Here is a 288,358-nt window from a genome sequence, read left to right on the forward strand (position 1 = left end):
CCCCTTTTGAAGGTCATTATAGTGTTCATAGTGTTTCTTAGCTTTTTTTCAAGCTGTCACTAATACAAATCCACTTTTTAATGGCCTTCACTTCACCCACAATGTCTGAGGTCCCTTATTAGGGACTAAAGACACTTCCCCATAAGTCTACTAATGGCCAGTATCAGGGCTTTGGAGTGGATCCCGGAGCTGGAGCGTGGAGCAGCTCTAGAGCAGTGGAGCTGCAGGTTTTTGCCTGGAGCTGTAGCAGAGCCGGAGCACAGCTCCAAAGCCCTGGCCAGTATACCCCATTCTCAACCAACATCTATTCTATTCCAGTCCCACCTTTAGCCCCAGAAGACAATATCATGTGTGCTGATTTATGTCAGACAAATGTGGTCATATGAGACCACTGCGCTCTTTTCCCTTGTTGTTATAAACAAAATGCAAACATTGGTGCTCACAAATTGTTACTGGAATTCCTTGGGTCAACATTTACAATGGTAGTTCTTTAGATTATCCTGTAACCCTTTAAAAGTTAAGATCATGTCCTGATAGATGATCTAAACTGGGTGTTTCCTTACATATTTTCATTGTTTCTACCTTTTATGTTGGAAAATTCTATTGATTTAAATTATGGATTTCACTGGGATGATATGTGGACTCACTTTTCATAGTCACCTCTTTGCTTCTTTTATTGCCTCTTTTAATTAGTATGGATTATATTATCAGTTATATCCATACTCAATTCTCTCTCTCTGATGTAGTCTCTTTGTGCGGTCTCAGAGTCATCATAATTGCATATGCTTTAGTTCTGAAAGGAACAAAAACTCAAATTGTTGGAAAGGTCAGTTATTCTGTGCACATAACTTGTTCACCTATATTGTGAATTTCTGTCTTTAATTTAAAATGGGGTAAGTGTAAGTATTATTAATTGTTCATTATATATTTAAAGTTTCATATGCAATTTGCCCAAGGCTGACATATATGGTCATTTAAATTGTACCCCTTACCGCTGAAACCACAGACTATTAGTTTATGGCTTTTTTCAGACAATTCTGCGTAGATTGCAACTTGTTTAAAATGCTGCTCTCCAAATTTTAACTCTCATGGGTTCTCAGAATGTGTCCCTCCAAACTTGAAGGAGCTAATACAATTGCTTCCTCTTAAACATCTAACTTACATTAACATTGCTTTGACTTAAAATGGCAGTATTCAATTTGGGCCCCTTCTGTTTATCTGAATTTCTGTCTCCATAGGAGTCCACTTGTTGCTTGTGAGCTGCTAAAACTGGGCTTGGGCCTTTCCAAAATACAGATGAAAGGACTGCGGTACCAAATATACAAACGGAGGTGCTGAATTATCCTTAGCTTTTTGTTTCTGGCAGAACTCTAGTGTGTTTTTTAAAAATTAATCTTTCGAAATACCAGGTTGAAATACGTTTTGGGAAGATTTTGCTTGAAACACATTGTTTTAGCCTGTACCATTTACAGACAGGAGATTGGCTGTCATAGATCTGCAAGATCTTGCTACACCCCAGCTTTTAAACAGTTCCTTTGAGGAACCCCTTCAGTGTGCCAGTCCCCCAAGGAGTCCCACTCTTCCTTAAGGGTAGCCTCAGTGGCACTGAAGCCGCATAGGCTGAGCCTCTGGCCTTCAGCATTCCTGTTTCACACAGTGAGTTCTGCCTACCAAATCCAACTGAAGTAGACTCTGGGTCAGAAACTTTTACTTTCTACAGGGACCAGTGCACCTCAGCAACTATTTGCAGTTACACCCACCAGCCTCTTTAAAACAGAGTTCGGTTTGAGTAACACAGCATCAGGATGTCTTAGGTTAGCAGAGAGAAGCAAATATTAACACCTAATCTATATTGGCCACACCATTGCAAAATGCTTTGGAATCCTTTTCTGGCTGTGGCTCTCTGTCAATCCAGGTGAGAGCTCAGTGTCTCTCCAAAAGCCCACTCTTATCTTTGCCTTTTGATATCTTTTGGTCCATTGTCTAACTCCTGCAGGACCATACTGAGTTCACATGTTCAGCCCGCTAGAAATTCCCCCGGTAGGTGTTCAGTCTTTGGTGCTCCCGCTATCTTACTGGATCCTCTATTGATATTAGTCAGTTTCAGCCAATCCTGTCATGACCCATTCATTCTACCCCAGGCATTTACATGATACAACACATGTCTTCTGCCCCAAATTCAGCTTTCTTAACCCTTTTGCTACCCAATGGGGTAATCCCTAGCCAAATAAGTCACCGCCAGGCATATAATTCATAAAATTTACAGGAAATTCCCACCTCATCACACTCCAATTCCACCTATTAATATTTGTGCTGAAAGTTTTGCTGCAGTTCCCTAACTAGACACCAGATGGTATAACAGTGACAGCTTATTGTCCCCCCACACCAGTCAGATCTGTTTCCACACCTGGCTACAGCTGTTGAAGTACTTGTAAATGACCCTTACACTTATTTAAGCTCACTTGAATCTGGCCCATAATGGGCATCCTGAAAAAGAGTAAAAAGCCACATTTTAAAAAGGAAGCTGAAACCATCTCTGGCTCAAAGCACTCCAGATAAAGGAAGAAAGAAAGAACTTTACTGAAGAGCTGTGTCGAGATATCACCCTTAGGATTTGTGACTTCAGCCATGATAATTTATACCGTACATGAAATACCGTCTGAAGACAGCAATGATTCATTTCAGATGGAAGGAATGAGGCTCATTTTTACTGTTTGGCATACATAGTAAAAAGTATTTGGCACATTCTCTTCTTCATTATTTGGTCCCAGAAATGACCATATAAATCTCTCCTTCACCATACTGAATAAGCATGTCAAAATAGTACCTCCCATGTGTAATAGCTCCACTAAAAGCAATGAAGTTGTGCTTCTGGACATACTGATTCATTGTGATGAAGGAGAACTGATACAGACCAATTTAAGAGAACCATCACGGGTGGCAAAATCTTACTGTGGTATTCTGAATGGGGGGGGGGGGGGATGGAATCTGTGTAGTGTGGATTAATTTACAATATCCTGTAGCCTGCATTTCAGAAATAAATAGTCACATATTAGCCAATAATAGTCACATATTAGCCAAGCTCATCTGTTTAGATGCATTCATATTTTAAAGATAGTCTAGCTATATTGTATGGTGTAGCATGTCTTATTCACAGAATATAGCAATCCCCCTATCTTTGCGCAAGGGACTGTGTATGTATAATGTACCTTACAATGTTACATGTATATGAAAACAAATCAAATTATTTATAAGCAGGATTGAGGGAAAATAATTCTCTCTTGCTTTTTACCATAAATCATTCTGCTGGAGCTGCTTTGCTCAAACACCTTGAATTTAGCTTGCTAATGCTGCACATTTCTGTATTTCTAATCTTTTGATATGTAGCACTTTTTCTGAATTTTATTCACACTTATTTGTGACCACAGGTAGGAGACATTTTCAAGTATTGTTTTGAAATAAATTATAATATGACATGGGAAATAAGGTAAGCTGGCTTGACACTTCAAATAACCACAGCCAAGAAAACCATTGTCCACTTTCAAACTAAATCAAGCTGTCAAAGATAAATGAACAAGTTAAGAGTTTCATTGACATTCAAATTGTATTTATCACTCTCAGCTGTACTGATTTGGTAGATATATCTATATGACTACTATATAACTACCTTTTTGATACAAACTATTAATAAAGACTCGGCTGAGAGAGGAAAAAAAGTTAATAAGCTTCCCCATATGTAAAAACTTTTGGAAGTTGGACAGCTCATTTCTGTTGGTTTGATTTCCATGTACCATTTAAAATGTTAGCCAATATTCTGAAACTGCCAGTTAATAGTTTATCCTTGGGTCTAATGTACTATCTCTTTTACAATCCATGTGTCTGAAGTGAAATCAATCAATATTTTGAGAGATCCAGTTGTGTTTCAGCATAAGTCATGGAAAACATTTTTACTCCATTTCATTATTTATTTCAGTTTCTTGCTTCAGGTGAGACTACTTTGATAGCCTCTTTCTAGGTAGAAAGATAGCTGAAACACCTCCTTTTAAGCAAAACCATTGTCGCTCAGAAACCTAGGCGGCAAAAAGGGGATTGCTCATATTTGGATTCAGTCTCACAAGGTGACGGGCACTAGTCCTGAACCCCTCCATTCTCACTGATGTTGACTGGATTTGAATGCTCTCAGTACCTTGCAGGAACAAACCCTTAATGATCCTTTTCCAAAGAGGGGACTGGCTAGACAGCTGGTATGCTGCAACTGCTGCATGCTGCACTAATCATAACTGTCTCCTTCATTCCTTGTGCTCCCCTTGTCTGTTTGGTGTATTCATCTGCTGCTGCTGATCTTGTAGTTAGACTAAGTTTTTCAGGGTCGGGACCATCATTGTCGTCTGTATGTTCTTTGCCTAGTACAATAGGGCCCTAATTGGAACCTATATGCACTATAAGCAATATAAATATAATAATGATATTCTTCATACTTGCATTATGAGCAGCTTTAAGATGATAGTCCTGTATTTGTTTCTAAATCTAGGTGTAAGACTTGTAACACTTAGAGTGTAATAGCAGTAATAATAATGATACCTTCCTCTTCTATAGTGTTCTTAATCCATAGAACTCAAAGCGCTTTCCAAAGGACGTGGTATCCCCATTTCACTCCTGGGGGAACCGGGTCACAGAGGTGAGGTACCCAAGATTGTACAACAGGCCAATGGAAATACCAAAAATTAGATTGAAAAGAATACTCTCTAGCAAAATGATGTGTACTTGGCAATTATTGTCTGCTTTTCCTGGACCCTCAATAGTCACTCAAAACCACGGTCATTATTCACTGTGGGCCTAACTGTTCTCATTGAAACCAGCACTGAGTGCTTTGAAAATCCACTAATGTTTTTCTGCTGCTATATCCAACTTTTTTAAAAACCTCATTTGCCTTAGCAAGCATGTTAAGCATCTTTCCTAATGACCATTTTACTATCTGAGATCTTGCTGTAGGATAGGCTGCTTTTTATCCTTGTCTTTCAAAGAATAACCTTGCCTAAAAGCATTCCCAAATTCAAAGCACAATTTTAACTAGTGATTTCAGGGAGCCTCACTTGCTTTAAGTGGTATGAACAATTCCACTACATTGTTTGCCTTATTGGGCTAGCTTCCGGGATTTAATGGGTCACAAATACTGTGTATGTAGGGAAAAGGAAAGCGTTGATTTTTGCTCTGCAGTTGATGTTTGCCTTGCTTTTCCAGCTTCAGTATAACCTAAGTAGGATGAGTGAGGGCTTTGGATTCTATTAGGAATTAATTTTTAAAGTTTACAAGTTCAGTTTCTTACATTTCACTCACAACCTCTGTAGAGATCAAAATGATTTACAGTCACCGTTGGACTTAAGACTGATTCCCAGAAGTTGAAGTCCAGTAGTACTTCTATAAACCACTATAATAATATTTTATTTTTATGGTTCTAAATGTCCTGCAGTGTATGGTAATTCAGATATAAAATAATTAAAGGCAATTAAAGGCCATTATACTAAAGATTACTTTGAGCTAATGATAGACTACTTGCCGCAAGGAAGAATTTTTTCTAAAGTAATGCAGGGAACCTGATAACTGGTGGAGGTGGGAAAAGGAGCAGATCACTGAGACTTAGAATAGGGGGAAGCTAAAATTTTGGAGATTTGTGCAGCCTTTAGAAGTGTCATAATGTTCTGTCGCTTTTTAATATTTTTGTAACCAACTATAAATACTATTTTATAAGGAAAGATATTCACAATGGAACACTTCCTCAAAAATCCATTTTTCTCAAACAGCACTTTCAAAGAAAAGAGAGAATTATTCTGGGTTTTAAATTTTGTTTTGATCATATTCTCCTCTTTGGTTCAACAATGATAACTTACACTTCACCTCCCAGAAGTGAGTCTGTCTTTTAAGAAGAAACTTCCCTTTTTAAAATAAAATTCAGTATCCTTGTTGGACAGGGCATCAAGGAGTGGAACCTTTAGGGTCAACTTTTCTAAAGAGCTCTAGGCAAGATGAAGTGCTCAGAAGGGGTAGACGATAGCAATACCAGCCACGTAACAGCTCACCTTGGGCCTTGTGGAACCTATCCTACCAGGTCAGTATACCAGAGTCTGCTGTCTCCCTGTAGGTGGAGGGGAACTGGTGAGTGACCTCCTTGATAGCAGTGGAGCTACTAGCCGCTCTCTCCCAGAGCTCCCCAGCAACTTTCTGGAACTTTCTGCTTTTAAGCTCTTGTTCCACCCGTAACATGATTGACAGGGCTGGAGAGGCAGGGTCAGGCTTGTCCGCAGCAGCTGCTCTTTAACCTCTTTGTCACCAGTGTGGTGTTTATATGTCCCATCGCACCAACATCTTGCCTTCTTATTTTGGTACCTTGGTGGGAGATGAGCTCTTTTGAAAATCAAGCTCTGAATTTGGGGTGCTGAACACTTCGGAAAATTTTGGTCCCAGTGTAAATATATATATTTTAATTAAAATAAGACCATGGGGATGGATGAACTGGATTCAGATAACACAATCATCTAGATTTGTTATCATGGTTAGATTATTATTAAATGACCAATTATGCATTTTAGAAATATTACTTACAGAGAGCAGTCTATGAACTTCACTTAAATAATGTAATCTGCATTATATTACATGACATGTTTAGAGCCACATGTAAATAACTGAGAAAGATGCATTTTACTGTTCAGTAATGGCAGAAGTGAAGACTTGACAGTTTGTTGCAGATTAATGGAAAAGAACTAAAACCATTCATATTAAAATCATATTCTTAGAGTTAGGTTCTTTAATGATGACCTAGGAAAAAAAATTAGAGACAGATTTAAGTGTCATGGACTTTTTTTCAGGGCTAGTCATGCTGTTAAGGGCATGTCTCCAATGCAGCTGGGAGAACCAGCTGCAAAAGCAAGTATGGATCCATGGGGGTCAGGTGGGCTGGTGCAGCATATGCTGTAGCCCATACCACCACCTCCTCACTTCTATTTTTACCAAGCTAGCTAGAGTGCAGCTATCATGGGTACACCTACAATAGCTGCTATTCAGCCTCCTGGCTACAATATTTGATGGAAAGTCCTGTAGTTGGACTTGAGCAGAGTTGCACTGGTGCAAGGGGAGATTGGGAAGGGAACAGTGTCTCAGAGGAGCACAAATCCCTCTTCAGTCTCTCTGGGGCATACAAGGGTGCAAGAGCTGCAGTATCCTAAAGGATGAGCTGATTTGAAGAAATTGCAGAATTGGTACCTGAATGAAGACTTTAGAACATAGCCCATATCTACTTATAAGCTTTCATAAGAACCAGCACTGACTGTAATGATGGGGACCATAATTATTCTGAATCCGTCATTTCACATACAGTAGGTGAGAGATTGTGATCCTATATCTTTGTATTCTTGTAGTATGCATTCATATTGTTATGCACGTGGGTTGCCATTCAGTTCAGGTTATTTATTCACAGCTGCATGGTAAACATATCGCTGGACTAGTCAATTCAGATTATATTTATAATGAAGACTTCATCATTGATTAACATCAGGTAGTGTCTGTGGAAATACACATTTCATTAATAAAGCTGCTTTCACTCAAATCAACCCTGATGTCCCGCTTTGAGGTAGCAGCACTGATTGCTTCCCCTGTGCAAACTACCCTGATCTTTGCTTTTTATCTTGTGCTTTTGTGCACAACACTCCTCACCTGTGCTTTGCAGGATCAAGTCCAATATGTTTCATCACACAGCAAGCAACATAACGAGGTGCTGGAAGCAAGATCATGTGAATGGGAGTAGTGTTTTCATTGTCCATTGGCCGGATCCCATTATTATTTTTTTCTCTGCTTGCCACATTTCTATAGAAATGGACTAATTTGCTATTTGCCTTTGAATTCACTCTTAAGGCACCTCATACAAAAACAGCGAAGTGTGCTTAGGCTCTTTGAAACATCTAGGTCACACTGGGGATGCTCAGTCTTAAACACAAGGATTAGAATAGTCACTCTCCTAATAAATTTACATCATCTTATTTGAAAAGTCACGGTCATATTAGTGACTACAAGAAGGGAACTGATGCCACAAAAGCTAATCTGTATTAATCTGCCAACCTAGATTTGAACTAGAATTTATGAATGGTGGCAAAATGTGACAGGTACGGTATAAATTGGACAAACTGATAGTCAAAGTGTATAGATCTCAAAATGGATTCTGTCTCTGGTCACTGCAGTACTACAGGGGGACACATCCAAATATAATTATGTCCCTTCTGCTTTTGCTCCTAGAGCTTAGCTCAAGGAAAGTATGTAGTATGTACTCATTATATAAAATTTCCCCTTGAATGTCATTATTAGTTAGTAGCATAAGTTGCTGTTGTTCAGTGCAGCCTTATATATTCTGTAGAGGAACACATGCAGAAGAGGGATGAGCAAGTGCCAGAATGGGTACAAACCAGTACTTTAGGGTGGAGCTGCTTAGCCAGGTTGTCTTGTCACAGGCCACTCACTGTCAGAAACATTCTTCTGCAGCTCTGCCTCTCCTAGAGGATGATGTGGCCTGAAACAGCCAGCCCATGAACTGCAGGTTTTTTCAGGTAAGTCTGCTCACCTTGTCATATGGACGAGTGAGGAGATAGCGTCTGAAAAAACTTAAGTGGGAGAAATACACATTGTGCAATGTACGTGACCACTTTTATTGTATCCCAAATGAAAGAAATTACATTTTTTCCAATTAAAATGCAAATAACGTTGATAGAACCTCATCATATACTGATGTCAGAGGAAGTAAGACTTCTAAGATCTCACTATTTGAAATCAGCTAAGTCAATAAAAGCTGTTCATCCATGAAGGATTCGAGTGTTAACACAGTTTTATGTGAGGCATAAAGACAACCTTGCTTAACATTTTATTTAAATAAAATACTCTTTATGTGAAAATAAGCAATATTGTTTGCGATTTCCTTGCAGCTACTTTAAAACAAAATGATTGCTTCTCCTCTGAGATGGAGTTTTTCAAACACTAATGTTAATTGCTAATTCCTCCAAACTGAGAATAATTTTAAATTTCATAAAGCACTTTCCTCACAAATACAAGAAATTTCATTTGAATGACAAGAAGGAAATGGAAAAGAGATTAACAGAGACTCTTATCGCTGTGAAAAGAAAGGCTATTCTCGAATCCCACTTATCCTTTCCTTTGCTAAGCATTCATCATTGGTCCATAGCTGAGCCTTTGTTTGCAATTATAGCATGTTAAAAAAAAGTTTAAAGTGAGGAGATCTTCTTCATTGGTGTGTAATTACATATTTAGGGATACTGTGTTCTTTATTTAAAAATAACTCATTAATGTAAACAGCATATAGAAATAGCCTGCAAAGGAAGAAAGTGATGTTTAAGGAGGTCTCAGAGGGAGTCTTAAGAAATGATGATTTGGCTGGGGAGTCCTTTTCAGATTGCAAATGTAAAAACCGGCATTTTAAATTTTAACAACTGATTCTGGGTTACTGCACAGCTGAACCATTGGCACGAAAGCCAGGTTGTTTCGAGCTTCACTTGGCTATGTGACCAAAAGGAAACTAGAGGTTGCATAAACGTCTGAGCGTCATTATTTAGAAGTTAAAAACATGAGGTACCCCATGTGGCAAATTTTAATAAAGTGCAGAAGATTAATAACAAAATTTTAAAAAATAAGATGAAACAGTGTGCATTAAAGGTTAAGTTAATGGGAAACTCGTTCAGAGATGCCCTATTTATCTACCTTGGATACCATTGCAATGAGAATATATTACAAAAGATTCCAAAGGGCATTATATAATGTGCTCATGGTAGAGTTCAGTCACCTCTGGATGGCACATAGGAGTGTTATAAAGATCTTCACTTACTGAAGTCTTCGGGAAGTTTGTCATTGACTGTAATGAGAAAAGAACCAGGCTCCCAGTTCACAGATAATGAAATAAAGTGAGGCATATCCTTTATAAAAGGCAATGCTATGCAATTCCTGCAAACTACTTAACTGTTGTGATATCATCTTAATCTTGGAATTTTGTCCTTTGGAGTCTGATACTGTGCCAACCAAGTGTTACTTCCATTACACAAGCATTGTTCTTTCAGATAATCTTCCACTTTATTCACTGAAGAATCATTATTCAGACAGGATGTTTCCTCTAAAAGGTCAGGAGTGGTAGGAACAAGCACCCAACCTCAGTGCCCTTCCGTACTGTAAAGATGTGCCTGTCATAATAATCACAATTAAGCAGCTCCTGCAGGATCCGAGGTATCTATATTTGGGTGGTGCATTTATAATATTTCCAATTAGATTGGAACTTTCTTAAATCCAGGCTGTGTAAAATCTAATAGCAGAGTGAGGATTTTTTCATACCTTTAAAAAAAAGATGCAGGCAATAAAGTGAAGACTCTCTAAGATTAAAATAAATCCAGTATCTTATTACCATATTTATGCATTTTCCACCACATTTTTGGTTAATTTTAAATATTATGATTTTTTTGTAGATTAAATTGCTTTACAATGTTAAAAGCAGTGCTGAATAAGCTTTGAAATAACTCTTGCTAAATTGATAACTGCAGGGTCTCTAGTGAAGCTCTCCAAATTCTACTGGCTTACACCTGATTTGCTCTAATAAGGGTTATGGGAAAAGAAAAACTATTGAAACTCCATTTAGAGATGCCTAGCAACAGACAGGTAGAAAAGACTTCGAATTACTATTTTTCATTACTGAGGGCCCCTTAGGACTATACTGGAAAGAATTCTGTCTGCCCCAGATAAGAGTCTCCCAGCAGTTTAATGTGCCAATCAGTTGTGCTCAGCAGCCTAGAATCATCATATTGCAGCTATTGAATAGTTCCAGACCATATGCACAGAAGGATAGGGAATGTGATATGTGTCACACTTTCAAAGAAGGATGATGAAGAGTATTAATATGCTGATGAAGAAGAAAAAATAGAGTGAAATCTGGGGGATCCTAATATACCTGTGCTATAAAGCCTGACAGATATGCTGCAGCAGCTATGCCACTTCATATACAGTGACATGTTTGAGTTAGCATAAGAGCCATCTCATACTAAATTTCTCAGATCCCTTTTATCTCTTCACCTGTCCTTTATCATTCATTCATTCATGCCCGTCACCCCAACCGGGGTAATTGTGGTTTTTGTTTGTTTTTTTTTATTTTATTTTTTTATGAAATAAAGAGTTAAATCAGACTCAAAATACCTGCAAGGAAGCCTGTAACAACATCCACTGGGTATCCTAGAAATGTGGTTACGCATGTTCCGTATCTAACTAATTACCTTGAAAACAACTGCCTCCGGTTGAACCAAGTATTGCCTCATTAGAATTTGCTGCCACAGCTATAGCTTGAAGAAGGAAAACAAAAGGAGATGAGAGAGAAAAAAGTGAGACGAAAAATAATGTTTTTTCTTGCTGTTTCGTGCATTTTCAGTTTCAAAATTTCCTCCTTTATGAAACTAAATGCAATTAGCATGTGTCATGATGAGCAGATAAATGAATAGTGCCTCATGACCTGTTATATATATCTAGGGCACACACAATATACTTCATCTTGCCAGATTTTCTGGGGTTTATTCTCAGAATTATTGTGCAGATAGAAATTTAGGGGCAAAGTAAAACCTGGTATAAGCAGCTAAAACTGCAATGATTTCTGCTTACACCAGTTCTAAATTGGGCTCAGTTTTCAAGTTTTCCTTCTTGTTCATCTTTAGACTCTTTCTGAACTGTAAATTAGAGGAAGTGAAGTGCACTCTGGGAAGACTTTCAGATTAATGGTTTAAAACAATAAAAGAAAATGTTTGGCATTGGCCTGCACAAACTAGATCCTTGGAATTGAATAAGCACTTTGACGACAAAATGATTGCTGGGGAAGTCAAGGAATATTTTTTTTGTCAGAGCTGGCCACAGCTGACCCTTTAAATTATATCCATGTAATGTTCTCCTCTGATACCAGTAAAGCTTTCATTCTGGAAATATTTGTCTATTAATCCAGATATAAACACACTGTGTTTGCCCGGATTGTGATGCCTACAAGGTTGTGCAGCACATTGTTCTAGATATTGTGCTCAGATCGAAACCAGAGACTCAAACAGCCCTCAAGCCTGGGGGTTTTCAAATTTTGGATACAGATCTGAATTTTGCAATTTGTGCCCATCTCTACTTTGTTCTGTTAACAAAAGACTTAGTTTAACCATATGCTCATTTGCTCTAAGAAAAAATATGGGATCATTCATATTTGCTGCTGCTAATGCTATCAATTTTGGTTGATTATTATTCATTTGTACTTTGGTTTATTACAAACTGAAATTGTGTAATAGTTGGTCATTTCACTTTGCATTATGTGCGTATTCTTTGGTCTCAAGCTGTGTTGGATAACTCCCTCCTGCTCTCCCCAAGTTACACTTTAGTTTCAGGTTTGAATGAACCCAGAATCACAGCCTGAAACTCATTAAGTTTTACCAGAACCTCCTAGCTATACATCAAGACTGTGAAAAACTATAGATTTTATATGAAAGTGCAAACATATACTCTGAGATAGGGTTCAGTCAAAAGAGTGTTCAGCTTCACACGAAAGGTTTGTGATTCTTACGGAGTATTTTGACAATATTGGTTTGTATCACAGTATTGCCAACCCCACAGGTACAAAAATCATGAGATTGGCTTTAAAATCATGAGATTATGTAAAATAATAGATTTGTAGGTCTTTTTATTTGCCTTTTGCTTTTTGAGCCTTTAGAGTGCCCTGGGGTCACATTTTGAAGCTTCCTCCACAGTCACGAGGACTAGAAACTTAATTTTTCTTTAAGAATGAAGGCTGAAATCATCACATATCCACTTGAATCCAGGAGCTGGGGCTTTAAGGAAAACAATAGTTAGCATGAGACTCATGGCAAAGTCATGAGAGTTGGCAACACTGGACCAGGCAAAACCTGTAACCAGTCAAGTTTCATGATTTTTTTTTTTATTTATTCAGCACTATTACATAGAGGTCTATTCCAGACAAATATGCCCTTTCTGCTTCTTTAGAAATATAGCACAATTATTAGACTGTCCCATGTTATCTTCAGTGATCATGATTGCATTGTTATGGATTAAACCAGATTAATGCTTCTGTATTATTTTTGCAAAAGAGAAGCACAATGACTTCAGATTAAAATATCCTGTTGCAAGAGGGCATGATACATTGCACACTAGCAAGATGACTGAGGAAATAACTTGACTCTTCCACCTCAAATTTTCTTACATGGCCTGCAGCATTTGTATATAAGAATTTCTATCCAGTGATCTGTTTGCATGGGGTATTTTCACTTAAGTATTTTCAATTAAGTCTGGGACTGATACAGAGATCAAATAATGCCACCAACATAGAGTCTTCTCTTTCAAACAGTAAACTTATTTTCTTGCCTGAGGACAGATTAGGAAACATTGTGGGTTTTTTCTGTGTGTTTCTTCAGCACTGTTTCCTTTTCTTTCAGATTAAATTCATGATTTTCAAACATTGAACATGTTTGAAAAATAGCAGCATGGGGTTTACCCTTGCATCCCTTCTACTAACTTAGCAAATGACCTTTTCTAATGGATGGACAATATTAGATGGACATCACTAATGGTTGTTTCAGAGTAGCAGCCATGTTAGTCTGTATCCGCAAAAAGAACAGGAGTACTTATGGCACCTTAGAGACTAACAAATTTATTTGAGCATAAGCTATTGTGGGCTACAGCCCACTTCTTCGGATGCATAGAATGGAACATATATTGAGGAGATATATATAGCCATACAACTAATGGTTGTGAGATTCATGTAGGTGTGGATGAGGGAATCACCTGCCTTTCTTGACTTGTACTTTGCAACCTTGTCCACAAGCTATTTGTTTCACCAGATGGTTCTCAGGCTTGTAAAATGTGTAGTCCCAAAGAGTCAGTTCCTTCTCCACGGAGTATGTTTGTTGTTCTCACTGCAACTTGCTCAGATTTTACAGTTTTACCACTGGATTGAGCCTGTTGAGTACATCCCTGCACTGGTGTGATGCAAAGCTAATGCTCTTCATGAAGCTCCTCAATGGGGGAGCATCCCTACTAGTACACACCTTCATGGGATGCAGCCTGCTTCTTCCTGCAAACTGGCCCCACTCTGTGGGCTTGTCCAGTGAGATCCAACCCCCCACCCCCTTTGGAGCTTTGGGCAGCCCTGGAAGAAGAGAGAGAAGTGTCTGCACTCCCCTGGATGCTGGGACTTCAATGCTGCCTGGCTCTTGTGCCTACATAAGAGCCAAGCAGAATCTTGCCCTTAGCAAGAATACACAGTGTGAGTTTTGTTTCATTCTTCTGTAATTAGTTCTTTAGGAAGGTATTATGCAAACCACAAACTGTGACTTGTGAGCACAGCTTCAATCCTTTAATGCACATGAGTTGACACCATTTCCTGGAACAATGATTAAGGGCATTGAATTCCAGTCCTGATCAATGCAAAAAAAAAATCATGCTGCTACTGGAAATGGCAAACATTCACATATTGGCCGGATTCATACTGTAATAAGAGATTTATACTTTTGTGAGGAAAAAAAACAAAACAGTTTTTATCCTTTTTGAGCCAGCTAAAAAAATGGCTATCTCCAGATTTCATAGTTCTAGGCAAAAAGAAAATACAACAGTTGTCCGTCCCTTTGAAAAACATTTATTTATATAAAATTAATTATGCTGCAAGCAGTACCATTGATTGCTCTTATTTGACCTGTCATTCAGGTCACAGTTCAGGTCACTACAGTTTCTAATTCTCTTCTCTTAGAGAGAGGTGGGTGAGGTAATATCATTTAATGGACCAACATCTGTTGGTGAAAAAGACAAGCTTTCGAACATACACAGAGCTCTGCTTCAGGATTGGGAACTTACTCAGAGTGTCACAGCTAAATACAAGGTAGAACAGATTGTTTAGCATAAGTAGCTTCCTGTGTGACCTTGAACTTAAGTCAAACTTGGCTGTATTAAATTAGGCACCTAATTACATATTTAGACATCCAACCACAGTAAATAGCCTGGTTTCCAGATGTGCCTAACCACACTCATTCATCAGCTTCAGCTCTGGGGATCTGCACCAGCTTTTCCCCTTTCAAGTATGCCAAAATGTTAAATAAATTATAAATGATTATAATAATTCAGTCATGCCCTCAACTGGAGGGAATCTGAGGGACATCTCTTTAGCCACCCAGAAACTTGAAGGACTTAAAAGAACCTGAGCATTTTGTAGGAAAACTACCCTTGAATATTGTGAAGGAACGTCCCAGAGTGATCTTATTTCATTGTGTGTTTGTTTGGGGTTTTTTTAATTGACCATTTGATCACTGCTCCACAATTCTGTGGTGTTGTAAATGTGACACCTGGCAGTTTTTTTATTTTTTATGTTAATTCATTACTCTTCTGCTCACAGCTTCATAATGGGGTGTATCACACTGTCTGGAGTAGCTCACAACTGAGAATGCCAATCTCAGGTCAGGCTGTCAGAAAACAGGGCAGATACCCCAAACAGGTGGTAGATTCTGTAATTAGATTTCACCAAGCCAGTAACAAATGTGTACTCCTGGATTACTATATTAGTCTTACAATGGAGTCCCGGTCTCCTTAGGCTCTCCTGCACATCTTGCAGTCCAGACAAACTAGACTTAATGATAAAAGGATATTAAAACCAAAAAAATCACACCACATCAGGTAACTCCCAATCCCAAAGGAAAGGTCACTTATCCCAGGCCAATGGATGCTCTCAATCTTACACCAAAAGCAACATTGGCAGCCAATTTCTTTAGTAAAATAACTAAAGGTTTATTAGCTAAGAAAAAGAAATGAGTTATTGAGAGTTATTTAAAGAAGGTAAAATACATTAACAGGTGAGTCCACGTTTGTAAGTCCAAAGTAATAGCAGAGATGTAGTGGTCTGCTAGTTTTCCATAAATCTCTCAGGGTTACCCAAAATAACTTTGGGGATCTCTGTCTTGTATCTGGAACACTCCCTGAAAGTGTCCAAACAGCTCAAAGATACAGGATCATTCCCTGGATCCATTCTTATAGCTGTCTTCCCCAGAAAGCATTCTGGCAAGTGTTTCCATCACAGCAAGGGCTTTTCCTCTGTTGACTAAATGCAGAATGGTCTGTGGATTTCCTATTGTCGAACACAATGACCAATGCTTTGAAGTTCCATGCTTCTTCATTTACAGTTCCAAGGCTCCAATCTCATTTGATGGGCAATCCAATTACAGAAATATACACAGTGCATTTAGTTACAGCAATCCAAACAATCTTTCATTAGTTTTCATGAAGATTACACATCAAGTACATTCACATCTTAATACTAACTCACTTTCATCGGGGTTATCTAATTACATAATGTATGTTATAGTAAACAACCAGTTATAGGCAAGTGAAGACAATAACATTAACATTTCTTTGATATCCATACACAAGTTGTCCTATTCCGCCTAGCCCACTTATCATTTTTTTGATATTCACACACAAATGAATTGGCCTATGGTTTTGATTTGAGCTGGCAACCTGCTAGATAGCTTCACAGGGTGAATTAGTGTTCAGAGAGAAGAATGTCTAATAAAGATCAGTAGTAGCACTAAATGTGATCTCAGATTTCATCCAAGCCCAACCAAAAATAACTTGAATCCACTTTTCAGTTCTTTATAGTTCTCATTTAGGATCAATGACGTGCAAGAGGCAAATGAGATGCTTTATTTTTCTGCCCAGGCACTCTTCCCACCACTTGTGGCTCAAGTAGTTTGAGCAATGAAGGGTTTATGTTTGGGAAATGGTATTCTAAGAACCTGAGTAATTACAAAGCCATGTTTGGATTTCCTTGGGCTTGGCTGTAGTGATTTTGCAAACTCACATCTGCAAAAAGTATTTGATTTGTTTATCTTTTTAAAAAAATCTGCAGAAACTGATACCCATTATTTCATGGCCCTATCCTACAGTCCTTTCTCAATTGGAGTTTTGGTTGGCTTAAGAATGCAGGATCTGGCCTTGAGTCAAAGTGTTATTACCAAATCTATCAGGTGTACTGTGAGTTAGAAATTAGTCAAAGTATGTATTTACCCTGTAATTTCATGCACCTCATGTAAATACCATGCCATAATATAATATATTAGTAGAGACATAGAGCTACTATATGTGTGTGCGTGTGAAAAAGTATTAATGGTTTAGTTAACCTTTGCCAAATATTGTCCTACCATATACTGAGGTAACATCAGTTATACACAGGTTCAATGCAGAGCTCTGGGAAAAGACATTTAGGAAGGAACATCATAAGCACTTATATTAACAGCTTCCATTGTAAAATGACGTTAATGTCTAAGGGGTATTTTCTCATTCTACTGCACAGGGATTTATGTGCCTAATTCCTATTAACCCATCAATCCTTACTCATTGAGATAAAAATATACCCCTCTGTGTGGATTATTATATTAAGCCATGTTACATACAGCTTAGATTTATTTTATGAATATGTTGAATTCAAAAGTCAGCATTTAGTTTCCAGATAATGATACATGTCTAGCATCAGTTATATAGGCATTGCTGAACTCAGTTGAAGGGGTAACACTCTGATAATCATCCATTTTATTTTAATGGTTTCTATAAAGTCCTTCAAAATTCTTTTTTTAAGTATGGAAGGGAAATGAAAGGAAGGAAAATGGGGAGGCTGTAAAGAATGGAATTAGACATTAGCAAGCAGAGTAGGCCACTGAAATTCGGATGACCTGGTGCAGCAAGAAATGTTTATATACTGTATATGCCCACATAACTCTGGAATTTTCCATCTGAACAAATATCTAAAGATAGGTCTGCACTTTGAACTGGTGGTGTGATTCCCAGCCTGAGGAGACATACCCACGCTAGCTCTCATTGAGCTAGTGAACTAAAAATAGACTGTAGCCACAGCCATGTGAGTGGGAGGAGAGGCTAGCTGCCCTGAGTATATACCTAGCTGCTCTGATAGGCATATGTTCAGGGCTGCTAGCTTCTCACACTGCCATGACTACATTCTATTTTTAGCACACTAGCTCAATGAGAGCTAAAGCAAGTATGTCTCCCCTCAAGCTGGGAATCTCCTGGCTCAAAGAAGAGATAGACGCTAACTCTTTGATGAAGGCAGACCATAAAACTATTCTTGCAGGCTTTCTCGTGTGTGAGCAGCATAATTAGAAGTGATTACTGAACCACAAAAGCTTTGCAGTTCGGGTTCAGGTTGCTGTAGTACCCACATGCTAATCCCTTCTCCAAACTGTCTGAATTGGTTGAATCTGCAAAATCAGGCCCTGCAGTTGCAAAGAGAAGCACACGGTGGGACCTTCTCTGACTTCATTAAGGCCATGCAAACCCTTTGCATAATCGGGGCCTTGGATTGAAATTGTTGTTGAAAATAGTCCTTATTCTTGAAGTCCTTATTCCATTTAAACCAGGAATACCATGGAAAGAAATACTCTTACAGGGTTTCAGCCTAGTTTTGTTCTTAAGATGAATAATTGTAAAGATGCTTAGAAATGTAAAACAATGTGAGGGAAGGAGAGTGGAGTTAATATTACATTGTAGAACGTGAAAGGATTTGATTAGATTCTAGAAGTGGGCTAATATGCTGGAAGAAGTGGATTCTGATATATTCTCAGTATGTTTAACTATCTCTAATAATTATCCTGTGGGAAGATGTCTTCCCCTGTAAAGTAGTTTACCTTTTGTGTGACATTGTTTTTGCAAGCATCTGGAATCTAATTTGATTGACACATTTAAGCACATTGTTGATGCATATTTAATTTCCACATCTCTTTGTTACCACTCATCCAGAAAAAAAAAATCTTGAAGTGACCCAAATGTGATTGAATCAAAACATTTTGTACAAACTATTCAAGGTGCTAGTTACAAGTACTATTATTATAATTTACTAAGATGGTTTTCTATATAGAACTCAAATCTTTCACCTGTCATCTGGCGGAAAAAAGCTGCAACAGTGTAACGTGGAAAGGAGAAATTAGATTCAAGGATTACACCTGTGACTTTCCACTTGGTTATTCTCCATAAACTTGTACTTCTGTAACATTCTGCAGTGATAATTCTTTGTAGGGAAACATGTCACTGGTAGCCTATCTGTATTTTTTTTTCTTATCTTGTGTGGTAAATGGCTTTTTTTACCCTGGTAAACCTTTTCTTCCCCAGTTTGAGTAGGGATAGAAAAAACACATTAGGCTTGTGCGATGGAGGCTGTGACTATAAAGTCCAAATCTGGGACAAGGTTCATAGATTTAGTGTCTGGATTTGCCACTGACTACAAAGCTCATATCAAGTGATAAGTGGGGCAAAAATTTCCATTCATAGAAATGCATTGCTATTTGGCCAATGGAGATGAGGGGAAATGTCATCATTCCAGCCACTTTCCAAGCTTCAAAAAGTTGAAAAACTGCTGTTCTCAAGATGACGACTATTTAAAAGTACCAAAAAAATCATCCTGATCACTTGTCTAATTTTCTTCCTACCTTTTAATTTGGTTATTTATTCATTTCATTTATAATGTTAATGCACAGATAACCTATGTGATTTTATACTGCAGCGCTTTTATTTATTTATTTATTTTTGGCCCAAAGTAACTGAGAGAGAGATGGATTTTCATTTGAATACTCTGTGTCTCTGCCCTGTGCAACTCAGCTAGGAGGTTCCAGAACCATACAGAAATAAGTTGTGGTACTTAATGGATATACTCAGCTCTATCTGAGTCTGTATAGGACTTTTTCAGGTCATACTCAGTCACCTTCAGGGAACTGAGCCAATCAGAGTGTGCGTGGGGGGACAGTGGTATAAATATAGGAGTTAAAGAGAGCCCTGTGGACTCATTCAATGGCTGATCCGTGCAGCACTGGGAGATGGGTCTATTGTGAGGAGTGGGTCCCAAAACATCAACCACTTTGGATACAGGTGAGCATTACTCCGGCTTTATTTATTAGGGAAGCCATCCATTAGGATAATGTTTGGTCCACTGTGGTGTGTTTTATGGACCTAGAAGGAGAGCTGGGATGGGAGCGTTTGTTACTCAGAAATTGCAGAGCCTGAGGAATTTGTTTAGCTGCTAGCCAACTGCTTTAAACTGGGATTTTTTTCTCAGTTGAAGAGAGAATGGGGAAGAGTTCAGGGAGGTGAAGGAATTAATTTCTTACCTGACTTAGCTGGGTTTATGGGGAAAAGATACTGCTGTGTAGTATTAGAGCCTAAGGGATCGTCTACACAGAGCAGCATTGTGTACTATGGGGATGTCATTTCTAAAATACGCTATAACCATACCCCGTAACATGTATTGCTGCTCAATGTATACGTGCCCTTAGAGATACAGGGAAATAATATTTTATGTACTAATCCCCAAACCTTTACCACTTTGGATACAACCTACAGATTTCTGTTTCACCTGCAAGTGAAAACTAGTCAACTATTAGCCGAAGGGCTAGAATGATGCTAAGTGTGCAGATCCCCTATTTGTTGCTGACAGGGTTCTGACGTGTTTGTAAAAGAACTGAAGTGCTGCCTTCCTTCTCGAGCTCGGAAGGGTCCATGTGACACATTCTACATAGTATGGCCACATAAAGACTGAGAAATCATCCCTGAAAGATCAGAGAGGAATGTGTCTATATGTGCGCTACAGTATAGAAGTGTAAATGTTACAGTGAAAACCTTGCATTACAAAATTTAAATATGTAACAGCAACAAAGAGGGGAAGTCTGTATGAGGAACACCAAATTATTGTCTCATAGCTTTTGTGTAAATGCTATTTATAGTATTCCCAATACAATTTATGTTATTTTCTGTGTACACAAAATGTTAGTTTTACTGAGGGCTACTCTACACTGGGAATTTACATCAGCATAGCTACACCTCTTGGGGTGTGAAACAGCAACACTGCTGAGAAATGTATATATGCCACGCTGTAAGGGTCTGTGGCCTAGAACCTAGGATGGTTGATTTTCCCCACAGTGCCACTGGGAGGCCATGCAAAGCTATGCCCAGGGAGAACTGTGGAGAGTAGACACTGCAGGAAGTACCACCCAGCGGAGCCAGAGTCAGGACCAGATTAACTCTACTGTGGGTCTGGGGCTATTAGATTTTGTGAGGCCCCTGTATACAAGTCTAATTTGTTTCCTAATTTGAAACAAAATGCTCACAATTATGGCATCGAGGCTATTAACGCTATACTAAATTTGCCTTTTAATTAACATAAAGCCATTCTGTGGTTACATTTCAGTCTTAAAACATGTAGAACATAGTTAAGTTAATTCAAAACAGCCCACTTCTTACCTTAGAACAGCTGATATATTAGTGTCTTTCTGGGAGGGAGTTTGGTGCAGGAGGGGATTCTGACCTGGGGCAGGGGGTTGGGGTGCAGGAGGGGGTGCAAGTGCAGGCTCCGTCTGGGAGGCACTTACCACAGGTGGCTCCTGGCTGGCGGCACAGCAGGGCTCAGGCAGGCTGCCTGCCTGCATGCCGTGGCCCCACGCCACTCCTGGAAGCGGCCCGCTGCTGGCACATCTCTGCCCTTGAGGAGAGACACCATGTCTCCATGCGCTGCCCACGCCCACAAGTGCCACCCCCGCAGCTCCCATTGGCCGGGCGGGGATGGTGCTGGGGACGGAGCTGCCTTCCACACCCAGGGCTGCAGAGACGTGCTAGCAGCCAGCCACTTCTGGGAGCGGCATGGGGCCACGGCATACAGGCAGTCTGCCTGAGCCCCGCTCCACCGCTGGACTTTTAGTGGCCTGGAGATCGCGATCGACTGGTAGAGGCTCCAGGATCGACAGGTTAGTGAACACTGAATTGTATATAATTATAGACTTATTTTTGTGGGGGACCCCTTAGCCCGAGACTGTAGCCCCTAAAGCCCCTGCATTAACCTGGCCCTGGCCAGAATGACAGTACCCTGCAGCCCTCTGACTGGCAAAGTGAACTGTTTAACCCAGGGATTGCCCAAGGAAGTTGTCTGGGTAACCACACAGACTTTGGCCTGCTATGACTCAAGATCCTGGCCTGACACTGACTCTTGCCTCGTGACTCTAGCCTGGTACTGTCTCTGACTCTAGCTGTACTCTGACCCTGATTCCAGCCTGGTACTACCTCTGGTCTGATTCCAGCCTGGTACTATCTGGTTTCTGACTCTGGCCTGACTCTGACTCTTGCTTACTGTACCTAGCTCTTGCGATTCTGCTGACTCCGCTCAGTGACTACTGTCCCTGGCATGCAGACACAAGCCCAGCTGTGACTGCTAGGTGGGACCACCGATGCCCCAGTCCCTTAGACATGCAGTGTAGATAGTCGTAGGTCACTTCTGTTGACCTAGCTACCACCTGTTGAGGAGATAGATCAGCCACACTGCCCCCTATCGGCATCAGTAATGATTCCACTGAACTGCTACAGCGGTGTAGCTGCATCACTGCATCTGTGCCACAGTTGCAGTTTAAGTGTACACATACCCTAAGAAGCTATATATTACTCTCTGTTTCGAACTGACTGGGGCTATTAATGCCTACTTGTCAAGGGTTTACACACAATAACCCTGACGTTTCACTCGGTGTAATGCTTTCTGAAAAGTCATGAGAAGACAGCTCTTCGGCGTGTGCTACAGCAAAGAGTTGAGCTGAGGTGCAGGAAGAAGGTGTGATGGGTTGGACCAGACATGCCAAACCCATGAAAGAAATGCAGAAATTGGGCTCGTTTTTGGCTTAATTGGCTTGTGAGTTGCTTGTTGTAGCTTCTTGTTCTTTTTTTTTTTATCAGGCCCTTGCAAGCAGGTGTAAGGGGGTGCAAGCAGCAAGAAGAGGTAAGGTGGGGGAGAGAGTCAGGGATGCACAGTGGGCCCACCACAGTCCCAGACTGCACACCGGGGGATCTAGTCACATAGAGTGCTGGGTTTCTTAGGGACTGGCTTGTTTTGGCCTTGTTTTGATATGGGATTAGCTTGATTTTGGGGCTTATTGTGAAAGTCAGGGTGCTTATTTACTGCATGAAAGTAGGCAACTGTGGTGGACCCCTTGGGAAGCAACCTGATGTGCTGAGATACCACTGAGTCTACCTGTTCTGCCAGCATGGGCCCCCTTTAACCTGTCTTGCTGTGCCAGGCTATTAAAGCCTCCTCTAACAGACACACACGCAGGCAGGGCCACACCCAGCTGTAGTTCTGCTCTGGGAAGACTCATTGTAAGGGACTTGCTCCAGCACTCAGATGTCCACCTCCCTTGGAGTGCAGACCCAATGGATTATGATATTATAAACAAAACAAATGTTATTAACTGCACAAGGCAGATTTTAAGTGGCAAAAAGGATAGGAAACAGAACAAAGCTGATCACTAAGCAAATGAAATCAAACATGCAAGCTAAGCCCGTTTCTCACCCTAGATATTGTTGCAGGGAAGTTGCAAAGTTTCTGTGGTTCAGCGTTCCAGTTATATTCCTTTTCAGACTGGACCCCTGTCTCAGTCTGGACTCTTCCCTTGCCTTCCCTTCAGGTGGCTTTTGGAGTCCTTCTTCTTGGGCAGACAGGCCACGGAGAGGAGGAGTCCCCTTTTCCTTCATCCCCACCCTTAAATAGGATTTACATAAGGCAGGAATCCTTTGTTTCTCAAATTTGCCCCCACCCCCGCTTCTCTTCAGTGGAAAGGTACAAGAAGTCCCAGGAGACGTTTGGTATCAGGTGACAAGTCCACCTGACCTAGTAGTGTCACAGATACCTCCGTGGATGCCTCCCAGGAGGGAGAGAGATTAGTATCTTCGTGTTTTGCTGATGGCTCATCAAATTTGATGGCCTGTCCTCTGTTGGGTGTCTTCCCAATACACACCCAAGTGTAATTGTTATAGTCCATATTTCTAACTTCAGATACAGAAATGATACAGGCGTACAAATTGGATAATCGCATTCAGTAAATCATAACCTTTCCAATGATATCTCACATGAGCCATCTTGCCATAAAGTATACCTCAGTTATGTCATATTCATATCACAAGCATATTTTAATAAATAATATGGAATGATACGCCACAGAAGGGAAGTGTAATAGAGTTATGCATAATTGACTCAGCCTACCGTTACCCATTACACATGCACATCCTGCTGGATAAGATGTCTTTTCCCCTACTAATTTTGAAAGTATTTCCCGCTACTAATATTCACATTTCACCACAACTTTACTGTATTATACTCCAAGCTTCCTGAATGAATCTTTTCTATAAGATCAAGCAGTCTCAACACTAAAAAAACTAAGGGTCAGATCCTGCTCCCAATGACTTCAATAGGAGCAGAGTCAGGCCTGGGAAATGTCTTTTGGCAGGCTAACTTTTCCTTTTGTGTAATATAATGGCATGTTGCAGATTTAGAGTTCCCTACATCTACAATGTGTAGTACATACTCCCGGGAATGTAATGAAGAAGCTGAACAAGTGCTTCTACCTCAGGTTCATTTCCATTGTGTACTCTGTCTTGCCCTAGGCACTGTTGCATTCTAAACATGTGATACTCTTTATAATTATGCTGAGAAAATTTCCTCCTAATACCCAAAGTATGGGTTTAAAGCCAAAGCATTTAAGCAATCAAAATAAACAGATATACAATAACTCAGAGAGACATAGTGGGTGAGATAATATCTTTTATTGGACCAACTTCTGTTGATGACAGAGACAAGCTTATACAGATCTTGAAAGCTTTTCTCTCTCACCAACAGAAGTTGGTCCAGTAAAGATATTACCTCACCTACCTTGTCTCTCTAATATCCTGGCACTGACACAGATGCAACAACACTGCCTGTACATTATCTCAGTTATTCATCTGAAATGTACAAGGAATTGCCAGATATAAACATCCAAGACAATTCTTTTTATAAACAACTATGTTTAACTGCTCTTGTGCCTTACAGATAAATGAGCTACATGCAGTAAAATTATGTAAGTGATATATAAAATCATTTGATAATTATATTACGATTAGCTAGAGTCATACAAAATTACCAAATTTCATTAATCCACCCTATCTCGCATATAATGCACACATCAATATACTGTAATGCATGTTGCAAAGCTTATTTTTTGCAAAATTCAATTTAGGGCTAAATGTTTGTTAGTTTCCTTCAAACATACTGAAATGCCACAAGAGGAAATGCCACAAGTCTACTGAACTTTTTCCAGAGTAAAATTTCGCCATTTTCCTGATATTTCATTATTATTGAATATCAGCAGCTTTTTTCATGGACAAAATGTTTTTTTCAGCCATGTTGTTGCCTATTGTTTTTGTAAACCCCAACCAGATGCATGAGGCAATACACATGCACGCAGACGCATGCACACAAAATATTTCACAGCACATTGTGGAACACTCAGATGCCTGGAATGTGTTCTCTTGGTGTGACATGGCAGTTCTATTAATATTGATTATCCAAAACAAAATGTGTCCTGAACTCTCTGCATTTTAAAGACAAATGAAAGAAATACAACTCATGACAATTCATGACATTGTGCTTCCAAGTTCAACCTGAAAGTTTTAGTGTATTTGGTAAACATTTCCATTCTGCTACTGACCTTATAACAGGAGACAGTTGCCTTGTCTGTATTATGATTCACCACACATAAAACTTACAGGGCTGCTGTAAAATCTTTAAATCACAACTCTTCATGGATAAAAATGAATAGTAGAGCAGAAATGCATGGAAATAAAAAATACTATCCCAAGTAAAAGTCATAAAAATATAAATTATTCTTTACTAAGCAGGGCATGAACTTAAACATGAATAACACAACATATAATAAATAACTTGTGATAAATTCCTTATAATAAAAGAATTCCTTGAAAACTTGTGATAAAATGTTCAGTAAAAATGTTCATAAATATTCTTTTCAGCACTATTTAAAAGTGCCTTTTTTCTTTTATAATAATAATGCAGTAAATGTCAATCACCTCCAGTGATCTATATCCTGAAGAACAGTGGTTGATATTTTTCAAACTTGCTCACTTCTTATTTTCAGGAAGTTAAATGTTAAAGTATCTTACAGTAATTTTCATTTCAAAACAAGTTTAAAAATGGACCTATATTTAAAGAGATTTACTCACTAATTGTTCTTTCTTGAACATTTGTAGCACATTTTCCAGGATTCTGTCGATAAAGGACTTCATAGTTGCTCTGGGTCCCATCCTCAATTTCAAATTTAGGCAAAAACTACCCTTAGTATTTTTTCTTGAATAAAAAGTTCAGCAATTGATCTCTGAGAGCTGAAAATTTATTTAAATAAATGTTCAAGAGAGAAAAATATTCTACTATTGACGTTATTAGCCAAATCCCTTTTCAAGCGGGTATGTTAAAGGTATGTTGAATAAGAGCTTTTATTACTGAATCTGGAAATTAATACCACTGGCCTGATTGTGCATGCCATATACAGTTAAAACTTTTTTTAACTTCAGTTGGGGTTCTGGCTGCAGCAGTTTTGAGTATCTACTACCCACTGGTATTCTGGAAGGTTTGAACCCCTCTATAATCCACGAGCATCTCTGAATGGGTATAGCCCATGATTATTTCCATTCCAAGTTTTAAATATAGTTGTAACATAAAGAAATGTGTATGTACAGTAATCTACAATGAATGGAGCTATGGACTGTGGGGACATATTGGATTAGCTTCTGGTACATATACTTTAGCTCAGGCGAAGATATATTTGATTCTCTTAAGTCCAGACTCTAACCTTTTGTTTCATGGATGCATAGAATGATGGGGACGGGCACAAGGAAGTGCACCACCTTTGTGCGCCTCTTCAGCAAGGAGGCACTTCTGCACGCAACCCAAGCCTGCTCCTTCCTTAGTATGCAAGTTATACTAAAGGTGGTGAGAAGGAGGTAGGGCCATGAAATATATGATGTTCTAGCAGTCTTCTCATATATCCCCCAAAGGAATGAAGCAGTAGGTGCTGATACAGAATTCCTTTCATATCACCCTATGACAATGTGCTTCCACAGCACCCATAATGTGGGAATGAGTTTCAAGCCACAATTGAACCCTCACCTCAATCCTAAGATAACTGATGTTCTTCTTTAGCACTAATGATTAGCTCCGTCACAGAAAATGATTCTCAGAGTAGTCTGACAATTAGGAATACATTGGGACACTTTTGTTCAGCTACTTGTTTGCTTTATGTTCTTGAGTTAACAGCTAGCCTAATGAAAATGTAATCAGAATGCCCCACAATTACAGCTGTCCGAATAAATGATTTTTTTCCTTGGCTTTTCAGAACATTTGAAAAAAATTGCTTTGGACTGACCCAAACCAAACATTTTTCAAAAATTTAAATTAAATGGCTTGTTTCTGGGCTTTTTATAACAGTTTTTACTGAAACGTAAATGAAAAGTTATTATAAATAGGAACTTTTTTTTAGAAACAAAAAAATATTTAGTCTATTGTGCTTCTTTTTTTTTAATTGAAATAATTTGGCAAATTCTACAGACATTTGTTAAATATTTGGGTCAACCCAGATCTACATTTTTCAATGAAAAAAGTTTTTGCCAATATTTTTTTGCTCAGTTCTCTTCACAATAGAACTGTTGTGTGTATTACACATACCATTTCATATTAATAATTTCAAATATGGAGTAGTACAATTCCCACTAATATGGTATTTTAGGGGACTCCCTTAATACATCCTCCAGTCACAATTTTGGCGGCAATGTTTATATTTATTACTGTTACAAATAAACCTAAACTAACTGTAACTGAAAGTGATTATAGCCAAAATTTATTTTTCTGTCTTTCGTCAGCTGATTTACTTTGTGCATGTTGACAGTGGTTTGGGGTGTCAATTTCAATGTTTTGGCAATGTTCATTTGTACAGTAAAATGTGAAGGAGTAGAACCACATGAGTAGAAATCAAAGACAAATATGTATGAACTTTTGCAAGACAAGAGTTACGGAGTGCTAGTCACACATTTTAAATGTTTTTATTGGATATTTAGTTTGTGCTGGAGTTGTATGGTCACAAATAGAATGCTTTGTAATCCATCAATTGCTATTAAAGTTAGCAGTTGCTCTCTATTTGTGCTCCTTGAAGCAGACATTTTATTACAGTTTGCTGAACTGTTCACTAGTATGAGCAGGATAGAAGCAAATAAACAAAACATCTGTGTAGTATATATTTTATGTGATCTGTGTACTAAAACATTGCCTGGTTCCATCCAGTTTTTTTAAACCCTATACATTATTTTGAATAAATTGAAAAAGAAAATATAATTTCAGTTTAATGACACTATAATATAGGCATCCAGAAGCCAAAGAGATATTTTCAACAATGGCAAAAGATTTTTGTCACGTTCAAGTCTGTCTCTACTGACCCTATTTTCCTTGCCAATATTATTTAGCTCTAGACTTTTTCAGAGCGATTTTTCCATTTCTAGGCTACTTAACCTATTTCTTAGACACAGAAAATTACTACAAAATATCTATTCCAAAGCTCTTTATTAAACTATTTTAAAGCAGAAAAGAGGGGGTACTGATGAAAGTTTCCTGAACATAATATGCTACAACATGCTTTGTACCATATATGACACACTAAAATTAAATTAGTACAAGAGAGAGATTTGGTTTCAGGAATTCTTTATTTTTACTTGAATATGAAATGTTTCTTCCTTATGCTCATAGCATAGCGGGAAAATATAGAGAAAATAAAAGCAAAGCAGACCCACATTAAGAGTGCATTAGAAAATCATAAAGAGGTATTGTTATAACCTTATTGGAGTCTGTGGTTCTACAGTAATATTCAATCATATGTCATCTACTGTAACTACACCAGTTTTTGACATTTTTAATCTTCTATATCACCAACTAAATCAGTGCAAATTACTGATTGCATCAGTTCTTTAATTAGGAACCTGACAATAGCAAATGTTCTACTCTTCCATTAGAATTATGCTCAAATAAATTTGTTAGTCTCTAAGGTGCCAGAAATACTCCTGTTCTTTTTGCGGATACAGACTAACACGGCTGCTACTCTGAAACCATTAGAATTACACTTCTTAGATCAAGGGAAAAGTTCGAGTGTGGTTTTTCTTTGAAAACTGAGTGTAAAAATGACACCTTACTGAACATATTTGCTCCTTGTTTGTATATTCAGTGTCATAGCTGTTCACTTTCGTGACAAAAAAGTAGTCCTTATTTGTTTTTAATCCTAAAAGCAGCACTCTAGAGACAACAGAACAAGGGGAGATTGATCTGACTTCTATTTTGGAATCCATACTAATAGAAGTTCCAATTTTAGGGCCAAATTCTGCCTTGAGTTCAACAGAGGTGAAAGGCAGAATCCTGGGATTGATAGACAAGCTAGAAAGAACCCATATTAACTTTCAGATCCCTAGTTGAGATTGCAGGTCTGGGATCTTTAGAATAAAAAGAACACCATTTTATCACAAATGTGATCTAGAAATCATTGAGCAATGACAGATGGAACCCACAGTGACACCGTTACAGTCACTTCTACAGCTACTTAACTGTGCCAAGCATTTCACAGTAGAATGTAACTGTAGTGTCATCATTTAATTTGAATTAAATTCTCCCCATGAAATCTTGTCTATTAAAACGTATTTCCAGTGGGCCCCTTTAACTCTTTTGAGAAACCTACAGCAATGTTCAGATTGTCTGGTTTATTTGTTTTTTATGCATCTGCTTGTTGCTTTTCTGTGCCAAAATTCAATCTGTTGGTATTAAGACATAGTGTTCAAGTTTTGACAACTTTAAATATTGAAAGCTGAACATATTGATTCTTTCTCTTAAATCATTGTTCTGAATGGAATCGACCTCTTCATTGTGAAAGAGATGATAAATCTTGCTGTTGTCAATCAGGATTATTAAGTAATTTTCAAATAGAGAGATCCTATTTAGGCCCTGATCCTGCACCCTTGAAGTGAATGAGAGCTTTGCCATTGACTTCAATGACCCTACGATCAAGTCCTTAGTGCTTTGCTGAGTGACCTCTAGTTGTATTGCATATATACCAACATTTTTTCTTATTATCATTTATTATTTTCACGTAAAATACAGTTTGTATCAGTACAAACATATAAGCAGAAATTAACAGTGATGGGGAATATACAGTTAGGTTATGATCCAGCACGTTTCTATCTACCGGTAGACTCCTACCCTTGCACAAAGCCCTATTCACTTCAGAAGAGCTTCGTGCAGATGAAGGGATCCACCTACAGAGTGCCCATTTCAGGATCAGGGCATTGTTTTGGTAAATGAGGGTCATTTGAAAGGTTTGCCACTGTGCGTTATATGAATTAATATAATTTTACCCCCTAAATTCAAAATGATAAACAAGATCAAGACGACAATCACACAAATAAATATAAAAATGAAAAATGCAACACAACAAAATAAAACCAAAACATCTTTTCAAATATTTTTCACAGCTTACATTGTAATTAATACAAATTGTGCAATTTCTGCTGTTGTTCAGCTAATTAAGATTTTTACTGTCCACTTCTTTAAAATGTTGAAATAACCAGGGAAGGGTGTGTGTGTGTGTGGGGGGGGACTGCTGGCAGCAGAACAAAGTCAATGCAGGGATTATGTGCTGGAAGGATTGTTGTGTCTGTTTGGCTAAGTCCGCAATGGATTGTTTTGTCAGTTTGTCTTGCAGTTGATTCACCAGCATGGGCAAACTGTGCTATGCAAAAATATCAGAGTCTCTCACACTGATTGTCCTCATGTTATTTAGTTTCTGCAGTACATGTAGGGTATGTAGTCTTCATATAATCCTTTCCTGCAATTATGCACACTTACATCTAATTTAGGACACTAAGGTTCTTCCCTATTCAGCAAGGGGCTTTAGCATGTGCCTATCTTTAATCAGGTGAGTAGTTCCTTTGAAAAATTAGGCATTTGCTTCACTACCTTACTGAATCAAGGTCTAGTTGCAAATACATAGCACATGGATACTCCCATTGAAGTCAATGAGACTTAGGGTTGCCAACCTTTCAAGAGTGCCCTGGAGTCTCATGTGATGTTATGTTGTGATGAAATCTCCAGGAATATGTCCAACCAAAACTGGCAACCCTAGTGAGACTACTCATGTTTAAATTTATCCACATTTAAGGATTTACAGCATCATGTCTTCAGACTTTTAATTTTTGGTTCTCCTTGCATGTTGTTGAGCAAATTCACTGGTAAGTGTAATGGTCTTGTTTCCTTTACCTATTTGGGTTGAAAACATTTTTGGTCAATATGCAAGTTGCCCACAGTTTACATGAGATTTTTGTCTACCATCAGCTATTATACTAAAAATACACTGTTCACAGGACACCAGCACTGTTATGTACAACAAATGTATCCTGTGGTTTACATTTCTGGAATGTTTATGGATTGTAGGTAATTAATCCCCATGGATATTGGTTGTCTTCAGATGAGATGACTTGGAATAGATAATTACAATGAATAATGTTAAAAATGATATGTTCTGGCATTGATGTACCTCCAGGACAACAGTTTTAGCTTACAGCTTATCCAGCCTTCCACTCTTAAACTATTATAGAAAAGCTTCTTCAACATAAATGCAGTTCAGTTGTTTAAAATATTTTTGGAAATACAGCATAGTTAAACCAAGATGGTTCTGTTTAGAAAATTAGAACAGTAGAGTGTAATATGAACTGTACTTAATTATAAGTAGTCTAACATAATAAAATAGTACTGCTGGGAGTACTGTGGAGAAAACACAAGTAAACTTTCTCTTTTTTTGTTTTCAAGTACTGATCTTGCACTGGGATTTGCTAAAGTGGACTCCTGCACTTGTATGTAGTCTCACTTAAATGGGTCTTTGCAGGCTTCTGCACCAGCATATCTGAATTGCATAACAGGGTCATAGATTATAAACTCCTTGGAGCAAAGGCCTTATCTTTTTGTTTGTCTATAACATGCCATGCATATCTATAGCACTATAGTGCACAGTTAAAATGTTCGCTCTGGGTCTACAGATGTTACCAGTGTTAGTGATATAGAAAATATCATAGGAACTCATAATATCCCTACAACCAAAAATTGGTGTTTTTTTAGTGCATCAGCTGGGTAAATAATTATTTTTCTTAAACATAAACATCTAGAAAGGAGACCTATGAAAAGACTTCTGCAATGTTTGGGGGCTTAAAATAAACAAATGTGCTCACCACAACTCAATGCAGGAAGAAAAGGAGATGAGGCTCCATTAAGCTCCTACTGCATGAGGAGTTAGGAGAATGGGGAAAGAGGAGCTAACCAAAGCAGAATCAAGGGGGAAACAGGAAGTGGCTAGACCAGATGGGAGCACTGACCCACCATGTGCATCAGAATGTGGGGTGAGGGAGATTTTCCTTTCAATATATATCCTGTGCATTCCAGAACACTCTCTTTCTCTCAGATATGTTCAGTGAATAAAGTTGTGGTCTAATTAAACCACATCCATTGAATCTTGTCTGTCTTCTTGCATGGCTCGGACAACAGATATTTTATGCATGGCTGAGCTCAAAGCATGTAATGAACCATAATGATAGATCAGATCTATATTACATATCTTTAATTACATGTAGGGTTGCCAGGTGTCCAGTTTTTGATTGGAATGCCCAGTTGAAAAGGGATCCTGGCAGCTCCAGTCAGCACCGCTGACTGGGCCGTTAAAAGTCTGGTCACAGCACAGCAGGCTCCCTGCCTTGGCTCTGCGCGGCTCCTGGACGCAGCAGTATGTCCCCCCTCTGGCTCCTAGGTGGAGAGGCAGCCAAAGGACTCTGCACACTGCCCCCACCCCAAGCACCTGTTCCGCTGCTCCCATTGGCCAGGAAATGTGACCAATGAGAGCTGCGGGGGCAATGCCTGCAGATGGGGCTGCAGGCAGAGCCGCCTGGCTGTGCCTCCATGTAGGAGCTGGAGGGGGGACATGCTTCCGGGAGCTGCCTGAGGTAAGCGCCGCCTGGAGCCTGCACCCATCACCCTTCACACCCTGCCAACCTCCTGTCCCAGCCCTGATTCCCCTCCTGCCCTCCAAACCCCAGGCTGGAGCACCTCCTGCACCCCAAATCCCACATCCCTGGCCCCACTCCAGAATCTGCACCCCAACCGGAGCCCTCACATCCCCCCCCTGCGCCTCACATTCTCCAGCCCCAGCCCTGATCCCGCTCCTGCCCTCTGAAGCCCTCAGTCCCAGCCCGGAGCACCCTCCCGCACTCCAAATCCCACATCCTGGCCCCACCCCAGAGTCTGCACCCCCAGCCGGAGCCTCACACTCCCCTACACCCTAACCCCCTGCCCTTATTCCCCTCCTGCTCTCTGAACCCCTCTGTCTCAGCCCAGAGCACCCTCCTGTACCCTAAACCTCTCATCCCCAGTCCCACCCCAGAGCCCCCACCCCCAGCCGAGCCATCACCCCCTCCCAAATCCCAACCCACTGCCTCAGCCAGGAGCCCCCACACACACACCCTGAACTCCTAACGGCCCCACTCCAGAACCTGCAACCCCTGCTGAAGCCCGAACCCCAACCCCCTGAGCCAGCCTGGTGAAGTGAGTGAGTGAGGGTGGGGAAAGCGAGCAACGGGGGGGGAGGGGATGGAGTGAGCAGGGGGTGGGTCCTCAGGAGCAGGGCGGGGCAAGGCTGTTCAGTTTTGTGCAAGTAGAAAGTAGGCAACTCTAATTACATGTATAACAAAGGTTGAAATATTTTGGAGCTGTTAGGAGCCATTTTATTTGGACATCACCAGGTGAAGGTGTTTACCTGCTTGAGCTTTTGAGCTGATTTTGCTTACTGAAGGCTTGAGTCAGTACTTTGATATTTTATTGTAACAATCTTAGTAATGCTAACAATTCCTTAATTACAAGACGACATCTAGCATCTGTTCTAAATCCCATTGAAGTCAATTGGGAATCTATTTCCATTTACTTCAGTGAGCTTTGGATCAACCCTTTACTTCAGTAAGGTGTGGTCCTGCTTCCACTGAAATCAATGACAGAAATTCCACTGAGTTCAATGAGTGCAGCATCAGACCCTGAAGTAGACATGTTTTATATAAGAGACAAAAATGGCCATTTAATAATTCTGTTAAAAATTGCTTACATTATATTTTTAATTTGCAAGTATCCTACTTATATTAAGCAGATCACTTTAAAAAAATGGATGAAGGGTGTAAGGTCATACTCCAGAGTGTACTCCACCTACATGGACCTGGGATATAAAATTATTTTGAGTTCTTGGAAAACAGATATTTTCCATTGCAGATGTTAAATGTAAAAGTCCATAGCCTAAAATCTCTCTTCCTGCTCCTTTAATTTAACACTTCAGCTTCCATAGCAAGGAGATTCTAACTTTATTAAACTACTTAATTATCTGAGGGTTAAATTCACTCCAGTGCAGAGGCCCTAAGGCACTACCTTTATTACCTAGAATTTCACCTTAACTGTGATAAGAGAAAACAGTAACAGAACAATGGAAACAAATGAAAATAATGTTGCTGTGAGAAAAACAAGGTTGACAAATTGGAAAGTTTTAAGTTATAAGGTTTGGAAAGTACATTTTTTACAATTGTGCTAAGCTATCATAATCAGTTTAGAACAAAAATATACCACATTGTATTCTATTGTTCTGATCACTTTCAGCGAGCTTATAAACATTTAAGAAAGATTTCCTGGAGACCTGATACTACTTAAAATGTTGTTACCACTTCTGTTTCTCATTCCAGGTCAATTATATTCCCATTAATTCTTTATAGCTTACATCCTACATTGTACTTTTAAAAAAAATAGTAACATAAAAAACAAACAAAACAAAAGTTTCATATATTTTCAACACAAAGCTCTTTTGTTGTCTTTTTCAATGTATCTCCTTTTGCCATATGCATTTACATTCTTAATTCTGTTTCTTTTTTAAAAAAAAATGACGATGTTCTTTAGAGGTGATATTTCCGTAGTTAAATTCAATTATTTCTGTAGCTCAGGAGGGTGTGAAGTGAATAATAACTTTGATGATTAACCCAGTGTTTGGCAGATTATATTAAGTGTGATGTTTAAAGATTATCCTTTTACAGGAAAACCATGTATTTAATAATTCAAGTGCTTTTTATTACAGTCTTCATTTGCAACCTTCCATCCATTAGGAATTTTTGTAATTACAGGTCTTTAAGACTCTTAGATATGTAGTGAATATTTCACAATTGATCATCAACAATACTACAGTATATTTCTGTTTTGGAAATAGTTATAAGAGTGCATGGTGATAATATAAAATAAAAAGTCAGCGATGGCTAGAGATGGGAGCACATTAAAATATCAAGTCTGGCCACCTATATGATGTAGGTACAATATACATTATACAATATACAAAAGTAGTAAAAATAAATGATGAGTATTAGATGGCTACCAGAGTCCTTTCTTCAAAACTAGCTGGGGAACTAGGGAGATGAATTATCTGAAGCAGTCCATGTTGTTGTGAACTAAGTTGCTAATAGGGCTGACTGGAAAACAACAATTCCTTTTTGTGAAAACAAAATGAAAAACAAAAAAGAGAACAAATTTGACAAGAACTGGTGTTTAGGGCACTCACTCCCTTGGGATATGGGAGCCCCATGTTCAAGTACTTTTCTGCCTGATATTGTCATGACCCATGGATCTCAGAACCCAAGTCTGCAGGGTTCATGGGAGCAGCCACTCTCCACCTGGCAGCCACTGACAACTGCTTTCCTGGGATCCACAAAACCCCAGGCTTGGTATGAGAGACTGGCCCTGAGATCTAACTGGCGGAGTCCCAGAGCAGCTGATTGGCCTGCTGGTCCTACTTAAACCAGCAGCCTTTAGACTCTGGCTCTGACTACTAGGTCTGGCCACCCATGACAGATACTGAGTGGGGGCTTGGAGTCTAAGCCCCTTGGGGCAAAGGCTTTTTGTTCTCTTTGTACACCACCTAACATAATGGGGCCCTGGGCTATGACTTGGGCCCCTCACTGCTATGATAATATTAATAATAATCTGGTTATCCCACATCCTATGTCTTAACCACCAAGTCCTAATCCCCAGGCTAGAGAGTCAATCTCACTCTCTCTTTCTAAATCAATCTCTCCTGTTGAAGCTGTTTTCCTTTGTGTAAATAAATAATCATTTGGCCAAAGAGAGAGAGAGATAGAGAGACTGACTCTATAGCTTGGTGGCTAGAGTCTCCTAGAATGTTGGAGATCAAAGTTCAAAAGTCCCTGTTCCAAATCAGGCAGAATCAGTTATGATGAAATGGCATTTTTTCAACACAAGAGTTTCAGTGAATGTTTTTAACATGCTCTGTTGTTAACTAGCCTTACCCAGATTAAATTGAGCAAAGTTAAATTTCAGCTAAATATTAGGATGGATGTTTTGTAACAGTGTGCTCTATTGGGTCATGGAAATTAGGGAAATTTTGAAGCCATCGTGTGAGTAGGGAGCAATCCACATCAACTGGGGAATAGAAAAGATGACTTAATAGTTCATTTTCGTCTCTAATTTTTATGTGCTATCCATCTGTGGCAGTCTTAAGGCACAAGGTCAGTGCTTTGTTGCTCAGATTTTCAAACTCTGGATGTTGACCAGTCACTGAAACACTAGTTGCCAATGTTGCTTTTGATGGAGCCAAGAAAACTCACAGATGAGTGTCTGGGTTTAATGGCCTCTGGCTGTAACTTAATTGAATCCATGCAAAATCAATGAACCTGGCACCTCCTAAATAGTCCTTGTAATCACAGTATAAACTAACTGTGGATGCCCTGCAGGCCCAAAACCCAAGCCCAACTAATGAGGTTATAGCCCACTTCTCTCTAATCTTCAAGCCACATTTTCTTTCAAGGAAATAAGTTCCACTAAGGAGGTGCTTCATAAATGTATCAAAAAAAGCCCATTTCCTTTTTTCCCTTCAAACCCATTTGTGCCTTATCACCACCTATTCCCAAAGATTTGGGAACAACTCTGCTTCCTTCTTCAAAGTCACAACAATAAAACCCTGATGCATTGACATAAACAAGCCAAAGTTAAGTAACACTCATCAGTAACAGAGATGGGCAACAAAAGTAACTTACGGCCCATTCTAAAGACCCATTTTAATATGCATTTATGTTTCTTGGCATTAAGTTAGACCTTCAGTTAAACACTATTTTTCCTGATACTTGGTTGTCCAACTAAGAGCTGATACACCTCTACCCCGATATAACGCTGTTCTTGGGAGCCAAAAAATCTTACCATGTTATAAGTGAAACCGCGTTATATAGAACTTGCTTTGATCCAAGGGAGTGTGCAACCCTGCCCCACCAGAGTACAGCTTTACCGCGTTATATCCGAATTTGTGTTATATCAGGTCGCGTTATATCGAGGTAGAGGTGTATATACCAAATATAGATTAGCTGTTCTATCCAATGAAATCAGCATTTGTTTTTTTAATTTTAATTATTTATTTGTGTAATATGGTATAAAATTAGAAAGACACAGATGACTTGTGACTTGTACCATACATTTGATATTATGTATAGTGAATTCAAAGTCCTTTAGCATTTATATTTCAACATGTTTGAGAAGGAGAGATCTAAAGTTTTCATTCTGCTGATTTGCCTATAACATACATTCTTGGAGATACTGCATATGGTGTCCATGTGCCCCAGTGCAGGAGCAGCTTTGATCAAAGCCTGCTCTGAACCAACAGCTTCAGCATTGGAGGAAACTTCAAAGCAGAGACAGGCATCTACGGCATCCTCACTGCAGGGACCTTTTACAATTAAATTTACAGTTCCTAAAGCTCCTTTCATGTCTTCAGACTTCAGGGTCACCCCAGAACCTGAATCACCAATCCCAAAGGTTTCCCCAATCTCAGTACTGGACAGATCCTCCTCCTTGAAAAGAAGTGAGGGCACTTCTAATGAAAATTTCTTTGAACCAGCATGTCAATATAATTAAGGATTTAAGTCCCACTCACTTCCTTCAGTTTCCTATCAGTGCTTCTGTATTAGTGGTTTCTTTAGCCAAAGATTCTGACTTCTCTGCAGATTCTGATGGGAATCTTCTACCAAAAAGGAAATTGTCTTGAGAGGCAATTAGAAAAGAGCCTCCCAATAGACCTGAAAATGTTAATTTCACTATGATCTTTGGTTCCCTCCAAACTGGCCAGATGTCTCTTTCCTGTATGGTCCATAACTTTGATTGTATAGGCCCTCATGGCCTTGATATTTCAGGGAAAAGTTCTCCTGAAGTATATGGGTTCTATTTGATGGAAGTGTAGAGGAAAATGTATGTGCAGGAACTCTATTTGCCCCTCTGATTGCATCCAAAATTTTGATAACAGATACATCCAAGGTGGGCTGCATAGACTCATGGCCTCTAGTCTTATCTAGAATCCATGATCCAGATAAGTGTACTAGCACTAGGACTAGGTAGTGAGATTAGCTCTGCAAAGCATTTCTATCTATCCCAGGAGAGAAAAGTGATCTAGCAGATTCACTAAGCAGGAAAATGTACTTGTCCCATGAATGGGAATTAAAAAATTCAGCACTAAAGCAAATTTTCCAAGAGTAAGTACTTCCCCAGTTCGACTTATTTGTATTGTCTCAAAACAGGAAATGTCAGATACTTTGCTCACAATAGGAAAGAGACCAGGATCTGTAGCAAATGCATTCATGATTTCTTGGTCACACGATCTGATGTATGCTCTCCCTCCATTTCCACTGATTCCAAGAGTGATATGGAAAATAAGGTAAGCAAAGGTTCAAGTTATGCTGGTGACTTCCTCTTGGCGTCACCTGTTTTGGTTCTCAGATCTAATGCTACTGTCAAATCATCAATTTATCAAGCTCCTAGTGCAGAAAGACATTTTATCACAGAGTCAGGGTCTAATTCTCCACTCAAACCCAGCCTGTCTACATCTCTTGGTCTGGATGATATCTGGATGTTCCCAATAGACAGGATGTTCTTCAGAGGTGCAGAGTATTCTTCAGAGTAGAATATATTCCCCTAGGATTATGTACACTGCCAAATGGAAACATTTTTCTTTATGGGAAAAGTCTAAAGATTAACTCCATGTCAGTGTTCTATCCCAACAATATAATTACCTCTTATCTTTAAAACACTTGGGACTGCCTATTTCTTCAAAGTCCATTTGGTAGTGATCTCTGCAATCCAGCCTCCAGTAGAGGGAGGCACAATTTTTCTGTTATCAATCAGTTAATGCATTTATGAAAGGGTTTGTCCACATTTCTTCTCCTGTGAGAATGGTTCTTCCAACACAGCACTTAAAGTCAGAGCTTTCTTCACTTAGGCTGCCCTTCCCCCCAACTTTTGAACATTTATCAAATTATTCAGTTCATCTGCCATCAGTGAAGGTAGCATTCCTGATAGCAATTACCTAAGCTGATTGAATAAGTGAATTATAAACCTTCCATGTGCAGTTTTTCAGCTGGCTAGAGTACCTGATACCACATGCATTTTTTTTTTATTTCTAAAGCACTGTGAAAATTTCTTATCAATCAATTAATCCATTTATCAGTTTTTTCAAAAAACCTCATTCTTCACCTGCTGAATCTAAATTACTTACTTTAGATGAGAGAAATTCACTGTTATATTACCTAGATAGAGCTAAATCTTTTCATAAAACTTCAGAATTGTTCGTTGCTTATGGTAATAAATCAAAGGGGATGGCTATTTCATCACAAAGATTTTCTAAATGGACATCAGATCATATTATAACTGCTTCTGATATTAATAAGCACAGTGCTCTGTCAACATCCAGACTCACTCCACCAGACAGTAAGGTGCATCGATAGCATGCTTAAGCCAGGTTGCAATATTGGAAATATGTAGAGCAGCTACCTGATCTTCAGCGCATACATTTATGAAACATTATTCGTTAGCTGCTGCTTCAAGATCTGACACTGTTTTCAGATAACTCCTAGCTTCCATCTCTTTAAAGATGATTGCTAGCTAATCACTGAAAGTGGGATCCACATGTTCAGTAACTGGAAGAAGAAAGAATAGTAATTTACCTGATACTAGCTGTAGTCCTTCAAGATGTTCTGCACGTGTGAGTCCTATCAACCACCCTCCATCCCCACAGCTTGGTATATTATAAATGAGGGTTCTGGGTGCAAAGGAACTGAGTGGTAGTTGGGGTTGCTGCGCCCTTTGTCCCTTTGGGGATGGGGTGAGGGCATGCAGGACATATGCAGCACACCCTGTTGGTCACTGCTAGTGAATATGTTCCAAACTCCTGTGCTGAGGCACATGGACACTATAAGTGGGACCCACATGTGCAGAACTTCTCAAAGAACCGTAGTTACTATCAGATAAGTAACCATTTTCTAATGGTCAAGGAAACATCTTTCTTTATAATTATGGTTATTCATATCTTATTTTAGATATTTGTTTTCATATAAATGAGTTTGAAAATGCCAAATTTCTAGCATAAAAAGACCACTTTCTATATTTCATTGACCTCTGAACCTTCATAAAATTCTCTGAGTGAAACATTTAGAATATTCTTTATCTTTCCTATGGAATTAATAAGATATCAATCCAACTCTGAATGAGGCACTTGTGAGCAGAAAGCATTTAGGTATTTACTGCAGTTTTAACATTAGATAACTCCGGTTTTTGTTCAGATGAACGGGCATGCTCCCATTTTATTATAGAATGAGTATGTCACTCAGCTGAAAATTATATAACCCTCATTCATAGATAACACATATCCTCTTCAGTGATAAAAAACCAATCATAATTAAGAAGTGTCTCATAAGCATACAGAGGGTCAGGGTGGTAATTTTGTTTGTGTGTTCAAGAGGTATGCTGCCATGTTAGTTTTTGGCAGTCAAGTCATTTCTTATCTGCATTACTCCAGAATAATAGTGGATTTTAAAATACATATAAATTGCAGGGAGTTGGTGTTGGGATTGTTCTGTTTCCCCCCACTTTCTATAATGATTAATGGCATGAGGGAAATTGGTAAATTGACTTTCTCAAGTTTTAGCTAGTTTATTGGGTTTAATGAAACAAGATTCCCCTCATTGGTACATTTAATAATAAGTAATGTGGCTATGTAATTATATGGTACATTTTCAAAATTTATTTCTACAAGCATAAGTCATGGTTGAAAATGGAACAAAGCCATCTAAATCACTAGGCTTACAACGGTGGATGGAGCAACACCTAAATACCTTTTAAAAATCTGTCCCTTAAGCACATTTGAAAATTTTGCTTGTCATTTTGTTAAGTGTACCTTTAAATGTAGAGGAGCTTTTCCTGTCGGTTAAAGAAGTAGCATTTTGTGTTTTCTCTTTCCAATGCAGAATATTACAATGAGTTACTGTCCATGTCACAGAAAGTCTATATTTGCCCTTTCTTTCTCTTTATTCAATCTGAAATAAGCCATCTAGGGCCTAAAAAGTACATGTTTTGTTCCTTCAGTATGTGGTGGCGGAGACAGAAATAAATTTGGCTCTGAGGAAGGAATTCTAAGAATTTGGGGAAAGTTAAGAGATTTCTTGCTTAAAATAAAAAACAACCCCTCCTCCCCCCAAAAAAAATTAGCAAAAAGGAGGACAAATTTAAAGTATATGACCAGAGGTTTGAAGAGTATTTTTATGCAAACGTTTTTGTGCAAAGAACTGGGAAAGTGGCATTTGCTGCTCACAAACAAGAACAATATCGCCATCTGCTAAGCCACATAAACTGCATTCCCCTATTATCTTTGATCTAAATAAAGCAGCAGTACTGTAATGCATTTTGCTCTGTATATAGGGAAAACACAATAAATAATAAACACAGTATCTTGCATTTCTGTCACAGCACTGTACAAGCATTAGACCTATTTCCACAAGGCATATAATCCTGTGCCTACTTTCAAGCACATGAGTAATTTTATAGAAGGCTCATGGTTAAGAACCTTCCTGGATAAGGACCTCAATGAATTAAGCCTCACAACATCCTTGTGAGATAGATGTGTTGTTACCCTAATTTTATAATTGGGGAAACTAAGGAACAGAGAGATTACGTAACTTGTCCAAAACAATCTACAGCAAATCAGTGGCAGAGCCATTAAAGTCAATGGGAGCTTTGCCATTAATTCACTGGGGCCAGGATTTCACAGCAAGAGTCCTGACTCTTGGTTCCTTCTATGTCCATTGGGCCAGGAAGCTGTTTGGGAGACAAATTGCCCTTGTGACTTATGAGAAAGGTGTGATTTCATTGTTATCCAGGTAGTGTTTGTCAAAGGAACTTGCATTTGCCATTGTCAAAATGAAGGCAATTGTCCCAGCTCTGTAATGGAATTGGCAAGGGATAGTTGAAATCAGCCAGTTACAGGCAATATATTAGTGCAAACTAAAAACTCCCTTTTTTAAAACTTGATTCTTTCTTAGAATAAACCCATAACCTATGCAGATTCAAACTTTTGTGCAATTCAAGTAAGTTCTACAAAGGAAGAATAAGCCTCTTAACAAGATTGAATTTGCTATTGTCCATGTTACAAGCTGAACAAACAGAGATTGGGCAAGTTTCTGTTCATTCATGTGCCTCCTTTAAAAAACAAATACCAGTTTAATATAAATGGAAATGAGGGCAACATTAGTGTGAACATAAATCTTGATCTATTGTAACCTAATAATGAAAGCCATACTTTTTAGAGTCTGGATAAATGGATAAAGCCATACGTTTTAGCATTAGGATCATGGCTATTTTAGCTAAGATTTTCTTTTCTTTGCTTGCTGGGATTTCAGTAAATGCCAGCATTTATGGAAAAGCACTTACTTGTCCCAAAATCATACAAACCCAGATTGCCCTATTGTATGATGCACAACTATTTCTGTATAGTTCAAGGGACATTTAGAAATGTAATGCTGCAAGGTATTTATAAGGAAAAAGAATCTTTCATGGTTCACGTCATGAAGCTTGATATTTTTATAACCTTTACATAGTCAAGAGACTAAGGTTAATGATAGTCATCTAACCACTTGACCTTTACTGAATGAAAAACTGGAAGAGCACTTACAGAAGTTTCAACAGTGACCTCAAATTTCATTGAGCTATTAATGTCCAAGTAAGAGTTGATTAGAAACAGAAGTGTGAGAACGTATCGTTTGGAAAACCATCATATTGGGATTTGTGAATGCTGATTTTAAAGCTGACTTGTATGCAAACAACCATAGACAGCTGCAGTGGCACAGGAGCCAGCAAACAGAGTTGTAAACAGGGGAGTTTGAGTGGGAGTTTACAGGGGGAGTTTGGGGGTAGACTAAGAGAGGCAGGCAGAAGAACACACAGGCTACTGAAGGGAGTGTGCAGTGTTCTAGCAGTGTCTTGGTGCCTGTTGGGGGTTTGTTTTCCTGTGGGTGGTGGTGTTTTGGGTTGGTTTATGTTTCCCAGATTTACAGGATATAGGTGGGAAGCCTATGACAGATACAGAGGCAGCAGTGACCCAAGCAGTGGAAGACACAATGAAGATGACTGGATGTGGAAGCTGCGGCATGTACATGATCCTGGAGGGGGTACCTGAAAAGAGTTTTGTCTGCATGATGTGCCTCCTGATAGAGCTGATGGAAGAAAAGATTCGAGGATTGGAGATGCAGGTGGAAACTCTGGTCGAGTTTAGAAGGGGGTTCGAGAGGATGATGGAGCAAAGACATGATGAGGCTGAAGGGAAAAGCTCAGACTTGCAGATGGAAGCAGGACCAAAGAACTCTGAGGGGAGACTGCTGGGTGAGGAAAGTGGATGGTGGAAGCATGTGAATAAGAGAACCAGGCAGAAGAAAAGACAGGCTAGTGAAGGAGCAATAGAGCTCAGGAACAGGTTTGCGGAGTTAAAAAATGAAGAAGGGGCACAGCAGGTGGTTGCCGAAGGTGAGAGGGCAAGGAAGAAGAGAAGAGCAGCTAGCCCTATAAGGAGATGGACGAGTCAATGGAGATGACACCAAACATGAGCCCCAGGAGGATACGGGATGGGTTGCAGAGGACTGTAAGGGTGAATAGGAATCGAGAAGACTTGCAGTCAGAGGGAACAGGGGATAGACCGGAGAATTGCACTGTCACCAAGAAAAGGCAGGTCTACGTGATTGGGGACTCCTTACTGAGAAGAATAGACAGGCCTGTAACCAGAGCTGATCCGGAGAACAGAAGGGTGTGCTGTCTGCCGGGTGCTAAGATACGGGATGTGGACCTGAGGCTGAAGAGGATCCTAATGAGAGCGGGAAAGAATCCACTGATTGTCCTTCATGTGGGAATGAATGATACGGCTAGATTCTCGCTGGAACGTATCAAGGATAACTATGCCAGGCTGGGGAAGACACTTAAGGAAATCGAGGCTCCGATGATCTTCAGTGGGATTCTGCCTGTTCCTAGAGAAGGGCAACAAAGGTTTGACAAGATTATGGCGATCAACAGATGGCTCAGGCAGTAATGCTATAAGGAGGGCTTTGGGATGTGTGGCCACTGGGAGGCATTCATGGACAGAGGACTGTTCTCTCGGGATGGACTTCACCTGAGTAGGGAGGGAAATAAACTTATAAGATGGAGGCTGGAACAACTGATTAAGAGAGCTTTAAACTAGGAATTGGGGGGGAGATGGTTGAGAGATGTCCAGGTAATCTCCACGCTGGATTTTAACATTGAGAGGGAAGAAAACGAAGCAAGAAAGGATACTGTCATGCGTAGGAGAATGGACATACAGAGGAAGGGTACTGTAGATACATTTCTAATAGGTGATACTGGCGGTAGAACGTCTGGGCCTAATCAGGTAAAGAATGTGAGTGAAGCCAAACAGCAAGAATTAAGATGTTTGTACACCAATGCGAGGAGCCTAGGTAACAAAATGGAGGAACTAGAGTTATTGGTGCAGGAAGTGAAACTGGATCTTGTAGGGATAACAGAAACATGGTGGAATAGTAGTCATGACTGGCGTACAGGTATTGAAGGTTATGTGCTGTTTAGGAAAGACAAAAATAAGGGCAAAGGTAGCATTGTATATCAATGATGAGGTAAACTGTAAAGAATTAAGAAGGGATGGAATGGATAAGACAGAGTCTGTCTGGGCAAAAATCACATCGGGAAAGAAAGCTTCTAGAGCCTCCCCTGAGATAGTGCTTGGGGTGTACTACAGACTGCTGGTATCTGATTTGGATATGGATAGAGACCTCTTTAATGTTTTTAATGAAGTAAACACTAATGGGAATTGTGTGATCATGGGAGACTTTAACTTCCCAGATATAGACTGGAGGACAAGTGCTAGTAATAATAATAGGGCTCAGATTTTCCTAGATGTGATAGCTGATGGATTCCTTAACCAAGTAGTTGAAGAACCAACAAGAGGGGATGCCGTTTTAGATTTGGTTTTGGTGAGTAGTGAGGACATCATAGAAGAAATGGTTGTAGGGGACAACCTTGGCTCAAGTGATCATGAGCTAATTCAGTTCAAACTAGATGGAAGGATAAACAAAAATAGATCTGGGACTAGGGTTTTTTATTTCAAACGGCTAACTTTAAAGAATTAACAAAATTAGTTAGGGAAGGGGATTGGACTGAAGAACTTGTGGATCTAAAGGCGGAGGAGGCCTGGAATTACTTCAAGTCAAAGTGGCAGAAACTATCAGAAGCCTGCATCCCAAGAAAGGGTAAAAAAATCATAGGCAGGAGTTGTAGACCAGTCTGGATGAGCAAGCATCTCAGAGAGGTGATTAAGAAAAAGCAGAAAGCCTACAAGGAGTGGAAGATGGGAGGTATTAGCAAGGAAAGCTACTTACTGAGGTCAGAACATGTAGGGATAAAGTGAAAAAGGCCAAAAGTCATGTAGAGTTTTCCCATGCAAAGGGAATTAAAACCAATATTAAAAGGTTCTATAGCCATATAAATAAGAAGAAAACAAAGAAAGAAGAAGTGGGACTGCTAAACACTGAGGATGAAGTGGAGGTTACGGACAATCTAGGCATGGCGCAATATCTAAACAAATAGATTGCCTCAGTCTTTAATGAAGCTAATGAGGAGCTTAGGGATAATGGGAGGATGACAAATAAGAATGAGGATATGGAGGTAAAAATTACCACATCCGAGGTAGAAGCCAAACTTGAACAGTTTAATGGGACGAAATCAGGGGGCCCAGATAATCTTCATCCAAGAATATTAAAGAAACTGGCACATGAAATTGCAAGCCCATTAGCAAGAATTTTTAATGAATCTGTAAACTCAGGGGTTGTACCGTATGACTGGAGAATTGCTATCATAGTTCCTATCTTTAAGAAAAGGGAAAAAAGTGATCCGGGCAACTACAGGCCTGTCAGTTTGACATCTGTAGTATGCAAGGTCTTGGGGAAAAAATTGAAGGAAAAAGTAGTCAAGGACATTGAGGTCAATGGTAATTGGGACAAAATACAACATGGTTTTACAAAAGGTAGATCGTGCCAAACCAACCTGATCTCCTTCTTTGAGAAGGTAACAGATTTTTTAGACAAAGGAAATGCAGTGGATCTAATTTACCTCGATTTCAGTAAGGCATTTGATACGGTTCTACATGGGGAATTATTAGCTAAATTGGAAAACATGGGGATCAATATGAAAATTGAAAGGTGGATAAGGAACTGATTAAAGGGGAGACTACAACAGGTTGTACTGAAAGGTGAATTGTCAGGCTGGAGGCAAGTTACTAGTGGAGTTCCTCAGGGATCGGTTTTGGGACCAATCTTATTTAATCTTTTTATTACTGACCTTGGCACAAAAAGTGGGAATGTGCTAATAAAGTTTGAGGATGACAGGTATTGATGGGAGGTATTGCCAATACTGAGAAGGACCGGGATATCATACAGGAAGATCTGGATGACCTTGTAAACTGGAGTAATAGTAATAGGATGAAATTTAATAGTGAAAAGTGCAAGGTCATGCATTTAGGGATTAATAACAAAAAAAATTGTTATAAGCTGGGGATGCATCACTTGGAAGTAACAGAGGAGGAGAAGGACCTCGGAGTACTAGTTGATCACAGGATGACTATGAGCTGCCAATGTGATATGGCTGTGAAAAAGCTAATGTGGTCTTGGGATGCATAAGGAGGTGTTATACAAGGCACTGGTGAGACCTCATCTGGAATACTGTGTGCAGTTCTGGTCTCCCATGTTTAAGAAGGATGAATTCAAACCGGAACAGGTACAGAGAAGGGCTACTAGGATGATCCGAGGAATGGAAAACCTGTCATATGAAAGGAAACTCAAAGAGCTTGGCTTGTTTAGCCTAACCAAAAGAAGGCTGAGGGGAGATATGATTGCGCTCGATAAATATATCAGAGGAATAAATACCACGGAGGGAGAGGAATTATTTAAGCTCAGTACCAATGCGGACACAAGAACAAATGGATATAAACTGGCCATCAGGAAGTTTAGACTTGAAATTAGACAAAGTTTTCTAACCATTAGAGGAGTGAAGTTCTGGAACATCCTTCCAAGGGAAGTAGTGGTGGCAAAAGACAGATCTGGCTTCAAGACTAAGCTTGATAAGTTTATGGAGGGGATGGTATAATGGAATAGTCTAATTTTGGCAATTAATTCATCTTTGACTACTAGCGGTAAATATGCCCAATGGCTTGTGATGGGATGTTAGATGGGGCGGGATCTGAGTTACTACAAAGAATTATTTCCTGGGTGTCTGGCTGATGAGTCTTGCCCACATGCTCAGGGTTTAGCTGATCATCATATTTGGGGTCGGAAAGGAATTTTCCTCCAGGGCAGATTGACAGAAGCCCTGGGGTTTTTTCATCTGTGCACCTTGAAGTCTTTAAACCATGATTTGAGGACTTCAATGGCTCAGATATAGGTTTGATACAGGAGTGGGTGGGTGAGATTCTGTGGTCTGCATTGTGCAGGAGGTCAGACTAGATGATCATAATGGTCCCTTCTGACCTTTAAGTCTATGATTCTGTGAACCCCAGAAACATGTCACAGCTTTTTTTTTTTTTGGATGGGATGGGATGGGATGGGGGTGTAAATCAACCATTTTCATCTCCAAAAGCAGTTCATGTTCACAGGCAGTGAGTGTGTATGAAAAGCTCATGTGCCATGCCACCCTGACTGCCTTTTAGAGACAAACAAATGGTGGCTTTATGTCAAATATGTATTTAAAAAAAAATCAAATTAAGATAATAGAGGGCTGTAAGTGGATCTTTGGAAGTAAAAAGTGCTTAAACTAAACATGTTGGTGGATCTCTGAAGCACACCAGAAGGACAACAGCATTTCTATCACGTTCTGCCCTTTCATAAATCCAGATCCCATTGTTCCTATCTGGCTGTAGGCAGGATACAACAGATTCATTATAAATCAAATCACTATTTCCAGGTATGGGGCCAGATTTAAGCAGTTTTTGTTAGTTCCAGTTGATTCATTCTGGTGTAAAAGAAAACAACGTGCTCTCTAGAAATGTACTTACCTGATGAGAGGGTGAAGAGACCAGTACTGGAGGGATGAGGAGAAAGATATAGACATGCTTTCCGTTTATTTTTAGAAAATGTGTCTCCATAACCATTGTGAGCAGTGTGATTTAAATGCCTGGGTGGTAGATTACATAAACATTTCTGGTTTAATTCTGGCTCTCCTGATGGGAGTTTTCTATTGATTGAATGGGTCCAGGATTTCACCCTTTCTCTTTATAAAATAAAGTAACATTATCTGAAGCACAATCTTCTTGGGGTTGGAAGGCCAGAGCACTAGCTAATAATTCACAGGATTGTTCCATGATAGATTACATCCAAGAATATTTAGAAAAATAGCATGTGTTGTATCACAGGGCATGTAATAGGAGGATTATCTATAGTACTGTAATATTGGGAGCAGAACTGAGCTGGGTGCCTAAGGCTGTAATGTTCGACATCAGATAACTAGGTTGCATCCATACACTGAACTAGGTATCGCAGCAACAAAATACACATGGCTGTTATGTCCAAATAATATATATATATATATAATTATACCCAAAAGAAATATTCCCCAAAAGACTTAAGTAATTCATGTAAATACTTAACTAAACATTTTCTTCTAAAGTTTAATTAAGGGGGAGGAAAAATATAGTATTTAACTGAAACCACAAAGGATTTCCGCCCCCCTGCACAAAAAATCAAAACAATTCAATAGCAAAATGTTGTTTACTTTGGGAGCCATTCTGCTCTTTGGAGGAAATACATAACTTGGCAGATTTATGATGGTTATGTAGGTAAAATTCATGTAATATTTATTTTTAAAAAATGCTCTGTAAGCAAACAATTTTTAAGCAAGAGTAGGCCACCTGACATGAAAACTTCTGGATGGCCTCAAACTTCAGAAATAATCTTAAACTAAAGCTAAATAGAAATACCCCAAATCCAACTCTGTCCTCCTCCACTTCACAGAAGCTCCCCGTCTATTACATTATACTAATCTAGGTGCTTAATGACATTAATCTTTAACGATGTTCTCAGTTATTTGCTTAACTAGTCTAGGATTCCTAGAATCTTTACATGAGCTCAGGACACTCAGAGATTCCATGTGATACCAGTTGGATGGATACCAGAATTATTGGCTCTGACAGTAATAGATATTCTATGTGGAGTTCACAATACTACGGTGTCTGCCTGACTACTTCCTTCCTTTTTAAAGAGAAAGAGAACAAGATAATGGAACTGGGAAGATTACCTAGGTGGTTGCAGGTTGGAACTTGGGATGACTTGATCTTAGTAAATATTCTGCTTCCCCAGGATGCATTTAATCTCTATCCAGATCCTCACTATACTTTCCAGGGGGCAGTTTGAGCAAACCCTAAGGAAGAAATCACTCACAGTTCCAGAAATGGGTCACATTAGATCTCTGTCTTCTAGAATGAAAGTCAATAGCGTTGCCAATAACAACCTGCATCTGTTCTTCTCTGTCCTCCTCTCATTTTAAAATGTGAAATAAAAGTAAATTGGAAGCCCCCACAAAAAATATCACACATTGATCTTTCAGCTGATCTTTCACAGCCATATGGCCTGCACCTGTGATCCTCCTGTGTATAGACAAGGGAGTACTTATGGGAATAATGACTAGTTTTAAAAGTAAATGGCTAGTGGGATCTTGTACAAAGCCCTTGTACTTCTATAATCCCTTCCTTGCTATTTGTTTGTGATACCTTAATGAGTTATGTTTAATTTTGGCGAGATCCTCCATTTAGATTTCTGCATGCTAACCCTGTACCAGTACAGAGCTTCACTACCCTCAGTGGAACTATGGAAGGATATAGGAGCCGACTTGCATGGATCATACTGCAAAGCAGGGCCAAATTTTTAAGGTATTTATGTCCCCAAAAATGCAGATAGGTGCCTAGTGGGTGTCTAGGCACCTACCTTCCACTGATTTCAATGTTTTTGAAAATCCTACTTGGCACCCATTGGCATCTGTAGGTACCTAAATACTTTTAAAAGCCTGGCCCTTAGATTACAAACTCCTTAGGACAGGAACCTATGAATTGTATGTGTTTGTAAAGTGACATGCACACTCATCCTGATGCACAAACAACAATAACAGGAGAAAATAAATGATGAATGTACTGCTCAACTAGAATTCTTCAAAACTGACTTCACTTTAACACACACAGTTGAAAAACACAAGACTTCTGTTCATACCAAATAGACAACAAATCACTATAAGAATCAAAGAACATTGATATCTATTGTTTTTCTTTTTTTTCTCCACTTGAAAACCCTCTTGCAGAATTAGTGGCTGTTCTGCTGGAAACCAAACCTCTCCTAACAGTTCTCATCAAAAAATTATGTGCTGGCTTTTTGTCCATTGGTACAAGCAGGGTGTGTTTTCATTTACAGTTTGTATAATAAATGTGATTATTAATACTTACAATATCGTCTTATTGTACATTAAGGGAATTTTACACACTGATGCAACTGTAGTCAGAGGAAACGGGGGTATTCCCTTATGGAAAAAGACAACTGTGGCTCTTCAAACTCATTTCACTGCCTTTGCATGCACAAAGGAAAATCAATCACACTTTTGTACCACAATTTTTCCATGTTTATGGCTCCTGCCACATCTATTGCCAGTAATGGTCTTAATTGCAACAGAGAAATCTGACTTCCAGTATCCAGGAGTTGGCTTTAAATTCTGCTTCGCTATACTTATTAAAATGAACTAGAGGTTAGGTCTGAAGAAAGATTATTAAGGAGCTGATTAAGTCTATTAGGCTGTTTGGGGATTCCTTTCTGCTCTGTTGTTGTTAGCTGGAAACCCTAATAGGACAATTAGGGTTAATTAAAATCAGCCTGATTGATTAGGATATATAAATCTGCATATGAGCCAGGCTAGTGAGGCTGGATGTTGGTGTTGTGTGATTCTTACAGAGAAGTGAGGAACACTGAGCCTGATACTCATCCCATGCAGCTGCAAATTGGTGACAGCTCCACTGAAGTCATTGGAGTTATGCTGACATAAAACCAAAGCAGGGGACATCAGTATCTGGCTTACTCTTACTTCAAATGAAGATTTAATCAGAGCCTTCTATGGAAATTTTCTAAAGACAGGTCTGGATTTCCAAAATTCTTTTCTAAATTGCATGTTAGGAGCATTGTTTGCCTTTAGTTAGTGGTACTGAAAAATGGATTTGGGTGAGTTCCCCTCAGTTAGCTGAGGGGGGAAATGGCTACACTGCTAGAAACTCTTTCTGAGGCAGCTATTGCAGTTGGCAGGACACAGTGAGTACAGCTCAACCTAATATAAAACTGATGACTGAAGCTAAGCTCCTAAAATTAAATCTGTCTCAAATTGCAAAAAGTACTGAGCTTCTAGAAGCTTGGCCATGGAAGACAGAGCTGCTCGAAAGTGGTTACTTGAGCATAAATGAAGGAGATTCTAGGTCTCCTCATGTGCTCTCCTAAAGCCCTGCTTTCCAGGAGTGGCTTTACATAGCACCAGGTCCTTCCCAGTCTTCCTGCTCACCCATACCTGCATGTATACCTGTCCGTTGTTCTGCGGAGACATTTCATAGAGCTGCGCTTTCTACACAGCGGGTATGTGCTCTCCCTTGCAATGTTTTTGCTGTTGGTGTATATCGGCACACCATATATACGTTGTCTGAAAAAAATAACCTACTCAAGGACGCTTTTCAAAATGTAGCTGTAATGATTATCTTCCTAGCTATGTATGATTGCCTGTCTCTGTAAGTGAATAACAGAGTCCTGGTGGGGGAAAAAAACAAAAAAAAACCCTGCTCCCTTCTTGTAGAATAAGAGAGAGAATTTTAAAGGGCCAGGACTGTATCTGTATTATAACTATAAATGGAGAAACCAAATATTAAAATAATAGAAACCACAGAGGACTTTTCATTTTGAAGAACTTTTGGTGTTTCTTTTGGAGTATAGTTTCATGAACAATGTGCTAATTAATGTTCAGAATTCTTCTGTGCTGGAAGTAGAGATTGTGTTCTCTAGATGCAGAAGTAAAGGTAAAATTAGCCCCAAGTGGTGAAAAGAAAGATTCCCTCTTCATTCTGAGGTCTCAATTTTGATTAACAAACTAGACTTATCAAAAATAGTCATTATCCTTAGTAAAATGCCCTAGGGCTCAAATTTGCAATGAGCTCTGTGCAGGTGGAATCCATTGACTTCAATTCAGAACTAATTGCAGGTTTATGGGCTTGGTCTTTTCACAACTCCTAAGCTCTTTGGAACCTGAAAATTATAAGAGAAGGCATCTGAGGCAGAATATTGCTACACACAGAGTTTTAATCAATAAACACTTGAATATTCACACAGGTGGTTGCATATACTTCACCCACCTGTCAGACTGCAAATTGTGTTATTTGTTAAAGCTTCATTAGATACATGCCAGGTGGAAAGCTGAGGGTTTACCTCACATTGCACCTGTGTGTGTTTTTTTTAAATAAAATTAACTAGGTGTCATCTTTATAAAATAATAAAGCTAAATAGGTATTTTCTTTTATCTGTTGGCCATCTGCTTTTTGTAGTGTGTATGAACTCTATATTGAAAAAGCCAAATATGTCTTATTCCTGAAAGATCTAGGTTTTTGTTTTTTTTTTACAAAAGGAAAAATGCCACTTATGTGGAAAATGCATAGTCATCAAGACTTTTCTGAGCTCAGTATATCTATAGTAGGTAGCATAGTCATGAGGAATATGTAGCTATCTCCCAAGTTTTTATAGATTTATTCAGTGAACTCCTGGCAAGATAAGGAATTATTATTGTTTGAACTTTAAAAATGAGGAACAAAGACACAGAGAAGAGTGGCTTTTCATGCACACCTGGGAAGTCTGCAGAAGTACTGGTAATTGAACCCAGGGCCGCCTCTACTGTTTTTGCCACCCCAAGCAGTGCGCCAAATTGCCACCGCTGACGGTGGCGGCGGTCCATGTGCTGTTAGGGCGTCATGCGTGTTTCCGCCGCGGCAGCAATTCGGCAGCAGTTTCTGTCTTCAGCCGGAAGACAGAAGCTGCACTGCCGCGGAGAGCTGAACATAGAAGCTGCCACCGAATTGCCGCCGCCACAGAAATGTGCATGCCACCCGAACGGCACATGGACTGGCCCCGCTATCCGCGGCAGCAATTTGGCACGCTACCTGGGGGCAAAAACACACGGACTGCCGCCCCTTGCCGATTACCGCCCCAAGCACCTGCTTGGAATGCTGGTGCCTGGAGCCGGCCCTGATTGAACCCACATGTCATAGATCCTAATCTAGTACCATAACAAGACCATGCTCCCACCCAGTTATCAGAAAAGGAGCTGAAAGCAAAACTTTAATTGGAACAACCAGGATTTTGAAGTTCCAAATCAGGATGTAAATATTGCAGCTTGGGCCCATCCTTCATTCTATATGATTAAACCAGGCCCATAGCACTTTCTCATAGACATGTCAAAAAAAATTAGTCTTACATTTAATTGCTGAACAAAATCTGCCTTTCAAAGCATTGAGGATTTAATTCCCTTCTGCCTCACTCCTGTGATCATTGACTGCATTCATACCTGCGGCACTGCTGGTTATTTAGCTTTTTTTTAAATCATCCTTACAAATACTGTAAGGCTTGTGGTTTTTGTCAGAACCATGAAACTGTGTAGAGGTTGAGTTTATTGATAGCTCCCAATTTCCCTGACATGTCTGACTCTCTCAGCTGCTTTTAACACTTCCATTCCCCTCTGTAAGCAACCCAACCCCCTCCCAGCTTCACAGAACTATAATCAAACCCCTCACTTCCCCTTTCCCTCCCAGCTCCTGGAACTTTCCTGTCATCTCAGTATCTTGTAAGGGCAAGTCCCCTGCCTCACAGCTGATGGAAGCTATGCAGCCCTCCCTGCCTCTGAAATGCTGGCTCTCTCTCACCATTTTGGGCCAAAGTTATACCTGCACTGCCTTATAATCCTCAGAATAGTCAGATTTCAGTTGTTGTCCTCCTGAAAACACGATAAAGAGATTGCACTATAGTACTTGTATGAGGTGAATTGAAAAATACTTTATTTTGTTTATCTTTTTACAATGCAAATATTTGTAATAAAAATAGGAAGTGAGCACTCTACACTTTGTATTCTATGATATTTGAAAATGTAGAAACACATCCAAAACCATTTATAATTTACATTGGTATTCCATTGCTTAACAGTGTGATTAAAACTGCGATTAATTGCAACTATTTTTTAATCTCATGTTTAATTGTGATTATTTTGTAGCCTGACTTCCAGGTAAAGCAAAAGATTACTAATAAACTTTTAAATAACCTAATTAATGTGTAAAATATGGATTTTGGGGAGGAAAATATTCCAGCTTTCCAACAGTTCACCCTGAAACTACTATTTGGCATACTGAAAAAAGTGTGCTTATTAACATGTATTTTTATTATGGTGCATGTCTGAGCTTCTGGGTTACTGTTTCTTAGTTAGAGTAAGACACTCTGGGTTCAACCTTACACTGACTACTGGAGCATGTTCAAAGCACTTTGCTTCCCCATTATTTGACACAAGCAACACAAATTGAAATCGAGCCTGGCTCCTCCAGTGTAAAAGGTTTATAGAGGCCACTAGTGACCCCAGGCAGGAATTCCTCTTCGAGAGGCTCTTCAGCAGCTGTGCTCATTTGCTATCTTCAATGAGAGTCCCTGATGCAGGAGACATTCTTGGGGAGGGGGGCAGAGAGGGGATGGCTTATGGAGTTGTTGGTTGCTGGGAAGAAGTTGGGGTATCCATTATGGCTGCTGTAAGCGCCATGTGGGCTCAAGTTTCCCCCTTGCAGCCCCAGCAGAGGGAAAAGAAATAATGTGGTATAGCTACCTTTGCTGATCCCAACCTCTGAATGAAGGGGTGAACTTGACCCATTGTGTCATAGATGAGATCCAAGATGGGCTGGTCAAATCCAGAGTTTCTGAATTAGCTAGAATGGATTTTAGTTTGGGGCAGATTGTGCTACTGATTGTAGTAACTTGGTTTTAATTATATTCACTCAATGGTCTCTAGGTGTGTCCTGTTTAAAAATGGTGCTGTGATCATTTATTTAACTCTGGTTAGGGTTATTATGTACATACTGCAATAATCTTTTTTTTAACATTTGTTACACTTACACTGAAACTCTTTCTAGAAGCTTGCCCAGCTGGTTCTAGCTAAGATTAATTGCCTATTTAAAGGGATGATCTATATTCCAGATAGTTCAATAATGAAGCTCTTTATCCTATGTAAGGTAAAAACTGATGTGAAAGCCTGAACTTTCAGAGACTCATGAAGTCTTCCACAGCATAGGGTAGATTTTTATTGCACTCAGACCTTAGTATGGATTGGCCCTCAAGTATTGTTGAAATAGTACAACTTCAGTCTATAGTGAGGGAGTGTTTATGCCCTTGCTTTTCATTTCTGTTCAAAATGTTGGTTCTTACTAATTCATTAGAGAATTTGCTTTGTAATTTTACTTGGTTAATGGGTGTCTTCCAGGTATATTTGATCAACTTTCAGTTTCACTAGCATGCATTACTAAACATTGTGTGCTAATTTAGTAACGCAGACTGTACTGGTTCTCTATTCTGTGCCAATCAAGGGGAAAACTGCCATCATTCATGTATAGCTCAATGCTAAGAAACAACTATTAAAATGGCAGGTTTCAGAGTAGCAGCCGTGTTAGTCTGTATCCGCAAAAAAAACAGGAGTACTTGTGGCACCTTAAAGACTAACAAATTTATTTAAGCATGAGCTTTCGTGAGCTAAAGCTCACTTCTTCGGATGCATAGAATGGAACACACAGACAGGAGATATTTATACATACAGAGAACATGAAAAGGTGGAAGTATGCATACCAACAGGCAGAGTCTAATCAATTGAGATGAGCTATCGTTAGCAGGAGGAAAAAAACTTTTAGAAGTGATAATTAAGATGGCCCATAGAAGGTGTGAGGAGAACTTAACATAGGGAAATAGATTCAATTGGTGTAATGACCCAACCATTCCCAGTCTTTGTTTAAACCACAGTTAATTGTATCTAGTTTGCATATTAATTCAAGTTCAGCAGTCTCTCTTTGGAGTCTGTTTTTGAAGTTTTTTTGTTGCAAAATTGCCACCTTCAAGTCTGTCACTGAGTGGTTAGAAAGGTTGAAGTGTTCTCCCACTGGTTTTTGAATGTTATGATTCCTGATGTCAGATTTGTGTCCATTTATTCTTTTGCGTAGAGACTGTCCGGTTTGGCCAATGTACATGGCAGAGGGCATTGCTGGCACATGATGGCATATATCACGTTGGTAGATGTGCAGGTGTACGAGCCCCTGATGGTGTGTCTGATGTGATTAGGTCCTGTGATGGTGTCACTTGAATGGATATGTGGACAGAGCTGGCATCGGGCTTTATTGCAAGGATAGGTTCCTGGGTTAGTGTTTATGTTGTATGGTGTGCGGTTGCTGGTGAGTATTTGCTTCAGGTTGGGAGGCTGTCTATAAGCAAGGACTGGCCTGTCTCCCAAGATCTGTGAGAGTGAGGATCATCTTTAAGGATAGGTTGTAAATCTTTGATGATGCGCTGGAGAGGTTTTAGTTGGGGCTGTAGGTAATGGCTAGTGGTGTTCTGTTATTTCTTTTTAGGCCTGTCCTGTAGTAGGTGGCTTCTGGGTACTCTTCTGGCTCTGTCAATCTGTTTTTTCACTTCAGCAGGTGGGTATTGTAGGTTTAAGAATGCTTGATAGAGATCTTGTAGGTGTTTATCTCTGTCCAAGGGATTGGAGCAAATACGGTTGTATCTTAGAGCTTGGCTGTAGACAATGGATCGTGTGGTGTGTCGGGATGGAAGCTGAGGCATGTAAGTAAGTATAGCGGTCAGTGGGCTCCGGCATAGGCACCCTATACCGGAAACCCACTGACCGCTATACTTACTTACATGCCTCCAGCTTCCATCCCGGACACACCCCACAACCCATCGTCTACAGCCAAGCTCTAAGATACAACCGTATTTGCTCCAATCCCTTGGACAGAGATAAACACCTACAAGATCTCTATCAAGCATTCTTAAAACTACAATATCCACCTGCTGAAGTGAAAAAACAGATTGACAGAGCCAGAAGAGTACCCAGAAGCCACCTACTACAGGACAGGCCTAAAAAGAAAATAACAGAACACCACTAGCCATTACCTACAGCCCCAACTAAAACCTCTCCAGCGCATCATCAAAGATTTACAACCTATCCTTAAAGATGATCCCTCACTCTCACAGATCTTGGGAGACAGGCCAGTCCTTGCTTATAGACAGCCTCCCAACCTGAAGCAAATACTCACCAGCAACCGCACACCATACAACATAAACACTAACCCAGGAACCTATCCTTGCAATAAAGCCCGATGCCAGCTCTGTCCACATATCCATTCAAGTGACACCATCACAGGACCTAATCACATCAGACACACCATCAGGGGCTCGTACACCTGCACATCTACCAACGTGATATATGCCATCATGTGCCAGCACTGCCCTCTGCCATGTACATTGGCCAAACCGACAGTCTCTACGCAAAAGAATAAATGGACACAAATCTGACATCAGGAATCATAACATTCAAAAACCAGTGGAGAACACTTCAACCTTTCTAACCACTCAGTGACAGACTTGAAGGTGGCAATTTTGCAACAAAAAAACTTCAAAAACAGACTCCAAAGAGAGACTGCTGAACTTGAATTAATATGCAAACTAGATACAATTAACTGTGGTTTAAACAAAGACTGGGAATGGTTGGGTCATTACACCAATTGAATCTATTTCCCTATGTTAAGTTCTCCTCACACCTTCTATGGGCCATCTTAATTATCACTTCTAAAAGTTTTTTTCCTCCTGCTAACGATAGCTCATCTCAATTGATTAGACTCTGCCTGTTGGTATGCATACTTCCACCTTTTCATGTTCTCTGTATGTATAAATATCTCCTGTCTGTGTGTTCCATTCTATGCATCCGAAGAAGTGAGCTTTAGCTCACGAAAGCTCATGCTTAAATAAATTTGTTAGTCTTTAAGGTGCCAGAAGTACTCCTGTTTTTATTAAAATGGCAGTGGGAGGTTCCATAGGTTTCTCTCATGAATTCCATTTAAAATGTGCACATTTACAAGATGAAGGATTCTGTTTGTTTTTAATTCTCTTTCAATCCTGCAAACCCAGCCTGCAATCTGAAAATCAAGCTGGGTTCTTTCTGGCATGTACATCACCAGCAATCAATTTAGTTAAGAACTAGTTAGAAGAGAATCCATCACTTTCTCTCTGAGTTGTGCTGGCTCCATAGGGCTAAGGAGATTTAAAAAGGAAGGAAAAGCTTATTTTGCTCAGTAGTGTAAAGAGAAATGACTCAAAATAGGCACAGGGAGCAGATCTGCTGAGCATGAAGATGCACTTTTAGCTAGCCACCTGTATGACCATAACTTTACTTTGAAAAAGGCTTTACTGGACAATCTAAATGTCTTTTAGATATTACTGTAGAGGAATGCCCATCCCTGGGAGGCTTTTGGTGTAAAGGTTTGCTTGTTCACTAAGGGCCCGGTCATCTTACTTTTGTGCATTGAAGGGACCTAGATAGCAAGCAAGGGAGAAGGGAGTTCAAGCTCCACAGCATGTCTTCTCTCTTCCACTCGTGCCCCGCCCCCCCTCCCCCCGACACACACGCCTTGCCTTGCACCTTGCAGAAACCCTTGTGATAAAACTCTGTAGCGTTGTGACCATGTGCTGATTTGGAGGTGGGTCCAACGGAGGAAGGCAGGTGATGTGTAGAGCAACTTCACTCTACAGCATTCTTCTCTCTAGAGATAAGTGCAGACATCCGCTAAGTTAAACAAAAATAAATAAGTAGACTTTTAATGTTAGGACTGGGGCTTGGGTAAAGATTAGTTGATAGAGCTGGTAGAAATGTATTTTTCTTCAAAATATTCATAATTTTCTTTTTTGTCTTTCAACTTTTGGTTAAAAAGAAAAAAAAAACCACCTCAACTCTGAAGACTGATGTTTTTTCTGGGTGGTTATTTTTAACAAAACCCCTAAACTCCCACAATCTGGGTTTAGTTAAAAATACACTCCTCTTTTTTCTTTCTTTTTTTTTAAATCTTGATGAAAGCTTTTTGTCCAGTGTGAGTATTTGACTAGTAGTGGCATGGTTCCTGCTGGAGCTATTCACAATGGTGGAAAATGGTCTCAGTAGCTACGTAGAGGGAATAAGCATGCTTTGGTGTTCCCTCCTCCTTGCAAATTTCAGGCAGTATGGTGGCTTAGAGGTCCAAGCACTCATCTCCTTTCACAGGATGGCAAACCTCACTCATAACAGAACAATTAGGAAGAAACTCTCTAGAATCTATGTTTTTGTTCTCTCCCCTCCCACCTCCAATGTAAGAAGAAAGACCTTAGTGGGGTCCCCCTTTCACGCATTAAAAGTATGTCATCCCTGCATGATTTGTACATGCTTTGTGTCGTCTTCCTTTACATATTTGCTTGAAAGTGATGTGCATACTTGCTCCTTTTTGCTTGGGGATATTACACATCATTTGGGGGGCTTCAATTTATTTTGTCTACTCTTAGAAATATCTATCTTCTCAGTCTCTCTGTGTCCCTCTAAACTTTTCCCCTTCAAAGAAAACTTTTCTACTACAAACAGTTATTCCTGGAATATGCTTCAAACTCTCCTTTATCCCATTGACAGAGATAAAAATGAGGGGCTCCAGTATTTCATTTCTTAGTGGGGTGGGCCTAGATTTTTTAGATACTGTCCAGGTGAGAATGTACACTTGTTCCTATGAAAGAAACCAGAAGCTTGTTCGAGAATCAAGTCCTCTCAGCTGTCAGCAACTGGGTCACAGATGATTGTCACCATTCAGTATTTCTTTTCAGATGTATTTAAAAAGTAAGAATCAGTTTTTTCTAATAGGGGAGTAAATGAAGAAGTCTCTTAAAGTATTTACACAGAAATCTCTTAATTTACTACTCAGCTGGGCTAGTGCATGCTTAGACATGTGTTAGGTCCCTTTAGTAAATCAAGGGGTATCACTGGCTTCCGGTCCCACTTGAAGAGGGGACATCCACAAATGCAGCACTCCTCAGGTCCCTGCCCTTATTATTTCCAACAGTCACCCAATACTTCCAATAATCACTGATCTTCCTCTGAATTGCAGTGCACACTTACTGCACAGATGTGTTTAGATTCCCTGTTCATAACTCATGCTGTTAAGGATTCCTCCAGGATGACTCATTTTCAGTAGGTGTTTAATCGAATAGCATTTTATCCTCTGGAGTATATTCTCAAAGAACAGCTAAACCTCTGGGGTATCTGCCTGGAGAACACTTGAAGAGCAGGAGCTCCCCAAAATAAAGATTTACATTATGTATGGATGAGAGGAAATAAAGCAGGGGATTATAGTGTCACTGAAAGAATCTCATTCTCAATCTCAAAAAAGGTTTATATGACCGTGGCTAATATTGTGCCATATGCCAGGTCTAAGACTTCTTAGATTGAGATAAGACAGTCTTATGAAGTACAAAGTAATCAGACACAGGATTTATTTTTATTTTTTTTTAAATTATAGTATTTGTGGGGAAGGTGATCTTATTAGAATCCTTACAAATGCAAGATGTTAAGTAAATACTGTGAATTCTTTTGCTTTGTTTGACCTCTTTATCTTGAGAAATTCCTATAAACTGTTATGAAACGTCAAATCCTTTTCATGGAATGGTAATAGTAATCTCAGGAAATAACTTTTCAAAGTCTTTTTAAAATTCAAGCAAATGAAGAAAAAATCTAGCCTCAAAAACCACATACAGTCTTATGCTCCCAGCTTTTTCGCAGTATTGCCCAAAAGGATTAAATATGTAGCTTTAGCACTTATCTATTTCCTCTCAAAGCTTAACTTAATTTTTATTACATTCTACTCCTGTCTCTTTCCAGGACATTGTGTGTAATGCTACCCAATTTTGAAGTGAACACATTTATCCAAAGTAGAGAATAAATAGAAGTCCAATATAAAAGCTTCCTAATTTATAACTTGAGACAATAAAAAGCATGTAAACCATCATATGCTTTAATTTTTATAATAGAAAATAGCAATTATCATTTTGAGTTCTCCACTTTCACCAATAGATGGTGGTGCTAGCTATCTCCATACTTGTTTAAAATACATTTCTTCAAGTTTGATTGGAACTCACCATTAGGGAATCCAGTAGCTCACACCATGGAAATGTTCAAGCATCTTAGGGACAGATTGTTTCTGTCCTTTTCAGGGGTGCACGTAGGTACGGGAAGCAACAAAGAGCCAGCCCTATTCTGTGTACCTCTTCATGTGGGTACTGTCCAAAACAACCACAAGTATGGAAGTTCCAGCCAATGGCAGCATGATTTCTGCTAGAACAGCTCTAGGAAGATGTGTAGGTTGGAGCAAGGTAGGAGAGGTCCATTTTGGTGGGGGGGGGAGCAGTGTGGTACCCTTCCCCCTCACAATACACAGGAGTTGGAGTCATGGTTCCTTTCCCTTGAGGAGATAATTTTCAGGGAATGCTGCCAGGTTTTCTGGCCCCTATGGTCTCTCTTACCAGAATTTGTATGTATATGAAATTGTTCTAAACTTGTGAAGGGCCAAAAACAGACTAATTCACTTGGGAGGTGGATTTTGTGGTGTTTTCTGTTACTGAGATAAGTTGATTTGGTGGTCGGGACATTGCAATATAAATTTACTGTTCAGAACCATAGGACTACTTAACAGAGGAGGGAGGAGCCTTTGACCACCTTGGTTTCCCATCCCAATACTCCCTTGCTCTCCATGGTTTGGCTTAAGGAAGGGATAGATATTTTTGGTTTGATCTGAACTAGTTCTTGCATTCCTAGTATCACAGCAAGAAGACTGATAGCTGGCACTTTGGCCTAGCTGTGGGGCTAAAGCTAAAAATTTTTTGTTTAGTCACACGTCTCACTAAGTGAACAATTAAAAGTTGAAACACTTCAAATGAACTGAAGAACAAATTAAAACATGCCCGTGGCAAGGAACATGTTTTTAGTTTTGTCTAACCTCCATTTCTCTGGTGTGTGTGATGATATGACACAGGAGCTCTGAATGCTAAATGAAGCAGTAAGAGCCCAAGTGCCACTGCATTCAGTCTGGTGTTATCATTTCTTCCCCTTATCTACGGCTTCCTTACTTGCCTGCTCTTCTGTGTTCCTCCCTCACCACAAGGAATAATATAATACATGACTGGCAGCCAGCAGCTTGGAACGAGAATTCCCATTTGTCACATTCTGCTCTGGGCCAAGCAAAATATGTGAGACCCAGTTTCAGAAAGTTCCAAAAACTGTAAGATCCTTTTGGCTTCTAAAGTCTTTTTAATACTAAAATTTTGGAGACAAAAATCTTAGGTCAGATATTTCAGCTAGATTTTTGTATTATCTTCTGTTTATTTTTAAAAAATAGCTGCTGAAAAACAAGGGTAAAAGGGAGGAAAATGATACTGCATTTCAGAATACTTGAACTGATACATTATAGAGATTATAGTAATTGAGGCTGAAACTTTGCATTTTCAGCATCAAAGTCTCTACCACTTGAGCTGAAAGGGGTCCCTCTTTAACTAAACTGTAGTAGCAGAATGTATAGTTACTGGGACCAGCTACTAGAGGGAGACCTGCTCAAATTCTCTGGGCCAGTATATTGCATATAATTTAGTTATTCCAACCAGCTGTTCAATAAGGTTTTACATTTGTCATGCTATATTGATATGGTTTTATTTTGAAATGAATTCATTAAATTGTACAAATGTTAAGAAATTTCATTTAAAAATACTTAAGTATCATTGCACTTTAAAAGAACTCTTTTTTTTTTTTGGAAGAAACTTCTTTTTTTATAAAAGTAAGTTTAATAAAATGTTATGATTGTAAAATATAGTCTGATCCTACAAATTACTCAGCTTTCTCATTTCCAATTATGGTCACAGCATCAGTCCATGTTTCCAACAAAATGAAACCCTCCATCAAAAAAGGGAGGCTCATCGGGGGGGAATTGTACAAAAAAACAGAGTTCCCACCAGTCACCCACTGAAAGTATAAAAAAGACTGGAGAGTTTCAGCAAATGTTTGCAGAGTTTTGTACATGTTCCTATTTCTTAACAATGGCCGACTATCTATGTTACTGTATGCCTGCCTTTGAACTCCTTCCTGTTATTTATAATATGCAATGCCATCCCTCTTCCCATGCTTGCATATTGGCTAGAACACTGTACGTGATTCCTGTAATGCCCTTTGAAGGGCTTGAATGCCTTATGCAGTCTGTGAAAGACTCTGATTTCAGATCAGTCTTTGGATCAGTAGATCAAAATTTTGTTAATCAAGGTTATCTGCTTCAGAAACACAGCAACAAATAGAGAGGGCTACCCTGAAAGCAAGATATTGTCTCTTAAATCAAAAATAGAATTCCTTTGAGACTGATTTTCATGCAGCTGAACTCAACTTTAAAAGCTGTCAAAGATTTCCATTAGTTATTAGATCAGAATAACCTCTGAGAGCAATCTGACTAAACCTCTATAAAATAACTTTCTGACAGACAACTAATCTCTAAAATTGTTAAGACCACTACATTGAACTAATCTGTTACCAGCCCTGTCTCTCACCCTTGTAATACAATGAGATGCATTATGTACAAGTACTGGGGGCAGGTAGTGGCAGAAAGAAATCCACAAATTTGAAAGGTAGACTTAAGCAATGATTGAGAGCCCAGGACATTTCCTGGGTTTTAATGACTGCTGGGAGGAGATGATGGCCTGATGCACATGAACCCTAGGATGTGTCCTGCCAATGTTGTTGCTAACATAAACTGAAGTGAAACAGAACACTGGGTATGATTTTATATAGTTTTCATAAATATATGCATAGGGCATTTCTAAAGAACTAATGCACTGTATATTATCCAAGTAGATTGCTTCAAACTCTGTACTGATGATATAAAATATACTACAGGTCAACGTACAGTATCATGAATTAATCTCTTATATGGGGCTGAGAAGGCAAAGGCAATTGTTTCAAAATAATAATTTTTGTTAAAAGTAGAGAGATAAGTAGGAGTCTGTGTCTGAATTGAAAATGTACGTACCTGGACACCCATACCAGCTAGGAGTACCAAGAAGCTGGACTAAGCTGTGGCTGTGCACTTAAATTTAGGAAGATTATCATTCTCGCCTCAAAATTCTCCACACAAAATAAGGGAGAAGAGGTTGTGTAAGTGGTGGAAGGGAAGGAAACAAAAGGTCTCCTTTTGTATGTTTTCTGTCTCCTTTTTTTTTTTTTTTTGGCATAGCTTTGGTTACTGTATTTCAGTTGGGTGGATTTAGCCCCCCTCCCCCCTGATTGGGAGTTAACCACAGAAGATCCTTGGGCTAGATTCTGCCAAAAATACATATTTAGTACCTTATTTCTAAAGTAGTCCCATTGAAATACTAAAATTGAAACATGAAATCCATGGGCTTAGCTGTGGCATATGGTACTTCATGACATAAGTATGAAGTGACACATCTGGTCCGGTATGTACTGTATACTTTTTTCAATAGTATTAAACAATGGAAGAAGTTGATATTCTTTTGTTTTATGACTAATTCTCCATTAATTCTTTTAAGCATATGTAAGTTTTTCATAGCATTCTCAGAGTGAAATGAATTCCAAGTAATTTCTCCTTATGACTTTAATAACCAATGACCATTGAAACGTTCACATTGAAATTATGTCAACCTAATCTAAGAGGATCTATTGTATACTGCAAATGAAATATAAAATGCATAGTGGTAAGATGCACTCTTCCTTACATGCAGGAGAAATGCAAGTCTCACAGCCTTTGTAGGGGAGAAATACATATTGAAAATACATTGCTTAAATCCTAGGCTAATTTTGGTTGAGGGCATGCTATACTGATTTAAACATGTCATGCGTCTGACGAAGTGGGTATTCACCCACCAAAGCTCATGCTCCAATACTTCTGTTAGTCTATAAGGTGCCACAGGACTCTTTGTCACTGAATTAAACATAGTGATGAATCACTGAGGATCAGAGTGATATCTGTTTACTAACTACATTGATGTAGTATTTTCTCTGCTTTATCCAGTTATCTGTTTCATGTTGTCTCAGATTTAATATCCCAGGTTATTAAACTGTATTTGTCTATTACACAAGTAATAGATGGTCTTCTTGACAGAATCCAGAATGAAATTTGGAAGAAGGTAGTGTTTGCAATTTTATATTTAAAGAGTGAAGTTAGTGTGCACAAAAGAAGAGAATACTAATAATACCAACTTGAGTCAATGTAGCTAGAATATGTAAGCTTCCCTACACCTCAGTCCTGACTGGGAATGGCCTTGCTATTCCAGCACTTGGAATCTCCTGGGTAAAGACTTCCTACCAATTACAAAGAATTGTCCCTGGGCACTGGGTTTGCTGCAGATGTGTATGTCAGCCATCCCCTGTTTTTTCTTGCATATTCCATTCTTGTGGCGTCAATAGGGGATTTAAACTGAGAAGTATCTTACTGTGTGACTCCCTCAAAGAGCAAGTTACTTTTCAGTAACAAATATTCGTTGGTCACCACTCTTATTTTTAAGTGTTGCAGCCCTTCAACTAGGGTGGAGGGATAATAATCATTTCAGTCCTCAGTGAATCTGATTTTTTTTTTTAAAGTCAACAAAGAGGTAACCTTATATGATCACTTCAGCATACCACTGTTTTTCAATCTTATTGAAGGAATTGTATCTTTCATGTGCAGTTACTGCTAGTCTGTATCAGAATATTCTGTTGCTGTACCCCCTTAGATATGAGTTATTTCTACATAAAGGCTTGACATAGAGCAGCCATCCAAATTCATGGAATAATGTTCACTTTCTCATGATCCCAATGGGGGTATAGAATCTATTGGGTGCAGCATATTTCTTGGTCAGCTCAGTTCTGAATCTTAAATCTGTAACATCCGTTCAAATTAATTTTTACCCTTAACTTGCTGAACAATATAACCTCCAGACTGATTCTGAAATCAGTATTCAAGAGGTGAAATCCACCCCATGAAGATGCCTTCCACAAGGCCACTGCATCACTCAAGTCCCACTTAAGGTCTTCAAAAAAAATGGCTTAACTTGTACTTCAGTACCTCAAAGGCCTTGTGTGCGCTGATTGCACCGGGGTGAATTTCATCCACAGCGATCACCTTTAAGCATATTTGTGTTGCCTTTGCATTCAAATAATGTGATTGAAGTAGTCACAAAACTCCTTGAATGCCAACCCTTGAGAAATCTACTTGCTTATACATCTGCAGCAAGTAAGATTCTCCCCCCCTCGCACACACCTTTTGGAAGTGGAGGGAGGGTTAAAAGTGGCAGTGACATCCCACTGCTTCGTCACAGAGGGAGAGCTGCTGTCATGTTCTAGGGTATAATTCAGACCAGTGAGATGTGGTGTCACCACTTGCATTTTGGGGGCACTCAGGGTTATAATACTTCTACTACTTGTGGCTCCCTGCCTGCGCCATACACACACAGCCAGCATTCACTTTGTGTTCTGCACACTGTAGAGTTCTGATTCAACCATTTTGAATCCAGCTGCCTGCCAGGAGTTATCACAAACACTCTGGTCTTAATAGACGTTGATTAATGTTAGCAAGTGATCCTATGAAACCCCACTCCTGAACTTTCCCAAACCCATGCGCTCTGCAAGGTCCAGCCCTCTCCTACAAAATTCAGAGGAATAACAACATCTTTTTGCTTCTTTAAAGAGAGAAAATCCACCAGCTTGCCAAATTAACCGGTGTTATCGTTCACTCTAATTCAAATGCAGCACTAGTGGTTTAGGTCAGTGTTTCTCAACCTTGGGCCGCCGCTTGTTCAGGGAAAGCCCCTGGCAGGCTGGGCTGGTTTGTTTACCTGCCACATCCACAGGTTCGGCCAATCGCAACTCCCACTGGCTGTGATTCGCCGCTCCAGGCCAATGGGGGCTGTGGGAACAAGCAGCAGCTCTAGTCTGAGAACCACTGGTTTAGGTTAATAGTAAAAACAAGTATATTAACCAAAGAAGATAGGATTTTAGGTGAGTTCAAGTATAAAAGAGAATTACAAATAGTTACAAGCAAATAAAAGCGAAAATGTGCCTCTAACAGTCTAAAACTTAATCTAGCAGGGTACAGGCTTAGAAGACGGCTTTTCTCACCCAGGAAGTTGGTGGCTGACCCCTTAGACAGGATCTCTTCTAGATTCCCAAAATGCTGATTACTTTGTCATTTTAGGTGAAAGAGAACTTGGAGTTCTAGGCCTCTTTCTTTTACAGTCCAGTGAATATTTGAAATAGATTCTTCTGAAGGTTACTCACAGCTTGAATGAACTTTACTTTCAGGGGTAAGGGGGAAGGGAGCCCATACTCTTTCTTCCTCTGCTGGTGTTTGCTAAAAGGCAAACTGTTCTCTGTCCTGCAATCTCTGCCCTTGTTAGTTTGATGGCCCTGTTTCCTGCTTATGTAAATTGAAGAACCCACATTCTGTTGTTTAGGATAGACCTGTTAAACAACTCACCCAGCATGCCTCGTTTAAACATATTTTAGTCATAATTCCATCATATTTTCATAACACTTAATACATACCATGTACATGCATCACACAAGAATATTAACTATTAGTGAGTTATTAGTTTTCAAATGATACCTCACAAGGCATATTTTTGTATGAAGATTATACTAGAGTGTAGAGTGTAAATATATGGTGCTTGGGGTAACAGCTGCCCACTCAATTTTATGAGGAGTTTTGAGGTAGGGAGTTGGGGTCCCTGAAAGCCCTGCCTACTGCAGTCATGTGACCATCAAAATCTCAGCTTTCACTTTTAAATACATTTGTATCCTTGTGGACAAAGTCTTGAAAATATGAACTGTAAAGTTGTCAGATGGGAAATGAATGAAACTCAAATCCTTTTGTGACCTGATTTCATGAGTTTTGAATGCTTGGGACTGGCAACAATGGAGTAGCCAGAAAGGTGGTTAATGAGTAGAATAGGGGATGCCCTCTCTCCTCTTTGCAGCTGCCAGGAGGTTCTGGAGTAGAGATAGGAACAACAGGGAAAGGCACTTTCTCCTTTCCATCAGCCAAACAGTTTTTGGTTGAGCAACTTTAGATTTTTTTCTACACCTACTACCCAAATACTCATACAAACAAAAACCCAGAGCCCCATCTTGGAGCTGCACTCTAGTAGAAATGCCAGCACCCATCATCCCTTTCCCAGCAGATTGTGGAGTGAAGCACTGAGCTTCTCACTGGGATGTTGCCCTTTGGACAGTCCCTGTCCATCTTCTTAGACTGCGCTCTGGCTATTAGATTTAGTCTTCCAGTTAGTCTGTGTCTAGGACAATTGTCATGCCCTGTCTCATAGTAGAGGACAAGCAAAACCATAGAAATCGAGTTGCCATGTGAGAATGTGTATAAGGGCAGGCACAGTATGTACTTGCAGTATCTGTGAATGCCCAAGGAATGAAAATTATCCTGTCTTTAAAAATGTGTCCCCATTATCCCTATCTATTGGGATGAACAATGGATGGTTTTAAACTATCTGCTGAAGTGCAGCTAGGGAGGCCCTTAATGTCTGTGAGGTTAATAGGCTCAGCTCTGCTGTTCGCTAACCCTGCATTTTGAAAGTTGACCCTCTGCAAGGGATGAGTTGTTCAGCACTTTTGTGCCCTTAAATGTCAAAGATCTGTGTTCACTCTTCACAGTGTTTTGTACAGTTTCCTTATGGAACCTATTGAAGTCTGACTGTGCTGCTGGATGACTTATAGAGCTGGAATGTCATTCCATACAGCTGGTGTTCTGCTTAATTGTTATAAAGGTATGGATCCAAGACACTTGCAAGTCTGTTCTTGGTGGTGGCTTGAAAAATGTTGCCTTGAAATCTGAAAGGGAGTGTTGCTAAAAAAAAATATGCACTACAATGAAAATTACTTCTATGTTTTTAGTAGCGTAGGAAAAAAGTTAAGGATTTAACTGCCGAGCATCATCACAAGAGACAAAAATTGCTTTACTGGCAAAAATCATATTGGACTATGGGCATGATTCTCCTTTCTGTTATCAGGGAAATCAAGAGTAACTCCATTAAGGTCAATGGTGTTAAACTAGCGTAAAGTGGTATAAGTGAGAAGTGAATCAAGCCCTATTTCTTCTAGTTTTCTTTCCAACACTTCTCAGGAGCAGGTGGGGCATAGCTAATTACTAGAGACTCTAGAAGGATTGTTATAAATGTTTCCTTTCTGTTGATGGACTGAATGAAAAGAAGAAGAAGCATGGAGGAGATGGTCTCTGTGGAGCTCAATTACCGTTTACTTCATTCTTGAAAAGAATCACACTTCTCCAGTAACCCAAGAGCTCTTCAGAAGAATGAGACCAGAGTGATGTATTTAATTTACCCAGCTAAGTCTCCATCCTTTCTGAGAAGGGATCCAATTCTCCCTTTGCAGGATACAAGTAATTTATTTTCAAGTCAAAGAGGAGAAAAGTGAAACGCAAGCAGTCTAGATACTTGGGAAGGGGAAAGATTGCTGCTATCTGTCCATCGGTCCTGTGACTTGTAGACTTGATTCCTTACTGCTTTGCAGCTTGTGCAGTAATTTACATGTGTGTAAAATGGGTGAGTCTAGAATTCTGATGTGGGAGCTTTGTACATCTATTCTGCAAAGGTCTAAATGACTATGCAAGGTGCAAGACCATGGAAAATCAGACCTACATTCTAAGAATTGGTTCTAAAAGGAGGTGGTAATTCTAAGCTAACCTAACAGTCAATGGTTGGTAGTCTTCCTGAATATGCAGTATCTGGGGGAAGTATTTCTGGGAATATTAAGAAAAAGGCAGCTTCCTCTGTAGAATTAAGTCATTAACACTTCATCTATGGGTGGACCTCACTTCAGAGGTACAAAAATCTGATGTGGCCTTCATAAACTTGTTCACATATGCCTGCAACAGAATTAATTCTGTAGATTGACATTTTCATAATGTGGTAGTCGCAATATTTTAGTTACTTATTAACTTATGTTCCATGGTACCAAGTAGATTTTTTTTTAACTTGCTTACACCTGCTATTCAAATGTATTCAGTAATGATATTTCTGCTGAAATTAGACTTCACCTTACTATATCACCTAAGTAGAATTTAAATTCTAATTTTCAACAGGTTTCAAATTGATAATTCAATTTTTAAGAATAAGGCACAGCTTCTAAATTATAAATCATATTTGCTGATGGAAGATGTGGCTAAGTATAAAATATGAATTCCTTGCATGTTACAGTACATAGACATGCAATCATTATTTGAAATGCCTTTGCAGGTTTTTACATTTATATTCATTTAGCTTGCTCAGAATGGACATGGTTTATATATTATTAAAGGTATAAAAATTGGAATTCATGTAGTAAATGTTGGTGTGTTTTATGGTTCAACAGCAACTGATGTAGTAGTTAACTTGTGGTACTTGCCAGTCTACAAGTAAAATGCTCATACTATTTCTCTTTGCATATGCGGAGGATGATATGATTGATTGGATATAATTTTGATATAGCAGAAGGCTTCTCATAATTTTTAAAGGGGAAGATTCAAAGTAGGCAGTAATAACCATTCAGTTAACAAATGCATATCCTAAATTACTCTCAGCAATTAACAACACCGGTCAGGTGTCAAGAGTTTAGATAGGCATCTACAATAACATTGTCTGAGAACTCCTATAGTATTTTTATTTAAAAGCAGGAACACCAGTGGTTCTAATGAATGGGTTCAAATGATCCCAAAGCTGTACTTTTCTTTCTTTACTAAGGGCTTGTCTACACTGGTAAGTTTCTTCACAGTAAAACAGCTTTTTGTGCTCAAACTGCTGACGTGTGTATACGCTGCCAAGCCACTTTGTGCGCAGAAACTCCTCAGTTGCAAAAAACCCACCTCAACGAGAGTTGTAAGGCTATTTGAACTGAGGCTCCAGCACTCTATTGCCAGTGTAGACACTTGATTGCTTTCTGCGCTGTAATTGGCCTCTGGAGCTGCCCCATAATGCCTCAAGTGACCGCTCTGCTCATTGTTTAGAACTCCGCTGCCCTGGACACATGCTTTCCTCCCCTTTCAAAGCACTTTTTTTTTTGACAGCCTTTGGGTTGCTGTGTTGATGTGCTCCAGGACACAAAGCAAACCATTAATGCAGAATGTTCGTGCTGTTGAACACACAGGCGCGCATGTGTGTGAGAGAGCTGTGCAGAGAGCCCAGGGAGGGAGGTGGGGGCTGATGTCGGGGTTTCCCCCTCCCCCTGCCTCAGGACTGGCTGCTTCCTGCCGCTGTCTGAATTTACAAGACAGAATGCTGGCACACTCTCCGTCCCCCAAAACACACACTCTCTCTCCCCGTCCTCCTCCCCCCCCACACACACACATTCCCCCCCCCCCACTTGAGTTGAAAAGCAGCTGGCAATGTAGTAGGATGCCCCTGGAACAATGGATTGGGAAACCTGCATCATGTGACACTGTTCCTGCCCCATGAGGCATTGCAAACCCTTCCCAAAGCACCCTGAGGCCAGTTGCACAGTGGGATAGCTACCACAATGCACTGCTGTCTTTGCCGTTGCAAGAGCTGCTAATGTGGCTGCACTCCAGCATCACAAGGAGCACAGTGTGGACACACAACAGCGGTTTAATTCCAGTATTTTAATAAAAGTCATATAACTTGTGGCACAGACCCTTGCCAGTATAGACATACCTTCAGTCTGATCCCATGGAATTGTCAGTTACTCTTCTCCTTTTAAACTCTTTAATTGAGTAGATTTACTTCTTGTGCAAATGAGTGACTAATCACTTTGGCTTGGAGGAAGACTGGTATGTGCAGAGGTTATGAACCTGCCCTTGCACAGCTTTGCCAACATTTGGTCCTGACCTCGCCATCTAATATTTTAGTCCAAAATCACTCAAGCAGAGACCACCTGTCCTGCTATATTGCATGGAGGTGGTGGGATAATTCAAAGTTTTAACTATTGCTGTTTAAGTGTAAATATATTAAACCATGTGATCAGAGGTGACCATAAGTTAATCACTGAACAAATTTTAAAGTGTAACCAAAAAAAGTAAATGTCACTGAAAAGTGTTTTGATTAGCCATGTTTTTCAACAAACATGTAGTTCTGAAGTCCCGTTATTGCTATACAGGTAGGAGGGTATCATTATAACGTCTTCCCAAAACAAAACAAAAATGACACATCCTGAAGTCATAACAAAGTCATAACAGCTGTCCAGTGTTCAACCAGTAACTAGCCCAGTATCTCAAGATATCTTCAAGCATGAACTGTTAAACTGAGGTCCTTTTGTTCTGGCTGAGAAATACAAAACAAGTTCCTCAGTTATTGTTTATATACACAAAATATTCTTACTGGAATGGTATTAAGTATATGCTATTATAAGAAATGGATAATCAGTAACATGCAGTCAGATTATCCCAAAACCTGAGAAGGTTGCTCAATATTTATTTTCTAAAGGCTGGAATAGCTTTACATCTCAATTTTAAGTTCCTATCAAGATGGACAACTCACTTGGTGATGCATTGCATTTAAAAATGTCCTCTTTTACATGAGGTCCATTAGCACCACTGGAAATGAGGTGCAGCTCTGACATTAAGATTATTAGAGCACTAGAGTAGGCTGGTAACATTTGGCCCTATATGTGTGTATACTGTTGTCACAGTGTAATCTACGCAGAGGAAAATTTTGCAAAAGATTGTATCTGTGTTAATAGATATAGTTCTGACTTGTTCAAAGCACATAACATTTGATATGGATGATTTGTAATCTATAAGTAACATTCCCCAAATCTCCAGTCACTGTAGAATTTATTTTCTGAATCTTTCTCCATACACAGAGAATGGTAATCAATACTGAGCCACTGTCTGCCGTTGTTGGCTAAGATTGTTTTCAGTGTGGACAATGGGAATAGCAACAAGCCACCCCACTTACTCTCTAATTCATGTCTTATTTGTACATAGTGAAAAAAGTAAGTAGGGCAAATGATTAGAAGTCAAGTGAAAATGCCTAAAAGAACTCGGGAGACCAATTTTGCTGCAAGTGAACTAATTTTTCAACTCTCTGAAGCTGCCCAAGTCTCAGATTTGAGTCTGGCAGTGCCCAAAGTGGATTACAAATAGATCAAAGACTTGACCTTTTATTAAATTGAGGTTCTGATGTGAGATGCAGTGACCAAAATAATGAAACACATGTTAAAATTAAATTCAGATCAATGGTGCTATGATACCCACAGACAGAAAGCTCCCGTAGTTCCTAGTAACTGTGCAGAAAGTTTGTCATGTTCCGGGACTGAACAAAAATCCTTTAACTCAAATTTATTAAGATTGAAGGGTTACTGTAAAATTTGTCTCTGAATGTAGCTTGAGTCTTTTTCACTTTTGCAAACTCTAATATTAAAAATTTCCATGATTTAAAAAAAAAATCCAAATGAAACAGTTTAGGTAAATATTTCACTGCAGTTTTTGCCCGCCAAATTTTTTTCAAAGATGAGAATCTGAAAGTTAAATCAACTTCACTGTAAATCACTACATTGTTTCTTTAGACAATGAACGATATAAATAGTGAAAAATAAATGGGATTGATAAGAGGAAATTATTTCTAAAGTTTCCAAGGTGTTAGTGGTAACATAACTTAAAATGCATGCAATAGAAAGAAGTGGCTCTCATGGTCCATCAAAATTGGTATATACTAATATTCTGTTGGTATATTCTGTGTATAACATCTTAAAGAGACAGTGCCCTTTTCACTCTCACGTTTGTAAGCCCCACTACATCTCTGTACTTAATCAGTAGCCAGGTGATCCAAAAATCTGAGTCTACAAGCTCTAGAGAGAGTAAGGGAAGATTATTCAGACAAGGCAATGCCATTTTTTTCCCTCTTAGCTGACTCCAAACATTTTCAGTCTCCTACCCCTTGGGGGAAGACTACTATTTTCTCCTTCTCATGCCTCCTTCCTTTATCATTGTCCCACCTCCTTCTCCTTCCACATTTCCCCTCCATAGTCTCATGTCCAGGGGCGGCTCTACAAAGTAGGCTGCCCCAAGCAGCGCGGAGCGCTGCGCCGCCCTTCCCCAGTCCCGCGGCGGGTCCCCTCTTCCCGCGGCTCCGGCATCCTGGGGAGGGTGGCATTTGGCTCCGGTGGAGCTCCCGCCGGCATGCCTGCGGCAGGTCCACCGGAGCCCGGGACGAGCGGACCTGCCGCAGTCATGCCTGTGGGAGCTCAACCGGAGCCACGGGAAGACGGGACCCGCCGCAGTCATGCCTGCGGCAGGTCCGCTAGTCCCGGGCTCCGGTGGACCTGCCGCAGGCATGCCGGCGGGAGCTCCACCGGAGCCAAATGACGCCCTCCCCAGGATGCCGCCCCAAGCGGGCGCTTGGCCCGCTGGTGCCTAGAGCCGCCCCTGCTCATGTCTCCCCATATTTCCTGTCACCTCAGTTTCTCTCTTGTATTACTCCCACACTTCATTTTCTTCTTGCACTTAAGAACATAAGAACAGCTGTACTGGGTCAGACCAAAGGTCCATCCAGCCCAGTATCCTGTCTGCTGACAGTGGCCAATGCCAGGTGCCCCAGAGGGAGTAAACCTAACAGGTAATGATCAAGTGATCTCTTTCCTGCTGTCCATCACCACCCTCTGACAAACAGAGGCTGGGAACACCATTCCTTACCCATCCTGGCTAATAGTCATTAATGGACTTAACCTCCATGAATTTATCCAGTTCTCTTTTAAACCCTGTTATAGTCCTAGCCTTCACAACCTCCTCAGGCAAGGAGTTCCACAGGTTGTCTGTGCTCTGTGTGAAGAAGAACTTCCTTTTATTTGTTTTAAACCTGCTGCCCATTCCGCATCTAGTTTCCCTGCTGCTCTCCACTGTATACACTAAGTATCAAATCAGCTACCTTCTATTGAGGACTTGGTGTGTAATTTTCAATGAATTCCCATGTTTTTGTCTTGATGGATTGTCTCAACATATCATGATCTTTTTTCTTTTAGTTCTTGATTAGGCAAAACTATTTACATAGATAACTTCTGCAAATAATTCTCTGCCAGGATCTTGTTCATAATCAATACTTTACAAAGTAAATGGTGATCAAATTTTGATCTGTTTCCACTGCTTGCAATGATAATAGGTATGTTTCTTTCCCAGGACTGGATAAGCTTGACAGTTGAAATAGGTCTCCTGGTGCAAATACTTACGATTATAATTTTGTAAGTGGCTTCCCACAAACATTCTGGTCTTGCTGATACATTCATTTGCCTGAATATTTGTAGGATACAAATAAAACAGGAGTATGAACATAATAGAAGCAAATTATTTAAAAATCAAGGGCCACTTCCTTGCCTGGTGTGAATCAGTGTTGCTCCAATGAAGTCAATGGACCTACACTGATTTACACCAGCTATGGAACTCGCCCTGAATGAATATTCTCTGAAATCTTTTCAGTAGCTGCCAAGCTTTAATCATCTCTACAATTAACCTTCCTTTGAGAAGTGACATAAATGGTCATTGTACAGAGCAATTTCCTGTATGGTGTAATTAAAAATAAACAGGGAACGGAAGATTTCTCTTGCTCAGTGACTGGCTAGTACTGTAGCCCTTAATGATGCATTTTCACACAGAGAAGACTTTGTCACTTTACCCTGAGATTCTGTTAAGCACTTTTTTTGCCAGATTGTTCCTAAATGGAAGAAGAAATGATATGTAGTCTATTGTTCGTTGATCGCTAATCTCAGGTCACCAGGCTATCTCATTTCTGACCTGAAATTTCTGAAAAGGTCATTCCAGTTGAAAGGAAAAGCCTTACTTTAAAGGAAGGAGTTTTTTTCATTTCAACAGTGATAGATTAGAGTGATTAAAATCTGGAATCCTCCATGTACCAAAATGAAGATACAGAACATATTTTTCACCAAAAGTTGCTGCATAAGTAGCATTGTATAATAGGTTCTTGTCATCGCAACAGTGTTAATAAATCTAAGAAATGAGTCTGTATTTGACTAGCTCAGGGTAAACTAGAGATCACCACTAAACTGGCCTCCTTTAAAACTGATTGTAAGGCATTTGTATTGAAAAGCAATTATTAGAACTTAATTTTTCAGCCACAACTAGATTAATCACCCATTGAAAATTATATTACTATGAGGTAATGAGACTGCTGAAAAATAGATGGCTTTTCTTTTCATACATTCCATATCCTGACTTATTATTTTAGTCAGGAGTCCCATTGGTAGTTGTGCTAAGACTCTTTAAACATAATTCATTATATGTAATCCAATTAATTAAGGGGATATTTTGTAGAGAACTGAGGTAAAATACTTTCCTTTTTTCCAAAAACAGTCAAAATTTCAGCAAACATACTTGAAAATAGTATTCCTATTGAAAATATTTTTTGTGATTAGAGGTTAATACTGTATCTCTGTGGCATCTGCTTTTATGACCTAATTAGAATAGGAATGAACTGAAGATGCTGAGAACATTGACCAGCTGAGGATGGAATTGTAAGAGGACCCACACATAACAAAATAGTAGAGTGTTTTGTTTTTGTTTTTTTTTTACTGCTGTCCTTTCTCAGTGATGTGTACCAACAGTCACAATATGTAGCTTAAAAAAACGTGAGGCTCTTGCATTATTTCTATACAGAGAAGAAAAAAATTAGTTATTAAACAGTAGTTTGAAGTGCAGTAGAGCAGCACATTGCTGTGACTTTCAGTTGTTTTGCAGAATGACTAGTCACTGAAGAAGAGGATCTTCATGCAGTGCATTTACACGTCATGATTATTAAAAATAAAGTAGAACCTTTCTTCTGTTTAAGGCCTTCCAAATTATCATAACAGCTTTTTCCACTCACAAGTGAATCTTGTCCTGTGCTTGAAATGTGCTTTTTTCTTCTGAGAGAGAAGCTGGAGGTGGGAGAACATATATGCTGAGAAGAATAATCATCCTCGATATAGATGAGATCAAGTTGTAAGTTTGTCTCTTACTAGGGTTAGGCTGTGATACTCTTACTTATATTCACTAGTCACTTACACTAGAAGATCTGCACTGAAACTAATGGGACTTCTAATGGGAGTTAAGGTACCTTTGCTCAAGAAGCAGGGAATCAGCCTCTGGCTAATCTTGAACTAATTTTGCATTATTTGCAAATAGTTTTCCATGCTCTTGGTATAATTTTAAGGGCTTCAGAGTCCTGGAAGGGATAGCTTTTAAAAGACATGTGAAACAAAGATTTTTTTGTTTGTTTATTTCAGTAGAAACCTTTGACATTGAGAATTTGTTGTACTGCCTTTTGGCAAGTAATCAGTTAGAATCACCTGCAATAAGTCAGTATTAAATGTGCCAAGTATTCAGGGGGTGCTGGAACAGCTTGTAAATTGTTTGTATAGTGGGGGTGCTGAGAGCCATTGAACCAAACTGTAAACCCTGTATATGATAAAAACCACTTCAAGCAGCACTCCAAGCACCCCGAGTTCCAGCACCTATGCAAGTACTTAAAAGCTTCAGTGTCACCTTAGTGTCCTTTTTAAAAGCTTTTCAATGTCAATTGAAAAGCTTCAACTTTTACAGAAGAAGAAGAATAGTTTGTGAAATCCTTCATGAGCAGCAATAATACTATTCAGACATATGTTACGGCTAAAACTTGAAAATGTTAGTGCCTAAGGTCATGACTCTATAGATAGGGTTAAATTCCATTTTTGCACTTAAAGCAGTGACATAACAAGTTGAATACATATTTACTTTTTGAGAATACTGAATTAATTTTCTGAGAATTTACAAGTAAATCTCTTAACTCCTGAAAAGGGTTAGAGTTGTACATAAAAGAAATCCATACGTGCTAAGGTATGGAAATGTACAGTGAAGGCACCCAATCAACCTTAACTCTTCTATGTAGTGACACCATGTTGGGGTGTGGGGGGGAAATCTGGAAATGGAAAAACTAAAATATCATAATCTTAATTGCCTGGTTATTGCATCGCATAACTACTGGGCAGAGTGAAGTTTGTTTGGGAGCCTTAAGGCCGGGTATGGCTGGATGGTTGTATTGCACACTAAGCTTGAGGCAAACTAATTGGCTGTGTGGACTCTGCTACCTGCTACTAAAAGTTCCAGAGTGCACTTTGACATCACAACAAGATATTGTGCTGTAGATTCACACACTGTCACTTTCCCATGGAATATCTTTCACAGTGGGGCAACCTTCCTCTTTTAAAGAGAGTCCCAAGAAGTCAGATCAAGTGATGATTAAGCCAACCTTTTGGGATCTAGTCTAGAGCCCTAGGGATTCTGAATGTGTGTACAGATGGCCCTGCGCCTTTGGTGGATTCTACCAAGATCTGTGAGATAGGCCCTGGAATCCAGTTTTTCCATGGGCAGGAAATGGGGCAAATCACACCTTCCTGAAAGAAGAATTTTGAAGGGACACTGTGTCACCCTTCTGAAGTAAAACATTGTGGGTAGGAAATTATAATTGGGTCCTATACTGTCAGTTTAATGATTCATCATGTGTGGGGTTGATAAGTTACAGTAACAAACAATGTAGATTTGTATGAGGCTGGTGGAAAATTTGAGTGCAAAACTGCTGATTTAGCTAATGATTGGATATAGTTCACTGTTGGCTTAGTTAATCAGTTGTCTTTCTTATAGCGTTTTAAAGGCAATGCCACAAAATACCTGGGGGAATAGATCATTACAGGGCCTAGTTCCCTGTACTCCACACTGCATCAGGTCTGAATTTATTTTACATGACAGAACCAGAGTGAATATAGAAATGTCCTTGGACTCCAGCTTGTTTTTTAATTGGATTCTATCTCTTTTTCTAACAGTGCTGTAGAACACCAATTTAAATCCTTAGGATTAAATGTATCTGACACACTGCTTTAATGAGAATGGCAGACTATCATTGTCCAGCTATACCAAAAGAAGGACACAAGAAATTTGATATGGTTTTAGTCAGGCTGCAACTTTATTAGATATCTGGGACTCGCTGTCAGATGAGTGTACAGTGCAGGTAACCCCATGTAAATTCCATAATTACCAAGGAGTCTTCTGCCAGCTCCCCCTCTTTTTCCATCCAGATCCCCCAGCCAGTCCATTGAAGGGACCTTACCCATCCCCCTTGTAGGAGGGTTAAGGCTATAAGAAAGAGGGATTGTCTCCCTGCCAGGGGCGGCTCTAGGCACCAGCAAAACAAGCTGGTGCCTAGGGCGGCAAAATCTAGGGGGCGACAAAAGGCTGGGGCCCCAGCTCATCCTGCCGCTGCGAGCCGAGGAGCGGCCCGTCCCCTGCTGCCGGGGGGGGCGGCAGGCTGGGCCGGCGGACCTGCCGCAGTCATGCCTGCGGGAGGTCCACCGGAGCCCCGGGACGACTGGACCTGCCGCAGGCATGACTGTGGAGGGGGCGCTCATCCCGCGGCTCGGCTGGACCTCCCGCAGGCATGACTGCGGCAGGTCAAGCGGAGCCGCCGGACCCGCGAACCGTCCACAGCCGCGGGAGGTCCAGCCGAGCCACGCGGGACCAGCGGTCCCTCTGCAGTCATGCCCGCGGGAGGTCCGCTGCTCCCGCGGCTCCGGGGCGCCTCCCGCGCATGACTGCTTGGGGCGGCCAAAAAGGTAGAGCCGCCCCTGCTCCCTGCTGTACTCATCATAGGAGCTACGACACCCACCCCCATTCCGATGCTTTAACTAACATTTTAAAGCCCTTTTTCCTGTCACTGTATTCTTTCCCTATGGATAACCTGCGCTGGACATCTGCCCCACACTTACAGGGGCGGCTCCAGGCCCCAGCACGCCAAGCGTGTGCTTGGGGAGGCAAGCCGCGGGGGCAGCAGGCAGGCTGCCTTTGGCAATTTGCCTGTGGAGGGTCCGCTGGTCCCGTGGCTTTGGAGAACCTCCTGCAGGCATGCCTGCGGGAGGTCCGCCAAAGCCGCGGGACCAGCGGACCCTCCACAGGCAAACCGCCGGAGGCAGCCTGCCTGCCATGCTTGGGACGGCAAAATCCCTAGAGCCGCCCCTGCACACTTATATAATGAATTGTGACATATAGGTTACATCCCTTCATTCCACACGTGAACAAAGCCCCCTCAGCCTGCTTCCTGTAAAAGGGGTCTGTCTTCACGCAAAAGGCTTCCCCTTTTAAGCCCTGCTGCCCATTGGGTTCCCAGGGGATGAGTTAGTGTCACCATGCTGGCCCCTTGTCCCCTTTCCAGGAGTTTGCCTCTCTTCCCCAAGTCCCAAGCCAGAAAGAACTGTTCCCTTAATTCAGCCACCCAGACAAATCCCTCTCCCCACACACACATTTAAAGGTGCAGTGCAGTCTTTTTAATTTATTTATTTGCTTTGCTATTTCCTGACAAGTAATAAAGAAGCAGGCCCTTCTGAAGGTCTTGTTGCCATTTTCTTCCACAGAATCCTTACATCTCAGTAACCCTTTTGCTGACACTCGACAAAGTGCAACCATATTCTTTTTAAACAAAGAGGTCAAAAGTTCTCAAGCTCAGCAAGAATTCTGGTGTGATACAATTTAAGATAAACTTTGTTTATGTGATAAAATTCCCCCGATAAATGAAGGTCTTAATGCATTATGCCTTGTGGACTTAGATCTTCAATTAGACTCATAATTATACCGAATATCTTATGTGCAAAAATAAACTGATCTTCAACTAGATACTCTTTCCAACGCACCTACAGATGAGAAACTCCAAAACTGTGAATTAGAAAATTAGACGCTGATTGCTTAACTATAATAAACAAACAATGTTATGGAGATGCAGATAAAAGTATAATTTGCGAAGCACAATAAGAAATTTAAATCCTAGAAAATAAGTGTGACCAGACTTTGAAAATAAAGTCATATTTTTCATGACCGTATTTTGTACTGCCTGTCCCAATCACTGTCATTTACATGGACAATGAAAAGATAAGGATGAAAGTAATTCATCCCTAAGTTAATGAGCATATTATTAAAAATGATGGACACCTTCCAAGAAATAAGAAACTGTATATTAAATTTAAAAATCTCATTAGCTCGGGAGAATTAGGTTTTTAAAATGTTATGTTTCAGCCCCTCTATTTCAGGCAGTGAGCCTTCTTTTAATATCCAGCATGCAAGGCTCCTTCCCAATGGAATGCATTAACTATTATGATTGTTTAAATTGATTTTACTGTTTATCAGCTACTATTGAGCAAATGGCAAGGATGCTGATAAAGTACCGTACTGTAGATACGTCCACACAGATTCTATCAGCGCTCTCATTCAGAGCAGCTCTCCAAGATATCCCAGTGTAAAGGACTTAATACAGCACTGACATTTTTTTATAAATGGCCTTGTGTATTTATAGACCCTGGAAAGTAATGAATAAAAACAAGTAATTACTGGCAAATGCTGACTTTTAAATGGCTGTTACCATACACAGAGTCTGAGATTCCCCACAAGAATAGCCTGTAGTTAGGTGCTAACTTGCTATGTGAGACATGCAGGTTTAGTTCCCTGCTCTGACACAGACTTTGTGACCTTGGTCATTCAGCCTTTTTGCACTTCAGTTTCCCATCTGTAAAATAAGATAATAGAGACAAGTCCTACCTGAGAAGGGGTATTGTGAGAATAATGCACTGAACATTGTGAAGCACTCAGTGGGGACCATATGAGTACTCTGGATATTTTTTTCTGGATACTTAGAATAGGAAATAACTAGTTGCCAAATGCTGACCTTTTAATGTTGTGAACAGTGGGGTGCAAATAATCCCATTTTAGAAATTTAAAAATATGGAGGTGGACTTGCCAGTAGAGGTGATAATTGAGACAATATGATGTGAGAAAAATAATCACAGTAAGTGAAATCCTGACCCTACTAAGTCAGAGAGTTTTTCCATTGATTTTTCAATAGGGGCAGGATTTCATCCATTTACAACAAAATCTTGACGGCATGGTCCAATATCTTAAATATGTTTATCTTTGCTGTGACAGTGTGATTCCAAGGTAACTCCATTAACTTGAGAATAACTGGCCAAATGCACTTATGGCCAGGTTCAGCAAATAGTTTCTGGTGTCCATAGCATGGCAAGAAATGAGCTAGGCACAAAGCCAAAGAAAGTGAGATGAGATCTAAGCGGGAAGGGAAAATTCTGTTTGCTGAACTTGGTTTAAACCTACAAAAACACTAGACATGAACTTCCCACCACATAGTTTGTAGGGATCTTAGGTGTGTGTTTGCCCCATTACAGGGTGAGAGGCCAGCCAGAAAGTTCATACCCAAACTTTCCTAGAGTGAGAAGCAGGTAAAACGCGTATGCCCAAGTCATGCTGGGTAGACAAACTATGTTACAATTGTGTTAAGATGAACCAGTTTAATATATAGGGACTTCATAGCACTGATCTGGAGGTGGGATCCTAATTCAAAGAGTTGTCTTCCTCCCAAGGTCCAAAATGCAAATTTCCATAGACACTTAAAAATCCTGATTTAATTTTACATGCTGCAAATTGACTTGAGCTATTGGCCTAATGTAACTATTTAAGAAACATATAGAGGGAGACCAGCTTAGTGAACATTTTCTAAAGTTCTGGTATGAGGACATCTTTCACTGCCCGGTTGTCTGTTTCTCCCACAACTCACCCCCACTTTCCCAAACATGCTGTTAAGCATGGAAATGTCCTCCCCAAATGGATCTGTACTATCTACCTTCTCTTTCAAATCTCGCCTTATGACCATTTCTGCTGAGACTACAAGAAAGCAAATGATAGCTGATATGTATACTCAATTTTGTGAACATATGATATATGAAATAGGAGAGAGCAAATCAGTTAGAGCTATCTTTCAGATATCACTTAGCCTAGATTGTCAGCCCTTTTGGTCGGGGTTCATATCTCTTGTGTGGCTGTATAGCCACACAACACAGTTTATCCCCATTCTGGTTTTTGTTGTTGGGTGGAAAGGGGACTGGGTTCTACTGCAACATATATATTAAGCCATTGATAATTTGTAAATTATATAATTTGCCTAGGCTTATAGAAGGAAGTATGGAGAAAGAGGGGAAAAATATGCAGAGAGCTTCCAATACTCAGTTGTATAAAGTTCTAAGGGCAGAATATTAGGTAGGATTAAAGAGCTCTACTGAGAATTTCAAAGTAGTGCAGGAGATTGTCACCTATCTTCCATCAGTTTTGCAGGAGAATACATGACTAAATCCTTTGTACTGCTTTGAATATCCCAGCCCTTATGTGTGTGTTTGTAATATTTGTCTTGATGATCATAGATGGCTAGTACTTCCCCCCCATAATTATCCATACAACAGGGAGACACTTGTATGTCTTTTCACTTTATTCATTCCTAGGATTTCTTTCTTCCAATTTCTGTGTCTTTTTTTTCATATAATATGGGAACCATCTTTAAAGCGGTTAATGGAAATCATGACATTTTGGTTTACAAATCATTATTTTAAATATTAGATTAGCTTAAAACATTCAGCTGCTTGTAAAGACCAGATTCAATTCTGACTTCTGACCTGTATTACCGCAGATGCATAATTTTAAATGTCTCATTACATAGTATTGTCATTTAAGCTACGTGAAGTCAGTATAAATCAAGACTCTGAAGCCCAGCTTTATAATCAGATTCATATTTTAATTGAGTTCCAATTTATAAAGTCTCTGGTTTTTGTCCCCTCCATATCAGGCTGTGTGATGGGACAGCTACCCTGCACTAGCCTTGGAGGGGTTAATGTAGGCAATAGAAGGCAATTAGCCACAGGCTGCACCTGGAGGGAAGGTAGGATGCAATGAGTCTTCATTGGGAATGAAGTTCACCTGGGAAGAAATTGGAGGGGCTTCTGTAAAGCCAGGGACCTGGTAACAGGGAAGGGGTATGGCCTGTGGGTGAGGAAGCTTGCAGGAACACTTCCTGATACAGGAGAGACTACTAGGAGCCTGTCATGAGCAGTCCATGGAAGGAGCAATAAGGGCTGGAAGAGCAAAGACCTGAGCCGCTGGGTCAAGTGTCCCTGGATTGGAACCTGGTATAGAGGGTGGGGTGACATTCCACTACAAGTCACTGTGGAAGTGGCAAGTAGGGGCAGCCTATGAGGGAATGACTGGGAAGAGTTTGGAAGGAAACTTTGATAATACCCCAGAAGTGGGGGAACTTCAATGTGAGTTGGCCAGAGGGCTAAGCCACAAAGAGGAAAGCACTGCAGCTTCAGGAGCATGAGAGTAGAATGATGAGCTAAGCAACCACAGGGAGGGGCATCGGGCTATGTGTGAGCTAATCCCAAGGTGGGCCCATAGGAGGTGCTGGAGCAATAAGAGAGCATGCCCCTGTTACAGTCTGGTTCTTGCTTTATGTTCAAAAGAGAAACTCCATGAAGGGATTTACAACTTTATTTTACGGGCAGTTGGATGATATTTGTAGCATGGTTTTGCATGAGTAATAAAATGAGTGCTACCAGCTGGACTGCAGTGTACTGTGTAAGTTGTATGACCTTTATTGGAGCTTGGAGTTCTTCCTGAAGATCCCTTTTCTTGTCCAGTGAGACTCAAATAATGTGAAGAAATGCCGTTGAAGAACAAATTCATTTTAAACAGCTTGCTAGCCGAAGAAGAGCTCAGTCTTCGAAGTATTCCCATTTCAACCAGTCACTGAAGTGGGGGAGAGAGCATGTTTTAAAACATTAGGGCAAACATATACTTGTAAAGTCTGGCAGTGCAATACCGGGAGCTAAGTTCAAGTCTAATGGTTTCTCCCTTACTCCTTAGCTAGTTGGGCCTAATGAGCCCTTTGGAGGCAGCTTATTCATTTCCTGCACTCCAATGAATCTCAACTGGAAGGGCTATTTAGGGCTGCAGAGACAACTGTTTCCAGCCTTCCTTTTTGGAGTGAGATAATCAGGGCCTGGAGCCTCTTAATGAGAAGGAAAATGGTAGAAGAAATGGGGACTCTTTCAGGATCAAGTATGCAAGCACACATTATACTGTTATTCATTTTGCTTCTCACTTACAACTGCAAGATCCCCTTCACCTACAATCTTCCTTTCTCCCCAGTTTCCTGAGATAGCTCATTTAAAGATTATAGCTTAGCTTCATCATACCAATTTCCATTGAGTCCTTCATGGCAGGCCCACTCCATGTCACTCTCTGATGGCTAGGTCAGCTGCAATTTGTGCTTAAACATGGGCCTATCAGGAAGATGGCAGTGAGATGAAGCCCAAAAATTTGGAGGAACTTGGCATATTCACCAGAGCTCAAAACACTGAATGGTTCACAGCATCTTTAATCATCACTTGATTGGGCCTTCCACTGTACCAAGTCTCTTCCTTCCTGAGAAAATAGTCCATTACTTTGATTCATAGTGGAAATAGCTGTTCATACAAAACCGAAGAATCAATACAGCATCACAATACACAGGACTTCTGATTCAATGAACCTTTGATTTTGACCTGTACAAATGATTTCTTTACAACTGTGTTGAAATTTCTAACATGTCTTTTTCTGCAGATAATTGATAATTAGGGTCTAACTACTTCCACTTTACTCCCTGCTAGCCAAATTCACACTTGGTCTCTGCAGTGAAATTATTAAACTGTACAATAAAGCCACTTGCTGTGCCTCTAAATCTGATAAGCACAATCTGTATCCATGGTGAATGCTGGTACTGTTGGCTTCTGTAGTCAGTCTGTCCAGAATTGATTTGTCTGTAGATTAAAAACATAGCCATTGAAGTGAGTGTTATATCTGACATTAGCAAACTAGAAAGTAGACTTTTCACTTTCCTCATACTCTGGATAGCTATAAATAACTGTATTTTTGAGGTATAAAACAGTTTTGAAACACAGTGGCAGTGAAGTTTCAAAAAGATAGCTGGCATTATTTTACAGACATGCAGCATATTCATACAAGAACATGCAGGTATCCCTGTGTACACAAAACCAAAATGAAGCTTCGTTAAACTGTTATGACGCTGAACTGGCTTATCAACACATCACACAGATTTTTAAGCCACCTTTTGAGTCCTTCCGATCCTGGGCTGCCCCACAGTCTGGAGAACCCTGAGGCATAATTTAGAGAGAGCCGGGGAGCTGTTGAAGTTATAGCAATGTGTCTGGACTGCTATAGAGACTACTGTACTATCCAGAATCTTCACAGTGCTGTGACCCCTGGCCCTGGCCCCTCATCAGCTCTGGCATGCTCCCATACCAGGGCTTTCAAGAGGATTCTCAGAAGACAGCCTTATCCTATAGGTCTGCATGGATGAATTCTCCCTCTCCAGCACTAGCATTTTAAGGCCCCTTTTAAACCAGGTGAAAGGACCAGAGTGATAAATCTGCTTTGAATGGACAATTAAGAAGTGTTAATGGAGCTTCCAATCTCCTAAACCACCTAGTCTCCCCAGCTGCTTAACATGCCAGTTATTCCATCCTCTAACTTTAAACCTAACTAAATGTACCTTTGGTTAGAAATCAGTGGCCTAACCTTCAAGGATTACTTTGACCCAAAACAATTTTGGAACCTCAAGAAGCTCTTTGCTTTCATTCTTGAACTGAGTACTACAAGGACTTCTTGAAGCACCTTTAACAAGAAAATCAACTGTCCAGGTCTCTTGTAAAGAACTCTATTGTGGAATAGAGTAACTTATGCTGAAACAATTATTTTAGTAAGTTGTCTCACACAGCCTGAGGATATGGTTTGATCATTCATGCAGCTGAAGGGATTGATCCTAGTCCTTGTGAACAGTCCCTCAATTTATACTTGTTTATTGCATTTCTTGTCTTCCTGCTAAACACTGATGAACTTGGTAAAGGTCTTAAATATCTGACAAAGACGAGTTCAGAATAAGTGTACTGAAAGAATACTCTTATCCATGTCAATCAAAGCTGTTTTTCAAAACTTACATTATTACAGAACAAAACAAAGGTTTTTCTTTTTACTCTAAGAGGTTGTAACCTGTATTTGAAAGTGAGAACAGCAGAGTGGAATTTAAAAAGAATGAGCCATATAATCGGAGGGCTCTATTTGTATGACTCCCTTTGTATAATGTGTTTGTTTTTGGAGCTACTGGCCAAATTTCATTTTTATTTTTTTATTTTATTTTTATAATTTTTATAATTTTATTTTTATAATTTTTATAAAAAAATGTATAGGGAGTTTTTAGGAAGAGTGAGCCATTTTGGCTAAAATGACCAATTGTCTCCCCCCCTGCCAAACACAATGAAATTTTATATTTGCTTTTGGGTTATCTGCTTCTTTTAGAACCTGATCCCTCTATGAACGTCCTGTGTGCCTCTCTCTGGCTCTGTGACAATATGGATAGTGCCTTCTGAGCCTCCGATACTTGGGCAGGGAGTCTCCACTTCCTCTGAGAATTATTCCTGGATAAACATGGTCATATTATCTAGTCTTGCACTGCTCATACATCTTTCTTGCTGAGACAATGGAAACCTTGTTTGTGTCATTTAAAAAAAAAAGTTTGGTTACTATTCTTGTTACTTTTCAGCTGCACCGATGCTTCAGAGTTCTGAGAATGGAAAGCAAAAGTGCAAACATACCATGTAGGTGACTGTTGTTGGCAGAAAAGAAAATGACAGTTTAAACCACCCCTTACTATTTTGAAGTCGGAGAAGGAAATACTTGGCTCCCCTCCCTCTGATTTCACAGCATAGATGGATTAGAGGGTAGAATGATATGTCTGTCACCTTCATGATAAGATCGCCCCCACTATTTGGGTTCCCAAGTGGTGGATCCTTGTGTTTCTCCCCCGATGCTGTAGATCTTCATAGGAGGCAGTATTTTTCCCCTTTATTTACGGGACTCCCAAGAACTTCTCCGATCAGATTGGCACTTGGGACCTAGTGCCAGCACAGAGGCATATGGCCTTCATGTGGATGGTGCTGGATGCATTTATGGGGATTCTGGACAAGGACTAACAAGGTTTGAGGGTAGAACCGTAGCTTCTAATAGTGTGAAGGAGAGTAGATTTAATCAATAATATTAGAGAATTGCAAGATTTGTTATGTAACTCCCATACATACAGACCTGGTGATGTTTATTAATAGGTTTGACAGGATTTGACTTTAAATTGATGTTGGTAAAATCGATTTTGGCTGACACACTGAAATTGACAGTGCCGCCAAGGGACTAAGCCATTCAACAGTGATCTGGCCTCCTCCACGGCTGGGGCTCCTCCTCCTTGCAGCCTTTGCTACCCCATTGCAGGACTGCAGTCTTCCCCAACCATGCAGGGAGCCCTTGGAGCCCACTATCAGTGCCGGGAACCCTCTGCAGCAACTGTCAGTGCTTCCCTAACCCCAAAGCTACTCCCCGCCCTTAACTTCCCACAACTGTGAAAACTGTTCATAAAATCTAAATGAATTCTGCCAAACCTATTCATAAACTTGAAGCTGATGTCAGGGGTTCAGATTGGTGTAAAGTAGGGGGGAGGGTTTGGAGCCGGAGGGGTTGGTAGATGAATTAAGTGGTTTTGATTATACATTAATCTGAAAATCAACAACCAATACACAGAAACAAAAAAATTCTTTATTGTTTCAATAGCCTTCATGTGAATCAGAACATCTCGAGGGAACATTTTATAAACGTTCTTTGTCATTCCTTCATAAAAATAAAATGTAATAACATTTCTTTTTAACAATGTAACATCAGTAATTACATGAAATCTCAGTGGTATACAATGTTTTACTAACACAAATCAGAGTAGGCTGATAATTTTATGGGGTAAAATACTATTTTGAATTTTAAAATACCACTAAAGGAATTGAACTGAACTGACCATTTGAGGGGGAAAATGTATCTTAAACTATTTCGGAATCATTTGGCACACATTGTATTACCTACTTGTTTGTGAACATTAAGTATCAGTAAATAGTAACTGCACTGAAGAGACAATAGGAACATTACACTACAAATTTGGATTTAAAGACAGTCTGTGCCTCGGGGCTCCAGCCAGCAAAAACCATGGGAGCATGATGTATTTTTGGCTGTGCTCAGACAATGGCTCGTAATTCTTTTCAATGTTGGAAAACCATGTTGAGAAACAGGAGGGTGGGGTGTGCATTTCTCAAATCATGTGGCAAATGAACTAAAAAGAAAGTGACCGTGCATTTCTAGTTCCCAACTTGTTATACACAATTGGTAGGTAGTATGACCTGTGTAGGTGGTGGTAATTTTTCAATAGGTGCTGTTATAGTTCTGATGCCTAGAAAATGTAGAATATCATATTTGTATGTTTAGGTAATGCAAATAGGCCAAATCTTTCTGTTTACACTGGCATCACCATTCCATGAAAGCAAATGGAATTAGATTGTATTTGCATTGATGTGACAGCAGAATTTGACCCTAAATTGCTTTTACCTGTAAGTAAAGAAAACCATATCAAGATACTTGACCTTTGTGATATGAAGGTTTCTTGAGTTTTTTTAACAGACTCTTCAGACTGAACTTGTGTCCATGGTTGCAAAGTCAGAAACTATAAAAGCCTCCCAGTGCATTTGTGGATGCTCCTCTCAGTCGTTACATGGTGGTTCTTCATAGGTAGCTGTGTAATGCTAACTTCAGACTTCAATGACTGTCCAAGCACATTTTATCCACCGATCTTGTATCTGATAGTCCAGTATAGGAATGACACGTGGGAGGTGCTTCCTATGATGTTTTAGTATTGGATGGTTTTTTCTTTGCAAGACTTGCTGCCAGCCACCTAGTAAAAATTCTTAAAGGAGCTGAAAAACCCTCTCCTTGCCTGAATTATGAGAATGTAAACCTTCTGCTGCATTAGTAGGATCCTTTCATTATTTAAAGGCATGTACTTTGTATTCTATAACTCTGTTCTTTGATTCAGTGAAATAAATATTTCATGGCCAAATGCTACTTCATTAAGTGATGTAACTAAGGGAAGAACTGGACCTAATTTATATGGGGTGAACAGGCATGACTGAGCAGTGTTGTGCACTTTTTGTTAGACATCTACATAATTAATGAATGGCAGATCAGTGGGATGGACTGGAAGTTCACATGAACAATGGTGAACCCAAAGCATTTAGGTCTCCCTCCACCCCCACCCCCAAAACAAGTTAAATCATCATGGTACTAAATTTAACAACTCTTGGCATATTTCCTGGTGACATCAATGGACATTATTGATCTGTATTGCTCAAAGAAGAAATGCTTAGTTTCTTTAAAACAAATGACAGCTGTTAAGGTTTCATACATAACACCCCTGTGCATATTCTTTGGTACCTCCAGGCACTTGGGCATTGCCTAGCAAAATTATTTATTCTAAGTATTAAAACAAATTCTTGTAGTTTTTGCCCCACTGGCAGGTAAAGAGAAGGTACATAAAGCCCTTTTTTGTAAGCAAAGAAGGCAAATATTTTGTGAGTGTTATAGCCAGGTGGAGTTAAGTGGCTTCTGTCAAGCTAGGGTGCAATTCCCTTAGATGAAAGAAGGAGCACTGTTTCATTTTATTCAGAGAGTTGAAGAGGTCTGAAAGAAACACACAAGATCTTATTGGCTGGCTCTAGTAATTATCCAGCTATCAAATCTGGATAGTTAACTAGATGCTATTTTCCCAAACAATGAAAACGAAGACAATCCCGAATGTATCTTCACTTCGATGGAATTATTTAATATTGGCAACAAATTACAGTACAGGAAATGTTAATGCTTCACAGAGAAATTAATGTGTAACTTGTGACATACACAGTAACTCTGCATGACCCCATTGTCTGCATTTATACTGGCATAAAAAATAAACTACTTCACAGATGCTCTACTGCTGCTCCTAATCTCATGGGTTTATTGTTTTTACACTTTAAGACTTTAGAATACTCCAGGCTGAACCTTTTTTTGGCGATTAAAGCCATTTCTGAAATAACTGCTAGATTGATAGCTATTCAACACCTCCTGGACACTTACGGTGACCAGACAGCAGGTGTGAAAAATCAGGACAGTGGGTGGGGTGGGTAATAGGAGCCTATATAAGAGACCCAAAAATCGGGACTGTCCCTATAAAATCGGGACATCTGGTCACCCTGTGGACACTCCATATATACATATGTTTGACCCGAACTATCAATTCATATTTTGAAATTTGCAAAGTGACTTCCATGTGATAGGAAGATACACATGCTGGGATCAGTAATAGTTCTCCCTATGTAGTTTGTGTATCAGTGCTGCAAGAAGACTTTTATTAGATTAAAAACTGAGTATTCACACTGAATAGGCCATTCTATTAGAAATGCTCTGTATAATTAGGATTTTTTGAAAATTGTTAAATAGGAGATTTGCAGGGGTTTTTTTTGTTTTGATTACAAATGTCAACTTTGCCATTGTTGCATGAAAAAATAATCATTCCTATGTTATCTGTTAAAAGCGAAATACTTTGATACACTATAATTGATCCTTAATCCTCATTCTTCAGGACAGTAGATTTTTAGTTCTATCATAAATGAGATAATGTGCCATCAAAATTGTACTTTGTATGTAGACAATTTTGAACTTTTTTTCTTTGTAAAAAGTGATCTTGAATGCCTTTGTGTATAGCGATACTGTCAAGACTGAGGCCCAAACTTTGGACTGCCTCTCTCACTTGTTGGCAAATTTATGTCAATTGCTTTCTTCAAAACTTGCTTTCACCTGCGTGTTTCTTGGCTATCAGTGATAATAAAACAAGATACTTAATAATATTGTGGGAGTTCTGGATGAAAATCCTCTGAATCAAAGATTAGATACCAAGAACTCGAGGGAGATGGGATGTTGTTTTGTTTTTGTCTTGTCTCTCAAAGTCTCTCATTTTTCTAACAAATCATAAATAAAAAGTCATCCTGAATCAGCACTCTCCCAAAGCAAATTAAGATAGCTTTCAGCTGTTAGGTATTTAAATTCATACCACTTTAAGATTTGACCAACATCTGGCAATCTGGTGTACTAAGTGTATGAATTTTTAGTGGATCTACTCCAGATTATAGGCTTTGATGCAAGGACCCTGTCTTCTGAAATTTCCTGTACAGAATAAATATTGGATATTTACAAATCACTGATATCATTGCAAAGTGATCTTATAATGAATACCTTGATTTCTGACACCTGCATTTCAGACCGGACAGGAGTAGTTGAGTTGTGCAGCGACTGACGGAATTCTCCCCTAACTCCATACACCTGTAGAATGAATTCACAGGCACTCTGGGATGGAGGCTAATTCAAACCAACAACCCAAGTATCCTTGTACACCCTTAGCACATACCTGTGGTAGAAGGGATGACTGGACCAGTTGCTGGGGATTATTGTGGCTGCAAACATGGAAGCTGGATTTTCCCTTTGTGGCAGATGGGGATTTCTGATTACTTAGCAATATTTTCAGGAGTCATAGTCAGTGTTTTCAGATCTTAGGACCAATCTTCATGGCATGTGTAACTGATGAATATTGCCCATAGGCTAAGATGGCAAAAGCTCATCAAGTACAACAGGAGAAGCTTAGTTGATAGTGATTTAAAACCAATGAGCAGCTCTCCACTTCAGAGTTTCTGCAGATGATTGCAGCACCAGTGGCTAGAATCAAGGATCCTCCACTATTGCTAGATAGTCTCTGGCAGGGTGCTGGTTGAGAAGCCCTTAATCAGCTCCTGCCACTCCAGCCCCAACCAAGGGGAATGGATTAGAGCTGGGTGAATAGCCCTGTGCCTGCCTGGTAACTGGCCGCACCTGCCAGTCTTATTAGCCCAGCACTATAAAGGCTGGGAGAAAGCTGGGGAAAGGGAAAGATAAGGCACAGAAGAAAGTGGGAGTCTCCTAGTCTGCTGCTGACCAGGCCTGTGGTAGGCAAAGTATACAGGCTTCACAGCTATAGTTGGGAACAGGTGGTGGGAAACCTTTTGAGAATAAAGAGCATGGGTGTTGCACCAGACTGAAGTGTCCCTGACTCACTGAAGAGGGAGGCCCAGGGGCCAAATACCCAGGGGGGCAATGTGAACCCATTACGAGTCTTTTCTCACTTACTTTAAAATGATTTTTATTGCTTCTTTGGTTCTGCTTGAGCCTTCAAACAGTAAATGAAAGAAAATGACACACAATGTGAGATGGCCTGAATGATGTTTTCCGGAAAATGATGCATTCAGTATTGCCTGTATCAAATAAGACTCTGCTTTGAGTGGCACTGCATTGCATCGAGAATGACTTTACATAATAGCAAGCAAGTGAGAGAGAACACCATGTTTCGATAGTTCATGACACTAAATTGATCTGAGAGAAGTCTGGTGCATTTAAAAAAACCCTTAATATTTATGGGCTGAATATCAGATCCATAAGAAACCCACTTTTTGGGGGGGAAGGGGGGGTTAGTGAACCAAGAATTGAGGGCTGGGTTTGCAACTCTTCAGATTTGTTTTAAATTTTGGTTTTTAAACCTTTAAATTTCCAGGTAATGTGGAGTGCCTCACAACCACACTTCCTGGCTTTGTGTGAGACTCAATGACTTTCAAAATATCTTATCTACATCAAACAGGCCTTGTGCTCCCCTCCTTACTCCCAGTGTGACCACCTGCTATATCTACCTATGAACAGGGCCAGCTTCAGCTTTTTTGCCGCCCGAAGCGGCGAAGTGAAAAAAACCCAAACAAAAACACAAAAAGCCGCAATCGGCGGCACTTCGGCAATTCGGCAGTGGGTCCTTCCCTCCAAGAGGGACTGAGGGACCCGCTGCCGAATTACTGCCAAAGACCCGGATGTGCCGCCCCTTTCCATTGGCCGCCCCAAACACCTGCTTCCTTCGCTGGCGCCTGGAGCCAGCCCTGCCTGTGAAACCCAATCTGACCTGAGGCCTCCAGGTATTTCGTCTGATGTGCTTTTACCAACACATAAGATGTGGGGCGGCAGGGAGGTGAACTGTGCACCCCAGTTGAAAGCAAGCTTTCAGGAGGATGGGGATGGAAAATACCTTGATCTTCCTCTTTCTGTTGCTTCTGTCTTTATTAAATTAGGGCCATGGTAGGCTCCCCTGAAGTAGAGAGGAGCTTTTTTCCATGACGGAGTCAGTAAAGGGAGAGCGATTTCAGTGGCAAGTAGGCTTTTGCAACCAGTTGGTGGGAGAGAGAGAGAGTGACCTTTGAGTTATGAGAATAGTATAAGCTCATCAAGTGGCACAATCCTCTCTAAAGTATTAAATCTCATGTTTATTTTGGCTCAGTGAGACTTGATATGGAGTTTGCCATCCTTTTATATGAAAGATCATCCATCCAGTGATCTGTGTTCACGTCATTTATTGTACCTGTGAAGCATGGATTAAAGAATCCCATGCACTTTTCATCAGCACCAAACAATTCATGTATTCTGAATTCTGAGTAGTAACCACATCACATAAACTATATTGCAAAGTTTGCATAGTCAGTGTGACACTACGCCCTATATTATTCTTCATAGATACATTGTTATGATATGAATATGGCATAACTAATATGTTTTATGCAAGATGGATCATGTGAGGTATCATTGGCACGATTATGATGTACTGACTCTGATTATACTATTTGTATGCATGAATCACTTCTGTATCTGAAGTTGGGGATAGTGACTATGTAACAATCATAATTGTGTTTACACCTGGGGAACGCCCACCAGACAGCATGCAATTAGCCTGGATGGGTCATTAGGGAGAACAACAGGACTCTGAAGATGCTAATCTCCCACCTTCCTGAGAAGCTTCCTGGGGTGCTGCATAGACACTGTAGGGTCATGTGATCCAGTCACCTGGTACTGGACTCCATCTTGGACTGCTAGTATTTTTCCACTAGTAGGGGGTGGAGATCAAATTGGGAAACAAAGGATTCCCACCATATGTAAATCCTACTTAAGGGGAGTGAGTTGATCTAGGTTCATTCTTCACTGAATCACCACCCTGGATGACTGCTGGACACATCTAAGAAACAAAGACAGAAGGGCAGGGGGAGGATGGAAATGGTGTCTGGCCTGTGAAGGAATACCTGGAGTTTGAAGCTGCAAGCAGGAGCAGTTTGTCTTCAAGGCACTCTACAACCCACTTAAAACAACATTTAGGGAGAGAAATCACTACTTGTAGCCAGTTTCTTGATGTATTAAGCTTAGTTTGAGTGTTTGTTTAATTTGCTCAGTAATCTGCTTTGATCGGTTTGCTATCACTTATAATCACTTGAACTTTTTGTAGCCTTCCAATGCAGTACTGATTTCAGTGTCTGTCTTTATGCAGCTGGGTGGGTCCTTACCTATGTGTGTACTAGAGAAGGCTTGAGGGCACGGCTCAGCAGGATAGGGTGAGGGAGCCCAGGCTGGTGGAACAGGTGGGCTCAGTGGCATCCCAGTATATCAGGTGGGCACCCCAAAGGAGGGGCAACCCATCACAGTTAGTTTTATAACCTGTTAAGAAAGTCCATTTATATTTATATATTCCTTGCTAGACATTGGTGTATGTGTTACAGGATATTTAGTGTGAAGATGCGTAATGCCTGACTCACAACATGGTTTTTTTTTTACATGAGCAGAATGAGAAACCTCAATGACAGACAGTATAACTTGCCTACTTATACCCGGATCCTGCAACATTTATGCTTGTAATATTATTCACATGTATAAGTAGTTCTGTTAAGTTTAATTGGACTACTGACATGAGTAAAGTTAAGCACATGGACAAATATTTGTAGCATCAGGTCCTTATTTTGTACATTCTTTCAGTAGTCTAAATGGCATATGAATACAAGATAAGTTAACATATTAACTTCACTGGGATGGTACCTATGTATATTAAACTTAAAGCTGGAGGAAAATCTTATTGTGAGTGGTTATGAAATAACCAAATTAAAATTAGTGCTTTCCAAAGATTGAGATTTTAAATTTCCATTCTAAAAAGGATAGGCACTTAGAGATGGTCCTGAGCTGCAAAAATCAATCCTGGACTCAAATTTCAGACATGCTAAAGCTACTAGGCAACACATCTCGAGTTTGGGTCCATGGTTATAATCTAGCAAGTTGTTTTTGTTGTTGTTTTTTCTCACCTGTATTTGTAACGTAACTCTGATTGCAAATAAACATATTTTCCATAGTGGAGGTGGCATGTTATTCTAGCCAATTCCACTCACCTGTGTTTTAAATGAAACTGAAATAGACATGGCTATTTCGAGAGCTGTATATTTAAAGAATCTTCTCCCACTATTCAGAAGATGTTTTCATCCTGGCACAGCCTTATTTCAAACCCACTGGAATTTTGGCAACTACTTCTTCAAGTGACAGCCCAGATCCATTCCACTTCAGATGTGTGCATACCCAGTGCATCAGAGTCACGATCGAAGGGACCTACAAACCTACCTCAGACTCTGAGGAAAACCCCGAGTCAGCTGACCATAGTGGTGCTGTACCAGGCGATACAGAGATCCATGTGCACTGCTCCAGAGATATCAGTACCAGGGATAGCAAAGTAGGTTTACCCCTAGACTGCACTGGTTGAGGAAGACTCTGGTCAGTCCAATGCTTTATCTCCCATGTGCTGAGCCTGTGGTGAGTCTGTAGTGGGGGCCCAAGGATGCTTTGGACTGGGTGAGCCATCTCCTGCAGCATCAGGGAGTCTGCAATCAAAAGGCACAGTAGGTATTGTGCTGTAACATATGCCTCCAGCATCATTGGTACTAAGATACTTTCCTGCTGATGTGGCACAGAACCAATTGGTACTGTGGCAGGGTCAGTCACAACAGCCTGGGTACTGGTGCCAGAGTAGACAACCTTGAATGAAGAGGTCAGTACTGGGGAGTGGCTTTTGCCAAAGGATGCCTTCCTCTGTCCTCTTGAATGCTTGCTGGGTTTGTGGAATCGGGGACCTAGATCCTCTAGCATAACTACATCTTGGCTCCTTGGACAAATCCAACCTTTTTTTTTTTATGCTTCTTCCTCGGTATCAGGAAGTGCTGACATTTTGAGGCAGTGTCAGAAGGGCAATTTACACCAATGCCAAAGCACTTGGTGCACATCCTTTATTGAGGCTTCAAGTCCCTGCCAAATTTCCCCATTAGGTACTGCATTTCTGATATGCCCTTGCCTAGAATGTAAGAGTTTTTTTCCCTGAAGTGCTGTTCCCTTTCTGTATGTCAACATAAAGGTCTATCAGAATCTGCCCTGTAGTAATAGTGGGGGAGATTTCCAAATTCACAAATGGCAGTTAAGCTCTTATCTCCCATTGATGTTAGAGTAAGCTAGGCACTTAAATAAGTGACCTAATTCTCAGATGTCAAGCATCCATTTCACCGTTCACTTAAGCATGTGTAAGGGTGGCAGAATCGGGGCCTAAGTCCGTAAAGTATCTGAAAAGTTAACATGGCGCCTTTTTTATTGAGTGCGACTGATATTTTAGCTTTTTGCATATTGTCAAGATGATACCTAAGCTGTGGCACTGTGCAAGTTTTTAGCTAAAAATATATCTGATGCACAAATGCACCTTGACATTAGAGTAGAACTGTCATCATGCCTTTTTCAGTTATAAACTCATCTGCTCAAAAACTTAGATCTGAGAGGCTCTGCTATGTGAGAAAAAGGCTAGGTTAATACATCCAGCTATTGATATTCATGCATGCTTATTTTCCTCTAGTGAAAAATGACATGTGACTGGTTGGCTTGACAAATGTTATGCCTCTTCTCAAGGCTGACATTCTTTAAGTAGGTCTTCTTCTAATTAAAAATTCACTTTTGCTTACTCCATGCTAAGATACAGAGTGTATTACAGGTAGTTTTGATTTATTACGCCCACCCTGTCCAGTGGATTCACTGCTTGTATTTGCTATTTATATGTGACAATAAATAAAACATTAATAAATGAATTCCTTTGATTTATCCTACAGTGTATATAGATGGTATTATAAAATCATCCAGATTCAATTTTATCCACTGTGCCTCTGTGCTGAGAAGCTCATTAGTACTGTAATTCATGCAGAAAAAGTTAGAATAGACTGAAAAGCAACAATTCCTGAACCAGCAGCCATGAGGTGTTTGTGATTCAGCTTGAACTATAGTAAATGCTGAGGTTTGGAAAGTGGAAATGTGTACTGTATAAAGCTAGGTAAAGAGGCAGGTTTGTTTAAGAGAAAAGGAACTTTTTTTCATCTAAAAAAGTTTTACCAAATGGGAAAATTATTTTCCGAGCAGCAGGTTCTTATGTGCAGTCCCATTAGACATATCCTTGGTTCCAGTGTGTGCTAAGCTTGCAGCAGAAAATCTGCATAAAAATTCATTGTATTCCTGCATTACCTGCAAATACTGTACTATAGCAACAACAGATCATTTCCAATAGTCTCCCTTGTACTGCAGCTGAGGTGATTTATAATTCACCCTTGTATCCCTCAGGCAATACTGTTTAATAATGTTTGCCTCTCCTCCACACCAAACCTGAACTCTAAGGCAAAGCTCGCTGACAAGATTATGCTACAGAAGTGCACAGATGTTCATCCTAAAATACAACTGTGATTCATGCAACACATATTGCTACATTAGGGACGTGCCCCATAAAGAAAATGTTGTGATCTCTTAAGTATTATTGCCAAAGTGGTAATTTGCTGATTTAAGCAGTCCCTCATATTGCTGACATTTATTGTTGTTTGTTGTAGAAGGCGTCATGTGACAAGTTTTTTAAATTATTTTGCATTTAAAAACAGGTATACATCTTTTTGAGGTCTTTTCTGGCCACAGGTTATGGAGATAGCTTTATCTAAGAGTTAGATCAAGCTTCAGTTTGTAACATAGCTACTGACTTACTGTCTGGCCCTGGTATAGTTATTTCGGCCTACATTTTCCATTTTTTCTCTTGTGCCCAACTTGAGGCACCTAGTGCCAGATTTCTAAAAGTGCTGAGCATCTGTGGCTCCTTTCAAAACAACGGTTGGTATGACTGATCAAGGTCCCAGTATTTCAAGTTCGCCACCCAAAATTTAAAGACCGCTTGTGATAATTTAGGCCTTAACCTCTTATCCACCACTTTGTCAGTCTATCTAAAATATTAGCATACTGATGGTAACTTGGTGTCATCATTACCTGACCCACCTCTCAGCGGTCTTGTGTGCCCTGTTTTCTGTCAAGTGCTCTGAGATTAATGGTTTTTTTGGAAAAGCCAAGTACAGCTTTTGTCTTTGCACCTAAAAACTACTTCATTAATATTTGTGATCACAAAAATAAATACCTGCAAGTTCTCTAGTGAAAGTTTGCTGCTTTAAAAAATATACATCTGAAATACCTTAGATATAGCATTGAATTCAATGGGATTGGGAATGACTGAAAATCTAGTTTCTGTGGGCTTCCTTAATAAGGAACTACCTTTATAAATGAACAGATGAACACCCCAGTTTTTTATACATCTCTTTAACTGGGATAGAAGTAATTAGCTTTCGGAAATGTGGTCTTTGCAGACCTATGAAACTCCCACATTTGATTTGTAGTAACTGAGATAAATGTATTAAAATTTGTTGGGGAAAACTTTATCCCATTTTTTATTGAATTTTATCCATTTGCCCAAATGATTGTATGAACATTTGCTTTTATGTGGGGAATAGTCGAGTGACTTCAGTTAAATTATACTTCATGTTTTATTTTCACTTAACTGCCCTTTGCCAATATTAAATAGTGTATTTTGCTTTGCTTTCTTTCTTTACTCCAGTCTTCCCTGTTCTGCTTTTGGTATTCAATCTTTTTTTCATGCTGTACAATAGCTGCAAAATCTGTGAATAGCAAGTTTGACAAAATGGGTTCTGGTAGCAGATACCAATAATGTTTTCAGAACTAGATGTGCATTTGCTTAATAGTGCAGCATTGCACAACCTTGTTATGAATATATTTCTGAGTCATCAAGAAGAAACATTGATTGTCTTAGGTTTTTCAAGTCTTTATTTTGCAGATTGTAAATATGCTGGCAGATGAGAGAGGAATAAACTGCATACTGAATAGTTAAACTGCTGTGTATTATTCGCTGTACAAAATTGTACTCAGAAATCCTTTGGGGTGTGTGTCGATAGCTACAATTTTGCTAAGGTCTAGACTACAAGTGAATCCACATCTAAGCACAAGCCTGAAGAAAATGGTTTTAATCTTGGCCAGCCTGTTCCTTTTTCTAATTCTATTCACTTGGGGAGGGGGTTGTTTTTTATAACATTTATGAACATATGCAGCCATGCCAGCATGTCATTAAACCAGGTTATATATTGGGAATATAACCACAATACAGGAATGATCAATTTTTTGATGTGCACCTGAGCAGACATTTACAACAAATAACATGCAGGATGCCCTTTATATAAAGTTTAATTAGCTGTAAAAATCTTGCTGACTCAGCTTTCCTGAAAGATACACTAGGGTTTTAATAATGGTCAAATAATAATACTTCACCTTTGTATAGTTCCTCACATACAAGGATATTGACGTGTTTCCCAAATGGTAATTGATTAAGCCTCCTAGTTCCCCTATGTTATAAACTCCCACCCCATCTGGATGTGCCATCTCTCAATCCACAGAGCCCAAGGCTTTGGCAGTGCAATGGTATGACATTGGCATGCTGCAGTGTACTTCCTCCTCCTACACTGCCTGGCCAGGTTTCACAGCTGTGGATTCTTCTCTGTTGGCAAAAAGTGAAAGGGAGCATTTGAAACTTCAAAAAGCAAGCAAGGAATAATACAGGAGAACCTAAGTTACAAACTGATCAGTAAACCACACAGCCCCTTGGCAATCAGATGTATGCAACCAGGCAGCAGCAGAGAGAGAGACACACACACACACACACACACACACACAGCAAATACAGTACAATAGTTAAACATAAACTACTTAAAGGGAAAGCAGCGTTTTTCTTGTGCATAGTAAAGTTTCAACGCTTTATTAAGTTAATGGTTGTTCTTTCAAAAGTTTACAACTGAACATGTTTTGTTCAGAGTTACAAACAACCTTCATTCCTGAGGTGTTCATAACTCTGAGGTTCTACTGTACTACTAAAATTGTCAACCCAAGACATTCAAAGATCATAAGTCAGGCTGAAAAATGTCCCCTCATTCATAAATTTTAAAAAGTAAATACATTTATTTGCCCTTCTAGGTTTTGAGCCTTTAGGATTCACATATTTAAGCTTTTCTCTGTAACTGAGGGCTGGAAATTTACAGTTTTTAGTGAAATGTGAGATTCTCAAATAATCACTTGAATCAAGAATAGGGGCTTCAAAACTACCACCAAACATTGTCACCTTTGTGATAAAATCATGAAAGTTGGCATCACTGTGCCCACACTCTCTTCTCCAGCCCCAGGCATGAGGAACTCTGCAAATCGTTCCATTTTGAGCATGGCATTTCCCCAGGGAATAAGTGGGGGGTCCAGACTCCAAATACTATGGATCTGGAAGAGGAAAAATGATTCCTGCCAGCTACAGCTCTTCTGTGGAGCCACACTTCCAGCTACTCCTCTTATCCCTCTGCAACAATGAGAGGCTCCACAATACTCAGAGGTTCTGCACAAAAAAGTAAAATAGCTGGGTTTCCATTACCCAACCTGAGCAGTGTGGGGTTACATCCTTTTGTGCAAATACCCCAAAAAGCTGTTGGGAGAAACCAACCCATTGTATCTACACACATGGATATTGAGACCTTCAAAAAGCCAGGAATGCAACTGGAACCCTGTTCCTTTCACATGTGGTATGATGTGTTCAGTGTGGCCTGTGAGAGTCTGAACTTAATTCACTGCCTTATATGTATCCAGTCAAAGGCTTCATATCTTAATTGCCCTGGAGTTTTTTTAAGTAAAAGAGAAAATGTGTTTAGCTGTGCACAATGTAATCTCTGGAATGCAAAGCTTATGAAATCCACACGAGTAGGTCTCATAACTTACAAGATGAAAAGCAAAATTGCAACATGAAGCACTTAAATGAGAGATTCCAATGTTCAGCTTCTACTTTTGCTCATTTTGAATGTCTATCTTTGGCTACTTGTTACTTCCTGAGGAGTGGGTTTGACTTGTGAGCTGTTAATTTTCACATTAACCAACCAACCCATTTCTTCTCAAAAATTTAATTTAAGAAAACTCCTGAAGTTTTTACATATCTCATTTTAGCATTTGCGTTTTTACACAGCATGCCCCAAACATGAAAGTTTGGTCATCACAATGCTGTTATGCATGATCAAGAAGTGAACTTCAAAGAGAAGGAAGAGGAAGTGATACTGGACATCATGCGCAGGCCAAGAATTCTATTCAATGCAGGGCTGACTCCAGGCACCAGCGCAGCAAGCAGGTGCTTTGTGCCACCAATGGAAAGGGGCGGCACGTCCAGCTCTTTAGTGCCAATTCAGCAGCGGGTCCCTCAGTCCCTCTTGGAGGGAAGGACCTGCCACCAAAGAATGAAGTGGCGGTAGTAATGCTGCCGCCGAAGTGCTGCCGATTGTGGGGTTTTTTTTAATTGGTTTTTTCTTTTTTTTCGCTGCTTGGGGTGGCAATAACGCTGAAGCCGGCCCTGATTCTGCCATTTTAAAAAAAAAACCACAAACACAACTTACAAAATTATTAATCTGCTACTTTCATTGGTTGTTTCCAGAATATTTGCTTGGAATTGCTGTTCAGCTCACAATACCTAAAATTTCAAGGGAGATACTGTTACCTGGAATCTTTCTAAATTGAGAAAAATTGACCTTAAGTGCTTAAAAAACTTCATACCCTGTTGCCTACACAGGAATCTATGGAGTCCCCAAGCACTGAAGTTCCCTAATGCCATAATATTTTCTACTTAGAAAGCTTTATGTCCTGGATTCGTTAAGGCTAATTAAATGATTTCTGCATTGAAATCTGACTGTGCAGAAAGTCATCCCCAATTATTAGTTATGATGCAGTGTTAGTTCAGAGGTAACACTTCTCTTTAGTAGCATAGCTCTGAATGTGTGCCAGGCAATAGGAAGTTATGGAAGAAGGACAACAGGAATAATTGGGTTTCCACAGGTTAATAACTGCCCATATCTAGCAGAACACTTACGCACACATGCCTATCTTCATATATGTGAATAATCTCATTGAAGTCAACTTAATTTTAAGAATATTTTTAAATGCCCTGCTGGATTGGGCGTATTTGCACAATATGATGGTACTGAACAATGTTAAAGGGAGTGGGGGGGGCACTAGGGTGACCAGACAACAAATGTGAAAAATCAGGACGGGAGTGGGGGGTAATAGGTGCCTATGGAAGAAAAAGCCCCAAATATCGGGACTGTCCCTATAAAATAGGGACATCTGGTCACCCTAGGGGGCACTAGTAGGGCCAGTGGAGATTGCTGTCATTTCTCCCTCACCATTATCCTTGAGTAACTCCCATCTGTACATTGTAAAGTTCGAACTATAGTTATAAGGCTTGTATACACACACACCCTTAAAATTGAGTATAAAGGTGTGACGTTATGAGTGTGATATAATATCTCATTGAAAGGTGACAGGGCCAGAAAGAATTAATTAACTCATAGACTGACCTGACCCATGGGTGAACCTTGAGGACTGGTTAGGAAGATATGTAAATGACTAGAGCTTTGAAATGCAAGTCTGCATTGTTAGAGGTAGAAGGGGAAATGTCTGCTCAGGGCTTGTGATGTCAGCAAACAAGTCTTGTCTATTGCTATAGTTTTAATTCAAAGATCAAAAAAGGAATATTAACATTTATGATGATACTTGAGTGAAATAGTATTATTGTCTATGTGTCTCTTTGAAGGTTGTGCTAACCTGTATCTGAACTGTTTAATGGATAAATTACTCTGTGCTAATTGCCAGGATATTTGGGAGAAGGAGTTAAGCCTATTGTTTTCTCAGGCCGAAAGGCTGCTGGAAATGTATAAGAAGCCTGGGACAGGATCCTTCTTTATCTCAGATCTGCTTTGGGTTTCAAGAGGGGGAAACCTTAAGCCATAAGGATTGAGATAACTGGAGCCACCCTGAATATGGAAATTGGACTATAACCTATGGACTAATTCTTAAAGGACTTTTCGCAACTACAAGCTCATCACTACTGTGTATCTGAACCTCAAGAATTGAATTCAAGTCTGTCTGTATATTAATCTTTTAACCAACACTCTCTCTTTTCTTTTTTAATAAATTTTAGCTTAGTTAATAAGAATTGGCTATAGCGTGTATTTTGGGTAAGATCTAAGTTATAATTGGAACTGGGTATGTGGCTGATCCTTTGGGATTGGAAGAACCTTTTCTTTTATATGATGAAGTAAGATTTTCAGGAATCACCATCATATCTGACAGGTGTGTCAGGATGGAGGCCTGAGGCTGGGTACTTTAAGGGAACTGCGTGGTTTGGACTTCTAAGTGACCAGTGAGGTACTGTAGAAGCCATTTTGTGCTAGTTGGTAAATCTAAGTATTGGAATAACAACCAGCATTTGGGGATTGTCTGCCCCGTTTGGTTTGCAGTTCACCCTGATTGAGTGACCTCAGCTGGCTCCCACGGGCAGCACCGTCACAAAAGGGTATAAATTTTAGCCTTGCATTATCCAAAAAAGGTTGAATGGATTTTTCCTAAAGCTTTGACGTGGGGGGAGATGTACCTGAACTCAAGCATGGGAAGTTCTAGTTAGAGAATCCTTATTCAGAAAGACTATGATCAATTGGAAATAGAGTATAAAACGTAACCTTAACTATTAAACATTTTTTTGAGACAGTTACTCATACACGACCCATCTCTTGTTTAGAGAACTCTGCAAGAGAGGTATCACTTTTTATTAATGACTCTTCAGAAATAGCTGTCTAAAGTATTCCCTAAGACATAGAAAAGCTACTGAGTTTGTGTTATTACAATTATCATAAATTCTAATTTGCTTGGGAACTATTTTATCACTTGCACTAAACTCCTTCTCTAAGTCAAACCTAACAAATATAGTAAAATTATAGAACATCAGTTATTACCTCTACTGTGTGTCTGCTCAGTTAATGAGTCAAAGTAGAATTCATGGCAAATGCTGCATCCACTGTCAGGGCATAATAAGAGGGAAATAGAGAGTAGGGACACGACTACATCAGGGCTGAATTTGTTAATATTAAAAATAGGCTTTCAAAATAAAAGGCCTGCTGTTGTAGAATTAAGAAACACGTAATTTGCAAGTTTGCAGATGAGAGCACCAAGTACTACAATATTTAGGACCATCCAATTTTGGGGAAATAAATATTTTCCATCTTGTTTTGGTAAAGTCAGGGGATGTGATAGTTGCTCTGCATTAGGGGAAAGTAAGCATAAGAGTTAAATCTAATGACGGAGTATTGAGATCTGACCATAGGTGCCTCTGTAAAAGCAATAATGGCTCGATAAAGGACAAGAAAAAGTCTAGAGAAATAGAATCAGACTTTAATATTAAATTCCATAAACTGTCAGTCTCATTTATTTTCATGCAGTAATACTTACCCTGACGCAGTTGTGTTTATCAGTCTTTTCAACCACAATGCTCTCAAACTAGGCAGCAATTTGGCTTTTCCCCCTTTACATTGATCAGTTTCTTATTTATCAAGCAAGTGTTCTTTCTTGAAGAAAGGCTGCTGGGTACTTGAGATGTCATTGCTTCCTCCTCCCTCCCCCACCCCTCTTTCAAGAAATAGAAGAACCTTAATGGGAAGAGAGAACAGGCACACTTTGGGTCAGGTCTGAGAGCTGGGGAAGCATCCATATTTTCTCCTTGGCCACTAGTCATTCTTCATATGCTTGGAGAACTCTTGAGAAAGGAAAATATTGTGGTAGAAAAATCATGACCAGATTCTTGAGCAGCACTGTTGACTGGTCAAAGTGACTTTGCATGAAACAGTACCTAACATTAGAAAGATGCAATGAGAACATTGCCAATTCATTGGGGTACACAAGCCTACTCTGCATTATGTTTCTTCTTAAATATGTTCTCAAAACGTTATATCAGCTTCTACACAACCCCTTCCCACTTTGAAGATTTTCCACCGATAGCTATTCTTTCTACTGCTTGTTTTCAGCCAGTTTGGTGTCTCACTCCGTTAAACTCTGATATAAGGACCTGTTGCTGCCCTCGGTTCTGTTCCTGCTGTGAGATCAACATGGGCAAAACTCTCTGGAGTTGCAGGGTTTGCCCACACTCATCTTGCAGTTTCAGGGATTTTTATCTATAGCAGTATTTCTACTGTAGTCTCCTATTTAAAATTATGCCTGACCCTCTCTCCTCTGTCTCTGCTGGCACTCTGAAAACTACATTTTGTTTATCCAGGTTCCCCTCTCCCTTGCCCAGTATTTCTAATGATGGTTTTACATTGATTTCTTCAACCTGTCTTGCAGGTTTCTAGGTTTGTCTCTTGATCCTGCTACCCAGTAGCTCCTCAGTCTCATGTACTCCTTCTCAATAAGATTACTGGTTTTTAAGGCCAGAAAAGACCACCCTGATCATCTAGTGTGACTTTCTGTATAACACAGGCCATCCAGTAACTCCTGCATCAAGCCCATAGCCTCTGGTTGAACTAGAGCATATATTTTCAAAAGGTCTCTAGTCCTGATGAAAGATGTCAAGTGACAAAGAATCCATCATCGCCCTATATTCCAATGGTTAATTACCCTCCCGTTAAAATGCTGTGCCTTATTTGTAGTCTGAATTTGTCTAGCTTCCACTTCCAACCACTAGTTCGTACTTTGTTAAATAGAATTTTGGCAATTACTTACGATTTTGTATTGGAGCGGGGGGTGGGGAGAGATTTCCATGACAAAAGATCTACAGGTATCAGGAAGGAGTTTTACAGTACTTGGAAAGGAGACCTAACCTGTGATGAGAGATGCTGCTATTTTCTTTGGGTGAAATTCACTCCACATACCTAAAACCTAAGTTAATGAAGTATAGGGAAGTGAAATAAACCATCCCAGTGTAAAGCCAGGATGGGGGACTGCCACATAATTCATTGGTGGTGCATGGTACTGGGAATACTGAATCCAAATAACGTGTCTTTCTCCAACCCATCCCCAAAGTGGCCAGCTACTGGGCCAGCATGCAGAGGGTGCACAAAGACCCCTGTGTGAATGCTCAGTGAGTAGATCCTCATGCAGCTTTAATAGTTTTGTAGGGGCTTGCAATGGAGGTAAATCTGACCTTTTCTGAATTGCTCACTGCCCAGTGTGTACTCAGAATACATTTGAAATATCCCTAAGGCTTTACTGCAGAAAGAAGGGACCCTAGTGAGTAAAGACAGGCTTGAGCATCTCTTATTTGTAAAGACTAACATAGGCATGCTTGATCTAGCAACAAAATGTGCCTCATGGATTCTCTATTAGTTAGGCAACTGACATAAGGGAGGAATCTTATCCTTCTCATACCATGCAAATGCTGTTGTGATAATATTTGGTGCAGCATGCATGATGGCATTCACTGGCTATTGTGTATTTCATTTGTACTGAAAACTGCTGCTGCTGGAAAAAAACAAAACAAAGCTGTTGCCATGGGTCATACTTTGCGGAATCCAATTTTATCAACAGAAGGCTGGAATTCACAAACTCCAATCTGATATTTTTAAAGTGCCTAAGGTCAACAGTAAAACAATTCAATAAGAGGTGTTTAAAAAACTTAAATCCATATAGAATTTGCCTCTAAAAATTGCCAAAAAATACAATATACCATTAGTCTAACCAATTAAAGGTTTCACTAATTGTTATGGTGAGTGGGACTTGTACAGTTTTACTACAAAAGCTTAGAAGTATTTTAATTATGTTTAAATGAAAGGCAAATAATATAAATTAGGCATTTTACTGACACAAACATAAATGGAGGCAGCTTAAGCACAGTTTTCTGAAGATTGATTTATCTGTCATGCCTTTTATTTTGTGGTTAGCCATGATTAATTCTATAGTATTTACAAGTTTATCTTCTGTATTATGGCCAGTTAAAAAAATCTTCATACTGATAAAGAAGTTGGTCAATAATGTGATAGCATAATCACACTTTACATCACAGGTTTGATATTAAAAGCCATGGATTTAAAAAAAAAACTTACATCTTATAAGAGAGATGTTTGTAAGTGCTGAAATATGTAGACTATTATATTCTGTTCCATTCTTTGTAGTCCAATTTATATTTCTTCCACTTAGATGTGTATTTCTGGCATTAGTAGGCAAAACAATATACTGAGAATAGCTTTAGAACAAGACGTTATTTTTACAATCAATATCCATCTGAAAAAATGACCCTGATTATAATTTCAGATGCTACTTAAATTAACCTTTGTTTAAATTATGCATAACTTATACGCTCTATTTTTTCAAGTTAGGATTTTGAAGAATAATCAAGAAAAGGGTATAAAATACAATCAAGAGCAAAATTAATAATACTTTGCCCTTTCCATAGTACCTTTTTCTCTGGGGAGCTCCGTGCGTTTAATAAATATTAATAAATTCATAACATCCCTACATCATTTTACACAATTGATAAACTGATACACTCAAGTTCTGATCCAACAAGATGCTTGGACTTGTACACCTGTAAGCAGGCGAGTAGTTCCATTGTCTACAGTGGATTTACTCATCTGCTTAAGGTTATACACATTCCAAAACAGTGTCTAATAGGCTCAGCTGTGCCTGTTCAGAGCCCTGCATTGGCAGTGGTGCAGATTATTCTATATTCATATTGTCATACTACCCCATAACTTTGGCACCTCAATTACACTACTTGTGGATTAAGGTATACCAATCAGCGTCAGAATAGCAGATCAGATGCTAAGTCACATACTCTGTATAGGACATGAATGATACTAAAACAAGTCATTGAATATCAGGATTGGAAGGAACCTCAGGAGGTCATCTAGTCCAACCCCCTGCTCAAAGCAGGACTAATCCCCAGACAGATTTTTGCCCCAGCTCCCTAAATGGCCCCCTCAAGGATTGAACTCACCACCCTGGGTTTAGTAGGGCAATGCTCAAACCACTGAGCTGAGGTCTCAATTTAGATAAAGTGGAAGAAACAACCTCTTCCTGTTTTGACTGAAATCATTTGATTTGCATGATTTTTCTTTTATCTAAAATAACTTAAATTGGTTGCTTGCAACAGTCCTCATCTTATGGTCAGACTGTTCCTGGCATTTTGACAGGGGTGCAATAGACAAGGATGATGAAAGAAGGCTTCTTCCCTCCCCTTTGGCAGTCCCTTACTACTTCTGTGGGAGGCATACAGTGCTATGTCCCTGTTCCCCTTCGGTAGAGCAGGACCACTATGAAGAATGCAGTATGCTGCACCCCATAGAAGTCCCAAAGAATGCCTCCTGGTGCTCCCTGTGGGGCGGTTTGACCCTTCACCTCTTTTGTTATGACCCTGGCCTAAAGGCACAACATAGCCATAAGTCATTATATAAATAAAGCATGTAGCAAAATCATGCGTCAAGGAAATTTTGGGTTACATTCTCATACCATGATGCAAACACTCTTTTTTTTCTTTATAAAAATATAAAGGGCATAGCTGTGTATACTAAAATCATTTTGGGCAACTAGCCAACCTCCAAATTCTAGGATACCAAATCAGGTGTTTGACAATTAACTGATTAGCATCCTTAAAGGGTTTGGAAACTATGCTTTTATAGATAATATTCACCAAGACTTATCAAATTAATGTAAAAAATCTTGAACCGAATTTTGTATTTATATACTGTGCAGCATATTCTTTCTTTCTTTCTTTAAAAGGTAAGCTTTGCATTAAGCTTTCATGTTTGCGTAAAGAATTGAAATAGGATGGAAATTTATACAGGCACTTCCCTAAGAATAATTTCCTAGGCATTAACCTGGACAAAAATCCTATATCCAGCCAATAAAATCCATTCTGGCATTATGATTTGATACATTTTTGCACAAAAGGCTATGCCCCATTAAAATAAATGTCTTGCTCACTCATAACAGCAATCCGGTTTTTAAACTAATGAACACATTAATCATAAAACAGCTCTCACCCTAGATACACTTGTGCTGTCACCAAGTTCACAAACAAACAGTGGGTGGTTATAACAGAGGCCTTTCAAATTAAAAGGGCCTCTGTTGCTGGGGGGGAAAGGTGGTTAGTTTCACCATAAAACTTAACAAGGCTTGCCCATAAATTATTGGCTTACTGATAAATCATGAAGTTAGAGAGAAATGTGTTGACTCGGGTGTTTTATGTACGTAGATATTACATTTTTCAATACAACTTTGTTTTAATATACAAGAGACTTGTTTTTCATTTTTTTAACTTCACAGGTTTCCCCATTCTGCTTTTTGCTAGGTCCTAGTTACTATGGACTCTGTTCTCATACACAGGCACAAGGATTTAGATGTACGTGCATGACTACCACTGATCCTTGGAGGAGTCATGCATATCATTCCCAACATACAAAGATTAAAACACACTGTGTAGTTTCTCTACAGCAAGCTTTAATTTTATCCCTGTGTTATGTTTAACCTGATTTGCAAATAAAACACAAACCTGTACTATCTCCACCACAATAACTTAAGCTCTGAAAAGAGATGCTATGTCACACCTTTTAACTGGAGTTGTTAAATTTTATTGCAGCAGTGCTTTAAGTGATTGTACATTTTATGAAAGTTGTGTGGAGGAGAGAGCTTTTGTTCACCTCCACACATCTTTCATTTTCCCTCTCTCCTGCCTAGCTCTAGTTCACTGAGTTCATTTAAAATGAAAAAGATAAAATCCCCAGCATAACTTGTAATTGTGTGCTGGGATGCTGGTGTAATTGACTTAAAGGTGTTAAAATTCACAGGATCATCAACATGCACCTCACTTAGTCAATTTTTTAGAAACACGGAATTGACAGTTTAATGAGAAAAGCTTTTGCTGGATCACAATCCCCTCCTCCTCATTAGGAGATTCAGTCTTACATTAAAGAAATGGTAAATCCTGTTTGATTTTCCTTTCATGAAAGATTGAACTGTACCCAGGTGTAATCTTTCTTTATGGGAAGTACAGACACTAGAACACTGAGAGAACTGATCAATATTGTGTCTATTGTTAGAGTTTTACATACATACACACACTAGGATATATTTTCCTTGGTTTGGGTTCATCTGCTAGCATGGCCTATGGCTGGCAGAACCTAAATACAACTAAAGGCTAGACAATTTCTTGGTTTCAGACTTGACTTTGACCATTCTCCCATTGTTTTTTGGATTAACCTTAACTCATCAACATAGCTTTTAAAAATACTGCTAACATTATGGTTTAATGAACTGGGAAATTACTCTGTTGACCTTACCATTCTAAAGGGAACTATATTATGGCTTCATTGCTGAACTCATTGGTCTTATTCAGGAGTAACAACAACTTCCAGGAGAGGTATGTTTCCACAGTCCTACTCTCAGAGCTAAAAGCTATCTTTCAGTTTTGCAGGAGCAGTCTCTTTTGAGAGATCAAATCTCTTATTTCCAGTAGGCTCCCTGAGAACAGTCATTTATTGGAAATATTTTATCATTTCACTGAATAGTCAAGTTATGCAATCTTCAGTATATTATAAAACTCAAAGACAAAAACTAAAATAATATTTTATACATGTATATTGCCTATGTCTGAGAATTTCAAAACTCCTTTACAAATAGATCTTTGAGTAATCATTCCATTGATACAGATAAGGATAATTGTTTTTACAGATGGAAAAAACAAGCCTCAGAATAGGTAACCAACTTGCCCAAGGTCACAGAGCAAGCCAGTGAAATTGCTACAAGTAAAACCTTGTCTCTCAGCCCTTGCTGAAACTATTAGAGATACATTTTTTCCTTTGAATTCATTTAATGTGGAACCTTTTATTAAAGGGTCATTAGAGCAGGGATGCCCTTAGCCTGTCCTTTGACCTTGTTTCATTTAGTCATTTTGCTCAGACTGTTTTTCCTTAGAATCCTCAAACTATCGCTCGTCTTTTCAATATTTGATGGGAGGGGAGTTACAATGGTAGAATAAGGGCAGTACACTACTATATCATGTACACGTTCCATCCTATATAAATATCTGTTATAACTGAAAACCATAAATGCTTTGTTAAAAGAGTAAAGATAAAAATATGGCTCTAAGCTTCTTCAGGCATTTTGGTTTAAATTTTAAGAGGTACATTTCAATGGAATCTATGCATGCCCTCTATCTGTGCCATGTGCAAACTTCACACTTAAACCCCAAACACGGGGAGGCAAACCAAGCCTGCTGTGTATCAAGTTCAGAAGTGTGGAAGAGGAAATGGTTTTCAGTAGCATGTGTTCACATTAGCATGATGTTCAGAGGCATTGTTTGACTGATGTGCAAACCTTTATTTTTCCTTTTTTCCTCCCATTCATGGTGTGATGTACATAATTAATTTCTGGGCTGTGAATATTATCTCGTTAACGTGATTACCTAATTTATAGTTTTGTGAATTACAATAGACAAGTAACAATAGTCTCGGTTTAATATCACTATTTTCATTCTCTGCTCTGTGATCATAATAAACAGATTAAAAATGTGGCTTTCAGAAGGACGGATTATTCAAGTAGGGAAACGATAATATGTCAGGAAATTCAGAGTTTATTTTACAGCATCCTTCTCAGCACCTTCCTCTACCACCTACCTGCAATACTTGGTTATCATAGCTCATATAGCATGTAAGATCAAGCACTGTACAGCCTCCTAATCAGAGACTAGATTGTATTTGGGCCCCATAGGGTGAGTTAAGTACTAATGTAATCCCTAGCTTCTCTGTGCGAAAACCAGACTTTTGCAGGACTTTACTCCCTGCAGAGACCCCTGGTATCCAGACCATGTAATCCATGCTGGGGCTTGGGGAGAGAATTTGTTCCTATATTAATGAAAGTAAATTTTAATTAAAGATGTAAGGTTCTGTCTTAAACACATAAGCACATGAGTTACTATATTGATGAGAGCAGTCTCAGAGAATCCAAGGAGACTGCTTACGTGAGTGAAATTATTCGTGTGATTACACAATTGGGTGGCTACAAGGATAAGAACTCCTTCAGAGGCATCAGGATCTGTTGTGACTGGGGACTTGTATAAAATACATTATTATTCACCCATTATTATTTTCAATGTATTAAAGTTGGTCATATATTAATGTTATTTAACCAGTAAACCAAAGAAGCTAACGGTTTACAATAAAATACAACTTTATTTTGTCTTTTGTAAAAACTGTATCACAAAATTCACTATAGATTTAAATAATATAATTATTATTGCATAAATCTGTATCAAGGACTTTACAAGGCCCTAAAAACCATCCTCTTATAGTCTGTCAAAACCCTAAATAGGCAACCTTTTCAGCATTTGTATGTGGTTTGATAACCATATCATATAGGGGAAATGACTCTGCAAGATACCTTTTTCCTTAGGTTCACTCATATAAGTGACTGCAAGTGGGAGTTATGATTATTCTATACCCTTTTCACCACAAGCTTTCAAAGTACTGTACTAACCATATCCAGAGGCCCCAGATTTTACCACTATAAAGTGGTCCAGAATATTATCATTATAGTATCAAGTATTTGTAAGGTGCTTATCACCATGGTGTCTGGAAAGATAATGCAGTCACCATATTTTGTTAACATTGTTGGTTTATGTTATGCTATTTAATTCTAAGTGAAGTGACCAGAAATACACAAAAGGGGTGAGGTGTAGGGGGGAGGGAGAGGAGGAGGAGAACTTTCTGCAATTTTGTTTTACTCCTCACAAGAACACAGTGGAGGGTGGAAAAGTTCTTGCCAAACTTCTGCTTGTATCAATTAAAAGTAATTTATCAAATGAACAAAAATAATGTTCAGAAAGCAAACGAAGCTGAGACATGTTCTTAGTAATGGTCTTCTGCATGTAGCTATTTAATCTGTATGTGAGAGAAAAGGCAGGGATTCATGGCTGCTTGTTTCTGCCTTCTATGATCAGAACAAGAAGTGGGTATTTCAGATGGTACCAAGTCTCATAGAGACAAGTGCTTAGTCTGTTGTGATGAAGAGGTATAACCAGAAATATTTGGTCTATATAATGAATGTCACATACAAAGTTGCCACAGGAAAAGAGATCTGATTAGTAATAGCTATCTTGTTGTATTGCTGGAACTTAAAGGCTAAACAGATTTTGCTCCACATACTGCTTCAAACCACACTTTTACAAGTTTACATGTTCTTCATGTACTTTGCTGTGAAACACGTTCAAACATTTGTCATAAACACCTTTTAAAATGGGGTTATAAAGGCAAAAATAACAGACTCCTAACTGTACTGGCAATACAAGAATTTACTAATTGCTAATGGAACTTGTGTATATCAAATCTATAGCACCCTTGAGGCTTATTAATTTCTGAGAGGGTCCACGTAACTCAGTGTATCTGCTGAGTATCCTCTAAATACATCACATAGTGGGGGAAGAGAGGGAAGAGATGGCATTTTACTTCTATATGCCACAAACTAGAAAGATACTATAACCAGATTGAAAAGTTCAGAACAAACTAACTTCTAGTCAGAATATCTGCTGTGCAAACGATTCTCTGGCCGTTTCACAGTAGCTATGATGTTGCTGATGGTGGATATTTGAGTTGCATGGATTTTTTTTAATACTTTCAGGTGTTGGGCCATATTTTGCTGTAACTTTTGACGCTAGCCCATAGCTGTCAAAAATTAAACTTTGATATCTGTAATTTGACTCCGCATTCATTAGCACCATCCTTGTGAGAGATACATTTGGTATTAAACAAAAATAAGGTTGCAGTAATGGAGGCGTTTATAGTGGCATTTAGTGCAGCTGAGGGCTGTTGCATTAATTTTGATGGTGTATACAGACCCACAGATTCCAAGGTGTTAATATAGCCCAGTCACTGTCCAACATTAAATAGTTTAAACAAGGTACAAAGTTAGCCTGCTTAGTACCATGGCAAACACACCATTAAAATACTTGTAACCGTTTATTTTAAAGATACAGAAAAAGAAGGGGGGGAACAGTTAACGTATTTGAAGTATATAGTATTAAATGAGGCTTTTAGTTTAACAATATTTTGTTCCCCTTCTCTCTAGATCTTCTTTAGAAGGAAAAAAACCTTGTTTGACAGTGACTTAGATAAGTGTTGTTTGGGGGGTGGGGGAGGAGAAGAAGCTGGCTGAAATGGGTAGGAGCTGTTGTTAAAGCCTAGTCCTGTTTCCTAGAAGACAAAACAAGATGATCATAATAACATAAGAACGGCCATACTGGGTCAGACCAAAGGTCCATCTAGCCCAGTGCCCTGTCTTCCGACAGTGGCCAATGCCAGGTGCCCCAGAGGGAATGAACAGAACAGGTAATCAAGTGATCCATCCCCTGTCTCCCACTCCCAGCTTCAGGCAAACATAGGCTAGGGACACCATCCCTGCCCGTTATGGCTAATGGCCATTGATGGACATATCCTCCATTAATTTATCTAGTTCTTTTTTGAACCCTGTTATAGTCTTGGCCTTCACAACATCCTCTGGCAAAGAGCTCCACAGGCTGACTGTGCATTGTGTGAAGAAATACTTCCTTTTGTTTGTTTTAAACCTGCTGCCTATTAATTTCATTTGGTGACCCCTAGTTCTTGTGTTATGAGAAGGAGTAAATAACATTTCCTTATTTACTTTCTCCACACGAGTCATGATTCTATAGACCTCTATCATATCCCTCCTTAGTCATCACTCTTCCAAGCTGAAAAGTCCCAGTTTTATTAATCTCTCCTCCTATGGAAGCCATTCCATACCCCTCATCATTTTTGTTGCCCTTTTCTGAACCTTTTCCAATTCCAATACATCTTTTTTGAGATGGGGCGACCACATCTTCACACAGTATTCAAGATGTGGGCATATCATGGATTTATATAGAAGCAATATGATATTTTCTGTCTTATTACCTATCCCTTTCTTCATGATTCCCAACATTCTGTTTGTTTTTTTTATTGCTGCTGCACGTTGAGTGGATGGAGTCATTGTGGATATTCTCTGAAAACAAGATCTCTTTCTTGAGAAGTAACAGCTAATTTAGACCCAATCATTATATATAGAGAGAGTTGGGATTATGTTTTCCAATGTGCATTACTTTGCATTTATCAACATTGAATTTCATCTGCCATTTTGTTGCCCAGTCACCCAGTTTTGTGAAATCAGTTTGTAGTTCTTTGCTCTTATTTTGAAATAAGAAACCTGGATGCCTAATTATGAGCACTTAAATGCCATGCTCCCTTATTAACCATTTCAACTACATAGGAGAAACATCCAGTTAATGCACTGTCTCTGATGTTCTATGGGAATAAAGCTATAAATGTTGGGGATTAAAAGTCTGCCTGGGACTTAACTATCTTGAGTATTTTTGTATCATCTGAAAATGTTGCCACGTCACTGTTTACCCCTTTTCCCAAATAATTTATGAATATATTGAATAGGACTAGTCCCAGTACAGATGCCTGGCGAATACCACTATTTACCTCTCTCCATTCTGAAAACTGACCATTTATTCCTAACCTTTGTTTCCTATCTTTTAACCAATTACCAATCCATGAGAGAACCCCCCTCCCCCTCTTATCCCATGACAGCTTACTTTGCTTAAGAGCCTTTGGTGAGGGATCTTGTCAAAGGCTTTCTGAAAATCTAAGTGCACTCTATCCACTGGTTCCCCCTTGTCCACATGCTTGTTGACACCTTCAAAGAATTCTAGTATATTGGTGAGGCATGATTTCCCTTTACAAAAACCATGTTGACTCTTCCCCAACAAATTATGTTCATCCATGTGTCTGACAATTTTATTCTTTACTATAGTTTCAACCAGCTTGCCGGGTACTGAAATAAGGTTTACAGTCCTGTAATTGCCAGGATCACCTCTGGAGCCCTTTTTAAAGATTGGTGTCACATTAGCTATCCTCCAGTTATTTGGTACAGAAGCTGATTTAAATGATAGGTTACAAACTACAGTTAGTAGTTCTGTAATTTCACATTAGAACTCTTGGGTGAATACCATCTGGTTCTGGTGACCTATTACTGTTTAGTTTATCAGTTTGTTCCAAAACCTCCTCTGAGACCTCAGTCTGGGACAATTCCTCAGATTTGTCACCTAAAAAGAATGGCTCATCCTCATCCGTGAAGACCGATGCAAAGAATTCATTCAGTTTCTCTTCAATGGCCTTATTGTCCTTGAGTGTTCCTTTAGCATCTTGATCATCCAGTGGTCCCATTGATTGTTTAGCAGGCTTCCCTCAGGAAAGATCATACCCACGGGGGAGAGAGAAGAGAAGCAAAGAAAGAAAATATAGCTTGTGTTTTTGATTTTTGACTCTCAGTTGCAACCTCACTGCCGAAAAAACAAAGGCACAACACATGGTCTTACTAGCCATTTTGAGACTTGGCAAACTTGTACCAGGATCAGGCTGTTTAAGGCATTGCTTTTTAGCGGCCTCTTTCTGCATCACTGGCTTACAGCAGTGAGCCAGACTTTTTTTTATACAGATCAAAAAGGAGAGGGATACAAAAGAGACAAGACAAGGTGGGGAAGGAAATGAACACACACTAGACAGGTAAGAGGGTGGGACAAAGTCTCACATCCTTGGTGGTATTTGGAATTTAGTTGGATCTGGTGGAGGTGGCAATGTCATCTGGCTCTCTCTTTCTCTGTCCTGGTCTGATCAGGACATTCCTAAGGATTAGAATGAAGAAGGTTCAGGGTCCCAGGAGACAGTGGGAGTGGCAGCCATGATGTTGAAGCTCATTACTTCTTTCAGTCAGCAAGCGTAGCAGTAGCCTCTGTTTGTTAGTTTGTATTTTTCCCACCAGAATCCCTCCCTTTTTTTTTTAAGGAACTAAGAGGGAGTGTATAATGCGGAGCTTGGAGAGCTGGGCAACAAAGTGGCTGGAGCACTTGATTTCTACCCTCCTGCTTGCCCTCCTCTTCCTTGCTAGTATATTTGCATGATATCTTTGTAAAATGTGCATTATCTGAGGGATTGAAAATATGAAACTTAATTTCTAACATCAGTAAAGCCATTTATATATTCTCCCTAAAACCATTTCTTATGCTCTTGAGCACTGAGAGTAACCCTGAAGCAGAAGCCTCAGATGTTTTTGAGCAGGAGATTTTCATTTTTGAATAAATATGACAGGAGTAAACATGACACTTCTTTTGGGGTCTTAACGCACTAAAATAAATATAAAAGACAGCATCTGATGCCAGTCTTACAAGCGGGCTGCCTTGGATTTTCAGAGGTCAGCGTAGTCAAATAGGCACAGGCAGTGCATTCTTGCAGATACTATAATCCATGTTTCAGACTGTATTAGAGAAAGAGCTCTGTCATTCACTCTAATGAATAAAAGTGGCAGAAAAATGTTAGTTATCAGACTGTAGTTCTACACGGGATGCTCTCAGTTGAAAATTGCAGTGCTGTAGAAAACAGTAAGGCTATATATTATACCCTAACACTGAATGATACTTTCATTCCTTGAGTAGTCCCACTAAAATCAAGGACAACTCAAGAAGTAAGATCCTACTTATCATGAGTAAAGATATCACAATCCACCCCTAACTGACTTGCAGTAGGGATATGTGAGCAACAGCCCACAGTCAGAAGGCCCAGGATAACAGCTGAATAATAAGTCTAGTAACATAATCTAGTCTAATATGGACATAGCACCTTACTGCTCTGTGGATTTTAATGTTAACTTAATGATGGCAAAAATCATCTTAATATTCAACACTAGCATTCAGCAGCTCTACTTTATACATTAAAATATGTTTTGGGAAAAATAAGGAACACCTCTGCTGGAAATATTTATATTAGCCACTCTGGGCAGACTTCTCCATGGTCATTTCCATATTATAAATGGTAGCTTAGTCTCTGAAGGAAAGGCACTTAACCCCACTCTTGCTTATCAAACCAGACCAACCTCTGCAATTATGGGGGGGGGGGGAGGAGGGAGGAAATCAGATGCAGACAATAAACTATCCTGGATGCATACATTTAATAGAAAATGCACATAAACAGTCCTTACTCTAGTACTCTTCTAATGAAAAATTCTCCAAATAATAGGCTTCAATGAGTATATTGTAACAATTCCAGTCTGACTATAACGGAGACCTGAATAAAACTTTCTATTACCTCTGGTTTTGGTTTTTTTTTTGGGGGGGGGGGTTGTTTGTTTTTTCCAGTAATGATCTGGAGATTAGGCTTTTCCAGAGGATTTTTAATTAGGCATTTATCTAAGACAAGATGTGCATAACTTTACAAACCTGTTAGCTAATATGCATTTGAAAATGTGTGATCAACAGCTTGAAATGCTGCCAGTTCTTTGGGTTCCAATTAAATGGTCATAAATATATGCGCAATAATCATCCATAATATTTTTAATAACTCTTCCTTGAAGTTAAATTGTTCCTACTCACCATTGCTATAAATAGACCAGCATTATCCATTCTTCCTGTCATTTCAGATGACAATTATTCCTTTGCTTCTCTCTACAGGCTAAAAGAAGCTAAATAATGGAACCACAACAATCTCTTGATACCTTTTGTCACAGTCCTTGCGTGAACTGCACCTCCTAGGTCTCTGGCCTCTAGCCATCACCTGTCTCTCGTGATGGAATCACGCAATTATCTCATTCTCAGATAAGGCCCTGGGGCGCTTTCCCCTGGTACGCACTGTGATTACCTCGGTAAATCTGATATAAACTCAGATCCCCCTGAGGCAATGACCCTGGTAATCCGTGACTAAACAGCTAAGGCTAGTGGGAGAAGAATTTTTTTCATGAAAGGGAAATAAAGTTTTAAATGAGACCTTTCAAAATATGTTGTGGAATAAACAAGAGGAGAGAGAGACACCAATTCACCCACCCACTAAGTAACTGATCTATTGGTGACAGACTAGTTACTTAGCCAGGGGTCTAGAGCAGGGTTTCTCAACCCATAACCCAAAACTGGGTCACCAGAATGTTTCAAAGGATCACAAGAAGGTTTCCATGGGGTTAGCTGACCTCAGCTCCCTGCTCTGGACATTGAGACTTCCAGGGTCACAGCCCTACTCAGGTTTGGCCCAACTGCCCCCTCTGTCACAATGATGTAAGGGCTGGCTGGCCCAAACTTGACTGTGTGGCACTGTGCCCCCATGGACCAGGTCACAGTGCCACTCTCACATAGTTAACCCAGATAGCCCTCCACAGGGCCAGACAGGGCCAGACCTGAGCAGCGTAGGTCACAATGCTCAGAGCAAGCAGCTGCTTCAAAGGGGTTTGATCCTGTATCTCCCACATCCCAAGTGAGTGTCCTAACCCCACCATGCAATAGAGTCAATCTCTCTTTCTGGTTCATTGAGTATTTAATTATTTATACGAAGTGCAACAGCTCCACCAGGGAAGATTGAGAGAGAGAGACAGAGACTGTGGTTGAGGTGCTTACCTCAACCACAGTCTCTTGGGGGGCAGGGGGTAGAACCAGGACAAAGCCTCTTGAATTTGGATCTCCCACATCCCTTGAAAGTGCCCAACCACCAAGCTATTGGTTATTCTGGGGCAGATCTCCTTTCTCACCAACTTGGACCTGAGGAAAGTTTTGACAGAAAAAAAGATGTTAAAATTTTTTGACCAACTCTACAAACAGCTTTCTTAAAGCAAAGTACCATTGATTTAGACCAAAGGAATTTCAAAGCAAACGTATCATAAAAACAATAAACAAGACTGCATGCATATGTATCTTTTCCCTGAGATTTACTATTCCCTGGGTCTGGGAAGGCCCAATTCCTTTAGACTCTCTCCACAGATTCTCTCTCTGTGTGTCAGCTTGTTTCCTCAGAGAAGCCTTTTTAACACTTGAGTGTTCTTTTCAGGCTTCCAGCAATGGAAAAACAATGGTATTGCTTCCACCTGAAGTGCATCAGTGTGTTGTAATTGCACTCTAATTGTTTGCCGGGATGTTCCTGTGTATTGATCCATTGGGTTGCCTTCCTGGACAGTCCTCATTTAACTTGAGTATTAGACACCTATAATAAACAGATCCAAGTATTTGTACAGGAAATTGTAATAACCTACCACATTGATATAGTAACTTTACTAATCTTTTCACTTACACTATTCATACCATTATTAAAGTTCAGTATTCATCTATTAATACATATCAACTCCAAATTTTTCACACCTTTTTTCCTTATTAGTAAAATTAAGGTTTTCAATATCCCATTTCACAAGGTTACTACTGTCATAAAATAACTGTAAATCACATATAATGGTGAAATGCCAAAGCTTTTTAAAATCTGTTTATCATAAATCACTAATAAAATATGCATTTGTTTTATTTATATTTTATTAAAGGGGGGAGGGTCTGTCTGGTTCACTTTTCTCCAGTAATGATGTTACAATTAGAACTTGGTGAATTCTATTCATTATGCACAAACCAGAATAGAATCCAGTTAACTTCCATAAATTTGTTGTCTTTGCAAGTCTACTGGGATTAAATGGTGAAAACATATTTGTCTTTGGGAGCAGATCTATTAGCAAGAATGTGACATTTTTGTCACTTTTTGGCCATAAGTTGTTTTTTTTAATGGTTCATTGGTTTTTTAAAATGTTGCCAAACATATTCTGTCATTCAGATTGCAGGTTCTATTGGACATAGACTGTCCTTTCTTGAATTACTTGAATATATCTAGCACAATATTAGTGCTTACCATAACAAGAGAAGAAATAAAAAATAATTAACCTATAAGTAACCTCAAAATTCCCACAAATCTGCAGTAAGGTACATTTTAGGATTGCTCAGGACACTCATGAATGGCAGATATGGGAATGGAGTTTAAGCAGCAGGCTGCAACTTTATTAAGTTACTGGCTAGAAGCAGTATATGCCCAGCTATCTTGCATAACAGACATTTGTTTCCGGGATGGGGTTTCAGGCCTCCTTCCATATAGCCTGTAAGTCAGCTTACCCTAGGTGTCGACTCATTCTGCATCCTCTAACTCACCCCCCACCCATGAGGGGAACTGCATCTACAAAGATTCAGGCTTTCCCTTCTCCCTAGAGGCACAGTGTCCACCAGCAAAGTCCTCCTGTGTCTCCCTTACTTCTGAGAGCTAGCCCTGTTAAATATTATTTGTATTAAGCAGGAATAAGCAGTCTAGACAATTATTCATTACATAACCAAAGAGCAATCAAAATGCCACAGACTGCAAGCCTTTTTTTCTTTTTCTAATAAAAAAAAAATCAAGGTTCCGTACCTAGACAAGATTTTACTTTAAATGTTTATTACTAAAAAACTGCTTGATTTACCAATGCCAGTTTGATAGTGAGAGTTTGTTTCAATTGCTGCTGTAATGTAGCAGTAAAGTCAAGCAGTAATGAAAGTTTTTTAAAAGCTACTCCTCTCTATTCGCATGCCTTTTCTCAGTGGTGGCATGCCCATGTTTGGCCAAGAATAAATAAATAGCTTTAAAATAAAAATCCTCTTTTTCTTTTGCCCACGTGTAAATCCCGCCTCTGATCCCCATTATGAGTCTTGATTAGAGGTTCACATCAAATTTGCTTTTTGCCTTCCCTCTCCCAGGTGGAGACTCACCCCCTGCCCCTCCTCATCCTCAGTTACAATTATGTTTATATATAGTAATTCTTCTTCTACCCTTCTTTCTTTTAGATACTAATTCCCACATCATCCCTTTTAGAAGTCCCACAATTTAAAACAAATTAAATATCTCCAAGTATAACTGCCACTTCTGATATTTAATAATTTAACCTATAGGCTGACCCAATCCAGAGCCCTACAATTTAACAACTGTAACCATGGATGTTAGAAAGTTTCATCAAAACTTAAATTCTGTATCTTGAACAATCTCCAGATTCTTTTTTTTTGGTTGGCTTTTGGGGGAGATCAGAGTGGAGGGAGATGAGGTGAGGCTGCAATTCTTGCTTGTGTGAAATAAGCAAACTCTGTTCAATTCAGCTGTTGCAGGGTCCATAGAAAAGAGATCGTGGAAAACAGATAAATGAAGGGTTAGGCCTTCACTTTATGGTATGGCTACAAGGACTGGTTCATGAGATTTTTGAATCTCTGGGATCAGCTAAAGTGGCTACCTACAGCTGTACATACAAACCCTGGTAAGCAAGATACTCCGCATCTATGACATTGTAACACCTCTTCACAACTTCATTCAATCCATTAGACTTTTACCAGGTAGGGTTACTGCTAATCAGCAAACTCTCTTTTTGGTGAAGCCGATATGAAGGAGTGGCAGTGATCCTAGATAAAGCACTAGCAGACATTTAAACATTTTGGCATGAAATATTTCTGTGCTCAAAACAGTAAATTGAGATAGGGGTCCAGCTGTGTCATTGAGAGGTGGAAGAAAGAGGAAGATTACCATTTTGAGTTTAAATGCAACAATTTGTTAATCAGGGATTTTTCAGATGGATGGTGAAAGACAGAGGAAGAGAAATGTCTATTTTTATTTTAAACACTTGATTGGCACATAGGGCTCAAAGCTGGGAAGAAAAGGGCAAAGGTTAAACCATTATTTTTTATTTTATGTGATGAATACATTTGTTCAGTATTAGCTGGGAAGGTACTCAGAATCGTGGGGATATGGCAGAGAGGAGTATTTTTGTAAATCTAAATCATGTGGAGATCTTTATTTGCTAATACTTAAAAATAAATTTTAAGCAGTGTTCAGGAATTTAGAGAGGACTATTTTGTTTGGTTTAAATGAAAGATTTTATTTTGTAATATTAGCATGGCTGTTTTTATTGCAGCAGGATTGTTGCCTGGACATCTGACATGTGAACTTCAGGCAGTGGGAATGTAAACTCAGCAAGGGTGCCTCCTTCAGCATGGCATCCGAGGTAGGACCAAAAAAATTGGTTTAAAAAATGCCAGAAGAGGAACCAAGCTTGTAGCATTTCCCTTCTTTATTTCTGCCACTAGTGTGAATACACATTGATTTGTCTGTAATTTGAGACATCTTCTATGGCAATGGATTCATGCTGTGTCATTTTCTGCATTTGTCCTTTCTTACAAGAATGACACATCAGAATTCTAATAGCCAGCAGGGCCTGTGAATGAAGTAATATACTGCACTAGTTTCGTAGTGTTAACCTGTAAGCATTCTGTAATTAACTAGCTATAATCTTTCCATAATGGATCAAAAAGTTAAGTTTGCACAGTAAATCTCTCTCACCCCCTCCTCCCCCATGTAAGAGTCTGGTGATAAAGATTGCAACAAAAACAAAAGCAAGCCCCTTTTGTTGGGGGCCTGAGGGGAGGGGAAGGGGTTGCAGCACAGAGCTGGTGACCTCAACCACTATGCCATCAGGAAAACCACTGTTTGAGGGGCATTCTCAAGTGAGACAATCATTGCCTTTAGGGAGCAGCCTAAAGGGGCCGTGGTGCAATGCAGAACTAGCCCTGTATAAAAATAGGCCTTCTCTTGAGCTTTTAACATGAGCGTTCTGGCAGTATTTTAGAAGGTGTACCAAAGTTAGCCCACCATAGTGTGCACACAAAAAGAAGTGGTTGAATTGCTAGGTCATGAGGGCGGTGTTTAGATGCCAAAACAAGTTGATCTGGTTGTTCCTTGTTTGCCAGTAAAAAAAGTAATGAGACCATGTAACTGATTTGTGATACATAAACTTTCTCATTTTTGCTGAGATTGCAAGACTCTGTTTCTTCTTTGCTATTATCTCGCCCCTGGGAGCAGCTGCACCAGCAGTACCTAGAAGTGTGAGATTTTCCATATGTATTTATTCATGAAGTGAGTAGTGTGTTTTAATCTTTGCATTGTAATCATCACTATGTTTTTTGTCCCTTCTATTTAACCTCATCTGTTTTAGGGGAATTTATAGATTAGATTTATTTAGTGATTTACTTAGTGACAGACACCAAGAGAAAGCACTTTACCATTTTAGCCTTTGATAGTGTTGTGTATATATTATCTAATAAATCTACCTATCATCTGTGACATAAAGCTGTCACATGGTTCAAATCTTCTCTTTCCAGTTGCAAATAAAATCCGAGATCACAATTTTTTTCTGGCTACTAAAGATGGTCTTTTCCTGGATTTTGTTTTGTCAATTTTATTATATCTACAGTACTCAAAGAACATGACACATGACTGGATAAAAGCAAGGATTTATTGAAGAGTCTACTCTTGTCTGTGTGTGCAGTAGGAACTGCACTGAAGTAAACACAGTCTTACCATGGCAATAATACAAGTAGATCCTCGCAAGGCTTTACAAGGCTTATAGCAAACCTTGTATCTCTCTGACAGCAAAAGAACCCTTACTTGCTGAAACCGTAATTTAAGTCTGAATGAGTGAATACTGGAGATTTTGATAGCATTGGCTTTCTAGTTCTCCAGTTAGTAGTGGGTGATTCTCCAAATGCACATACATTTGATTTAGTTCAGTCAAATATTCAGAAGGTCAATCTCTTTGATCAGCCTGGAAATCATGTGTAGATTCTTGCAAGATATCCAATTGTGGCAGGAAGACATAAAGGACTGAAAATAATGGGTTTATTTATCTTCCTTCCTTTTTCCTCCACACTGACTTCCTAATTTGAGAGTGCAGGGTGTATAGGCATGAGTCTTTGAATCTTTTGCAAAGGTTCATGTATGAAGAAGCCTTCTCCTACCCTCTTAGCAAATCCCTGGGTAACTCTTGAAAGAACTACTGTATCCAGGTGATCCCTCATCTGGGATTTCTTTGACTTTTATTCAGGTGCCTAACTCAAAGTCTGGGGAGAGTGTGTTAGAGACGGATAGTCATTTTTGGGGTGGGCCTGACAGACTTGACTGAATCAGGAGGACCTGAGGACGTTGACAAGGATGCTGAGGGCTGCATATCCAGAAGGAAACTGTAATATAGAATAGAATTTGTTACTGTGTCTGTGTGTGTATTATGTGAATATAAATTTTAATGAAAAATATTTTCACTTTGGCCAATTGATATCCTGTCTTGCCACATTTATTGGTCTAAGTTAATTTAAGGCTGAAGACTGTCTATCCAGAGAGAGTGACTTATCTCCTCCAAATCCAGGAGTTAGAGACACAACCCTGTGTCAAGGAAAGCAGATAGAGCTGATGGAGCTACAAGGTCCCTGACCTAAGGGTGGTGGCGGGTGCTGCAAAGATAACTGTTCTCACAGTATTGCACCCGTCACTGCTAAAACAAAGAAACAAAGGTTTGAAAACAATGCCAAATATAAAAAGCTTACTCATGCCGTTTCGATTTTCACAAAAGGTTGGGTAGAATTTTGTTGTGACCGTTTGGGTCAGTTCTCATTATTACCAAATTTGTCTGCTCAGTCTTAACTTGAGTTCTCTCTGTTTCTGCCACATTACCTGATCTGAAGCCACTCAGAGTCTTTCTGTTAACCTCAGTGTGCTTTGGAACAGCCATATGAGAGAACATTATCAGATACAATAGCAGACTTGGTACCAAAATGTGTCTGTGTTTTGGTTTGGCAGATTTGGAATAGGTTTTTAGATTTTCAAGCACACTGTATTTTAGTGGGTTAGAGATGCGCTATTTCTGTGTGACTTCTAAGAGCATGACCTTGTGATCTGATCCTTGTGAGCTGACCCCTGAGCCCTAATAGACCCCAAAAGAAGGGAGCAGGATTGCGAGCTTATACTGTAATTCAAAAACATCACGATGAACTGAAAAATGAAATGCTTTACACCTGCTATAAGATCAAAGTAGACTTCATAAACACACTGGAGTAATAGAGGCTCTATCTTCATAGCTAAACAAATGTTAGTGTGAAAACGCTTATTCTGCAGTTCTTGACACCTCCTGTGTTCCTAAAGTGAAATCAATATGAGTATTCCTTTTGTTGTCAGGTTTCCATTAGGCTAATTTAATTATTTCAATCTCATCTTGCTGAAATCCAATTGCAATAACAATAATACCAATCAATATTTCCTTCAAAATGGGGGGGGGGCAATGTTACTCTTGTTTGTACCCTCCTGAATTCATGCCAGCAAAGTTCCATGGGATTTACACTGGTATAACTGAGAGCAGAATCCACCCTAGCCATTCTCATGGGTTCGGCTATCATTCATTATTTAAATGTGAGTCTTCTGCCTGTACTTGTAGTGTTTGCTTTTTTGATAAATCATATATTAAGTCATTAAAATATTGCTGTAACTCAGTGCATACTGTCTAAATTGAATTTATGCTCCAATTAGAGATGGACTTTAAATGACTGATAGGTCATTAGGCTTTAGGCCACATGTTTGTGGACAAACAACCAAATATTAGTATTTTTATGCAATAAGATCTTTAATTAAAATGAGTGGAGTATTTGTGCATTTTACTGCATGTCCATTCTGCTCAGTAGGTTAGGCAATCAAGCTTGTAATTAGATTGAGACTGATCCTGTTTCCTTCTAGGTTGCTGATTATTAAAGCAATGTAAGGACCACTAGATGTAATGATGTACTTCAAATGATTTGGACATTCAAATAAGTATCCCACACTTCAGATGCTTATTTGAAGCTTATCTGAACCTTTTGGCTGAAAAGCTCTTAAGATCAGGGGTTTTGACATTTCTGGTGCCTCTAGAAATATATCCTTGGAACCCCTCAGAACCCAGAAGTGTGGAGAAAGGGAAAATAATTGGGGTAAACTGTTAAAGGAATGTGTTGAGACAAAAGTCAAGCTGGAATTTAATCAAACTCTGATATTTGAAGACATTTATGAATGGATTGGAATAATAATTCAGTCCCATTTGCCCATTGCCGCCCTTAGGGCAGCTTAGCCTTATTTTACTGAGCAGTAATGCAAGGAACCTACAGGCCTGCATCCTGTAAGACATTGGCATGAGCAAGTTAGCATAAGTGAAGCATAGGCTTATGACTTTAGCATGGATAAAGAGGCCCAACAGTTTCCCTAGATTTGGGGAACTGGGAATAGCTTGCTTAAGAGAAAAATGGACATAAAATGAGACTAGGCAACCCCAGGAATACTGAATTAAGTTTCAGAGGGGGAGCCGTGTTAGTCTGGATCTGTAAAAGCAGCAAAGAGTCCTGTGGCACCTTATAGACTAACAGACGTATTGGAGCATGAGCTTTCATGGGTGAATACCCACTTCATCAGACGCATTAAGTGGGTATCCACCCACGAAAGCTCATGCTCCAAAACTTCTGTTAGTCTATAAGGTGCCACAAGACTCTTTGCTGAATTAAGTTTGAATATCTTAGGATAGGATCATTGGTAGATGTCTAACCACAAACTTGCTTTAGCAATATTGTAATGAGTCAATAGGCATTAATATGCTAGCCTATCAGGAAAAGGCACCCAAATATTATGAGGGTGAGGCAGTTGGATATGGACAGAGGAGGTTGGGTGTTCGTATGAATATTCATGGTGATTCCCAGGCCCTATATAAGCAAGAACCGGCATAAAGAGAGTAGCTAGCACTCCAGCCTTCAATTTTTAAATGCTATAATCTGTCATCTATCTTCAAGCATTGGGGATCTGGACCATCAGACCCATTTTGTATGCAGGTGACAGGGCTGGTCCTTTGTCTCTTACCACAAGATCTCCAAGGAAAGGGTGTGAGTATATATGTCTGTCAACATATGCAAAGAATAACCTTTAAGATTTGCCTAATATTCTATTATTGCTGTTTGCTTATGTGGTTTAGAGCTTTTCTGTTTCTTTTAATTGTATAAATAAAGGTGGTTAAGGTTCTGTTTTGCTCTCCATGTGAGAGCCCTTGCTGTACACCCCAGGGGTCCTTACAAGATATTGAACTTCTCAATTCTGACTCTGTTGTGTCTGTTTCTGGGACAAGACCCTTAGTACGCCCCTCTCATTAGCTGAGTACCAACTGGCATTCATTTTTTGGATCTGGCTACACTATCATATTCTCAATGCTTTTTGAATCTCTGTCTAACCAGGCACAAAACAAAAGTGTTTTACTTTACCAGTTGGATGCTGTGACATAGTACAGGAAAAAAATCATTTTGACTCTCTGTTTTCATATTTTCTTGTATTGTATTTCAAAGGGTAATCTAGGGCTAGGTATAACCAAGTGAAATTTAGGAATTCAGGTTGATAGGCCAGTACATTTAATTGTGCAGATGTATACTGGATATTTACACAGATTGCAGAGTCAAAGTACTAAAAAGAGTGACATATCAGTTTGTACACAAGATAGAAGCATTTTAGGTGTGTATATGCTGTGTCTTGGATTTAAAATACAGTATTACGTATTGATCAATATACAGTAGCTAGCTGGGCCTTTATGTGCAGCCAGATTATGTATATTTGTGATTTAGGATGGCTTCATACATAAAATCATCATTGCCTACTTCAGGGTTTCTCAAACAGGGGTCGCCGCTTATGTAGGGAAAGCCCCTGGCGGGCCAGACCGGTGTGTTTACCTGCCCCATCTGCTGGTCCAGCCGATCGCAGCTCCCACTGGCCGCAGATCGCTGCTCCAGGCCAGTGGGAGCCGTGATCGGCCGGACCTGCGGATGGGGCAGGTAAACACACTGGCCCGGCCCGGCCCGCCATGGGCTTTCCGTACACAAGCAGTGACCCCTGTTTGAGAAACCCTGGCCTACTTAGACTTGAGTAATAGATTTTGTGTATACAAGAAAATGATGGGTTCACCAGAGTATGAAATGTAAATATCATATATGAAGCAAATGCATCCTAGTGAGATTGTGGTGGAATTGTATGAGTGTTTTAGGTTAGTGTTCTCACAAGCAGTAAATAATAGATCTTCAAGGACTTATTTGTTCTTGAAACAATCCTGAGATTTCTGATCCAAGCTATCATTTGTTCCATACCTTGTATTTCTTATAGCATTAGCTGTATTTTAAATTTATTTCTTTTTTTTGAGCCATATTGCATGGCTCATTTTTCCCCTTAGTAGCTGTTAATAATTTGGGTAAATATCACCTGGGAAAGATAACAGCAGCAAAGACAGGTGCAGTTGCATAAGTTAGTAGCAACAGTGATCTCAGTAATTTGGAAGGAGATGATTAGTTTTTAAAAATGCTGTAGGCTGTTGTCATATAAGTATCTTATTTCTGGGTGTATTACCATTATCTGGCATCAGAAAACTTCTCTATTGCATTTACATGACTCAAGGTGCTGGATTCCTAAGGGTGGATTTGCTCTTATTGTCATGATATCATACATAAATAGGTTTTTTTTAACCAGAAATAAAGCTAAACCCTTGTAATATGCTACAGTCTAACAATACCCAGGTGTTTTGTTTGGGTGATGCAGTATAGCAGAACATCATCAGTGCGTACAGGGGCATTTTGTTCCCGTGTATATCTGTGGTGTTGTGCATCCTGCTTCTGTTGCTAAGACAGAGAGTAACAGTGGTAAATGGGTTTGTTTGTTAAATTCAGTTTAAGCCTAAAGAGTTCTGAATTTAGGCCTTTCACCTGGGCAGCGTAGGGGAGGTAGCTTAGTACAAGGCTTTGATTCATCAAACAAGTTTATGTAGAATAATATCACAAACGGAAATAACAGGCACACTATCAGGCTTGGGGTTTTTTTATGTTACCTCATAAAATGGAGGAACAAAGAACAGGATAATGCCCATAGCAACACAATTATTTTTACCATCTGTTTGATTTATGTCTACTTTAAACCGTTTGTATTTTAGAAAGAAATCTGTTTTCTGTCTTCAAAAGGATGAAATCCAACATCCCTCAGTTGCTAATTTTTAGCACTTAGAGGCTCCCTTGGGCTGCTGTCAGCCACAACTTATTGCATAGGTACTTTTCACTAAACTCATTATAAAGTGTTTAGCCTCAAGGAAGAGGCCCTCCAATGCTTCAGCCTGCTCACATTATATGCAACTTTGCAGCTGAATTCTGCGCTGTCAAATCTTCTCAGATGGTGAGCATAGAAAGAGTCATGGGATTAAACAGATAGTTTGTTAATAGTGATGCTGTCACTTCTAAGATATAACTGTTCATAAATATCAGAGACAAGGTGAGTGACGTACTATCTTTTACTGGACCAACTTCCGTTGGTGAGAGAGACAAGCTTTCAAGCTTACACAGAACTCTTCAGATGAAGAGGAAGAGCTCTATGTAAGCTTGAAAGCTTGTCTCTCTCACCAGCAGAATAAAAGATGGTCCAATAAAAGATATTACCTCACTCACCTTGTCTCTCTTGGATAGTAAAATGTACCCTTACATGAATTGCAGTAGTGGTGGCTAAGAATAAACATCTGGATTCTATCATCCAGAATAGAAAGGAAGAGTTCAAGTAAGGTTAGTTCTTAGCTATCAGAACAAGGGGTAGTCTTTTGTTTTTTTAATCTAACCAATTAGGCACAGGGACAAGTTCAACTTTTTCTTTTTGAGTTCAGGGCTCGTAAGTGACAAAACAGCACTTCTAAGTTTCTGGAGAGTGTTGTACCTGTTTAAAATACAGAACTTCCCATACTCTAAGATTTTTTTTAAAATGTCCTTTGGAAAAAGATCTTCCAGTTTGTATTTGGTCATGTACTCAAAGGTAAATACCTGCATGACAGTAAATCAATGCGGGTCAGGCATAGTTATTTGCCTGAAGAATAAGGGTGCAGAGAGTAAGCTAGTGTGGCTTGGAGAGAGACAAGAGCTTTCCTAGTTGATTTCCTCACTTGTCATTGCTTTATTTGCTTTCACACTGTACATCTCAAATTCCTTCCCCTATATTTGTTTCAAAAAGTCATTAATGTCATTGGTTTTGCTAGTCTTAAATATTTCCAGGAGTTTAGCTCAAGCTGTGATGATGCACTCGACTCAGAGTGTCAGTGTTCCTTAGCACTATTAAATGTCTCAGTTTAGAAAGGGCAGGAAATGCCACCCACCCACCTGAATTAGGAGTGGGACCTGGCCTGACAGATGCTGCAGGTCCTGTTGATTGCCTGTTTAGGGGGTCATGAAGGAATATTTTCTCCCATGAGCCAATTGGTCTTTTTTCCCTTCCTTGCAGCACCTGCAAGCCACAATGGGTTGAGTAGGAACACAGTTAGTACCTAACTGAGGCACTGGAGTAGAGTTGTTTATTTGTCACATGTTGCAGACAGTTTTCAGCGCTGATAAGAGAATTAAATTACCAGTTCCTAGAGGTAAAAGAAATGGGGCTTTGGGGCTTTGTCTCATGTGATAGGGCCAGACTTTGCAGCCTTCGTGGGCCAAAGTGAGACCTTGTGGCCCTTGCAAGCCGAAACCCCCACCTCTGTCCCCCTCGTCAGAGGGAGGGTGCTAGGGCTCAGGGAGAGCTGAGTCCTGGGGGGAAGGCTTAGGGAAAACTACCCCGCATTATGGATTATGCCCCTCCCCTGTGTTGAAATTTAATAAAAGTTGCAGCCTGCCATTTAATTCCATTCACGTGCCTGTCCTCATTTTGCTGCCATGGCCACATCAAAAGTTTCTGCAAAAACATTGCTTATAAACAGACTCTTCACGGTTCCTAATAAGATGCTCATTTTGCAGAGCAGAAGAGAAACTGAAATGTCAGTGCTGGCAGCTGAAAGGATACAGTTAGTCCGGGATTTTCTGATAATGAGACTTTATACGAGGGCAGCTGTTTCAATAAAAAAGTTAAAAGTAAAACATTCCTTTTTGCCTCAAAATCCCTAATTAATTACAATGAAGTTATTGGAGCTTGGTGGTACTTGCCACCTGACAACTTTGGAGTGGAATAAACTGTAATTGACTGCTGTGGGGCGATTCCAGGTAAAGAAAGCACCATACCTAAGAGCTTTGTAAGGAGCAAGAAGCTGTATAAAGCAGTGGAACAGAAAGTCACCACGTACAGCTCTTGCTTTATCATGTAGTGTTGATATGGAACACCTTAACCTGTACCCAGGTAGCAAGGGTCGCTATTTGCAGCCACATCATATGTCGTAGGAGGCAAGGCTAAATATAAAATGAAGACTGTGAATCATGAGAAAATATTTCATTTTCTTGCGCAGAAATATGACCAGTGACCACTGATTTGTTCTCTAATATTAGAAAGAAAAGGGAGGGGCAAATGAAGGGAATGGGGGTATAAGCAGAGGAGGGATAGAGATCTTTTTAAGTGACTCATGCTGATTTATCTGGGAACACTCTTGATGTAAATCAGATCACCTTTCCCAGCTTGACAGCTTGTAGAGTATGAGTATGCACTTGTTTGAATTTCAATGGTCATTTGCTACTCCTTCACTATTTCATCTGTACAAAATAACACTGTACTTCTGTCTATTTCAAACATCCTTAAAAAGAGCTGAAGTGTTTATTGACTAGATTAGTTTAGAACCAGACTTGCTCCAGTGTGTCATTTGGAGAGAAGAGGATGTGGCTTGTTTGAAGACTTTTGTTGCTTCGACGGTGGCCTAGTACAATGCAGCTGGAAACAAGTGGATATGCTTGAAAGCCTGAGATTTTGACTGTGCTGATTTTGGTCAATATTTGTCTTGACAACCAAAGGAATTGTGCCTGAGATTTACTTTAAGGGAGCTTTAGTGGTGTCATGGGGTAAAGTAGCAAAGCGCCAGACAGAGAAGTTTTAAGGAGCTAGTCTGTAAAACAAATCACTGCAGGTTTTTCAAACTTTACCTGGATATGAGAACTGACCAGCAAGGTCTTTGTTCTGCCACTTTTATGCTAACTGTAACAGGAGAAAATAGCCAGTGTTCATGTCCATCACCCTGAGTCTCCTAAATCACCTTTTCTCTTGGCATAATACTTGCTCACATTTATCTCTGAAATGATGAAAATTAAAGCTTTTGGTGGATTTTATTTAGTGCAATGTTCTTGATATAAAAATGTGGTTTTTAGTTAATGCAGCTGTAGTATATCAAAGTCAAAAATGTTGAAGAATAAATTTTATGTTCTGGATGTATTATAGGTCGAAACAGATACTTTTAATCTCACATTGAAATCTTATTCCTTGTATTTTTGACCAAAACTAACATGGCGCCATTTCTGTGACTCAGTGGCACTAGCTAAGCAGAAAAATAAAAACATTAAAATGCTAAGTAAAGTCTGACACATACTAGTGCAAGAACAAGGTCTAGTGTTCAAAGCTTGAATAATGGTTTTGTAATAACTTATTCAGTTCTTTGGGGGATTCTTCTGGTTTTACACTTTCTACGAAAATACATTCTTTACTGATTTCCAAGGGCAGCATAGAGTCGGATGTTCATTACTGGTATAACCTTACACTGGTAACACTCTCTGAGATGGCTTTTTGTAAATACTAACTACTCGGGCAAATACACTAGGCGGCAGATTTTCATATGACAACAATGTTTCCTGATGTTCAAGAGAGACTTTCCATTTAACAGCCAAAATGAGACAACATGTCACCTTACTTTTTCTATCCATCAGTGTCAAGTGATCTTTTGCAATCTCCTGATTAGATACATTATTCTGCATTGCTTGTACAATGACTTACTACCCTGACAGGACCCATTATATAGAGCTTTGTTTCTTTTACAGATGTCATTCTATTTGATTGTGGAAGCAAATTTCCACATGCAACCTGTGGTTGTTTACACACTATTAACCCTACCTTTGTCACATATGGATATTGCCATCTATTTCATACATGCCAGAGTCAAGGGAAAATGGATTTAAAATCAAACACCTGTTTCCTTTTAGGCCTGTTCAAGTGGTTCCTAACAAATGTTTTTTTGAGAACATAACTTAGTCCCATAGTTAGAGAAAGACAATAAATGTGATATCTCAAATACAATGGGTTAATTTTAACTTTTATTGATGAACAGTGTGTGTCATCTTCGGTATTAACTGTTTCAACTTCAACACACTTGTAGGTCATGACACGATTAAAGTTTGAGGAAAATTTTCAACAAATAGGAAATTCTCAGAATAAAACATTTTGAGAGTCACTGAAACTATTACGTCAAATTCAGCAAACAATCTCAGCTCCCAAAGAAACTGAAACTTCTTTTCAGAAATGTCAAAACAGTTCAACATTTTCAGGATAAAAATATTGATTCAAAACAACATTTTTGTTTCAAAATGGACTCATCATTTTTTTTCATTTTGAAATGTTTTTGAATCAACATTTTAGGTTTTAAAATGTTTTAATTGTTTTTTTTTTCATTTTGGCATAAAAAACTGGTGGGGGTGGGAATCAATTTAGGTTTAAAACTAACGAATTTCCTTCTGGCATTTTCTGATTTGGCCTCTGACCAAAAAAAATACAATTACTTGTTCCTCTCTATACATGCTACCATTTTCAAAATTGAGAGATTGGTTTTACTTCCCATGAATCTGTTTGCATGTAAAAATATATTAATAGACTTTGCTAACATAATTTAATACTGGTGAAGATTTTGAAGAGTACAAAGGTCGGAACTAGCTTTCTGTTTCACTTTTATGTGTAGTTTTACTAATAATTATATTTAAAAAATAAAAAACACAAGATAAAGGCACTTCCTGGTTTAGATCAAATGAAGTGATCTTTATTTGGGATTGTTTTCAGTCAGATGATATCTAAAATATCTGACTATCTTAGTAAAATTTGACTGGGTTGGCGGCTACTCATGTAAAACTCATATCACCATGTGAGAGGATATAATAGTGCACTCATATAGCAGAAAAGCATGATTTTCCTAGTGAATTTTAATTTAGTGGTCTTTGTGGGAGGAAAGTCTTCACCCTTGAACGCTTTTTAAGGAAGGAACTTGAATATAGAATCACTGAAAATTAGCCCTGTGACTGGTTGAACTCCCGAATCTGGGATGCCACCTGGTGTTCTGGGGTCCCACTGGTTCTGCCCGTTCCACCAACCTGGGTTTCCTCATCCTATCCTAGCTGTGCCAGGCCCTCAAGCCATCTCTAGCACACACACAGGTAAGGCCGCACCCAGCTGCAGACACAGACTGAAATTAGATCTGTGTGGGAAGATTCAGCTTGGGAATTTACTTAGCACTCACGTGCACACCTCCTTCGTAGTGTAAACCCAGAATAATATTGTGTTGTGCTGTATACAGGGAGCTGCACAGCGCAAATTCATAAAAATCACTCTCTCCCTCAATCTGAAGAGAGAGATGCACAGCTTCCCCTCCCCCCCCATATGAATTGTACAAACTGGGATTTGTAATAAACAAAAAATAAGTTTATTAACTACAAAAGGTAAATTTGAAGTGATTAAAGGGATAGCAACCAGAACAAAGCAGATAACTGGGCAAATAATTCAAAACATGCAAACTAAGATTAATACACTCAAGAATCAGATTACAGAATGTAATTTCTCACCCTAAATGTTGTTTTAGGCAGGTTGCAGTTTCTGTAGCTTAGAGTTCCAGTTATTTCTCTTTCCAGATTAGACCCCTGTCTCAGCCTGGACTCAGCCCTTGCCTTTCCCTCAGCTTAGTTCCTTTTCCTCCAGGTGTTTTTAGCAATCTTTCTTCCTGGACTGAGAGGCAATGGAGAAGAGTCTTGATTGAGTTACTTAAGGTAAATTTTTGTTTACTTTTGTTTCCCAGTCTGACCCCCCAGTCTCTCTTAATAGAAACACAATGAAAGCCCAAGATGGGGGTCTAGTACCAGGTGACATGATCACCTGACCCTGTAGTGTCAAAGCAGCAACCCCAGGAGCTTCTCAGGAAGGCAGATTATTAGTATCTTCCAAGTCTTATTGTTCTTCCTAATGGCCCATTGAGGCTGATTGCATGCTGTCTGGTGGGCATTCAAATACAAACACATAGTCAATATTCATAACTTCAGATACAGAAATGATACATGTATACAAATTGGATAATCACATTCAGCAAATCATAACCTTTCCAATGATACCTTACATGACCATCTTGCATAAAACATATTTTAGTTATGCCATATTCATATCACAATAATATTTCTATGAAGAATATGGTATGTAACGTCACAAGCTCGCAGCCTAAATTCCAAACCTTAACTTCATTTTTTTTCCATTTAATCATTTGTAGTCTGTTGGTTTGCTGATTCCAATATTTAAGGCTCAATCTTTTAGTTTTCACTCACTGGAGTAGTGGTTCAAGGGTTATACCTTCCTTAATCTGTACCTATACTTTTGCTCTTGGATGTACCATAGCCTCAGAGTTTTAGTATTTTTCGGCATTTCCCCATTGTATTAGTCGTAAGTAAAAGTGTTAAGATGACAGAAATTAATCTAAGAAAGTGCAAGAGATTTATAAAGTAATTATTGCCAAAACACTTTAAACAAATGCCAATAGCTTACCAATTGTACCATTCTATCAGTCCAGCAGTTAAAAGAGCTGCTGTTCATCCTACTTTTCAAACTAGCTTGTGAAGTGTGGGCCATCTGTCTCCTCAACTTTGCATCATGAGTCACTTGTTTCTATTCACATAATATCTAGCAGCTCTCCCCCCCCCCAAAAAAAACCCATTTCCCTCCCCAAACTTTGTTAACATAGAATTACTGGGTTGTGATTTTTTTTAAACATTCATGTGCAACTGCCAAGCAAAATTCAATATAATTTTAAGTCTGAATAGTCTAAGCAGATTATGTTTTCATTGAACCTCCTGCATGTTCCAGTCACCATGGTCACCCCTCTGAACCAAAACAGTGTATTATGGGAGGCCCTAGCCACATTACCTCATGGGAGAGAAATAATCCAGCAGAGGAACTCTGCCCATTGAGGAGAATAGCAGTAGCAGGTACTGGGGCAGCATTTTTTAAACAATACTTTTTGGTTTTCTATACCAAAACCTGAAAACATTTTTGGTTTGGGAGTGTTCAGTTTTTCAGCAAAAAGCTGAAATTGTCTAGAGAACCCGACACTTTTTTAACCCTAAAAGTTTAATCAAAAACCAAATTTTCCTTTGATAAACAGGTTATATAAAATGTTGTCCACCAGTCCTGCCCAATAAACACACAAAAAAGGACAGTAGCTGACCAAAGTGTACAAACCTTCACAGGGGGTTGTGCAATTTTTTTCCTTAGTTTTGATTCATGTAAGAGTTCACAAAGACAGACTTGTTGAAAGCCAAAATGAAACTCAGTTGGAAACCATCCTTCTTTCCAACACAGCCCAGACTCATCCCCTTCCTGGTGTTCGAGTTATTAACACAGAAACTAACAATCTGCTTAGTCCTCTCTTCAGGCTGTTCAGCCCACATCCTAGATCTGATTTCTGGAAAGCCGTGCCTCTCTCTCTCATATCCTGCTGAGGTAATGAACCGCCTGCCTCAATAAGTCACCATAACTCCTTTAACTCTTTTCCAGAAGGATCAACATCTGTTATCCGGGTGGGGTGTTTCAGGCAAATATTGATAGCTTATTGTGAAGAGTTTCACTACTTTTGATTAGAAACTAAATGTAACTTCACCTTTCACATGGTTGTGATGTGAAAGAATAAGGTTGCACCTTAGGGTATGGCTACACTTGAGATTTGCAGCGCTGGCGGAGGCTTTCCAGCGCTGCAATTAGTAAGTGTCCACACCTGCAGGGCACATCCAGCGCTGCAACTCCCTGGCTGCAGCGCTGGCCGTACACCTGGGTCTGCATGGGGAATAAGCATTGCAGCGCTGCTTATCAAGTGTGGACACACACCAGCGCTGTTTTTGGCCTCCAGGGTATTAGCAGATATCCCAGAATGCTTTTAACTAAATTACTCTCTTTGTTTTGTTATGCAGCCTCTCTTTGTTTTGTTGTGAACTCGGAGCTCCGGCTCGTTGCTTCCGGAGCTGCTTATCTAAAAAACCAACACAGCTCCTGTTTGCTGTGATCAATCAAATGAGATAACCCCTGTGAATGAGGCAGGCAGGGAGTGAGTGTTTGCTTGACAGAGAAGATGCAGGCTGTTTGCAATTAAGAGTTAAGGGTAAGGGGTTGGAAACATTTTCTGATTTTTTCAAGGCAGGAAGCTAACACACAGTGTTGGCTCCAAAAATCCACTCTCTCTCTCTCCCCACACTCCCTGTCACACTACACCCCACCCCACCCCTCTCTTTTGAAAAACACGTTGCTGCCACTTGAACGCTGGGGTTGCTGCCCATAATGCATCACTCCCAACAGCGCTGCAAATGTGGCCTCACACCAGCGCTGGTAGCTGTGAGTGTGGACACACACCAGCGCTGCTCCTACACAGCTGGATGACCAGCGCTGCAAACTACCAGCGCTGCAACTCGTAAGTGTAGCCATGCCCTTAGGAAACCTTTCAGTGAAGCTGATTTAGTATTGCAGTTAAACCTGAGCCTCACATAGTATGCGGTGTCTTTTGTCCATGTTTCACACTGCTCCAGTGACAGATTTTCCTGCCACTTTCCACAGTGCTAAGACTGTGTCTACACACTGGGTGCTACAGCAGTACAGCTACAGCACTGCAGCAACGCCACTGTAAAACCACAGTATAGATGCTTCCTGTAGTGATGGAAAGGCTTTTGCTGTTGTTATAGGTAATCAGTGGTGGCTAAGTCATCTAAAGTATTCTTCCATCATGGGTTAGCTCAGCATAGCTATTGTGCTCAGGAATGTAATTTTTTCACATTCCTAAGCGCCATAATAATGTTGACCTAACTTATAACTGTAGGCCAGGTGAATATTAAATGCTATTAATTAATTTCCTACAGTATATCATTGGGTAACTTACTTGCTTAAATTATAATTTTTATTTTAGGTATAATTCAAGGGTTTCAATCAAATATTTCCCCAAACCCCACTAGTAAAGTCTATAGTGTGATGAGCAAATGAGATCCTAAAACATGGCATAATCTCCCATCTCTCTGGAACTGTAGAATGAGGAATTCACCTAACAAGCAATTTCTATTCTTCAACCAAGGAAATTAAAGTATGTGCAAATATTGTGGTTATGTGCTTTTATTTAATTCTATTTTTCCAGTGTAAATTTATAGGTACATTAGCTGTAGCCCTCAGGCAACTGGCAAATTTTGAGTACCCTGACCTAGATGGATCAAATATTACCCAACTACTGTTATGAAGCACACTTAGGCATGTTTTCTCTTCTATTGGGAATGCTTCACTATTTCTGTTTATAATTTACTCCACAGATTTGTTTATTAAGTATTCTTGGCATTTCTTTCATCTTACCAGGAGATTCTGCTTGTGAGCAGGGATGTACATCTTTATTCTTAGGAAAGAAAAGTTACTCTGAATTTTACTTTGAAGCACCCAATGATATAACTGAAATGTCATGAATAATTTAACCAAACATTGATGCAAAAACCCCTAGAAATAATCAAGTAACTTCAGACTTTGTAAATAAAAGTAATTTAAAAGAGTACATTTGATGCATTTTCAAATATTAATTTTATATATCCACTAAAGTAGGATGGAATGATATTCTGGTGCATAAAGGGAACTCCATATAGGATTGGAATGAAAAGCATACACCCTAATGCAGGCTCCTCATTTGGGAGTTAGAGTATGAAAACTTGATATCCCACACCAACTGGTCCTTGGCAGCAACAGGAGCAGTGGATGCAAAAAGCCCAGAGCCTTTCACTTATAGGGAGAGATTTTGAAGTGTCTGAATGACTTTGACTTTCAGTGATTTTCACAATCTCCCTCTTACTCCAATCACTTTAGATAGGGACACTATTAGTAGTATCTAGAACCCTTTTTCTGTTTGCAAACAATTTGGTTTTCATTAAATTTATTTACTATTTGTAATTATTAAATGAACAATATGTGAGAACAAATTTAAGCGTAGAAGGTTTTGTGACCTGTTCATTCAGCTGTTGTTGGTTGTTTTTTGATGTGCAATTCCCTAGTTGGGTAAGTGAAACTTTAATCTGGAGACTAACAAATAGCAAATATAAATAGTTTTTGTTCACGCATGAATGCACTTTTTTGTACATGGATATGGGTATTCATATGAAGAATATTCATTCCCTAAGGTTCATGTTGACAAAAACCCATTTGTGAGTAACAGATAACAAGGTGCACAGATATTCACTAATTATCAGCTATTTTGAATTCATCTAACATTGCTTAGGGCACCAGCAAGGCTCCACCATCCCTGTCTATTCTGGGCTGTTCTTTGCATGTCCTCCTTGTTATTAAGTCCCATAAGTTTTCCTTTCTCGCTTTTGTTTGACGAAGAGATTAATTCAGCCAACCTCTTTTACCCGCTCCTGCAGCTGCCCAGTGGCACACCTGCCATGGCAGACTCTCTGGCTTCATTCTTAACACATAGCCCCGATATTTCCATCTTCTGTTCTGGACAAATTTGGAAAGAAGGGGTTGTTGAACTTTGACAAATCTCTGCATTTGTTGTAAATTCATTCCATTTAATATTTAGTATATTCCTGAAGCATTTGCTTTCAAAAGCATTTAAACATCTGTTTATACATTTCGTGGATTCCAGCTTTTGCATCCATATAGTAAGGTGGAATAATTTTTTAGTTAAAATTTTAGTTTAGTCTTTAAATTGTAGATTTTTCTATGAACAATTTTGTTTAAGATGGTGAATGCAGCTTCCATCTTGCCAGTTAAGAAATAATGTCATTAAATTTTTTAATGGTGAGAGTTGGAACAGTCCACAAAGGGTTGTGGTGGATTCTTCAGCACTGACAATTTTTAAATCAAGATTGGATTTTTTAAAAGATGTGCTCTCAGAATTATTTTTGTGAAGTTTTATGGCCTGTGTTTATACAGAAGGCCAGGCTAGATGATCACAATGGTCCCTACTTGCCTTGCAATCTATGAATCTATGGGCATCCCTACTTGGCCTATTGTTGAGATCTGTGAATTAACTCACCTTTTGTATTTCTGTGCTTTCTAATGTAATGCTTGAGTTCAGTTTTGCTGGGGTTTTCATTAGATTTGTTTTTTCATAAGTAGTTATTATCCCCATCAGTTTTGTGATGCTGGACTTTCGGTCTTTGCTTGCATATTGCTTGAGTTGTTACTGAAGAGCAATGTCATCAGAAAAATCTGAACCTCCTAATGTACTATTGTTGAGCCAGATGATGCCTATGTTGTATCTGTCTAGGCTTTTTCTTGTTATGAAGAGGCAATGCTAAATGAGAGGTGAGAGAATGCATTCTTGTTTGGTTTAACACAGACGTTGGTATCATTCACTCAACTCTGCACTTATTTTGACTGTGCAAGCCGAACCGTTATATCAAGCCGTGGTGATGATTTTCATTGATGTGCCATAATACTTCAATGTCTTCCAGAGTGCATTACAATGGAAGCTATCAAATGCTTTCTTAAAATCTGTGAAGTTTACAATGTATGATATTTGCCTTTGATGATCTCTGCAATGATTAGTCTTAGGGGTGAAAATCTGGTTGATGAATGATCTTATGGGTTGCAATCCAGCTGGCTCTTTTCTTAGCTTTGCCTCTACAACTTTCTTTATTCTGCCTAACATGACACTGCAGAAGACTTTGCCTATCACTGAAAGGAGTGTAAAACCTCATTAGTTTTTATAGTTGCTTAGGTCACCTTTCTTTAGTATTTTAACCCTAATGCCATTTTTACACTTTTTTAAGGCTTTTTCCTGGTCCCATACTTTGTAGAAAAATTTGGTAATTTTTATTAGTGATTTCCTCACTGCAAGCTTTCAACATTTCCCTAGTGACTCAGTCTTCACCAGCAGCTTTCCTAGGGTTTAACATTTTTATTGCATCTTTCATGTCTTTGTATGTGAGATGTTAAAATGTCTAGTTCTGGATACTTTATTTCTTTGTCAAAGTCCATAGTTTCTTGTGGGCTTGGTCTGTTTGCACCTTTTTTAATGTAATTTCTCAATTGCTCTTTGTTCTTTTTCTGTTGTAAAGGTCTTTCCTTATGTATCCATAGCAGGCTTTCCAGTTGACATGAACTTCATAGTTAAAACCTTGTTGAGCTGATAATGTTTTAATTCTCATCTCTTTCAACAGCTGCTTCAACTTCTTTGATGATGATGTTCATGTATTTTTTTCTTCTCTCTTTCTTGCACTATTTTTTACTGATTTGTCCTCTGTTTTATATAGAATTTTTCCTACTTCTTTTTTCCAGAGGTGATTGCTTTGGCTTTGTTTTTCTTTTTTCTTAACGCAGTTCTGAGTATCCTCACTTAGGTTTGCTTGTCTGGATACCAACTATGGTTATTGTGGCATCTATGTTACTGTCATACAGAAGGGATCATGACATTTCAGTGTTGACTATTTGTGGTGGATCTACATTTTGTAGCACTCAAAATCATTTCAATTTGAAGTTGCTGCTGTTTGTCGGCCTTTTAACGTTAACTTTCCTGGTGCTTTTCTTAATTTTGCTCTTCAGTCTTGCCACACAGAAACTGTGTTCACTTATAATGTCAGTTCCTCTGTGTGCACTCATGGCCTGAAGAGTTGATCTTATTTTCCTTCCAATATATAGATGATCAGTCTGCTTATTGATGACTCCATCTGGGGGATTTCAATTTACTTTATGAATACCTTTGTGTGGGAATAGTATTCCACAAATTATGAGTCTTGATACCAGACATGGTTCTACTAGTCATTGACCATTCTGATTTTGGGAACCAAGTTTGTGCTTGCCCTATGATTCCTCCACTCTGTTTACCCCAGCCTTGGCACTGAAGTTCCTTTTACTAAGCATATGTCATGCTTGGGAACATTATCAGTGTTTGTAGGTAATTGTAGAACTGATCTGTGGTTCTATCATAGTTATTTGTGGGTGTATAATATTGTCATTTTCATGTATCATGTTTGAAACCTAGCACAGAGCAATCTGTTGTTAAATGACTCACAGTCTGGTAAGCTATTTTTCTGCTTTGGAAGTAATAATTAATGCTAATTTTTCTGAGAGGTAACCATCTTGCCTTCCCAAATACATTATGACTTTATTTTCATTTTTGAATTGCTTTTTAACAACTCCTGACCATCAACATTTGTAAATTCCAAGGATTTTGAGATTATATTTTTGCATTTATTTAATTACCTGCATGGTTTTTATTGCTGCAGCCATTTCTAGTGTTCCTGAAACCTACTTTCATAGTTCTCTTTACCTTTAATAAAGAGCTTCTGCAGTCTTGACTTCTTAATGACTTTCACCAAGACTTATAATTTCTGCTGAGACAATCCATTACTTTCTCAGACCATTTGCTGGAATAGCTACCTTGTTGTGTTTTTATAACTCTTTTACAATGATAGATCATTGATCTATCACTAATCCTGGACGACTGCTTCTCATCTGATCCCTACCCTTTCACCTGTCCTTCTCCAGGTGACTGTATGAAGAGTTAAAACTCCCACCAGTATGGCTCTTAGGGTCATTGAAGCACACAAGCCTTCCCACCATGCCAAGGAGCAGTCTCCAGGTAAGGATTTTGAACATAAGAACATAAGAACATAAGAAAGGCCGTACCGGGTCAGACCAAAGGTCCATCTAGCCCAGTATCTGTCTACCGACAGTGGCCAATGCCAGGTGCCCCAGAGGGAGTGAACCTAACAGACAACGATCAAGTGATCTCTCTCCTGCCGTCCATCTCCATCCTCTGACGAACAGAGGCTAGGGACACCATTCTTACCCATCCTGGCTAATAGCCATTTATGGACTTAGCCACCATGAATTTATCCAGTCCCCTTTTAAACGTTGTTATAGTCCTAGCCTTCACAACCTCCTCAGGTAAGGAGTTCCACAAGTTGACTGTGTGCTGCGTGAAGAAGAACTTCCTTTTATTTGTTTTAAACCTGCTGCCTATTAATTTCATTTGGTGACCCCTAGTTCTTGTATTATGGGAATAAGTAAATAAGTTTTCCTTATCCACTTTCTCAACATCACTCATGATTTTATATACCTCTATCATATCCCCCCTTAGTCTTCTCTTTTCCAAGCTGAAGAGTCCTAGCCTCTTTAATCTTTCCTCGTATGGGACCCTCTCTAAACCCCTAATCATTTTAGTTGCCCTTTTCTGAACCTTTTCTAGTGCTAGAATATCTTTTTTGAGGTGAGGAGACCACATCTGTACACAGTATTCGAGATGTGGGCGTACCATGGATTTATATAAGGGCAAAAATATATTCTCAGTCTTATTTTCTATCCCCTTTTTAATGATTCCTAACATCCTGTTTGCTTTTTTGACCGCCTCTGCACACTGCGTGGACATCTTCAGAGAACTATCCACGATGACTCCAAGATCTTTTTCCTGACTCGTTGTAGCTAAATTAGCCCCCATCATGTTGTATGTATAGTTGGGGTTATTTTTTCCAACGTGCATTACTTTACATTTATCCACATTAAATTTCATTTGCCATTTTGTTGCCCAATCACTTAGTTTTGTGAGATCTTTTTGAAGTTCTTCACAATCTGCTTTGGTCTTAACTATCTTGAGTAGTTTAGTATCATCTGCAAACTTAGCTACCTCACTGTTTACCCCTTTCTCAAGATCATTTATGAATAAACTGAATAGGATTGGTCTGAGGACTGACCCTTGGGGAACACCACTAGTTACCCCTCTCCATTCTGAGAATTTACCATTAATTCCTACCCTTTGTTCCCTGCCCTTTAACCAATTCTCAGTCCATGAAAGGACCTTCCCTTTTATCCCATGACAACTTAGTTTACGTAAGAGCCTTTGGTGAGGGACCTTGTCAAAGGCTTTCTGGAAATCTAAGTACACTATGTCCACTGGATCCCCCTTGTCCACATGTTTGTTGACCCCTTCAAAGAACTCTAATAGATTAGTAAGACACGATTTCCCTTTACAGAAACCATGTTGACTATTGCTCAAGAGTTTATGTTTTTCTATGTGTCTGACAATTTTATTCTTTACTATTGTTTCAACTAATTTGCCCGGTACCGACGTTAGACTTACCGGTCTGTAATTGCCGGGATCACCCCTAGAGCCCTTTTTAAATATTGGCGTTACATTAGCTAACTTCCAGTCATTGGGTACCGAAGCCGATTTAAAGGACAGGTTACAAACCTTAGTTAATAGTTCCGCAACTTCACATTTGAGTTCTTTCAGAACTCTTGGGTGAATGCCATCTGGTGCCGGTGACTTGTTAATGTTGAGTTTATCAATTAATTCCAAAACCACCTCTAGTGACACTTCAATCTGTGACAGTTCCTCAGATTTGTCACCTACAAAAGCCAGCTCAGGTTTGGGAATCTCCCTAATATCCTCAGCCGTGAAGACTGAAGCAAAGAATCCATTTAGTTTCTCCGCAATGACTTTATCGTCTTTAAGCGCTCCTTTTGTATTTTGATCATCAAGGGGCCCCACTGGTTGTTTAGCAGGCTTCCTGCTTCTGATGTACTTAAAAAACATTTTGTTATTACCTTTAGAGTTTTTGGCTAGCCGTTCTTCAAACTCCTCTTTGGCTTTTCTTATTACACTCTTGCACTTAAGTTGGCTGTGTTTGTGCTCCTTTCTATTTGCCTTACTAGTATTTGACTTCCACTTTTTAAAGGAAGTCTTTTTATCTCTCACTGCTTCTTTTACATGGTTGGTAAGCCACGGTGGCTCTTTTTTAGTTCTTTTACTGTTTTTCTTAATTTGGGGTATACATTGAAGTTGGGCCTCTATTATGGTGTCTTTAAAAAGGGCCCATGCAACTTGCAGGGATTTCACTTTAGTCACTGTACCTTTTAACTTTTGTCTAACTAACCCCCTCATTTTTGTATAGTTCCCCCTTTTGAAATTAAATGCCAGTGTTGGGCAGTTGAGGTGTTCTTCCCACCACAGGGATGTTGAATGCTATTGTATTATGGTCACTATTTCCAAGCGGTCCTGCTATAGTTACCTCTTGGACCAGCTCCTGTGCTCCACTCAGGATTAAATCTAGAGTTGCCTCTCCCCTTGTGGGTTCCCGTACCAGCTGCTCCATGAAGCAGTCATTTAAAGTATTGAGAAATTTTATCTCTGCATTTCGTCCTGAAGTGAAATGTTCCCGGTCAATATGGGGATAATTGAAATCCCCCACTATTATTGGGTTCTTAATTTTGATAGCCTCTCTAATTTCCCTTAGCATTTCATCATCACTATTACTGTCCTGGTCAGGTGGTCGATAATAGATCCCTACTGTTATATTTTTACTAGAGCATGAAATTTCTATCCGTAGAGACTCTATGGAACATGTGGATTCGCTTAAGATTTTTACTTCATTTGAATCTACACTTTCTTTCACATATAGTGCCACTCCTCCCCCTGCATGACCTGTTCTGTCCTTCCGATATATTTTGTACCCTGGAATGATTGTGTCCCATTGATTGGTCTCAGTCCACCAGGTTTCTGTGATGCCTATTATATCTATAACCTCCTTTATCACAAGGCACTCTAGTTCACCCATCTTATTATTTAGACTTCTGGCATTTGTGTACAAGCACTTTAAAAACTTGTCCCTGTTTATTAGCCTGCCTTTTTCTGATGTGCCAGATTCTTTTTTATGTGACTGTTTATCATCTGATCCGGCCCTTACATTATACTTTTCAGTCCTTTGCTCCTGACTGTAACCTGGAGATTCTCTATCATCAGACTCTCCCCTAAGAAAAGTCTGTGTCCGATCCACACGCTCCTCTGCAGCAGTCGGCTTTCCCCCATCTCCTAGTTTAAAAACTGCTCTACAACCTTTTTAATGTTTAGTGCCAGCAGTCTGGTTCCACTTTGGTTTAGGTGGAGCCCATCTCTCCTGTATAGGCTCCTCCCATCCCAGAAGTTTCCCCAGTTCCTAATGAACGTGAACCCCTCCTCTCTACACCATCGTCTCATCCACTCATTGAGACTCTGAAGTTCTGCCTGCCTACCCGGCCCTGCGCGTGGAACTGGGAGTATTTCTGAGAATGCCACCATAGAGGTCCTGGATTTCAGTCTCTTCCCTAGCAGCCTAAATTTGGCTTCCAGGATATCTCTCCTACCCTTCCCTATGTCATTGGTACCTACATGTACCACGACCACCGGCTCCTCCCCAGCACTACACATAAGTCTATCTAGATGCCTCGAGAGATCCGCAACCTTCACACCAGGCAGGCAAGTCACCATACGGTTCTCCCGGTCATCACAAACCCAGCTATCTATGTTTCTAATGATTGAATCTCCCATTACTAACACCTGCCTTTTCCTAGAAATTGGAGTTCCCTCCCCTGGAGAGGCAACCTCAGTGTGAGAGGCAACCCCAACACCATCTGGAAGGAGGGTCCCGACTACGGGAAGGTTTCCCTCTGCTCCCATTGACTGCTCTACTTTCCTGGGCTGTTCTTCCTCCTCAACAGCACAGGAGCTGTCTAAGCTGAGGTGGGACAATTCTACAGTGTCCTGGAAAACCTCATCAACATACCTCTCTGCCTCTCTTAGCTCCTCCAGTTCCGCCACCCTGACCTCCAAAGCCCGTACATGGTCTCTGAGGGCCAGAAGCTCCTTGCACCGACTGCACACATACGCCACCTGCCCACAGGGCAGGTAATCATACATGCAACACTCAGCGCAATAAACTGGATAGCCTCCACTCTGCTGCTGGGCTTCTGCCTGCATTGTCTCCTAGTTAATGGAAGGGTGGTTTACAGAAGGGAGCTTTGAAATGTGGTTTGGTTTATAGGTTTTAGGGGGACCACAGGGAAGGGGTTAGGGCTGGCGAGGGACTCCCGCTCCCTTCCCACTCCCCTGCTAAACTCCCTTGCGAAACTTCCTGTTAGCAGCCCCTGTTCGCAAAGCTCCCTGGTCGCTTGTGCGCGGCTTTATAAAGCCCTGGCCTGAGTGAATGCCCCGCCCACCGATTAAGGCTCAGCCAATTACCAGAGGCTTCGAGCTTTCAAACCTGCCTCCAACTGCCAGCCAGAGCACACGGTCCCTCAACAACCAAACAAACAAACAGACTGACAAACACAAGCTCAGCACACAGCAAGTAACCCCCAAACACAAATCATATAAATGCTTGTCATTTTGCAGTATTTGTCCATTTTTAAGTCACAGTGTTTAATGAGGAAAGCTCAAACCGAAGAATTTTTTTCCATTATATTCCACTTAAGTGTAAATGCATTTGTGCTCCTTTGAGTCCGACGTCTAAGGGTATGTCTACACTACGAAATTATGTTGATTTTGTAGAAGTTGATCTTTAGAAAACAATTTTATACAGTCGATTGTGTATGTCCCCAGTAAGCGCATTAAGTCGTTGGAGTGTGTCCTCAATACCATGACTAGTATCAACTCACAGAGCAGTGCACAGTAGCTATCCCACAGTCCCTGCAGTCTCCGCTGCCCATTGGAATTCTGCTTTAAGCTCCCAATGCCTGATGGGGCAAAAACATTGTCACGGGTGGTTTTGGGCAGATATTGTCAGTCTCCCTCCCTCCCTCCTTCCCTTCATGAAAGCAATGGCAGACAATCATTTTGTGCCTTTTTTCATGGGTTACCCTTGCAGACACCACAGCATGGCAGGCATGGAGCCAGCTCAGCTGCTGTTGTGAGCATAGTAAACACCTCGTGCATTATCCTACAGTATGTGCAGAACCTGGATAGGAGCCGCCAGCACAAGGACACAGACGTTCCTGAAAGCACGGATGTGGCAATTGGGACATCATGGTGGCAGTGGGGCAGGTTGATACAGTGGAAGCGGATTCTGGGCCTGGCAAACAAACAGAGACTGGTGGGACCGCATAGTGTTGCAGGCATGGGATGATTCCCAGTGGCTGCGAAACTTTCACATGCATAAGGCCACTTTCCTGGAACTTTGTGAGTTGCTTTCCCCTGCCCTGAAGCGCCAGAATACCAAGATGAGAGCTGCCCTGACAATTGAGACGCGAGTGGTGATAGCTCTCTGGAAGCTTGCAATGCCTGACTGCTACCGGTCAGTTGGGAATCAATTTAGAGTGTGCAAATCTGCTGTGGGGGCTGCTGTGATCCAAGTAGCCAAGGTGATCACTAACCTTCTGCTAGCAAGGGTAGTGACTCTGGGACATGTGCAGGTCATAGTGGATGGCTTTGCTGCAATGGGGTTTCCTAACTGTGGTGGGGCGATAGATGGAATACATATCCCTATCTTGGCACCGGACCACCTTGCCGACCAGTATGTAAACCACAAGGGGTACTTCTCAATGGTGCTGCAACCACTGGTGGATCACAAGGGATGTTTCACCGACATCAACGTGGGATGGCCAGGAAAGGTGCATGATGCTTGCATCTTTAGGAACACCAGACTGTTTGAACAGCTGCAAGAAGGGACTTACTTCCCAGACCAGCAAATTACTGTTGGGGATGATGAAATGCCAATAGCTATCCTTGGAGACCCAGCCTACACCTGGCTCCCATGGCTCATGAAGCCACACAGAGGCAGCCTGGACAGTAGTAAGGAGCATTCAACTATAGGCTGAACAAGTGCAGAATGGTGGTAGAATGTGCCTTTGGACGTTTAAAAGCTCGCTGGTGCTGTTTGCTGACTAGGTTAGATCTCAGCGCAACCAATATTCCCATTGTTATTGCTGCTTGCTGTGTGCTCCATAATATCTGTGAGAGTAAGGGAGAGACATTTGTGGCAGGGTGGGAGGTTGAGGCAAATCGCCTGGCGGCCAATTTTGAGCAGCCAGACACCAGGCCAATTAGAAGAGGACAGCTAGGTGCACTGTGCATCACAGAGGCTTTGAAAACCAGTTTCAAGACTGGCCAGGCTATGGCGTGACAGTTGTATGTGTTTCTCCTTGATGCAAACCCGCCCCCTTTGTTGATTTTAATTCCCTGTAAGCCAACCACCCTCCCCACTTCAATCACAGCTGGCAAAGGAAATAAAGGCACTGTAGTTTTGAAACCATGCATTCTTTCTTTATTAATTGGGAAAAAAAAGTGTGATCACTGACAAGGTAGCCCGGGTGGGGTACGGAAAGAGGGAAGGACAAGGCCACATTGCTTATTGTAGCTACAGTACAAATCAAAGCTGTTTGAATGACAGCCTTCTGTTGCTTGGGCCATCCCCTGGAATGGAGTACTGGGTGGCCAGAGCCTCCCCCCACCACCACGTTCTTGGGTGTCTGGGTGAGGAGGATATGGAACTTGGGGAGGAGGGCAGGTGGTTGTACAGTGGATGCAGCGGCAGTCTGTGTTCTTGTTGCCTTTCCTACAGCTCCACCAGATGCCTGAGCATGTCCGTTTGCTCCCCCATTAGCCTCAGCATCGCCTCCTGCCTCTTCAATGGTTTGAGCATTGGCCTGCTAAACCCAGGGTTGTGAGTTCAATCCTTGAAGGGGCCATTTAGGGATCTGGGGCAAAAATCTGTCTGGAGATTGGTCCTGCTTTGAGCAGGGGGTTGGACTATGATTCTCATTGTGCTCACTGTATGTTTTCCTGGCTTCTGTCACTGTATGCCTCCACGCATTCAGCTGTGCCCTATCAGTGTGGGAGGACTGCATGAGCTCAGAAAACACATCATCATGAGTGCGGGTTTTTTCGCCTTCTAATCTGCAATAACCTCTGGGATGGAGATGATAGAGGGAGCGTAGAAACATTTGTACCTGCGGGGGGATAAAAAGGGAGAGTAGAATTTAAGAAGATATATTTCTGAGAACAAAAGGGAGACTCTTTCACAGTGAATCAAGCAATTCACAGCAGACAGCACATGTGCTTTAGGTACAAGGTCGCATTGCTGGTATGGTGACACATCACACACAGCTGGGCAACAGAATCTGGTTTCCAGGCAGCCATGGTAAGCCAAAGGGTACGTGGGGTTGGCTTCTTCCACCTTCATAACATGTGGGAATGGTTTCAACCATTGCAAGCAATGGTGGTTGGGTTTCCCATTTTAAAGGAGGGGCTACAGTTTTCGGGTGGATGTGCAGCACACCCCTCCCCCCACCCCACCGCGTGACTATTCTCTGGGTTGATCCCTTCACCCCTCCCCGCCACCATGTGGCTATTTTCAGGGATGATCCCTTTTAGCCAAGCGCAAACAACCCAGCATGAACGGGGTCCTTTTACTGTTCCCTTACAAAAATTCCCCTGGTTCAACCAGGCGACCATGAATGATATAGCTCTCCTGAGGCTAACACAGAAAGATACAGACCAAATGTTGCTTGAATGCGACCAAAACCCAGGACCATTCGCTGCCCTACTTTGTGTTGCAATGATTCCAGACTACTTGCTACTGGCTTGGCATGGTAAAGTGTCCTTCCATGGAGGACGAAATAAGGCAGCCCTCCCCAGAAACCTTCTGCAAAGTCTTTCAGAGTACCTCCAGGAGAGCTTCATGGAGATGTCCCTGGTGGATTCCCACTCCATCCCCAGACATGTTAACAGACTTTTCCAGTAGATGTACCATAGGTGCCAACTTTCCCCGGCGCCGGTGGGTACTTGTGCCCCTCTCCATCCCGCGCCCCAGCCCCGCCATGAAATTGTCTTGAGTATGCTACTGTACAAAACAGTGACTTAGCCAATCACGGTGGCTGACAAAAAGGGATTGGAAGCTGCCCATCACAGATGGCTGAGGAAGATATTACACATTTCATGGGAAGGAAGCTGACAAAGCAGAAATGTTAGAAAATATAATCAAAGAAGGCTCAGGTAGTTGGGTCATGTACACTGTATGGAGGATAGGAGACATGCTAGGCAAGCATCAAATTGGGTACCCAAGGAAGGTCAAGGAATAACTGGCAGAAGACAGTGATGGAGGATATTGAATCACCTGGAAAGAAATTCCACAACTAATTAGCAGCTATAATCAATAGAGGAACTGAACTGCCCAATGTGTCAGTGGCACCGGAGGAATTAAAGTCTAGTGTAAGTTAAACACTTCTGTTATCTTCAGGTCACAAGACAGAGACATCACAATATGAGGCTAAAATAGATGTCTTAAAGAGTCAAAAGGGCATATAATCTACTGAAGAAGGAAAATTAGAACATAATTGAATATGTAAAGTGTTCTAAAACTGAAGGATTAAACAGAATATAGTGTAACTCTAGTTTTATTTTAACAAAAATTGCTTACCATTTTTCATAATTATGAAAAACATTATGCTGTAAATATAAATCCGAGCATGCTCAATAATGATGAATATGTTTGAAAAACACATCAGGAATTGATTCGGAAATCCTAAGCAATAAAACAAGTATTGAGATTAAAATTAATTGTGTGGTCACAAATAGCAAATTAGAAAAAAGCATAAAACTTTGGAGTACTGAGGACTGTGTTTTGTTCTCAGAAAATGTCAGAGCTATTGAAGAAAAATGTGCTTACGTGTGTTTTCCCCATGATCCTGAGAAGCACTACTAGATTAAGACAGCTTCCATGGGAGGGGCTAGGGTTAGTAGCGGGCCTGCCTAGTCACAAGCTACACAAGCGCCTTCTGCTGAGGCCTGCTCCCAGGTGCGAACTTCTGGTGCACATGAGGGGCAAGAATCCCTACCACCTTGGCCAAAAGGCAGTGTTTAGGAGGGCCAGCAAGCAAGAAGACCTGGCCACTTCCTTCTCCCTGGCTCAGATTTACTGCTTCTGTCTTTGGATCCGTAGTCTGCCTTGAAATAAGGAGGCCACTTCTTGACCACAACCCAATCCTGCCAGCCCTTGTAGAGAGCCTCTGAAAGGAGACTTCTCCTCCCACACCAGCTGAAGACTGTTTGTATAGCATGCTTTCCACCTTGGCAGAGGGTCAGAGACAGGGCACGTAGGCATGGAAATTTAGTAATTAATACAGCCCTGCCCAGAATTGCCCAGTCTAACACCCCATCTACCTCAGATCGAATACATGAAATGCAGGTACAGATCAGGCCATGTCACAGATGAGATTACAGGTCCTAGTTTAAAAAAAACACAAAAACCACTACATTTTTTGATCAAATGAACACACAACAACTGATTATTTGATTTTAAAAATTAATTAACCTTGCAGCTTTAACTTTATTGTTTGCAATGCCAGAGTATTATTTTTAGCAGTCTGTATCTACGGCAAAGGATGTGTTGTTACTGATGTGGAAAGGATTCTTACAGTGACATGACACTGGTATTCATCCATCTCTGAAAAAGAGGAAAATAGTCCTCCTAAGTGTGTTGAGTAGGTAACATAGGTATCGCAGTTTTGATTCACTGAATAGTATTCCTGGAATACATTAGAAAGCATATTATCAGCAGATGGTTGAGAAAAATGTAAATAAGCTATGGAGTGAAACCAGACAACCTTTCAATCTGTTCAGCTTTGTGCTGGTCATTCTCATTTCAAGGCTAGTGTAAAAAAAAATGGAGAGAAAAGAAAGTTAATCCGTATCCAGATAATTTTAATAAATAAAAAGTAAAGCATAAATCCATGCAAAGCCATTGGCGCTCTTTGTAACAGTAGCCTTGCTTTTTTATCAGCATATCTTATTCAGGTATAATTGTGTTAATCATTTACTCCCAAACACAAGAGATTGTGAAAAATAGTTGAAAATGTAATTAAAATCCTATTCTTTCACATTTAATACTGCCTAATGCTTTTAATTAATCTCACCATCCTTAATTACTTCTGTAATTTTTACCATGCGTAAATGGCTAATTAAAGTATTAAACCATCCTCAAATGCAGTGTAGAATTACATATATAAATGTTCTGTGGCTGATTAAAAGGATTACATGATAAGATAGTAGGGGTTCAGGTATGAATAGTTTCTGAATGTAAATTCAGACACATAGTCTACGCACACTAGATTGGCCACAGCAGGAAGGGGCTATCGTGAGGGAGAGGGTTGATCAGAGCAGTTTTTATGACTGCCAGAATCCCAAGAGAGATTAGAGCAGACATGCCAAACCCATGAAAAAAATGCAGACATTGAGCTTGTTTTGGGCTTAATTGGCTTGTGAGTTACTTGTTGGCTAGTTTTTGGCTTGTAGCTTGTTGCTTCTTTTTTTGATGGGCTCCCGGCAAGCAGAGGCAGGGGAGGGAGAGAGTCCAGGGTGCACAGTGAGCCCAGCACAGTCCCAGACTGCACACCGGGGGATCTAGTCAATAGAGTGTTGAGGTTCTTAGGGACGGGCTTGTTTTGAAATGGGATTAGCTTTTGGCTTATTGCGAAAGTCAGGGTGCTTATTTACCGCATGAAAGTTGGTAGCTGTGGTTTAGACCAGCTAGTTGGATTGCTAGCTGGATTGCTAGACTGCTGTGTGTTGGGACATTTCTTTGAGCAGGTTTTCATTCAGGTTTTTAATTGTGATGATAGCCATAGCTGTAGATTGAGAGATTCAAGAAACATGTATTGAAGAAATCCAAAACATCAACTTTATCCCAGTTTTCAACTGTCTTACATTATCCAGGAAATAACTGCAATTGAAAGACCCCAGAACCTATGAACCAGGGGCTAGCAACTGATGTATTTTGATGCCCATAACCGTCATTGTTATTACTTATTACACCAAATATGTGCTAGGCCCTTTAAAAGTAGGTAAAATAAAAAGATTTCTGTCCTGAAGAGTTTACAACCAGACATTGCTCCAGGCTGGCATTCCAGAAAAGAACCTTGCAGATAAGGAGCAGCAACGGTTCTGAGTTGGCAGAGCCATTAGCCATTCATGAAAGACTTAAATTCTTTTCTCTTCCTGTACTATCTCCATTTCAGATAAATGGGGCTTAATTTTTTAACAAAGACCTCTCACTGAATGTATAGAAACCCTCATCACTTTTTCTCGTCCTTCTTTCCCAGCATGCAACAAAAGACTAGTCATCTCATCAGTAATTCAACAATCTTCTAGACATAGTCATTGTGCCTCCTGCAAGCATATTCCAAGGGCTTTATTCCAGGTTCTTTGTTACTAATGAAAAGACTGTCAGATACAGATCTTCCATTGCTAAATCTGTTAGTATGTAAAACTAGACTGGGCGTAGAAAACATGCCACTTCTCATTTAAGCAATCGCCCCTTGAAATTGCCTCTGTGCCACTAACCAGGAAACGGTTATCTCCATGTCCAACGTTTCCCTAAGGTTTGTGGCTCCTGGAAACCACTCTGTAGGCATGCTCTCTGGTCTATTGCTAGTACCAGCTAAGAGTGGAGTCTTTAGATCCAAGTGGTAGAGATCAGTGGGGTTTTTTTGTTTGTTGCAGGGGAAGGGTTGGATCTGGAAGACCAGCTTCTAGTCCCGTGAGTGTGCACAATTCTACAAGTGTTTGTCTACTATCTGCAGTATGTGGATTTATTATAGCTTGTACCAGCTGCCTTTGGTCACAAAGAACTGTTCCAACAGCCTATAATTGCTGTAGCCCAGAGGGTTCCCAGCCATACCCTCTCTTTCCTGTCACTCCACCTGTACCAGGAGATCAGGAGGAGGGTGGTGAATACCAGCTCCCAACCCTGGGGTTTTCCTCCTAGTTTGGTGAATGCCCGTTTGACTAGGTAAGCTAACTTCACAGCTCCTTGCTGCCAGTAGAGTGGTGCAAAGGGTCTGTATTGTTACTGAGAATCAAGGCCTTGTTTTTATGGCTTTTTCATAATGTAAATCATGAGCAGTGGCATTAGAAGGTATCACCGGGCTCATTACGTGTTTTTTATTGCTGCTTAACTATTAGACATATTTTAAAGCTTTGTACTTTAATTGATTTTTAGCTGAAGTTAGGTTACAAACAGAAAATGTGCATCTTTAATATTCTTTTTCATAAACCAGCTTCTTCCAAAAAATGATCTATCCACTTTGAGTATTAGCAGTTCTGTCCTTCACACCACACTATATATTTTACTGGATATTGCATTTCAGTTTTTAAGAATTATCCCCAGAGATCCTGAAAATCTTACAAAGTTCAATTTCCTTTGTCATCATTGACATTTTGACTTAATTAGCTAAAATGATAATATCTCCCTAAAGTATGGGTAATTATCATTGCCATCATTTTTGCTGAGATAGGTGGCATATTCGGAATCTTCTTAAAGCTTTATTATAAACTTATTTTAAACTGATAGTATGTCTTACAGAATCTTCATATTCACTTACTCTAATCTAAGTTATAAAATTGTTCCTTCAGAATTATCTAGCATCCTTCAGACTAACCCTATCCCATTCCAATTAGATGGACCAGTGGCAACGATCCAATATGCAGTCTCTCTCTTCACCTTACCCCCAGGATATGTGTGTGGGGACATTGTAGGTGGGACTGGTACAACCATCTATTAAGGTTGATTACACTGATCTGCTCTGGGGGATGAATCAGGGTTATATAATGAAGTAAGTTGTTAACTGTAGGACCCCTGCTTCATCAGTTTGATGCAGAAGTCGGAATGTGTATAGTGGATGAGGCAGGGGATTGCAGTGATAGAAAAGGAAGTGAGGGCATGTCTCAGGGGTAACACAGTTGAATGCTTCCCTGGAGAACTGAAATCTATTTGTACCTGTGCAATAGAGATCTTGTGTGAGTCACTTAAACCAGACTTTTCACAGCTGGTCACTACTGGTGTGTTTGGCATTATTTGGGTGCCTAACTTCACACCCTGGGGTCTGATTTGCAGAAGTGGTCAGCACTCACATTGACAAGTGAAATCAGTGAAAGCTGTGCTTGAATATATAGAGTGCTAATACTCTGAAAAATCAGGTCTCGGGGTCTCAGATTGGGCACCCAAAATAAGTGGATACTGTTGATCTCTCTATCAGGGGGTAGCCATGTTAGTCTGTATCCACAAAAACAACAAGGAGTCCGGTGGCACCTTAAAGACTAACAGATTTATTTGAGCATAAGCTTTCGTGGGTGAAAAACCTCACTTCTTCAGATGCATCTTCTCCATGCATCTGAAGAAGTGGGTTTTTTATCCACGAAAGCTTATGCCCAAATAAATCGGTTAGTCTTTAAGGTGCCACTGGACTCCTTGATCTCTCTATAATTCACTTCCCCATAATGTAAAATGGGGATACTATTTCATGTCACAGGAGTACTGTGACAATAAAGTCATTTATGTCTGTGAAACACTCAGATACTATAGCAATAAGCAACATAGAAAAGTCCATGAGCTAATTAATAATTCTGTCTTCATAGCAATGTTTGAATTATATGTGGAAACTAAGGCATGGAGCCCCACACTAAATAGCGAAAAGAAAACAAAATATTAAATAGCTGTTTATTAAGTAGTATTGTCCTTCTATGCACTGAATGAGACAGGGATCCTGTGTGTGATCAAGTAATTAAAGAGTGTGTCATAATGAAGATGAATTAAGGATGCACAAGTGACCTTAATTCTGGCATTTCCTAACTTCTGAGTGTTGACTTTTCAGCCTTGTAAGATAGCTTTTTTAGTTGATGGAGCACGCACAGGCTGGTCAGCATTAGTAGTCATGAGAGGCTCAAGCATGCTCCTTGAGCATGGACTCCTCAGAGTTTTTGGCAGCTAAAATCTGAGGAGTCGCTACTGAGCATGTGTGAACTGCAATTTTACAGAAGCTTTTAACTTGGACAAAGCTGGGCAGACTTTCAGAGGCATGGCAAAAGGCACATTCCTGACACAACAGTCACCCCTGACAAAATTCAAAATTTAACGTATTTTTTTCCCTATCTTCATTCTTGGAAATGGCTCAATAGTGGTAGCTGAAATTTTCCAGTAAAAGTCTGCCTGATTCAGACAGTCAGCGTATAAAATTGCAGCCCACATTTATAAGCAACTGAAAACAGGGTCTTACAATGGATATATCAGACAACCTTAATAGGTGCATAGGAGCCTGACCTATAGTATGTATGTTATAGCAACTCATGTCGAGCATAATTGTTCAGGTTGGAATTTGGTTACATTCTATAGCTTGCTCTCAGATTCATTGTTTCCTAAAACATGCTCTTGGGGCTGAAATTTTCTATGTTCGGGTTTATTTCCAAAGTTGATTTTTTTTCTGGAGTTTCAGCAAAATTTCTTCTGTAGTTTTTGCAGAGGGTAGAAAAAATACACTTTTCCCATTATCTTTTTTTTTTAAAGCCAGGATTCTTTTTCTCTTCAAAAGTATCAAAAATGGCTGAATGTTGCAATTTGAATCTCTGTCTCTAATTATGTCTTAATGAGCAATTATATGCTTTCTAAGTTTTGAAAAATAAATTGGCTTTTAAATAAAGTTATAAATGTTTGAAAATACATTACTGAACATGCAAAGTGCAAAATTTAATTAAACTCTCAGTTGCATGTTTAAAGCTTGATCCTTTGAGATGCACAGCACTTTGCATGTGCTCCACACCCTCAACTCACAGGGAAGTTGCTAGTTGTTCAGGGTATCCAACACCTTTCCCAGGAATCACTCCACATCTTGCAGGATCACTCTTTTAAAGATGGGTGCATTTCTCACCTTTATATGTGAACTGTGTAGCTGTTTGATTACAGGATTCCCTAACCCCAGTTGATGAATCTGGATATTTTAAAAGGCCAAATTGTTTTCCAGAGAGATGAATTTACAAGCGGTACTAATGAAGCCCATAGAGCTTGTAAACTGCACAAGCTTAAGGAGCTCTTGACTTCCCCCCCCCTTTTTTTTATTGCCAGGAAGTGAGGGATTAAATGCAAAAATCTTGTATTAAAGGATTTTTAACTGAGATCAAGCATTCAGTGTTGCTCAAGAATATTTATATTTTAGGAATTTTATAACAGAAAATTTGATTTAACACCCTTAATATTATATTAATGTTAATTCATAGTTTAAATCACACTTGTGATGCTGATACCCATGTGAAAAATTGTATTTATTTTGTACTTTTCACTGCATCACATGCACTCTGCCCACTGATCTAGTCCCCTAGGACATATTCTAGGATTACAAGCCCAAGACCGCTTCAAACTGCTGTCATTTTTCTTCACGTCCCATTTGAGTACCCCTTTCTGAAATTTGCTTGCAAAGCCACAATAATTGGGTGTGCAAATTAGATGTGCAATTGCATCAGGCCACTTAGAAAATTAGGTCCTGCATGCTTACCTACATCAACACATTATTAACGGAGCATATTTAAAATTGAAATAAGGAGATTCCGCAGTTGTCCTCTTAGCAACATTAATTTACCTACATTATCAGGAAAATATTGTAGAGTGACAATATATCCTTAAAAGTGACTGAGAGCTCCAACTTTTTTTCCCTCCATCTGGCTATCATGTAAAGTGCTAGTTTGGTATACCTATCTGTAAATAACCCCAATAATTCAAGTCCTATAGACTTAAATACAAATTATGGATTATAGAATCTTAGGTTTTCTTGTTGTTGTTTTATTCAACTCTATAAACTGTAACATTCTGTTAGGTACTCACAAACCTTAACTCCAGAACTTTGGAGATGAGTGATTTTTCTGCATCGTTATAATTCTAAACCCTATATCTCTGTAGAGATGTAGAAAAAGCTAGCTGAACCTATGAAATTCTGCAGAACCACAGTATATAGCATATATACTCTATAACATAGTAACATGCTACTTAAAAGCAAATCTATCACTTCTACCTTCATTATTTTGATGGGAATAAAATCGAGCTAACTGTTCCTCATTGAGCTGGTAACCACTATCGAGTTTAAAGGTCAGACATTTTTGAGTTGTTTGTAGGTAAAACAGTCTTATACATTTTATTGTAAAATGGGAAAAGCTACTCATCGCATTCAAAAAAGGCTGAACAGATTCAGCTCAAACTTTCATACACACAAAAATCTGCTTATTAAAACCAAATACAGCAATTTTTAGGAGAAAAATTGAATGATTTAGAAAATAAGGAGAAATAGGAAAAGAATTAACAGGAGAAAATAAGGATTATAAGAAAAGGTGAGCTGCAGTATTATTTTTAATAAGTATGTACAAATGTCTAGATTAGAACACATTCTCCACAGCATATCAGGGCAATTCTTATCAGGGCTTGCATATCATTAGTTGAAGATGCAATGGTTAATGAACAGGTACTTGCTGTGGTCAGCTTTCTCACTGAGTTATGGCAGATTGCTTATGTACACATATACAATGTTGGAGATAAAGTAATTGAATCTAGATTAAAAACATAGCCACTTGCCATATATATGCGTGTGAGTTGTGAGTATATAAATGTTGATCTGTACATTTATATTCCATGGGTGGTATGACAGCTGCTTTTGGAGGAAGCAGCTTGGCGGGTTCTGAACTTGAGGTGACATTGAATACAGTTGCAACACATGCTCCACTGCAGTTCCAGAAAATGCCATCAGAACATGATGAACATCTGCCCAGAAGCAGTCTTCCAAATTTTTTTTGAATCTTCCAGAAAACAGCTCAAACAATGGAAGAAATTATGCTTATTTTAGCTATCAACGCCACAGAGTGTGGCGTGTGCGCAAAATGAACAATCGGAACAAATAAAAGAAAGACAAATGCCTGCTGCTAGTGCTAGAGCACAGCAAGGCTTGCAGCTGCAACCTCCTAGTGGTTTAGATAATGAGAAACAAGCATAACCGTCTTCTGTTGAGTATCCATTTATGCTATTTTGAAAATATCTGGTGTGTTCTCTGATGCAGCAAATACATTTGTAGCTCAGATTTTAAATTTCCAAAGTTGTTGTTCTGTGCTGCCCATCAAGAATTTTTGCATCAGTCAGTGGCAGTGCAGCATATACTCAAACTGGAAATAAGAGAGAGAAACGTTCTGCCTTTCATGATTCTTCAATACCTCCAAAGTTAAAGGTAGCTGCAGTGGATTAAACAACATTATTAGCAAAGAAGCCACAATTTGAACACTGAGTTCTGGTGTAGCAAAGAATGCAATATTAATACTTAACTATTGTAACATGAATTCTAAGTTTTAAATTGTTTTAGTATATTTACAGAACTGGAATGGCTGAAATCCAGTTTTTTATTTGTTTATTTTTCTTTTAATTACCTACAAGGTCATAAATAAAGAGAAGTTGCCAGTTACATTCAAAGGAATTTAAGCTTTGATCCTGCAATGAGATCTATGTAGACAGACCCCTCAGTCCACGTGGACTGACATTGCCTTCAGTCGGGCTTTTTGCAAGTCGGGCACTTGCATGTATCTTATTGCAGGATCCATGCCAAAAGATACATAGCCCAAGAAACTAAATATGCCCTCCTGATGGGCCCAATCTATAATGCTTTTCGAAATACCCTTCCCCCTAGGAAATTTTGGATTCCAACCCCAGAATTACATTTTATAGTTTGGGCCAATCTCCTATATGCTCCGGTTAAAATACTGCTGCTGTCATCATCAAAACGAAAGCCATTGTTGCAAAATTCTAGATGGAATTTTAAAAATTCGTAGGGAAAACAGCTGCTAAATCAATGGAAATTTATAGCCCATTTTTCTCCTTGCCTATGTTCTGAAATAGGTATGATCATTTTAAAGGCACAATATGTGCAATATTTTTTGGAAAGAACAAAAACATCAGTAGTCATCTTCATGATGTTAGAATACTGTGGATATATAAAGGAGGCTCCAAAAGGTAGATGTGGGTTTGCAACAAGGTGCTCTATTGTATTACACCTATTGCTTATTGTAATAGTTCCTCACCCACTCGGAGGGAGGTCACTCAGGTGGGCCCTGTCTGGCCAGGTCCAGAGTCTACAAGGCTGCCAGGAGCCCACAATAGGGCCGGGCGATTAAGAGTCACTATCCGGCTTCAGCCAGGGCTTGGGTAGCTCAAGTAGTCAACCCTTAAATGCCGTCTCTCAGGGCGGAGCTCAGGCAGCCGGCAAACAAACAGTCTCTTAGGTGAGTGGCAAGGGAAGCTCCTCTCCTGAGCTCGAGCCTCCTTGCACAGTGTGGGGGTCAGCTGCCCCGGTGAGGGGTGGCAGGGGGACGCAGGCCCACCGTACTCCACCGTGTCCCAGCCCAGGGCCCTGGCAGGGGCAGGATTGGCTGCCCCTGCGTCGGCTGGGATCCAGCCTCAACACGCTGACTGAGCCACACCAGGCTCTGCAGCCAGCTGCTCCGTGGCTGCCTCTGGGCTACTTCCTGCCTCCCCAGGGTTTGGTTCCTGCAGCCTCCAGGCTTCTTCCAGCTCCTCGGGATAAACAGCAGCAGGTACTCCGGGCCAGTCCTTGTCAGCGTCTAGGACTCCAGGAACAGCCAGGTGCAGGTTCCTCCCGGGCACATGGGGAGAACCAGCAGAGCGTCCTCCTCCTTCGCAGGTTCTCCCCCAAATGTGCTGCAGGGCCAGCCTCTTATACTTCTGGCCACGCTCCAGTACTTCCAGCGAGGGGGAGGCAGGGTGATCTAGGCTCCGCCCTCCACGGCGCATGCAATAGTTCCTCCCTCGCCCGCTTGGAGGGAGGCCACTCAGCCTCACTACACTTATGCTATGACAGGAAACAGGAACTTGAAAACAATCATGAATAGAGGTTTACTTGACTTCGCCATAATTAATATTTTGATGCTAAAACATGACCTCGATGTTAAGAGATTTACATTAGATAAAATATGCCAGAACAACTCATCCCAGATATACTAAGCTGTCCAGCATTTCTATAGAAATAGTTTGGTTTATGTGAATGACCATGGCGCGGGTGAGATTTACTGGAAGCTTGCTCTAATTTGCATGTCTGACTTTTCAGTTACATGTTTTTCATTATTGAAATAATACTTTAGTTTATCTCCGTTCTAGTCTTTAAACCCTGTTTTACCCTCATATTCATTTTTGCTCCTCTTCCCAGCATGGTATGTGGTAAAACTATGCAGCTTAGGGTATAACCAGTTATAAAATTTGGTGTCATGTATGTTAGAGAGATGTACCACACATTCAAATTGAGGAAGCAGAGAGGAACCTGCACCCGATCAGAGAGAAACTTTGAATCTTGTAACAACTTCAGGCATCTCTTTTAATATTTCTCCACAGGTTAACCGATTACTCTTAAAATAATTAAAAATGCTGTATATTATCAAATTTAGGATAGATACAGTTGGAAAAGACAGGCTTATATTCTTGAGTATTAAATGCTTCAGGTGACATAGAGGGAAACATTGTTTCATTTACACCCAAGCCACGCTGTTGAAATCAAGCCGTCCCTTTGGTGAAGTCATTGGGGTGGCATGGATTAAGGGAAGGCAGAATCTGCTAGACACTGCACTATGACCAACCACACTAGTGTTAATTTATGAAATGTGTGTGTACACAGTGCTATTTACAAATATTCATATGTTATTGGTACCACAGATATTCATGCATTATGATCAAAATTCGAATCTGATTCCTCCAATCTTTATAAACAGGTTTTTTAGACCTGTTAAGTATGCTGCTTAAAATGGAAAAATTTGGAGTCTCTGTGCTCAGTTCATTTGAAGTTTCACATCTAAAACTCCAGCAAACCCAGCCCCACTTTAAACACTGCTACATTTTGAATTTTAATAGACTTTATTACAGGCCTTCAAATTAAAAGCTGTCAGGAGAGATAAAAGGTTGGGGATTTGGATTCAAAGGGACTTTGATTAGACATAAAGGTCAGCAATGGTGGCAAAAAGTCGATGAATCTAAATTAAGCATAAACCTCTGTAAGAGAATATGCTAATCTTTCGTGTAAAGTACTTGTCAGGATGATCTTGGCTCATATCCATAACAGTAAAACTATTTTCTGTGATGAAATTTTTACAAAAGGTAATCCACGAGTAATTTGCCTGTCAAGTGTTTGCAATTTGTTTTTGCAAATATTAGATTTTAACTGGTACGGGAGCATGCTATGCTATGTAATGTGTTCCTGATGTATAAACTTTGTTTTAGAATCTTTAGTTCAGTTTTCAGCTGCAGCATTTTTCTTTAAATAAAATGTGTTATGACAGAACATTCCAAATATCACTGGTATTTGTAAAACCTAGCCATAAATGTATAAATTACACTTTAATAAGGCTGCTACTTGATAGGCTTAGAGTTATAATATCTGTTAATATTTCCAAAAGTGAAATTAAGATTCTGCACTGTTTGTGAGCAAACTCATTAAAGACATAAAAGGATGACAGGATGAAAAAGGATTTACATTTGTAGAATCTCCTGTAAAATTATGAGAAGTGACAGGCTCCATTTTTTTGGGTGCTGGAATCAAGGTTGCATGTCTAAATCATAGTGACAGTGTGGCAGGATTCTGCATAGCTGAGAACTAATGGGAAATTAATAGAGTGTAATACAGGCCTATTGAATTCAGTCTAACTTTGCAGCTTTGATATGTAAGAACAGAAGACATAATTTCAATCTTTGTTTAGTGTCCTGGACAGCCAGCTTCAGTAGCATCTAAGTATGGTCAGGATTAAAAATGTGATGAATAGCACCACAGTACCTTCTTGACAGCTTTTCTGTTCAAATACAAATTTCTGTCACTGCCCCAGAATGTTTGAAGGAGCATTCAGAGATGAAATATCTTAGCTGCAACAACCCCAGTGTGAAGCTATTATGTTTTGAAAGGAAAAATAATTACAAACTGTACATCTCATAGGCGCATATCTGTATTAATAATGCATAGTCATAAATACACTGGAGTATACTAATGAAATGTTATTGAACATTAACGTTTGGGAACCAGAGGGTTATGAATCTGTCAAGAAAAATGTCAATGCATCTGTCTAATTTTAGATATATCTACCTGTTTTAGGCAAATAAATATTTGGTAGCATTATGATATATTATGATTTATACTAGCTTTCATATTCTCTCTCCAGGATATTTTTTCAAAGTTGAGATTTTTGAAATATCCATCCATCTCTGTGTTTTCACCTCACCCCCAAAAGAATATTTCCTTTCACCTAAAAGAATCTCATTATTAACTCAAAAAACCCTTTAAATTGTTTCTGGTAAAAATGCATGTTTTTTATAGGAATGCCCTACAGAAGGAATACTGTGGTTCTCAGTACAGCAAAGTAGGTCAGAACTTCAGAGTCTGGCAGATGTGATTTCAAAAAACCCCTACCCTGAGCTACTCATGAATAAAAATGAAGGGAGAAGGCCGATTAGTATAATGAAATGCTTGAAGTTGAAGACCTAATACCTGTAGTAATATTCCCCTTTGTACCTGATCATTAATGGGAAAGAGGGGGATCTCTTATTTCATTATAATGCATTTCCATCCCATTGCAAAGAATCCCGCAGACAAACTGCAAGATAATACCCACATTGTACTTTAAGCCATTCCTTTATGGATTCCTACTTCCTGTGTCCCCTTGCGTTACAGTGACAATGGACCAAATGATGGCTGGATCTCAGTCATGGTTGACATTTGATCTCATGTTCATGGGTTTTCCTTAAGATTTGGTCTACTATTAAAATATCAGCAATTACCCACTACCAACCACCTCAGTTATCTAATGCCTCCTATTCTAAGTAGAAACAAACACTGGTATTTCAAATATCTTTTTGTGGGTATTGAATTTTTCATAATGGAAACCATGTTAAAATAAGGATACAAACAACTTACCTGCTCAATAGAAACGGCTCAACTTTTGCGTGAAAAAGTGTTTCATGTTGCACTCTACCATGCCTTTTAGTGAGAATGCTAACAAACGTCGGATTGGTATAATACTATTTTACCTGTCTGGCAAATTGTATCAAAGACAAAACACATACATACAAACCCCCAAGAAAATGAGAATGAGAAAATTCAACTGTAGCAAAGCCTCAGACTTATTGGGATTTATTTATGTATTTCTAAAATTTGGTGTTAACTGGGCCATGACCATGCTGCAAAGAATCTCTGCATGTTTCCCCATCTTCTGAACCAATTCAGAGTAAAGAGACCACCTCATTTCACAGAACATTGATTGCATCCCTGCTGAAATAATGTACTAGTTTTATTTGTTCTTGACTTAATCTGTCAACATTATGAAGCTCACCATTTCAACACTTGGGATCCTTCCCATAAAACTGATAAATTTGCTTAGGAAGGCTGAACAGCTAAACTACTTGAAGAGTTTACGCTAGTGAAAGCAAACAGATCTACATGTAAAGAGGGGAAAATAGCCCCCCTCCTGTGAGCAACAGCCATTCTCAGAGCCAGACTGATTTATGTGACAGGGAAATCTTTAATGACTTCCTTTTTTTAATAAAACGAGAGTGGCATCATTGGAACCTAAAAGTTCCTCAAATGTCCTCCCCACAGCTGGATGGACGCTTGGAATACCGAAGGTGAGGAACAAGAGAATGGAGAATCAATGAATTACTTAGCCCAGAGCAGCAGCTAAGCAGAGGAAAAATTACTTTCTTCACTGCCCAAATAATTTTGGATTTTTTTCTGTCTTGCCTACATATTTTGCTGGATTTATATACAGATGTGCCTTTCCAAAGCTATAGGTGGTTACAAATTAAAATTTAAAATATCTCATTCAAGCATTTAAAAAGACAAATCCAACCTCAAATATGCCACCAATCCAGTAATACCCTTACCCACTCTCCTCAACCCATCCAACCAATTCCCACTCTCATCATTCCCGAATTCCTAGAAAAAATAGGTGGGAATTAGTGTGTGGCCTAAACATCCACAAACTTCAGATATTTTGGAATGAAGGTGGGGCGAGGATTGCATTCCAATATGAAGGTATATCTTGGAAAATGCCTTTCCAGCAGCCTCTTCCTTTTTAAACTGAGAGGGCTTCCAGCTTGGTGCCGCATCTTGTTGCAATTTTAGTGTAACCATTTGGGGAGAAAAGTGATCTCCCAGATAGGCAGGACCTTGGGCATTAGAATTTTAAGTTCTACATGAGAGAAGGCAAAGAGATAAGATTAGGAGGTAAATACAAGATGGACAATGAGCTGCAGCCTGTGGTACTGTAGGCCAGTACAGTTATAGCCAATCAGTTAAGAATTATGGGTGAAACCTTAGCCCAGTGAAATCAGTCAGAGTTTTTCCATTGACTTCAGGAGGGGCAGGATTTTGCCCTGCATTTTCATACCTGATTTCACTCTGCCCTGAGGTGTGTCTAGTCACAGATATTGCATTCTATTTTTTCTATATCATCAACCTTATAAGACAAGGTCTTAGTATCCCCAATCAATTGTGAAAGCAGCTTATTATAGCCAGTCCAGGAGGTCTTGAAGTCATTCACACTTTTTTCTTCAGTCCTTGAACTCTCCGTAAAAGATACATGGTACTTTTTTAACTGTTGTTTTTTAGTGTCAGGTGAAGTATCCAAACATTTATGGAGTAATTCTGGATGCGAGGTGATTGTAATCATAAATTGCTGTGTGTCAGCTTCTGAGACTGAGCTGTACAATGATGCCCTTTGTGAAGCAAAGCCCCCAAATTAAAGACATGAAGCCTTCAGGGTTCAGAATGGTTGTCTTTATTGGATTTTAAATTCCTTTCCTGTAAATCCTGTTCTCCTGTCCAAGACCTGGTGTCAAGGCAATATTGGGCAACAGAATATGCATTTAATTTTGGCTGAAATTGAATGTTTAATCTTTCTACCAAAGAGAAGTTATTTTTACCATAATTGAAGCATAACCAGGGCCGCCCAGAGGGGGGGGGGGCAAGAGGGGCAATTTGCCCCAGGCCCCGCGCCCCACGGGGGCCCCCACCAGAGTTTTTCGGGGCCCCTGGAGCAGGGTCCCTCACTCGCTCCGGGGTGCCCGGCAAACTCTTGCGGGGCTGGGTGCAGGAGCTTCTGCCGCTCCCGGTCTTCGCCGGTGGGGGATCCTTCCGCTCCGGGGCGGAAGGACCCCCCGCTGGCGAATTACCGCCGAAGACGGAGCGGGACCCACCGCCGAAGTTCAGCCCGGTCTTCGGCGGTAATTCGGCGGCGGGGGGCCCTTCCCTTCCGGGACCCGCCGCCGAAGTGCCCCGAAGACCCGCGGCGGGGCCCCCCCCGCCGCCGAATTACCGCCGAAGACCGGGCTGAACTTCGGCGGCGGGTCCCCCTTTGGCGGTAATTCGGCGGCGGGGGGCCCCCCGCCGCGGGTCTTCGGGGCACTTCGGCGGCGGGTCCCTGAACGGAAGGGCCCCCCGCCGCCGAAGACCCCGGGCCCCCGGAATCCTCTGGGCGGCCCTGAGCATAACAGACCAAATTTTAAAGGGTGGCCTCTCTTTCAGGAAAATCATATAGAGGCAGAAAAAGTGTAACTTATGGCCCTGATATTTAGCTAGGTGTTAACTTGACCTCTCATAGCGAAATGACACCCTTTTCAATTGGTGATTTGGTGCAGTAAAATAGATTCCCTTTTATAGAGGAGAAGGGAGGGTTAGGCAATGGGGGACACTTTCCCCTTGAAGGGGATTTTTGTGGTTTGGAGAGGAGAGTTATCAATATATTAGGGAACACACCTTGCAAAGACACTTGCATGAAACTAATTTGACATGTAATTCTATTTTGCAACTCTTGTGTGCTCATCCTGTTTCCCCCTCCACTCATTTTCATGGCTCTCCTGTGTGTTATGTCTGAAACAGATTTTCTCTTCTGATGTATTCAAAACTACCTAGTGCATTGTGTTCACTACTGCAATACACATAATTTGATATAATTGCAGGCAGAAAGTTATGGGTGCAAAAGTGTGCCTGCCGATTGTTGGCTATTTTTAATAATGCAGGCTTGTACTTCTAACTCCCTGGTTGTGCCCAAAAATCAAGCAATTAGATGACTGAATCTTAGCAGCTGTGCTAGAAGGGACCAGAGAATAGGCAGTCTTGCCTAGTGGTTGCAGCTGCGCTGAGGTCTGCCCACAAGGGATGGGAGTTGCCGGGCCAGAGTTAAAGGAATCGTGAGGCCAGGTTCCATAAACAAGAGTCAGGATCAGTCAGTCCAGGGTCACAGACTGGAGATCAAAAGGCAGTATCGGGTTAGCATCATGAGGCAGGAGTCAGGGTCAAAGTCAGACCAAAGAGACCGGGAGGTCCGCCAAAGCCGCGGGATCAGCGGACCCTCCGCAGGCAAGCCGCCGAAGGCAGCCTGCCTGCGGTGCTTGGGGCGGCAAAATGCCTAGAGCCACCCCTGCATTGGTGGTACTTCCTGCAACAACTACTCTCCATAGTTCTCCCTTGCTGTGCCTCTGCAAAGCCTTCTAGGGCACTGTGGGAAAATCAGTTGTCCAAGGGTCTGCAGAGCCAGGTTCTAGTCCTCAGGTCTTTTCATGTACCAGCAAAAATGGTGGCAAAGCCAAGAGCACATTGCAGTTGTGAACACCTGAATTTAATAAATGTCTTGCCAAATCTCAGTTACTCCACCGATGTGGTTTCTTGTACATTTGTGTATTTCCTCAGAAGTGAACATGCAGCACCCCTTTGACAGCATGTACATATTGAACAATATCCTTCCATTCACATGATATACACACTAGAATTTTCAAGGGGTAAGTGCTTACAAAAACCTGTGTTCTTGAGGTTTAGTAAGAACTGGCCTCTTTGATAAAAAGCAGCCTTTTATTTTTTAGTGAGTGACCTAAACATGTCAGGTTAATACTATAATTTTTTTAACTAGTCACAGATGCTGAAATATTGGGCTGAATTTGGCCAGCCCTATACAAAAAAAAGTTGTCTTCTCAGCTGTGCTGCTTAAGGGTGTGAAAAATCCACACCCTGGAGTGACGTTGTTAAGCCAACCTAAATCCTAGTGTACACGGTGCTAGGTCAATGGAACAATGTTTCTGTTGCTGTAGCTACTGCCTATCAGGAGGGGATTAACTACACCAATGGGTAGAGTTCTTCCATTGCTGTAGGGTGGCTACACTGAAGCGCTACAGCAGATCATCTGCAGCACTGAAGCTGTGCTGCTGTAGCGGTTTAAGTGTAGATGGCATTAGATTGCACATTAAGGGGTAATTTGTATATTTAAGTAGGACACCATTGGTGCATATATTAAAATATCTAAATCCTACTACCACTGCCTTCTCTTTGGAGTGGAGTGAATGGACTATAGCAAGCTCATTTCCAAGCACTATTTCTTTAGCTATATATAGAAAATTCAAATTTATAGGATACATTTGTGGCTTAAGCCTAGGTAACCCTTTGCATCTCCCAAAAAGGTTTCCAAACTATGCATGGATGATTGATGTGTAGAATGTGTTTGCTCAATTATTGATGTTTTAAAAAGAGCCCCAACACCATTTTCAGCCATTAAAAAGGCCTAAGCTTGGGGGAAAGAGCATTCCATTGCTCTCAGAGGTACCTGTGTAATGTAAATGAACTTTCTCTGGTAGGAAAAAGGGTCTCTAGAATCCCAAAGCAGTTTATTAGTATAGAATTTGGGCTACTGGACTATTGGACTGTGCTGTCACGGTACCTCTTGCCTAGACAGGCTGAAGAGCACATTTGATCTCCAGCAACTTAATATTTTGATACCAAGCCACTTTTGACTTGCCTTTTCATATTTCTCTCACATTTTGGGGTTCACTTATGTTACTCTCTACCCCAGTAATTCACCTGTCATCTCAAGATCAACTTCAAAAGGGTAAGCAAAAAGCTAGTTTCCATAACTGAAAACTACTGAAAAGGACCCAATGCAAATGGCAAAACTATTACAGTGAATTCTGAGCAATAATAATGAAAAGTTCATTTAATCTAGATTTTTTTACCTTAATTTCTCCCTAGGTGGGTGGGTGGGGGAAAGGAAACCAAAGATCTTTTTGACTGTATAAAATTAAGTCTTTAGCTAGGCTATTGAAAGGGATTTATGTGAGAGATTCACTTCCTTCAACTTGAGCCTTATTAACCATGTAAGATCTCGCTTTAGGTAGTTCAACCAAGACACACAAATCTGCTGGGGGAAAAAAAAATAGAACTAATCAAGAATACAAAGCATAGAATGTCACAGAGTCCTTCTGTGGGGTGTTCCGCCCCCCCCCCCCCCACACACACCCCAAGCTGTGTAAGATGAAGTTTGAGGAGTCTAGTAGAGAAAGACTGAGATGAAAGCACAATATTAGAAAATGAGGTACTGTGTAAATGGATTTTTAATTCAGCATTTCAAATTTTTTTAGATATAATATTAATGATTTAGTAAAATGTTAGTAGCCTTTTCAGTCTTATCCCAGTAATGACAAGCTTCTTTTCTAATGTTTAGTGCCTGCTGTGCAAGTGGTATTTTTAACAAAATACATTTGCTGCAGGCTTTTTGACATGGCATCACACTGAGATAAACACAATTAACAAGGGCCATTTACATTTTCTTTCTTTGCACTTATTTATTAATGGATTTTGAGATTTATTTTTATTTTAAAATACATATGTAACAATTTTGGTGGCAAGACTGATGCAGTTTTTAGTTGAAGCGTTCAGTTATTGAGAAATAATATTTACAGTGTTTGAGATGACCATATCGGTGCTTGTACAACACTCATCTTTCAAAAGGGAGCATAACAGTGTGGTATTGGAACAAACTGAGGACAAAGCAACTGAAAGAGGGCATGACTGACCAGCTAACTTTGTATAAACATTTCAATACAAATTAAAAATATACAGTGAATCCTGTTTTACAGAAAGTGCCTAACCTTCCCTAGATTTTACCTCAAAATCACTTTGTTTTTTGTTTAAAAAAAAATAAAGTTTGGGGGCTGACTGTACCATCTAGCTCTCATTAAAGTCAAATGAAAGGTCTTAATGGGAGTCAGACCATGTCCTTAAGGCATGCTTTTGAGTGGGGAGCAATTTGGAAACAGGAAGCGTGTGCCCCAGAAAGACACAATGCTTTCTGGAGCCGCAATATAATACCCTAATGAAAGGATGATTTTAGTACCAGTATCTGTATGCTACAAGCTTAAGCCTAAATTTGGAGAATTGACCTGTAATTTTGGATGCCCAAGATGAGACACTAGGTATTTGGTTACTAGAGGCACTAAGCACTTTCAGCTGTGGATGAGGCTGAACTAAACTAATTGGTGTCCCAACCATGCTCCACATGGGCACCTCGTTCCTGCCCCCCAATAGTTTCATCCTCATGCTGCAGTCCGACCCTGCCAGAGTGTCAGAGTTAAGATGAACAAGGCCTTCCACTCTACTTTTTTCAGGCTTCCTGTAGACACAAACAGGCATTATTTATACTTGGTTTACGTTTTCAAGCTTTTGTAAGTATCCATGACAACTAGAAAATTTGTATTTTTAAAAATGAAAGCTGATATTCTGATATCTTGTAACTCCAGGAATTTGGACCCTAGTCATGAGTCTAGAGTGTCTATGCCTTAAACCTGCCGTGGCTGCAGAGGCTTAATGACAGTGAAAATCAGGCTCCAGGGGTATGTCTACACTGCAATTAGACACTGGCCTGTGCCAGTAGACTCAGGCTTGCAGGGCTTGGGCTAAGGGGCTGTTTAATAGACATTCCCTGCAAGGTGGGAGGATCCCAGGCTTCGAGCTGCAGCCTGAGCCCAAACGTCAATTAAACAGCCCCTTAGCCCAAGCTCCGCAAGCCCAAGTCAGAAGGCACAGGCCAGCCGCTGGTTTTTAATTGCAGTGTAGGCATATCCGCAGTCTCTGAAGCTGGGCACCCAAAACTGAGTCCACTGGAAATTAGTAGATGCTTCTGAAACTTTTGGCCTTAACTCATTGATGTAATGAATATACTAGTCATGAATTTTTAATGCATATTCCTTTTCCATATAGAGTGTATATGCCCTAATGACATTTTTCTGAAATAGAGAATTTGTAAAACAAAACAAAACAAAAAACATTAGAGGAATATTAATGAGGTAGATGCTCCTATAAATAGCTCAATTGATGCAACTTCAATGGAGCTATGACAGTTCACACCAGCTGAGGATTTGCCCCAGTAATTTTAAACTATGTATCCTTCTCTTGTGCTCAAAGAACAGGAGTACTTGTGGCACCTTAGAGACTAACAAATTTATTTGAGCATAAGCTTTCATGGGCTACAGCTCACTTCTTGTGCTTGAATCTCTCATAAGGTAAGAAGAATGCTAATAAAACTATGGCATTTATCCAAAGGCTATGCCCTCATAATTTAGAAAGAACATTGGTATTTAAGCAGAAAAGCCTTATTAAAGTATGGTTGAAAATGGGTTATATCACTGTACCATAATCATTGTTTTGGACTCAGATGTGATCATTGAGCCTTGTGATTCATTTAAGACATCTGGATTTGCTATTGTCAGATTACTAACATCCTTTTCTTTCTTTTTTTTTAATTTATGCCTTGAATGTCTGTAATATTTAAATATTTATAACTTAGGTTCACCAAGTTCATAATAAGCACAAGGGAAAATAAATCCACTATGCAAAGGGTGATTAGCGTTATCACAGTCTTCTACAGGGCAGCTGTTTATTTTCAGTGTTCATTTTCTTGGATCAGTCAGGTAGCCAGCTGTTCTTTTAGGGCATTTCTGTTAATTTAGGTAACTTCTTTGAATTGTAAATCTACCACCAAATTTCTAAAAATTCAGCCTGGAGCTCATAATTCAATGATCACAAATTCAAAAAATGTCTCCATGTCATAGGCATTTCAAACAAATGTAAAGCATATACACTATAAATCACCTAATACATCAATGCCTATATGAAACTTGAATGGAAAATGTCCAAGTCTGTGGGGTTTCTCAAATAAAAAAATAATGTAGTATACACTGGGTACTTTCCCAGCGGACCATATTCAGGTTGAAATACCATATTACTATTTGTTTGACTCTATAAACTCCTATTTTTATCATTATGGCATAGCAAAAATAGAAATGTGATGAGTGGACAACCTATAATTTATCAAATTTTCAAAAATTGCATTGGATTTGTGCCCAAGTCCAAGGATCTAAGCAGTCGTAGAAGAGGTAAAGGAAGATGAAAGTGCTACCGGAGAGTGATTTGGGGAGCATTTGTGTGCAGGTTTATAAACACAAATCATGGGAACCATGTCTTACTCTGAAAAGTATCAAGAATGCTATGTAAGGGCCCAATGCCTTCAGTTTTAGTCATACAGCAAGCCCTTAGTTATGCATGTAGCCCCTATTTTGGTGGCAAGGACTACTGGCTTGAGGCCACAGGATTGTGCCATAAATGTTTAATTGTAATAGAATTGCAGCTTGAAGTCCTGGTGGAAAAACTACTTATTCTCAGCTCCCATAGCATGTGGTGATATCCAAACCTGTCATTGAAATGTTTTTTTCCCCTATTGTAAGTGTGCTTATCTATAGGATGTTACATAGTTGCTCTATTACATAAAAATATGAATCTTACTCCGTGAACGTCAGTATTCTTATTGAAATTGTCAAATATTTAGTGGCTGTCAGCAACATCCTGGAGATTGTGGGCCTATTCAGTGACTTCAAAGGGAGTTCTGTGAGGGCAGAATTTGGATGCTCAAATGAAGTTACTTCAAGTATACACTGTGAGCAGAACTTGGCCCCACGTATTACCTTGTTAATGGGCCAAATTATACCTGGAGTGCTCATTGACTTGTGTACATTCAGAGGATAGAATTTGGTGCTCTTGCCAGAGGGAGGGTACACATTTTCTTCCCACTCTCCTTTTTGCACACCCAGGGAAAGAGCTAGCCAAAATTGCAATTCTTGTGCTCAATGGAGTGCAATGACTCACCTTCCTTGTCTAAACGGGGGCTATCCAGTACAGAGGTTGTGGAGCCATTCACTTCTAAGAGTTTATTTCTGAAAGTCTATAGAATCTATCTATGGGCTGAACCCCCCAGCTCCTTGACTGAATAGCAAACTGTCTTTACTGGGCGTCAGTACTGGATGGGATCCTTCTCTTAGACCAGGAGATGGCAACCCTTCAGAAATGATGTGTCGATTCTTCATTTATTCACTCTAATTTAAGGTTTCGCGTGCCAGTAATAGATTTTAATGTTTTTAGAAGGTCTATTTCTCTAAGTCTATAATATATAACTAAACTATTGTTGTATATAAAGTAAATAAGGTTTTTAAAATGTTTAAGAAGCTTCATTTAAAATTAAATTAAAATGCAGAGCCCCACGGACCAGTGGTCAGGACCCGGGCAATGTGAGTGCCACTGAAAATCAGCTCGCATGCCGCCTTTGGCACACATGCCACAGGTTGCCTACCCCTGTCTTAGACCAAAGAGCTGCTGCAGAATCATTCTGTGGAGACTATTGCAGCCCAATAACCAAAATAACCAACCATGAGGAGAGGATGAGAGGATTCATGCCTTTGTAGAGAAATGTGCCTAACTCTATTCCTGCATCACCCCTACACTCGGTCCCTGGGCATTGAGGTCTACATGGAGTAGGCAATGTGCAGTACAGAATTGACCCCCCACAACCCAGGCACTCTTCAATCCAGCTCCACCATTTGCAGCAGGAAGCCGCATCAGTTGTGCTGCCAAGTTAGCTCCACAGTTGTGAAGCTGGGGACTGGACATGCCTCTCTTAATAAAATGATTGAGTGTAATTTAGACTTTCCTGACACATACTAGTGCACTTTGAGAACAAGAACTGAACCACAATGATAACTGAGCCTTTCTCTTGATTTAGGGTTTTTAGCTGTTACATCTTTAGGAATGTAAGAGGTTCTACCTTCAGGCCAGAGAGAAAAAAACACCTGGAGTTCATGGACCCAGCAGTAGCAGGGTCACCCAGAGGTGTAGAAGGCCTCTGATCCCAGCTAGAAAGCATGAATAGGGGCCTATACTGTGCAAGTGGGAGTTATGACCTTAGGGATCTCAAGATATAGGGACTTGCTGTTAATATAATTTGTCTTTAGCGAATAAATAAAATAAAACACTTGTGCATGAGGGCCTGTTAGAAAGGGTTTGACTTAGTACTGAAAGATTTTTTTACAAAATCAAAGCTAAAATGTGGTTGGTTGTTGTGGTTTTATTCTCATTTTAAGTAGCCTGCAGTAGATTGTAAGCCCCTTGGGACAGGAACAGAGCTGTCTGAAAGAGCACTGAGCATACTGTTGTCACTCAGCAAATAATAATGGATAAAGTTGGATAAGCATTGGATAACATCTGTTTGTTCCCTTTGGAATGATTACTTTTCAGATGCAGGTGTGAGTACAGCTCAATTTATATTACAATTAATATTTAAACTATAGAATGATAGTGGTGAGATTGTAGGGGAAATGTTTATAGAATAAAGACAGAAGAATGTTTAGAGGGAAGCAGACACTGAATATATAAGGTGAAGGGAAAGAACAGAGCTGCAACAAAAATAAGAGCCCTCATAAAGCACCAAAGCAGAGAGAAGAAAAATGTTTTACAGTAACAGCAAAGCACCGGGTATTCTTAGGTGAAAATTGGCAAATAATCATTTAGGGTCTCATTTTCTTTCCTGGGCCTCCAGTGAAGTCAAAGGGAGTTTGCAGTATTAGGCCAATGCGGACCACTGCTGAAAATTGCACCTTTAATGTTTTATCAAATAGTGTGGCAGAGACCAGGCTTCCATGGCTGCTAGTGTCAACTGGAATATATTTTGAAGAATTTAAAAAACACTGAGTCAATTTTCGTGTGACCCGTAAGCATGAAAGAGGGTCAATTTATGAATTTGCCACGGTGCGAGTTCAATTTTTAAAGCTGAACTCTAAAAAACTTGATTTGCCAATACATAATAGAGTCCCATACAATAGCCCCTCTTTCTTGAGTCCAGGGAGTGTTAACATACTAGCTTAACACTGGGTTCTTTTCAGGTCAACTTGAACAGTATTTCCGAAATCAGGAATTGCTTATTCTTTACCAACCGTGTATTAATTCACCCAGAACCATATTAATATATTATCAACAGTTCTCCACTCAAGTGTAGATGCAACTAGTGGTGTATACTACCCACACAATATAGACTTGCAAGCAATTATCACAGACTAGAGTTGAGGCTCAGTAGTTATATCAAAGAACAATGCTTAAAATTCTTTTCAATCTCTCTTAGGCTTGGACTTATAAAGGCATTAAAATCTAAAATGTGGTTACTTGAGGTCTCATTAGGAGTGTAGATTCAACAAGATAACCTACAGTTGTTTATATTAAAGATTAGGTGGGGAAATACAATATTTGAAATGAATTCTCACCACCCTTAACCCTGGGATGGGGGAAGAGTCCTTTCCACACAGCTGGTCTAGGCGTCAGTCACACTTAGGTTTCTGCAGCTTCTTGTGTTGGGTTCAGTCAACTCTCCTCAGCACTGGGTGACTTGACTTTTATATACTCTAGTTTCAGGATCCATGCAAGTGAGTGTTTAAATTTTTACCTTTCGATTTCTTTGCCTGCTTCCATTGTTATCTAGTAGATGGTGATGGTGTGTAACAAATTACTTCAATCCTTTTATTATCGGAAGCTTTTTGAGGGTGATTCATTTCAAGGATGGTATTTCTATATTAGCTCCAACTATCAGCTGGGATTCTCCTTCTCTTCAAAGCAATATCTCGTAATATCCCAAAGTTATACCTTGGTTTATGTCTTCTAACATTTCTCCTTCCTATTGCCAGAAAATTCCAATTATTTCTAGAATACAACAATTACTTACAAATGAAAACCAACAAAATCCTTATCTTCTAGATTTGGAGGGCATACATAATGCATTCTTTGATTTTATATATAAGCATTTTGCATTATTTAGGACTTTCAAGCTTATACAGAGTTCTTTTGTAAGCTTGTCTCGCTCACCAACAGAATTTTTTCCAATAAAAGATGTTACCTCACCCAAAATTGTCTCTCTAGTAGAACAGACATTTTCCACATACAGAAGGATGTAGATCTGACTCACACGGCAAATGTACAGATTCTGATTTAACATGACTAAGACTATTCATCATATATTTGATTTACAAGGAATACAATATATAGTTCATAATTTGGGGTGAAAACATGTGGCTTAGATTGTTTGGGGTAACAGTTTGCCCAATTTGACCTTCAGTCTTCCAGTCACATATCAAGTTTGTTTACCTTGCAGCTTCCCCACCCATCTCTTTTCTTGATACTACATGTACAATGGGCAAGCTGCATAGCAAAGCAGGGTGTGATACTTGATTGGTAACTTGAAGCCTTTTTTAGCTAGGTTGGAATTGAGAAAAAGGGTTTATCCATATGCATATTACAAGAGATCCTTGCGTAGGTGATTAGCAATACTGGTACTCAGCCATTTTAGTTTCTATTCTTGGGGATGGGAAGGCCCAACCTTGGCTGATTGTGGGTCCTTAGACAAAGTGTCTCAAGTGATGTGAAGCATTTTCTTATTGTCTTTATAGGTGGATCCTATTCTGGAATAGAATAAACCGAGGGGGATAGATTTTTATCACTTTTTTATTTCTTTTTTTTTTTTTTTTTGGAGAGCCAGACGGAATCATTAGCTATTGATCATACAAGGCATACCCCTGACAGACCTCATAAATTCCAATTAATATCTGATTTATATGAGTAGTGCACTGCAAGAGGAGGAGGTGAAAAACAGTCCACAATCCCAAACAATAATATGGCTGTTGGAAAAAGTGGACAGGAGACCTGTAAGAAATCCATTTAGTGTGAAACAGACGGAGAAGAATGAGAAATCCTGGAGCAGAAAGAGGTGAGGCCTGGAATCTGAGAGAAGTGATCTCAGCTGGAGTCAAAGAGGGTTCCTGAGTCTTGGATAATCAGACCAGGTGTACAGAAGTACATTGAAGAGAGCACATTACTGGAGCAGAGGAAGCCTGAGAGAAGAGGAAACCTACAGCGAATAGCAAGACCTAAGGCAGAAAAATGCTTTTAGAGGGGATAATTGCTTTGTTAGTGTTTACTTTTCTGTCTCTGAAGAGCTGTTCTTAGTTGGAAAAAAAAGCATGGCTCAAAGCTTTCATTTATGTCAGGAAGCAATGCATATTTAGGCTTGTCAAAATGATACTTTCCACACTAGAGAATGTAATCTGAACCATTCTAAATAGTCTCACTTGACAGTCATGCTTGATAAAGACAAAGAGACCATCTCTAATTGCTTTAGTCTTTTACTAATGAGCTTATTATTAATATGAAAGCACCATTATAGTTAATTTAAAAGATAAGCATAAAAAAGGAAGAGTCCAACAAGTCTTCTATTTTTTTCTGTATTTTTTCTGGGTTTTTTTTAAACAAATCTATTTGTTTTAAATCCAGCAGTTTCTAAATGGAAATTAGAACTTGCCTGATAGGAACTGTAAACATCAGCCTGAGAATGAGTAGTAAAAAATATTCTATTGTAATATTTCTTATCCAGTGAGATTATTTTTAGTGATAAGGTAAAACAGCTGGGACCTTTAATCCAAATCAAAACCTTATCACATAATTACTACTGAGAAGCTGAAGGGAATCATCCATTCTCACTATCTTGATATTGGTGATTCAGAGCTCTTGATACCAACTGTATTTGCATTAACTCTTAGCACTGGAATAATCCAGACTCCATAGACCAAGGATTTAAAGATTCATTCATTCTAGTGATTTCAATGAGAACGGGTTTGAGTCCTAAAGGGTGGGATTTTCAAGAGTCTAAATGACTTAAAGCACAATTTCCACTGACATTCAGTAGAACTTTGTATTCTATAATCATAGGAATGTAGAGCTGGAAGGGACTTCAAGAGGTACTGTAGACCATCTCCCTGCACTGAGGCATATCATAACTGGCAGGTGTTTGTTTAACCTGTTCTTAAAAGCTTCCAGTGATGGGGATTCCATAACCTCCCATGATAACCTTGTTCCAGTGATTAACTATCCTTATTGTTAAAAAGTTTTTTAACCTAAATCTCCTGTGTTGCAAACTAAGTCAATTCCTTCTTGTCCCGCATGGAGTGGGCATGGGGAACAATTGATCACTGTCCTTTTTAAGCAGCCTTTTGCACATATCAAGTCCTCCCCTTAGTCTTTCCTTGACTAAACATGCCCAGTTCTTCCAACCTTTTCCTAGGTCAAGTTTTCTACAGGGCCGGCTCCAGGCACCAGTGCAGGAAGCAGGTGCTTGGGGCAGCCAATGGAAAGGGGTGGCACATCCAGATCTTCAGTGGCAGATCCCTCAGTCCCTCTCGGAGGGAAGGACTGGCTGCCGAATTGCCACCGATTGCGAGCGCGGCTTTATTTTTTTTGTTTTGTTTGTTTGTTTTTCCTTCTTCACCGCTTGGGGTGGCAAAAAAGCTGGAGCCGGCCCTGGCTTTCTAAACCCTTTTTGTTGCTCTTCTCTTGACTCTCTCCAATTTTTCTACATTTTATCTGAAAGTGTGGTGCCCAGAACTAGACACAATACTTCAGCTGAGGGCTTACCAGTGCCAGATAGAGTGAGACAATTACCTCCTATGTTTTGCATACAATACTTCTGTTAATACCACCCAAAATATTTGCCTTTTTTTCAGCAGCATCACATTGTTGACTCATATTCAATTTGTGATTAACAGAATCCTGCAGATACTGTTTTGCAGTACTGCTGCCTAATCAGTTATTCCCCATTTTATACTGGATTTTTTTCACTCCTGAGTGCAATACTTTGCATTAGTCCTTTAGTTTCATGTTACTGATTTCATACCAATTCTGCAATTTATCAAGATCATATTTAACTCTAGTCCTGTCCTCCAAAGTGCTAGCAACCCCTCCCAGCTTGGAGTTATCAGCAAATTTTATATATATCATTTTGGGACGTTTTGAATATCCTACCATAAGTATATTCAGTTAAGGAAACTGAAATCCTGACTCCATTGAAGACCAAGACAAAACTCCTCTGAGCCCAGGATTTCACCCTGTGGCTGCACACTGTCCCACCAGATGGCATGGTGCAGCAGCAGCTCTGCCTGTTTCCTTCCTGGTCTTCTACTGCTCCACCTAGCCTCCAATACCATCTGGGTTGAGGTGACTGAGACCTCCAGCTAAGTTCACTTGTACTTCTAGCCTCAAAATCCAAATCAACACTGTGAGGCTGTATGATTGTAACATGACCATTTATATCATTATTGCAGCCTAAATATGAGTAATGGCTGCTCCCATGAGTCATCAAATCATGCAAGGGCATGTGACTAACACATGTGACCCTGGACTCCACCTTGTGCCTGTAATTTTCCACAAACTAAGACTGAGAGCATCCCCTTCATGTGGATCAAGATTCTGGAAGCATCTCCTGCTCTGATTTCTAGACTATGGACTGATACTAAAAGGAGCATTCCAATCAATGGATTGAGGACTTTCCAACCTTTTGGAAGTTACCAGAGACTTTACATGCCAGTAGTTTATTCCATCACTGTTTCAAACCTCATACAAGAAGTTTTCAATGAGTGTATGTGTTTGTTTTCCTTGGCCATTATAACTGTCTCCCCTTTCTTTTACTTTATACATAAACCTTTAGATATTAGATACTAAAGGATTAGCAACAGCATGATTATTGAGTAAGAGCTGAATTATATATTGCTCTGGCTTCGTGGCTGATCTATTGGTATTAGAAGGACCCTTTTGTTTAATTAAATAGGTTTTAAATAATCATTTATCATAAAGTCTAGTGTCTGGGTGGTGAAACAAGGGCTGGGATGCCTAAGGAGACTGCAGTTTGGATTTCTTGTTAACTAGTGTGGTAAGACAGAAGTTTACTTTTGTTACTGGCTTGATATATTTTATGGAAGAATAACCACCAGTCTGGGGTGTGTCTGCCCTATTTCTCAGCAATTTGTCCTGAATTTGAGCATCCTCATCTGTGGCCCACTGAAGCACAGTGACAAAGACGAAGAAACTTAAACTATTCCCTTTTCTCAAGGAGGCCTTGATGTGCAACACTCTTCCCTGGTTCCTGGCTCCAGACAGCCTTCTTTCCTACACTGAGATCTGAAGGTCTGCACTCCCTCCCTCCCAGCCAGGAAGCAGCTGAGCTGGGCTCTCTCTTTTTAGCCCCCCCCCCACCTCAAAGCTTGACACCTGCTTCAGCTGTTGCAGGGTGCAGCTGATTGTGTTCCCAGCAGCCTATTGTGACTCATGCAGGGTTTGTACACCCGCCACCCAACGAAATTAACTGACACTATAACACTGTGCAACACCGAGTAGTTTTCCAATTTGATGGCATATTTATTTCATTCTGAAAATTGTTCTAAATGTTCTACTTTTATTTAGATATACATTGGTTGCCTGCTATGAGCCAAACTCTGCCTTCATATACCTGTGTGGAGCAACTATTGAAGACCTCTTTGGATGAGATGAGAGCTTGCATTGGTTGTTACATTTAGATATATTTTTCATACTATGGGATATAGTCTCCCTTGATGCATATGCATATCTACTAGCATCAGAGTTATGCCAGAGTATCGAAGGGACACTGGAATCCCTACATTTGGCCTACTGTAATTTAGCTAAAAGCTTTTAATTAACAGTATATGCTGGACCAAATTTGATAAACAGCTAGAATAATTTATTTTTAAAACCCTGACAGGATTGTGAGCGCTGATGCAAATGCACTAGAATGGTAGGAAATTGATGATAATAACAATAAGAATGGGGTGAATGGGGTGGTATTTGTTCAAACTGAAAAGTACTGCATGTACGTTGCTCTACAAAAAGGTTGTTAGACACAGTAATGCTGTGGTTTTTTTCAAAGAGATCTTTTTAAAATATTTTTAATTCATATTTGAAGTGATCTCTGAGCAGATGGAGAGTCTGTAAATGAGTTTATGACAAGACTCAGGGGTTTCATCTAATTAAAAACGAAAGGTGAATACTGTATGTAGCTGACTTTTATTTTTAGGTGAGCTGTTTTAATTTACTGTCTGAACATATCAGGGAAGGAATGAGACTATCGGAATGTATGGTACCTGCCTCCATAAAAGCAGAGTGATTATTTCAGGATAATCTTCATGTACCTGCCAAATTGACTTGACTAATGAAGTCAGTTAGTTAACATTATAACCCTGTGGGAGCAGCACAGTGCCTGATGAGGCCACACACTCTCTGAAAGTATGTTCTGAGATCACGCAGTTCTTGAGTTTAAAGGAACAGGAACCTGTATGATGTAAACTGTGAATTTTTACTGAGAAATACTCAGGTGAAGTCAATGTTACACAACTGACCATGGCTGCCATTGCCTAGTTTACCTCTTGGTAAAACTACAATGCCTTGTTTCCACTAGGCAAGTGCACTTGTGTTGTTTAGATCATGGTAGAAACACACCTTTTTTGGCTTTGAAGACAAAGCCATGGGGTGATTGTTTTCCCCAGAGCCAGCCTGTCCTAACCCAGAAGAACTTCTGCTCCAAGTCACTCCTCTGCCCCCACAGTCCTATAAAGCTCAGTATTCTGAGGAGAGGATTTTCCCCTCAGACTCTTCCGATGATGCATGATTGCTCCGTCACTTCCCAGTGTGACCAGTAGTCTGTTCATTTCATGTGTGACAAGAAACATTGTTCATTATTCATTCTGCTCGTGTGTTATAAGCCACCACAACCCTGTGTCTGTATAGTTTATTTAGACTGTAATCTCTTCAGGGCAGGGACTGACTAATAATCTGTCTTTTTATGGTAAAGTAAACTATCATATAGCAGGAAACAATTACAACCTCAAACAGTTAAGACAAAGACCATCCTCTTATTTTTACAATAAAAAATCTAACTCCTTCAAGAAGAAATCACACTGTTGAAAAAGTGTTCTTCTTTAACCATGATATTGCAGTCTGGACCTAGCCAGAGACAGCAAATTTGATCCTCTGTATGAGGATTCTGGACTAATCAGCAAGGATCTCTACTTTGCCTTTCCCTCCTTTTGGTGGGTGCCTTCTTGTTTTTCAAGGCTGCTTGGGCTAGAACTATGACTGGCCAGTGGGTCCTAGAAGTCATTCAAGAAGGTTGTCACCCAATTTCAGGGTTTGCCTCCTCCCTACACCTAATCCTGTCCCTCTTCTGTGATGATTCTCAATATTGTGCTATATCAGGAGGTATATTCTCTGCTTCACCTGGCTCTATTACAGATAGTGTCACTTGATTTCAGGGGAAAGGGTTCTATTTTCTATACTTCCTAATACCAAAGAAGCAAGGTTGGAGGTGCTTAGAACTAGAGTTTATGGGTTTTTTTGTTTTGTTTTGTTTTTTGGTCTGCTATGCTGAGACCCAAGGACATGATATGCTTTCAGCCAGTAAAGAGTTGTCTTTCCAGGAGAGAAATGGATGTGTCACAGTTAGAGGTTTGAATAGAATATTGCCAAGTCGGAAGAATTTAATAGAAAAATATGTGGGTGGATAGTGAGGACATCATGTATTAGGTTAAGAAAAGTGTAGTACCTACTTGAGGGTGTACAAAGCATCTTATATTTATCACCATCTGTCACTTAGTTTTTGATTTATTTACATTAAATAAAACACACCTATCCAAAAAACTCCGCCATCACGTACAATCACTTAGATTACATCAGGAGCATCAGGTTAGCCTGCACCCCTTCACATCAGCTGGCAGTCCTCAAATGACAGACAATAAAAAATAAAAGCATTACCCACCCAGACTATAACTATTCAAAGAGAGCTTTTATAACTGTATTGTCTTCTAGAAATTTAAATGCCACTTTTGAGATGAGCTTTTCTGTACATACAATTCACTGAATGGCACCACACACACACAATGATAACCAGTCGCCTAACACAGAATGTTTTTTGGATACGAATGGCCTAACGTATTTCAAGCTACCAGTACAAAAAATTGGTTTTTAATCCCAAACCAGCTGCTTATGCAACGTGTATATTTATTATGCAATATTAGCAAGCATGCTGGGAAATAAACATTTTCCCCTTAATACCTTGAGCTCTAAGAAAAGGAAAAGTTTAGTTCTACAGGCCCAATCTTTTGAAGTCAGTGGAACGGAGCTAATGTACACCTGCTGAGAAGGGCTTACAATCTCTTGAAAATGAAGTACAATGTTCAGACAGGGTTTATAGACACTCTGTTCTATTAGATGACTGGTCATTACTGTAGAGGAAATGTCAGAATACCAAGAATACCTGTTGTTGGACAGTTTAGAAACAAGCAAAAATGTAATATATCATGTTGGGTCTGGGTTATTTTGTTGGTTGTGTTGTTGCCATCTGCCCAACACTGCAATTAATAACCTCTGACTCACTGACTTTCTTTTATGGAGGTGTTTGTGTTTAGAGTTTTCACTGGCCTCCTGAGAAATGAAATTTCTTTCCATGTGTTCTGTCCTGAATTGTTTAGCATTTTACTTGGTTTAATTTGGATCATATTGCAACACAATGGTTGGACTCTCTGAAGAATTCATTAGGCCAGGAATGTATTGTAACAACAAAAGAAAAGAATTAATATTAGATAGCAGTGCGAAAATTTTTAGGGTTTTTTTTCCAAAGACAAGATACTAAAGTGCTTTAAGACACAATTAGGTAGACGCTTACACAAAACTAATTCTTCTGATGTCAAGAATGCACACATGAGTAAGGGCATGTAAGTCCAGGCTCATAGTTTACTTCAGTGAAATTTCACAATATGAAGTCTAGAATTTTATTATTTATTGTGATTTGGCTAATGGGATTTACAACACATGATCCTACCTGCACGAATTTGATATAAAAAAATCTAGTAAGAGCTATCTGAGACGTATGAAACATACTGTGTCTGCTGGTAAAATCATATTATTAATGGTTTAATTTCTTATATTTTGCACAGGATTCAAGGTTCCAATTAAAACCCTGTTTGGGCCATTGCTTTGCCTTCCAGTTCTTAATCTTTCCCGAAAGCCTCATCATTTATCTAAAACAAAAGAAGAATGAGGTAAGGCGAGAATGTAATGAAATGCAGCATAACACATCTGTCAAAGGAGCAGAAAGTAGCTTTAAAAAAATCCAGGATCAGTGACATTCAGAAATTATTTGTTGAGCACTAAATGCTTTCATGTGAGGCATCTTAATTCCAAGGGGTCCATGTTTGTATTATGAGTCTAACATACACTGGAGGTTTTGTTGCCTGTGTTAGAGAGTTTTACAGTTGAAGTAGCCACAGGGTATAAATAACTGATGCCAGTACTGTGAGTGATAATCTGTATTGCTAAACAATCTCCTGCTTTGTAGAATGCAACCCTTTAAGAGATTCTTTGACATTTTGGTGCTGAAAATTATGAATATAATTAACATTTTTAGAAGTTCTTTAATATCCATTTTTTTATAATGTTAGATTTATATTCTACAAATACAGGCAGTCCTCAGACTTACAACACAATTGGTTCCTGAAAATGGCATTGTAAGTCGAAATGTTGTTACTCGGAACCTCAATACGCTCCATTGCAGGACCGAGCATCGTAAAGTCGAAACTAATTATCATAAGTCGAATCAGGGTGACAATTCAGAAACATTGTAAGGGCCATTCATCATAAGTCAAACGTTGAAAGTCGAGGACTGCCAGTACACCAAAGGCAACAGTGGGCAATTTGGTATTAAAAGCCCTAACCTAATTCATCATGCAGAGGTCTGATACCCTTTAATTCTTTATTGTTGATAATACATCTTTTTGAAATTCCTGTGCTTGACACTTCATTGCTATGTTGTCACACAGTGTTGCATTACTACATTCAGGGGTGACATAGACAGAGGAAACACCAGTCCATGAATTTAAGGCATGTGTAGAATATATGTCTGGACAGTCAATCAAAATGATCCTAATTTGTTTTCATTCTGTAATATCTGGAGAGTTTAGGAAGGGTAGGATCAGGAAGGGTTGAAGAAAAAGTTAAATTTCTTCCTTTGCTCCTACCAGCCTGTTATTCTATATGAGTATTTTTAAAGGCCTATACACAAGATAATTATAAGAAAAAGGAGAGGTATAGCCACAGGTACTTAGTTCATGTCTTATAGGCATCAGTTATTCCATATCTGACCTATCAACCATTGCATCTTCATTTTATGTAAGGGCCAAATTCTTCTCTCAGTTACTGCAATGTAAATCAAGACTATTTTCAAACTTCTATTGAATTCAATAGAAATGTTCTGGAACTAAACGGGTACAAATAAGAACAAAGTTTGGCTCCAAATGGGAGAGCTGCTTCCACTTCAATATCAAAAATTACAAAATTCTGCTCCCAGTTATACTCAGTGGTATAATCAAAGGCAGTATTTGGCTCAGTCTACTTAAAGTTTCCCTTTTTGATATTCCTCTTTATTTCCCTGCCTATACATCATCCAGTATTCATATTAACACATGGGGCATCAGTGGAAGTTTTCAGGACCATTTGCTAGGAGCAGCTTTGAGACATCGCCTCGGATGGTTATGTGCTGCAATGGTAACTATTTTTATTTACCCTGGGGATTCGCTTAAATCCACTGATTGTTGTGATGTTGACTTGTCTAGTTGATGATATTTACAATAGATTATGATTCTCCTTCGATGATGCTGATAATGCATTATGTTTATTTAACAACTGAAGTCTAATATTTATCCATAGAATAGGAGCAGCATAGATAACCACAATTTTTTTAAAATGTCGTTTTGATAATTACCATGCATAGCTTTCCTACAGATGCAAAATTTGTGTAAATTTCTGAAACAATAACTTGATATTTGTGATGCTGCTGTAATAGTCCTAATAATTTCATGAAGTGTCAGCAATGCTTTTTGTAAACCTCCATTTTTTAGTGTGTTCCTAATTCATCCCCAAAAGAACAAGGCCTCACGCTGGGCTGAAATTTGACATACAATACAGCATCCACGACTAAGTTTTTTTTATGCATTCTGAAAAGGAAAAGTTATCTTTAGCTCTAGGAGTAAAAATACGGATTATCTTCTCATGTGGTATAAAGGAGGAATAATTGTGATGAAATCAGTGGAGTTATACCTCTGGTAAATCAGTGGACATGAGATGAGAAAAAGGCCTAGTAAGCAGAAAAAAGGTAAATTTTAAGTGATTATAAGGGATAGCAAACAGAACAAAGCAGATTACAGGGTAAATAAAACAAAACACATAACCTAAGCTTAATTCTAAATGTAGGCAGGTTGCAGAGTTTCTGCAGCTTAGAGTTCCAGTTATTGCTCTTTACAGACTTGTCTCAGCCTGGACTCAGCCCTTGCCTTTCCCCCGTGTAGTTCCTTTGTCTCTTCAGGTGCTTTCAGCAGTCTTCCTCCTTGGGCGGGGAGGCAATGGAGAAGAGCACTCATTGACTCCCTTCCCCAGCCTTAAGTAGGATTTACATAAGGCAGGAATTCTTTGTTTCCAGTGGAAAAATATCAGCTGTATCTAAGGTGGTTCTTTGTACCAGTAATGACATCGCATGACCCTGCAGTGTCAAAGCAACATTCTAGGAAGCTCCTCAGGAAGGTGGGAGATTAGTATCTTCAAAGTTCTATTGTCCTCCTTAAATGGCTCATTCAGGCTGATTGCCTACTATCTGGTGAGCATTCCCCCATGTACGCACAGTTGTACATAGTCAGTCTTCCTAACTTCAGATACAGAAATGATACATGTATACAAATTGGATAATCACATTCAGCAAATTATAACCTTTCCAATGATACCTTACATGACCCATCTTGCATAAAATATATCTTAGTTATGCCATATTCATATCATAACAATATTTTAATGAAGAATATGGAGTGTCACAGCCCCAAAGTCATTGTTTCTTGTAATGAATGCTTGCAAATGAATAGTACATGATGGTGGCGGTGTTTGTTATTTGTATTACCATTGTGCCTAGGAGCCCTACTCATGGACAACAGATCAGTAACACATAATATATGTACCATTATACACTGCAGACACATTTTTAATGATGACCATGAGGTATCTACACACGTGGTGGTCACCCTTAAAAATTTGTCTTGCATAATAAATTTACCTGAATATAAGAAGTACTCTAGGACTATCCTATGATTGGTATAGAAAATTTGAGTAATGTACGAAAATACTATTCTGGGTGTATTTAAAAGTTGCTAAAATATATTCATTATCATCCAGCACATCCTCTGTGACCTGCACAGAAGCCTCATGGTGCCTGATTCTAGTCCCACCTCTTAAATTAAGAGTGACTCAGTACAGGCCTAAGAAGTTATGCCAGTAGCATTTCAGAGCCTTTCCTTTAATTGATGACTATCTCAGATTTTTATGGCTAACTAATTCTCTTGTGTTTTTATCATTAAAATTTTTAACATCAAGACCTGCCAGTTACTGTAATGTCTTCACTTCAAAATTGTTTTTTTTACGGTATTCCCATAATTTAACAAATATAATTCTAGAAATTAATTATTTGGGAGCATAATTTCCTTGACATTAATAGTGTGGATCACTTATTGATACTCAGTAAATCCACTTTTTGTTTTAGTTCAAACATTTCTATTGTGCTTCTGTAAGTAAGTATATCCATGTTTATGTAAAGCTTCTTTCTGTGAAGGATGAGAAAATACAGAAGATATTTTTCCCCATCTGTCTGATTTTTTGTAAGTTGATATAAAAAACCAAGACAAAGACCTTAGAACAATAGGAAAGTTTGTTTTCTTTATCAGGCTAAAAGATTCCTGTTTAAAATCTTTTGGGCATTGACAGGTCATTTGTTTGACAGGCAGATATGTTTTGTTATACTTGCAGTAGTGTGTTTAAGATATAGATAGATAAATATTCATATTCATTTTACTTATGAGATAGCTTATTGTCCTTAGTGCACAGCAACAAGCTATTATGTCATGGATGAGAGATCTTGATTCAGATGTTCAGTGTACAATTTCTGCAGGGCTGAAGGCGTTCAGTGATTCTAGTCTTTTCAATGCACAAATCTTTTGTTTGAATATAAAGTTTGATTACGATAGATTAATCTTTATCTATTAATTGTTAGGTGTATGATTATGCAACCCTATGTATGCTGCTTTTTTATTTACTCTCTTTGGTGCAATCAGAGAAAATGTTCTGCAGTCAAAGTCCTTTAGGAGATGCATGCATGCATGCACTGGTCATGGCTAATATTGAATGCAAAAGAGCTTTAAGGGTTACAGCCCTACAAAATGAAGTGTGATTTGTTTGATAATCATTTTGAGATATTTGTTTTTTCAAAAGATTCATGTGGGTTTGCAAACAAAAAAAAAGATCTACTGTGCTGTGTACTTCCCATTTTAGCTACAGTACTATTTAAGATGCTTGAGGGTTCTCAATACAGTCAAAGGTTTGCTCTAAGGATTTTATACATCCATTTGTGGCTGAGGCTCACATCAAAGATTTTCTATTAATATTTCCATGATGAAGTAGGAGTCAGGCTGCTGGAAATGGCTATGCAATCAATGAAAAATACTGTTCTTTGCACTTTCATTTGAGGATTCAAAAGCAATTTACAAATATTAGTAAAGTCATATAAAAATCTTGTGAAACTAGATCAGTATTAATATCCCATTTTAAAGACTAGTAAAATAAGGAACAAATTAGTTACCAGTGCTGCCTGAAAACTACCCACTTATTTTGCATGCTCCCATGTTTGTGTGCCAGTGCACCTGGAGAGAGCTACAGTTACATCTTCAAAAGTGCTGAACTGCAGCTCCTGCTGAAGTCCATAATTACAGTCCACTTTTTGAGTATTTGGAGAAGCTTGACTCCTGAATCTAAACTTCAGGGCTGTGGTCTCGCTCTGTCTAATTTTTGATTAAACTCAACCGAAAAATCAAACTCCAAGGAATATGAATATTATGCAGACAGAACCCGTAAAGAAGAAATAGGGTTCACTGACTCACATGTGGCCCAAATCAACTTTCCAACAGCCATATCCACCTTACTCCACAGGTATACATGAAACATATTCATTAAAACATACTATGGTCAATATAAAGTCTGTTTTGTGCTAGAGAAAAGCCAGATCACCAACTGTGTATTTAAGGGCAAAGAAAGAATAGCCATCTAATCAAAATCCAGGAGGCAAAGCATTTGGTAGAGGTTTTCAGCAAGCTCTTTTTTATTCTGAATCAAATACATTTAGCACAGTGTATCTCATTAAAACTTCATAAAGTGATTGTTCAAATTTTACAACCAGTTCTGTACCTTATTATAAAGCTTTCTTGCTGTATTTACTGTACCAGCTATGAATGGTGTTTATGAGACATGGAAAGAGGTTGGAGGATTAAGTTGTCTAGTACCCGAAAGTGCCATACAAATTATACTCACGTCTCACTAATTTGTCACAGTGTAATTTGGTGCCAACTTTTAGAAGCAATAGTTTCAGAAATGCTAACAATGGATTTGGTACCAATTCCAAAATATGTGATTGCCAGGACCTCAAAGTAGATAACTATGAGCTTGATCCTGTACTCTTTACTCAGACAAAACTCCAGTTATGAATAGGAGTGCACAGTGCCATGGTGATAAGGAGATCTTTTAAAAAATGTTAAGTAATATGAACATCAAGCTAATACAGCTTAACTCTTGATTCTGCTCTCAGATATTTTTTATTTAATTTCTTAAACAAAATTCTCTGTTTTTAAAAGGGACTAAAGAACATTTCCTGGAGATAACTTGTACTATCAATCAGTGAAGTGTCATTTCTTTAATTATGTATATAAAATATAAAACTAGGAGTTACTATATAATTCTAACTGTGTGCATTTTTTCAGTCAGTCACCATGGAGACAGCTTCCTGCAATTTTCCAAAGTTGTGTCCCTTCAGATAAAAGCACCTTTACACAATTCAAATGATTTCATAATATTTAACATCTCTTCTAGAAATCTGATGTATTAGCTTAACCTAATACTCTATTTGTGTTCAGTGTAGCAAAATTGCATACTTAGCAGAGCTGTTGCTGCCCTCTTCCAATATGTTTTGTAAATCAGTGACTCAGTAACCCACAGGAGACAAAACTAATCCATCAGAAAGGCTCAACGTTAAAAATACCAATAGATGTTTCCAGTATATCTTTTTATTGTGTTGACCTTAACTTATTACATACTGATAATAAAGTCTTATAACAATCTTCTGAGATTAGATCAGTATTAACATCCCACTTCAAAGACTAGTAAAGTGAGGAACAAATTAGTTAGAGCCACATTGTGAAAGCTACCCCTAATCTTGAGTTACATAATTCTGATTGTTATCTACTATGGCTAATACATGCTTTTGCTAGCATTAGATGCTTAGGACACAGGAAATAACCAGCATGACATTGTATCTTCTCTTTACCATTGCTGGCACCAGAAAGTCAATACCTTATGAAATGTGTAAACCCCTTTTGAGTCTAGAACACTTATAAAATGACACAGAGCTCTTCTTCAGGTCTGTGTAAACTTAAAATCTTATCTCTCTTGCCAAGAGAAGTTGATCCAATAATAGATATTACCTCACCCACCTTGTCTCTAATATCCTGCAACCAACATGGCTACAACAATGCTGCATATATTTTACTTACACTTAATATATATATATATTCCTGAGCATCAATATTTTTCATATGTAGGTGACTAGGGTAGCAACCAACTGTTCACCAGAGATTTGAACGCTGGTGTTGAAAGCTCTGCAAGCTTGCTTTAAAAAAAAATTCAACATTTAACTGTCATCCTTTTGGGATCACAATGAAGAGGAAGGCTGGAAATATCAAGTCACTAGAGGAATTCAAATCTTTGTAAGCACAAGAGGTCTGAACAAGACAGTAGTATCAAGAAATTGCTCTAAAATCAGGGAGGTGGGGTGCATGCACCAGTTGCATGTCAGAGTGAGAGAGGTGAAATGGTAGCATGGAATAAGAATAGACACTAGCTATATATCAATATTACATGCTCTTATCAAAAGACTTTTGCAAGTTTCATTTTACTTCAGACTATGTCTACAAATAATATTTTAATATCTTTTTATTACCTGGTTATTTTATTTTTGCTAGCAGCCAAGGAGGAAGGTAATTGGAAACCCAGTGGCAAATAGAAGATCTGAGTGTAGAACTGGGGAAAGGTTAACTAAAATCTGATGTCTTTTCCCTTCTGTCTCCTTCTTTGACATCTACTTGGACACATTTCTTCAGTTTTAGCAATCTGTACTCCCCCCATCGCAGTATATAAATAAATCTGGAGATTGTTTGTTTGATAATAGTCCTTGACTTTGGTTTCAGGATTAACTTTCTACCTCTGGAGAGCTAGGATAAAATCCCATTTAAGTATCCTGGTCTCATCATAATCCCTAGTAGACATTTGTCTACATCTTAAAATCACCAACAAAGAAATCTCGGTATAATAATCTTCTACTCAAGAGAAGCCCATGTCTGAAATAGTAAGGAGTTCAGGACTGAGCTGCACGGGAAAATGTGAACCGTGGGAAAGTAATAGTATCCTTACTGATATACTCATCTCATGAGGGCTAAATTCACATACAAATATACAAAATATACAAATATAAAAAATTCACATACAGATATAAAAAAGGTGTGAAGTATGCAAAACAAATCAATGTGAACACAGACAAAAACAGCATGTTTAAGCTTTTAATTTAATTACTGGACATTTATTTTGATTTGTATCTGAAACACAGCAGGAAGAGGAGAGAGCGATTGCATGCACTGGAATAAAAATAGCTCATCTAAATGCACAATATTTTCCATTAAACTGTCCCTTAGGCTTACAAGCCTAGAGAGGGTTGTTTTCCCTCCCCACTCACCGCCTTTTTTTTTTTTAATGAGGTTTATTTTAATTTCAGTATGAAACAACAGGAGTCTTGGATCAAGATCATAACACACGATGTTTCCAACTATTTAAATACATTGTTGTTTATAGGTATTATTGCCTCTTATTACACCCTCACTAGCAAAATAAGGTGCTATGTTAACTAGACATGACACAGACACAGTATCAGACTCCAGGGACATTCCCCCACCCCTTATCATTTAACTGGGGTGTATGAGTCCACACACATCCCCCCACCTTGTTGCCTGGGCCAGTTTTAATCTCATGTCTGAACTCATACAACTGGAGAGTTCTGCTGATTTTCATTTCTGAATGATCAGTGATTTGGAAACTGAATATACACGCAGCAAAAAATGAGAAAATAAAACAAATGTGCCAGCATTGTGTGTTGTGTTTCAGAGGTTATCAAGGCATTCTACAATGAAAATTCTTTGATGATTAGTTAGTTAGGACTCATGTTTTGTTTGTTTGGTTTTCCTTGAAAGAATTTTATTGATTGTTATTTTCATAGCATTTGTATCAAATCTCCATTTTTTTCTTTCTCCGGGTTTAGCATTTTTTTGTTTTTCACACATTTCTATATTTCTATATTTTATGCAGGAGAGAGTCTGAAAGGTTACATAGTTGTATTGAATAAATTTCATTTTTAAGTCTGTGAGTGATTTATTATACCACTGCACACTTTCTTTGCATCTCTTTTCACTAATGTGATTTCTCAGGTCTTTGCATCATGTAACAGTTTCACTAGTTAATCCATTGTAATTTTAACTGGCAGAAAACATCAATTAGCAGTATTAAATTTTTTCTTAGTCAACAAAGCAGAAAGTTAATTTTAGTGTTTATTTAGGTATCCATTGACCTATCTATTGGTGCAGAAATGCCAATAACTGTATTTATATAGTTTTTAAAAAATATTTAAAAAAAACTCTATTGAAGCCAGAAGAATACTTGTCTGAGGAAGTGAATCATTCGTGGAAAAATAGCTTGGATTTTACTTTTGGTCATTGTTTTGTGTGATTTTTCTTGCATTATTAAATGCTCAGTAGTTGAGTTAGAGTTATGTTAAAACAGAGGCCTCCATAACTGTGCCTGCAATATATGCAGCTGCATATATTTGCATTTGTATACTCAGGCTGAGCAACCATGTAGCATCTTTGCACACACAACTGAGTAAGCCTGAAAATACTGCCTGCACAGTTCGGAAGCGCCTCTCAAAATTAGAATATGGAAGGAGTCCGGGGTGGGGAATGTTATCTATTTATATATTATCCAGTATTTACAATACTTTACAATGAGATGTATTAGTTTTAATAATTCATAGTTTAAGAGTTCAGTGTGGATAATTTATTAATAATATGGCGTCATCAGTTATTTCTCCTTTTTATTTCTCATTTCCTATTTTTATCCCACTGAACTTATTCTGTTTTATGGTTGTATTGAAAAGTAGTGGTGAAATCTTGTACCTCTTGGCTTAGAAGTACTATGTAGAGATGTATATGCAGTACAAAAGCTTCAGTCGGAGATTTACAGTAGAGCTGTTTTTCCACTGGAAAATGTTGGTTTGTCAAAACCAAAACTTTTTCTTAGGAATGCATCGGGTTCAACAAAACTTTTGTCAGTAAAGGTTTCTCAGGTGATGGATGTGTAGGTGAGACTGGTGCATCCTGGATAGAGCCTGGTGATCAAATCACTCTACTGGGGAATGAGAGACCTAGGTTCAAATCTCTGCTCCACCTGATCCATATCATGGATTTACATCCCATATGAGTGCCATAACCAGTGATCTTATAAAGTCAGTCTCTGGCCCAGTGAATATATAACTATTTATACAAAGTGGAACAGCTCTAACAAGAGAGACTAAGCCTCCCTCCCGCACAGAATAGGCAATAGCCTGGTCTGAATCAGGCAGAGTAGGAATTTGAATTTGCATCTCCCACATCCCAGGTGAGAGACCTGACCACAGGCTATTGGAGTGGGGGTTTCTCGTCTCACTTTTTGTTGAAAAACATAAAGGTCTCAGGTTTGTCCAGTGTGAAATGGGAAACTGTTAGAAATCACAAAACTTCGCATGGAACAGGAAAACCACTTCCTGCCCAGTTCTAATGTGAAGTAACTCTCTATGGGTTTAGGGTAGCCCAGCCTCCAGGATTGTCCTGGAGTCTTCAGAATTAAAGATTAGTCTTTAATTACAGATAATGTCATGTGATGAAACCTCCAAGAATTCATCCAAAATTGGTAACCCTATATGGGCTTGTCTACTCAGGAAGTTAGTGGAAAGTAAGCTCGGGTGCAAATTTAAAGTGCAATAGCTATTCCTTACGAACTCCCTGTGTGGACATTCCTACTGAGCATTAAGAGTTTTTACAGTCAAATGCCAGCTTACTCTGTGTTAACTATGAGCTTGTCTACACAGGAAGTTATGATCTGTCTACCAATATCTTTAATATTCCATCACTGATCTTTGGTTCTGTTTCCTAATCTCTGTGTATCTATTTCACATTTTCTGTGCATCTGTCCCGATACCTTATATATCAATTCTGTGTTCAACTCAGTAATACAGCAACCTTATGTTGAATATCTGGTACCTGGAATAACAGTTTTTACAGTATCCAAATCTAAATGTATCAGTATATAGAACACTAAAGATAGTCCCATCCTAAACTATCCAGCATTTTGGCCTTTAGTGTTGTTGCTGCTATCTGGTCAGTTGATGACCATTTGTATTTTAAAAGTTTGATTGCTTTTAATCCTTCATGGTGGTGATGTACAGTGGTCATCATTAAAATGAGAGCATTTGCTAACAAGATACCTGTTTTACCACTTTTTACCTCAGATTTGTACAGGACATAACTATGATAAATCTGTGGTATCAGTTCCTGAATGCTGACTTCTTAATGGTGACCTCTGTTGTATTCTGGGTGGAATGGGTCTAATAGCATCCTAGTATTTTACAATTAATTTGAAGTGATTTTTATTGGGGTTTGTTTGTTTTTGCTCCTTCTTGCAGTAGGTTTTGTGGGATGCCATAGTCTGATAGTGACCTCTGAAGCCACTTGCTATGGAACAACAAATCTTGATGTTCCCAGAAAAAAGTCAATATCTGCTTATTGTTGTTGCTAAGGGGGTTAGAATTGTTGTTCATACAAAACCTGAACTCTTATTTCTCTGACAAGTTTAAAAAAACAATCCATAGTATAGTGACACTTTACCAATATGGTAATTTCATTTAAACATGCTGTAGTTAGTGATTTTAAAAAGCAAATAAAAACAGAGGTGATATGTAGTCACAACCCCACATTGGGACACTACAGTTTGGATTTCATTAACCATGTGCTGCCTAATGTCACCTACAGATCCAAGGAGTGAAGTGGAGTATGACCAGAACAGGATCTGCTCCCTTTTATTGCCCTTCCCTGCATTCTTAGGAGAAGCTAGTACAAGGACTTCCATTGCGTTCCCTTACTCAAAGCCTAAAGCACAACGAGGCCACTGAATAAACCAACCAAACTCTTTTTCTGGTGGGGTTTTCTTCCTGTCTGTCTGGCAAAAATTTGTCCCTGACAAAAATGCCCCACTTTTGCAGGCTTGTAAGTGAGTTAAGAACTAGGAAACTAACCTGATCCAACATTTTCTCTGGTGTTTCTTAAGGGCTCAGTCCCATAATCTGATAAATGAGTGTGCGTTGCCAGGAGTCCTTTTAAAATTAGATATGTGCTTTAATGTAAAAGTTTAATGCTGCCGATTTGAAATTGTCTGGGACTCATGGGTTGCAAAAGACCTCACATTGCCTTCCCTGGGCCTGATCCTTCTCACATTCAAAGCAATTGAACTTTAACATTGACTTGAATAAGGAGCAAGACCAGATGTCTCATTCACTTAAGCAATGTCTCTTGCTGCTGCATCTGAAGCTTTCTAAGTTTTGTTTCTGATTTAACATTCTCTGACATGCTAATAATTCTCAAAGTCATATGACCCCTAAAGGATTTCAATATAAAGCCACAAAGAAGAAGGAAAATTCTTAAGGCCTTAATCTTGCAAAAATGTAATCATGAATAGTTCCACCAAGTAGTTGGAACTACTCACGTGCATATGGTTAAGCTAATGCATAAGTGTTTGCAGGATGGGGACCTTAGTTTGTTGTCTGGGATCCACCACACCTAATAAAGCGATGGCACTATAACTTATCTTGTAAGATGTGTGATGCCTGCACACTAACCACTGGTACAATCATTGTTAATCAAGTTTGGAAACTCTCATACTCCAATAGCCAGAGATGCTTATAAAGGTATGAAAAAATCGTTTTCTGTGTCCTTGAGTCATCCAATTTAGCATTGACACTGTGTGCTTTTACTTAAAGGTTTCTGAATGAAATCTTGTGCTTGAGGCATGAAGATTATAATACTTCTCCAGGTACAATTACCCAGAAAAGACTAAACACATTCTGTGATGTTTTGTTCTTACAAAACAAAAGCCATTATGAACAAGGTATGCAAACACAATGTTGCAGCATTTCATCCTGATGAAATGTATTCCAGTGAAGGGCACTAATATTGCATCTAGATTGTATTTCATTCTGTTACTTTTTGCAAACAGAATAGTCTTAAGGGAGTTTATTATTTATAGTTTTATTTTAAAAGAAAAGTCATCAGAGGAAAATAACATTTTATAAATAGTAACTGAAAGAGAGCGAGCATTTGGATTCTTAATATCCTTGTGAGAGAACATAATCTTTCGCTCTCCTCAGTGCTTCCCTTTTAGGGGGAATAGTGATTATTTCAGAGTGTTACAGTAGCTAGGATATCACACAAAACACCGGTTATTTGGTACCATTTTTTCTTGTGCTCTCTGGGGAGGATAAGAGGCAGAGAGAGTAAGCCTTCTCTGTTGAAGACAAAGTATGAAAATAAATGTTATACAAGCCTTTCCTGAAACTGTAAGTCTATGTGATGGAGTGAAATAGAGTGAAAATCTGTCACAATCAATGTTACTCAACAGTATGTCCATTTTCTGGTTTAGGCCTGATCCTGTGAGGTGCCAAGATTCTCTCTTTTGAAGGCGCCAAGCATCTTTAGCTACTGTTGACTTTAGCAGCAGTTGAAGATAAACAGCACGTCTCAGCATAGAACTTGCAGCCAGATATTACCTAGAAAATGAAGTAGGAAGCTAAGTTTTGAGTCTTTGCTTGATTGGGATGGGGGTTTCACACTCAGATCTAATGTGTTCAGATAAATTGATATCAATGCTGACAAGATAGGAAAGGAGGTTACTGTTGAGGGGATAACAAGGTGGATGACTCAATTGATAGAATGGTCATCAGGGTTCCCCTGAAAAGAGTTATTCTATTTTTGTCTTAAATATTATATTTGTAGTCCAAAAAGTCTCCCTCAAGGAAGGCATTGCTAAAGAAAAATATGTGAACCATCCCTGAAAGAGAAGCTGGAGTCAAAATGTCCATATTACATGCAATATGGAGCTTTACAATGTTAGAGTATGCCATGGTGGTGGTCTTTGGATCAGGCCTTTGGATCAAGCCTTTGGCTTACTGAGTAAGGACACTGCATCTTTGAACAGGAAAAGCCTGAATTGGAATGACAATAATGCCTCTTTCTGATGTTCTTGCACAACTAAATGTTTGGAAATGTTATGTTCAAAATGAAGTTGCCAAGTTATCCACAGTTTTTGCTTGGATGCAAAATGTCTGATATCAGACGAGAAAGTCTTTTTTCCCCTCTTACCTGTCAAATTTATGTAATTAAAAATGCTTTCTCCAACCATGAAAACCCTTTTTCTGCCCAGTGGATAAACTAAGCAAGGACCCTGAACAAGACTACCCAAGGAAATTGCATGTGCGTGTGCATGCGTAGTATATTAAGCACACATAACATATATGTACATTTATTTAATTTATAGAAATGCTAAATAGGTCACCCATGCATATAGTCAGTGCACTGTGGACATAACTTATAAATATATATTAAATGCATCACTGTAAACTACCACAAATCCCCTGGATACTTATATACACATAAAATAGGGGTTATTCAGAACAATATTTATAGTTAAGGATACAGAAGGATTTCCATTCTAATGGGCAATTTTAAGACTATATTGTAATGCATATGCACACTGAGACTAGAAGGGGATAGAAAAAAGTAAATATTTTAAATTCTTGATAGCAAGGCAGCTACAGAGCTGCTGGCACTTTATATTCTCATTCTGTCTTACCAACACTTAGCCAATGGGTAAAAAAATATTGCATTGCTACCTTCTGTGTGATTCATTCCTTCCATAAAGCAATCTGTTCTTTTAGTGGCAGTTGTTGTTAATCAAGCTTTCTCCCTCTATTAGAGTAGTTGTTGGTTCAGTCACTTTGGTGTACATAATCACTAACTTTCTCTATTACACTAGTGAGTCGGGGTTACTTATATGTCTGTCAAGGGGATTTTAGTGCATTTAATGTGGTGCTTTGCAGTTTTAGTGAGAACACGGATTTCTGAAGGGTGATTGCCTCTTCTTAACATCATATATGCCTCACAGAAACCATAGAGAAAAAGAATTGGATGTTCCAATCTCAATTTATTTTTGTAACATTGAAATGTTCCAAAGTGCAAAGGAATGTTTCTCTAGAAGCAATCATTTCCTAAAGTATCTGCAGAAACACTAGACCTGAACTACCCAAAAAAGAGTGCTGAAAAAGCTACAGTAGCAATTTTGTACAATACTGTGTGTATTTGGAGACTGAGCACAAACATTCTCTCTTGCAAAATTGAATGTGGGAGGAGAGGAGGCATTTTCAGGTGAGAACTTTTTTTTTTTTTTTGGTATGCTAATTTTCCCTGCAAAAGTGGTACATTTCTGTCAGGGACAAATACAGACAAACAGGATGAGGAAAATATTTATCATTAATAGGATATAATGTCACTTTTATTTTAATGCAGAAAACTGCTGACATAATAGGGAAATTTTGCCCCAGAAATACCAAGAAAACAAAAATAAATAGTTTCATGTAAGCAGGGTGCGCTCGCTCTCTCTCGGTCTTAATGTTCCTAAAATTTTCTAAGTGCATTCTTTGCTACTTGACCCAAAACATAGTTTTCTTTCTAATATAACCAAAATCGAACCTTTCCTCACTCTTCCTGATTTTTTTAATTAAAAAAAACCAAAACAAAAAACAAAAAAAAACCACCTTGTCACCATCCTGGAAATCTTTTTACCTTGATTACAGTAGTCTTCTTTCTTGCTTGTCCCTTGTCAAATCCTTACACAACATTGTTGCTAAAGTAATCTTCCTCTTCTGCCAATCTGCAAACATTGTCTTGTCTACTTACACCTCTCCACAGTGTTCCTGACTTTTACTACATTAAAATCCAGCTCTTAGCTCATCATCCCTTCAAGCCCCTACATAGTCCTGCCTACATCTTATATCTTAGTCCCAATTCTTTGTTTTCTGTCTCACCGTTCCCCCATCCCAGTAGTCTTTCTCCATCATCTTTCAACTTTGCCCCTTTTTTCATACTATCTCATGCTCTATCAGCCTCCTACTTTGTGTCTTCTCCCTCAAGTGCTTCCTTCAGATCCCCCTCTAATACTTCATACATTTCCACACACTCCTTTTCCTCAGCCATTGTTCTGCTTTTTAGATGAACAACTCTTTGGGATGGGACAATGCCTTAATCTCTGGTCTGAAAATCTCATGCACATTTACCATGTTATATAAGCAATAAAACCTGAAGCTCCAGCTGGTGCCGCTGCTATTTGATTTTGAATCCAGGATTTTAAAATAAAGCATCTTTCCAAATAATTTTGTCATAAGAAATGATACGTCAGATGATAGTGCGCATCCCAGGGGACCCGAACCCAATTAAATAAGACTTTTTATTCCTTTATCGTTGATATTGCCCCACACATTCAAAACTCTGAGGTTTCTCCTTCTGGTGTGAATCTCTCTAAACGGGAAGTGATTTGGTGTCTGATTCTGCTCTCACTTTTACCATCACCTAAACCAGGGGTAGCTTCATTGAAGTATGTGAAGTTACACTGATGTAAAACCAGAATGACTGAGAGGAGCATCAGTCCCCATGTGTTCTTTAACACTGACTCCATGTCCTTAAGCTATATTAATGTACCAGTGTAAGGAGGTGCTCCTTATTAAAACTAGAATTTTTGTATGTTTCTCTTTAGGTGAATCACCCAACCTCCAAAATAAAAAACACTAGTCAGCCTAGTAGCAAAGCACTGTAGACATTGCGGAATCCATTCCTGTAGCTCTTTATCTGCCTTTGCAGGCTTGTGTTCTGGATGTGAAGTGATTATTTTGTGTTTTGCCTATTTGGAAAGAACATTAAACTGTTGCTTTGGGGTCCATCCGCCCTCCCCCCACATCAGACCTGCGTAACGACAGTTGGACAGCAGTTGCTTCATTTGCACATACATATTTTTGAGTTCCTGCTCTGCAGGTGGCAATTAGTTGTGCAGTTACAAGTATATTTAACTGTCAAGATGTACATTGGGTTATTGTAACTATGGATTTTTTAAATGTCATTCTGTTCCAGGGGGAACATAGTGATTGCCTTGCAAGGACACTCAGATCAAACAGATCTTAGTTTTCATGTGTTGTTTTCCTGTTAAATATACAGGAAATCAAAGGGAGTATTTGAGTATACGTTTAACTCTGAGACACTGTGAAGGTCAGTATAATATGTGACAATGAGCAAGTAAATGGGTAGAGCTATATAAAATGAAAAGATTTTTGCCTTGGAAGGGCTTAAGAAAGCATTTTCTTCCTTTTTGATACTTGTTTTGCTTTCAGAATTGCATTTGAAACTTTAGGCCATGAAAGGAGTTCTCTGCACTGCCCCCAGCAGGCCAGTTTGTATTTAATTAGTGTTGATTAGCAGGGTCATATAATACTTTATTAGATTCAAAGACCCAGTGTCTCAAAAACCCTACATATGAGTTGCAGAGATGGACTAATGGAACATCATTGATATGGGTTACGTTAATACTTCACCTTATGGGTAGAATTGCAGTAATTAGTGGTGTAGCTCTTCAGCCTGCCCAAAGAGTTGGGGGTTAAATAACAGTATTGCCACCACTCCCAGGTGTCATGGAGAACCTTGCACAAAACTTGATATTTAGAGTTTGTGCAGGTGTTGCACAGATAAGCTTTTCATTAAAGATGAAGAGTCGAGAAATAGGGACCCAGGCCTTAGGTGCTAGTTCTACTACAAAAGATGTCGTTTTACACATTGAGGTTCTTGTTGTGCGGGGTCCTATATGAAGAGTCAGTTGAGAAGACTATGAAGGTCTAGCACAGCACGTGACGATCAATGCTGTGCTCCTACTTATCAAAGACGTAGCTCTCAGAACGTGCCACTCAGTTCAATGGAAGGGTTGTTGGAAAAAGCAAAGTAGGGCAAAAAGCCAAGTGCTGGGGGTAGAAAGGGGAGCGTGTGCAGCCTATAGCTCAGATTTCCACTGTCTTTCCTAAACGAATAAGTTTTCATACTAACAATTCATAATTGCAGTTGTACTTGCCCTAGGTTTGACTTTAGCCAATTCTAATTTCCTTGTCTTTCATATTCAATTTTATAATATCTTCGGTGGTATCACAATTGTCCATGTATCTGCTTATTTCGTAAATTAAACTATAGCTAAAAATATGTGATATTACATTAAAAACTAGAGAAGCACTTCTAGGAAAAAAGTAACAGATGCTACAAATGAGTGGTATTGCTCACACAATAGACATTTACAGCATGTACAGATACTGGAATACGTACAGCAGTTGCTATTAAAATCTTTACAATTTCAAAGATTGTAATGGCTACAACTGTGCCCTGGGCGTATATCTGCAGCACAGTGCATCTGGAAGAACTTGTACGTTTCTCTGAGCCAGATTTAGGTGCACTGGTGCCTTAGGTGCAATTGGTCAACTTCCCAATAGCTCGCTGTCCTTCACACAGCTCAGCAACCCACTCAGTCCTTTGTTTGCCACATCCCCTCCTCCATACAGCTGGTCCTGCTTCTGCTCCACTGTGTGAGGTAATGACTAGGCATTGGATGGATGAAAAACCCACAGATGGAGAATAGCAACCCAGGGCTGACCTATTGCTGAACGACACTGACAGTCTCTACATTTGCAACATTCCCCTTATATATGAATCTCGAGACTCAGAACTGGGTCAGGCAATGTTGCCAACCCGGCAGTCTTGAGGAGCCTAATCATTGCCACATACAGTTCAGAATATCTGTCTTTTTCCCACCCCCTTGCTCTGGTGCCAGGTCTCTCTTCATTCCTATATTCGGGTCATGTTTTCAGTGTGCCTTGTAAAACTGATCCCCTTTTTCTCTGGCTGGCGTGCCAGGAGGGTTTGGTGTTCTTGAGTGGAAGAGGGTGGCAAATTGATGCTTAGGTTTGGTGCCACTAGAAAATTGAAACGAAGAGTCCTTGAAGAGAACTCCAGATTTCCTTGCGCCAGCCATGACTAGACAGCCACTTGCTTAACTTTTTTTTGCCTACGAGTGCTCTGACTTCCATTACAGAATAAATCTACACACGTTGAATCTATGACTTGCACTCTTTCCACAATCAGTGCCTTTTTAAAAATACTGAGCTGAATTTAGCATTCAGTTTAAAAATACTATTTCAGTAATTGTTTAAAGACCAAATGGAGATGCACTAAACACCAGCTAACATGTCTGTAAAGCAAAAAGCATTAGCTGCAGTAGTTTCTTGCTACTTCATGGAGGAAAGAAGCATTTTGACGGCTGGCCTATGAATCATTCCCAGCATTCTATGCTACTGAAACATGAATGTTATTGTTAAATGTGTGACTATGATGATATACCCTTCTGTGACGTAGAGAGTTTTCAGAGTACTAAAAAGTCATTATTTACTTTCTTCCAGTCTATTAGTGAAGAACAATTGTTAAGCAAACTGCAGTGGCAAGGTTCATTGGTTCTCCGTGGACTTGTCTTGTAATAGGGAGCAAAGAGGCTCTTGCTGGTATTTCCACTCCTGTATGGAACCAGGCTCTGTGAGACAGCTAATTGTGTTGCATTTGAACAGCCTCCTTAACGTGACAAAGGCTGTATCCCTAGACCTTTGCATTGACATATGCGAGGAACGCACATTTAATTATAGTATTCTGGCAAACAGCAAGTTTGTTTATTAAGATTTGTCATCTTCCTATAGCTCAAGGAAACACCAGCCTCATAAAGCAGGGATACCTCTGATCTAGACAAAGGCACATGCTTTTGAAAAGATCTAGGGGAAACTGATGGCTTTTCCTTTATACATTTCTTTCATATTCTACTGGATTTGGTAAATATTTATACCAGTGGGACAGGACCACTTCATTTTCTAACCAAACAAATACTTTTGAGCCTTCTTTCTAGGCTTATTCATTAAACTCCATCAATCTTTTTATTCAGGGCTGCTCCATTGGTCTTCACAGGATAACTACATTCTCCAGTACATTTGGAGAACAGATTTAAATCTGAAAGCCTTGCTGAAGTAGCCATAGCTATGTATGGGTACCTAGGAATGAGTTGGCATCAAGTGGATTGATGAAGATGTCCTCTTTACATACAGCTCCTGGTGGCCAGATTCTTGCCCTTAGATGCACATTTAACTCCTTCCTGAAGCTGGTACTTCCTCAAATGGCACCTCAGTATTAGTCAACCTATGGACAACAGAGCCTTTCTTAGTTTAGAGCATAAAACACTGTTCCAAATGTGTTAAACTATGGCCTCTCATAGGATAACCAAAATCAAAACATCTACAAAAGAGCAATTTTGTGCTAACCTAAATCCATATATCGAAAAGGTTAGGTGTTTAAGTTAATACATACCTGAGGTAGAGAGAACTTTTGTGCTGCCCTTTTTGAGAAGGCTCACAAAATATGATAGATGGACCACCAATCATGCACCTTGCGCAGAGCATCCCCTACTGATGAGTTAACAAGTGTAACTGAGAAAGAAATTAATCAGATTCCATCATTACTCTTTTATAAATCTTGTACTTGATATCAAGTGTCTTAAAACAAAACTGCTCTTGAATTTGGAGGTGCATATAACCTGTCCCTGAAATCCTACTTTTCATGTTTAAAAGGGCTTTTCACATACTCCTGTTTGGTTTCATCCTAAAAGTTTAACATTCTGTCCGTCAGGAAAGGGGCAGGACATGTTTGTATGTTTGTTTTTTGTTTGGGCTTGTGTGTGTGTGTGTGTGTGTGTGTTAAACAGGAACATGGTAGAATTCATCTTGGAGGGGAAAGAAATGCCCTTGAGCGCAGGTGGAATTTTAGGGCTACAGGAAGATACTGACCCGAAACACCAAAGTGCCTAAAGACTAGAATTATGCTGTGCTTCTACAGATATATATCATCACTTTTTTTTTAATCTGGTGGTAGAATAAATAACTGGCTTGTGTAAAAATATGGAAGAAACAGTGAGTTTCAGGCACCTGAGTAACTTTTAAGTGAACAGAACCCAAAGGTAGCAGTACAATGTCAGGTTTAACTGTGTAAAACAAGCATTTTTAGCCTAAGCTGCTCTGCAAGGTTTGTGATCTGGATGAAAAATGGAGCATTGTTTAGTCCAATTTCTCATGGTCTGAGCTAGAGTTATGTGGTTAAAATTATTTCAACACACAATGTAAATTTTCGTGGTGGCCATTTCATAATATGAACCACTAACAATTGAATAATATCTAGTTTATTTTCTTGAGGGTATAGTATCTCAGTTTATGAATGCACTTGTACTTCATAAATCATTCTCAAGAGCATAAGAGAGAAAAATGGAAAATCCATTTTCCTTCAACCCCTGGGGTCTTTATTTAATTTTTAATGAAATATAGAGGATACTTGGTCAATGGCAACAATAAAATAGTTTCAATGCTCATCCTTGCGCACACGAGAAAGCTTTACTGAGAACACAAAATAGTTTTCAAGTGTAATTTTTTTTTTAAAGTGGGAAATGCTTTGACAGTTATTTTAAGTGTGAGACATGGTACATCTAACAAAACAATTCAGGGAAGAATGAGTGTGAATACAGCAAGTAAGCCCATCATACAGCAACGGCTGATACTAAATATATCAAGTGCTTTGCAAGTGAGGGGTGTTAGGTAACAAAGTACTTACTCTGGGGCACAAATCTGTCAACCCACATTGTTCTGTTTATATGATGATGTTGTCAAGGATCACAGTCAGGGGCGCTCTCTAGGCACAAAAAAAACAAGCTGGCCCCGCCAAAAAAATCTAGGCGTCCGCCCCGCCGGCGCCAGGCTGCTGCTTGGGGCGGCCAAAACGCTAGAGCCGCCCCTGATCACAGTAACTGCACCTTGCACTTGGTGTGTGGTTTTTGGCTGACTCCCTGCCTGAATTATTGTGTTAAGTGTTGAAGATAGCGATGTCCATGTTACAGGAGAGTATCATTAAAGCATTCTTCATTAAGAGTGTGTAATCATATGTTCCTTATTAAACTTTCTTGTGACTGAAGGCAAAGGTTCCCGAAAAGTTGAAATCTTCCCAGGTTGTAGTTGGAACTGGCACATTCTCAATTTTATCATGTTAGAGTCCCACTTTATTGGGCTTGTAAAGTTCTTCTAATACTTTAGCTGGACTAACAGTATTTTAACTGGAAGTAGTCTAGGCTGTAGGCATAAAAAATTGATCTATTTTGAAAGAACTGTTGCCCCACTTGCCAGATTCCAGCAAATTGTTGTCACCTGGTGATAGTACTTAGTGTTGCTTGAAATTTAAAAAAAAAGTTATTCTTATAGCGTCCCTCTTATGTAAGGAATGAGTCTGTTTCCTTTCAGATTTTGCTGTGGAACAAAGTTTCCATACTATTGCATTCTGATGTACAGTGGCCCTACTGCTTGCATGTGTCCATAAGAATGCAAGGAGACTAGACCCTCTGTACCCGAGCACAGGGGGTGGGCCAATTCTGCTTCTGTACAAGCTGCTTCTGAAAGGGATGGAAGAGAGATACCTCTGGTTCCCTCCTCCTCCGCATAGGCTAGGGCATAGAGCTGGGCAAACACATGAGGAGTGGTACAGCAGGAACATGCCCTCTGTGCACCAGGGAGTTCAGGGAGCCATGCTGTGCCTCTGACCCTGAAATGCCAAATTTTAGCTCATGCTATATACCGTATATAAATGCCTCACTCATAAACTTGTATTGTTCCCACAGTTCAATTAAGTCTGCTTGATCCAATTTTTGCACTGGTCTTACGGGTGATCTTTGCTCAGAGAGGACTGGAAAAGTAACAGTGGCCTTTCTGGCAGAAAACATCTCTCTAAATTTAACAGGAAAACTGCATTTGCCATTTAGTCATCACATCATTATTTTGCTTTACAGTGATGTTGGCCTGCTGCCAAAAATATATGTCATCTCTCATTTTAATGAGCAAAGTTCAGTCTATCTAGTGATATGGAATGTCTGCTATAAAAAGCCAGCACAAAAAACAAACTAATTCTGAGACTGTCTAAGGGAATTTATTTGTGACTAAATATTTCAGCCACAGTTACCATTAACGTGATTTTCAGAGTCATCCTGCGTATAGGTATTTGCTATATTTCAAAAATCCAAACTGAGTATAATGCAGATAAAGGAAGTGATGGAGGAAAAACACCCAAGGGAAAAAGGGGTCAAGAATCTAGACTCTTTCTGTACATGAATCTGACTTATAATTGTATCCTATTAGATTTTAAACACCATTTTAAAAATAAATGTCAAGGTTTATCTTAAACTAATGAACATCAGGAAATTCAGTTAAGGCTAAAATTCACTGTCATGCTTAGGTATTATGGTGGGTAATTTGGCATACCATATGCACTGTAATACCTAAACACTACTGTGGAGTTAAGGACATTGTCACGGTCATAAATGAAAATACTGCTGCTGGTTCCTTGCCAGAGGCACAGGTTTTAAATTTACTACTATTTACCCCAACGTGACATTAGTGTTGCTCCTTGCTTTCTTTCCCTGTTGTTGTAAAATATTATAAGGGATTTTAATTATCTTTCCCTCCATGCTCACTATGACAAATATGGCAATTTCCTGCAATATATTTGAGAGATCTTACTGTATTACATTTATGTATCATTGTAGGCCAGGGATTGTATGTAATTTCATGGGGGAGGATGACCACAGCCCTCCAGGAACTAAGGACAGTGGGGCATGATTACGTAATTTCACTCAGGTTGTAACACCTCCAGGGAGGTACCACTACCTGGAGAGGCTCATATATAATGGATCAAATTGGATTCTCTAGAGACCAACAGACAAAGAAAGTATCAGAGGGGTAGCCGTGTTAGTCTGGATCTGTAAGAGCAACAAAGAATCCTGTGGCACCTTATAGACTAACAGACGTTCTGCAGCATGAGCTTTCGTGGGTGAATACCCCTACCCCCCTACTACCTAAAACCTAACTCTTGTTGCTGAAGAAGTGGGTATTCACCACACAAACATGCAGCTCATAGATTAGACAAAGAAAGGACTTTTAAATTCAGGCTACTTATCTAAAGTAACTCAAGTCTTCTTTCTGATCCAACAAACAGAACCTTCTGGCCAAGGGAGGCCCCAATCCTTCCCGAATGGCTGGAAGGATTGTGAGCTACTGAGACCCCAGTAGACTGATGAGCAACTTCTGGTAAACTTTTAGTGCACAGATAGGAACTTTCATTGCTTTAATTTGCAGACATCTAGAGGATAATAACGTAATAAGTTACAGGCAGCATTGATTTGTCAAGAACAAGTCATGTAAAACCAGCCTAATATCTTTATTTGACAGGATAACGAGCCTCGTGGCTCTGGAAAACAGTAGATGTGGGATATCTTGATGTGAGTAAGGCTTTTGATACTGTCTTGTGTGACCTTCTCATAAATAAACTAGGGAAAAAAAACCTAGCTGGAGCTACTATCAAGTGGGTACATAACTGGTTGGAAAACCGTTCCCAGAGAGTAGTTATCAGTGGTTCACAGTCAAGCTAGAAGGGCATATCAAGTGTGGTCCTGCAGGCAATCAGTTCTAGGTTCAGTTCTGTTCAATATCGTCATCAATGGTTTAGATAATGGCATCAAAAGTACACTTGCAACCCCTCCCACTTTGATATCATCTGCTGTAAGTGCTTTGGAGGAGAGTATTAAAATGATCTGGACAAACGGTCTGATATGGTAAATAGAATGGTACATAGAATGAAATTCAATAAAGACAAATGCAAAGTACTCCTCTTAGAAAGGAACAATCAGTTGCACAAATACAAAATGAGAAATGACTGCCTAGGATGGAGTAATTCTTCCACTCTACTGCATGCTAATTAGGCTTCTGCTAGAGTACTGTGTCCAATTCTGGGTGCCACATTTCAGGAAAGATGTGAACAAATTGGAGAAAGTCCAGAGAAGAGCAACAAAACTGATTAAAGGTCTAGAAAACCTGACCTATGAGGGAAGATTGACAAAATTGGGGTTGTTCAGTCTGGAGGAGAGAAGACTGAAAGGGGACATAACAGTTTTCAAGTACATTAAATGGTGTTACAAGGTGGAGGGAGAAAAATTATTCTCTTTAACTTCTAAGGATAGGACAAGAAGCAATGGGCTTAAATTGCAGCAGGGGTGGTTTAGGTTGGACATCAGGGAAAACTGCCTAGCTGTCAGGTGGTTAAGCACTGGAAAAAATTGCCCAGGGAGGTTGTGGAATCTCCATCATTGGAGATCTTTAAGAGCAGATTAGAAAACACTTGTCAGGTATGGTCTAGATAATACTTAGCCCTGCCATGAGGGCAGGGGACTGGAGTAGGTTACCTCTCGAGGTCCCTTCCAGTTCTATGTTTCTATGATTCTTATATGTTTTATCTCTAATGCTTTCACCTTCAGACTGTACGTGTGCTTGCTTAGAAGGAGCTGTGCGGGAACTGTGGACACTTATGCTGTTTATAGCCACTGATGAGAAAACAAAGCACAGACGCAGGCCTGTTTAGGCAGTTTGGCTTTCTAGGGAAATCACAGACAGGGAACTGCGCAGCTTGGAAACATCCCAATAAGGAGGGAGAGAGAGAAACACAATACAGGTGCAATTTCCCTGAATTGTGAAACTCACCCTAGAGTCCATACAGCTAGCTTTAGCATTGTATTTTACTTAGCAGTAATTCAAGGATTCTACAGGCCTTTATCCTGTAAGACATTGGCTTAAGCCGTTAGCATAAGGCTTGAGGTATACAAACTTTGTCATAGATAAATGGCCTAATGGTCACCCCTGAGTTTTGAGGAACTGAGAATAGAGCATTTAAGTGAGAAGTTTGTACATAATGACACCAAGCAACCACAGGAACATGAACTAACAGCAGCTTTTGTAAATTTTAGACTAGGAACATCTGCAGATGTCTGACCACAAGAGTGTTATGGCAACAAATTGATGTATATGTTAATAAGTTGAGATCATTAATATACTAACCCAGAGGAAAAGGACACCCCAACATTAGTAGGGTGAGGAAGTACAAATAAGAAAATGTGGGGGGAAACCCTGCTGAATATGCATTAAGTATAGTGGCATCAGCATAACATATTATAAAAGTTGTATCCCTGCCTGAATGCTGGAGGAAAGAGAGATGTCGCACTTGGAAGGTGCCAGGATGGTGCCCGATGGGGATGGTGGGTTAGAGTGTTTGTGACTTTGCTAAGTGTGTTAATAAAACTATTCCAAATAGAGAGAGACTCCTAAAGTGTGAGTGTTGAAACCGTGCACACCAGAGTTCCCAACTGAACAATAACGTTAACAATACTGAGCCTGACCTTGGGACAAGCAGCTGTCAAACCTCAGAGTGATAGCTAGGAATTCTTAAATAATCAATGTAATTAATATAATTAATATACAATCCATAGATCAGGAAACACCACAAATGTTTATATTTTCATTTCCCCCCCACTACCTATAGTTTCCAATACGGGGTTCCACATTTGCATGTCCAATCATAACTGCATGCATAAATGAGGTCTGCAATTAAATGCCTGCCTTTTTTAATATAAGGGGCCGATCCTACAACTACGTATGTGAGTAACTCTTACTCACATTAAGTTAATGGGGCTGCTCTGATGAATAATGTTGCTTGCATCTTCATTGACTGCACTATGGCCCCTCTTCTTTCCCTATTGTTCACAGAGCAAAGCCATCCAAGCATGGGGGTGGGTATAATAGGCCAGGGGAGGTTCTGCCTCCCCTGGCGCTGCCTCTGCCGCCAGACCCCTGGTTGCCGGTTTTGGCGGTTTCCACTTCTTCAGGAGGAAGTTTTTACTATGCGCTATGCAGGTTCTGAGGTGGCTGAGCAGGCCCCCTCCTCCGCCCCAGAATCTGCATGGCGCATATGAAGCTGAGAGGCAGCTCCAACTTGCCCGCCACTGCCTGGCTGCTTCTCTCCTCCCCCGTGGCCTTGCCAGTGACGGTCCCCGCCCCCAAGATTTGGATGCCTTTCTATCCTCAGGGGGGTACACTGGCCTCTGTGCACCATGCCCCCTTAATGTGGGGAGATGAAGCTGCCCCTGCCCAGAAGATGTGGAGCCCCCGAGGGGCAGGTTCCAGGGCATGGAGGCTGCAGTACAATGGGATTGGTGCCTCACTAGGACCCAGAAGGAGTTGGCTGGGAAGAATGGCTGGACTCCCTGCCTCCGGGCAGCAGCAGCAGGAAGTGATTGTGAATCACACTCCCCGCTGTGTGCAATAAGTAAGGATCGCACACTCCTGGCAAGGTCCCTGAGCACTGGGCCTCTGCTGCTGGGGACCCCTGAGCCAACTTTCATGTGGTAAATAAGCACCCCGACTTTCACAGGGATGTGTGACAGGGCAGGAGGCGGGTGAAGGGAGATCAGGGCAGGCTCCAGGTTTTCTGCCACCCCAAGCAGCAAAAAAAAAAAAAAAGCTGCAGCAGCGCAATTGCGCTGCTCCAGTCTTTGGTGGCAATTTGGCTCCAAGAGCCATTCCTTCGCTCCAAGAGGGACTGAGGGACCCGCGGCCAAATTGCCACCAAAGACCCGGACGTGCCGACCCAATAGTGGCCGGAATGCCGCCCCTTGGTATTGGCTGCCCCAAGCACCTGCTTCTTTAGCTGATGCCTAGAGACGGCCCTGAGGGAGATGCAGGGGGCAAGATGGAATGGGGGGCAGGGGTAATGGGTAAGCTGCATGGAGGATGGAGCAAGACAGGAATCAGGGAGCAGGGGAGAATTGTGGAGCTGTGGTAGGAGGAGGGATGTGGGCGGGGGCATGAGCAGAGAGAGGAGAAGGAGAGGAGGGACCGGCAAGTGGGAAGGGGGTGGGACATGGGTGGAGCGGGGATGGAGTGTGGGCTGGACCATGGATGGAAGCAGCAGGAGGAGGAGCTAGCCTCCCCAAGGCAAAGTGTCACCTGCTGCCCATGCATCCAAGTATGTTATTCGTTTTTCTCCTTTAGGATGGATGATTTCCAAGGTTTTCAGTCTCCAAGGAATTCCATGCCCAAAGCAGATGCTATTTGCAAAAGTGTAGAGCACTGGTTCTCAAACTTTTTTTTTCACGGACCACTTGAAAATTGCTAAGGGTCTTGGCGGATCACTTAATTATCTTTCCAAATGTTATTTGTACCACTAGCTAAGGGCTATATAAAAAAAAACCTTAATAATTAACAGTTTTTGTTCTACAAATAAAAACACACAACTCATATTTAATATCAGTAGTCTTATCTTTCTAATGTGATGGATGTGCCCTCTCTCCCCCACCGAGGCAGCCCCCAAGCTGCAGCTGGGAAGAAGGAGGGTCTCTCCCCCATCACAGCAGCCGCAGAGCTGATGCTGGGAAGGAGAGCTGTCTCTCCCCAACAGCCACAGCCCTGGGGCTGAGGAAAGTTGCCTCTTTCTCTGGCTGCTGCAGCCCTGCATGTCCCAAATTCCCCCCATCCCCTCTTCTCACCCCACTGTCCCCTCCCACCTACCTCCTATTCCCCCCAAGGCCACCACCTCACCCTACATGTGTGTCTTCTCCAGGATCCAAGCACCTAATTAGTGAAGCCACACCTGCGTGGCTCCACTAATTAGGTGGGTGGCCCTTCATTCTCTCGTGTGTGGCCGCCCAGGTGCACACCTTAGAGGGAACTATCCGCAGACCACCTGTATGGAGATTGTGGACCACGGTTTGAGAACCTCTGGTATAGAGCAGAGTATATCTTGTGAAGCTGCTGATGAATGTTAATTTCTGGGCCACATCACGTGTCATGGGACCCATGTGAATTTCCATCTGCAAAGGGAATAATGGTCCTTTGTGGCACTGCTCCGAGGCCATGCAGAGCGCTTTCTCTGGAATCTGTATGGAGGGAGTGGATGGACTCAGGACAGGCTGAAAGATGTGCAGGGAGATGCATATCGTCTCCTATCAACCTTGCAGAAATTGTCTGGAAAAGCCATACATTTTGTTAACTCTTCCATGGATCCCCACCCCAGGGTAAACTGAAGCTGTGGTCAGAAGGGGTCCCAGACAGTTGAGCAGTACAGAAGCTGCACTGGCAGTGAGAGGAGCGGGAGGGAACAAACTGCCAAGGACCACAGCTTCCATGGGAGTAAGGTCTTTTTACTTGTCCTGGTCTCCTGTAGATCCCAAGAAATGTTCTTGACTTTAGAGGGGTTTTTCCATGAGGTAGAATCACACTCTGTTTCCCCCATGGGGTGATGTGTGGGAGTTTCCATTAGGAAAGACTCTCCCCTCCCTGGGTTTTCATTTTGGGAGGAGGGTAATCAGGTACCTGAAGTACCATGCCGAGAAATCTTGTCTGCTTTAGTTTTTTTTTAATGATAAAGATCATAAGCCTCAATTTTCATAAGTGATTAGTGATTCTGGATGCCTCATTTTTGGAAGCTCAACCTGAGACACCTTAAAAGAGCATGATTTCCAGAGGGGCGACTCAGTACTTTTTTTAAAAAATCAGGTTTCTTTACATGCATCATATAGGGCACCTAAAATGGAGACATCCAAAATAACTCTTAAAAATGAGGTTGTGAAAATTAAAAAAATTATGCATCATCTTCTCAACTCCCCTTTGCTAGCGACTCCACAGCAATCTTAACCTCTAGAAAACAAATCTGGATATCTCCTGAGCACATTGGCTTCGTAAGACCCTGCTAATATTTAGACTTTTTTCTCATGCACTGTGGTTGGTTATATTGTTCCCTCAGATGGTAATTCTAATAAACTTTTATTGCTTCCTGTGCTCATGGCTTATTCATTGTTTTATTTTTATTCTCTGGTTGTTTATTGAATAGATTTATTACCTCTACATGAAATAGTTCTGTTAAAATTACTATTTACTCCCACTATAGCATCTTAAAATTTAGATGATTACTTAGCTTTGGATTACATTTACTAGTGTGAGGAGGACAAACTCTATCAATCTTAATAATGACTTTTGAAAATTTCTTTGAAGTGACCTGTTTCCCAGTGAGAATAAACCCAATTTATTTATCAATTCTTGTTTGTTTCTTCAGACTTAGTATAATCTTTGTCCTAAAATGAAACCTCTCCAAAGCAGTGATTATTGAGGTACAGCTTGCAGAACTGCACACGTTTAATCTTCAGAGCCAGAATTTTCTGGCTCAGGATCCATAATTGGCTCCAGATTTTCAAGAGTTCAGCTCCCACTTATACACCTAAATAAATGGTCAGATTTTCAAAAGCGCTGAGCACCCTGCTGCTCCCGTTATTGACAATGGAGAAAAATCTGGCTCATCAATGTTTATCAGTAACTCAACTTTTTGCTTTGTATTCTGTGTTTCCTCGCTCTGTGGGATTGTTGTTGTTTGTTGATGTGGTGCATCAACCCTTCTAAGACTTTCAAACACCCACATTGATTTAAAAATATTTTTTTTAAAAGGAGAAGCTCCCAAGATGAGACTTTGGATGCTAAATGAAAATCTGGAGTGGGGGGAAATGATTTATTATGAAAACATTCACAGTACAACTAGGCATTACCATGATTACCAACAAGTGGGTTTGCATGTTTACATTAGGGAAATAGGGAGATGAGAAAGACAGACATCATTTTCCTTGGAGCATTCTGAAATTCAGACCAAACTAATATGTTTAAATTATTGTAATTTTAACTTGAATTGACACAAGCCTTTGCATGAGATGAATTTAAATGCTAAAGAAAAGAATAAACGTACTTCGAAAAAAAATGGAAGTACACAATGGCCTAGCTATCCAAATTAATCCCGACCTTGGCCTGGTGGAAAACAGGTCATATATTTGTTGAGTTTGTTTTCCAGTAAACTTGCTGCTGTTGAGTTAGAAAAGCAATCAGATACCAGACTAGTAATTGATATTACATTTCTCTATTTCACTGAGCCTCAGCTAATTAAAAAAAAAGTGTGTTTAGCCAAAGGAAGCATTTTTATGAGTACACAGATAGATGGGTTTCAAGCAAACAAGAAGAAAAAGTAATAAAGACTAATTTAGTTATGACCGCTTACCCAGTCTGCTATATAGCCACCATATATCAGCATCAATATTATCCAGTATTATTATAGTACATATTTATTATTCTTTTCTCAAAATAAGTAGACTCATTAAAATACAGCATTAAATCATTATCTTCCTGGAAACGTGACTATGAGAAACCTATTTGAATGGTGATTAAAATAATCCCCGCCCCGGAGTGCTGCTTTACCACATTATAGTCGGATTTGTGTTATATCGGGTTGCATTATATCGGGGTAAAGGTGTACTCCACAGGACAGTGCCTGGTCCACACATGGGTGGGGCAAAGGGAGTCTCCTTCATCTTCCACTACCACACAAAATGGCATCCCTGAGCACAAGCTTTGCTCCTTGCTAGAGATGATGCTTGCATTAGGTTCCCCAGGAAGAGGAGGAGGAGGCAGCATGAGACAGGGCCATGCCCATTTCTCTCCCCTGCATTTGCCAGCATATCTAAGCTTATGAGGGACCTGAAGTGCTTACTACATCCTCTGTAATGGCACAGCTGCCACACTGCCCTACATTCCTGGCGGCATTCTATCTGCTTGAGGCACAGTGTCTCCAGGAGGACCTGCTGGGGCACTTTGCTGCTGGGGCACTACCTACAACTGTCTCTGGCTCTCATGTGGATACTCAGTCAGTATGTACACCGGACCCTTTCAGGCTGATACGAAATGACAGGGTGAGCAGATTGTATAGACAGATTCCAGCCGAGTGTTGTTTCTCAACAGGAAGCCTGCTGAATCATTTTATTCCATTTGATCTATTTGATCTCAGATTCAGTGTGTGATCTTCAAAAAACGCAGAAGAACTGCTACTTGTATTTTGATTAATGGATATATTTTGTCCAGTTTTCTTTACATTTGTGAAACTACTGTATGTCAGTCTAATTAAAGGTCTACCTTTCCCAGTTAGTAATGGATTAAAAATTAAGGGTGCTTAAATTGAAAAACACTACAAAACCTGTTCTAATAAATCTGTGCACTATTCTACCAGTACCATTCATTAATGGATACAAGGGAGAAAACATTTCCTAAGGAAATAATGTATTCCCTGCATAAATGGAAATCTTTTATGTGGGATGAACTACCCAATCAAAATGGATATTTCTTTATGGTGTGATCGATATTGTTAGAACTCTCCCTTGATGTTGGCAAGTAGAGAGTTTAAACTCTCTCTTTGAGCAAGTTGTCTATAACATGCGCTTACCTCCAGTTGTCAGGGAATGCAGTTATGATTGCAGTATGGCTGAGTTCACTGAAAGAGAGTTCTAGTGTCTTTGAGATTGCATAGTTGCTGGTGGTGATCAGCCACCCTTGGCTTAAGATGCAGAGAAAGAGCTACCTTCGTTTATTCTGCAACTTTGGCTTCAGGAAGCCCATCAGCTTTTTTCCTATTTGAGAAATCCTCTGAACTCCAAATATGGGAGTGGCTTCTTCTTCACATATACTTGACTTCCTTGACCACTGCAATACTATAGTTATAGTGTAAATCTGGGGGCAGGTCCTCAGCTGGTGTTCATTGTCACAGCTTCATTCAAGTTGCGGTATGACAATATATACCAGTTGTGGATCTGCCTCCTGATGCTTATGGTGCTTCACTGTGATGGATTGTGTTAGCCAATACAAAGATAAATTAAGAGATGATTAATTGTACTTATTTATGTCCCTGTTATACCACTATACACACCTCATCAGCTGCTTTTTCACTTTTTTTTACTCCATACTACAATTCAAATGCCATTGTCCCGTGCCATGCAGGATCTGACTTCAGCCCTTAATTTTTAATCTAATATTGACAGTTGTTCCCTTTATTGTTGCTGTATTGCTACAATGGGATAGGATTAGAAGAGCACAAACCTTCCATGTGCATTTACCAGTAAAATCCGCCTCCCATTCTTTATTAGTCTGCATTTTTGTGTAAGTTGCTATTTTCTTATTTGGTAAAGGTAACAGTTTTTGGCAGATTATGTCAACTAACCACAACGTGGTTGGCTAGAATAGATTCCTTGTGATATATGTATGATTAATAGAGTGGGGAAGGAGATGTATGAATATTTCACAGCAAATATTTTCTTTTTTGTCTGCTAATTATCCACAAACAGCTTAGGACTTCCTTGACCACTGCAATACTATAGTTATAGTGTAAATCTGGGGGCAGGTCCTCAGCTGGTGTTCATTGTCACAGCTTCATTCAAGTTGCGGTATGACAATATATACCAGTTGTGGATCTGCCTCCTGATGCTTATGGTGCTTCTTAGAGTGTATTGGTTATGTAGTTAATAATATGAATGGTCTGTGGTTCATTTGCGGGTTCTTTGCTGGCAATATTTATCTTTGAGAGTTGAGCTGCATGGACAGCATTGATGGGATACGTGGGTGTATCTTGATAAGAGGAGTGTAACTCTGAATCAGGTTACAAATATAATATAATCACTTTTTATTAATATTAGCCAGGATTCACTTGAATTGTTGTGTTTTTGTGAGCATTCTTGCCAGTAAACTGAGTCAGCACAGGGTTTTCAGAGATCAAAACCAAAAAGGGATTCAAATGCAATCAAACTGAGTTTGTTTTAAAATGTTGAATGCACATTCACACAAAGTATTTTGTGGTATTTGCCTAACTGTAGAAATTAATAATTACCATGAAGCTTTCACAAGGGGCCACCCTTCTTTTGCAATTTATTGTTTTAAAATACCATCCCAAATTACCTCAAAATGTACAAAATATAGTTTCTTCATTTTTATGAGAAAACTACCTGTGTTAAGGAGCTAATTGTTTGTGGTCCCTTGAATAGTTACTTAAGACAAATTTCCTGTTTAACATTTTATATTCTATTTGGAAAATGTTTTTAAGAAACAGTCAAAGTCAATATTCAAGAATTTACCTTTTCTATTTTTTGATTATTTGATGAGTCAAAAAGTTGGAATATTTCATGCAAGAACCAAGGCAACGCTGAGCTATCTCCATCTACAATGGAATTTATATTTTTGAAAATATCAATTTTGAGTCACTCTTTATTTTCTGAAAGAAAGTGAGACAGCAGGGAGCATTTTGAAACCCTAGAGACTGCGAATATGGCATCCAGATGAGAAGGAATGATAGGTCAATGGCTAACAGATGGCATTGTGAGTTGGAGCGGCTGCTGGCAGATGAAATTGACAATTTCGGCAAGGCTCAGCTTTTGACGACAGCTCAACAACATTGGAAAGACACTGAAGAACTCATCTTCTCTCTGGTGGTGTTGCCAGTTCGGACACTGCAGATGTTTTGCTCAGTGAGACATATGGTAGAGAAGCAATTATTCTCCCTTCATAGAGGGCAAGGCAAGGGAAAGGATGCCTTAAGGGGTTGGGTTCTCTGCAGCCAGAGATTTTTATATTAAGGAGAAGTATTAAACTATGAACTCTAAATGACTGTAAACAACTCTGGTATAATAATCTTACTGCTACTTCTAATAGCCTGCTAATATTATCTTCTGTATAGACTAGTTCCTTCTTGATTGGGGAAAAATGAATCCTTCCCCCTCCCCCTTGCCCCGCATCAAGAAGTGCTGTTGCATCCAAGCGATTGCATCATCTTTTTTCACTTATTGCTTTCTCTTTTCTCCTTTTCTTCCACAATATCTTTTTCATCTCCAGCAATGTTGGGGTCTTTCTCAGAATCATTGTGGTCACCAGTAGTAACAGCAAAAAGTCGCAACTAAAATTGCCAAGATTCATTTTGAAGAATGCTGCTTACTCAGCAGTGGAAGGGCTAAGCAGAATTTCGAAAGCATAGGTCCCAAAATGTTCAGCATATTCAGAGTACAATTTTAAAGTATCATCTGCAATTTTATGATGAGGCAAAATCCAAAAAGTTAGGAAACATTTTTATGATATTCAGCATAATTTTTTTCCTTTCTCAACTTATCCCATTTCTCTTGGTGCTACCTTCAATAATTTTTCTCCTTCCTTCGTGTTTACACCCTCAAGTATTTAGAGATTCCATTACCACAGAAGTAATATTGTTGCAGTATTCATGTTTTATCTTAATGGTATTAAAAATCCTTTGTGTGTTTTCCCTGAAGTGGGGGACACCAACATCGTGGGAGAAGAACCAAACAAGTTGTTGCTCTTTGGTATTGGTAAACAGTGACAGAAAAAGGGAAAATTGAACTTTTGAACACACAATGCTGTTGATGGGAAAAGACTACTTATATTGTTGCTGCATAGTTAAAAACATGTCAGGAACATGCTACTGGAATTGAAAGGCTCCTGTGGCATTTGTTGCTACACTTTATAAGAAGCAGAGGTGGAAAAGAATTTATTCAATAATGCTTGTTACCGACTGTCTTGGGTTGGAATTTTTGTGAAGAAGGACTTCACTAGTACAGGAACTACTCTCATGAGTAACGAGAGAAGCAGGCTGCAACCTGAAAGTTACCAGATTATTGTATTAGTCCCATTATTCACACTAATACCAGCAGGATTCTTATGTTATTGTCTGTCTGTGGTGTCATCACTTTAAAACTATGCTCAAACACAGCTTCACATGATAAAAAGCAGTATATGATAAAGTATATTTATTTAAACATAGGGTAGATATATTTTAAGCATGTTTAGTGTAGAATAACGGTACCAGACTGATACAGTTTGAAATCTTTTGTTTAATTATACAATATGACATCATGGGAAGCTAAAGAGTAAGATTCCTCCACTCCTGTGGCTTAACTTTGGCCTCCAGGGAGAACTTCAAGGGAACATGTGATAATTCAGTAGGAATGTCTCAAAGGATTACTTCTTCCTTATAATGTGCTTTGTTAGGCAACTACAGTTATTTCTAGGAAGGGTATGAGAGTGTATTTGAATTAGTCAGAGTTTGTTGCCTAGACACTTCTGAAAATCCCAGCAGTTGTCTATCTACATCTTTAGACGCCTACATATCTTTTAAAAATCTGGCCCGAACTGAATTGTTGAAGACCACATAAGGAAATTTGTCAGAAAACTCCTGGCTCCCAATGTACTGCTCAGACCACTAAACCATTTCTTAGTCCAGCAGGTACATTTCTAATTGCTGGGATCAAGGCTTGAAGAAGGAAGAGGTATAATAGTGAGCACAGCAAAAGTGTATGTATGGTAGAACAAAGACTTCTGTGAAACAGATAATTTTAAGATTCCAACTCATAATAGACCTGTGTTACATCTGCAGTTAGGACATCATTATTTTCTTCTACCTTTCATTTCTGTTGCATATGTTTTCAGTCACTCATTTATAACCAGCAGGTTTCTTCCTCTATTACTGAAGTTTTCAACAGTATCATGGTTCTGAGTGTCCCTTGTTAACTAAGATTAGCAGTAATGGAATAATATTCTGCAAATATAGCTTATAATGTATTACCTGTTCCCCAAAACTATTGCTTGAACCACTGAAATTCAACAACTGGACTCAACTTTTTCTTTCCACCCAGCCCAAACTTCATGTTTAATCAGCTTCCCAAGAAAATTGCTGATAGGAATCAGGAAATCATAATTGACCTTATACACGGTCATCAAGTAATGGGGATATTTAAATGGGGAGGTAGCTTCCTCTGTCCTTCACACACTGGCCTTTAGCTCTCTTCACTAATAGCTGTGGACATTTAATAATGTATTTTACAGCAAGGTCAGGTTAACAGGGGTTTTTATAGGCCAATATTTTACAGAGAATCGGTGAACCAAAAATTGTAATTATGCATGTGAAATAATCCCTTGAATAATTAGTGATGATTAACTGGCTATTATCATTTAGACAGGTTTCAGGAATTTGATATAAGAGGAGGCAGAAAGGAGATAGGCGCCAATTTTATGATAAGTAAATGTTTATATCTGTCATAAACCCAGATATTTTTTTAAACTGAACAGTAGGATCAACTGTAGCACTGATTACCATTTTATCAGTTAATGTCTATCACTTTTTTTGAACTTCATGAAAATGTATGTCCCCACTGAGTATTCCTGGTAGCCCACTAATGAGTTTCAAACAGCTTGTTATCATACCAGTAAACCTATTGACAATATGCTAGCATAGATAATGAATGTTATCAGTGTTAAACAAAGAGGTGGTTATCTCACAGCTAAACATTTCACATAACATATACAAACATTTTTCTTCTTTCAAGGTAGTTTAGTACTTTAGAAGATAACACAGTACTGCAATATATAATTCCCCCAATATTTCTATGTAGCTTCCATAAACATTATTCAGATCCATGTGCAAACATAGGGCCAAATTCTAGCATCACAAAGTCAATGGCAACATTCCCACTGACTTCTTAAGGGATTAGATGCAGCCAAATGGAGAAGGACATATAATCTTCATAAGGAGAGGAAATACGAACTCTCTCATATCCACGCAATGTGGCTACTCTTTATTGATTGTGCCAAAGATACATGCCCCAGATCTCCCCTCCTCTCCCTATATCCATGCAGGGAAGGGCCCTTCCACATATTGGTCTTCCACATCCTTCATGGATGTTGGGGACCCAGCCCCCTGCCCCTCCCCCCCAAATTCTCTCTTCCTTTTTTCAGAAACTGCAGGACTCCTCCTTGTATCCTTGTGTCCAGGGTTCCATGTGAAAGAGGTGGTGGGAAACTGGGCAGGCAAGGCAGAGGAGCAGGTGGCCTGGGGGATACATATTGCCACCTCTATGGCCCCCATTGATGTTATTATTATAAAATAATAATAATAATATAGACCAATGCTTCCTACCCACCCATCTGGCTAAGAATAGGATAGGATCTGGGTAGTTCACCACTTCTAAAAGTTTATAATCCGCAACTGCCACTTCGTTCGCTAATTGTCAGATCTACATAATTTGAGAAGCATATTGTGTGAGAGTAGTAGGATATAGAGAAATGAACGAGCTATTTATTACTACAAAGTCAATTGCCATGAGAATCCAAATGCATCTGGTACAAATTCTTTAAGAAAGAAAAAATAAAATTAATAAATGCTACTCCTTTAATTAGAATAAAAGTCAAAATTGTTCTGTTCCATTTATTCCAGACATATCCATTACTTTTTACAGTGCAGAAGAAAAACTGTTTTGTACAGCTGGAGCTGATTAAAAGGAATTCACCTCATTCAGTTTAATAAAACTAGCCAATTTACAGAGAGTCAGGGTATTAAAATTTAGTGTACATGACAACTGTTCTCATTTTCAGAATGCAGCCTACCTCCTCCATTTGATTGGATTTCTTATTATAAGCTCTGAAAAGGTTAATGAATACCTTAACAAAGCAGCTCAGGCTCTGTAATTGGGAGTAGTAAGCGGATATGGTGATGGGCTCCTTTTTTAATGTGATTGTAATACAGTTTTGCATGTGTTATAAAAACAGCATAGTAAGAAGTGTAAAGAACAATAGGGTCTCCTAATTTCATAGTTTGCAAATATGCTATAGAAATTGTTTCATTTGTTATCTGATGCAAACAACCAACAAATAAACTTGTGTGCTATTATTTATACAACTGCAAAGGTGTACTTCAGAAACAATTGTTTCTTTCCTATAAACAAAGGTAGAAAATTTCTGTAAACAGAAACCAAACCATATAAAGTTTAAAAAGATGTTCACTAAAATCCTCTTATATGAAGCCCAATTGTCCTTCGTGTTTATTCTGTGGAATTTCAAACTGCTTTCAAAGTCACTATTGACCCTCCGATAGAGATAGATATTGTTCTTTTTCATTATGAAAACAAAATGTATGTAGATAATTGCCAAGAATGTTCTACATAATACCTAGAGACTGTAATTCTGAGTCTGATTTTGCAAGCATATAGAGAGGTTTGAGATGCACACTTCCTTCTTCAAGCCTTCATAAATCTGAAAAATAGGTAAATCAGTGAACTGGTAGTATGACCATTCCCCCGCTTCAGAGCATAATACCATTGGATAAATGGGATGAAATGAGGGGCAACATTCTGACCTACTGAAAGAGGCTGCAGTACCCCTGACATCAGTGAAACTTCAGCTGGGTACACCAGATCTGAATTTGGCCGCCTGAACATCTAAGGCCCCATTGCCTGCAAAGAGAACCATTCAGGAGTACCTCCTCCCCCACCCCACCCCCGGTCCACACAAGCAGAGAGGTTGACCCATGTGGAATGCGTTGCAGGATTGCAGCCTAACAGTCATGGTGTGAATGTCTAATTCTAGCCTGGCCAGCACTGCGCTGTCCGTGGGTGCTGGTCTCTCCTTGGAGACTGACCCTTCCCCTGTCTGCCTGGGACAGCAGACTGACTGCTGCTGCTCTGGGCAGCCTTTATATATATACCTGAGCCTGGCCCTGATTGGCTGTCCCCAAACTGGCTGGGCCCCGGTGGCAGCTCAATCTGCTCTCTCTCTGATGGGCTGCTGGCCTGCGCCCGCCGCCTGGCCTGCCTCACTCAGGGGGGGGAGGGGCAACTACACCAACCAAAAATTATTTTCATAGAAGTCAGAAAGCAAATGTGCATTACACTCCTCTTTACGCCATGTGAGTCGTATGAAATCAGTTTTTTGATGTATAATAGAATATTTGTCCAATATGTGGAAACCAGAAACGGGGGTCATGAAGGGAGAGGGGGAATGATGGAAGAAAATATGCAGGGCAGACAGGTACAGATGGAGCTTGGGCTTTAGATTGAACAAAATTGCAAAAGTGAAGACAAAGTGAAAGCTGAGCCTATTTTCTCAAACTTGGACACCTATGTTGGGTACTCAGTTGTACATTTGTGTGCTCAGGTTGGCATTAAGGTGACTAAACTGTATATTTGGGTGTGTGTCGGACAAACACTACCCCAATGTGAAATCAGTTTCTCCCTAATGTAGATGTCTAAATTTGACTACTGGGTCTATGGGCCTTAGTATCAGAACAGTCATGTAGGGTCTAAAAATGGCAGTAGTAATGGGCAGTATTCCTCAGTGATGAACTGCTGTTGAAGTTCTTTCCCTATCTGGCACTCATGTTCTTATTTATTTCTTGAAGAAATAAGGACAAACCTGCTCTCTTTTTATGTTGCTGATCCTCTTACTGTTCATCAGTGTTGGAATATAAAATGGCATGTCAAATGTTTTCTGTGTAGGCCTTGTTATGTTAGTGATACCCACATAATTGACAATAAGTAAAGTCAGTGGCTTCTAAAAGGTTGTTAGGTAGAGCTGGTTGCTAATAAGAATTTCTATTCAGCCAGAAATTCCAACATAAAGATATATCTTTTCTGCTTTGGAACAAAAAGCCAAAATTTCCCACAAATGTAAAAAAAAAAAAATCTATTTCATACCATCAAAATGTTTTGTTTTGATGGTGGTGATTCAGTTAAATCAAAATATATATTATATATATATATAATTTATAAGTACAAATGTCCATATAATCAATATATGTATTTTAATATGCAAGTCTACACACTATGAATCAAAATACTATCCAAACAAAATATTTTGACACTATTAAAATTAAATGTTTTGACTTTCTCATGTTGAAAAATGTTGTTCAAATTAACATGTTCCTGTAAAAAATTTGTTTTCATGTAACTGCATTTTTCCATGACAAATTGTTCCTTCTATTTGCTTTTGACCAGCCCTATTGTTAGGTAACTGTGTCCAACACACATGCTATGATTAGCCATAAAAGTGCGTGATTGTGTGTGTGTTTGGTAAGGTAATGTTTCTGTCTTTTGTTTCATTGGCTAAGTGTGCCACACACTCTTCTATAGAGCCATGTGGTAGAACTCTGGAATAAAGCAGAACTTTTCTGTCTCTCTTGCTTAGCTTCAGTTCAGATCTTAATAAAGTTAGTTGTTTCTTTTTTTATCCAAAGTCTTTAAAAAACAATTACTGTAGAGTAAACAGCAACACTTCAAGCATTCAGTTCTTACAATGAGCTGATAGTGTTAGTGGCATTTACACTTGTAGGTTTAACTGTTGACCATTACCCTTTATTGTCTTTTCCACAGCATTTGGAAATGCAGCGTTTTACTGCAATTTCCCAGATATGAACAAGGCACCAACGGCAGAGAATAAAGAAGCGGAAGGTACTCACATATCAGAAATGAATACACCAAAAGTATACAAATTGCCCTTTTAAAGCAGCTGTCTCATCTTGCATTAGGAAACCAGCCACACTCGATGATCTGCTTCTTTCTCACTCAATACAGTAGTTTAAAGTATCTAGGTTGCATTAAAACTTTTCCAATTATCTTATGTCGCCAAAAGAATTTATAAAGATCCCTCAGCCTGTGAAATTTTTCCTTAAGGATCTGTTCAACTGAACCCTGCACATATAAAAAACATGTTTTCCAGCAATATAGTTGTATCCAAATGTATTATGAGTTAGTGATGGACAAACATCAAAGATTTTAATATTTCTGTTGGATTTAAAAAAGAATCCAGAACTCTAGTTGTTGCTCTACAGTGTATACAAACCAATATAACCAAATTTTCAGTGGATCTCCTTAATTGTGTGTGTCATTTGCAGACGCATCTATTTGTGTACAGGCAATCAGATACTTGTGGAAGCTAATCAGGTAATTTTGTGCCTAAGTACCTGATTTATGCACAAACACATCTTCTTGTACCCATAAATATTTTGAGCATGTAAAAAAGAGCAAAGAGAATTGGTGATTTAAGTCTGCAAGATTGGGCTTGAAAGCAGGCTTTCTCATAAGGTTTTTAAGAACTTTTGCTCCTGTTCATGGTCACAAATACTGCCAAAGCAGCCTTTCCAACATTAATTTGGCATTTATATCTGTAGTTGCAGATGGGGGAAATTAAAACTTACCTGAATGTTCCAGGAGAAGAAAAATTAGTTCCACTCAAGTTTACGGTTGTAAATAGGGAAATAGATGCATCAGGCCCTTGTTTCTCCCATACATGCTTCCCCACAGCAATTCAGTAACTATAAAGGGAATTTTTCAAAGTCAAAAGGACATTTAGGTGCCATACTCCCTTTTGAACCTTAAGCTACTTCCCATGATGTATATTATTCTTACTACCCCATTCAGTTCTAACTTCCCTCAATGGAAATTTTATATCCTTCGTTATTTGTTTCCACTGCTGCCCACAAAGTGCCAAGGCTGTGCAAAGGGGAAAGAAGGCATGGTCTCTGCCTGAAGGAACTTACAATCTTAGAAACAAAAGCAGAAGATATGTTTTTCAAAGCACTCTGTAGTCCACAGTAAATTTGAATGCTAACCAAATGATATGATTTCAAATATAAGAGAACTCAGTCAGTTACGTGAGGTAGCTTGGACCCAATAAAAGTGACACAGGTCCTTCAGCTCATTCATATTTTATGTTTGCTCTCTCTCTCCCCCCCCTTCCCCAAACAATTTCTAGACATTTCAGTACAGTACATAGATGTATATTTCTAAAGGCAGATCCAGTGCTGGTGTTATAGCTCTACTATAGTCAATGGAGCTATAACAATTTACATCAGCTGAGGACTAAAAATTAAAAAAATATAAATTTGCTTGAATCCAAATAATTTTGCATTCCTGTTCTACAGTCTTTTTTTTTAACCATTCTAAACAACAATGCAAGCACTTCATATTAACAAGATGTATGGCAGGAACATGCAGAATGAAGAAACAAGCAACTGCATCAATTGCTTTGCACCAGTTTTAGGATTATAATGGGAACTACCACTTTATGATGATGAAAACACATCACAGAAGGAGCTAAATTTCTTGTATTCCCTCTTAAAAAGCAGTGCTCTATTTTTTTTTCCTGACAGTATATTCTCACCGACAAAACAAAGAACCCTGCCATTTGGTAGAATAATTGTTCATCTCAAAATATGTTTAGCCTTCTTTTTTTTTTATTTGGCATTGTGTTATGGAAAAAACATAAATATTTTTTTCAGTAAATAGACTCTCATATAAATGACCATCTATTCCTCAAAACTTTTAGGTTACAAGCCAAAAATGTTAATATTAATTATTATATTCTCAATTATAAGCCAATTCATTTATAAGCCGACCCCCCACAAGATGGATAAGTAAAAATGGAAACAATTTTATAACCCGTTCATAAGCCGACCCTATAATTCAGGGGTCAGCAGACTTTGGCTCCTGGACCATCAGGATAAGCCACTGGTGGGCTGAGATGGTTTGTTTACCTCGAGAGTCCGCAGGCACTGGGGTAAACCTAAGTAAAACAAAATGTCCCAGCACGCCAGCTGTTTACCCTGACGGGCCAGGACAGCAACTGGTTGGGAAATTTTTTTGTGGGGGAGAAGCTGGGAGTCAGGGGAGTAACCCCTGTGACCACCCCCCACATGACCCCACCCCTAGCCCAGGACCCCCACACTCTCCCCATCCCATCCTTTCCCATCTTATCTGGGGAGGATGCCTCTGGCCTGGCTGGAGTTGCTCCGGGAGGCTGGGCGGCGCGGCCGCAGCATGCTCCGGTGGGCCAGACTGGGCGGGTGTGGCTGCAGCATGTTCCAGCAGGCTGGGCCAGGCGGCACGGCCACAGCCTGCTCTGATGGGCCGGGCAGCGTGGCCACAGCCTGCTCTGGGGGTGGGGCCGAGGGGCACGGCTGCAGCCTGCCAGCCCTGGAGCTGCAGCTGCTTCGGAGGCTGGGGGGAGAGCAACGTAGCCAGAAGCGGAGACACTCTGGCCCCACCTCTTCCCTTCTGGCTGTGCTGCCTCTCCTTGCTCCCTCTGTTGCGGATAGGAGCTATGTCTCACCTCACCCTCTCTATACCCATTCATAAGCCGACCCCCTTCTCTGGTGCGTCCCTTTTTTACTAAAAAATTCAGCTTATGAACAAGTATATACGGGGTGTGTGTGTATATATAATGCTGCACTTCTGAACTGCACTCATTAAATCACCAGCAGGAAGAATGCCTTGTTTTTGTCAAGGTGGGTGGTAGTAACGTAGAATGACTGACTTTATTAGCCCATCTATTGATGTGCAGATTCACTTAAGATAATAATGGAGACATCTTTCTGTAATAATGAAAACACCCAGCAGAAGGATGTATTTTATTAATTACTTTACATTTCTTGGTATATATTTACCAAAAGAAAACTCACTGTAGATTGAGTGTCTGTTTTTGAGGAGACCTTTTCCTTGGTTATTTGTTCAGTTGGTTGATTAAAATGCAAAAAGTCAGTCAAGTGACTGACTTGCAGGAGGTTTCACCCTCAAATCAGGGTCTTCTTCCTAATTAGACAAGCCCAAGCACCTAGTGATCCCATTAAACCATCCTGGCTCAAAACATCTCAGCTAATATAAGCTAACAGCACCCCACCTTGCCCCACACACTCTTATTTCTGTTCATAAGGAGAATTTAACAATACTGCATACAATAGTTGTCCCTTTTTTCTTGTTATTAGACATTTAGCTAACCTCTTACCATATAATCCAGTTTCTATTTTTTGCACTCATGCCTACTAGAGGTGATATAGCACAGCAGTAGCAAAAAAAGATCATTAAATGTAATGGAAAGTTAATGGGAAGAGACTCTTGGTAGTACTAGGCAGGTTTATGTAGAGGGATTACAATAACCAATATTTCTATTAGAGTTCTGTTACGATCTCTTTCTGAGCACAACTGTGCTCCAAAAGTGGAGATGGCGTGCTGTATTGAAAAATGACTATAATTGAGAAGCAGTGTAATTTTGAATTATTACAGTAATGTTTCAACACTTCTTAAAATAATGGCCCTGCAAAGGTTCAAGAGCCCTCTGCTTTGTATTTAGAGTAGAACAGTATATATCAATTGCTTTCTAAAATAACAGATAAACAAAATCGGATGTCTGCTGTTATTTACAGCTGCCCTAAGAGTTAGGGGGGAATTGAAAGGTAGCATTAAAATGGTGGCATTTGGGAATAAGATAACATAGTGTATATATATTCCACCAGTGTCTGTGCACATGCTGTCTGTAGACAAAGTGTGGTGGTTTGACCTCCTAAAACTAGTTACTGGTCTAGTCATTTACTGATACCTCATTCACTTTTGCCTGTACCTCAATCTCCCATCTGAGTAATAAATAAATAACTACACTTCTTAACTTTCAGTGCATTCTTCTTCAGGTACATTAAGTAACCTCTGATTTGAAACCTTTCATGCTAGATTGGCCTTGTCTATGAAATAAGGATTAACAGTCTAGGAGCGCTTCCCTAACTGACCAGGGTAGTGAACTGAAAGCCATGGCACTCTCTATCTATTACATTTAGGGATGAATGAAGTCATTTTGTCTAGGATCAGACCCATTTGAACACTGTGGCTTGGAACATGCATCCCAAACATTATCAGGTTTGTATTCTGGTTTAGAGAGGCTGTGGATGGGAAAACCACAGTTGTAGCAAAGAGGGGGAAAATCTTTTAGAATACAGGGCTGAAATGGAGCAGAGAAAGAGGCAGAATGGGAAACAAATATAAAAATATTTCTATGCAGTGAGAGGGAAAATTCTTGTAGAAAAAATAGTCTGAATACAAGGAGTCTTTCTTTTGTGCTAAGTTTTTTGTGGATTCTTCATATCCTTAGGTCACTGACACAATACAGGCCAAATCTAGCTTTAATGACATTCTTCCATTCCTAGTGCATTGCAAAAGTCAGTCTACTAGTGTTGGAGGGAGAAGGATTACTAGCCCTAATACACAGTGCAAGCTTCCCCCCAGCTAGAAAGACGTTTAAACTCCAGTTGCTCTTGAGGGGCAAAATATGTCTAAATGGCAGGAGGCAAAAGTTTGTGAACTCAAATCCAAAGGTTCATAACCCCTTCCCACTCCTCCCAAACAAGTGAAAGCCACCAAGTTTGGGTGTGAATGTGATGGGGGGGACCCAGCAGTGGGCAAACCTTTGAAGGTTTGGTTCAGGTAAGCACAAGTCTAGATGCTTATCTGAAGATGCTGAAACTCTTTGACTGCAAAATTGAACTAGAAGCTGTGTGGCGTCCAGAAGCAGAGGCATATGAACACAAAAATTATGGTGCTAATGAGATGCCTGAAGGAAAATATTAATTGTTTAACATGCTTTAACTCAAGAAATTTAAGTGACCTACAGACCTCAATGGACACAACTGCATCAGAAACAATTTGTAGAGAAGGTTGTGATGAAGGCATCTAGAAACTGACTTCTGGATTCATCTCAATAAATTTTTAGTCCTGATTGTGATAGAAACTCTGTTAGTATCTTTGGCCTGTGATCATTGGGAAATTGAGATGTTATTAATGTCTCAGCAGCCTGTGATTCTATTGATCACAAGACGTTGCTTATCTGCCAGTTCTCAAACATCCTTGGAATTTCTAATAATTATTTCTAATAATTCAATTTTTTTCTAATTTAAAAAGTGCTGCAGCCAACATGGGGGGATTCTTTATTAGACTTTCCTGTAACAGATAAAGAGGAACTAAAAATGAATTGTAGTTTAGGTACAAGTGATCATGATTTGATCACATTTATAACGTGCTAGCAGAATAATGTCCAGACCAGTATTATATATACTTGGTGCTATAATAGAGCCAATTTCACAAACTGAAAACAATTATGAGACAAAGCAGCTGGGAAGAAGAACTTAATCAGAAAAAAATGTGAATGATGAATGGTAATAATTTAAGAACACTTTATTAGATGCCCAAAAAGCCACAATCAAGAAAGAAGACTGTGCTAGTTAAAAAACTGACCTGGTTTAGAAGGGAAGTGAAGGTAGCTGTAAAAAATTATGTGTAACAAATGGAAGAAAGGGGAAGTTAATAGTAATGAATTTAAATCAGAATCTAGGAATTGTATAACATTAATAAGAGAAGCAAATGGACACAAGGAGACTCTATTGCCAGCAATGTTAAGGACATTAAGGAATTATTTAAATATATTAGGAACAAAAAGAATCCTGACAATGGTATAGGTCATTACTAGATGAAAATGGTAGAATTAACAATAATAATACAGAGAAGGCAGAAGTGTTCAATAAATATTTCTGTTCTATATTTGAGGAAAAACAGATTCCACTTGTATCTCTGGAGAATTTTAAATGGAAGCTACTAAAGTTAGATATTTTTAAATGAACAGGCCCAGATAACTTGCATCTAGGAGTTTTAAAAGAGATGCCTGAGGAGGTCAGTGGACCATTCATGTTGATTTTCAATAAGCCTTGGAATACAGAGGAAGTTCCAGAAGACTGAAATAAAGCTAATGTTTATCATAAAGCTTATATCGGACTTGATTAATAAAAGAAAAAGGAGAATAATGTACCGGTAATTACTGCAGATCAACATAGGTTTATGGAAAATAGAGCCTGTTAATCTAACTTGATCTTTTTTTGATGAGATTACATGTTTGGTTGATAAAGGTAATAGTATTGACATAATATACTTAGACTTCTGTAAGGTGTATGACTTGCTGCTGCATGAAATTGTGATTAACAAAACTAGAACAATATAAAATTAATGTGGTGCACATTAAATGGATTAAAAACTGGCTAACTGATAGGTCTCAAAATATAATTGTAAATGGGGATTCATCATCGAACGAGTGTGTTCTCAGTGGGGCCCATAAAAATAGATTCTTGGCCGAATCCTATGCTATGCTATTTATTTATTTATTTATTTATTAAAGATCTGGAAGAAAACATAAAATCATCCCTGGTAAAGTCTGTAGATTACACAAAAATTGGAGTAATAAGCAATGAAGAGGACAGGTCACTGATTGAGTTATCTGGATCGCTTGGTAAACTGGGCACAAATAAACAATATGTATTTTACTACAGATAACGGTAAATGTATACTTCTGGGAACCCATAATTACAGGCTGGGAGATTCTATCCTGGGAAGCAATGACTCTGAAAAAGATTTGGGGGGCGGGGTGGTAGACAAACAGCTGAACATAAGCAGCCAATGTGATGCTGTAGTTAAAAGAAGCTAATGCAATCCTGGAATGAATAAACGGGATTCTCAGGTAGGAGTAGAGTGGTTATTTTACCCCTGTATTTGGCACTGGTTCAGCAAAGAGCCACGAGAATGATTAAGGGATTAGAAAACATGCCTCATAGTGATACTCAAGGAGCCCAATCTGTTTATCTTATCTGATGAAAAGTTTAAAGGGAGACCAACTACATCCTATAAGTACTTACGTGGGGAACAAGTATTTTATAATAGAGGGCTCAAATCTAGCAGACAAAGGTATAACAAGATCCAGTGCCTGGAAGCTGATGCTTTATAAATTTAGACTACTGCTGGGTGAAATTTTTTTGCCTGAAATTTTTTTTGGTGAAAAATGCAGTTTTGACAAAACTGACACATTTTGTATATTCATATTATCTTCACTAAATTGTTTTCCTTTGGAAAACAAGAAACCTGAAAAAATTTAAACATTTTGTTCCAACTTTTTCTAAATGAAACACTTCAATATTTAGATTCAAAATGAATTTTTTGTTTCAAAACTTCATAAAATTTTATTTTAAAAAATAATAAACCATTTTAAATGGTCAAAATTGAAACAAACCATTTTGATGTCAATGGGTTTTTTTGGTCTGAAATCAATTATTTCTTTACTTACCTTATCAATTTTCTGCAAATTTTGGGGAAAAATTATTTTCAGTTTGACCTGAATTTTTTTTTTTTGCAGTTTATTAAATTTGCCAGTGAACTGAAAAAATTGTTATTAATACGGGTGTACTTGTTAACAGTGAGAGTAATTGATATTTGGGGCAGCTTACTGAGTATTCTGTTAGATTCTCCATTACTGGAAGTTTTAAATTAAGATTGGATGGGGTGGGGCAGGAGGTTATGATTATATATACTGTAGTTCAAATAGGTATTAATTCATGCTGGAAATCAGACTCGATTATCACAACACAGTCTCCTTTGGTTTATAATCTATGAGGTGTCCTTTTCATCAGCCTTTTGCTCTCCAGTTGCCTTGCATTACCAATGCCTATATATGAGATATAGACTTTTAGAGTGAGATGGCTGAGGCTCACTGGATAAAACAGAGGTGATACTGGTTGGAAGAGTGAAGGAATTAGAAAGAGGTACATGGATTGTGACTGTTTTATCTATTGCTGGAGTTCTCAAGCTCCTTGGAAAGAATATTCATAGTCTTGGGCTTTTTTAGGAGCAATGTCTGCTCTTGGATTTCGAGGTGGTAAGTGTTGTATATGCTTGTGTTTGCGTTTTTTTGAGAGGTTGCAGTTTTCTGAGAGGTTGCAAATCACACTAGTCATCCAAGCCTTTGTCACCTCCAACTTGAGCTGCTATAATGTATTTCATTGTGTAGCCACTCGGAAGCTTTAAATATTGTAGAATGCAGCAGACCTTGATTAGGGTATGGTTGACAGGAGGGCATTATACCAGACATCTGTGAACTGTACTGGCTTTTCATCTGATTTGGTGTACAATTCAAAGGGTCTACACTCTGAAGTTCTGGAGCTGGGCCTGGCTTACAGATTCTCTCTAACCCCATGTACCAATGTTTTTTGTCTTAGATTTGCTGGAATCCTTTAGATACAGCCTCCCATAGACAATAAATCAGTGTAGCGTTCTCAGCTGATTATCTCTGGATATGTTTTTCTTATTCTGGTTTGGGGCCAAACAGGAAGTGAGCATGTTTGTGCTGTCAGTTGTGGGAACTCATCTTTGCACACACACATTTATATTTTCAAGGAAAGAAATGGGGTGTATGTGTGAGTGTGATTCTCAGATTTAACTGCCTTTTCCAAATGTCAAGAACATTACTCTTACCATAACACTTGTCAGCATTACTGCAATACTGGAAGACATTGATTCTCAAATCAGAATTAAAATATTCTATTATGCATTGTTCTACCAGGTTTGAAGGTACCTTTTGATGGTTAGTGTCTGACAGGACCCATTTGGTGGAATGTGTTCTCTAGAGATGATCAGAACAGAATTGAGTTCCCTAAAACCATTGTTTAGATAACGATATTCCATTCTGATCTTTTTTCTTAAGGTGTAATAATATGATTGATGTTTCATACTTTTTACACTCACATCGAAAAAAGGAGTCCAGTCACTATATTATTTATTGATTTTACTTATATTTTGCTAGCACCCAAAATCCATGACAGATATTCACCCCACCTTGTGTTAGAGGCTATACAAACATAGAGGCAGACATGGTCCCTGCCATGAAGAACGTATTGTGAGGGATCACAGGCCTTGAATCTGGGCCCACAGGTCCCCAGGCAGCACTCAGGACACAACTGCCACCCAGCAGCTCACCTGAATAACTAGGGAAGGGTCAAGGGAACTGGCTAGCAGAAGGCCTTTCCCTCAAAGTCCCCTTCCTCCCCCCCCCCCCCCACATTGACTAAGAAGTACTATATAAACCAGGAAGTAAGAACAGGAAGTTGTCTGAACGAGTAGAGGAATCTTTGGTTAGCTACAACTATGGATCCCTCCTGCTTACCTAACTCCTAAGGCCTGCATTCCTGCCTGCTCCTGATTCCTGTCCTCCCATTCCAGACTCCTATCTACTCCCAGTTCCTGCTGTCCTGCCCTACTCTAGGCCCCTGCTCCTCCACCTGACCTTTGATGCTGGCTCTGGCATCTGACTTTTATTTACAGGTCTGATCTTTGGCTTGATACCTGGCATCTCCAGCTCAGACCCCGGCTTGGCACCTGATTCCATCTCTGTCTCTGACCTTCAGCATGGTACCTGATCCTGTGCTCCAACCATTAGACATGACTCCTGCTCCAACCATTAGGCATGACCACCCACACACTGGTCATTGCACGTTGTCTATAGACAACACACAGCAGTTTTTAGTATAGCAATCATTAGGCAGGGACTGGGGAGGGAGGACAAGCATAACTAAAGATAACAATTACAGCCTTCTGGAAAGTCCAATTTAATTTCTGCAAAAAGAATCCTTGAATGATACAATTTTGTGGATACTATGAATGTTTGGTAAGAAGATGAGCAATTGGAAGTTGGATGAAAAAAAGATAGGGCAGTATAAGGACAAGTTATTTCAATAGAGTGATCTAGGTTACTTAGTAAGATGGGCTCATTTGAACAACATGCATTTTAACAAAGTCAAAGGCAGGGTTATACATCAAGGAATAAAAAAGGTGGGTCATACTAAAAGGATGGGGGACAACATTTAAACTCTGAAAAGGTCTTAAGGATCATGATGGAAAACACTCGAACATAATCTCTCAATGTGGCATGGTAGCTAAAAGAGCTCACTCAATCTTTGGACATGTAGGAACTATTGAGTAGAAGTTAGGAAGTGGTATCACTTCTGTATATGATATCAGTAAGGTAATTACTGTGTCCAGTTGGGATGTCCAGATTTTCAAAAGGATGCACGAGAATTGGAAGAAGGTTCATAAAAGTTGAATGACCTGAGGCCTAGAGTGCCTTATGACCTGCCTTATGATGAGAGACTGAGGAAGTGCAATCTCTTCAGTTTATCCAAGGGAAGGTTAAGAGGTGAGTTGATCATGGTCTATAATTACCTACATGGGGAGAAGATCTGTTACTAGAAGAACTCTAGACTACCAAACAAAAGCATAACAAGATCCAATGGCTGGAAGGTGCAGCTATACAAATTCAGACTAGAAAACTAGAAATAAGTGGCCAATTTTTAATAGAGAGGGTAATTAATCATTAGAACAATTTACCTAGGTATGCAGTAGATTCTGTTTCAGAATAAATGGACACAAATCAGACGTCAAGAATTATAACATTCAAAAACAAGTTGGAGAACACTTCAACCTCCCTGGTCACTCAATTACAGACCTAAACGTTGCAATTACTCAACAAAAAGCTTCAAAAACAGACTCCAACAAGAAACTGCAGAACTGGAATTAATTTGCAAAATGCACACCATTAAATTAGGCTTGAATAAAGACTGGGAGTGGATGAGTCATTACACAAACTAAAAACTATTTCCCCATGCTAATTTTCCCCCTACTGTTACTCACACCTTCTTGTCAACTGTTTGAAATGGGCCATCCTTATTATCACTACAAAAGTTTTTTTTCACCTGCTGATAATAGCCCACCTTAATCGATTAGTCTCATTAGAGTTGGTATGGCAACCCCCCATTTTTTCATGTTCTCTGTGTGTGTGTGTTTTCCACTGCATGCATCTGATGAAGTGGGCTTTAGCCCACGAAAACTTATGCTCAGATAGATTTGTTAGTCTCTAAGGTACCACAAGTACTCCTTGTTCTTTCAGTAGATTATGTGTCACCTGATGTCTTTAAATCAAGTATAAATGTCTTTCTAAAAGATATTCTGTGGCTCACCGGAAGTTATAATATTGATGCATGTATTACTGGCACATGTTATGCAGCAGGTCAGATTAGATGGGCATAATGGTCCCTTCTCCTCTTAAAATCACGTACCTATGAAGTAAATGATTAAATATAGTGAGATGTTTAAGATCCCAAGAGAAAGATTGTAGAACACATTAAAAATACAATATTGCCATAATCCAGGATATTCTTAAGGAAACCAGAAGGATATAAGAGACAGCAAATGGTGCATCTCTTCCAGAAGGATACACATGATAGAACAGTAATGATAGACTGATATGGCATCTTGAGCAGAACAGAAGAATTTCACTGACAGGTCCATAAGAATGCACAACCAGTACTGAACACCTTTGTAACATCAAAATCAAAACAGAAAATGTTTCTCCATTTAAATTATTCCCGAGGCATTTTGAAATATTGCCAAGAGTTCTAAATGTCAGTAGCTGGAGTACCTTGTCATTCTCATTATATCTTCTTCTAAACAGTATCTGGAAAGTGGTATAATCACAATTATTTTGACTACTTACATTGCAATTATGTTTGCAATATTGACAAATCATGCTACTTTGTCATAAGTACTTTAAATAATTATAGTGCTTGTCGGATATCTCTAAATCAGATTATTTCATGCAAAAGAAAACTTTTTATCTATATCTGAATCACATTATATGCTGTCCTTGACGTGACATCACATCACTTTTGTTGATAGATGATAACATTACAAATAAAGAAGCCCATTTTACCAGAGGATTATGGCTGTCATGGTATGGGAGATTTAGTGTCATTCAGCAACTGATAGCAACATTCTTTGTGTAAGTTTGGGGAGCTAGGGAGAAGGTTGGATGACAGGGCTATCACAAAGAGTTTACATCTTGTAGCAGTTTAATACAAATGGACACACAGGTTTTTCTCATTCTAAAATTCTGTATTTGAGATTCTGAGCTACCACTTGAATCATGAGACTCATGTCTGTGACAGACACATTACATTTTGTCCCCTTCTGGTTCTTAAACAAGCTTATAAGATGGAGCAAACATTTGTCACTTCTTGTCAGCTCCATGATAGTAATGTGATTCTTCTTCTCAAACTTGAAATATGTCTTTCTAAGTGCACTGCTTTCCTGTCTAAATCAAGGTTATTCAAAGTTTATAATCTCCCACTATCATTTTGATTGATAGAATATTTAAAACTTTTTTTTAAATGGACTCTCACGACAGACGAAAACATTTGTTTTGAGACCTTTTTGAACCTTTGTGAGGCGATGTATGTACTCTTGTGTGTTAAGGAAATCAAACCATGGTCAAACCATGGGACACTAGGACCAATGAGTAAAATCTATAAAAATCTGTTTGCAGTTTCTAATGCAGAAATGCTTGGATATTTTACATTTGCACTTTATCTCAGTGGGAAAAAGAGGTATAATTTATTGAGGAAATTTTGTCTGCAGCTCTCAATTGCTCCTGTTTATAGTTAGCACAAGCCAAGTGTGTCATGGAATTATTAAAATGAAGCCTAGAAATAATTTAAGGGAAATTATTTACAAAATATGCTGCATAATAAGCAAAATGTGCAAATCTTTTGAAAATATAGCTGCAGTGTCAGCCCGAGGAAAAGATTTTCCATTCATTCTACTAAGCTCATTTAAAGAAATCAGAATTCTCCAAATAGTGTATCTGTTATTCTAGATAGTTGTTTAAGAAGATACAAAAAACATCATAGAAAACATGATGTAAATAAAAATAATTCTGTTTAATGCCTTTCTTGTATGCTGTATTTTTCTTCCCTTAGTATTTATCATTAAATATACTTCCATGAGAAGATAAGAATTCCTTAAGAGTTTATATAGATTTCTGCCACATGTCCCAACCTTAAATCATAATCCTTTGGTGATATCATAGCTGGTTACCATAGATAATTATGAGATCAGATGGTAAATAAGCAGCTGGTGAACTTCTAATTCAATTTTAAAGTAAATTTCCCTGGTAAAAGAGAAGAAAACAGATTACATGAGCATAATTATTAAAAACAGGACATTAAAATGATAGCTACTGATGGCTACCATCCCATGCAATTGATCCTTGTTAAAAAATAGTTGATTTAGAGCCAGATTTTACCACTCTTACTAATATGAGTTATAGTATTTTACTGCGGAAATAATACCATAGATATCAAAGGGACTATTCACCATGGATAAGATAACAGAATCTGGCAGTTAATGACATGTAATTTTCAATTTCAACTGTATATTAACAAATAGAAAATTATACGGTGATATAAAGTCCTAGCATTTTAGGTAGCATAGCATGAAAGGATGTCTCAAATTTCTGTGGGCTAGATTGTACTTTAGCCAATAGCTTTGTGTAAGGGGAACCATGTAGCTGAGCTGCCCTAGAAGGAGCCTGGGAAATCAGTTATGGCCTTCACGGCTCTCTCTTGCTCCCAGGGAAAAGCAGTCTGCTACTGACCATTTTTACCAAGAGCAGATGACTGCCTCTCAAGCCATCTCAACCCTTCTCTGATGGAAGCGGATATACCTTGAAATACTACTACAGCTATCATGTGGGAATCACACAGAAGAGTCCCCACATAGGCATGGAGGGGCAGGCTGCAATCTGGCCTCTACTGATTACAACAACAACAACAACAACAGCAAAAGGGGGGGAGGATGTTACCTCCATTGTGTTGCATGTTTACAAAAGGGAACAAAGCACATGTAATCATCAAAAATATCAACTAGGGTGTGTTTTTTCCTGGTTTAGGTAAATAGGTTTTGTTTGGTTGGGGTTTCTTTTGGTCTTGTTTTGTTTTTGTTTTGCTTGATAATCATCTCAGATAGTACCATAGACATCAAAGAGCAGGAATAGTAGTATTCTGGGCAAGGATTATTTCTGAGGTATTAAAATAAATTACAAACATATATCTCCTTTAACCCAAGAATTGGTTTTATAAAGGAAAGATATGTGGAGCAAAATTTCTGCTTTTTTCCTTGATAAATCCCACTGAATATGGAATTCTTATGGAATTCTGATGGATTACTATTATGGGAAATGATGGTAATAGTAATCATCAGAGATATAGTACACTACCTGTAACTCACTCCAGGAATGGCCGACTGTGGCCAATTGCTCAGCATGTTGCTACATATCTTTATTTTCTTCTCTTTTACCTCAGAGAGTCTTGTGCAACATTTGTTAGGCTGTCAGATCACTCTCTATGATTTCAAATACTATGTGGTGCAGGTTCATATTGTACACGTGTGTGGGTGATATGGATGATAATTGATGTTAAAAATAATCAAGATATTAGTGGAGACTAAGCAATATATCATAGCTAGTATGTTAGGAATACGGAACTTTCTTAACTAAATCTCTTAAATGTGTGTCAACGTTTACTAGAGAAATCTATGGTTTCAGGTTAAATATTAGGTATAATTTAGGATTCTTTCAACGAATGAAGGGATAATATTAAATATGCTACCTTTTTGTCCATGATTAAGGTGTAATTTATAGATGAACAATGGCTGCTTTATTTAACACTGCATTATCAAATTATAGTGTCTTTTTAGGCAATTAATGAACTCAGAATAAATATTTGTACTGCATTGTTTAATGTTCTAAAGAATGGGTTTTGATGATGGCTGATAATTGTTGTTGTTAAAACAAGGAAATCTTCCAAATGAGCTTGCTGAAACCTTCTGTGAGTAATGAGTTTATATCACAAGCTTCATTTTCTCCTTAAAGGATTATTAACATTGTCCCAGAGTGCTGTCTCTTCTGAACTTCGGAAGAATGGTCTTTCCCAGCAGGATAAAAGCATGTGATGGATGTAATTTATTACTGTGCACTCATAAGCTACATCTACAATACTACACTTCCCACAACGTGTAGTGTATACACTGCATCCACCCTGCTGTGTGTGGCTCTGGAAGAGGGGAGGCAGAGTGGAAAGGCTGAGCTTCCCCACCTTCCCAGAGACTTTCCCTGCTGCCAGCATCTTTCCCTGCAGTAGAAAGGGGCTCCAGCGGCAGAGAACCGTGACAGCCTTTCCCCACTGCCAAATGCTTTCCCTGCAGTGGGGAGCTGGCGGCCTTTCTCTACAGAAGAGAACGGCTCCCACAGAAGGACACTACATTGCTAAAAATAGCAATGGGCACAGCTTGGGGCAGTAGAGTACGTGTTGGGTATTTACTCTGGGTACATATCCACATCCTTTAGGCGCATCTTCACTCTACTGGCTTAATTCATGCCTCCCCCTCTACACTGCTATTCATACCCGTGCTAGGGGCTGTGTGTATGCACACTGCACACCACGGAAAGAATCCTGCAGTATAGGCACACTCATAGAGTACCTTATCATGAGTCACAAGTTTGTTACACTACTTTGGGTTTATTTATAAAACTATATCTGTACTGAACATGTATTGAATGAGGTGATTCAGTTTCTATTAGGAGCAGCTACTAACTGTGTACTAGTTCATTATTTCAGCAGAGTCTTGTGCTGAATCGTCTCTCTTTGTGTGAAGGTGCATTGGTCCTAGTTTACCAAGGGTGAAATTCCCTTCAGTCACAACCAGAGTCATCAAACTTACAGAGATGAAGTGGGAATGAGTGGGGTAAAATCAAATACCCAACCTAGGAAAATGGTGCAGGGCTGCAACCCAGACACCCCCACCACCCATGTTGTTATAACAACATATACAGCTACACCCCTGTGGCTGAGGTTCCAGCCTATGGAATATAACAGACACAGCTGTTAATAATCCTGAACCCTCTCCCTGGCCTTCTGTCTGATGAAATGTCAGCCCTGTGTGTGAGATGCCTACAAACGCTCTTACTGTGGACTAAAGTGCTCAGGAGAGACTAATGTAGGCTTTCTGCACAGGTTGAATTTCACCCCATTCAGCACAAGTAATAGATATTTTAACTTGATGTTAATGTCATTGTTCTTTGTTGTTGACCTACTTGACAGTGTTTATCTATAGAATTTAAGAATAGTTTTATAGATAAAAACAAATGTCTATACCATTAGAAAATGAGCAAGGGTGTGACAATCAAGGATGTGCATGCTATAAAAAATCTACATTTACTAGACTAAAACATCCATTGATTTATAGTACTTTATTATCTGCTTTTGTGGGTACATCATTGTCTGATCTGTGTATGGGTGTCTGAAATGTTTAGCTTTCTTTTGTAAGATAGTAACAATTCAATACCCTAAGATGCTGCTCAACAATGTGCCTTAATTTAGGGAAGTGACGCACTTTTCAAGTGCTTCAGAGTAACATTTTAAACAAATTTTTAAAAAGTTACAAGGAAAGAGAGCTGTCCAAAATGTCATAACTACATTTAGATACAATGTAGAGGAAATGAATATGTTCATAAACACCTTCTGTTTTCTAAGCTGGTTTTCCTAATACAAGATGAAAAAGATTATGGGAAAGTTTATAGTAAGCTCTTACCTAAATAAGGTGTTTTAAAGGTAACACTTCCATCAGCATCATGAGCAATACATAAATAAAGTGACCTCAGAAGGGTTCACTGTTGGATTAGGGCAGAAGTGGGCAAACTACAGCCCGCGGGCCACATCTGGTCCACAGGACTCTCCTGCCTGGCCCCTGAGTTCCTGGCCTGGCATGCTAGGCCCCGGACCCTCCCCTGCTATCCCTCCTCTCCTGTGGCCTCAGCTCACTCTGCCACCGATGCAATGCTCTGGGCGGTGGGGCTGCGAGCTCCTGGAGCAGTGCGACTGCAGAGCCAGGGCCTGTCCTGGTGCTCTGGCTGGTGCGGCTGTAGCGCCACCAGCCACCGATGCTCCAGGCAGCGCAATACGGGGGCAGGGAGCAGGGGAGGTTGGATAGAGGCCAGGGGAGTTTGGGGTGGTGGTCAGTGGGCAGGGGTGTGGATAGGGAGCGGGGTGGTCAGAGGGCAGGGAACAGGGGGGTTGAATGAGGGCAGAGGTCCCCAGGGGGCAGTCAGGGGACAGGGAGAAGGCGTGGTTGGATGGGGCAGGGGTCCCTGGGGGGAAGTCAGGAATGAGAGGAGGAGTTGGATGGGGTAGCAGGGGGCAGTCAGAGGTGGGGGTTGGGGGTTGAATAGGGCAGGAGTCCCAGGGGGGCCGTAAGGGGGCGAGAAGCAGGAGTGGTCATATAGGGGGCAGGGCTGGGCCACCTGGCTGTTTGGGGAGGCATAGCCCTCCATACAATTTTGGAAACTTGATACGGCCCTCAGGCCAAAAAGTTTGCCTGTCCCTGGATTAGGGTCACCTGGCCACTGGAGGGATTAGAATTGTTCTTAACCTGATCTGCTTAGCTTGTAGTGTTACAGTATTTTAATTGTAACAAAGTCCTTTTGGTGTTCTCTTGCAAAATCTATTTAAGAGCCACAAGTAGTTCTTTTTTAACAGTAAGATAACAATGTGTAAGGGCAGTTCAGGAGCACTGAGGATTTTATTTTTTGCCAAATACCTCACCTTCTAATGAAGTAGTAGCGTGAACTCTGAGCTGGCCTGAAAATAAATAGAAGATTATTATTTTTCCAAAACATCAAGTAACACGTTAAGAGAGAATTAAACCCTTTGAGCAAGAGTTAGATTGCTTACTTTCTAAAAGTTTGGTTCAAGACTGAAAGATATTCAGTTTCATTAATCTTCAATCTGTATTAAATAGGGTTTATGGGGGTTTGGAACACTTAATTTAATTGTAAATTTACAGTGCTTGCAGATGTCCTCTCAAGGTCCCTTTCAGTCCTATGATTCTATGATGTGTGAACTCACTGTAACTGAACTTGATAAATGAGCATTAATGGCAAAGGTATCTTTTATTCATTAGAAGATGCAACTGAATTCTTGGATCTGAGTTGCCTAGATCAAACTAGGGCTGTCACTTGTTCAGGGAAAGCCCCTGGCAGGCCGGGCTGGTTTGTTTACCTGCCGTGTCTGCAAGTTCCGCCGATCACAGCTCTCACTGGCTGCAGTTTGCTGCTCCAGGCCAATGGGGGCTGCAGGAAGTGGTGCAGGCCTTCCTTCACTGCATACAACTGGTTACCAAAGGGATGTCTAAATGAGGGATGTGGTAATCAGCTGAAAAAAATGGTATCAAGCATATTTGCTAAGTACTGTATGTAGATGAGAGACACCCCAGGGCACCACAATCTTACTTGTCAATTTTATGCTGGCTTTAAATGCCTGTTTATAGTTCCAAGCATGAAAACACTTTGTTACCTTAGCAACATGTTTATGTTATCTTTGAGCATCTGAGCCACATTGTCAAGAAGATGCACGCTTTGTTTAGTGAACTTTGATTATTGCATGAACTTGATTTGTTCTGCTCCTGGCTGTTATGATGGTAATCGATTTAATTTACCTAAACTGTTAAACTGCAGCCATCAGTGTAGTATCTCCAGTTTTGTGGCTACTCTTCCAAAAATTAATTGATGTGGATAGCGATTGTAAATTAATTGTAAAATAATTATTGTAAGTGTTTTGAGTTAGTTAATTAAAAATAATATCTTAAAACCTCTGCACTGATGTGATATTATAGGAGCCAACTAATTTAGTTCTGAAAAGGAAAAGCACCATTTCTTATCTGTTATCATTCTTTGCTTGTATCAACAAAACAGGGGATTATGGAGAGGAGAGGCATAATTTCTGAAAGCCTTTGGAAAAAGTCTCTTACAAGATGCTATTAAATAGTCCTGGGTGAAAAGTCAAGTTCTGTGCTGGAGTAGAAACTGGCTAAAAACAGGAAACAAAGAGTAGAAATAAATGGTCATTTTTTTCAACATGGCAAAAGAATAACTGTAGATGACTCTAAGCATCCATACAGGAACCAGTGATCTTTAATATATGTATTAATTAACAGGAAAGGGTGAGGTGTCACAATCTGCAGGCAAAATATTTTTTGAGGTTGAACAACATTAGAGAAGACTGTGAAGAACTGAAGAGAGACTTGCCAAAGTTAGGTGAATATTTAGTTTGGAAAAATTCATTACTGGGGTCTAAATTAATTCTAATCACTTAGGGAAAAGATCTGAGCATCATTTTCAGAGAAAAATTCTGTTTAATATGCAGCAGGTGTCAAAAAAAGTTAGATTGTATACAGTATGGGATAGAAAGTAACATTGAAAATATTATAATGTTATACACATCCATGTCCTCTTCTGGAATACTGTGTTCAGTTCTGGTCACACTATCTCAGAAAAGATACAGAAGTAGATGGGAGTGAGAGACAAGAAAAGGAAATGATTAGAGGCATGGGCAAACTTCCAAGAGAGGTTGAAAAGTCTGGGACTGTTTAGTTTAGAGATGAGATTAATTACTTGGGCACATAATAGAGGTATAAAGAATAACGAATCATGTTGACAAGATGACTTATGCATTTCTGTTTACCCTTTCTCATAATACAACAAAAGGGGACATTGAATGAAACTGAAAGAGATAAATTTAAAACTGATAAAAGGAAATACTTTTTTACACAACAGTTAAGATGTGGAACTCGTGACAAGCAAATGAGCCCTAGAGCTACTAGAATTTAAAAAAAGGATTAGAGTTATATCTGGATAACAAGAACACAATTACATTAGATAGGATAGCCATTCCTTTTTAGAAGGGATATAACTCCTCAAGCTTTGGAACATAACCCAGCCACCAGCTGACAGGGCTAGGAAGAAATTTCTCCTATGTGCAAGTTGTTCTATCCAGTCAGGAGGTTTTGCACCTTAGGGTATATCTACACAGAGGCTGGGAGGTGTGATTCCCAGCTCAGGTAGACACATACATGTGCTAGCTCTGCTTGAGCTAGCACACTAAAAAGTGCAGTGTGGCCATCCTGGCACAGGTGGTGGCTTAGGCTAGCCACCCAAGTATAGATCTAGGACCTCAGACAGGATTGTACTTGTCTGGCTCAAGCAGAGCTAGCATGTGTGTGTCTACACAATCTGTGAATGACACCTCCCAGTTACTCTGTAGAGACACTCTGCCAGAAACAACAGTCACAGGCCACTGTAAGAACAGGATATTGGACTGGATTGACCTCTGGTCTGACCTGTATGACTACAGAATCACAGAAGATCAGGATTGGAAGAGACCTCAGGAGGTCATCTAGTCCAACCCCCTGCTCAAAGCAGGACCAACCCTATCTAAATGATCCCAGCCAGGTCTTTTTCAACCGGGGCCTTAAAAACCTCTAAGGACGGAGATTCCACCACCTCCCTAGGTAACCCATTCCACTGCTTCACCACCCTCCTAGTGAAATAGTTTTTCCTAATATCCAACCTAGACCTCCCCCACTGTAACTTGAGACCATTGCTTCTTGTTCTGTTGTCTTCTACCACTGAGAACACCCTAGCTCCATCCTCTTTGGAACCCCTCTTCAGGTACTTGAAAGCTGCTATCAAATCCCCCCTCACTCTTCTCTTCTGCAGACTAAATAATCCCAGTTCCCTCAGAATCTCCTCATAAGTCATGTGCCCCAACCCCCTAATCATTTTTGTTGCTCTGCACTGGACTCTCTCCAATTTGTCCACATCATTTCTGTAGTGGAGGACCCAAAACTGGATGCAATACTCCAGGTGTGGCTACAGCAGTGCTGAATAGAAGGGAATAATCACTTCCCTCAATCTGCTGGCAATGCTCCTGCTAATGCAGCCTAATATGCTGTTAGCCTTCTTGACAGCAAGGGCACACTGTTGACTCATATCCAGCTTCTCATCCACTGTAATCCCTAGGTCCTTTTCTGCAGAACTGCTGCTTAGCCAATCAGTTCCCAGCCTGTAGCAGTGCGTAGGATTCTTCCGTCCTAAGTGCAGGACTCTACACTTGTCTTTGTTGAACTTCACCAGATGTCTTTTGGCCCAATCCTCCAATTTGTCTAGATTATTCTGGACCCTATCCCTACCCTCCAGAGTATCTACCTCCCCTCACCCCCACTTAGTGTCATCCGCAAACTTGCTGATGGTGCAATCCATCCCATCATCCAGCTCATTAATGAAGATGTGGAACAAAACCAGCCCCAGGACCAATCCCTGGGACACTCCACTTGATATTGGCTCTCAACTAGACATTGAGCCGTTGATCACTGCCCACTGAGCCTGACGATCTAGCCAGATTTCTATCCACCTTATAGTCCATTCATCCAATCCTTACTTCTTTAACTTGCTGGCAAGAATACTGTGGGAGACCGCATCAAAAGCTTTGCTAAAATCAAGGTATATCACGTCCACCACTTTCCCCATATCCACAGAGCCAGTTATCTCATCATAGAAGGCAATCAGGTTGGTCAGGCATGACTTGCCCTTCATGAATCCATGTTGACTGTTCTTGATCGCCTTCCTCTCCTCCAAGTGTTTCAAAATGGATTCCTTGAGGACCTGTTCCATGATTTTTCAAAGGAATGAGGTGAGGCTGACCAGTCTGTAGTTCCCCGGATTCTCCTTCTTCCCTTTTTTAAAGATGGGCACTATATTTGCCTTTTTCCAATCATCCAGGACCTCCCCTGATTGCCACGAGTTTTCAAAGATAATGGCCATCTCCCTCAGTATCCTTGGATGCATTAGATCCGGGCACAGGAACTTGTGCATGTCAAGCTTTTCTAAATGGTCTTTAACCTGTTCTTTCACCACTGAGGGCTGCTCACCTCCTCCCCATACTGTGCTGACCAGTGCAGCAGTCTGGGAGCTGACCTTGTCTGTGAAGACCAAGGCAAAAAAGCATTGAGTACTTCAGCTTTTTCCACATTATCTGTCACTAGGTTGCCTCCCCCATTCAGTAAGGGTTCCATACTTTCCCTGACCACTTTCTTGTTGCTAACATACCTGTAGAAACCCTTCTTGTTACCCTTCACATCCATTGCTAACTGCAAGTTCAATTGTGCTTTGGCCTTCCTGATTACACTCCTGCATGCTCAAGCAATATTTTTATACTCCTCCCTAGTCATCTGTCCAATGTTCCACTTCTTATAGGCTTACTTTTTGTGTTTAAGCTCACCGAAGATTTCTCTGTTAAGCCAAGCTGGTCGCCTACAATATTTGCTATTATTTCTGCACATCAGGATGGTTTGTTTCTGTGCCCTCAATAAGGCTTCTTTAAAATACAGCCAGCTCTCCTGGACTCCTTTCTCCCTCATATTAGCTTCCCAGGGGATCCTGCCCATCAGTTCCCTGAAGGAGTCTAAGTCTGCTCTTCTGAAGTCCAGGGTCCATATTGTGTTGCTCACCTTTCTTCCTTGTGTCAGGATCCTGAACTCAACCATCTCATCATCATTGATGCCCAGGTTGCCACCCACTTCTACTTCCCCTACCAATTCTTCACTGTTTGTGAGCAGCACGTCAAGAGAAGCATGGCCCCTAGTTGGTTTCTCCAGCACTTGCAACAGGAAATTGTCCCCAACACTCTTCAAAAACTTCCTGGATTGTCTATGCACTGCTGTATTGCTCTTCCAGAAGATGTCAGGGTGATTGAAGTCCCTCATGAGAAACAGGGCCTGTGATCTGGAGACTTCTGTTAGTTGTCCAAGGAAAGCCTCAACTACCTTATCCTGCTGGTCTGGTGGTCTATAGCAGATGCCCACCATGACATCACCTTTGTTGATCTCGCCTCTAAACTTAACCCAAAGACTCTCAACAGAATTTTCTCCAGTTTCATACTGGAGCTCTGAGCAATCATACTACTCTCTTACATGCAGTTCAACTCCTTCACCTTTTCTCCCTCGCCTGTCCTTCCTGAACAGTTTATACCTTCCATGACAGTGCTCAAGTTATGTGAGTTACCCTACCAAGTCTTTGTTATTCCAATCTCATCATAGTTCCTTGACTGTGCCGGGACTTCCAATTCTTCCTGCTTGTTTCCCAGGCTTCTTGCATAATGACCATCACTATATTTCCATGGAGAAGAAAGTAAACAATCTACTAATCAAGTTGATTGTGATGCTGGGGCAATTACCTTCTAATGATATCTCTGGGAGAAGAAAGAAGGGATCACTACAAAAATATTGTAAACAATATTTCATTAAAATTGCATACGTTTATCTTGGGAGCATTAATAATATGGACAGGGAGGAGGATTCCCTTTGCTCATTTCTCTTTGTTCCACTGATGATGGTCTAAAATAGCAAACACAAATATTAGGTACCTAACTTTTATGTAACTCTTATTGACTGTTATCCTAAGTGCTGTCTGATGGCAGCATGTCTATATGGTAAATATGATACTGTAGCTACAAAGTAACTATATGGCTTTTTCTGCCTTCTGAAACCAAGTGCAATTTCCAGTAACTTTGGACATATGTGTAACTAACAAAGAGTCTGCAGAAATACATGTAGTCTGTGACATTTTACCAAAGAACTCCATGTAGTTACCATAGACCCAATTCGGCAAGGTGCTGATGATCTCCAGTTCCCATTGTCTGAAATAGGTGATGGGCAGCGAACACTTCACCTTGCAGGATCAGACCCCATATCTAAAGAGAGTGAATAGGTGTTGTTTATGCAAACAATTTTGCAGAAGATGCATTCAAATGCTGTTGAAAATTTTGCCTAAACTGAATATATTTTCTGATGTGACTAGAAACCACAATCCAATTTGCAAACAAAATTAATACCAACCAAGTGTTTTCATGACTAGGGCCTAAGCCAAGCCTCTCGATACTTTTTTCTTCATATATGTTTGCAGTATTTTGTGATACATAATGTACCTGAAGAGGACTGGCTCATTCATTTCCAAGTGTTTTGGTGGTTGTCTATTAGGTTTTAGCTTTTCATGAGCAAAAGTTAAATGTTTTGGGCACGACAGCCCCATTACATTTCCTTTATTTATTTCACTTGTATGGGGGAATAAATGAAGTGAGTAAATAATCAATTCTTTTTCTTTTTCTGTGCTCCGTCTTGTTCTGACATGTTATAGTGAACACACAGTTTTATTCAGTGGCAATGACAAAATAAAGGTTGTTTGATTGCTTGTGCCCTTCACAAATCACAAAAACTTATTTCGTAGCACTCCATGCCATCAAAATGCAGCCATGCGGTACTGAACATAAACCAATTTAATTTGGTTTGGGGCAGGATGCCTACAATCTCATATTAAAGAGCTCATCTTCTCTCTTTAAATCACCTGAATCAGCTGGCCAAAATGGGGGACTTTCAAATACAAGTGTGCTTGGAAGGCTATGAAGTTTTTTTTTATATGTTTTATATCCATTCTGGTTGTAAAACATAATAGGGACTGGTGCCATTCTTTGTCACTACTAGAGACACATCACTCCTACAGTCAGGAGGCTGAACCTGTCCCAGCACCCACCCAGTACTTTAGAGTGTAGTATCACAGTAAGACAATGCCACTTATTGGATGACAATGTGTGATTTTTAGGAGCGAGCCTATTGTATTAGTGGTAATTATGCAAATGACATTGCAGTGTATATAGGCTCAGCAGTCAGAAATGCCTGTAATACATCAGATATTTTGTGAGTTCCATTAGTAATAGTATTTATTTGTGAGTGTCTTCTATGATTCAGAGTAATATAAGATCCACCTTTTCTATGATGGCTTGCGTTTCATTTTGAATATACAATATATGGATGCTAAAGTCAGGAAATAAAAATTCTGTTCTTCCCTCCTTCTGCCTTCATAAAAATAAAGCTGTATAAAACTTTGATGTGCTAGATTTGTTATGTGGCATCACATAATGTGTCCTTGGCCTGAAGTTATTCAGTGATATACAAATTAGGAAATAATTACCCATTCTGCACAAAATTATTGTTAAATTAATACATTTTAATATTTCCATATATAGGATAGCTACAGCCAATCTCCTTTGTTCTGTTTTTTATATCATTTAAGAGTTATATTTCTACAACTGTATGTGGTCCTGGACTAAATTCAACAGTTATTTACTTGAGTGACATCCAAAACTGAGAATATTGCTGAGGTACTTTTGCACAGGGCCCGACACTGAAAACACTTTTGATAAAGTCATCGATTCATCAAATCTGACCTTCTGTATAACACAGGCCATATAACTTCCCCACAATAATTCCTAGAGAAGATGTTTTAGAGAAATATCCAATCTTGATTTAAAAATTGTCCGTGGTGGAGACTCTACCCAACTGTTAGTAAATTGTTCCAGTCATTAATTACCCTCGCTATTAAAAAGTTATGCCTTATTTCTAGTCTGAATTCGGGCTAGTTTCCACTAGTAACAATAAGCTGTGGTTTGTGTAGTCGCGGCAGTGCTCTGGCACAGAGCTCTCCCAGCGCTCTAAAAAACCCACCTCCATGAGGGGCATAGCTCCCAGTGCTGGGAGCGCAGCTCCCAGTGTTGGTGCACTGTCTACACTGTGCTTTCAAGTGCTGAAACTTGCTGTGCTCGGGGGGTGTTTTTTCACATCGCTGAGCGAGAAAGTTGCAGTGCTGTAAAGTGCCAGCGTAAACAAGCCTTTAATCTAGCTTCAACTTCCAGCCATTGGAGTGTGTTATGCTTTTCTCTTTTAGACTGAAGAGCCAATTATCAAATATGTGTTCCCCATGTAGGTACTTACAGACTACAAACAAGTCACCCCTTAGCCTTCTCTTTGTTAAGATACACCCAAGGAGTTCAATCTGTTTATCACTATCATGCATATTTTCTAATGCGTTATTCAGACTCATGCCTGTTCTCTGAATCCCCTTTCTAATTTCTACCAGCTTTCATTCCTATTACATTGAGAAGTCTCTCTGCCGACAACTGTTTGTGTGTTTGGACAACAAATTTCAGCCTGTGTCACTTTATGTAGATGCATTGCTTTATTTATAATATCCTATATATTTTTAAACAATATTCCATGTAAAATGACCAAAATGAATCTTTCCGTGACTTTGTAGAACTTTTATCACAATGACATCTAATTATTAAATGCAATAATTAGAATTTAAGGGTGGGCTTTTTAAAAGCATCTGGCATTGGCCTGACTCTGCTCTCACTGAAATCAATGGTAACTCTCCCAGTGACTTCAGTGGGAGCAGATTTAGGTCAGTATGAGTACAGCTGGATGGAATAATTGATTTTTTTCAGTTTGGCCAGAAAACAGAAAAATCAGAAGAAATATTTGCTTTGTGTGATTGGGTGTTCACCCCACTCCAACCCTGAAAGGGTTAAGGAAGCTGAGAAAGGCATGAGAGGCTTAGGCTTGAGAAGCAACCTGGACTGGAAGATGAAGCTCATCTGAGCAGGTGTGGACTGGGCTAATATAAGGCCAGGAAGCTGATCACAGAAATGGTTGCTGTGAGGAAGTCTGCAGCCACCCTCAGTGAAATAGAGAGGGAAGGAGGGAACCCAAGAAAAGAGTAGCCTGGTCCTGAGGGAAGAGAATACTCAGAAGAGAGAAGGTTGGAGAAAAGAGCCTGTGGGAAGAGGAGTAGCAAGCACCCCAGGGAGAGAGTAGGGGTCTAAACAGGCCTTGGCTGTGTCTTGTAGGCCTCTGGGCTGGAATGTGGAGTAGTGGTGGGCCCAAGTTTCCCTGCTAGCCATTGACAGAGAGACCAGGTTTGAATCCCCACTCTTCAGCAGGGACACTCAAACTCAGATCTCCCCTCTCCCAGGTGAGTGCCCTAATCACCAGGCTATGGGCTATTCCAAGGTGGGTTATTCTCAGTCTCTCCTGGTGAAGCTATTCCAAGGTTATCGTGGGGTGGAGCACTGGGGAGAGACACATTTCTGAAGATAGCGCTACAGGTTTTTTTCCCCCAGACAAAACTATTTTTCGTCAAATGAATGGTTTCCCTGAAAAAAATTTTGCACATCTAAATGGGGGTCATAATGGATCACAAGCTAAATACAAGTCAACAGTGTGACACTGTTGCAAAAAAAGCAAACATAATTCTGGGATGTATTAGCAGGAGTATTGTAAGCAAGACACGAGAAGTAATTCTTCTGCTCTAGTCCGTGCTGATTAGGCCTGAACTGGAGTATTGTGTCCATTTCTGGGTGCCACATTTCAGGAAAGATGTGGACAAACTGGAGAAAGTCCAGAGAAGAGCAACAAAAATTATTAAAGGTCTAGAAAATATGACCTATGAGGGAAGATTGGGGGAAAAAAAGGGGGGGAGGGTGTTTAGTCTGGAGAAGAGAAGACTGAGAAGGGACATAATAGTTTTCAAGTACATAAAAGTTTATTACAAGGAGGAGGGATAAAAATTGTTCTTCTTAACCTCTGAGGATAGAACAAGAAGCAATGGGCTTAAATTGCAGCAAGGGCAGTTTAAGTTGGACATTAGGAAAACTTTCCTAACAGTCAGAGTGGTTAAGCACTGGAATAAATTGCCTAGGGAGGTTGTGGAATCTCCATCATTGGAGATTTTTAAGAGCAGGTTGGACAAACACCTGTCAGGGATGGTCTAGATAATACTTAGTCCTGCTTTGAATGTGGGCAACTAAACTAGATGACCTCTCGAGCTCCCTTCCAGTTCTATGATTCTATGTGAGCGCTTTTGAAAATCTCATCTTAGAAGTCTCACTGTTGTCCAAACAAGGGCCATCTTCTATGCCTTTTCCTTGTTGATATCTTGTGTCATTAGTCATACTAAGAGAGAAATCTAGGTTTAGGAATAATCTCACTAGTCTTTTCATTGCTACATTTGCTAAGGGAAGAGTTTTGCAGAGGTATGTTGTTCATTATGCTCTCAAAAACCAGCAAGATAGTAATATTTTGCACAGTTCTTGGTGAGTTCTGGAGAGAGAGCAAAGTCTCCTTAAGGTAACAAGGTCCTATCTCACTCAGACCTTTAAAAATGTGAAGTTCAGGTTCTTGAAGTGAATCTAGTATTAACTTCAAAGCCACTAAAGAACAATAAGTACTGGTGTGATGTGCAGTCACTTTCCTGTTCCACTCAGGAGAGAGGTGACAATTGGATTAGCTGAAGTCCATGTGATTTTTGTAGTCATGTTCTGGGTACATTATGTGGTAGTGGTCAACCATAGAAGTTATGGTCACATCGCAGAGGAGTGGATACACTCTTCTGCCGGTTGGATTTGGAATGAGACATTCCTGGGCACTGCTGAAATTTGAATGCAGATGAAGAGATGCATGGAGTCTGACTCAGCCACTGGATGTACTCAATATAAGGCATGCATATTTCATACACCTGAGGTGTTACTTACAGATAAATATAACATGTTGTATATATTTTTCTGTTATATTGAATGCCTCATTTTTTACAAAAGGCCATAAGTTTGAATATGTTTCATTCCTTATTTAAAAACCCTGATAGAAACTGTAGCTAAAAGCTTCATTGCATGAGTTAAATATTCTGTGGGATTAAAGACATTTTTTTTGTTTATAGCACTTTTTCCATTAATACAATGGCAATGTGAAAAATGCATTTAAGGCAAAAGAAATAGCATATCTTGGCACTGTGGCTTAAGTAGATTTCCTATTCATTGAACAGATAAATGAAGCCAGTACAATGTGTTACAGAAAGTGTTGTTTTGACTGCTACTCTATTACCTTGTGATATCCTCCACATGAAATAGTCTATCACTGGTACTCACTGTCAAATCCAGTTTCCAGCTGGGAAGCTGTACCCCTACATATATTTAAATGCAGCCATTTTTTCAGTTTTCCGTTTTATATGTAAAAATGTAAAGGAAATATACAACTCGGAAACAGTCATTTCTTTCACAGCTAGTGACTAATAATGCCCATAACACAGCAAAGATAACACCACAATAATATGCAAACATTTAAAAATGTGAGGAAAAATATCCCTAAGCAAAAAGAACAGGATAAACTTTAATTTCATTGTGTGTGAAGATTGTACACCTTATTTATTGGCCAGTAGTCGCTGTTCAATGTGCAAGTCAGCTCAAAGCAATGGAACATACTCAAATTGCCTGAAATGTAGTCTTTGCAAGAATATTTTATTCCATTAGAGAAGCATAAATCAAAATAAGGTTCTGGCCCACCTCTCAAGAAGTTAGCGCACAATATACATTTAGTATATATATTTTGTACTGAATAACAGGTCAACAGAAAATTCCTTGATGCCTGTAGAAACAAAAATAAAAAGATGTCCTTATTTCCTCCTCTCATCTAAATTGTAGACTGGCCAGTTTTAGTAGTATGGATTCCAAAGGGTAAAGGAACAAGGAAGGCTTGCCAGTTTGAAATTAATTTCCATTTTGTTTCAGGAGAATTGGCTGTGAGGTTAGAAACTAGGGGCTTCTTTATTATTTGCAATATGAATTGGTTGTCTTGGTCCCCAGTGGAATATTTTGATGGAGTTTGTTTGTGTTTGGCTTTCATTTTATTTAAATCTTAAGGATCTACTACACTCTTGTGGCGTGATCCAAAGCTCACTGCAGTCTATGAAAAGACTCCTATTGAGTTGAGCAGGACTTGGATTAGGTCCCTTGGAAAAGAGTGAATAGTTACGCAGGTTCCCCTCCCACCTTCAAGAATTTCTACAGTTTCTCTTACTAACTTTTAGAACCAGTTTTGGTCTAGATTGTTTCACATGGTCCCTAAGTTTTGAATCATCCAGGTTCAAATCCTTTATCTTTTTAAAAAGAAATGTTTGACTGTTCCTACTACAATTGGAGCTGATTTGAAAATCTGGGGCTACATTACATTAAACTAAAATTGGATACCCGTAGACAATACAGTGTAATAATGCTATAGACACTGGTTGGGTTTGTTATGAAAAAATGCATAAGATTTTTGTTAGTAAATAAAACAGGATTCTTTGCCAGATAACTCAGGAATGATTTCGAATAGATGTCCATTGGGAAAAAAAGTCTATCATTTGTATTAAACTTTGTTATAACAATATATGTGACTATTTTTAAATCCATCTCTTTGGGCTAATATTGCTCCTGTTCACAATTCTTATTACTCTTATTCCAAAATTGGCATTTCTGTTTTCTCTTCCCATATATTCTGCGCTTGAGTACAACTGCCAGAAGTGGGATCTTCTAGACGTATACTAGCATGTCAGTATACAGAGGTTAGGATATTGTGTTGCCTTTAGGTCATTGGTACTCTACTGATAACCATCTTTATCCCTAGTCTTTCTCTCTTGCTTTGGCTACTAACCAGAAGGCAAAATGGCAGTGACAGCCAATTGCTAAATTGGGACCCATTCCTGCAAACCTTACTCTTGTAAAGCATGCCTATTAACATGAGAAAAGATTATTAAAGTGCATAAAACTGTGGATTAGAGCTTTTGTTTAACATAATATTGTAATATAAACCAAGCCCTCCTTAGGGAAAGTCAAAAATATATCCTACTATATAGGAGCAAAATTCTCTGACACTTTGCTGTCGAAGTTGATTATTTACTTATATAATATAAAGGTGCTCTGACCATATTAACTGGGGAAAGCTCAATGACTTAAAACTCAATGACAAGGGCTCCTAATTTATAGAATATTTAATCTGTTTCATTGCAATCTAGCTTTCCTGTTAATTTTCCAAAGCAGGAGTGACCATTAGTGGCAACTGACAACCCCTCCACAAAAAAAAAAAAAACCCACCTAACAGGCAAACCCTAGAGACATTCTTTACCGACCATGAAATGGGCTTTAAGGGGCTAGCTACAGAATTACTGTAGTATTGCTGCAAGCTTACATACTCGTAATATTCTTGGTTACACCAACTGAATAATTCATTTCAGGCCTGTTTCTGTTTGACTTCCCATTGACTTCAGTGAAAACAGGATTGAGTCCTTGATGAACACTTTTTTTCCCCAACCTAGGTGTACATTAATCTTTCCAGTTTGTTTTTTAACTACAGAGAGCTGTGAGAGGAATGTTTTGAACTGTCAATTTGAGAATAGGTGCTTTGTAAGATTTGACTGAGTTCTTTAAAATCTGAATACAGATTTGTTACAGCTCACTGTCTGTTCATTTTGTTCATTAAAAGAAGAATATTTCATCAACTGGTGTGTCTTTATATATTTTGAAATAAATCAACCTTATACATATTTCTAATGTTCTGCCTCATGGGGGAATCTATTCAACTTCAGAGAGAGTTAGGAATTTGAAATAAGTCCAAGAAGGGAGGGCTTTTTATTATGTTTTGAAGGCCTCTTTCTCATTTACTTTATCAGAAGTGCAAAAAGGTACCTCAGAGTATCCAGAATAATGTACAACTTTACCATGAAAAACATTAAAGAGTACTTGTCTGACATCACTTTTACTAGTGCTTAGTTCTTCTAGTTCATCCATAGAGTTCAAATTACAATACAAATGAATATAAATTTTATTCCCATTTTACAGATTGAGAAACAAAGGCTCGGGGATTTATCCAGAGTCATACAGCAAGTTAGTGGGAGAGCCAGGAGTAGAAATGATGTCTACTGATTCTTTATCCTGTGATCTGGACAGCTGTCTTCTGATTGAAATACCTTCATAATGGGTGCAGGAGCATTTTATGTTGTTCACCAGTTGAATATGCCTTTGAAAATGTTGGCCCTTTCCACAGTATTCTTATTATAAATGTACCCAAACAGCGAAATCCAAATCTGGCTCTGGATCTAGTTTTCAAATGCCATAAAGCTTGCTGGTGTTTGGATCCATGGTTCTGGTACAGTTTGATATAAAGAAAGCAGCTGTTTGTGAAATTTGCTTCCAGATGTGGGTAGGATTTTAAACACCCGCAAAGTTCATGGGGTTCAGATCCAGAATTTTGATTTGGTCCAATCTCCAATTTCTCTGGTGATCTGTAGTTTGCTCAAATGTAAAACATAAAAATATGACTTTTTATTGAGTCTGAATATAAATTTGTAAACAAAGATGAGCAGTAATCCAGATTCTGATATAATGAGCAGTACCCAGATTTAGGACAGAATGTTGGATGCCGTTAACAGAGCTTGTAATATTGTGGTTTTGTGACAAGCCAATCTATCCCGAGGAAAGTCAATGCAGTGCTGAAGGAGAGAAGGAGGAGACTTGCATGTTCTCCCAAGGCAAGAGCTGGGGAGAGAGGAAATTTGCTTAAACATTCACTCCTCACTCTGGAGCATGGAGGATATGAAAACTCTTACCACTAGAGCTGCAGTAACCCTTGTGCAGCTGTAGCAGAGCAGAGAAGGCAGAACCGAAAACTTGTTCAAGTCTTCCTTTTTTTGAAAGAGAGTGCATGAGAGATTATATAATAATGTACCTAATAATGTATATAATGATGTGGGTTGAGCATAGAGTGACCAGACATCCTGATATTTAGGTGTTTGTCCCGCATCCTGATGGATCTTTGTCCCGCTATTTCGCTCCGCCGGCAGCACTGGGGGGTGGGGGGTTGGTTTTTTTGCTCCACCGGCAGACCCTTCCCCCACCCCATGTGTCCCAATATTTTCTTCCTCTCATCTGGTCACCCTAGTTGGACATGGAGGTAGTAGGGAGGCTTCCCTATGCCTCCTCTCCTTCTAAATCGGCATGGGGTGGGAGTAGTAACATGCAGCCCAGTGGGTCCCTCTCATATCTTGCTGATCTCCATTTCACAACTGCCAACCAAGAAGTGCAGTTATAGGCTGGGTGACCCAATTATGTCTGTCAGGAGGAATCCCATGTCCCCTCATCTGCTGGGACATCAAGAAGGACTGCATGTTTAATGCTTTTCCAGAAGTAATTCCTCGGCCCTTGATTGCCATAAATGAGACAGGCTAAGCAGAGTCTGTGACCCAGTCCCTGGGAAGGATGAAGAGTGAAGCAGTCATATAAATAATAGGCTTTTTCTATCAAGGAATGTTTGTTCAGTGTAAGCTAAGGTTATGCTGGAGGGGTTTTCCCTGGGGTCTGAATGCAAATGAAGGGAACTAGGTATTGTTGAATTGAGCTCTGTGTGAGAGTGTGACAAGCAGGAGGAAACACCACAGAAGCAGCCTGAGAATCACTTGTGATATGACCCTCAGAATCTGAGAACGCGCTTTTGGACAGACTGTTAGCTGGAGCTGTGAGCAAAGACCCTGTCTCCTCCTGTTTGATTCTTCCTGTGTCAGGGAAACAAGACTTTGTACATGCTTTGTAAATAAACAGGATTGCATCAGAGAAATATCTGACTCCATCATCAATTTCTCCTCCTAATAGAAACTATCTGCAAGACCTCAAATATTGGCTAACCGCACAAGTCAAAAGGCTAAACATTTCTGCTGGTATAACTCCTGTGTGTGGACACTTATTCTGGGGGGTGAGGGCCGTTTTCTATTATCTTATGTCTGTTGGGAATGTGTTTAAGCTAAACTGAAAAAGCCATTCTTACTGGAATGGGTGTTGAAATGTGTGGTTGACCAGTATAACTATGTTGATATGACTGGTCAACTTTTTCCTGTGCAGACCAGCCCTTACTCAGCCACCTCAGGCAAGGGCTTTCATCTCTCAGGGTGCATGACTCACCCTTTGTGGAATCTGTGGTACTTGCAGGCTATATGGCACAGGCACTATTGGGCCCAGAGCTAGATCCATACACTTCAGACAAGTTTTAAAATTCTAGCAAGGTTTTTTTAAATTTTGTAACCTGTAAGACAACAGAACAGCTCACTGTGTTGCTTAATAAATGAACAAGTGTGTCTGTCAAGTAAGTAATCAGTTTATGAAAAGAGGTCATAGGCGTAAATACAATTTTTATCTTGTCCAGTCATGCTCTGTCAGTGGAATTAGAAGTTTAGCTTCAGTGTACTTACTAACGGAACAACTGTCTGAAAATTCTCAGAACCTATTTTGCACTTGGACTAGAGAGCTCTCTTTTATTAATTGACGTGTGCCTATTTTAATGAGGAATACGGTAGCTTTTAATAGTGCCTGTGGGCACTGAAAATATCACCCTGCACATGGTCTCAGTCTTTGCCCTTCCATGGACTGTAAATTTGACTTTATGCTGGAGGGAATGTGGATAATATTTTAAAAAGTTATCTTGGCTTGAGCTAGTGATGTTGCTTTTGTAACTGCATTGGCAGATTATTTGCCTGAATGTGCTAAACCTGCTTCCAGTTTGCCCCTGCAGTGTAATGTACTGCTGGGCATGGATGCCTGTTTATTTAATGAGGTGTGTAAGTCTTTATTGGTGCATGTACATAGAGAACTCATTACCAGGGGTATAAGGAATATGGAAATAAAACAATTTCCAGTATTTTTCCCTAAATAAACTGCCACAGTTGTGTTTCTCTACATTTATTTTGGGTTGCATTTGGGATATGTTGCACTGCAAAATCTGAGAGCAAGCTTAATTTTTTCTGTCCAGTGGACATCTCTCTCTCTCTCCAGAAAGAGAGACCCAGCATGTAGAAATGTCTAATATATATAAACAGAGGGAAACATAGGATTAATCATATTGGACCAGACCATTTGTGTATCTACTCTGGTATCCTGCCACATGCTTCTGATAAAAGACGGAACAGTCACATAATGCACCTAACCAACTGTAATGCTGCACAGAAGTAGGGTGACCAGATGAGAGAGAGAAAATATCAGGACACATGGGGGTGGTGGTGTCGGCTGCCGGATGTGTAACACATCTGCGAAATTTGCTACTTATGCCTTGGCCAACCTCTGAAAAATGTGTGATTTCTCCATGATTTAAGTAGATCCCTTATGTATATATGTATCTCCATGCCACTCAGCCCTAAATCTCATTGGTTTATCTTAATTGTCCATGAATATGTGCATTTATACATTCATGTGAAGCATTTGCTCCTAGCCACTGTCAGGAACAAACTTTTGGGTTAGATGAACCATGGTTCTAATCTGACGTGGTAATCACTGTGTTCTTAATATCCCCTTTTAAATGTTTTTCCCTCAATTTCTTTAGATGAATGATTATCTTAAACTACAAAGATGATAAATTAAAGGCTGATGATTAAAGGCTGAATCCCAATACATTTTGGTTATAAGAATCCAAACTTATCATTATTTATGGTAATTTTAATAGACTATTACAGGTTTATATAAAACTAAATTCTGCCTGGTAAGCACATTCAGATATGAAACTACATATTCCGAACATTTATATTTTGATTGTGAATGTTAGACTATGTAGCAGTAATTTAAGACAGCTCTTAGTAGACGTGGACTTGAACTTTTAGTATTCTAGTGGATAACTCATAATATTTATCTGAGTATTACAAAGTGAGCACATAACTCGAATACCAGCAATATTATATTTCAAATGTCAAATTAACATTCAGCATGCAGAACATTTGCATAGGATATTTTGATTCTTAATCAACCTAAATAATTGCGTATCATCGGAAGATTTGGAATTAAAAAAATTAATGAGTCTTCTTAAGGCACAACAGAATGTCAGTTTCTTCATTCACATTTTTTAATTAGAGATGGGCCAGCACTTTAAATATCTAATCTGCCTAGGGACCACTGAGATACCCAAGGGTAAATGGTTTACTCAAATCACTTGCTACCTGAAAAAGCAGGGATCAGGTGTTTTTTAATATCTGAATATATTATCTGAAAATAACTGCCTGTGTTTGGGCCAAGATATTGTCTCCTTAATCCTGTAGAATACATATTTCAAGTGTTGCAATATGTTTGATTGGTAGTCACTAAGGGCTAGTTTCACCAAGAAACTTAGGCGTGGTGGTGCTGAGCATTGCCACACGTAATGTTTAGGGGCACAGAATCACTGGGATTCACAAAACCTGAGTTAGAGACCTAGACTCCCTATACACTGAATGGGGAAATGGAATTCACGTTAAGCCCTCTGCTTAAGCTAGCCAATGGGAGATGCCAAGCTGAGGGGTGTGTGCTAAGCACCACTCCACTCTGAGCTAGGCACCTATGTCAGGGGGGCTTCTTCCCATAAGTGGGGTTTTCAGCTGTAAACCCTCTCTTGAGGTGAGGAGGAGGAGCAGCAGCTCTCTCATAACTTTTAGTCCACTGGTTAGTGTACTCACTTGGGAGGTGGCAGGCCCCTGGTTCATGTCCCCTCTTCACCTGAAGGAGGAAAAGGGATCGGAACACTCCACTTCTCAGGGGAGTGCTGTAACCCCTGGGCCATGGTGTAGTCTGATGTGGGGCTTCCTCAGTCTCACCTTTTGAAGCAGTTCTGCTGTGATTGGGGGTGCGGGGAGAGAGTCAGTAGCCTGGTGGTTAGAGCACTCACGTGGGATGTGGGAGAACCACCCAGGATGCTGTTCCATTTATTTTTAATTATTTATTTACAATGGAACAGCTTCAACAGGAGACACAGAGGGAGTCTCACATCAAAGTGTTCCATATGGCAGTGGTTACAGCACTCACCTGAGAAGTGGCAGAGCCCAGTTCAAATCCTTTCTGCCCCTCAGGTGGGGTGGGGAGGTGCTTGAACTGGGCATGTCCCAGGTGAGTGCCCTATGACTGGGCTATAAGTTATGAGGGAGGTAGTCATTGTCTTCACTTCCAAACCCCTGTTTTGTGCAAGTTTGCCTCTGGGGGTCCGTTCTGGTAGGAGAGTTCTGAGTATGCCTACTGGATCAGGTTCTGCAGGTGAGTTGGGTGGAAGAACTCCCATCTTCCTCTGGTTCATGCAGCCCTCTGGGGCTTAGGCATCCTGATGCTTGGCATGGGGCAGCAGTGTGCATGCTCAGAGGCAGAAACATTGACACATTTACTGCAAAAATGTTGGTGATGAGGAGGTTAGGCTCATATAGGGTTCAGGGGCAGCTGAGCAGGGATCTTGTGTATCCTAGTGATGCCTGAGTCCAGGGTTTAGGTGCCTAAAAGTCTTTTTGTAACTCTAGCCCTAAGAAGCTAATTTTAAGCACTGTAGTTAGTAAAAAATATCACATCTGAAAGCCAGAAAATTCTCAATGTTCAAACTTTTTGCTTGTTTGTGTGTTTTGTTTTTAAAGTGTGACCTTCTGAAAATTTGTAGTTAAGGTTCACAGACAATCTTAACTCTGATCTCCAGGCCTAATCAGTAATTATCCTTTTTATACACCACCCCCTATTACCATATCACAATTTATTTTACCCATTCACTGATCTTAATCTCTTGTACTATAAATTCAGATGCTGAGACTTTCTCCCACCCATTGAACTCATACACAAGTATTCCTCTACTTCAACTACCCGTGCACTGGCAGCAAGAAATACAAAGAGCAAGTTTTCATCTCTTATACTTCATACGTATTTTAGAAACAACACTATCTCAGGAGCCATAATTCCAATATAAGATAGACTGTCCAGTCTCCCTGAAACACCTTTCAAAATACCGTATGTGGTAGTAATGTTTTCCGTATTCACCTCATGCTACTGCACCAAGAAATTTCTGTACCTATAACTCCTCCTGAAAATATGCAGAAAATACGCCAGAAGATACTTCATGTGTACCTCCATCCTTGTGTAAATCAGAAGTAGAGGACTTAGTCTGTGGGATATGAGATGGTAAACTTTCAGAATACTTAGTCTTGTACTTTTATCTCAGGAAATATACCCATTAGTTTTTGACATTGACTTTGGTGGGAACGTAACCCAAATACGAGGGTTAGGATCCAGCCACTTTTTTGTATTTAATAAAATAGGTTCGAGTGTTTTATGTAGCTTTTATGGCAGTTACTTTCCCCAGCCAAACCAATGACTATGAAGTTGCCTTTCAGCAACAACTAGAGACAAGGGAAATGGCTGTTGGAAAGGCATAGAAAGATAATATTGCAGGAGAAATATGTTTAAGAGGCCTGAGAAAAATCTATACTTTAGGGAAATGCCTCTGTAGATTGTTGGGTTGAAGAGTCTTAGCTATTTGAGTCATCTGTAGAGGATATGTGATATATGCCTAAATGGATTATCCAAGGTTCAGATTCAGAGATACCCAAACTTATTTTCAATGGCTCAACCTGTCTCTACTTGTAATTAGTTTTATGATGGAAAAACACAGATTAAAATGGTTGCTGCAGGAGAAAATCCACTGTTATGCTTGAATGGCTAGCTCTAATGATTGTGCAAACTAAATATACGTACACTTCTTTTTTTATTGCTCTGAATGCAGCACATACATACAATACGTACATCTACCTAGCAAGTGCACTTTTCTTTCATTCTCCATTAATTTGTGAAAAGGGAAGTGCAGTATTGTACTGCTAGAAATTGCTTCATTTTCCTCTTCATTGTTCTAGTTGGTTGATTGTATTTTGTCATTCCATAAGGTTTCCTGAATTCTTTTGATTTTAACATTTTCCTCCCTATCTGCTGCAAATTTTCATTAGATAAAGAGAGGAAATGTATACCTAGACCTGAAGGCTTTTGCTGTCCTCTGGGTTATTTTATACAGAGTAAGTGTTTAGGTTGTTTGCATGAGAAGCAGTTACATGTTAAATGAGGGTGGAAACTGACACTCATGACCTCATTACAGATCTGATGATGGGTGGTTAACTATGCTAGGGAAGCCATTCCATACAAGCTAATCCTGGAAAAATCTGGGTTTTAAGACCCTCCTCCCCATCCAGTAGAACCCCCATTCCAGTAAAACAAAACATTTAATGCAGAAAGAAATTGAGAACCTCTGTGGTTGAGGTCTGATTACTACAGCTGCATACTGCAAACGGACGCCCTGAAACCTCTTAAAATGAAAATGAGTGAGCGACAGAATGAAACTGAGCATGAGGATAAAAGCACTAGGGTGTAGCCCAAGTATGGCATGAAAATTAACAAATTAGTTGGGAACACTGGTTGAGCTCAGTTGCTGTCATTTTCATTTTTGCTGGATCTTTGTGCTAAGCTGACAGGAAGAATCATAAGCTTCACAGATCACAGACAGTGTTCCAGCAAGATGGGCGGTCAGAAAAATAGCTCTTACTAAACTACCCGGGGCGGGAGGTCAGTCCATAACCGTAATTAAAGTGGGCTCAAGTTACCAATTTCAGAGCTAAATTCAGGGTTAGATTTCAAGCCACACAAATGCAGGAGTTGTTATTTGGATTAAGGTTTCAGACTCTTTGCCAGACTGAAAATGTGACAATAAAATTATTTAGTGCTTGATAAATAAAGGGGAGGGAAGCAATAAACAGACTGCCTCCCTGTGTCACTGGAGTGGGCTCAAGCATTATTATTTGTACAGTGAGACCCCGCTATAACGCGATGTTTGGGGTCCAAAAAATTCCATCGCGATAAATATGGGGTCTCAGTATAGCGGAGTTTCAAGCCGGTCAGTTTAAGTCAGTGGTCCCCAATGCGGTGCATTGATGTGCGCCGCCTAGTGCCCCTAGTGCCTAGTGCCCAGCACGGGAGAGGAGCCACGGCCCCTCCGAGGCGCCGGTGCTCCCTGTCCCCGGCAGGCACGGGGCCGCGGCTTCTCTCCCCTGCTCGGCACTAGGCGGGGGCACATCAATGCCCCGGCGGGCGCCATGGCATTGGGGACCACTGGTATTAGGCCTTAAAGGGGAGCCAACTTATGATCGCGTTATATGCGATTTCACATTATGGTGGGGCGCGTTATTGCGAGGTTTGACTGTATTTGTATTACAATGTGTCAGTCATTGTCCATAGGCGAATCCAGTCTCTGCCACAAAGAGCTTGCTATAGAAATGAGTTACATCCTGGCAGACTGACAGCATCTCTGTCTCCTTGATTGTGTGCTACAAAACGTGCACATCTTGGATGTGGCCTGTTTTTGTTTTATGTGTTTATAACAGGAAAATACTTCAAATTGAAATTTAGCTTGGGTGTGCTAGAGGTATACATAGGTATTTTGGTAATATCCGTAAGAACTATTTATTTCTGCATTCATTTTCATCCATATATTTAGTCAGCCAGGTATAATAAGTAAATCCACCAGCACAAAGGCATTTCTTTTTCTTTTAAGGATGAGCAAATTATCTGGGATAAAATAAGGATCAACCCAAACTTTGACAAAACTGAGGTGGGATTGAGCCCCACTAGCATTTGAACCTTTTGAGGAGTAACCATCACTGCTTTCAGCTGGATAGTAGTTTGGTCTTATTGTGTTTGCTTCTCTTCTTATAAGCTTCTGGAAGTGGGCACAGGTATCGCCAAAAAGGCCAAGCTCTTTCCATATCTCTTTGATTATATGGCTGTTTCCAATGTCATATGTCATTCTTCACTTTGTAAAGTAGTTTTGTTGCTTCAGTCAACACAGTGCTTCTAAACAATATTGAAATTTAATGTGAGACACAAATTTCTTAGGTTTAGAAGATAAGTAGGTTTGAATTTTTCAGCAGTAATTTGTGGAAAATTTGTGGAGGGGGGGAAAATCTTCTTTTCAAAAGACACATATAGAACTGCAGAGGTATTAATTATCCTACATTTTCAAGAATTAAGGGCACAATCAGATTCCACAGTACAATTAGATGTTTCAAATGATATGTCACAGAGATAACAAAGGAGCTATTTTTATGACTTGCACTTTTTTTGTTTATTTCTGAAGCTGTCATTCAATGCAAGTGAATTCTAATAAACTTTTCAAACTATTAAGCTGATACATAAAAATATCTGACTGTGATTTTCTCATTCTTATCTGTATTTTCCCTGATATGCCCCAATAAATTAAATATGAATCTAGTTAATTAGGGTAGTTATCTATTAATGGAAACCAATAGTGATTTTCATTTGTTGGTTAAACTTCTCTGGCAGGTCTTTTTTGTTTTTTTCAGTGATGATGATGTAGAATCTAATTCAATAATTAATATCTCTGGTTTCTACCCTCTGGAACAAGAAAAATCCATTGCTGGTGAGCTTTTGTAATGCTGAAACTGGGTCTATTTTCTTCCAGCTGAATAGGTCCATCAAGTCTCATTTTCAAGGGTAACATTTTTCTAGTTATTCTTGCATAAATAATGTTAATACTTGTTGGGCGAGACTCTTATATTATTATATCAGCTTTGCATATGGATGAACAGTTGCAAAAGTGGGTTAACCAGCTTGCCTAAAATCACATAGCAAGGACCTAATCCTGAAAACTCTTACCAGTAACTGGAGTCCTATGAATATATGGCTTCTGCACGTTCACGGTGTCCAACACACCCTTCTCATCTATTCACAACTGTTTGGGAGGTTGGATTTGTTGGCTGCTTCACAATTCTCCTCCAATGGTTAACGTACTTTAGAGTGGTTCCATGTTTGTGAGGCACAGCACTCAGACATCTGACAAAATCAGTATTCTTGATTTTTATTTTTATTATTTTTTTCACCCTATAAGAGTGGGAAGAGAAATATAATTTGTTGGGATTCTGGATGCCTGAGTTTTGCAGAAAGCCTAGGTCTGTGGCAAAAGGCTCTATTACAAACATCGATATTTTCTCTTGCAATGGCATCATCTCCATTTTATTGGGACAACAACAAAATAATAAACAAACATTAGACTGGCAGTTTCCTACAGCAGGGAGCTGTAATTCGCAGGTGTTGGTCATTAGCACGTTTTCTACTGTCCTTGATTTCAGAGCATGGGTTTGCTGGCGTTAGGCAAACCACATGTTTTGTCCTAGTGGAGCAAGAGAGCCTATCATATTTGAAAGGGAAAATAAACATTGACTGAGCGAAAAGGAATTAGGTGCCCAACTGGCACTGAAATTCAGTGGATGTTGGGTGCCAAGTTCCTGTGGGCTCCTTAGGCAGCCTTTCGCTAAGATCATATTTTCAGTTATCTGTTTTATACTAACTTCTGATTATTCACCTGGTTTACTACACACCCATCTCTTGACTTTCCCATATAAAAATAGTAGTTGTAACCAATTCCTTCGGAGTTCTGCTGCATGAAGAGGCCTCTACATGTTCTCTGCTTGGTTGTAAATTGTAGTATTTGCCACTAGATTTTCCGCAAGTCAAAGCTTTCATTTCTATGCTAAGTGGTATCCATTTCAACTGCATTGCTATTAATATAGGGGGTGGTAGTCTCTCACTGTTGGAGACGTTTAGGATCACACCAGAAAAATAAATGTCATGATCACATGTAATCGAAGTACAAAGTGGAGGCCTCTGTGAAAAGTTTGCTCAGAAGTGCTAGATAAACTCAAAGAAGAAATAGTTCCATCCTAAATATGTTCAGCATCTGGTGTGCGATTGCACTGTGGGGTTGTTTTTTGTCGTTGTTGCTTTTTTTTTAAATAATTGAGAAAGATTGGTAATTTAAATTCATTTATTATTTAGAACACTCTCTCTCTCTCTCTCTCTCTTCCTCCTCCTGTTTGGCCAAGAAAAGCAACAACATGGCAGAAATTCAGGGTATTCAGTTCTAAGTATAGTACATGGAGATCAGTGTTCAAAGCAACTAGTCCAGAACCCTTTCTTCCCTGCTAGTTCTTTAGGAATTCAACCACGTTTAGGTAGGAGGTTGGGGCATATTGCTTGGACAGAATTGGCTGTTGTTTGTCATTTTGCAAGTAAATTTAAATCAGACACGCTTTAAGATAAAACTGCTCTGTCATTTTTAGTGAATAAAACCCTCTAGGCAGCATTACGAAACAGCCTCCAGCAATGTCTTGAACACAAACATGGCAGCAGGTTTTTTGATGTGAAGACATTAGACAACTTTTGTGAAAAGAGGGAAGGAAAGTAGAGGTGTAATAGGAGAAAATGAGGGAGAGGAAGATGTATGGGAAATGATAAGGGAGAGAGAATAGCGAAGACAACAAATATTGGGTTAGCTCACTTAAAAATATAATGGAATAGATTAAACTATAATTACAAGGCTATTATGCCATTAAAGGGTTTCTGATGTGTGTGATTCATACTGCAGACGTTGCTTACCCCTTATCTTACAAGCAGCCAGAGCCCCAAATAATCAGTCACATTTATAATGGTTACTGGTAAACTAAAAAATCAAGCCAAATGTCACTATGCTCCTGCTTTGTGCTCCAAGTTACTGCACCAGCATGGAATCAATATCAGATTGGGCTACACAGCATGAAATGTCCCTAACTCGTGCTGTTGTGACATATCTGCCCCACTAATTGAAACAGAAATGGAGCACTTCTCTGGAAACTTTTGAGTTCTTTCTGGAACTAAGGTTTGTTTTGTATCTGTTTATTGGGACCCTCCCAAGATGGAGGTAAAGATTCTTTCGAGAGCCTACTGTCCATGGTCCAGCATAGATTTTTCACTGATAACAATACACTACTGAAGACTAGAATTTGGATCAATAGTATTCAAAATGTGGTTATACCAGTACTTCAGGCAGTTGAAATTCAAATAACAGAGCAAAAATGCTGCCCCTCTGCTGACTGCTTTGCAATAGAATCATAGACTTACTGACAGTATCAAGACTGGATGTCTGTGAAAATGAGCGAGTGAATGGCATGGCCTGGAATGAGGATAACATGATGAGAAGCAACCAAAGTTAAAACTGCAAGAATGCATATTTTCACTTAGAATTATATTCTAAACCAAAGATCAAAGAATAATCCTTTCAGTGAGACCCTGTTGGGCTGTTATATTAGAAGAGTAAGGGCAGTATCTCTAGACATAGTTTTCCCCTGCTTGCTCTCCCATCTATTTAATTCACTTTTTGCTACTAAATACCATTTACAACTTTCATCTGGTTGTTGACACCAATATGTTGCTTCTGGAAGGATCAGGGCTAAATGAGGGAAACGTGGCAGAAACACAATTCCTCCTCCTCTGCTAAACCCAGGAATAATTCTCCCTCCTGTCCCTCTCCAGCTTCCCCAGAGCTGCTCCTCCAGAGATGAGGCAAGGAAATGTGAAGTGGGAGCAGCCAGAGAAGCTGGTGTCTTGTTAAGATTTTCTGGCACTCCCAGACTTCCTATGAATTACTAGAGCCTGACAGGAGAAATGCTTCAGCTAAGAGTCTCCTAATAACCTTGGCTAAAGGAAGATTTATCCTCCAGCTGGCTCCTTCTGGGGAAAGACAGATAAATGCTATGTAATACTTATTCTTTTATATAATCTCTCTTTTTTTTGTAATAGCTTGACATTTTCTAAAATGCAGGAGATTGCCATTTCAACATTTTCTAGGGACGAACCCCCCGGACTGCTCATTTTGATTTGTTTTTGCAACAATACAGATTCTCCATCTTGGTAACGTCTAAATGGTGGTGTTGATGGGAATAGAAATAATATTTTGCACATGTGCACATACAGTCTTCCATTTGGCTGGCTATACACCGTCCAGATTTATTTTATTCATGGGAGCACACCAACATCAGTGATAGTATAAAAATATAGATCGATTCCCCAGACTTTGTTCCCTTTCCTGCATCCCATCACATGATGATGCAGCACCTCCTAGTCTCAGAGAGCTGGTGATGACAGACACCAAAATTGCTGAGCTCCCTGCTTCTTTTGATGAACGTAGCCTGTGCTTGACTATTTGCGATGCTGTCTCAATCCAGTGTGACTCAGTTTATTACCTCAGCATTTGATTCAGTTTAACCCTTTGTAGGCCCTCAAGTACATGAATATAATCCCTTATTCATTTTTTTGGCAGGCTGGAAAATGTCAGTGTCTTAAGGGTTAGAGTGCGAAGCTTGAATCCTTTTTATTTAGAGGTTGGCAGACATTTAACAGAAATTAACTGAATTCAAATTGAGCAACAACATTCCAAAAGATTGCCAATTGCAGACTATGTAACAGGGGATCTTTCAAGTTCAAAGCCACAGAATTTTTGTGAAGTGCAGTGCTCATAGGAAGATACTATCCAGTATAGCATAACCCAGAACCTGATTCAAAGTCCATTGAAGTTAGTGAGGTCTATCCACAGATCTTAGTGGATAGGCCCCAAAGATCAGGCCCCAAAGAAATTGACCAAGAACATATTTCTCTGAATAAGTTCAAAGACCAAACAGTTATAGGAAGAAAATGATCAAGTGAACTGTCATGACAAGGAATCCTCAATGTTTTGATAAGGTTTAGCCTTCAGCAGAGAAATGGGACAGCTGAGTTGAAGACTTAACTTGGGAGTTCCTTGGAAATAGCAATAATGAAGCAAAGGAGTAGGTTTGTGATTAGCTGTGTGCGCATAAATTTGCCCGTGTAATCTTATTTGTGTGCATATTAGACTTTGCTGGTTAGTTGTTAATTTTGTACTAAGCAGGAGAGTGTGTTGTAGGGGATGCTGATATTTTGTCTTGTTACCAACATGGACTGTGGAATGGTCAGTGCTTTTGTTCCATTGTTCCAAGAGTCCTTTCTGCTTGCAATGCCTTTGGCATTGTGACCTATCCTAAACCTGAACACAGGACTCAGAGCTGATTGTGACCATAGGATATGGTCAGCGTTGGGATATAGGAAGGGCTTGAGGGAACCCCTCACCTAGTACCCAGTTCTGCTCTTGAAGGGAGGGCTCAATGAGGGTTTCACTTTGGGGACTTTTATGGTAGTTATTTTGTATGTGTCCGGAGGACCATTAAGCAGTGATTCCTCTTCACTGTTCCCCCACCCCCTTTGGAAATGGGTGAACCATATTCCTCTCCTTAGTTTTCTAATCTTTTTAATAAAGTTGCAGCCAGCATTTAAACCAAAGTTACCCATGTGGAGTTGCTATTCAGCCACATCAATGCACCTTTTATAGTGCTTAAAAAGAAATCAGAAAAAAGACACTGAGCTAGATTCAGGCCTCAGTTTTGACCACTGTAAATTGAAGATACTGCTGATTTATGTCAGTCTAACAGATCAGAATCTGACCCATTGTTAATTAAAAAAAATCAATATGGCACTCTAAAAATCTGCTTCCAGTGAGAGCCTTTTCCACTTTACATTCAGTTTTCTTCATTTTACTGTAGAAACCAGATTTTCTTTGTATGGCATTCTTTAAAGAGGCTAGCAAAACAATTTAATCTCTTTTATTAAGAATTTAGTGGTAATTTACCATCCTCCATAAAACTGGGCTTGCTTAACTTCCAAGTTGAATTCTGCAACATCTCCTGATAAACAATTTTTTAAAAATTTATTACTTCACATATGTTCAGAAGTCCAAGCAAATATGGGTTGCAAAGAAATATGAAGGACACTGGAGTTCATGCAATTTGCACTTTTATGGTTGTTATTTTCTTAGCTCAGTTAATCAGAGTAATAAGAATATGACAAGATGGAGAGTTTATTGAATAGTGATGAGCTGAAAAGTTAGTAAAGTTGCAAGCCCACTGAGACTTGTTTGATAAAATCAATCATTTTGGAGAGCATTATTTTTGAATTATATTAATTTCCACAGCACAGTAAAGTTAAACATTTTTAGAGAACTCTGAGATTATTCACACTTTTTGATTCAGGCTTAACGCTGCTGCACTGAAATTGTCAAGTTTCACTACACAATAATGAGTTTGGGTATAATCAGAACAATAAAATCAGCAGCCGCAGAAGAAGAAGAAAGGGAACTTTCTTATGTGGTTAAAAAATGTGGAAGTGTTTAACACCCCTCTCTAGAAGTGTTGTTGTGAATACAAAAGTCATGAGAGCTTCTCAGATCCTTGGTAAATGTCCGTGTCTTTCAGGCAACTGTTCTGCAGCTGTTTTGGTTTTCCAGCTAATGCAGAATGACACATCTTCAACTAGAATCTTCTTAATGGACAGAAAATATTCTGGTACAGAACTAAAACACTTTGTTTACTTGGAAAAAAATTGTAATTGTACTACAGCCTTTTATTTTTGGTTGAAAACACAGAATAAACGTTTAAGGTTTAAGTTTATATAGATCAGAAAGTTCTTTTTTCAGTCAAAGCCAATTGTGGTTAAGTTAGTGACCTAGCATTCCATTGATGGCTCTAATAGTGGTCTGAAGATTAGGCTTTTCACCTCATTTAAGGGTCTTACATTTTAAAATACCCATGGACTAATTCACAATGCGCAGAGGTAGTTTTGAATGCTGTGGTCCATTTCTCAGATGGCTTTGTGTACTGTACAAAAACATTTTATAATTCTGCAGGGAACTGAAGAAAATTTGATGCTAGTAAAACACATGGTGCCAAATTCTGCCAATTATGAGGTCATTGGTTGCCATTGGTTACAGAGGTGCTCGTTGGATGGATGTAAATGATCAGAGCCAGCTTTAGGGACCTGTGAAGGTCCTGGCTGTGAGCCTTCTGATGTAGAGAACCTAGAAAAGGAAACGTAAGTGCTGGAAGTTAAATCTTATGATTTATTTCTCCACAGATTATTCATAGTCCCTATCCTTACAGCTGACTCAAGACCTCTAGAATCTGTAAAAACCATTTGTGGAGGTACTTCTGTTTTATGGAGGGCTCCAGATCAACTCATGCTTTGTGGGTTTGGCTGTACTACCCAGGCAGTCAATGATGGCACTACTGCTCCTGTAAACTGATTCTCAGCTGGCTGCCTGCCCCTGAATTTTCTTGTCTTCTGAGCAGTCAGTGTGACATCTGACCACATCTGCAGCAGACCTAGGGACAAGAGGAGGCATAAAGATTCCCAACTTTCCCTCCCCACACATTTCAGTTTTTGTGTGAAATGAGCCAGCTGAGTTTGGGGTGTATCCTAAAGAAAAATCTCACTAAGAATTCTCAATCCTCAGCTCACTCTACTACATAGTGATGCAATCAATGTGGACAGGTTGTGGTTATGTGCGGGGGACATGAAAAGCTGTTATATAGGCCTACCAAAAAGCATCAAAGTCAATAATGTAAAGCCTGACAGAGCCAAGCACTGAAACATGTGCGCAACGTTAAGCATATGAGTAATGCCAGATTCAAAGGCACTTTTGCCCTCTTCTCGTTTACATTATATGCATGATAGCTTAGCTCTACTTCTATTTTTTCTTTAAAAATATTCCTCTCCATATTGTCTGTTTTTAAAAACCCTCATTATTGCAAATATATTGGAGTCTCAGACTTAATAAGGTGGCTAGTTTTTAATGTGGAAATGTGAGTGATTTCACACTCTTTCTTTATGGTAAATGATTATTTTCATTTCTTTGAAAACCAAAACCCCAAGTCAGAAAAATACATTTGCCATCATGTCTACTTTACCAGATATTTTCAGGATTATCCTTGGGCTTGAATGAGAACGATATATTCATGTAGAAGAGGTTCACAGAAACAGCAGTAGTAATTGGGAAGAGTCTAAAAGATACTACAATTTTACATCACAAACTCTATTGAAATAAATTGTACTGTATCAACTTTCATATTTTTTCTCCCCAACTATTAAACGCCAAAGGCCATCTCTAAACAGGATTACTTTTAACTCAATTGGTTTCTGTTTTCCGTGCTCAACAGCGCAATAATTTTGACTATAGAAGTGATTAAGCTAGCGGAAATGTAAACCGTGATATTTTTTTCTGCCTCTGTTACGTACTAGGCTTTTGGTTCATGCAAAACATTTCGTGTCATTTTATGCTACTAAAAATCAAATAGTAAGGTAGAGTTTACCATGTAATTAAATTTGGTCTGATTCTGCAACTCTTGTTCACTTTCAATAGCCCTTACTTATGGAAGTTGTAAGCAGTACTTGATGGGACTACTCTCCCGAGTTAATGCTACTGACTCTGAGTGAGAGCTGCAGAATCAGGCCCAGCGTTGCATGTTGGAAATTTTAAGTTCAATCTGTGTCTGTTCATCTTCAGTTAGCTAAAGTTTCACAGTTAGAAAGTTATCATAAGTTTCAAACGGAAAGATACGTTTTATGTTGCAGAAACAATTTGACAGTATTGGTTGATGATAAACAGCATGCATTTAAAATTGCTTAGGCACTATGCTAATATTTTTCTCGGTTAAAAGGGAAACATTAGTTACATTTGCATCTGGTTATTAATTGGGATAGGAAAGTTCTATAAATTTATTTTCATGACATCATGATAGTGTTACAGTTCTCTAAATAGCCAGGCATCTTATTAGACACATACAATTTTAAAATTAATTATATGCATTGTAATGAAGGGGGAAATACTTTACTGTTGTTGCACTGCCGTTCTGTGCCTGGATGTGTAGATATAATCAGTTTCTTAATATCTGCTTTCTGAACCAAATAATCTTTTGCATTTGTAGAATACGCGTTGTTGTAGGAACTCTAACCTTCACCCTTATTAAATGAAGAATAAAATGACCATCATTACCAACTAAATGGAGCACTGGCAAAATGTAATACAAAATGTTATTGATATTAAATTAAAATGCCTAATATGTGAAACTTGTTTTCAAGTCAATTGTTGGCCAAATGGTCTACCTGTTGTTTATTCCAAATCACTTTCTAGCAATGTTTATTTTACAGAGTTTAAATCCCTGAAAAAGGAAATAAAATCAAAAGGTAAAATATTATTATAATTTTCTCTTTTGCTGGGGAAATTTCTGCAGCTGTCCCACTGTCTCCGGGAGAGGCAGGTTTGCCTGCTCTTGTCACCTTTTCCCCCTTGCTCCAATCCAGAACATGTATGGAGATTTGTGTCTGTGTGATGGAAGGAGAGGATTGGTTTCTCTGTCTCTCCCTGATACCTTTGGCTGGGAGAAAGGGTTGGTTCTCTTGTACTTTTCCCCTCCCTGTACATGGAACCCTCTGGGCATGCAGTCGCTGATGTTGCTACCCTGCATTCCCTGCCTAAGGGAGGTACAGTTTGAACTGCATTTCCAAGATGATGTGGATCTGACCAATCATCAGTGTTTGGGATCAGAAAGGATTTTTTCCTTCAGGGAAAGGTGTCTGGTGGGATTTGTTTTTCTTCCTCACAGTATATTGAAGGCCCAGTTTCAGGTTAATAAGACCTAAGGGCAGGACTTTAAAGTTGTAAGTTTAATAAACTAAGTTAGTAATTTTGTCACAACTTGTGGCGGGTGTCCAATGTGGGTGAGAGGCTCACACAGGTCAACATGAGACCCACGATTAACCCAGGCCCATAGCTGACAAATGCATAGCTGGAAACCATCCTGGCTTGCTTGTGTGTTAGCACTCTTCAAATAGTATTCGATTTCTAGAGAAGTGTTTAGTGTTTGGACTTAATGAAATGCTTGTGAGTTGCTGCATGCATTAATCTCACTTGTAATATCTGTGCCCCATGTTATAAGGTAATATTAACATGTTTGCTCTGAAACTATAAAAGTGTTCACTATGAAACTGGACTCTCCCCCCCGCCCCCCGGAGAGAAGCATTACCAAGTGTGAAATACTAGTTTAGCACAAGAGGTGTCATCCCCTGCCCAACAAAAGGCCTATTGACACAAGGCAAAACACTGTGGAACATCAGTGGACAAAAGACTTTGTTGATGGTTTTCCCCACACCCATGAAAAGGCAACATGCACAAACACTCCTCCCATCACAGCTTGGGGAAATCCCTGTCAGGAAGAAACAGTCGTCAATATGCTGCTTGGAATTTGAAGAAGGCAATATTTCCAAGCATAAGCAGGGGATCCCAAGCTGCTTAGCTTGGGTTAGCCCTAAAGGACATACAGAGCTTGCACACTACAGCATCTGTAACTAATTTGTGTGTGTATTTACGTGCTTTAGCCTTTAAAAAATCGCATTTCCTTTTCTAAGTTACTAAATTTGTGGTTTATTGTAGGATTGTCTTTGGTGGGAGATCTGAGGTCCAGCTGACCCAGGGAAAGTGACTGGTCCTTTGGGGCTGGAAGTAACCTGAATATTGTTGTGGGTTTTGGTGTAAGGGATCATCTGTCACAAAGGCAGGCTTGCCTGGGTGGCAAGATAGACCTGAGTGTCCAAGATGACTGTGGCTTTGGCTACACTTGCACTTCAAAGCGCTGCCGCGGCAGCGCTGCCGCGGCAGCGCTTTGAAGCGCTAAGTGTAGTCAAAGCGCCAGTGCTGGGAGAGAGCTCTCCCAGCGCTGTCCGTACTCCACCTCCCTGTGGGGAATAACGTACAGCGCTCGGAGCCGTGCTCCCAGCGCTGGGGCTTTGACCACACTGGCGCTTTGCAGCGCCGCAATTTGCAGCGCTGGAGAGGGTGTGTTTTCAGACCCTGCTGCAGCGCTGCAAATTTGCAAGTGTAGCCAAGGCCTGTCTGTAACTCCATGTTAAGGCGGTTACAGTGCTTGAGGAGTTCACACTTGGTACTTGGTTGGTGAAATCTAATTATAGAAAATGCAATCAATTTCGGGTTTATGCCCTGGGGTTGGCACCCATGTTCATGAGCCAACTCCAGACAGCTTGACACCTGGACAAAGAAAACACCGTATGTTTCCACAACCCGACTTACATCTGAACTGTCATTGTCTCTCACTGAGGAGAGCAGGGATATTCAGATGTGGACTAAATCATAGGGGTTAGGTTGAGGGGGCGGTGGGTGCAACCGTTAATTTGTCATGGAGACTGCTTACTGCACTGGACCCAAATAAATGCCTGCTATTTCAGGGGTGGGGGAGTGTGTATGTTTGGGTCCCCTCCCTCAGTTAAAGTTGTAGGTTAATAAAGGTGCAGCCTTGCACTTTAAAATCCATCCCTGCGTCTGTTTCCTTATCACGCATCCTGATCAAACAGGAAAATATCATACAATTATACCAATAACACATTTGCCTTAGAAGCTTGGCTCTTCTGAGCCTTTTAGGGCCAAAACTATAAGATCTTCCTTCTCCATCATCATTGCTTCCTTTTTCAAATGCTCAGATCATTGTAATATGCGGCTGGACTCTTTCACTTCGCTGATGACAGAATTCTAACATTGCTAATGGACACAAATACCTTGACACAATATTCTTCCTTCTTATCTATCTGTCCAGGATACAGGCCACCAAAATATCTGAAAACAGAGTCTAGATATTCTTAATACCTCCTGCATGTACTATTTCCAATATAGTGCTGTGTTCCGCTTCAATAGAAAACAATAGTAGTTAAAATAAATAAATGTAATGTTTAAGGAATGCTTCACTGATCTTGCCTCACTTTTAGAGTGTACCTTCTTTGGTACAGACTGTCTTTTCCGTGTTTGGGGAAAGCCTGACACATTAGCACACTACTGCAATGTAAATAACAAATAATAATTTGCTTGTCCTACAAAATAAAGTAGTCTAGTTGACTACAAAATTCATACAGGAAACCAATTCTCTTCTAGATCACAAATCCGCTGTCCTAGCCCTCAATTCAGGAAAACATCCCTAATAAGAACAGCGCTTAGGCAATTCCATAGCTTTAAGCATCAGAATAGTCCCACTGAATTCAGTGGAACTTAAGTGCATGTGTTTAAGTGCTGTCCTCAGTAGGGATGGACTTAAGTACATGCTCAATTGCTTTGCTGTAGCAAGGTTCATATCCTAACCTCGGCAATGCTGATCTAACTTCTGTCTAATATTCCCCAGTGTATGATCACTTGAGCTGTTCTAACAAGAGTCTCCATAAAGATTGTTTAAATTTAGAACAAATGTAATTAAGACTTTGACTAGATTAGCCCCATAAGCTTGACTAGAAACTTATCTAAAAGCAGTGTCTTTGTTGGTAGTATTGATACCAAGGTCAAATCTTTTAGGAGCTACAACTTACCATGTCACTAGAAAAATGCTGAGCAAGCTATTACAGGCACAAGAAGTGGCTTGACTAACTCCACTAATATTAAAGCCTAGATTTTCTAAAGTGTCCACTAACTTTGAGTGCCCCAATTTTTGGGTTCTCAGCTTGAGACTACAGAGTCTAATTTTCAAAGGTTCTGATTTGATTAGATTTGTAGGTACCTTTGAAAATCATGCTGTAGCTATTTCAAGAGGGTGTATTATACTAGGCCTTTGTCAGTTTAAATTGTCGTCAAATACCAAACACGTTTCGATACACTCTAATCTGATACAAAGAGCCAAATGGAGCTGCCTGGGGAGGGCGAGGAGGCTCCTTGTTGGAATAACTGTTCTTGAGTGCTTGCCCTTCCTCCCTCCACCCAGGTGACATCCATCTACATGGGCCATAACTTGGAGGAGAACTCTTTACATTGTTTTAGGGTATAAAAGCCTTGACGGAATGTAGTTGTTATTACTCATCGAAAGCTAACTTTTAAAAACACATAACCACCAAATTTCCCTAGCTATTCTGTTAACCTCAGGGGTATGTCTCTGGCATAGGAAGAACAGATTAAACTTGTGGATATTTTTGTCAGCTTCCCCTACCACCACCAAAGAAACAAAGCAGTGAATTTTAGTGCATGCATTATTCCTGTAGAATCAGGAGTGGTGTTTCCAGTATACCCTTTACAGCTGTTTGACCTTGCTGCTTTTTCGCACATAAAAGCCTCTATTCTCTATTGAACTGCTAGCTATATGAGAAACAATCAGTCAATTTTACAGATGCTACAAACACTTCAATTCACTACAAAGTTAATAGTATCACAGTAAATCTCGCATTATGGGTTCAATTTTCAAATAATTGACTTAGGAACAGGCATTATTTTAACCCACACCTTTTACACAGTAGTAACTTGGCTGTACACAGCTCATCAAAAGGAACATCCGAGTGCTATCATAACAAATGTCATGGTTGAAACCCTGGAATTAGGGGTCCTCAGGGGTCTTCGTCTGTGAGACTGTGGCTCTCAGTCAAATCACAGGGATGGCATGCTAGGGCTGATGCTGACTGCCATCTGTTCTACTAGTGCCCCCACCAGCCAATTCACAGAGCAGCAGTCATGTCTGAGACATAAACCTCTCACATACCCTCTCAGGGCATGCTGGATATACATTCCTCAGCAAGTTGGATTGCCATGCTACAGGGGCTAAACTAGGCAAACATCACATGGGAATATTCTCAGACTCATCGTCTGTTTGAGTTTTTTCTCCTTCAGATTTCTAATTTTGGTATATATTTGTATGTAGAACTGGACTTAAAAAAAAGAGGGTAAAGTAAGTCCCCTGCAGTGTGGATGGGGGAACCTTGCAGGTGTAGAGTCAATCCTTTGGGCCAGAGCAGATAGGTACATTAAAAGACTGAGCACTCAGATACTGTAAGTAGATAGCCAGATGTGCCAAAGGATCATCCAGACTGGGACAGTTATGATCCCTTTGCCCTACAAAAATGAGGCAGTGTCTGGGTGGGGATTAATTAAAAGCTAGCGAGCTTGTGGGAGAAGTTCCCTAGTGGGGAAGCACTGAGAACTGAGCAATCCTAGAAGCAGAAAACAGCAGCAGGCGGCATTTAAGGCAGGGGACTCCTCATTGTGAAGCAAGACAAACTCAGGGTGAGTACAGCCAGCAGGCAACTAGCTAGGTGTTAGGTACTAAACGAAAAGCTCAGTCACTCAGGGAGCAAGGGTGATATCATCTTTCTCCACATCCCAACTGTGGCTTTTCCTGCTCTGGTTGCTGGTCTGGGTGCAACTGTTGTTCTCTCCTGCCCAGCTGCCATTGTGGCTTCCAGCCGCCAGCGAGCTGAAAAGAGAAACAGCAGCCATAGGCACCAGCTCTGTGCATGCTCCAGGGCTCAAACACGCACACACACAAAAAGACAGGGAGTACTCAGCACCCGCAGGGCCAGGTTAATCGTTTGTGGGCCCGGCACCCAGATTGTGGCCCTGCCCCCGCTCAGCCTCTTCATCCCGAGACCCCACCTATCACTACGCCCTGAGGCTAGGCCCCCACTTGGCCTCTTTCTCCCAAGGCCCTGCCCATGCTCTGCCCTGAGGCCCTGCCCACCACATGCACGGGGGGGAGGAAGCAGAGAGGAGCACCCACTGGCAAAAACAAAAGTGAGCACCTGTGGCCGCAACGGTAGGTAGAGCTGCCGCAGACTGGTTCAGCATGGAACCCTGTGCAGGTAGCTGCACCCTTGGATTCCCTGTCTTCCGCCTGAGGCAGTGGGAGGTAGAATCACAGAAACGTAGGGCTGGAGGTGACCCCATCTAGCCCGGTGCACTGTGCTGAGGCAGGACCAAGAAAACCTAGACTGTCCCTGGCAGGTAGAGGTCTGAGAATTCCTCTCCACTCTCTGCTCCCTGAAGGCAACAGTGAAGGAAGCAGATCTGCAGCTTTAGGAGCTACGCACAGGCCATGATATCAGTGGAGCGGGTGAGGAGGATGGGGAGAAATCCAGTGGCGGGGGGAGGAGGCAGAGAATTGCTGACAGGAGTAAAGACAGAGATTTTGGGACCACTAGGGGAAGGAGAGATTTAAGGAGTTTGGTGGGTGTGGGAAGGAAGGAGGCAGTAATATTGGAGGAGACAATTCCTAGGATCAAAGATGGGAGGGATGGTGTTGTGTAGGCTATGTGAAATCTGATTCTGTGACATTAGGACTGAAATAGGGGGAGAGAGAGAGAGGGTGGAAGCTGACTTCTAGACGTAAGCAGTGATGGAATAAATCCCTGGGGATTATGTGGATGGAAAGAAAACTGGGAGCATTCCTGAGGCTGCGGAGACGGTATCAGAGATGGTCTCTTGAAGGGTTGGGCCCAAGTGATCAGAGAAGGAGGGAAGAATTCATGGGGTGGGATCAGAGGAAAAGGGGTTGGATTGGGGCACCAACACCAGGACTTTAAAAAGAAGCTGCCACTTCCCCCTGCCGGCACTGCTACCATGCTAATAAAGCAATTGTGTAGCTTTGAGCCTCCAGGTTACTTTAGTAATTCAAATTAGTCACTAGTTTTAGGCTCCCAGTTGAGTTTAAGAAGGATGGAGAGGGCCAACAGAGTAGGGATGAGAGAAGGAAAGGAAAAGTGTTAGTTTTAAAGTGCCCTCTTCCCCATGAGCTTGGCCATCCGTTTAGCAGCAGTTTGTGGTTGAATAGAAAGTGAGAACTGAATGTTGTTGTTGAGTCACAAACTGTTTCTGACATGGGCAGCTGGGCTCATGGGAACCTGGTGCAGGGAGGGGAAATTCTGTTTGTGTGTGTGAGTATACACACAAAATAACAGGGAAAATATATATACCTTTTTATTCTGTCCTTATCCTTCTAGTGGGAGCTACTTTGCATAGTGGAAAGATGTAAAGTGTAATCTCCTGCCAAACTTGTTTCTAAAAAGTTCCTTGTAAATAAAAATTTAAATTAATGAGCCATACTCCCATAGCAACAAGCTGTGATATGCATTAGTCTGTTATCGGTACACTTCTAAGTTATCTAAAGTGCAAGATCAAACTATGCATCTGAGGCGAGAGCCAATGTCCGAGTAATGTTCACCATGGGGTGGTTTATTGCTATTTTTTGTGTGTCTGACAGGAAGTACATAAGAATGCTTGGGACTATGTGTTCGCTGGGTACATTTGCGTTTTCTCTAGTTGAATGTAGAAAATTCAATATAAAAAGGCTGACTTGTAGGGCATAAAATATTTATCTTGAAACACCTTAAAATATTCTAAAGCTAATAAAATTGCTTTTTTTAACATGTCTTCTAAGCAATGATTCCAGTTAATTTTGTTCCTCATGTTCACACCACCCTTCTCCCTCCTTTTTGTTTTAACATGTAGCAGCAACCCTGTGCATTCCCCTTCCCTTCATCCTGAATGAAAAATATAACTAAAGAGGCTTTGATAGTGAAATTCCAAGGTTAAATAATCTGGAGAAGGAACAGACACTCAGGAGTTGTTGGTCGCTCTGTCTGTGTATCTCTGAGGTCCACATCCCGATTGTATTTGAGGTTTTATTTATCTGCTTCATCTGTTTCCATACAGTAATGTTCTGTAAGAGGGTCATGGCAACTTCAAATACAGATGGAAAGATTTTTCTTAGTGAATATCTTTATATTTTCAAAAGTAAGTGAGACAAGAAGACATGCATGGTTGATGGTGAAGATCCTATTATAGTACATTGAAGAAATTGTTCTTGGACAATTTATTTTTATTTAAAGATTAACCCTCAAATGCTGGCAGTGTCAGGATCTGCAAGAGTAACCTGCCTAAGGGCTGACTTGACCTGTTTATTTGTTTTTTCTGAAAAAAATGTTTAAGGTTAACCTTCTTGTCAAAGTACCCATTGCTCAGTGAGACGAGTGATGTATCTCTTGCTTTGTTTTCAACCTTCTTTCAGTTGTATACAAACCTAAAGTACTGGTAGTTCACCACATTCACACTGAGGGCCTGATCTGATAGGTGTTAAAATCTTACAATTCCCACAGATTTCAATGGGAGAACCTCTCAGGATCAAACCATAATTTGCTGATTAAAACTGTTTGTATAAATTTAAATAGGAGATTTGCATCCTGACTATTTACTTAGTCCTTTCAAACTACAGTCTAAGAATTTGTCTATGTGGGATAATTTACTGACATAACTATAATTGTTATAGTTATTCTGGGATAATTCCCCATGGGGACACTCTTATGATGGTAAAGATACTGTCCTTACATGGAATTTATTAAGTTTAACACTCAGACCCCAATCCTGCAAAGATACAAATTGCTACTTATTTATATGGACATGAATAGTCTCTTTGACTTCAATGGGACTACTTGTGCGTAAAGTTCTGCAGTTTCACAAGGGATTGATGGGGAATACTGTTCACTATTAATATTTCACCCATTTCTAGTGATTGCACACTTGGCGCCAGCAGTCAAATCACCACTGTGTTCAATTTCCCTTTACACACCAGTCAACTCCCTATGAAAGTTAAAACATATTAGTTTCAGGATGTTTGTCTTATATCAAAACCTCATGGTAGAAATAGATTTATAATCCTTGTTTCTGCTCTAATTTGCAATATTTATAGCAAAATGTTGATAATTTAATTGCCTCAAATTACATAAACCCAGAGAATACTGATATTAATGAACTGTGGTTATAAGAAGGGAAAAAGAAAAAATATATCTGGCTGCTTTGACGTGCATAAGTTATTTTCAATGTTTTGACATCAAAAAGTAAATCATTTTTGCAGCATTGACTTTACCAATTAGATAATGTAAGAAATTCAGTATGTCATATTATACCGTGTACTTACAAATACAATGTTATCTAATGCTCTAGTTTTGAGGGGGAAAATTGCAGTAAATAATTTATTCAATGATATTTTCATGTGATCTATAAGAAACTCACAATTTTCTTAAAAGTAATTTATTTGAGATTGTTCACTGAAGTATTTTGATGGCTATTACTTTGCCTGTTGATTTAAATCCAAGCAGTTAGTTGGTTGGTTTTCACAAAGGATATTTCTCATGTTAGGTGTCAGTTCCTGTGGCTGCATGAACAAAGCCTAGAACTATGCTTCTGATGTGAATCATGTTTCACAAAATTTCTTTCTCACAAATAATGTCCATTGTTCACTGAAAATTCAGTTTTCATTAATATCATTGCCAATAAAACTGACTGCTAGAATATTAGTGGAAAGCAAACACAAAAAGTGATGCAACCACAGTGAAATTATTTTATTTTTAAATTGCAATGAATGTTTCTTGAAAATGGTCTGCAGTTATATCCAAGCTGTAAAGTACACTGATATTTGCTAATCTGGACAGAATAACATGAATGAATAAGGTGTTCTAAAAGGCAAATGTTGGTTTATGCCAAGCCTTGTGTGCATGGACAACGTGCATTTTTTCCCCCACATAGCTCTCCCAATACAATGAAAAATTGATCAATAAAACATTTAAAAATAGATTCCATTGCACCTTATGAGCAGACACTAAAAAATTACTTTTGCAGGTCTTTATAATGTGGGCATAACTAATGATTAGGAAAACACCACCACACTTATCTTTCCTTGTACCATAAATCAGAATTTGAACTCAGGTCTTCAGTGGTGAAAGCCACTACATTAATTCACTTTACCACTTTACCATATGAAGGTTAATGCAGAAACACACACTCCACTACCCACGTCTGTTGTGGTATTTTTCATAATGGCATAAATTAAAGCTTAACACTTCAACTTTACTTTTAAATACATTGGATTTCATAGGTTAAAACTCCGTTTAGCCTCTCCCCCTTTTGCCCTATTTTTCTTTGTTTTAAATATACTGGATTGTCTTAAGTTAAAACAATGGTTAGACTTTTATATACTGTATTATTTAAATTAACCAACTGTTGAGTCTGCAAGGCTAGCTTTCACAATTAACCTTTGCCTGTGATGTTGCTCTGTGTGTGTGTGTGTGTGTGTGTGTGTAATTGTATAAGCAGCTTCTCTGCGTCATATTTTCTACACATTATGGTACATTTTTGGAATGATTTAAACAGATAGAGAACCTTATCCTCCAAGCAATTGTATGGCCACCAAAACAAATCTGTCACCTTGAGGCTGATGGTAAATTGTCATATCACTTGGATCCTGGTTAAAGAATAGGCAGCTATTGAAATACAGTTTACTTAAGATGCAGCCAATTTTCAGGGTCTTTTAATAGTGTCTTAGCTAAATATGTCTTTCCAGATAAGAAAGGAAAATATTAACAAATTACTGTCTTAAACCATCAAGAGACAATTCCTGGACACTTAGATGGGTTGAGCCTGTACATCACATTGCTGATAAGCTTGCTGAACTTTGTGTAGAAAAATGACATTTCCTGTGGATTTAGTAATAGCTGATTTCTATAGCTTCCAAATGCAATTAAAAATATCATGAAGTGCTTTGGCAAGTGTAGAAATCACCTGGCATTGGTGATGTAGATACTAGATGGATCTTTTATGTATGGACTATTATACAGTTCTAAAAGTATTCAGGATTCACAAGTTGAGTATTTCTAGTTAGCTTCATTTTGACCCAAGACATTAGAGTTTCCAATCCTAAATCTTTCAGTGATGAATCTGTCATGCTTCAGAGGGCAATTCAGACAAGTGAAGGGTTGTCACCTCTTACCTTTTAACCGAGTGCCTCATAATGCCCTGCTGCTGTAGCTCATAGCCTGGGATGCTCACAGTCAGCAATAGGCATGCATGTCATTCTGACTATCTGTGTATAACTGCAGCCTTGTCTAGCAACTCTGACCCCCAGCAGCCTGCAAGCAACACCAGTCACACTCACTGGTCTCCACCAGCCTTGTTTACAACCTGCAAGGTGACCTCAATGCACTCGCAGTCCCTAATTTTCCCCAAACGGCATGCTCTGAAGTGTCCAGTTCTTTCCTGGACAGCTCAGAGAAATAATAAGGTTTGTTTGTTCCTTTAAAGAGATAAAAGCACATCACAGCTTATTAACTTAACTGGGGTAAATACTCCCTTCCCTTTAAACATAGCACTGAGCTGTTTTATAGTAAAAAATAAAACAATTTTTTTAACAAAATATACATAGGATTAAGTGAGTTAAAGTATAAGGAATGAAGGTCAATGTGCTTCTAAAAGCCTAAAACTTAATCGAACGAGGTATAGGCTTTGTTCATGATAGTTTCTCTCACCGAGGTTCCTTCTTCATAGCCATGGTTGACTTCTCCTCAGGCAGTTCCTTCCACAGAAGTACAAGATGCTGGCTTCCCTTGTCTTCGTATATGACAGATCTTTGCCTAAGCAGGTTTCTCACCTATATTCAATTTCCAGGGACTTCAAGCCCCTCTTGGTTTCTCAGCCTGCAAAAGTTCTGTTCCCTTGTGTCAGTCTAGTGGTGGATTCCAAAGATGGCTTCTGTCTTTGCTTATATCTTTTAAAGTTCAATGACTTTGTCTCAAGAGGCAAGATGACCTTATTATGTTATTCTACTCCTGTGGACTTCCCATCCCCTTGCTGATTTCTGTGGAAGCGGGGCTTCCATTTGTTTTTGTTCACATCTTGCTTAATCTCATTGGAGCAGGTAGATACCTGCATTCTCTTTATTCTGGGAGGGATTGGCCACAGAATAAATTTGGCCAGACTATAAGGCATAATATTATATGAGTATCAATAATTCCTTATGTAGTGTTGTTAGGTACAATTCACAGTATTGATTACCAAGGTGTCATAGGCTTTCAAACACTCACACTTTTATAATGCAGTATTATTGTATGCAATCAGCTTTTTTCAATTGCTTAACACTTGAGGTTCAGACACCCATCTTTATTGCTCAGGTAAAGTCTTTCTTCCTTACTTTGTTTATCCAATATGTAAATAGACCTTCATTATCTCTGCATGATGAATGGGCTGGCCAGAGAAGCAAACACTTTCCTTTGTCTAGGGCAAATCTGCTTACCAACTCTCCTGACATGCCTGGTTTCAACACACTTTAGTCATAATTTCAGCATATATCCATAACTCTCAATATACTCCATGGACATACATCATGCAAGAATATCAATGATCAGTGTTGTTAGTTTTCAAGTGAAACCTCACAAGGCATATTATGTA

The 288,358-nt window shown here is 39.6% G+C and overlaps 1 protein-coding gene and 1 long non-coding RNA gene across 13 annotated transcripts in view; both read left to right on the forward strand.

The window, feature by feature from the left end:
- The first annotated feature begins 51,374 nt into the window (after positions 1–51,374).
- LOC120372712 lies at positions 51,375–228,534 on the forward strand. 3 transcript variants are annotated; one of them, XR_005585136.1, is made up of 4 exons: positions 51,375–51,570; positions 144,656–144,749; positions 186,718–186,822; positions 227,126–228,534. It is a non-coding gene; the product is annotated as an uncharacterized LOC120372712 (long non-coding RNA). The 3 variants fall into 3 exon arrangements; XR_005585137.1 differs by lacking the exon at positions 144,656–144,749; XR_005585138.1 differs by lacking the exons at positions 51,375–51,570; positions 144,656–144,749 and adding an exon at positions 124,248–124,337.
- Positions 228,535–274,288: 45,754 nt separating this feature from the next.
- The window catches only part of TENM1 (teneurin transmembrane protein 1), a 697,978-nt gene continuing 683,908 nt past the window's right edge, over positions 274,289–288,358 (forward strand). For 7 of the 10 annotated variants that reach the window (XM_039487526.1, XM_039487540.1, XM_039487539.1 and 4 more), the window contains exon 1: positions 274,293–274,368. The gene's annotated coding sequence lies outside the window, so the exon portion shown is untranslated. Of the gene's footprint in view, positions 274,369–288,358 lie in introns of all 10 variants that reach the window. The other 3 variants (XM_039487530.1, XM_039487534.1, XM_039487532.1) reach the window with 3 other exon arrangements.

The sequence above is a fragment of the Mauremys reevesii genome, linkage group 9, assembly GCF_016161935.1.
Source record: "Mauremys reevesii isolate NIE-2019 linkage group 9, ASM1616193v1, whole genome shotgun sequence".
In the NCBI taxonomy this organism is placed as follows: Eukaryota; Metazoa; Chordata; order Testudines; family Geoemydidae; genus Mauremys; species Mauremys reevesii.